The sequence below is a fragment of the Trachypithecus francoisi genome, unplaced genomic scaffold (genome assembly GCF_009764315.1).
Source record: "Trachypithecus francoisi isolate TF-2019V2 unplaced genomic scaffold, Tfra_2.0 Lachesis_group8, whole genome shotgun sequence".
Taxonomy (NCBI): Eukaryota; Metazoa; Chordata; class Mammalia; order Primates; family Cercopithecidae; genus Trachypithecus; species Trachypithecus francoisi.
Window position 1 is genome coordinate 46,324,095 of NW_022681473.1, and position 243,400 is coordinate 46,567,494.

The 243,400-nt window shown below is 42.4% G+C and overlaps 5 protein-coding genes and 2 pseudogenes across 14 annotated transcripts; 5 read left to right on the forward strand and 2 right to left on the reverse strand.

The window, feature by feature from the left end:
• Positions 1 to 42,230: 42,230 nt before the first annotated feature.
• On the forward strand, positions 42,231 to 70,166 carry SPTY2D1 (SPT2 chromatin protein domain containing 1). Its single transcript, XM_033207692.1, has 6 exons — positions 42,231 to 42,521; positions 59,286 to 59,400; positions 60,172 to 61,707; positions 63,791 to 63,965; positions 64,722 to 64,799; positions 66,624 to 70,166. The coding sequence occupies exons 1-6, from the start codon at positions 42,462 to 42,464 to the stop codon at positions 66,715 to 66,717; spliced, it is 2,058 nt and encodes a 685-aa protein (XP_033063583.1). The 5' UTR covers positions 42,231 to 42,461; the 3' UTR covers positions 66,718 to 70,166.
• A 2,147-nt stretch (positions 70,167 to 72,313) lies between these two features.
• SPTY2D1OS (SPTY2D1 opposite strand) lies at positions 72,314 to 76,980 on the reverse strand. Its single transcript, XM_033207701.1, has 4 exons — positions 76,746 to 76,980; positions 75,282 to 75,370; positions 73,075 to 73,112; positions 72,314 to 72,465 (listed from the first exon to the last, which is right to left on the reverse strand). Exons 1-3 carry the CDS (start codon positions 76,812 to 76,814, stop codon positions 73,091 to 73,093), a joined length of 180 nt encoding a protein of 59 aa, XP_033063592.1. The 5' UTR covers positions 76,815 to 76,980; the 3' UTR covers positions 72,314 to 72,465; positions 73,075 to 73,090.
• Positions 76,981 to 80,810: 3,830 nt separating this feature from the next.
• Positions 80,811 to 81,379, forward strand: LOC117081572 (annotated as a pseudogene).
• Positions 81,380 to 88,311: 6,932 nt separating this feature from the next.
• Positions 88,312 to 165,149, forward strand: UEVLD (UEV and lactate/malate dehyrogenase domains). Of its 8 annotated transcripts, none has more exons than XM_033207693.1 (12): positions 88,312 to 88,469; positions 99,180 to 99,264; positions 115,129 to 115,194; positions 120,264 to 120,427; positions 126,043 to 126,178; positions 127,519 to 127,637; positions 134,506 to 134,608; positions 147,628 to 147,798; positions 150,181 to 150,354; positions 158,746 to 158,806; positions 160,755 to 160,878; positions 162,289 to 163,863. In XM_033207693.1, the coding sequence occupies exons 1-12, from the start codon at positions 88,428 to 88,430 to the stop codon at positions 162,454 to 162,456; spliced, it is 1,413 nt and encodes a 470-aa protein (XP_033063584.1). In that variant the 5' UTR covers positions 88,312 to 88,427; the 3' UTR covers positions 162,457 to 163,863. The 8 variants fall into 8 exon arrangements, 7 of the variants coding, with proteins under 7 accessions (XP_033063584.1, XP_033063586.1, XP_033063585.1 ...); XM_033207698.1 differs by lacking the exon at positions 99,180 to 99,264 and adding an exon at positions 116,743 to 116,802 and having other exon boundaries at positions 88,360 to 88,469; XM_033207697.1 differs by lacking the exon at positions 88,312 to 88,469 and adding an exon at positions 116,743 to 116,802 and having other exon boundaries at positions 99,196 to 99,264.
• A 1,695-nt stretch (positions 165,150 to 166,844) lies between these two features.
• TSG101 (tumor susceptibility 101) lies at positions 166,845 to 217,742 on the forward strand. Of its 3 annotated transcripts, XM_033203953.1 has the most exons (11): positions 167,798 to 167,953; positions 169,021 to 169,062; positions 175,410 to 175,494; positions 179,053 to 179,118; positions 180,379 to 180,542; positions 186,171 to 186,294; positions 188,933 to 188,999; positions 193,606 to 193,697; positions 214,035 to 214,237; positions 216,171 to 216,410; positions 217,405 to 217,742. In XM_033203953.1, exons 4-11 carry the CDS (start codon positions 179,082 to 179,084, stop codon positions 217,492 to 217,494), a joined length of 1,017 nt encoding a protein of 338 aa, XP_033059844.1. In that variant the 5' UTR covers positions 167,798 to 167,953; positions 169,021 to 169,062; positions 175,410 to 175,494; positions 179,053 to 179,081; the 3' UTR covers positions 217,495 to 217,742. The 3 variants fall into 3 exon arrangements, with proteins under 3 accessions (XP_033059843.1, XP_033059844.1, XP_033059845.1); XM_033203952.1 differs by lacking the exon at positions 169,021 to 169,062 and having other exon boundaries at positions 166,845 to 167,953; XM_033203954.1 differs by lacking the exons at positions 169,021 to 169,062; positions 175,410 to 175,494.
• On the forward strand, positions 200,296 to 202,139 carry LOC117079831 (annotated as a pseudogene).
• A 1,053-nt stretch (positions 217,743 to 218,795) lies between the features above and the next one.
• On the reverse strand, positions 218,796 to 236,554 carry LDHAL6A (lactate dehydrogenase A like 6A). Its single transcript, XM_033203955.1, is given in 7 exon segments — positions 218,796 to 219,327; positions 220,109 to 220,232; positions 221,267 to 221,384; positions 222,101 to 222,229; positions 222,232 to 222,273; positions 234,686 to 234,859; positions 236,361 to 236,554. Coding segments are annotated over 7 exon segments (810 nt in total). The 5' UTR covers positions 236,419 to 236,554; the 3' UTR covers positions 218,796 to 219,162.
• Positions 236,555 to 243,400: the final 6,846 nt, after the last annotated feature.

Consider the following 243,400-nt stretch of genomic DNA (forward strand, 5'->3'; position numbering starts at 1 on the left):
TCACTGTAGAAACATGATTCTAGCAGCAACCAATGCGGAGAATGGGAGGGCATAGTCAGTACTGGAGGCAAGGAGAGCAATTAGGAAGCTGTTGCAATAGTTCACAAGAAGGATGCAGAAGATCTGAACTGGAGTAGTGGCAGCGGAGTGTGGAGGGGAGGCATGAAGACCTATTCAAAAGATTTTTAAGCAGTTCCTTCCAGTATCATGATTCTGTCATCCCAGTGTGGCCCTTTTCAAAACTTGGGGGAAATATTTTTTGCCTTATAGGCTATTATAAAGAAACTTCATGGTTATGAAAGTAACATAGGCTAGGCGTGGTGGCTCATGCTTGTAATCTCAGCACTTTGGGAGGCCGAGGTGGGTGGATTACTTGAGGTCAGGAGTTTGAGACCAGCCTGGACAACATAGTGAAACCCTGTCTCTACTAAAACTACAAAAAAAAAATAGACAAATAAAATAGCCAGGCATGGTGGTGGGTACCTATAATCCCAGCTACGTGGGAGGCTGAGGCAGAAGAATCGCTTGAACCCAGGAGGCAGAGGTTGCAGTGAGCCGAGATTGCACCATTGCACTCCAGCCTGGGCAACAAGAGGGAAACTCTGCCTCAGAAAAAAAAAAAGTAACATATATATTGATTATGAGAACTTTAGAAAACATAATAAAGCATAAAGAATATAATATAAATCACTGGCCAGGCACAGTGGCTCAGCCTTAAATTTTTATTTCATGCATTTTTCTTGACCCTTTGACACTTTCTATCTATACAAAGGCCTAATGTATTGCAGCAAGTTATGTAATAGTTAAAATTAATATATCAATGTTTCATAAAGTACACAAGCAATAAGACAACTGAGGCTGTTGGGAAATATCTGGGGAAGAAGGTTGCAGATGGCAAGGTTTGTTTGGACATGGCAACCAAGCTTCCTAAGCTGTGACCTTAAAAAGTGGTATGAGAGGCCAGGCACGGTGGCTCACCCCTGTAATCCCAACACTTTGGGAGGCCGAGGTGGGTGGATCACCTGAGGTCAGGAGTTCAAGACCAGCCTGGCCAACATGGTGAAACCCTGTCTCTACTAAAAATACAAAAATTAGCCAGGCATGCCGGCATGTGCTTGTAATCCCAGCTACTCAGGACGCTGAGGCAGGAGAATTGCTTGAACCCAGGAGGTGGAGGTTGCAGTGAGCCAAGATCAAGCCACTGTACTCCAGCCTGGGCCACAGAGCAAGACTCCATCTCAAAAAATAAAAAATAAAAATAAAGTGCTTGCATGTGACCAGAGAGGAAGAGTCAGCTCTTTTGGTGATCACATTGCCCTTGCAGCCTTAGGCTGAGGTTGCAGTTAACTAAATTCCAAAATATTTTCTTCCATCCTGTACTTCACAATTTTCTGGATCTAAATTCAGGACTTGATATTTTTCCTATCGTGTTTCATCTGCTGTCTTCCTGACCAGGGAGAGCTTTGTGGATCCAGATGATTCTGGCAATGAATTCCACAAGTCCTGTCAACCCCCTCTGCTATGGACTGAACTGTGGTCCCCCAAAATTTGTCTGTGGAAGTCTTAACCCCCAATGTGATGGTATTTGGAAATGGGGCCTATAGGAGGAGGTTAGGATTAGATAAGGTTGTGAGTGTGGGGTGCTCATGTTGGATTAGTGCCCTTATAATAAGAGACACCAGAGAGCTGCTTGTGATTTCTCACTCCCCCAGCCCCAAACCATGTGAGGAAGAAAGCCCTCATGAGAATTCAACTATGCTGACACCGTAATCTTGGACTTCCAGCCTCCAGAACAGTAAGAAAATAATGTCTGTTTTTTAAGCCATCCAGTGTATGGTAGAGTTGACCCTTGAGTAACACAAGAGTTAGGGGAACCAACCCACCACATAGTCAAAAATCCACATATAATTCTTGACTCCCCCAAAACATAACTAATAGCCTACTGTTGGCCAGAAGCCCTGCTGATAACATAAACAGTAAGTTAACACGTCTTTTGTATGTTATATGTGTTATATACTTTATTCTTACAAAGTAAGCTAGAAGAAAGAAAATGTTATTAAGAAAATCATAAGGTAAAATATATATACTATTCATTATGTGGAAGCAGGTCACCATTAAGGCCTTCATTCTCATCATTCTCACAGTGAGTAGGCTGAGGAGGTAGGGGAAGAGGAGCAGCTGGTGTTGCTGTCTCAGGGATGACAGAGGCAAAGGAGGTGAAAGTGGAAACAAGAGAGGCAGGCACACTTGGTGTAAACTTTATGAAAATATGTTGTAATTTGTCTTTTTTGCTATTTTCGTTTCTCTAAATTTTTTTTCTATACAGTACCAATCCTTCTCCAACCATTTGCTTTAGTTTCAGTCTCTGTATCATAGAAAAGTCCATGTCGTAAAAGAAGTCAAAAGCGGCCGGGCATGGTGGCTCACACCTGTAATCCCATCACTTTGAGAGGCCAAGGCAGGTGGATCACTTGAGGTCTGGAGTTTGAGACCAGCCTGGCCAACATGGTGAAACCTCTTCTCTCTATTAAAAATACAAACATTAGCCGGGCATGGTGGCTCAGGTCTGTAATCCCATCACTTTGGCAGGCCAAGACAGGTGATCACTTGAGGTCAAGAGATTGAGACCATCCTGGCCAACATGGTAAAAACACATCTCTACTAAAAATACAAAAATGAGCCGGGCATTGTGCCGTGAGTCTATATCCCAGCTACTCAGGAGGCTGAGACAGGAGAATGGCTTGAAGCCGGGAGGTGGAGGTTGCAGTGAGCTGAGATCGCAGCACTGCACTCCAGCCTGGCAACAGAGCGGACTCCATCTCAAAAAAAAAAAAGATATATATATATACATATGTGTGTGTGTGTATATGTATATGTGTATATATATAAAACTTGGCCAGGCGAGGTGGTACACACTTGTAATCCCAGCTACTCTGGAGGCTCAGGAATGAGAATTGCTTGAACCCAGGAGGTGGAAGTTGCAGTGAGCAGAAATTGCGCCACTGCACCGCAGCCCAGGCAACAGAGTTAGACTCTGTCTGAAAACAAAAAACAAAACAAAACAAAAAAACAACAGAGCAACAAGAAATCACCTTTTTTTTTTTTTTTTTTTCTGAGACAGCATTTTACTCTTGTCACCCTGGCTGGAGTGCAGTGGTGTGATCTCGGCTCACACCTCCACCTCCCGGGTTCAAGCGAATCTCCTGCCTCAGCCTCCCAAGTAGCTGGGATTACAGGCGCCTTCCACCATGCCCAGCTAATTTTTTGTATTTTCAGTAGAGATGGGTTTTCACCATGTTGACCAGGCTGGTCTCAAACTCTTGACCTCAGGTGATCCACCCGCCTCGGCCTCCCAAAGTGCTGGGATTATAGGCGTGAGCCACCGCGCTTGCCCTAAGAAATCACTTTTTACTGTGATGTATAATTTACTAGAGAGATGAACTGCTCACTTGTTCACTCAGAGATGATCAGCGCCACACACTGTTTTAAGTGGGTACTCATAATGCTTGAGCTCACCACAACAGCAACAAGAAGTGGCCAGGAAATTATTATAGTAGTATAATATATCCTACTGTTACTGTATACAGTTATGATTTAATACTGCATTTTTTTTTTTTTTTTTTGAGACGGAGTCTGGCTGTGTCGCCCAGGCTGGAGTGCAGTGGCGCGATCTAGGCTCACTGCAAGCTCCGCCTCCCGGGTTTACACCATTCTCCCGCCTTAGCCTCCCAGTAGCTGGGACTACAGGCGCCCACCACCACGCCCGGCTAATTTTTTGTATTTTTAGTAGAGACAGGGTTTCACCGTGTTAGCCAAGATGGTCTCGATCTCCTGACCTCTTGATCCTCCCGCCTCGGCCTCCCAAAGTGCTGGGATTACAGGCTTGAGCCACCGCGCCCGGCCTTAATACTGCATCTTTACATTTATATACGTTTCTTTTGACTTCAAATGGCGCCATGTGCTGTCTATGTGTGTATATGTTTTTATGAACTTTAACTTTTTATAATAGATTTGTGTATATTTTATGGTAGTAAGTGATAAAATAGACTAATATCTACATGTATTTTATGTATTCATGACATACCAAACTTTTTCTTATTTTTGATATTTATTTCCAGGCTACATGGTTCATCTGTATTTTTATTTTATTTATTTATTTATTTATTTATTTATTTATTTATTTTATTTATTTATTGAGATGGAGTCTTGCTCTGTCACCCAGTCTGGAGTACAGTGGCACAATCTCAACTCACTGCAACCTCTGCCTCCTGGGTTCAAGCAATTCGCCTGCCTCAGCCTCCTAAGTAGCTGGGACTACAGGCATGCACCACCACACCGCATAATTTTTGTGCTTTTAGTAGAGACGGGGTTTCACCATGTTGGCCAAGCTGGTCTCAAACTCCTGATGCCAAGTGATCCACTCGCCTCAGCCTCCCAAAGTGCTGGCATTACAGGCATAAGCCACCAGGCCTGGCTGATCTGTATTTTTAAATTGTCAAAAATCTCAAAAAATGTTTTCAATGTATTTATGGGGGGACAAATCCCATATATAAGTGGACCTGCACAGTTTAAACTCATGTTGTTCAAGGGTCAACTGTATTTTTTTATCACCACCAGAGCCTGAGCCAGTTAAGACACCTTCTTTATCCTGTTATCTCATGACTCCATTACCCTCAATTCTCACTTTCTTGTCATATAGTAGCATCACCAGGTTACGTGGTGACTCACCTTCCAGTGCCCTTGCATTTGCTCCACAAACTGCCTTGGGTCTCACCTGGCCTCTAACCCCCACACCTCCTACAGATTTGAACATGCCCTCCTCGGGGCCCTCCATCCCCCATTAATCAAGATATGAAAGACAGACAGATGCTAATATTTAATAAAACAGTTAAAACCATAGGCTCTGAGGCCGGAATGTCACAGTTCTATCCTCTGTTAATTCCCTGACTTTAGGCAAGTAATTCAACCTACCTGTGCTTCAGTCTCCTTATCTGGAAAACAAAGTCATTACATGAGTTAGTCTATCCATCGTACTTGGAACAGTGTCTAGCACATTACAAACATTCAGTAATTGTTAACATAATTAATACTCTGTCTCAGGCACAATGCTAAGTGCGTCATATGTAGTATCTTATGTAATTTTGATGTCAACCCTGTGAAACAGAATTGCCATCTCCTATTACATATAAGCAACATCCCTGGTCACACTATCATTTTATCTTATTTTATTGTTTTTGTTTGTTTTTTGTTTTGAGACAGGGTCTCACTCTGCTGCCCAGGCAGGAGTGCAGTGACACCATTACAGCTCACTGCAGCTTCCACCTCTCGGGCTAAGGCAATCCTCCTGCCTCAGCCTCCCAAGTAGCTGGGACCACAGGTGCACACCACCACACCAGTTAATTTTTTGCTTATAGTAGAGACAAGGTCTTACTACATTGCCCAGGCTGGTCTCAAACTCCTGGGCTCAAGAGATCCTCCTGCCTTGGTTGGGATTACAGGCGTGAACCACCATACCCAACCATCTATTTTATTGTCTTTATAGCACTTACTGCCATGCCCATATTACACCATTTATTAGTTTTCTTGTTTACTGTGTCTCCCTAACAACCCTTTATGCCTGAAAGCTCTTAGAGATAAGGGACTTTGTCTTGTTCACCACAAAATTTCAGTGCATAGTAGTAAATTCTCAATAAATATTTTTGAGTACATGTATCATCAAATGAATGAAAAGGAGAGGTGAGGACAGGTGTGATGGCTCACGCCCGTTATCCCAGAACTTTGGGAGGCCGAGGCGGGTGGATCACCTGAGGTCAAAAGTTCAAGACTGGCCAGGACAACATGGCGAAACCCCGTCTTTACAAAAAATTAGCTGGGCGTGGTAGCGGGTGCCTGTAGTCCCAGCTATTCAGGAGGCAGGAGGATGATGTGAACCCAGGAGACGGAGCTTGCAGTGAGCCGAGATTGCGCCACTGTACCCAGCCTGGGCAACAGAGCAAGACTCTGTATCAAAAAATAAAATAGGCCGGGCGCGGTGGCTCAAGCCTGTAATCCCAGCACTTTGGGAGGCCGAGACGGGCTGATCATGAGGTCAGGAGATCGAGACCATCCTGGCTAACACGGTGAAACCCCGTCTCTACTAAAAAATACAAAAAACTAGCTGGGCGAGGTGGCGGGCGCCTGTAGTCCCAGCTACTCCGGAGGCTGAGGCAGGAGAATGGCGTGAACTCGGGAGGCGGAGCTTGCAGTGAGCCGAGATCCAGCCACTGCACCCCAGCCTGGGCGACACAGCGAGACTCCGTCTCAAAATAAATAAAATAAAATAAGAGGTGAACTTGCTAGGACAAGGTCACACAGCAAGTAAGTGACAGAACCAGGATTTGACATCAAGTCTAGATGGTTCCAAAAATCAATATTTACTTCTGCTTCCCAGAGCAGCCACAGTTGGGAGGAAAAAGCTGTGAGGGGCAGCGAGAGGGGTTGATAACATTCAGCTCCCTAAGTCAGCGCTTCCCCTCTTTCCTCCCAGTGGTCAAGTGACATCACAGCTGGCGGAGTCAACACTGATATGCGTTTTATGGACTAGCAACCCAGCTCCAAGTTGCACTTACAACCTCTTATGTCTCCACATCTAAGGGAGAGTAAATCTGTCTGATAAATCCCTGGGAGTTACATCATTGATTAAAGGCTACCTGCATCTTTTCTTGTGATATTAATCCAAAGAGGATGCACCAGTCTCTACTTACATAGTATTTTCTCACACTTTCACAACAGACTACTAGTAATCTTTTTTGATATTTTAAATTTTGCCAATCTGAGAGATGCAGCTGGAGACTGTAATATTCTAAATCTCCCCCAAATTGCTCCTGGGAATAACATCTTAGGTTACAGTAAAACCTAAGGTCAGTGCTTGAGATAGTTTGCAGATTCTGCACTCGATGGATCAGCTGACACCACACAGGTCAGTAAGCTGGCTCATCTGGTCTTGCGGTCTCCACCCAGGAACTGACTCAGCACAAGAGGACAGCTTCAGCTCCCTATGATTTCATCTCCAACCTGACCAATTAGCATTCCCCACTTGCCGAGCCTCTACCCACCAAATTATCCTTAAAAACTCCAATCCCTGAATTTTTGTGACCAGTCTCTGCTCTACATAGTATTTTCTCACACTTCCACAACACAATATTAGTAATATTTTTGATATTTTAATTTTTTGCCAATCTGAGAGATGGAAAAGAACTCATTTTAGGTTAATTCAATTATGAGTGGGACTGTGCATCTTTGTTTTTCTTTTTCTTTTTTTTTTTTCTGAGGCAGAGTTTCACTCTTGTTCCCCAGGCTGGAGTGCAATGGCGTGATCTTGGCTCACTGAAACCTCCGCCTCCCGGGTTCAAGTGATTCTCCTCCTTCAGGCTCTTGAGTAGCTGGGATTACATGTGCCCGCCACTACGCCCAGCTAATTTTTTGTATTTTTAGTAGAGACGGGGGTTTCGCCATGTTGGCCAGGCTAGTCTCGAACTCCTGACCTCAGGTGATCTGCCTGCCTGAGTCTCCCAGCGTGCTGGGATTACAGGCGTGAGCCACCGCGCCCAGCCCGTCTTTTCTTATTTATTAGCCATGTATAAGCTGTTCTTCTGTGAGCTGCCTGTTCCTGTCTTTTGCTAATTTGATTTGAGATTCTGCATGAGGACCTAGAGCGGCCCCAAAGTCCCATTCCCATCCGCTCTTCTCTCCCCACCATCAGCCCCTCCGCCTGCTCTGCTCGGTTCTCTACTGCCGCCTGGTGACAGGGGTTAGTCTTACCACAGGCCTCACAGACGCAACTACTGCCTGCCTCTCCCTGAGGATAAATTTCCTGCTGGAATCATGCCCTTGATTCCTAGGTAGGATTGCCAGGTTTAGTTAATAAGAATGCAGGACCTCCCATTAAGTTTGAATTTCAAATAAACAAATACCTTTTTAGTTGTGACACACTTTTATCCAAATTTAACTGGGTGTCCTGTAATTTATCTGGCAACCCTATTCCAAGGCTTCCCATTAAATTTCAGTCCCCACCCTCCACCATTCCTTACTGGCTCTCATTCTCAGCAAGTTCCATTCTACTACATTCCTCCCCAGTGGTTTCCTAAATGCACCTTCAGGCGGTACATGAATGAATCACTGTTGTGAAGACCTTGTCTCTGGCTCAATCCTGGGTTTGAATCCTAGATCCAGCCACTTTGGTAATTTCTTTTAAAACTGTATCGAGTCAGAACTTAATCATTTTATTGCATATGTTTTTACAGTTGCCTTCTATTTAAGTCGAGTGATAGTGAATTCCCAGATTTCTTTTTAAAACAGATTTAAGGCCAGGCGCAGTGGCTCATGCCTGTAATCCCAACACTTTGGGAGGCCAAGGCAGGTGGATCACGAGGTCAGGAGTTTGAGACCAGCCTGGCCAAGATGGTGAAACCCCATCTCTACTAAAAATACAAAAATTAGCTGGGTGCCGTGGCAGGCTGAGGCAGGAGAGTCGCTTGAACCCAGGAGGCAGAGTTTGCAGTGAGTCAAGATCACAACACTGCACTCGTCTGGGCAACAGAGCAAGATCTTGTCTCAAAGAAGAAAAAATGAAAAGAGAAAAGATTTAATATTTAAAAACCTAAAGAAAAGGGATTGAATAGTACAGATGATAAGTGGAAATGGCAAAAGTCATAAGGCAGCTTCTGAAATGATTAAAGTTTGGGAAACACAGTCCTGTTCCCATTCTGGGAGCCAACACAGATCAGCATGGTGCTGACTGAAAAAATGTGCCCTTTTGTAGCAGGACAAGCCGCAGACAAAGCCCCTCAGACACTGAGTTAAAGGAGGAAGGGCTTTACTCAGCCGGGAGCTTCAGCAAGACACGTCTCCAAAAACCGAGCTCCCTGAGTGAGCAATTCCTGTCCCTTTGAAGTAAAGGCTCACAATTCTAAGGGGGTCCACGTGAGAGGGTCATGACTGATTGAGCAAGCAGGGGGTATGTGACTGGGAGCTGCAGGCACCGGTAATCAGAACGGAACAGAACAGAACAGGGATTTTCACAATGCTTTTCCATACAATGTCTGGAATCTATAGATAACATAACTGGTTAGGTCAGGGGTCAATCTTTAACCAGGCCCAGGGCACAGCGCTGGGCTGTCTGCCTGTGGATTTCATTTCTGCCTTTTAGTTTTTACTTCTTCTTTCTTTGGAGGCAGAAATTGGGCATAAAACAATATGAGGCATGGTCTCCTCCCTTACTTTATGTGGCGCCGGTTTCAGGAGGAACCTTCATAACGCAGAGGGTGACTAGAGGTGGAGGGAAAACTCAAGGATATGTAACTGTTTCATTTGGGGACTGTGGTGGTGTAATGACTCAACAGGTTTTCTTTGCCTGCTGCCTTGAAAAGCTGATGTATCAAGACAGGGGAACTGTGACCAGGCGCGGTGGCTCACACCTGTAATCCCAGCACTTTGGTAGGCTGAGGCGGGTAAATCACAAGGTCAGGAGTTCAAGACCAGCCTGGCCAACATGCTGAAACCCCATCTCTACAAAAAATTAGGTGGGCATAGTGGCAGGCTCCTGTAATCCCAGCTACTCGGGAGGCTGAGGCAGGGAATTGCTAGAACTCAGGAGGCAGAGGTCACGTGAACCAAGATCTTACCATTACACTCCAGTCTGGATGACAGAGCGAGACTCCCTTTACTTTACTTTACTTTCTTAATAATTTACTTAATTCCTTTACTTTCTTAATAAACGTGCTTTCACCCTATGGTAAAAAAAAAAAAAGAAAAAGAAAAAAAGGGGAATTACAATACAGAAGGAGTTTAATTGATGCAGAACTGGCTGTACAGGAGACCAGAGTTTTATTATTACTCAAATTAGTCTACACAAAATTTCAGCGATCTGAATTTTTTAAATTTTATTTTATTATACTTTAAGTCTAGGGTACATGTGCACAATGTGCAGGTTTGTTACATGGGTATACATGTGCCATGTTGGTGTGCTGCACCCGCTAACTTGTCATTTACATTAGGTATATCTCCTAATATTATCCCTCCCCCCTCCCAGCACCCCACAACAGGCCCCGGTGTGTGGTGTTCCCCACCCTGTGTCCAAGTGTTCTCATTGTTCAATTTCCACCTATGAGTGAGAACATGCGGTGTTTGGTTTTCTGTCCTTGTGAAAGTTTGCTCAGATGATGGTTTCCAGCTTCATCCATGTCCCTACAAAGGACATGAACTCATCCTTTTTTATGGCTGCATAGTATTCCATGGTGCATATGCACCACATTTTCTTAATGCAGTCTACCATTGGATTAGGGTTGGTTCAGTCTTTATTATTGTGAATAGTGCCACAATAAACATATGTGTGCATGTGTCTTTATAGCAGCATCATTTATAATCCTTTGGGTGTATACCCAGTAATGGGATGGGTCAAATGGTATTTCTAGTTCTAGATCCTTGAGGAATCGCCACACTGTCTTCCACAATGGTGGAACTAGTTTACAGTCCCACCAACAGTGTAAAAGTGTTCCTATTTCTCCACATCCTCTCCGGCACCTGTTGTTTCCTGACTTTTTAATGATTGCCATTCTAACTGGTGTGAGATGGTATCTCATCGTGGTTCTGATTTGCATTTCTCTGATGGCCAGTGATGATGAGCATTTTTTCATGTGTCTGTTGGCATGCATAAATGTCTTTTTTTGAGAAATGTCTATCCATATCCTTTGCCCACTTTTTGATGGGGTTATTTGATTTGTTTCTTGTAAATTTGTTTAAGTTCTTTGTAGATTCTGGATATTAGCCCTTTGTCAGATGAGTAGATTGCAAAAATTTTCTCCCATTCTGTAGGTTGCCTGTTCACGCTGATGGTAGTTTCTTTTGCTGTGCAGAAGCTCTTTAGTTTAATTAGATCCCATTTGTCAATTTTGGCTTTTGTTGCTGTTGCTTTTGGTGTTTTAGACATGAAGTCCTTGCCCATGCCTATATCCTGAATGGTATTGCCTAGGTTTTCTTCTAGGGTTTTTATGGTTTTAGGTCTGACATTTAAGTCTTTAATCCATCTTGAATTAATTTTTGTATAAGGTGTAAGAAAGGGATCCAGTTTCAGCTTTCCACATATGACTAGCCAGTTTTCCCAGCACCATTTATTAAATATGGAATCCTTTCCCCATTTCTTATTTTTGTCAGGTTTGTCAAAGATCAGATGGTTGTAGATGTGTGGTATTATTTCTGAGGGCTCTGTTCTGTTCTATTGGTCTATATGTCTGTTTTCGTACCAGTACCATGCTGTTTTGGTTACTGTAGCCTTGTAGTATAGTTTGAAGTCAGGTAGCATGATGCCTCCAGCTTTGTTCTTTTGGCTTAGGGTTGTCTTGACAATATGGGCTCTTTTTTGGTTCCATATGAACTTTAAAGCAGTTTTTTCCAATTCTGTGAAGAAAGTCATTGGTAGCTTAATGGGGATGGCATTGAATCTATAAATTACCTTGGGCAGTATGGCCATTTTCACGATATTGATTCTTCCTATCCATGAGCATGGAATGTTCTTCCCTTTGTTTGTGTCTTCTTTTATTTCGTTGAGCAGTGGTTTGTAATTCTCCTTGAAGAGGTCCTTCACATCCCTTGTAAGTTGTATTCCTAGGTATTTTACTGTCTTTGAATCAATTGTGAATGGGAGTTCACTCATGATTTGGCTCTCTGTTTGTCTGTTATTGGTGTGTAGGAATGCTTGTGATTTTTGCACATTGATTTTGCATCCTGAGACTTTGCTGAAGTTGCTTATCAGCTTAAGGAGATTTGGGGCTGAGATGATGGGGTTTTTTAAATATACAATCATGTCATCTGCAAAGAGGGACAATTTGACTTCCTCTTTTCCTAATTGAATGCCCTTTATTTCTTTCTCCTGCCTGATTGCCCTAGCCAGAACTTCCAACACTATGTTGAATAGGAGTGGCAAGAGAGGGCATCCCTGTCTTGTGTCAGTTTTCAAAGGGAATGCTTCCAGTTTTTGCCCATTCATTATGATATTGGCTGTGGGTTTGTCATAAATAGCTCTTATTATTTTGAGATACATCCCATCAATACCTAATTTATTGAGAGTGTTTAGCATGAAGGGCTGTTGAATTTTGTTGAAGGCCTTTTCTACATCTATTGAGATAATCATGCGGTTTTTGTCTTTGGTTCTGTTTATATGATGGATTAACGTTTATTGATTTGCTTATGTTGAGCCAGCCTTGCATCCCAGGGATGAAGCCACTTGATCATGGTAGATAAGCTTTTTGATATGCTGCTGGATTCAGTTTGCCAGTATTTTATTGAGGATTTTTGCATCGATGTTTATCAGGGATATTGGTCTAAAATTCTCTTTTTTTGTTGTGTCTCTCCCAGGCTTCGCTATCATGATGATGGTGCCCTCATAAAATGAGTTAGGGAGGATTGCCTATTTTCCTATTGATTGGAATAGTTTCAGAAGGAATGGTACCAACTCTTCTTTGTACCTCTGGTAGAATTCAGCTGTGAATCTGTCTGGTCCTGGACTTTTTTTGGTTGGTAGGCTATTAATTATTGCCTCAATTTCAGAGCCTGTTATTGGTCTACTCAGGGATTCAACTTCTTCCTGGTTTAGTCTTGGGAGGGTGTATGTGTCCAGGAATTTATCCATTTCTTCTAGATTTTCTAGTTTATTAGGCAGAGGTGTTTATAGTATTCTCTGATGGTAGTTTGTATCTCTGTGGGATCAGTGGTGACATCCCCTTTATCATTTTTTATTGCATCTATTTGATTCTTCTCTCTTTTCTTCTTTATTAGTCTTGCTAGCAGTCTATCAATTTTGTTGATCTTTTCAAAAAACCAGCTCCTTGGTTCATTGATTTTTTGAAGAGTTTTTTGTGTCTCTATCTCCTTCAGTTCTGCTCTGGTCTTAGTTATTTCTTGCCTTCTGCTAGCTTTTGAATGTGTTTGCTCTTGCTTCTCTAATTCTTTTAATTGTGATGTTAGGGTGTCAATTTTAGATCTTTCCTGCTTTCTCTTGTGGGCATTTAGTGCTATAAATTTCCCTCTACACACTGCTTTAAATGTGTCCCAGAGAATCTGGTAAGTTGTGTCTTTGTTCTCATTGGTTTCAAAGAACATCTTTATTTTTGCCTTCATTTCCTTATGTACCCAGTAGTCATTCAGGAGCAGGTTGTTCAGTTTCCATATAGTTGAGCAGTTTTGAGTGAGCTTCTTAATCCTAAGTTCTAATTTGATTGCACTGTGGTCTGAGACACAGCTTGTTATAATTTCTGTTCTTTTACATTTGCTGAGGAGTGCTTTACTTCCAACTATGTGGTCAATTTTGGAGTAAGTGTGATGTGATGCTGAGAAGAATGTATATTCTGTTGATTTGGGGTGGAGAGTTCTGTAGATGTCTATTAGGTCTGCTTGGTGCAGAGCTGAGTTCAATTCCTGGATATCCTTGTTAACTTTCTGTCTCATGGATCTGTCTAATGTTGACAGTGGGGTGTTAAAGTCTCCCATTATTACTGTGTGGGAGTCTAAGTCTCTTTGTAAGTCTCTAAGGACTTGCTCTATGAATCTGGCTGCTCCTGTATTGGGTGCATATATATTTAGAATAGTTAGCTCTTCTTGTTGAATTGATCCCTTTGCCATTATGTAATGGCCTTCTTTGTCTCTTCTGATCTTTGTTGGTTTAAAGTCTGTTTTATTAGAGACTAGGATTGCAACCCCTGCTTTTTGTTTGTTTGTTTGTTTTCCATTTGCTTGGTAGATCTTCCCCCATCCCTTTATTTTGAGCCTATGTGTGTCTCTGTATGTGAGATGCGTCTCCTGAATACAGCACACTGATGGGTCTTGACTCTTTATCCAATTTGCCAGTCTGTGTCTTTTGATTGGAGCATTTAGCCCATTTACATTTAAGGTTAATATGTTATGTGTGAATTTGATCCTGTCATTATGATGTTAGCTGGTTATTTTGCTTGTTAGTTGATGCAGTTTCTTCCTAGCATGGATGGTCTTAACAATTTGGCATGTTTTTGCAGTGGCTGGCACCGGTTGTTCCTTTCCATGTTTAGTGCTTCCTTCAGGAGCTCTTGTAAGGCAAGCCTGGTGGTGACAAAATCTCTCAGTTAGTCTGATGGGCTTCCCTTTGTGGGTAATCCGACCTTTCTCTCTGGCTGCCCTTAACATTTTTTCCTTCATTTCAACTTTGGCGAATCTGATGATTATGTGTCTTGGAGTTGCTTTTCTCAAGGAGTATCTTTGTGGCATTCTCTGTATTTCCGAATATGAATGTTGGCCTGCCTTGCTAGGTTGGGGAAGTTCTCCTGGATAATAACCAGCAGAGTGTTTTCCAACTTGGTTCCATTCTCCCCGTCACTTTCAGGTACACCAATCAGATGTAGATTTGGTCTTTTCACATAGTCCCATATTTATTGGAGGCTTTGTTGGTTTCTTTTTACTCTTTTTTTCTCTAAACTTCTCTTCTCCCTTCGTTTCATTCATTTGATCTTCAATCACTGATACCCTTTCTTCCAGTTGATTGAATAAGCTACTGAAGCTTGTGCATGCGTCACATAGTTCTCGTGCCATGGGTTTTCAGCTCCATCAGGTCATTTAAGGTCTTCTGTACACTGTTTCTTCTAGTTAGCCATTCATCCCATCTTTTTTCAAGTTTTTTAGCTTCTTTGTGATGGGTTCGAACATCCTCCTTTAGCTTGGAGAAGTTTGTTATTACCAGTCGTCTGAAGCCTTCTTCTCTCAACTCGTCAAAGTCATTCTCCATCCAGCTTTGTTCCGTTGCTGGTGAGGAGCTGAGTTCCTTTGGAGAAGGGGCACTCCAATTTTTAGAATTTTCAGCTTTTCTGCTCTAGTTTCTCCCCATCTTTGTGGTTTTGTCTACCTTTGGTCTTTGATGATGGTGACGTACAGATGGGGTTTTGGTGTGGATGTCCTTTCTGTTTGTTAGTTTTCCTTCTAACAGTCAGGACCCTCAGCTGCAGGTCTGTTGGAGTTTGCTGGAGGTCCATACCAGACCCTATTTTCCTGGGTATCACCAGTGGAGGCTGCAGAACTGCAAATATTGCTGCCTGATCGTTCCTCTGGAAGCTTCATCTCAGAGGGGCACCTGGCCGTATGAGTTGTCATTCGGCCCCTACTGGGAGATGCCTCCCAGTTAGGCTACTTGGGGGTCAGGGACCCACTTGAGGAGGCAGTCTGTCTGTTCTCAGATCTCAAACTCCATGCCAGGAGAACCACTACTCTCTTCAAAGCTGTCAGACAGGGACGTTTAAGTCTGCAGAAGTTTCTGCTGTCTTTTGTTCAGCTATGCCCTGCCCCCAGAGGTGGAGTCTACAGAGGCAGGCAGGCCTCCTTGAGCTGTGGTGGGCTCCAACCAGTTCAAGCGTCCTGCCGCTTTGTTTACCTACTCAAGCCTCAGCAATGACAGGTGCCCCTCACCCAGTCTCGCTGCTGCCTTGCAGTTCAATCTCAGACTGCTGTGCTAGGATTGAGCAAGGCTCTGTGGGCGTGAGACCCTCCAAGCCAGGCACGGGATATAATCTCCCGGTGTGCCATTTGCTAAGACCATTGGAAAAGCATGGTATTAGGGTGGGAGTGACCCGATTTTCCAGCTGCCATCTGTCATGGCTTCCCTTGGCTAGGAAAGGGAATTTCTCGACCCCTTGCACTTTCTGGGTGAGGTGATGCCTCACCCTACTTCAGCTTACAGTCCGTGGGCTGCACCCACTGTCTTGCATCCACTGTTTGACAAGCCCCAGTGAGATCAACCTGGTACCTCAGTTGGAAATGCGGAAATCACCTGTCTTCTGCATCGCTCATGCTGGGAGCTGTAGACTGGAGCTGTTTCTATTTGGCCATCTTGGAGCCAATTGATCTGAATTTTTAAGGATAATTTGGTGGGTAGAGGCTTGGGAAGTGGGGAATGCTAGTTGGTCAGGTTGGAGATGAAAATATAGGGAGCTGAAGCTGTCCTCTTGCACTAAGTCAGCTCCTGGGTGGGGGCCACAAGACCAGATGAGCCAGTTTATTGATCTGGGTGGTGTCAGCTGATCCATGGAGTACAGGATCTGCAAACTATCTCAAGCAATGACCTTAGGTTTTACTGTAACCTAAGATAATATCCCCAGGAGCAATTTGGGGAGGTTTAGAATCTTGCAGCCTCCAGCTATTTGACTCCAAAGCCATAATTTCTAATCTTGTGGCTAATCTGTTAGTCCTACAAAGGCAGTCTAATCACCAGGCAGGAAGAGGATTTATTTTGGGAAAGGGCTGTTATTGTCTTTGTTTTAAAGTTAACCTATAAACTAAGTCCCCCCCAAAGTTAGTTCAGCCTATGCCCAGGAATGAACATGGACAGCTTGGAGGTTAGAAGCCAGATAGAGTCAGTTAGGTCAGATCTCTTTCACTGTCATAATTTTCTGTTATAATTTGCACAAAGGCAGTTTCAGAGATGAGAATGTCAGTGACATATTTTGAACCAGAGCAACTCCATCTTGAATAGGGGCTGGACTGCATTCTCAGGGTGTTAGGCATTCTTAGTCACAGGAGGAGACAGGAGATTGGCACAAGATACAGGTCACAAAAACCTTGCTGATAAAACAGGATGCGATAAAGAGGCTGACCAACATCCCCCAAAACCAAGATGGTGATGAAAGTGACCTCTGGTTGTTCTCACTGCTAATAATACACAATTTGTAATATATTAGCATGCTAAAAGACACTCTCACCAGACCCATGACGGTTTACAAATGCCATGGCAACATCCGGAAGTTACCCTGTATAATCTAAAGAGAGGAGGAACCCTCAGTTCCCAGAAACCTCTGCCCCTTTCCCGAGAAATACATGAATAATTCATCCCTTGTTTAGCATATAATCCAGAAATAACTATAAGTGTACTCAGTGGAGCAGCCCAGGCCACTGTTCTGCCAAAGGAGGAGCCATTCTTTTGTTTCTTTACTTTCTTTTCTTTTTTTTTTTTTTTTTTTTTGAGGCGGAGTCTCGCTCTGTGGCCCGGACTGGAGTGCAGTGGCCAGATCTCAGCTCACTGCAAGCTCCGCCTCCCGGGTTTACGCCATTCTCCTGCCTCAGCCTCCCAAGTAGCTGGGACTGCAGGCGCCCGCCACCTTGCCCGGCTAGTTTTTTTTGTATTTTTTTAGTAGAGACGGGGTTTCACCGTGTTAGCCAGGATGGTCTCGATCTCCTGACCTCGTGATCCGCCCGTCTCGGCCTCCCAAAGTGCTGGGATTACAGGCTTGAGCCACCGCGCCCGGCCTGTTTCTTTACTTTCTTAATAAACTTGCTTTCACTTTACTCTATGGACTCGCCCTGAATTCTTTCTTGCACAAGGTCCAAGAACCCTCTCTTGGGGTCTGGATTGGGACCCCTTTCTGGTAACAAGAAGACCTAAGTGGGGCAGGGAGATGTCTGTATATGGTGATGGGAAGGGTATAGGAAGTACAGAAGACAGAAGAGGGGACAGCCAGAGCAGGTGGCTTCAGAGCACAGGTCCTGGAGCAAAGAAAGGATGGAAGGAGGCAGAGGCAGGTTTTTGAACAAGAGAAGTAAAAATATTTCAGTGGTGAGAAAAGGAAACTTTTGGCCAGGTGTAATCTCACATCTGTAATCCCAGCACTTTAGGAGGCTGAGGCAGGAGGATCTCTTGAGCCCAGGAGTTTGAGATTGGCTTGGGCAACATAGCAAGATCCTATCTCTACTAAAAATAAAAAAAAATACACCAGGCAAGGTGGCTCACACCTGTAAATCCCAGCATTTTCGGAGGTCAAGGCAGGTAGATCACCTAAGGTCAGCAGTTCAAGACCAGCCTGACCAATATGGTGAAACCCCACCTAGTCTACTAAAATTACAAAAATTAGCTGGGCATGGTGGGGTACACCCATAGTCTCAACTACTTGGGAGGCTGAGGCAGGAGAATCGCATGGACCCAGGAGGCAGAGGTTGCAGTGAGCCAAGATCACGCCACTGCACTGCATCCTGGGCAACAGAGTAAGACTCTGTCTCAAAAAAAAAAAAATCAAAAAATGGCCGGGCACAGTGTCTCATGCCATAATCCCAGTACTTTGGGAGGCCGAGCAGCCGGCATATCACCTGAGGTCAGGAGTTGAAGACCAGCCTGGCCAACATAGTGAAACCCAGTCTCTATTAAAAATATAAAAATTGGCTGGGCATGATAGCGGATGCCTGTAGTCCCAGCTACTCGAGAGGTTGAGGCAGGCGAATTGCTTGAACCTGGGAGGTGGAGGTTTCAGTGAACCAAGATCCCTCCACTGCACTCCAGCCTGACAACAGAGGGAGACTGTCTCAAAACAACAACAACAACAACAACAACAAATGGGGAGTGGGGAGCCGGATGAGGTGGCTTACACCTGTAATCCCAGCACTTTGGAAGGCCGAGGTGGGAAGATCATGAGGTTAGGAGTTTGAGACCAGCCTGGCCAACATGGTGAAAACCCGTTTCTACTAAAATACAAAAAATTAGCCAGGCGTAGTGATGCGTGCCTGTCATCCCAGCTACTCGGGAGGCTGAGGCAGGAAAATCACTTGAACTCAGGAGGAGGAGGTTGCTGTGAGTGGAGATCACACCACTACACTCCAGGCTGGGCGACAGAACAAAGCTCTGTCTAGAAAAAGAAAAAAAAAAGTTAAAATTAGTCTGGCAATGGTGGTGTACGCCTATAGTCCCAGCAATCGGGAGGTTGAGGTGAAGAAAATGAAAAGAAACTTTCATCCTTGGGGCTGTTTGAACACAGAGCCAAGTGATCACATGTCAGAGCTTCTCACAGTCGTGTGTGTGTGTGTGTGTGTGTGTGTTTAGTAAAGATGGGGTTTCACCATGTTGGCCAGGCTGGTCTCAAACTCCTAACCTCAGGTGATCTGCCCGCCTCAGCCTCCCAAAGTGCTGGGATTATAGACATGAGCCACTGTGCCCAGTTTTCTCACAATCCTTAAACCCAAAAGTCTATGATTCTTATTTTAAAATTCCAGGAGCTTCTCTTTCTAGGCTGGAGAGATATTCCCCTAAAGTCAATTCAGGTTCATAGTTGAATTCCTGTCTAGGGATTCTAGGAAGGCAACAGAATAAGGATCTTTGAGGTTTAAAAGCCTCTTTGCTTTCTGTTCCTTTAAAAAAGGGAGGGGGACTGGATGCGGTGGCTCACATCTGTAATCCCAGCACTTTGGCAGGCTGAGGCATTTGGGTCACTTGAGCTCAGGAGTTCAAGACCAGCCTGGGCAACATGGTGAAAACCCATCTCTACACAAAAAAACCACAAAAATTAGCCAGGTATGGTGGTGCATGCCTTCATTCCCAGCTACTTGGGGAGCAGAGGTGGTATGATCACTTGAGTTGGGGGAGCTTGAGGCTACAGTGAATCAAGACTATACCACTGTACTCAAGCCTGGCTGACAGAAAAAGAACCTGTCAAAAAAAAAGGAAGAGAAAAAGAAAAGAAGGCATGGTTAATACAAGTTGAAACATAATAAATACAAGTTGAAACATAGCAGTTAATTAGTAGTTGCTGGGCGTGGTAGCTCTCGCCTGTAATCCCAGCACTTTGGGAGGCCGAAGTAGGTGGATCACAAGGTCAGGAGTTTGAGACCAGACTGGCCAATATGGTGAAACCCTGTCTCTACTAAAAATACAAAAATTAGCCAAGTGTGGTGGTGGGCCGTGTACTCCTAGCTACTTGGGAGGTCGACGCAGGAGAATCGCTTGAACCTGGGAGGTGGGGTTGCAGTGAGCAGAGATTGTGCCACTGCACTCCAGCCTGGGCAACAGAGTGAGACTCTGTCTCAAAAAAATAAGGGAGGAAATATACCCAAAATAAACATGTACATATATTCACAATAACACATGTTCAAGAAGATTCATAGCACCAAATGTAGAATAGCTCTAGACTAGAAACAACCCAAGTGTCCATCGACAGAAAATAGTGATATATTCAGGCAGTGAATACGACACACAATGAGAATGAATAAGCTACAACTACACACAGAAATACAGATGATATTGAGCAAAAGAAGAAACAAAAGACGTATACTGCCTGATACCATTTATATGAAATTCAAAACTAGACAAAAAAAAATCTATGCTGTTAGAATTCAAGATAGTACTTTCCCTTGGGATAAGGGTAATGACCAGAAGGCTTCTGTGGGTACTGATAATGCTCTTTTTTGTGATCTGCTTACTGAAGTGTGTTGGCTTTGTGAAAATTTATCTGTATACTTTCAATTTGTTTATTTTAAATATGTTTGTTATACTCCAATTAAATGCCTTTTTTTTTTTTTGAGACGGAATCTCGCTCTGTTGCCCAGGCTGGAGTGCAGTGGCGCGATCTCGGCTCACTGCAAGCTCCGCCTCCCAGGTTCACACCATTCTCCTGCCTCAGTCTCCTGAGTAGCTGGGACTACTGATATGTACCACCATGCCCCGCTAATTTTTTGTGTTTTTAGTAGAGACAGGGTTTCACCATGTTAGCCAGGATGGTCTCAATCTCCTGACCTCGTGATCCGCCCACCTCAGCCTTCCAAAGTACTGGGATTACAGGCATGAGCCACCACGTCCAGTCAAATGATTTCTTAAAAGTCAAAAATGGCAGGGAAAAATGCCCACAATCTTACGCTCATAAATAACTACCATTATCATTTTTTAGTTGATTCATCTGGGCAATTTCTATACATATATAAACATATAAATAGGTCAGGTGCAGTGGCTCACGCTTGTAATCCCAGCACTTTGGGAGGCCGAGGCAGGTGGATTACCTGAGGTCAGGAGTTTGAGACCAGCCTGGCTAACATGGCAAAACTTTATCTCTACTAAAAATACAAAAATAAGCTGGGTGTGGTGGCACACGCCTATAATCCCAGCTACTCAGAAGGCTGAAGCAGGAGAATCGTGTGAACCTGGGAGACGGAGGTTGCAGTGAGCTGAGACCACACCACTGCACTCTAGCCTGGGCAACAGAGCAAGAATCCATCTCAAAAACAAAACATATAAATAGATGAGCTTGTACTATACTATATATTGTTTTTTTCACCTATCACCTACTTTTTTCACTTATTAATATAAATCTTAAACACTATTTCATGTACAACATTATTCTTAGTGGTAATAGAGTATCACATGTGCATACCACAGTTAATTTAATAAACTCTCTATAGCTGGGCTCGGTGGCTCATGCCTGTAATACCAGCACTGTGGGAGGCCAAGGTGGGCAGATCTCCTGAGGTCAGGAGTTTGAGACCAGCCTGGCCAACATGGTGAAACCCCGTCCCTACTAAAAAATACAAAAATTAGCCGAACGTGGTGGCAGGCACCTTAATCCCAGCTACTTGGAAGGCAGAGGCAGGAGAATGGTTTGAATCTGGGAGGTGGAGGTTGCAGTGAGCTGAGATCAAGCCATTGCACTCAAACCTGGGGTACAAGAGCAAGACTTCACTCAAAAATAAAAAATAAAATAAAAACAATAAACTATAGCTGAACATTTAAGCTAGCTCTACTTTTTTGCTGTATAAAGAACACTTGGCAACAAGTATTTTTAATTCGTTTTTGTAGTAGTTTTCCGTTATTTTATCCTTGTATTTTTGCTGGGAACTTTTTTTTTTCTTACCTCACTTGTTCTTTCCTCTTCACCCCCTTTCTCCTGGCTCATTCTTCACGCTCAAACATATCTAAATATCTACAAGGGTTTAATTCTTGTTCACTTTACAAAAATTGAATCAGCCAGACACAGTGGCTCAAGCCTGTAATCCTAGCACTTTGGGAGCCCAAGGCAGGAGGATAGCTTGAGGCCAGGAGTTTCTTTTTTTTTTTTTTTTTTTGAGACGGAGTCTTGCTCTGTCACCCAGGCTGGAGTGCTGTGGCCGGATCTCAGCTCACTGCAAGCTCCACCTCCCGGGTTCACACCATTCTCCTGCCTCAGCCTCCCGAGTAGCTGGGACTACAGGCACCGCCACGTCGCCCGGCTAGTTTTTTGTAGTTTTTAGTAGAGACCGGGTTTCACCATGTTAGCCAGGATGGTCTTGATCTCCTGACCTCGTGATCCGCCCGTCTCGGCCTCCCAAAGTGCTGGGATTACAGGCTTGAGCCACCGCGCCTGGCCAAGGCCAGGAGTTTCAACAGCCTGGGCAACTCGGTGAGATCACATCTCTATACTAAATAGAGAAATTAGCCAATTGTGGTGGTACACACCTATAGTCCTAACTACTCAGGAGGCTGAGGTAGGGGAATCGCTTGAGCTCAGGAATTTGAAGTTATAGTGAGCTATGATCTCGCCACTACAATCCAGCCTGGGTGATGGAGTGAGATCTTGTCTCTTGAAAAAAAAAAAAAAATCATATGCTGTCTTCTGAAATTTGCTGTTTTCATTTTGCCAAAGCTCACAGAGGCCCCACTAGAGCACTTGATATGTCTCTAACATATATTTTAAGTAGCTGCCACAATATCCAATGGGATGGATATACCATCATTTTAGTCAATCAATCTCTTATTGGGAACACCCAAGTTATTTCTAGGGCTTAAACATTACAAAAATCCTGCAATAAATGTCATTGTGTGTATGACTTTATGTGCCCATTACCAATCTATTGCCTCTTCCAAATTCATCCTTTTTGATGGCTCTGTAAATAACAGTTCTGGGCCCTTTAAATATTTTCCCTTTGCAAGTGATGCTGAAGCTTTGTCAGTAGAGGGCGCTAGAGACATTGAAGAAGGAGAGCCTCTTGTTTCCTGGTTGCTGTGTGCTTCCTTGGCCGGCTCCTTGCAGTCAATTTGGTGTCTTAGTCCTATGGCTCCTGCAATGCATGGCGGTTTGTGCACCAGCAGCCGCAGCTTCCTCCCAGTACTCTCCCGCGGAGAGTTTTATAGAAGAGTTCCTACAGTGAGACATCTCCCTGTGAACAGCTTTCCCCAGTACCCTAGAAGGCAGCTATTTAACACGTTTCAGAGGATGGATTTCCCGTCAGTTCCACTGATTTCTGTCACCTAGTGAGCCACAGCCATGTCCTTTCCAACAAGATCTGGATCTCAGCCGTAGGGGTAGAGGATTCTTCCTTGGATGTTCTAACTCATTTATGGAGTTAGTGGTTGCTTCCTAATCTAACCGCTTCCTTTTGTTTGTTTTTGTTGGTTTGAGATGAAGTCTCGCTCTGTCGCCCAGGCTGGAAGGCAATGGCACAATCTCAGCTCACTGTGACCTCTGCCTCCTGGGTTCAAGCAATTCTCTGGTCTCAGCCTCCAGAGTAGCTGAGATTACAGGCATGCACTGTCTCATGTGTCCGTGTGAAGAGACCACCAAACAGGCTTTGTGTGAGCAACATAGCTGTTTATTTCACCTGGGTGCAGGCGGGCTGAGTCCGAAAAGAAAGTCAGCAAAGGGTGGTGCATTATCATTAGTTCTTATAGGTTTTGGGATAGGCGGTGAAGTTAAGAGCAATGTTTTGGGGGCAGGAGGTGGATCTCACAAAGTACATTCTCAAGGGTGGGGAGAATTATAAAGAACCTTCTTAAGGGTGGGGGAGATTACAAAGTACAATGATCACCTTCTTAGGGTGGGGCAGAAACAAATCACAGTGGTGGAATGTCATCAGTTAAGGCTATTTTCATTTCTGTGGATCTTCAATGGCTTCAGGCCATCTGGATGTACACGTGCAGGTCACTGGGGATCTGATGGCTTAGCCTGGGCTCAGAGGCCTGACATTCCTGTCTTCTTATATTAATAAGAAAAATAAAACAAAATAGTGGTAAAGTGTTGGGGTGGCGAAAATTTTGGGGGGTGGTATGGAGAGATAATGGGCGATGTTTCTCAGGGCTGCTTTAAGCGGGATTAGGGGCAGCTTGGGAACCTAGAGTGGGAGAGATTAAACTGAAGAAAGATTTTGGGGTAAGGGGTGATATTGTGGGATTGTTAGAAGGAGCATTTGTCATACAGAATTATTGGTGATGGCCCAGATGCAGTTTTGAATGAATTGAGAAACTAAATGAAAGACACAAGGTCCAAATAACAGAAGGAGAAAAACAGGTAGAGGTAGAGGGTGGCATAAGAACAGGAACAAGAATAAAAGTATAAAAGTAAAGAATAGGACTTCATCCTAGTGAAAGTATTGGAGTGTACTTTGTCACCGAAGATCTTCTATCCAATTAAAGAGAGACTTAAGGGTGGCAGTTTGAGGTAAAACCAGGCACCACTGAATACCAAGAGCCTGAGAAACTGCTTAGGTGATTTGATTAGTGGGCCGGTCCGTTATCGGACTGTATAGAGGTGGGAAGGCCAAACTGAGGAATTAAGTCTGACAGAAGGGAAGAAATGACCACCGTGGCCTTCTCAGACCCTGCGGGAAAGGCCTCTACCCATCCAGTGAAAGTGTCTACCTAGACCAAGAGGTATTTTAGTGCCCTGACTTGAGGCATGTGAGTAAAGTCAATTTGCCAGTCCTGGAGCTTGATGTGTAGAGAAGGGAGGGGGCCTGAACAATCCCTGAGGAGTAGTAGAACAGCAGATGGAACACTGAGAAGTGATTTCCTTAAGGGTAGATTTCCAGGATGGAAAGGAAATGAGAGGTTCTAAGAGGCGGGCTAGTGGCTTGTAACCTACATGGAAGAGGTTATGAAATGACAAAAGAATAGAATGGGCCTGTGAGGCTGGAAGGAGATATTTTCCTTGGTACAAGAACCATTTGCCTTGTGTGGGAAGAGATTGATAGGTGGAAGTTTCAGTGGGGGAGTGGCCAGATGAGAAGGAGAAAAACTGCCGTGAGGGACAGAAGTTGGAACGCTAGCTGCTTTTTTAGCTACCTTATCAGCATAAGCATTGTCCTGAGGGATGGAATGTGATGCCTTTTGATGGCCCTTGCAGTGAATGACTCCAGCTTCCTTTGGCTTTGAGAAGAGTTTTTATTAAAGAGGCATTAATGATGGAGGACCCTTGTGTAGTGAGGAAACCTTTCAGCTCATAAAACAGCACAGTGGTGCAGGATATGGGCTCAGTATAAATATTGATGCGTAATCCCTTTACAAGAGTGAGGGCCCGAATTAAGGCAATGAGTTCGGCTTGCTGAGAGGTAGTGGAGGGGAGCAGAGCGGTAGCCTCAATGATAGATGTGGAAGATACTATAGCATAGCCTGCCTTTTCTGGTGTGTGGTGATTAGGCCTGGTGGAACTGCCATCAATAAACCAAGTATGATCAGAGTGAGGAACAGGAAAGAAGGAAATATGGGGAATTGGGGCGAATGTCAAGTGTATCAGGGAGATACAGTCACGGGGGTCAGGTATGGTATCCGGAATAATGTGGGAGGCCGGATTGAAGTCCGGGCCAGGAACAATGGTAACTGTGGGAGACTCAACAAAGAGTGAGTATACCTGAAGGAGTTGGGGGGGCAGAAAGTATATGCATCAAGCGTGAGGAGGAAAATCGATTTTGGAAGTTATGAGAACTGTAGAGAGTGAGTTGAGCATAATTTGTGATTTTGAGGGTCTCTAAAAGTATTAGGGTGGCGGCAGCCAATGCACAGAGGCATGATGGCTAGGCTAAAACAATGAGGTCAAAGTTGTCTGGATAAAAAGGCTACAGGGCGCAGTCCCAGCTCTTGTGTAAGAATTCCGACCACAGAGCCCTGCACTTTGGCTGTGTGTAATGAAAAAGGGTTGCGATGAGTTAGGGAGAGCTAGTGTGGGGGTAGCTTCTAGGACTGTTTTTAAGGAACGGCAAGGAGTGGCGAAAGGATTTAGGATCTGTGAGGTCAGCCAAGTTTGCTTTTGTGAGTTTATATAATGGTTTAGTCAGGATGGTAAAACTAGGTATCCAAAGGCAGAAGTACCTAACCATGCCTAGGAAGGAAAGGAGTGGTTTTGTAGAAGGGATTGGGGTTTGGGAGATTAGCCAGACAAGATCAGCAGGGAGAGCAGGTGTGTTTTCATGAGAGTTATGCCGAGATAGGTAACAGATGAGGAAGAAATTTGGGCTTGACTGAAGTAATGGGGGCTGTCTGTGAAGCCTTGCAGCAGTACAGCCCAGGTAATTTGCTGAGCCTGATGGGTGTCAGGGTCAGTCCAAGTGAAACTGAAAAGAAGCTGGCATGAAGGGTGCAAAGGAATAGTAAAGAAAGCATGTTTGAAATCCAGAACAGAATAATGGGTTGTGGACGGAGGTATTTAGGATAGGAGAGTTTATGGGTTTGGCACCATGGGGTGGATAGGCGAACAATTTGGTTGATAAGGCACAGATCCTGAACTAACCTGTAAGACTTGTCCGGGTTTTGGACAGGTAAAATGGAATTGTAAAGAGAGTTTATAGGCTTTAAAAGGCCATGCTGTAACAGGCAAGTGATAACAGGCTTTAATCCATTTAAAGCGTGCTGCTGGATGGGATATTGGTGTTGAGCGTGGTATGGGTGATTAGGTTTTAATGGGATGGTAAGGGGAGCATCATTTGTCGCCAAGGAGGGAGTAGAGGTATCCTATCCTTGTGGATTAAGGTGGGGAGATACAAGGAGAGGATGTGAAGGAGGCTTTGAACTGGGGGAAAAGGCAGCAATGAGGTGTGGCTGTAGCCCAGGAATAGTCAGGGAAGCAGATAATTTAGTTAAAATGTCTCCACCTAATAAGGGAGCTAGGCAGGTGGGGATAACTAAAAAGGAGTGTATAAAAGAATACTGTCTAAGTTGGCACCAGAGTTGGGGAGTTTTAAGAGGTTTAGAAGCCTGGCCGTCAATACCCACAACGGTTATGGAGACAAAGGAAAAAGGCCTTTGAAAAGAAGGCAATGTGGAGTGGGTAGCCTCTGTATTAATTAAGAAGGGGACGGACTGGCCGGGCGCGGTGGCTCAAGCCTGTAATCCCAGCACTTTGGGAGGCCGAGACGGGCGGATCACGAGGTCAGGAGATCGAGACCATCCTGGCTAACAGGGTGAAACCCCGTCTCTACTAAAAATACAAAAAACTAGCCGGGCGAGGTGGCGGGCGCCTGTAGTCCCAGCTACTCCGGAGGCTGAGGCAGGAGAATGGCGTAAAACCCGGGAGGCGGAGCTTGCAGTGAGCTGAGATCCGGCCACTGCACTCCAGCCCGGGCGAAAGAGCAAGACTCCGTCTCCAAAAAAAAAAAAAAAAAAAAAGGGGACGGACTTACCCTCCACTGTAAGAGTTATCCAAAGTGTCTGTGATGATCCAGGAGGCTTCCGAGGCAATCAGGCAGTGTCACCGAAAAGATCTGGGAAGGAATCAGTCAGAGCCTTGGGCCAGTTGGACAGTCCAATTCCCAGTGGGGTCCCATACAGATGGGACCCAGCTTGGGAGGAATCCCAGGCTGCAGGCATTCCTTGGCCCAGTGGCCAGATTTCCAGCACTTGAAGCAAGATCCTGGGCGAGGAAGTCCTGAAGGAACGCCTGACTGCTGTGGCTTCGGCGTTTTGAAGTTTTTGTGTGTTGGAGATATGACTGGGGTTTCTCTCACAGCAGAGGCAAGTAATTGCAACTCTTCTCTATTATTGTACACCTTGAAGGTGAGGTTAATTAAGTCCTGTTGTGGGGGTCGAGGGCCGGAATTTAATTTTTGAAGCTTTTTCTAATGTCAGGAGCAGATTGGGTAATAAAATAAAATGCATATTGAGAATAAGACAGCCTTCTGACCCCTATGGGTCTAGGGTGGTAAAACGTCTAAGGGTTGTTGCCAAACGGGCCATGGACTGGGCTGGGTTTTTATATTTGATGAAAAAGATCCTAAATGCTAACTGATTTGGGAGAGGTAGGATAAAGAAAAAAGGAGCATTAACCTTGACTATGTATACCTTTAGCTTCAGCCACCTCTTTAAGAGGAAAATGTTGGGCAGGTGGGGGAGGGCTACTCGCGGAAGGAAACTGTAAGCCAGACCAGGTGTGAGGAGGAGCGGTGATAGATTATAGGGTGGGGGAGCAGAGGCTGAGGAAGAATTGGGACCTGGCTTGGCCTGGCGAGGAGCAGCCTGGGGAGAAGGGGAGAGGTCAGATGAGTCCGTAGAAAAGAAGGATTCAAAGGACTCAGAGCTTGGGGTGGAGACTGAAGGAACAGACAGGAGAGAAAGAAGAAAGATTTGGAACGAGTCTCATTGGGAGCAGAGACTAGGGAGGGACCAATGTGCAAAAGAATGCCTGGACGTCAGGCACCTCAGACCATTTGCCCATTTTTCGACAAAAATTACCTCGATCTTGTAGGATAGACAAATCAAAAGTGCCATTCTCTGGCCACTTGGAACTACTGTCGAGTTTGTATTGGGGCTAAGCGGTATTGCAAAAGAAAATATGCCTAGATTTTAGATCAGGGGAGAGTTGAAGATTTTTAAGTTATTGAGAACACGGGCTAAGGGAGGAGGAGGAATGGAGGGTGAAAGGTTGCCCATAGTGAAGGAGGCAAGTTTAAGAGAAGGGTAGAAACACAGAGAAGGGGGATGGGGAGCAGCCCTGGGCTACAACATGGGTGAGCAGCCAAAGCAGGTGTCCCCACAATTGACTTGTCACGAAGGGAATGCGGGTGAATGACCAAGGCAGGTGTCCCCGCGGAGATCGGACACCAATGGAACATGAGTGAATAATCAGAGAGGCATCCCGGCAATGATTAAACACCAAGGGAAGGCTGCCTTCCCGAATCCGTGACCAGCGTCGGAGTTTTGGGTCCACGGATAAAATGTGTCTCCTTTGTCTCTGCCAGAAAATGAAAGGAATTGAAATTAAGAGAAGGGAGAGATTGAAGGGTGGAGCCAAGACTGAAAGGAGAAACAGGTTGAGGGATAGTGAGAGAGGGTGGAGAAGAAAGTAAAAAGAGGCCGCTTACCCGATTTAAAATTGGTGAGATGTTCCTTGGTCTGGTTGGTCTGAGGACCTGAGGTCATAGGTGGATCTCTTTATGGAGTGAGGATGAGGACAGGGGACTGGTCTCCCGAAGGAGTCTTGCTGACCCGGGTCTTTGGCACCAAATGTCTCACGTGGCCGTGTGAAGAGACCACCAAACAGGCTTTGTGTGAGCAACATGGCTATTTATTTCACCTGGGTGCAGGCGGGCTGAGTCCAAAAAGAAAGTCAGCAAAGGGTGGTGGATTATCATTAGTTCTATAGGTTTTGGGATAGGCGGTGGAGTTATGAGGAATGTTTTGGGGGCAGCGGGTGGATCTCACAAAGTACATTCTCAAGGGTGGGGAGAATTACAAAGAACCTTCTTGAGGGTGGGGGAGATGACAAAGTACATTGATCAGTTAGGGTGGGGAAGAAACAAATCACAGTGGTGGAATGTCATCAGTTAAGGCTATTTTCACTTCCGTGGATCTTCAGTTGCTTCAGGCCATCTGGATGTACACGTGCAGGTCACTGGGGATCTGATGGCTTAGCTTGGGCTCAGAGGCCTGACATGCACCACCACACCCCGCTAATTTTTTGTATTTTTAGTAGAGATGAGGTTTCACCATGTTGGCCAGGCTGGTCTTGAACTCCTGACCACAGGTGATCCACCTGCCTCGGCCTCCCAGAGTGCTAGGATTACACGTTAGCCACTGCATGCGGCCTGATTCCTGTATTTTTCAGAATTCTACTTCTTACTAGTCAATCCCTCATTACTCCAATCTTCTGTTAGTTAGTAATTCTTCATATTAAACTTCTCTGAATTACTAAGTGGTTTCTCTCTCTTGATTCAAATCAGACTGAGACACTATCTGCCATGTTGCATGGGTGGAGTATGCTATAGTTTTCCTCTATCGTTTACCTACTGAAGGCATCCAGGTTGTTTCTAGGTTTTAGCCAATACACATAAATCTGCAATAAATATCCTTGTACACATAACTTTGTCTATTGGTGGTTTTATGTCTGAATGTTCTATCTCAAAATTGGAATTGCTGCTTCAAAGGCACCAAGGAGCTCTCATCACCAGCCGGACCCATTCTCCTCACTCCCTGCTTTCACCAAATGGTCTTGTCTTTTACCTAAGAAAATGAAAGTTATCTCACATGATGGCTGCATGTCCATTTCAAAGTATCTTGGTTTTCATCCTTCCTCTTTATGCTTTTCTCTAAGGAAAAGTGTCCCTCCCTTCTCCATGTATTCATTTAACTAGCATTTGCTGAGCTCCTTCTACAAAACTGGCCCTGTGCCCGCGGCTACAGATATGGAGATAAACAAGAATTGGTCCCTGCACACACAGTGCCGGTTACCTATCTTGGAGTTTACTTCTTACGGCCTCTCTCTTATCTCTTCAGACACTGTCTTTGTTTTTGTCATTGTTTTTTCTTTAGATGGACACTCGCTCTGTCACCCAGTTTGGAGTGCAGTGGCGCAATCTTGGTTCACTGTAACCTCCGCCTCCCGGGTTCAAGTGATTCTCCTGCCTCAGGCTCCCGAGTAGCTAGGACTATAGGTGCAAGCAACCACACCCAGCTAATTTTTGTATTTTCAGTAGAGACTGGGTTTCACCATGTTGGCCAGGCTAGCTTCAAACTCCTGATCTCAAGTGATGAGCCTACTTCGGCCTCCCAAAGTGCTGGGATTACAGGCATGAGCCACCGCAACCAGCTGCTTCAGACACTTACTATTGTGTTTTCCCTTCAACCTGCATGTGTGCTCTCGTCCTTCCTCTGAGGATAGTTTGCCTGGACCCAGCTTCCCTTTCACACTACTGTCCTGACACTTTTCCTTTATTGCCAGACTTCCCAGTGGTGGCCATGGCTCGCCTTCCCCGCTGTTTCTTGTCTCATTTTCTCTTTGTATCACGTGTCTGTGTGAAGAGACCACCAAACAGGCTTTGTGTGAGCAACAAGGCTGTTTATTTCACCTGGGTGTAGTGGGCTGAGTCCAAAAAAGGAGTCAGCAAAGGGTGGTGGATTATCATTAGTTCTTATGGGTTTTGGGATAGGCGGTGGAGTTAGGAACAATGTTTTGCAGGCAGAGGGTGGATCTCACAAAGTACATTCTCGAGGGTGGGGAGAATTACAAAGAACCTTCTTAAGGGCCGGCACGGTGGCTCAAGCCTGTAATCCCAGCACTTTGGGAGGCCGAGACGGGCGGATCACGAGGTCAGGAGATCGAGACCATCCTGGCTAATACGGCGAAACCCCGTCTCTACTAAAAAATACAAAAAACTAGCCGGGCGACGAGGCGGGCACCTGTAGTCCCAGCTACTCGGGAGGCTGAGACAGGAGAATGGCGTGAACCCGGGAGGCGGAGCTTGCAGTGAGCTGAGAGCCGGCCACTGCACTCCAGCCTGGGCGGCAGAGCAAGACTCCGTCTCAAAAAAAAAAAAAAAAAAAAAAAAAAAAAAAAGAACCTTCTTAAGGTTGGGGAGATGACAGTTAGGGTGGAGCAGAAACAAATTACAATAGTGGACTGTCATCAGTTAAGACTATTTTCACTTCTTTTTGTGGATCTTCAGTTGGATGTATAAGTGCAGGTCACAGGGAATATGATGGCTTAGCTTGGGTTCAGAGGCCTGACACTCTTCTCCCCTTGTAACCTGGGCTCTGCACTGCCCCCTCCCATACTCTACTGAAACTACTGTCTAGGAAATCGACAATTAACTACAAATCTCAGTCCAAAGGACGCTTCTCATGCTTAGTGGTGCTCAACATCTCTGCACTTCAGTCCTACTGAACTTTCTCTCCTCCTTCTACTCCTCTTCCTCCTCCTCCTTCTTTTCCTGTCCCTCCTCCTTCTTCTTCTCTTCCTCCTCTCCCTCCTTTTCCTCCTCAAAAAGTATTGTATCCTTCCTTTAATTGCAAACAACAGAAAACCTAACTCAAACTAATTTTTTTCTGAAACAGGGTCTTACTCTGATGCCCAGGCTGGAGTGCAGCAGTCAAATCTTAACTCACTACAACCGCTGTCTCCTGTGTTCAAGCGATTCTCCTGCCTCAGCCTCCTAAGTAGCTGGCATTACAGGCTCCCACCATCACACCTGGCTAATTTTTGTATCTTTAGTCGAGATGGAGTTTCACCATGTTGGTCAGGCTGGTCTCAAATTGCCGACTTCAAGTAATCCATCAGCCTCCCGAGTAGCTGGGACTACAGGCGCCTGCCACCTCGCCCGGCTAGTTTTTTGTATTTTTTAGTAGAAACGGGGTTTCACCGTGTTAGCCAGGATGGTCTCGATCTCCTGACCTCGTGATCCGCCCGTCTCGGCCTCCCAAAGTGCTGGGATTACAGGCTTGAGCCACCGCGCCCGGCTTACTCAAACTAATTTAAACCTAAAGAATACCATGTAGTAAAAGTGTAAACACGTGCATGGAAATGATAAACTCCACACTCATGATAATTATTAGTTCGGTGGGGGCCAGGTGCAGTGGCTCATGCCTGTAATCCCAGCACTTTGGGAGGCAGGCAGAACACTTGAGGTCAGGAGTTCGAGACCAGCCTGGCCAACATGGCGAAACCTCGTCTCTACTAAAAATACAAAAATTAGCCAGGCATGGTGGCTTGTGCCTGTAATCCCAGCTACTCAGGAGGCGGAGGCACAAGAATCACTTGAACCCAGGAGGCGAAGGTTGCTGTGAGCCCAGACTGTGCCACTGCACTCAAGCCTGGGTGACAGAGGGAGACTCCATCTCAGGAAAAAAAAAAAGAAAGAAAAGAAAAAAATCCAGAACTGAAAGAAATGAGTTTTGATAGTGATAGGGCCAGTGAAATGGCTAGCAAATAATGTGTCCACACACCTTTGTGATATTTTAGAACAGCAGAAACAGAGAACATTAGGATTTTTTACTGAGAACACCTACCCCCACACACACATATACACACACACCCCAACACCAGCAGCGACAGTAGAGGCAATAAAAATAGGTCCCATGCAATGGATTTCGAATCAGAATGGCATCAAACTTCTCAAGGACATTGGAAGCTAATAGACAGTGGAGCAATACCTTAAAAATACTGTGTAAAGATTTTCCTTTCCTTTTGGAAGTTTATTGAAATATGATTGAAGTTCAGTAAACTGTGCGTAAAGTGTGCAATGTGGTTGATTAGTTTCCATATGTTTATATGTATATCTTTATTTAATTTGTGTGTGTATGTGTGTGTGTGTATTTCCATGAAACTATCAGCCTAGTGAAGATAATAAACAGTTTCATTATTCACAAGTTTCCTTGTAACCCTATGTAACCTATTTCTCTCTCTATTCCCCCAGGGCCATCCATTATCTATTTTCTGTCACTATAGATTACTTTCAATTTTCTAATTTTATATAAACAAAATCATACAGTATGTAGTCCTACTTTCCTATCTTTTTTTTTCCTTCTTCGAGATGGAGTCTCGTCTGTGGCCCAGGCTGGAGTGCAATGGCATACTCTCGGCTCACTGCAGCCTCCACTTCCTGGCTTCAAGCAATTCTCCTGCCTTAGCCTCCTGAGTAGCTGGGATTACAGGCATGTGCCACCACGGCCAGCTAATTTCTGTATTTTTAGTAGAGATGGGGGTTTTGCCATGTTGGCCTGGCTGGTCTTGAACTCCTGACCTTGGTGATCCACCTGCCTTGGCCTCCCAAAGTGCTAGGATTACAAGCAGGAACCACCTCGTCCAGCCCCCCATCTTCTTTCAATCAACATAAAAATTTTGAGATTCATGCATATTGTTGTTTGTATCAACAGCCCAATCCATTTTTGCTGAGTAGTATTTCACTACATAGATATGCCATAATGTGTTTATCCATTCACCTATTGGTGAACACTTGGGTTATTTCCAATTTGGAGCTATTACAAACAATGTAGCTTTGAACACTCATGTATAAGTCTTTGTTAGACATATGTTTTCATTCCCCTTGAGTAAATGCCTATGAGTGGCTGGGTTGCATAGCAGGTGTATATTTGTGAAAAATTTTTTTAACTTCAAATTCTGTACTCAGTTAAACTATCAATTTTTTTTTTTTTGAGATGGAGTTTCACTCTTTCACCCAGGCTGGAGTGACCAGGCTGGTCCTGAACTCTTGACCTCAGGCGATCCACCTGCCTCCCAAAGTGTTAGGATTACAGGCATGAGCCATCGCGCCCGAACTAAACTATCAATTTAATGAAGAAAGCAAATAGAGACATTTCCAGATGTTTAAGAACTCAAAATTAACTCTCTTGTACCCATTCGAAGAAGCTATTACAAAGGTGCACTCCAGAAAAATAATAGAGTGTAAGAAGGGAAGACAAAGCACCCAGGGAATGGTGCTTCCAACTCAGAGGAACAAGGAGAAATCACAGGGTAACAATACTGCAGCACACTGGATACCGCCCAGTGCCCATAGGAGCAGGAGAAGAGGGGGCTCTGGAAGGGGGATAACAAGGCAGGCACGATGGGGCAGATATGACTGAGCACCATAAAAATGTTTTTGCAGCTGGGCACAGTGGCACACACCTGTAATCCCAGCACTTTGGGAGGCCGAGGCAGGCAGATCACCTGAGGTCAGGAGTTTGAGACCAGCCTGGCCAACATATAGTAAAACCCTTTCTCTACTTTAAAAAAAAAAAAAAATTAGCTGGGCATGGTGGCAGGTGACTGTAATCCCAGCTACTCAGGAGGGAGGTTGAGGCAGGAGAACAGCTTGAACATGGGAGGCGGAGGTTGCAGTGAGCCAAGATCATGCCACTGCACTCCAACCTGGGCAACAGAGCAAGACTCTGTTTCTCAAAAAAAAAAGAAATGTTATTGCTAGGCATGTGACAGAAATGTTTAACATGTAGAGAAAATTAGCAACAGGTCCATGAAAACTGACAAATGAATAAACAAGGCAATTATTAATTCTAAGAAAATGAGCTGTACATAAAAGGAGACATGTTTGTAGTACACTGTGTGCCTCAACAGTAAACAATAGTTACATAAGAATACTGTACATGAGGACTATTGTCTTTCTAAAACACTGTGCTATTATCTATGTTGAGAGATTACAGGAGTAGGCAGGGATGGAATGAGAAAGCTACATCTTTATCCAGCACAGTGAGATGTTGTCCATAGAGTCCCAACTATTGTGGCAGCTGAGGTGGCAGGATCACTTGAGCCTAGGACTTTGAGGTTGCAGCCATGATTGCACCACTGCACTCCAGCCTGGGTGACAGAGCAAGACCTCATCTCTAAAATAAATCAATTAATAGGACTGAAAAATCAAGACATAGCAATCAATAAAGATATTATTTAGACACGTCAAATGTGAATACCAGGGAAGCATCAAGAAGAGTTGAGAATGGTTGCCTCTAAGGTGGCAACCGGGGGAGTATGGTGGGGGAGGGATATAATACTCCTATAAATAAGTTTTTTGTTTGTTTGGGATTTTGGGGGCTTTGTTTGTTTTGTTTTGTTTTTTTGAGACAGAGTCTCGCTCTGTCACCCGGCGGAAGTGCAGCAGCACAGTCTTGGCTCACTGCAACCTCTGCCTCCCGGGTTCCAGTGATGCTCCTGCCTCAGCCTCCAAAGTAGCCTGGATTATAGGCGTGTGCCACCACATCCAGCTATAATCCCAGCTAATTTTTGTATTTTTAGTAGAGATGGAATTTCACCATGTTGGCCAGGCTCAAACTCCTGACCTCATGTGATCCGCCTGCCTCAGCCTCCAAAAGTACTGGGATTACAGGCATGAGCTACCATGCCTGGTCCACTCAACCAATTGTAAACCAGAAAATGTTTAAATTTACCTATAGCCTGGAAGCACCATCTCCCCACTTCCCCACCCTCCGCCCACTTCAAATTGTCCTGCCTTTCTGGACCAAACCAATGTATTTCTCAAATGTATTTGATTGATGTCTCATGCCTCCCTAAAATGTATAAAATCAAGCTGTATCCAGACCTCCTCGGGCACATGTTCTGAGGACCTCCTGAGGGCTGTGTCATAGGCCATGGTCACTCATGTTTGGCACAGAATAAATATCTTCAAATATTTTACAGAGTTTGACTCTTTTTGTTGACATACTTAGTGAAAAATAAGTTTTCCCAGAGTCAAACCATAAAGAAAAAAGTTTTTAGGCATGGCGTGGTGGCTCACGCCTGTAATCCCAGCATTCTGGGAGGCTGAGGCGGGAGGATCACAAGGTCAAGAGATGGAGACCAGCCTGGCCAACATGGTAAAACCCTGTCTCTACTAAAAGTACAAAATTTAGCTGGGCATGTTGGCACGAGCCTGTAGTTCCAGCTACTTGGAAGGCTGAGGCAGGAGAATTGCATGAACCCAGTAGGAGGAGGTTGCAGTGAGCCAAGATTGTGCCACTGCACTCCGCCTGGCCACAGAGTGAGACTCCGTCTCAAAAAAAAAAAAAAAAAAAAAGGAAATGGATTAAAACATTTTTTATTCCCTTAAAAAGGATTGTACACCCTAGGCATTATGTCTACTATGTTTGAGGCATATGTTGCTCCTGCCTGATCTAGGCTTGGATGGAATAGTTTCTTTGACTTAATCACTTGGGAAATGATGATTAAATTATATTAATTAGGTTATAGCCATGGGGTTGGTGGTGCTACCCTAGAGTTTGAGAATGGGGTCCATCCCACCCAGATGGAATTTCTGCTGTATGATGGGAGAGGCAGTGAGATTGATGCCAAAGAAATAATCAAAATACCCACTGCAGATGTGAACAATTTAAAGAAGAAAAAAGCCCAACAAATTATCAAGTAGCATATGAAAATATGCTAGCTGGTAATCAAGGATATGCAAAATAAACGAGATACTTTTCACCCATGAAACTGACAAAAATTTAAGTTTAATAATATCCAGAGCTGATGGAAGTATAGAGAAAAAGGTGCTCCAGTATATTGTTGGTGGGAATCTAAATTGGTATGCCCTTTTTGGAGGACAACTTGGTAGCAGCTATTAACATTTTAAATGTACATACCTTCATCCCCCCAATCCAATTTCTAAGTCCCTAAATATCTAACATAGGGAAACATGATCAGTATTTGCACAAAAAAGCATGTGCAAGGATATTCCTGGCAGCATTGTTCATGAAAAACATTTTTAAGCAGCCTTAAAATTCATTATTAGTCCTGTGGTTAAATAAACTATGTTAAATACATACTCTGGGCCAGGCACAGAGGCTCATGCCTGTAATCCCAGCACTTTGGGAGGTCGAGGCTGGTGGGTCACTTGAGGTCAGGAGTCTAAGACCAGCCTGGTCAACATGGTGAAACTTCGTCTCTACTAATAATACAAAAATTAGCCAAGCGTGTTGGGGGCCACCTATAATCCCAGCTACTCGGAAGGCTGAGGTTCCAGTGAGCCAAGATCATTCCATTGCACTTCAGCTTAGGCTACAAAGCCAGACTCCATCTCAAAACAAAACAAAACAAAAACAAAAAACTACGGTATATGATGATATGATGCAGTAGTTATATAAAACAAAGTAGATCAATTTGTACTGACACGAAAACAGCTGTAAGACATATTTTAAACGGAAACAAAACAAAACCCAAGTTACATATTGTCTGAATCTGCTATGGCTGCCATAACAAAATACTGCAGTCCAGTGGCTTAAACAACAAAAATTTATTTTCTCACACTTCTGGAGGCTACAAGTCTAAAATTAAAGTGTCATCATGGTAGGTTTCTTCTGAGACCTTTTTGCTTGGCTTACAAATTGCTGTTTTCACATTGTCCTCACATGGCCTCTTCTCTGGGCATGTGCATCTCTGGTGTCTCTTCCTTTTCCAATAAGGGCTCTAGTTCTATTGGATCAGGGCCCCATCCCAATGACCTCATTTAACCTTAATTACCTCTTTTTCTCTTTTCTTTCTTTCTTTTTTTTTTAGATGAAATCTGGCTCTGCAGCCCAGGCTGGATGGAATGCAGTGATGTGATCTTGGCTCACTACAACTTCCACCTTCCAAGTTCAAGCCATTCTCCTGCCTCAGCCTCCTGAGTAGCTGGAACCACAGGTGTGTGCCACCATGCCCAGCTAATTTTTATATTTTTAGTAGAGATAGGTTTTCACCATGTTGGCCAGGCTAGTCTTGAACTCCTGATGTCGGGTGATCTACCCGCCTTGGCCTCCCGAAGTGCTGGGATTATAGGCATAAGCCAGCGCGCCCGGCCCTTAATTACCCCTTTATTTATTATTATTATTCTTTTTAGAGATGTAGTCTTGCTCTGTCACCCAGGCTGGAGTGTGCAGTGGTGCCATTTCAGCTCACTGCAACCTTCACCTCCCAGGTTCAAGCAATCCTCGTGCCTCAGCCTCCCATGTAGCTGGGACTACAGGCATGTACCACCATGCCTGGCTAATTTTTGTATTTTTAGTACAGATGAGGTTTCACCATGTTGGCCAAGTTGGTCTCAAACTCCTGACCTCCAGTGATCTGCCTGCCTAGGCCTCCCAAAGTGCTGGGATTACAGGCATGAGCCACCATGCCCAGCCTTAATTACCTCTTCAGATACCCTGTCTCCAAATATATTCACATTGGGGGTTAGGGTTTCAATACATGAATTTTCGGGGGAACACAATTCAGCCCATAGCACATATATGTATGTATGTGTGTGTCTCATTTCTATAAATAAACCAAGGACACACAACCAAGTTATATGTTTTCAAAGATACATATCCTAGATTTATATTGATATGCTAATATTGTATGTTCTATGTATCCTACATACATATAGTACATTTATATATGTACATTATATATTGTACATTAGGCATCATTGTGTGTATACAAACATCTCAGAAACACACTCAGCAACTTTATATGGTAGTATCCTCTAGGGAGGGAGGTGAGATTGAGTGAGGCTGAGGGGAACTTTGTTATTTATTTGTCTGAAAATTTTTTACATCAAACCTTATATTCAAATACTGTGCCATACATCAAAAAGTACAAAACAGAAACTTGCCTAAGGACACACAGCCCTTCCAAGGCAGAACCTGGACCTGTGGTTGGCAAAGACCCACTTCATTCCATTTTTTCTGGTTCACACTACCCAAGTTTACCTTTTTCCCAACAGCCCCAACCCACCACCCTGGTTATTGCATATCTCTCACCTTTTCTTCATTACCAAGTATCTTGAAATATCACACTCACCTGTCCTTCCTCATGGCCCGGAGTGTCACCCTGTCACCCAGGCTGGAGTGCAGTGGTGTGATCTCGGCTCACTGCAATCTCCATCTCCCAGGTTCAAATGATTCTGCTGCCTCAACCTCCCAAGTAGCTGGGACTACAGGAGCCCACCACCATGCCCAGCTAATTTTTGTATAGACAGGGTTTTGCCATGTTGGCCAGGCTGGTCTCAAACTCCTGACCTCAGGCGATCTGCCTGCCTCAGCCCCCAAAGTGTTGGGATTACAGGTGTCAGCCACCTTGCCCGACCTTCACTTACTTTTCTGACCTTTATTTCCTAGCATTCTCCTAAATACACTCACTACTCGTTATTTCAACCCTTTAATACGCTTTTCACACTCTCTAAATGTAATGCTGTAGCTGGAATTTTAACACTTCTAGAGTTGCCAGATAAATACAAGACACCTAAAGTTGAATTTCAGATAAACAACAAATGATTTTTGGTGTACGTCTTTCCAATTTAACTGGATGGGCCAGGCATGGTGGCTTATGCCTATAATCCCAGCAATTTGGGAATCTCAGGCAGGCAGATTACTTGAGCTCAGGAGTTCAAGACCAGACTGGGCAACACGGCGAAATCTCGTCTCTACAAAAAATATAAAATTGAACCAGGCATGGTCACATACACCTGTAGTCCCAGCTACTTGGGAGGCTGAGGTGGGAGGATGGCTTGAGCCCAGGTTAAGGTTGCAGTGAGCGGTGATCGCACCACCACACTCCAGCTTGAGTGACAGAGCAAGGTCCTAACTGGATGTCCATATTTTTATTTGCTAAATCTGGCAACGCTATTCCCCACACTTTGTAGCCCTAATACAGTTAGCACTTTCTGTTTTATATAATTACTTGTGTTCACACAAGAATTAAAAGTTCTGATCAGGCAGGCAGGATATGGGTCTTTCTTTGTATCATCCATAAGGTTGGGCACACAGTAGTAGTTTCCCAGGAAGCATTTCCTGAACTCAGTAATAGAATGTTTCACAAGGATACAGGAAAATTGCTCCTCTCATTCCTTACCTCATTCCCACCTCCAGCAGTTGTTCTTGATTTTGACTAACTAGGTTATTAGTTACCTAATCCAAGCCCTTTTACATTATAACTCCATGTACATAGACTTGTACCAGTTCAAATGGGCTAACTGAAATATAGAGTCTAGTGTGGGTAATCTAACGGTTCTAGTCTTGGCTCTCCCATTGACTAATGATACAGTATTAGCCTAATTTCATATCTTCAAGCTTCAGCTTTTCATCTATAAAACAGTAACAAGAAATGCCTTATAGACACTCATGATTAAATCAGATAATCCATGTCAAGCACTAAGCATATAGTTGGGGCTCAATGTATACTAAGTATTAGAATATTGAATCTTGGGAGCTTTCCACTTACCAATTCATTAATTTGGTCAAAAAATCTTTGTTGCAGCTTTTATGTGCATTAGCAGGGAACTGTGCTGGTGATAGAAATAGTGATGGGTAAAATAGGCTTGTGACCATTCTCATAGCTCTATCTGCCACAGATACAGCCAACAGTAAAAAAAAAGTCATTACAAACTAAAATATCCCATGAAGGGAAATACTGGGGGGTTGTAAGCATTTATAAAAGGGGCCCTGATATAGCTGAGGAAGAGTTTCCTTGAGAAATGATAGTTGACATTAATTGAAAACACTCACCATATGCCAGTGTATTCGTTTGCTAGGGCTGCCAATAACAAAGTACCACAGACTAGGTGGCCTAAACAACAGAAATTTATTGTCTCACAATTCTGGAGGCTAGAATTGTGTTGTTACCTTAAGGTCTCTCTCTTTGGTTTGTAGATGGCTGCCTTCTCCCTGTGTTTTCACAAAACGATGTAGGAGAGAAAGGCTAATCTATAATCAGAGGAACACAGGCAGCTCCCTGGTGGCTCAGGTTCCGTAATGACATTCCTTTAAGGCGCAAAATAACTTAAAGTTTCAACAGCTTTATTTTTTTGAATTACATTCACAGCATTAAAGCATCAAAGAGTAAATAAGACCCAGCAGCTTTGCCTAGCATGTTTTAACAGCTTGACATATTTACATACTGTATCATTCACACGTCTTAAGTGTACGATTTTTAGTATATATATAGTGCGACCATCCCCAAAATCCAGTTTGGAGGCATTTCCATCACACCGAAAAGATTCCGAGTACCTGTCTGCTACCAATCCCCTGGCCGGTTCACACCTGCAGACCCAGGTTTGCCTAATTATTTTCATAGTTTTTGCTAAGACGAAATGACCTTACAGATCCAAGATGACTCTCAAAAGGAAGTCAGGGACTAGGATCCCAATGAATATGAAGCATATGTTGATCAGTACACCAAAGTATGTCGAGGCTGGGTATGTGAGAAATTCCTTAATTCACTGCCTGAGCAAAAACACAGGTTGGCTTCCCCACGTAAAACTTATTTTCTTTTTTTTTTTTTTTTTTTTTTTTGGAGACAGAGTCTCGCTCTGTAGCCCAGGCTGCAAGCTCCGCCTACCGGGTTCCCGCCATTCTCCTGCCTCAGCCTCCCGAGTAGCTGGGACTACAGGCGCCGTCACCACGCCCGGCTAGTTTTTTTTTTTTTTTGTAATTTTAGTAGAGACGGGGTTTCACCGTGTTAGCCAGGATGGTCTCGATCTCCTGACCTCGTGATCCGCCCGTCTCGGCCTCCCAAAGTGCTGGGATTACAGGCTTGAGCCACTGCGCCCGGCCAAAACTTATTTTCTAAACGGGGCATAAGCAGTAAGCACGTGCCCCCATCCCTGGCACGCGTGCATCTGGGGAGGTGAGCGCACTTCCAAGTGGCTGGATTTGATGAGTAATGTGCATCCAAGACAGCACTGGGCGCTGCCGTGTGCGCCTGCGCAGTTTCGCGAGCGCCTAGACACAGGTAGCCCAAACCCTGGCTCCAGATCCGTCTGTTCAGCTGTTGTGGCGTCGCCGTTTGGATCTGAGCGCCTACCCCTGACAGCCAGAGAACCCAGGCTTTCCCTACCACCCCCTCACTTTCCCTACCCAGCGCTCACCAGGAGCAACAAGATGATAAGGCCGCGCGCCCGGGCCACCGGGGAAGCCGCTCTCCGCTTAGCCACACCCGCTTAGTCGCTAAAATGCCTAAACCCTGCCCCTCGGGCCAACGCCAGCAGCCACGTATCACGTTTGTACGTGTCTCGGCCTAAAAGCGGAAGTTGCGCAGGGACTCGCGAGCGCTGTGGCGGCCCTGAAAGGATATAGGCCGTGGAGGGAAGGGGGCGGGCAGACGGCATAGGAAGGCGCCGGAAGTGGTCCTGCAGAGGCAGGGTGGCAGTGGGGCTGCCGAGGCAGCGCACTTGGCTGTAGCTGGGCTCCTCGGTTAGGTTCGCTGTCAGTCCTTTCCGAGTGCCTGCCCCAGTTTCTCCCGCCTCGGCCCAACATGGACTTCAGAGAAATTCTCCTGATAGCTTCCAAGGGACAAGGTGTCAACAATGTGCCGGTAAGTAGCAGCTGGGGCGTCATGTAAGGGGACCCTAATCTTCCAAGTTCGGAATGTATGTGGCCGATGGAACTTCTAGGCAGCTGCCTATCGGCTCCGGGAGAGGAAAGACCTGGACGCCTTATTTTCTTTTCTTGAATTTATACTCTTGGGAACTCGGGGGAAAAGGACTTGGGACGAGGTGCGTGCGGGAGCCTTCCTGTGAATGGGTTTCGCCGGCTTATTTACCCCTGCAACAGGGACTTTGCGGTTTGGGTGTTTTAGTTAGAACTGCGTGAAAGCGGTGAGTGAGCTGTGCCTGGCACGCAGTGGATTGTAGCGCTGGTAGTTTTTGGCTTCGGCATAAACTTCAGCCCAGAGATTGGGAAGGAAGTATGTATGTAAGGGAGTTACGGGGGTTGGGGTCCTTGGCCTGATAGCCTTTTGGCTGGTTTCTCATCGATCTTCAAGTCAAACGGTTAGTGATTTCTTGAAAGAATTCTCTGACGCGGCCCCACCCACTCAGCCACCGAGGTGATTAAATTATCACCTCCCAGGAGATGAGTATCATTTTTGGGAAGAGAAGTTTAGCAGATTCCACGAAATTCTTGGCCAACAGAATAGGCGAGCTAGTTTCAGCTTCCGTTTACTTGTAGCCTTCCAGATTTCAGTCTTTGTTTAAAATCTAGGTCCCATTTGCTCAGTAGATGTTTGTCAATTCGTTTACAGTCGCAAGAGTGGTGTAAGACTTAAATGGTAAAGTGGTAGAGAGCGCCTGGTTTCTGGGGGTTGTGGCTGTTTTGCATAAGCTAATCATTTCCAGATTTTCAGATGGTACCCACAGCACAGCTGTAAACCGGTAAGTTGCATGGTGATGCCTGCGGTTTGAGCAGTGAGGTGTAGAACTAAAACGACTCTCAAAGTCAATTCAGCTAGAAATGAGCTCCCACGAAGTGCTGTGCATTTCCTAGATATTCGTATATTGCAATATTCATTTTTTTCTGTTCTGCCTTTTTTTTTGTCTTCTGAGGCTAGTTCATTCTTTTATCCCTTTGAAAATATTGATCTGAAAAAGGTCTGTATTTATGTTTATAAGTATGTGTATACACACACACACAGCCATCTCCTATCCCAAGAACTCTAAGTTCCCAAGAACTTAGAGGAATAACCATTCCTCTAAGCCATGCGTCATAAGCTTTGCATGTTGAAGGTATAGAATCAAACCTTTGAAACCCAGATCAACAGATTTACTTTCTAGAAGCATCTGTAAATTTTCCAGATGAATCAATATTGGGTCTAGTAACCATTCATCTTTGCATAATTTGGTCTATATTTCATTTTAGATCTTATTGAATTTCAGTAGAGGTCAAAGACTAGCTTTGATGCCCAGGACTGTTCTATGGAAGAATCAGAACTAAGTCATTTCTTATTTTGAAAGCCAGTAGCTGCTGGGAGAAAAGCAGACAGATAACCCTAAAGCAGAAAATTTCAAAATATGTGTATATTTCATAATATATGCATTATCTACGATTGGAATAACAGGAATCAAAAAGGCGGAAAAAGTAATTTAAAATTTAATAGATGGCTGGGTACAATGACTTACACCTGTAATCCCAGCACTTTGGGAGGCCTAGGCAGGAGGATCACCTGAAGTCAGGAGTTCAAGACCAGCCTGACAAATCTGAAACCCTGTCTCTACTAAAAATACAAAAATTAGCCAGGCATGGTGGTGTGCGCCTGTAATCCCAGCTGAGGCTGGGACAGGACAATCGCTTGAACCCAGGAGGCGGAGATTGCAGTGAGCTGAGATTGTGCCATTGCACTCCAGCCTGGGCAACAAGAGCAAAACTCCGTCAGAAAAAAATTGATAATATAGCCATATATTTTATGAATCATGCATTCTCTGACCGCTGCCCGCCAAAGCTAGTAAGCCTAGAAGTTTGATTTAGTTACCAGCATTATAATTCTTATCTTTTTACATGGAATTAAAGTCACAAAAGAAACTATTTGAGGAATAGACCCATAAGACTGTAGTTAATTTTTTTTTTTTTTTTTTGAGACGGAGTCTCGCTCTGCTGCCCAGGCTGGAGTACAGTGGCTCAGCTCACTGCAAGCTCCGCCTTCTGGGTTTACGCCATTCTCCTGCCTCAGCCTCCCGAGTAGCTGGGACTACAGGCGCCTGCCACCTCGCCTGGCTAGTTTTTTGTATTTTTTAGTAGAGGCGGGGTTTCACCGTGTTAGCCAGGATGGTCTCGATCTCCTGACCTCGTGATCCGCCCGTCTCGGCCTCCCAAAGTGCTGGGATTACAGGCTTGAGCCACCGCGCCCGGCCTTTTTTTTTTTTTAAGATGGAGTCTCACTCTGTCGCCCAGGCTGGAGGCTGGAGTACGGTGGCATGGGTTTGGCTCACTGCAGCCTCCACCTGCTGGGTTCAAGCAATTCTTCTGCCTCAGTCTCCTGAGTAGCTGGGACTACAGGCGCTCGCCACCACATCAAGCTAACTTTTGTATTTTTGGTAGAGACAGGGTTTCACCATGTTGGCAAGGCTAGTCTTGAACTCCTGACCTCAAGTCATTCGCCCAATTTGGCCTCCCAAAGTGGTGCTGAAATTACAGGTGTGAGCCACCACACCCAGCCAAATTTCATGCTTTACTTGATTTGCAGTAACTTGATTCATCTAACTATTCCATTTACTTTCTCTTTATCAGCTTAATTTGGATACTTTCAAACATAAGGAATGTTAACGCATTTCTTATATACCCAAACCCTACATTTAGCATATTAACATTTTCACATATTTATTCCATCTGTTTTAACATAAATAAAGCTTTTTTCTTTTTTTGCTATCTATTTTAAAAGAAATAAAGCGTTTTTTTCTTTTTTTGTTATCTATTTTAAAAGAAATAAATCTTTTTCTTTTCTTTTCTTTTCTTTTTTTTCTTGAGATGGAGTCTCTGTTGCCCAGGCTGGAGTGCAGTGGTGAAATCTTGGCTCACTGCAACCTCCGCCTCCCAGGTTCAAGTCATTCTCCTGCCTCAGCCTCCCGAGTAGCTGGGAATACAGGGGTGCGCCGCCACGCCCAGTTGATTTTTTTTTTTTTGTATTTTTAGTAGAGACAGGGCTGATATCAAACTCTTGGCCTCAAGTGATCAGCCCAACTCAGCCTCCCAAACTACTGGGAGTATAGGTGTGAACCACTGAGCCAGGCCTGTCTTGAAATGTTTCTTGACTTGGATGGTGGCTTTCAAGGATACTTGCTTTGTAATAATCTCTTAACACTGTACACTATGTCTATGATATTTCACAATTATAAAAACAAAGAAATAGAGAGTTGGGGACTATCATATCAATTAACAGCTTTATTTCTGGCCGGGCGCTGTGGCTCACACCTGTAATCCCAGCACTTTGGGAGGCCAAGGTGGGCAGATCACCTGAGGTCAGGAGTTCGAGACCAGCCAGGCCAACGTGGTGAAACCCCGTCTCTACTAAAAACACAAAAATTAGCCAGGCATGGTGGCACACACCTGTAATCTCAGCTACTCAGGAGGCTGAGGCAGGAGAATGGCTTGAACCTGAGAGGCAGAGGTTGCAGTAAGACAGAGGTTGCAGTGAGTAGAGATCATGCCCCTGCACTCCAGCCGGAGTGACAGAGCGAAACTCTGTCTCAAATTAAAGAAAAGAAAAAAAAAAAGACAACTGTACCCCTCCCTGCCCTATAAACACCCTGCTGATATGAACTTACTTGATTAATTGATCTGAGAACCACAGAGGCTTTGCAGTAACAGCTAGGCTGCATCTCTCTCTATTGATTGGTTCAATTTTTCCCTGTTCGCCAACTCCTCCTCCCACCTTCATTTGGAACCTATCAGAGCTAATGCTCAGAATTTAAGTCTTCAGAGTTCTTAGGTCAGACCTTTACTATGCCAAGGAAATCCAGTGACTAGCAATTATTAGACTAAAATTCAAACACCTGTACAGCCACTTCAGCCCTTCAGACTCTTTGCAGAGCTTTTTGTTGTTGTTATTGTTTTGAGATGGAGTCTTGTTCTGTCACCAGACTGGAGTGCGGTGGCGCTGTCTCTGCTCACTGCAACCTCCGCCTTCCGGGTGCAAGTGATTCTCCTGCCTCGGCCTCCCGAGTAGTTGGGATTACAGGCGCATGCCACCACACCCAGCTAATTTTTGTATTTTTAGTAGAGACGGGTTTTCACCATGTTGGTCAGGATGGTCTCAATCTCCTGAGCTCGTGATCCACCTGCTTCGACGTCCTAAAGTGCCAGGATTACAGGTGTGAGACACTGCGCCCAGCCAGAGCTTTATTTTTTAAAAGTACCTATTGTATCTGTCTTGAGAAGCTATGAGTATTTCCCTAATCATCATTTTTTTGTTTCTTTTTAACAGAAATACTTTTTTATGTTAAAGGTAGAATTGCATCAGGCCCAGAAATATTAGGCACACTATCATTTCCCAGTGGAAAACTGAATACATAATAACTGCTGATTCAGGTGATGGAACAAGTTGTCATCACTGGCTCTGTTTATATATAAAGGAGAAAAGGTATTTTTGGTAAACTTCCACTTGATTTTCCTCCCTGGGTTCCAGTAGGAAAAACAAAGTAGTTTAACTTGTTTTGGTAGAATACTAGAGCTTAGAATGTGGATTCTTACAGGCCTCACGTAGCTGTAATTTTTTTTTTTGAGACAAAGTCTCACTCTCACCCAGGCTGGAATGCAGTGATGCGACCTGGGCTCACTGCAACCTCTGCCACCCGGGGTCAGGCGATTCTCCTGCCTCAGCCTCCTGAGTAGCTGGGACTGCAGCTGTGCGCCACCGTGCCCAGCTAACTTTTGTATTTTTAGTTAAGAGATGGGATTTTGCCATGTTGACCAGGCTGGTCTCGAACTCCTGGCCTCAAGTGATCTACCTGCCTTGACCTCCCAAAGTGCTGGAATTACAGGCGCGAGCCACGGCACCCAACCATCACATAGCTATAATTGATGGCTTGTAAAGCATAAGACAACATATATGGTCTTTCTCCCAGTGAGACTGTGAAAAATAACCAGAAAAGCTACTGAAGCTCTGGTGTGACCTCCCCCTCACCCCACCCTCCGCCGCCACAAACCAAAAGGTAAAGGGCAAACCTTCATGTGGTACCAGGTATACCAGAATTTGGGGGTCTGCCTATAGCCCCTTAAGGATAAGAACCATAGGTAGTGAAAGTAAGAGCCCAGGACCTTAACTAGGACAGGAAATTCAGATGTCTTCAGGGGCCAGGTAGATAATGTAAATTCTTGAAGTAGTCTGGATAAAAAATGATAGATGCCAAGCTCCATGTATTTAAAAGAAGCCTACAATTTGCATAGTAGTTACATTTTCTTTTAAAAAACACTGTGGGCCAACAAAAAGTTTCTGTAGATGACTTTTTTCTGCAGGTAACGTTTGATCTATAATGGATTGTAACTGGATTGCTCCCCACCCTTGGATCCGTTCACCTTAATAACGAGGTCCTGGCAATATGATATTGAGCTTATTTGAGTGCAGTTTGAGGATGGCTACCTGGGAAGACGCAGACTCCACAAAGCAGACAGATAATCCTACAGCAGAAAATTTCAAAATGTGTGTATTTCAGGATGTATGCATTCTCTTATGTACCAGATAGTTCTTCTGCCTTACTAAATAGAATATAATGCAACCCAGCCTGTGACTGTTTTTCCTTTTAAACATGATTCTCCACTGGGCTTACCCCTATGGGATGGGAGAGCTGTCTTTTAAAACATTCCAGTACCACATCTTTTATACTAAGGTTTGATTGCAACCCCCTTTTGAAAGGTCTTGCCAGCTCAATGTTAAAAAGATCTATGATCATATGCCCAAGAGAAAGGAAAACATACATCCACATTAAAACTTGTACACAAATGTTCACAGCAGCATTATTCATAATAGCCAAATGAAGTGCTCCAAAATGGAGAGATTTGAGAATCTTTTATATAGGCAAGGACTGAGGAAGCTTAACAGGATTTCAGTATTTTCTATACAAGGTTAATGCATAGTTGTAGCAATTCGGTAAAGGGTGTATTTAACATTCCACATTAAGGATGTAATAGTCAAGGGATCTCTTATCTCAGTCAAGAATTTTTTTTTTTTTTTTCTGCAGACAGTCTTGCTCTGTTGCCCAGGCTGGAGTCCAGTGGCGCCATTTCAGCTCACCACAACCTCTGCCTCCTTGGTTCAATCAGTTCTCCTGCCTCAGCCTCCCGAATAGCTGGGACCACAGACATGCACCATTATGCCCAGCTAATTTTTGTATTTTTTAGTAGAGATGGGGTTTCACCATGTTGGCCAGTCTGGTCTCGAACTCCTGACCTCAAGTGATCCATCTGCCTTGGCCTCCCAAAGTGCTGGAATTACAGACGTGAGCCACCACGCCTGGTGAAGGGTTTTTTGTTGTTGTTGTTTTTGGAGATGACATCTTGCTCTGTAGCCCACTAGAGTGCAATAGTGTGATCTTGGCTCACTGCAACCTCTGCTACCCAGGTTCAACCCATTCTCTTGCCTCAGCCTTCCAGGTTGCTGGGATTACAGGCATGTACCACCACGCCTCTGACTGTTTTTCTTTTTAAACATGATTCTCCACTGGGCTTACCCCTATGGGATAGGGGAGCTTTTTTTTTTTTTGTATTTTTAGTAGAGATGGGGTTTCATCATGCTGGCCAGGCTGGTCTCGAATTCCTGACCTCAGGTGATCCACCTGCCTCGGCCTCCCAAAGTGCTAGGATTATAGACATGAGCCACCGCACCTGGCCAGGGGTCTTTTATCTCAGCCATGTGGTCTGAGCCTGGTACAAGAACATGAGGAAGTTAATTTAAAACAAAAGGTCATTAATTAAGAGGTCATGCTCCAAGACTCCGTCTCCAAAGTCAACCTCCTCAGGGCTGAACAACCTTTAGAATCCCCAAAAAGACTCTCCATTTTCTTTCACAGATTTGAAGATTACTTGTCTCATGTCTGGGGCAGTGTTGGATTTCTAACCTAGAGCAGTACCTCTCAACTGGTGTTTTAGGGAGAGGGTCTTTTAGAAACTACTGTTCACCTTATTCCCATAGATTTTCTGTTATTTCCCTTCCCCATCACTACCAAGATAATCTCTTTCTAAGTAACAATTAACCTTTATAGTGCTTACTCTGTGCCAGGCACTGTTCTAAGCACTTTATATATTAATTAATTTAATCACCATAATAACCATATATTGAAGAGTATTTTACTAATGAGGAAACTGAGGCCTGTAACTTGCCCATGGTCACACAGCTAACAAGTGATAAAGCTAGATGCGGTAGAGCAGAGAATCTAATCCAGGCAGATTAGCTCCAGAGTTCTTGCTGTTAATTATGAGCTTGTGTTGAATGAGGGACGTGTACTGAGGATGGTATAGTGAGGAAGGTTGTTACCTACACAGCTTGAACCCATCCAATTCCCTATCCCCAACTCCAGCCTTAGGCAGTAACTCTATTTTTTTTTTTTATTTAAATGACATTCTTAGTATACAGTAGAGTCTGATGGGAGAGAAATGTAAAGGCCAAACCAAAATCATTTGGAAACTGATAGGCAGAAGGATGTTTACAGCTTGTTTAGGAGAGTGCCAGCATGGTTAACAGAAGTAGACTCTGAAGGTGAGGGAGGATAAGATGGAGGTACAGTTGTAGACCTTTCTGAAGTACTGGCATTATCCAAGAGGCAGGTGGAAATTAGGGAAAGGAAGTTAGAACTAGGGATCCAAGTTTTAGAGTTAAATTAGAAACTAGAGATGAAAGTGTTAGAGTCAGGCATTGTGGCTCACGCCTGTAATCCCAGCACTTTGGGAGGCCGAGGTGGGCGGATCATGAGGTCAGGCATTCGAGACCAGCCTGGCCAACATGGTGAAACCCATCTCTACTGAAAATAGATAACATTACCTGGGTGTGGTGGCAGGTGCCTGTAATCCCAGCTACTCGAGAGGCTGAGGCAGGAGAATTGCTTGAACCCGGGATGTGGAAGTTGCAGTGAGCCGAGACCATGCCACTGCACTCTAGCCTGGGCAACAGAGTGAGACTCCATCTCAAAAAAAAAAGTGTTGGAGTTAAATTAGAAGTGACCAGCATGGGCAACAAAGTGAGACCCCTCCATCTCTATAAAAAGTACAAAAATTATTAATAGCCAGTTGTGGTGGTGTGTGCCTGTAGTCCCAGCTACTCGGGAACCTGAGGTGGGAGAGTCACTGGAGCCCAGGAGTTTGAGGCCACAGTGAGCCAAGGTCATGCCACTGCACTCCAGCCGCCTGGGTGACAGATCAAGCAAGACCCTATGTATTTCTTAAAAAAAAAAGAGGTGAGATGTGTTGTAGTGAGAACACTTTCGGGGCTGAGTTAGGCTATCTGGATTCTAATTCAGATTCTGCTATAAACTGTGTGATTGCCAGTAAATACACAGGTGTCCTGGGCCATTTCTAACATAGAGGTTAGACTAGAGACTCCATGAGACACCTATCTGATATTATTACATTTTATAATCAGGTATGTTTTTATAAACACAATAACAGTAATGTTTACATTTAACTCCATAGCAATTATGAGTAGCATCTTTTGGTGCAGGTTATTAATTTTTATCCTCTTAGCCATCCAGCTAAGCAGTTCTAATGGAACTATTGGTTTTCCAGGCCTACTTTCTTTCTCTGACTCTGATGTTCTGAGAAAATTTTTTAAAACTGTGTGGTAATTATTAAAGTTAAGGATGTAGCATTCTTTGAATATTCCTAACTCCTAATTCTAACCAGTTATAAATCTCTTATGTAAAGCCATCAAGAAATTTATATTTTCTACAATTGAAACAATATGTTATCTCCTGGGTAAAGAACAGCTTTCATGGAGGGATTGACTTTTTTTTGTTTGTTTGTTCTCGAGATGGAGTCTCGCTCTGTCGCCCAGGCTGGAGTGCAGTGGCGCAATCTCAGCTCACCACAACCTCCGCCTCCCAGGTTCAAGCAATTCTCCTGCCTCAGCCTCCCGAGTAGGTGGGATTACAGGCAATGCGCCATCCCACCTGGCTAGTTTTGTATTTTTAGTAGAAATGGGGTTTCTCCATGTTGGTCAGGCTGGTGTTGAACTCCTGACCTCAGGTGATTCACCCGCCTCGGCCTCCCAAAGTGCTGAGATTACAGGCATGAGCCATTGCGCTGGCCAGGGATTGACTATTGATTCCAACATAACATACAGTATTTGGTGTACACATATTTCTAGACTGATGTCTCCTTATTTTCTTAATCTGGCCTAGATGATACAGTTTAAATGCAAGGAACAGATATGTCTTAAAGTGGCTTAAAATTTTCTAAAGCTCTTGGCTTCAGAATTAAAAATATTGGCAAAATCTCTGATGTTGTATTTAAATGACAAATTTCACTGTGGTGGATCATTCATTGGGGTGTAGCAGAATGACGGAGGTGGCTTGCAGTGTAATAAAATGGATATGCTTAGGATAAAAGAAACTCTTGTCCAGCTGCTTTCCATGAAGCTCAAACAATGAAGCAGCCTGGTGCCTTGAATCAGATTCAAAATTGATGGGTCCATCTTGATGTGCTGCTGCTAGGCTAAATATGACCATGGGATGCGAGGGGAAGTGCCAAGTAGTTCTTCTGGGTTATTAAATAGAATGTAATGTAATCCAGCCTGAAGCTTTTTTTTTTTTCTGTCTTTTTAAAAATGATTCTCCACTGGGCCACGCCTGTGGGGAACTGTTTTTTTAAATATTTCATTACAACACATCTTTTGATACCAGGGTCTATTGCAACCCCCTTTTGAAAGGTCTTGCCTGCTCAATGAAAAAAAGATCTGTGGTCATATACCTAAGAGAAAGGAAGATGTGCATCCACCTAAAAATTTGTACACAAATGTTCACAGCAGCATTATTCATAATAGCCAAAAAGTAGAGACAGTTCGAATATTCAGCTGATGAATATAAAAATAATGCATGGTATATCTTTACAATGGAATATTATTCAGCCACAAAAAGGAAGAAAATATTGATACATGCTACAACATGAACCTTGAAAACATGCTTAGTGTAAGAAGCCAGATACAAAAGGCTACTGTATCTGTCAGTGTTCTCCATGGAGCCAGTAAGATTTATTTTAGAGAATTGATTATGGAGGCCTGACAAGTCTGAAATTTCTAGGGCAGGCCAGCAGGCTAGAAAATCAGGCAGGAGTTCATGCTGTAGTTTGAGATAGAATTCCTCTTCTTAGAAGCCTCGGGTTTTGCTCTTATGCCTTCATTGTCATGATTGGATGAGACCCATCCACATTATGGAGGGTAATTTTCTTTACCCTAAAGTCAACTGATTGTAGATATTATATCTACAAAATACCTTCACAGTAATGCTTAATGTTTGATTAAATAACTGGGTATTATAGCCTAGTCAAGTTGACATATAAAATTAACCATCATAGCCACATATGATTTCATTTATATGCAATGTCCAGAATTGGTAAATGCATAGAGACAGAACGTAGATTAGCGTTTGCCAGGGTCTGAGGGGAGACGAGAGCGTGGAGTCATTGCTAAAGCCAAGAGATTTTTTGGGAGGATGATTAAAATATTCTGGAATCAGATGGTGATGTTGGTTATACAACTCTGTGGATGCAGTTTGACCCTTCGACAACATAGGCTTGTGGCTGGGCATGGTGGCTCACGCTTGTAATCCCAGCACTTTGGAAGGCCAAGGCGGGCGGATCATGAAGTCAGGAGATCAAGACCATCCTGCCTAACAGTGAAACCCCGTCTTTACTAAAAATACAAAAAAAAAAAAAAAAAAAAAAAAAGCCAGGTGTGGTGACGGGCGCCTGTAGTCCCAGCTGCTCGGGAGGCTGAGGCAGGAGAATGGCCTGAACCCAGAAGGTGGAGGTTGCAGTGAGCCGAGATTGTGCCAGTGCACTCCAGCCTGGGCAACAGAGCAAGACTCCATCTCAAAAAAAAAAAAAAAAAAAGGCTTGAAATGTGTGGACCCACTTGCTTATACGTGGATTTTTTTCCAATAAGTTTTTTTAAAATTTGTGACAACTTAAGAAAACCTGCAGATGAACATAGCCTAGAAATATTTAAAACAATTAAGAAAAAGGTATATCATGATGCATAAAATGTATGTTAATTGACTATGTTATCAGTAAGGCTTCTGGTCAACTTTGAGTTGTTAGTAGTTAAGTTTTTTGGGAGTCAAAAGTTATACATGGAATGTTGTTGTTGTTGTTGTTGTTTTGAGATGGAGTTTTGCTCTTGTTGCCCAGGCTGGAGTACAGTGGCGTGGTCTCAGCTCACTGCAACCTCCACCTCCTGGGTTCAAGCAATTCTCCTGCCTCAGCCTCCTGAGTAGCTGGGATTATAGGTACGCGCCATCACGCCCAGCTAATTTTTTGTGCTTTTAGTAGAGATGGGGTTTCATCATGTTGGCCAGGCTAGTCTTGAACTCCTGAGCTCAGATGATCCACCTGCCTTGGCCTCCCAAAGTGCAGGGATTACAGGGATGAGCCACCATTCTCAGCCGGAATTTTTTCTTACTGCACAGGGTGGTGGCATCCCATGCACCATGTTTAAGGGTCTGTATATCAAAAACCATTTAATTGTATACATTAAATGGATGAATTTTGTGATATATGAATTACGTCTCAAAGATTTTCTTTTTGAGACAGAGTCTTGCTCTGTAACCCAGGCTAGAGTACAGTGGCACAATCATGGCTCACTGCAGCCTCTACCTCCTGGGCTCAAGCCATCCTCCCACATCAGCTATGTAGCTGGGACTACAGGTGTGCATCACAATGTTCGGCTAATTTTTGTATATTTTGTAGAGATGGGGGGTCTCAGTATGCTGCCCAGGCTAGTTTCGAACTCCTGGACTCAATCAGTCCTCTCACCTCAACCTCCCAAAGTTTTGGGATTACAGACATGAGCCACTGTGCCCGGCCATTCAAAGATATTTCCAAAAATATAAAGATGATCTGTAGTGACCCAGTCTTTTTTTTAGGCTGTGAACCTAAACTTTGTCTAAGAGTGTTTTAATATCTTACTGGTATTTGTGCTGTTGAGGTTTTTTTTGGTTTTTTGGGTTTTTTTGTTTTTTGTTTTGAGATAGGGTCTTACTCTGTTGCTCAGGCTGGAGTGCAGTAGCACAACCACAGCTCACTGCAGCCTCGACCTCCCTGGCTGAGACAATCCTCCTGCCTCAGCCTCCCGAGTAGCTGGGACCACAGGTGTGTGCCACTGTGCCCAGCTAATTTTTAAATTGTTTGGAAAGACAGGGTCTCCCTATGTTGCCCAGGCTGGTCTTGAACTCCTGTGCTCAAGCAATCCTCTCGAATTAGCCTCCCAAAGTGCTGGAATTACAAGTATGAGCCACTATGCCTGGCCTGAGTACATTTTTAAGCTACAGAGGATATAAGAAATTAATTGATTATGGCTCAGTTCATATAAACAAGATTAAGCCTCATTAAAGCAGTGCTGACCTTGCCTTACTGCTAGCTTTTTAAGTTGTTTAGAAGATCAACAAAATAGACGTTGCATAGATGTATTGAATTTCTCCTGCATCATAAGGACAGGACAATAAGTACTGCAAAGTTGTTGGGTTAAATGTGAGACCAGCTTAAGTATCCTTAAAGATTAGAGGTGTTTAAAAAGGCACAATTTGAAATCAACATATAAATTGATGAGAATAGGTGTATACTTTGAAAAAAAAAAGCTAAAAGTAGCCTTTGTTATTCTTTTCAAAGCAAATCTGAGTCCCTGAACACCACCTTCCTTTTCTACCTTTCCTGTATTTTTGTTCCCTAAGTCAGTGTTTTGTTTCTTTCTCTTTTTTTTTTCTTTTTTGAGATGGAGTTTTGCTCTTCTCACTCAGGCTGGAGTACAATCACCCAGGCTAAAGTGCAGTGATGCAATCTCAGCTCACTGCAACCCTCTGCCTCCTGGGTTCAAGCAATTACTGCCTCAGCCTCACGAGTAGCTGGAACTACAGGCGCCTGCCACCACGCCTGGCTAATTTTTTTGTGTTTTTAGTAGAGACGGCGGTTTCACCATGTTAGCCAGGATGGTCTCGATCTCCTGACCTTGTGATCCGCCCGCCTCAGCCTCCCAAAGTGCTGGGATTACAGGCGTGAGCCACCACACCTGGCTTAATAGTATGTATTTTTATATGAATTGGAAAAATGTAACTAGTTGTTCAAGTCAGTCATTTTATGGATATTATTGCTGAGGTAAAGCTGTAATAATAGGTCATGATGTTAGGTCTGTGGTTTTTTTTGTTTTTTTTGTTTTTTTGTTTTTGAGACCAAGTCTCACTCTGTTGTCCAGGCTGGAGTGCAGTGGCGTGATCTTGGCTCACTGCAACCTCTGCCTCCCAGGTTCAAGTGATTCTTGTGCCTCGGCCTCCCAAGTAGCTGGGACTACAGGCATGAGCCACCATGCCTGGCTACTTTTTGTACTTTTAGTGGAGATGGGGTTTCACCAGAGTTCGAGGCCAGGCTGGTCTCGAACTCCTGACATTAAGTGATCTGCCCTCCTTGTCCTCCCAAAGTGCTGGGATTACAGGCATGAACCACCGCACCCAGTGAACTCTGTATATTTTTTAAAATGAGTAAGTAATCGTAGGGGTAGTATACCACAAAGGCAAAAATCATAAAGGTAGTATGCAAATGACTGAAGCTTGCTAATAAACACTGCATTAAATTATGTCCCATTGACACTGATGTTTTCCCTTTTGGATACCAGTATTCAGTCAAGAGCAGCTTTTTGGTTTGTCATATCCCACTTTCTATCTCTTGCAGTCCCAGGTTAAGATGAAAGATATCTATCCCAAATTCACGTTAGATAGTGCTCAGTGCTGGGTTATTTAGACAGCAAACCAGTCCTGTTTTAAATAAGTAACGCTAATATATGTATTTGCATTTTTCTTGGGGAAAACCTTGTATGGGGCTTTGATTTGTATGGGGCTTTATAACTCTATGAGCTATATAATGGACAGGGACAGGAAATTTTTGTTTTTTGTTTATTGAGACGGAGTCTTGCTCTGTCGCCAGGCTGGAGTGCAGTGGCATGATTTTGGCTCACTGCAGCCTCTGACTCCCTGGTTCAAGTGATTCTCCTGCTTCAGCCTCCCAAGTAGCTGGGTTTACACGCAGGCACCACCATGCCCAGCTAATTTTTGTATTTTTTGTAGAGATGGGGTTTTACCATGTTGGCCAGGATGGTCTCGATCTCCTGACCTTGTGATCCGCCTGCCTCAGCCTCCCAAAGTTCTGGGATTACAGGCGTGAGCCACTGCACCCAGCCTTTTTTTTTCTTTTTTTAAAGAGATGAGTTCTCACCATGTTGCCCAGGCTGGGCTCTTAATTCCTGGGCTCAAGCGATCCTCCCGCCTCAGCCTCCCAAAGTGCTAGGATTACGGACATGAGCCACTGCGACTGGCCAGGAAAATCTTAAGTGTTGGTGAAAAGAAAATCCACCTTCCTCTGCTTCCAAATCCATTAATGGGATGGAGTAGAGTGAGTGTGTGCCTCTGCTTACAAGTTTTTGTATGTCTTAATTTGAATCATATTCATGGTGCCCTTTCCACAATGAAAATGTAAGCTCCTTGTGATTAAGACCTGTGTTTGTGGTTCTTTTCTTGTAAACAAGGACAATTTTATATATATCTAGTTAGGTTAGCAGTATTCTCTTTCTCCTCTCCCTTTCCTTCTCCTTTTTCTTCTTTAAATATTGAGCCCCTATCCACTATGGAAAGAGTCTAAAATTAAATTTACAAAGATACGGACTTTAAAGGATCTCATTGTGGCCTAGCCAAGGTGACTGGGAAAGAAATCTGGATGCTTGGGATTTCTCTCTATTAGGGATATGTCACTTCTCAGCATTGCCATCATACAAGATTTTCAGGTTGGATTAGAGCCTGCTTCCTTGGCTAGCTGCTTCGTTGGCAGACTAATTTACTCGGAACTTCCAGCCTGTTTCAAGATATGTCGTATTTGGCAGCCGTAGAGTAAGCACATATATTTTGGTTTTCCTCCAAGAATTTCATACATATTTGGAAATAGTTTTTTGGTTCCTAAGTTGTCTCAATTTGTTCTTGGACATGTTTCTTTTTCTGCTAGCCACAGCAACAGGTACATTTGATGAGAATGCATCTGCCTAACAAAACAAAAAAAGGAGGATACTTTAAAAATCTCATTTCCTGGATTTAATTTGGAATGGTCCTAGAGGTGACTCATCCCTGGTCTGAATTTATTTTAGCTCTATGTTCATCATATTTCTCTCATAATAGGTGCTTATAAAGTGGAAATATTTTTCCTTTTGTAGTTCAAATTAGTAATTACTTGAGTTTAGTACTTTCTTGATGCAGTTCTATAAAAACTGAGGTCCAGAGGCTTCATCTGTGCCAGGATAATGTAAGCATTTTTGGGGTATTATAGGAACCTGTCTGAAAAAGTTTGTGAGGCAAATTAACATTTACTGAACATAAGAGCTACAGTTAAAGGTTGCCGGGAATTGGGCCTTTATTGCATAGATTTTTTGAAATGCTTTTTTACTGTGGTTTGCCCCTAGTCTTTGTGTGTGGTCAAAGTAAAACCTCAGTGTTTCCACATTCTAGGCGAAATAACACACGTAGCTATGAGTCCCTACTAGAAAATCATCTGGAGTAGTCAGGAGAGAAAATAGTTGTGAGGAGTAGTTTTTTCTGTTTGTTTGAAAAGTTGGACTTCGAAATGCTTCATTCTAAGGCAGGCTATTTTTTAACTCAGAATTTTATACATTTACTTACTGATTATTGATTGATTGATCGAGGCGGAGTTTTGCTCTTTCGCCAGCCTGGAGTGCAGTGGTGCAATGTCGGCTCACTGCAACTTCTGCCTCCTGTGTTAAAGCCATTGTCCTGCCTCAGCCTCCTAAGCAGCTGGGATTATAGGCATGCGCCGCCACGCCCGGCTAATTTTTGTATTTTTAGTAGAGATGGAGTTTCACTATGTTGGCCAGGCTGGTTGCCAACTCCTGACACAGGTAATCTGCCCACCTCAGCCTCCCAAAGTGTTGGGATTATAGGTGTGAGCCACTGCACCTGGCCTAAATCAGAATTTTTTTTTTTGAGATGGAGCTTCTCTGTCACCTGGGCTGGAGTGCAGTGGCAGGATCTTGGCTCACTGCAACCTCTGCCTCCCAGGTACAAGCAATTCTCCTGCCTCAGCCTCCCAAATAGCTGGGATTACAGGCACCCGCCACTATGCCCAGTTAATTTTTTGTGTTTTTAGTGGAGATAGGGTTTCACCATGTTGGCCAGGCTGGTCTTGAACTCCAGACCTCATGATTCACCTGCCTTGGCCTCCCAAAGTGTTGAGATTACAGGCGTGAGCCCCTGAGCCCAGCCTAAATCAGAATTTTAAAACACAAATAATCGATTCTTCTAGGTGGTGATTTCATTTAGTTACCCAGTCCAGGTACTTTTTTGGAAAATAGCCTGAAAACAATGCTTCTGTGAATTGTTCATTTATGCATGATTTTGGGATATTACATAGAAACTTTGTACCCAAAAATCATCATACATAATAAATATTTAGTCTGAAATTTTATAGCTAAGCTTTACTATGGGTTATATGATCTCTCAGTTATTCAGAATAGGTTTCATAGTTAACATTTGTACCTCTTATTACCTGGCATAGTGCCTTATACCTAATAATGTATTTTAAAAGTTGAATTGCTTGTAACTTTTACTGTTTTTGTTTTTAGAAAAGGTATAGTTTGGCAGTGGGGCCTCCAAGAAAAGACCCAAAAGTTAAAGGTGTCCAATCAGCAGCTGTACAAGCTTTTCTTAAAAGGAAAGAAGAGGAGCTTAGACGGAAAGGTATGTATCTATAGCCTTATTCTCAATTTTAAAGTCTTCCATCTTCACATCTAGCTTGTACTAAACCAGTGGCTGTTTATAAAAACATAACAGGTCAACAGATTTGGGAGGGTGTGTGTGTGTGTGTGTGTGTGTGTGTGTGTGTGTCCAGGTTAACTGACTGTATTCATGGCTTTACATATGTTATCTCGATCATTTGTATAAACGTTTTCTTTTTTTCTCCCCTTGAAGTAACAGATTTTTGGGGGTTAGTAGCCATGTCTTCTAATTGGCCATAGTAAGTCCCCAATCAGAACTCCATTCTTTAACTTTGGTTCTGAAAGTGTTTCTACCCATTTTGCATTTTAATTTTTATTAACAGAATGCTATCTAAAAGGCTAAACTAGAGATAAGTTTTAACATCTTTATCTCAAATAGTTCTACTTCATGCAAATACAAAGAAACTGATTCAATATGTTTAAGTATTCATTGAATCGTAATTAATAACAACTGCTAAGTGGATACTAATGTTCTCTTAACTTGGTAATGTATTTGGTTTGAAGTATTTTCTATATTTAAAGCTGAAAACTAAGTCTCCCACTTGCTTTAGTCATATAGAAAAACCCATATGTCTCCCACTCATTATGTAAAGATGACTCATTTGATACTTGTTCAAATGACTTCCTCATTTGATTCCTAGATGTCTTCAAACTGTAACCTGAACATTGTATTTTCACTTGAGCAATCTTGAGATCTTGAAATAATAACATATTCTTGTTTTGTCCCTTTTAGCCTTAGAGGAGAAAAGGAGAAAAGAGGAACTAGTGAAAAAGCGAATTGAGCTCAAACATGACAAGAAAGCAAGAGCTATGGCCAAGAGGACAAAGGATAATTTCCATGGTTACAATGGGATTCCTATTGAGGAAAAGTCAAAGAAGAGGCAGGCAACAGAAAGCCATACCAGCCAAGGAACCGACCGAGAGTATGAAATGGAAGAAGAGAATGAATTCCTTGAGTACAATCACGCAGAGTCAGAGCAGGAGTATGAGGAAGAGCAAGAACCTCCCAAAGTTGAAAGCAAACCAAAGGTCTTCCTTAAAAGTGCCCCACCACCTATGAACTTCACTGATTTACTCAGGCTGGCTGAGAAAAAGCAGTTTGAACCAGTGGAAATCAAGGTAGTGAAGAAATCAGAAGAGCGACCTATGACTGCAGAAGAACTTAGGGAGCGAGAATTCCTTGAACGAAAGCATCGGAGAAAAAAACTTGAGACAGATGGAAAACTACCTCCAACTGTGTCCAAAAAGGCACCCTCTCAGAAAGAAAGTGTGGGCACAAAACTAAGCAGAGGTTCTGGAGACAGGCATCCTTCTTCCAAAGGAATGCCCCTTCCTCATGCTGAGAAGAAATCAAGACCCAGCATGGCCAATGAGAAACACCTTGCTTTGTCTTCATCCAAATCCATGCCAGGAGAGAGGATCAAGGCAGGATCTGGCAATAGCTCCCAACCCTCACTTCGTGAGGGCCACGACAGACCTGTTTTCAATGGAGCTGGAAAGCCTTATTCCAGCACCTCTTCACCAAGTGTCCCAAAGACTCCTGCTAGCAGGACTCAGAAATCTGCTATTGAGCACAAAGCCAAAAAATCTCCATCCCATCCTAGCCATTCCAGGCCTGGGCCCATGGTCACCCCACACAATAAGGCTAAGAGTCCAGGTGTCAGGCAGCCAGGCAGCAGCTCTAGCTCAGCCCCTGGGCAGCCCAGCACAGGAGTTGCTCGACCCACAGTTAGTTCTGGCCCTGTGCCTAAGCGCCAGAATGGCAGCTCCAGCTCAGGACCTGAGCGATCAATCAATGGGTCCAAGAAGCCAACCAATGACTCAAATCCCTCTAGGCGGACAGTCAGTGGTACATGTGGCCCTGGACAACCTGCAAGCAGCTCAAGTGGCCCTGGGCAACCCATCAGTGGTTCAGGTAGTTCTGCAAGACCCTTGGGCAGCTCTCATGGCCCTGGCCGACCTGTGAGCAGTCCACATGAACTTCGACGACCAGTGAGTGGCTCAGGCCCCCCTGGGCGGTCTGTCAGTGGCCCTGGGAGATCCGTAAGTGGCTCAGTTCCAGCTGGACGGACTGTCAGTAGTTCAGTCCCAGGAAGACCAGTGAGCAGCTTGAGACCTGGGCGAACAGTTAGTAGCTCAGGTCCCACGATAAAGCCTAAGTGCACTGTTGTCTCCGAAACAATTTCTTCCAAGAATATCATTAGCCGGTCCAGCAATGGACAGATGAATGGAATGAAGCCTCCCCTATCTGGCTACAGATCTGCCCAAGGTAAAATTTCCCCTCACCCTATAAGAGTATATATTTGGCATTAGGAAATTGGAAAGAGTTTTTATATTATCAGGGACCCTGTGAACCCCTCATGTGCTGTCCTTTAATGTACTGTAGTTTTGATAGAATCATGATGTTTTATCTGTCCTGTGGTTGAGAGTTCCTTTTTTGTTTTGTTTTGTTTTGTTTTTGAGACAGGGTCAATCACAGGCTCAAGCAGTTCTCCCACCTTAGCTTCCCAAGTAGCTGGGACTGTAGGCATGTGCCACCATGCCTGGCTAACTTTTTATTTTTTATAGAGATGGGGTCTCAATATGTTACCTATACTCGTTTCTAACTCCTGGGCTCAGAGATCCGCCTTCCTCAGCTTCCCAAACTGCTGGGATTATAGGCATGAGTCACTATGCCCTGCTGAGAGTTCCTTTATCATGGCTTGGAAAGGTCTTTAGAAAGATACTTGTCTAGGATCTCTGTGTTCACCCTTGAAACGTCTCCAAGTGTGATAAACTTAGCTTTGTGATTTGTGAACATTCAGGGTGAATGTATGTGACTTATATATGTATGCTACAGTGGATGAATTAATCTACTTTTTCCTGAGGACTAAAGAGACTTGTCTTCAAAGATCAGAGTGTAATTGGAAGCTTATTCAGCAGATATTTCTTGGGCACCCATTATGTGCCAGGAACTGTTTTTAGATTGTACTTGTGTTTCTGCCTGTTATAATGGTTAGTATCAAGGTCCTAAACACTGATCCTTCAGGAATCTACTGTCCCAAGGTATGTGATCATTGGTGGCACCTGCTAGCTGCTAGGTCATACTTGCTTTATGCTAATAGGCATTTATTAAAGCACTTGTTAGGCTCCATGGAGATATAAAAAGGAACCAATGATTGAATTACTTGTTTTAAATTTCCTAGTTAAGCTAGACCATTGATTCTTAACAAGGGCAGTTTTGCCCCCCAGGGGACTTTTGGCAATCGTCACATCTGGGGCTATGGGGGATGCTACTGGCATCTACTGAATAGAGGACAGGGATGCTGCTGACAAACAGTGCAGGGGATAGCCCCCTGACAACAAAGAATTATTTGGTCCGAAATATCGTGGAGCTAAGGTTGAGAAACTAAGCTAGGGAGACAAGCCATGCATATTATAACAACTGTAGAAGAACAAAAGAAGTGTCTGTAATCAAAAACTAGAAAGTAGTTGTTCCCAGATGCTGGGCTGTTGATCAATGCCTGTCTTAATCAAAGCATTTGATTAAAAAAATGCAAAGTTTTTATCAGTCTTTTGGCAGAATGACAAAAATAAGGATGATGTAGTGAGTTTTTCCTACAGTCAAACTTACTCAGTTTGAATAATCCTGAGAATCATTCATACTTCATTCAACTTTAAATTTTTAAATGAAATTGTGATTATAGTAGATGGTAGCTGCTACTTTTGGTCTTTACTTGGCAAAAGTTAATGATTCTGTGGAGGTTTGTAAACGATATTATTTTTAGAAATTTTGCTGATCTTGGCCAGGTGCAGTGGCTCACGCCTGTAATCCCAGCACTTTGGGAGGCCAAGGCAGGCAGATCACCTGAGGTTGGGAGTTTGAGACCAGCCTGACCAACATGGAGAAACCGCATCTCTACTCAAAATACAAAATTAGCCAGGCGTGGTGGCACATGCCTGTAATCCCAGCTACTCGGGAGGCTGAGGCAGGAGAACTGGAACTGCTTGAACCTGGAAGGCAGAGGTTGCAGTGAGCCAACATTGCACCATTGCACTCCAGCCTAGGCAATGAGTGAAACTCTGTCTCAAAAAAAAAAAAAAAAGAAATTTTACTGATCTTATAAATTCAGAAATATTGGCACTACTAAGCTAGAAAATGGAACAAGACATTTCTGGTAAGCCCTGGGATAAAACAAGAGTGCTGTTCCTCCTGGATACCATGACACAGCAAGGATGATGACTCCGTGCTTAGGGTCAGCCTGCTTGCTTTGGTTTTTAAGGATACCATCTTAATGATGACTCACAATTTCAGTTTACATAGAACTGCATTGGAACCATTTTAAGTTGTAATATTCTTTATGGTTTCTTAGGTCCTCAAAGGCTTCCCTTCCCTACTGGTTACAAAAGGCAGCGAGAATATGAAGAGGAAGATGATGATGATGATGAATACGACTCTGAAATGGAAGATTTTATCGAAGATGAAGGAGAGCCTCAGGAAGAAATATCCAAGCACATTAGAGAAATTTTTGGTTATGACCGAAAAAAGTAAGACTAAAGAAGATTCAGATAACTATGACATCCTTTTCTTATTTTAAATAATTTATGTCATGGGGTAATAAACTAATAGTAGAGGCACTGAATATAATTCTTAATTAGGAACCCTTGTGTGATTGTTGTTTTAAATAAATGTACTCTTTTAGCACTAAATATTTTATATTTAATTCAAAATAGTTTCTGTAGTTATTTGCATGAGGAACAAAAAATAACCCTTTTAAATTGTTACAAGATATATATTTAGTGAGATTGAAGCAGCTTAGTGTAGTAGAAGTAGATTGGCTCTTGAAAGAACAAGCTGTATGTTCTTGGTCCGTTAACCTATCTGCTTCAGTTTCCTCTGGTCTAAAGTCTTTCCCCACCTCATGATGGTCATGAAGCTCTAATTAGATTATTATATATAAAATAATTTTCATATATACTGTGCTTTCAAATTTTAATATAAATTATCAAGTAAATGTAGGTGAGTGAGTTGAGGAAGCACTGTAGGATTGGTACCTTCATGAACATTAGCTTCAGAATAGTTGCCCTCTGAGGGTAATAAGGGCTTATCTAAAACTTGTCTTTACTTCAGAAACCTACCTCTATCCATCCTCCACTCCCCTCACTCGATGCCAAGCAAGGAGTAATTCTAAATGTGTGCTTGATTTAGTTTTAAAGGAGATACTGATTTTTTAAATGAGAGGATGTAGTTCGTTTTGAAAATTGAAGTTTTCTCTTTTTATCATTTTGATTTCCTTTTGTCAGATACAAAGATGAAAGTGATTATGCCTTACGTTACATGGAAAGTAGTTGGAAAGAGCAGCAGAAGGAAGAAGCAAAGAGGTAAGCATAAAATTTAACACACTTGTGCAAAAATGTCCTAAAAATTCCTTTCTGCTTATTGCTACAGTTGCACCATTGGGAACTGGGGCTTTGGGCCAGAGAATTCTGGATTCCAATCCTGTTTACTAGCTGTAGGGCCTTAGACAAATTCCTTAACAGTTCTGTTTTTTCACTGGTTTTTGTTTTTTTGTTTTTTAACAGAGATGGGGTCTCACTGTGTTGACCAGGCTAGTCTCAAACTCTTGGCCTGAAGTGATCCTCCCATCTCAGCCTCCCACAGTGCTGGGATTACAGGCATGAGCCACTGCACTGGACCGTCACTGGTTTTTTTGTTTTTTTGTTTTTTTGTTTTTTTTTTTGAGGCGGTGTCTCGCTCTGTCGCCCGGACTGGAGTGCAGTGGCGGGATCTCAGCTCACTGCAAGCTCCGCCTCCCGGGTTCACGCCATTCTCCTGCCTCAGCCTCCCGAGCAGCTGGGACTACAGGCGCCCGCCACCTCGCCCAGCTAGTTTTTTGTATCTTTAGTAGAGACGGGGTTTCACCGTGTTAGCCAGGATGGTCTCGATCTCCTGACCTCGTGATCCGCCCGTCTCGGCCTCCCAAAGTGCTGGGATTACAGGCTTGAGCCACCGCGCCCGGCCGTTTTTTTGTTTTTAAGAGATGGGGTCTTGCTTTGTTATCCAGGCTGGTCCCAAAGTCCTGGGATCAAGCAGTCCTCCTGCCTTAGCCTCCCAAAGTGTTGGGATTATAAATGTGAGCCACCATGCCCAGCCTATTTTCTTCTGTAAAATGAGAATATACTGTTTTACTCATTTAAGTATTACGAGGATTAAGACATGTGTACAAGGTGCCTAGTGTAGTGCCTCACATGTATGGATACACAGTAAATGTTAGACGCTTTCCCTAATCCTGTTGTAGCAAATTCTTGCTTTTCTTTCTGCATCAGACACATCTCAATCTTGGTAACCTGTAACATTGCTGGCCTCAGGGATATAGGTATATTATATTTCCTCTGATTTCTGTTTGGCTATCTGATAGTAAGCTAATGATAATTTCTCCACTGGGGTAAAAAGTAATTACTTTGTTTATAGTGGTTTTTTGTTTTTTGTTTTTTTTAAGAGATGGGGTCTAAGACTGTCACCGAGGCTGGAGTGCGGTGGCATGATTGCGGCTCACTGCAACCCCCGCCTCCCGGGTTCAAGCAGTTCTTCTGCCTCAGCTTCCCAAGTAGCTGGGACTACAGTTGTGCACTACCACGCCCAGCTAATATTTGTAATTTTTAGTAGAGACAGGGTTTCACTATATGTTGGCCAGGCTGGTCTCAAACTCCTGACCTCAGGTGATCCGCCTGGCTCGGCCTCCCAAAGTGCTGGGATTACAGGCGTGAGCCACCGTGCCCAGCCATAATGTTATTATAGGTAAATAATTCACCTCAGCCTCAAGCCAGAATACTAAATCTTTTTCTCCCTCTTGCCCATAAAATTTCAAACTAAAGTGTTGGAAGAGAACAAGAATAGAATGTTAATGAATAAATGCTTCTTGCTGTTTATTTTTAAAAGCTATTGAGATAAACTTATATTTTATTATTTTAATGGAAATATTAAGGTTTTTGTGGTGTTTGAGTTCTTTTTCCCACTACAATTTGGGTCTGTGACCCTTGGTAAAAAAAATATCCCTGCTAGTTTGTTTTCAGTGGTAAAACCTTGAAGCATTTTGAGAGCATCAGCACAATCCATGTGAGCTCCCAGTTGGAAATTTCATTCTTTTTAAGGAAAGTGATCATCTCATGTATATTAACAAAGACCCTTTAAAAATTCTTTGGCAGCTTAAGACTAGGTATGCAAGAGGACTTAGAGGAAATGAGACGTGAAGAAGAAGAAATGCAACGTCGAAGGGCCAAGAAGCTGAAGAGGCGTTAGCTGCTGCTTTTATTTTTGTGAAATTCTAGAGCTGCTCTGCTGCAAGGATTTCCTGCCTTCAGACTGAAGAAGTCCCCTTATCATTTTAGATTTATACTTGGGTACTCAAGGAGAAGGAATGCATACTGTCATTTGCAGGCTGTCATTTGAGCATAAAATATTTTCAGATATTTTCCAGGGTGAAATCTGTAATGCAGATGATATAATGCCCACATGTGCTCTTATGAAGTTAACTGTTCACAGATGCCAGCCTTGATCCTGATGAGCTATGCACTCTTATGTGGGGCCAGTCACCAGTCAGCCAATCTTTTATTGTTCCTTTGCTACTTTGAAAGGAAAAAAAAGGTTGTCTCTTGATTTCTATAATTCTGCTGATCTGTGAGTAGGGCACTGCCCTGCTCCCAATCAAAATTAGTCTTTTTATGAGAAACCTGGACCTTCCATGAATGTTGCCAGCAATAAAGTGACTTGTCCTAATCTATGGATTGAGAACTTGAAAATGTAGAGTAGAATTTATAACTATCATATGGATGTCATCCTGTGACTTTGAAGTACAAAGTAGAATAAATTCTGTATTCATGGATTGGATGCTGAGCATTCTTACTTATTAATTTAGGTGGCTAGAATTAATGAAAAAATTTTCAAGTTAAAATACAGGTTATAACAGTATAATATTGTTTTCTAAATTTTCCTTTCAGATTTACTGTTATGTTGGCTTTAGTGTAAGATAGACAAGGTCACTGTGCTGATTGATTTTTATCTAAAAAAGTTCATTTTTATATTGAAGAAAAAATATTTTATTCAAACATTAGATTTGAAAGAGTAATAGTTTATAAAATAAGGAAGTAACATGTGAGGCTCCCCCCTCCTCCCCTTCCCCATCATAAAAATATTTTGAAATCCCAAGGTGCCCCCGTACCTCGTGACATTAATGACTTCATTTTTTAGCTTGAATTTGTTAGCAAATATTAATGGTAGAAAACCAAAAACTAAATTTATGGTATCGAGAGCACCACCTTCTCTTTTTGCCCATATTGCACTTTGATTTCAAACTATGCACTGTGAAGAGATTTTTTTCCCCAGGTAGGAAGGGATGTTCCTTGTTACCGTTATTTTACTGAGCTGTGGAAACTCATTTTCACCCTTTTTAAAGTCATAAATATAGACTTAAGCTTCAAGTCCAAGCAGTTCCAGTCAGGCTGACTTAGGATCAGGCTGGAAGGAAGCCAAGTCTCAAGAACTGTCAGCAACAGAAAATGAGATATGATGCTAGAGAGCATTTGTCCTTGACTGTAAGTACGGAGGCTTGGGGGAAGTGAGACATAAGCTTGTAGGAATAATAAACGTTCTACAATAAACATTCTGGCTATCTTAAGCCATTGTATGGGGGAGATTAGGAAGTAGGAGGGATTGTCCTACAACAGGCCCTTATACTTCAATGGCTCAAATGTTTTGGTTTATTCCTTTTTATCCATAAAGTCTTTATTCTTCAAGTCTGGGTATTATAGATTACCATTGTTAGCCTCCCTTAATGGGACCATATGAGCCAGGCTTTTATGACTGACTCATTTTGAATTGAGTTTCAAACTTTGAAAGTACAAGGATTTAATTTTTAAGTTGAATCCCATGAAAGGTGTCATCATCATTAGGAATGACACCCTTTGTAACTACATATAGAACTGCTACAATGGTAGTAGAAAATCCTATTGATTTTATCTCACCCATCTCAGATACCTTCAGTGAAATTAAGGGTAGTGTGATGTCCCGTGTAATAAAACAGGCTTAGAACACCAGTTCCTCTGCTGCCATTTATGTGCTTTTATTCCCCCTTCAAAAATTTTTTATTGGATATATATATTTTTCAATATTCAGACTCTGAAATCTGTCATTACAATCAAGTGCTTGTCACAGCTGAAAGATTTCTGGTAGCTTAAAGTTTACTAGTAGTAAATTTATGATATGGTACAGTTCTTTGTACAGAAAGGCACCATTATATTAGAATAAATTTCCAGAACTTAGTGGGAAGAATCAGGTTTTAACCTTGTGTGTCTGTTACTTCTGAGTGCATTTCTGTAATATAAATGTTGATTTGCATCAACATTATAAAAGAGCACTTTTGTGGCTCATTTAAAAGAAAAAAAAAGGTTAAGTCTTTTAAATTTTGGACTTGTTTCCAAATCCTGTCTTCCATGTTGTTCTTCTGCACTTCCTGACCACTCTTATAAAAAGCTCACAAACCTTTGAAGAAAGTGGAGTAGGCTGTTATTTCATTAAGGTTTACAAATTAAATGCTTGATTTTTAATGTATTCTCTACTGTTTTGATTTTTGGATTTTCTTAATTCAACATTTGAAGATGTGCCTTTTGGGTAATGTTAATCACGAATGTAGTAATATTTCATGATTGTAATAATGTTACATGATGATGGGTGTGGCATTTTCTAACAAACGATGTGAAAGGAAAGTAGTTTTCATAAAACTCATGGCTCTGATTGCACAGTCCCACTTGCTTTTGATATTGCTATGTCAAAGCAAAGCGCTCTTCTTTTAAGGCTACTTTCAGAACTTTGTATTTTCTCTAAACTATAAATGCAGTTATGTCCAGTTGGAGGCCAGGGTACCACATGTCACAGGCAGCCTTACATGTATGCCGTGAAAAGGTTCAAAGACCGTTAACAAAAAAGTAAGTCTGGCCGGGCGCCTGGTGGCTCAAGCCTGTAATCCCAGTACTTTGGGAGGCCGAGGTGGGCAGATCACTGGAGACCAGGAGTTCGAGACCAACCTGGCCAACATGGTGAGACCCCCGTCTCTACTAAAAATTTAAAAATCAGCCGGGTGTGGTGGCACGCACCTGTAATCCCAGCTACTGGGGAGGCTGAGGCAAGAGAATCGCTTGAACCCAGGAGGCGGAGGTTGCAGTGAACCAAGATAGTGCCACTGCACTCCAGCCTGGGTGACAAGAGTGAGACTCCGTCTCAAAAAAAAGAAGGATGTGAGAACTCAAATTTTCATTTTTAATGTAATACCCAAGATTTTCTCTAAGAAATAAGTTGTTTTGTATTTTGTAACTTAAAAGCAGCTATTAGTAAATTTCTGAGATATAGCAGGAGACCAAAACGTTTGGAAAGAGAATAAATATATGAAGAGAGACTGGTTGTTTTATTTTCAATGTATTGAATATATTAGACTACTATTTATTTTCTGAGTGGATGTGATTAAATATTCAGACGTTTAGTGTATGATTAAGAGTGAGATAGAGATTTCTTTGGAGTTATTAAATCCATCCTGTCTTTTACATAATGGACAAATCAAGTTAAAAAAATTTTTAGGTAGCTTAGCTTGTTTTCTGGTGCTGTTGACCTGCAAGAGAATATACTTTTGCATATACAGGTGAAAGTTTTGCAATTTATGTATATAAGAAATTGTAGGCATTAAAAATATTTTACTGATATTTTTGCTGGTTTGCATTTATTGATTAAAACTTTGAGATATTCTTTAACTCATCACCCTGAACATTTTTCCAGCTAGAAACCTCGGTATACTCGTCATACTTCAGAGACAGGGTTTGCCTCTTGCACACACTCCTCTGCTTATTCTCCCTTACACATTCATGTCTGCTCTAACATGATAGTGCTTCTCTCCACCTACCAGCTTAAAGAACTGTTCTGCTGTCTGACACCCATGTTAGGAGTACTATTAGGTGGTCAGAGGAATGGAATCTATTTTAGTGGCTCAAGTTATGGAAGTTTACTCAAATGGAGGGAGGACACAGCTGGGTATATGGTTCCTCTTGTCAAAATGAGCCGGGTCCTGTCTCTTACGATAAAAACAGCTTGAGATGGCTGAGAAGAGGAGTCCTTAGAAATGTACATGAGGCAGGCTGGGCACAGTGGCTTATACCTGTAATCGCAGCACTTTGGGAGGTAGAAGCAGGTGGATCACTTGAGGCTGGGAGTTTGAGACCAGCCTGGTCAACATGGCAAAACCCCGTCTCCACTAAAAATACAGAAATGTGGTGTGCGTTGTAATCCCTGCTATTCAGGGGGCTAAAGCATGAGAATCAACTTGAACCTGGGAGGTGGGGGTTGCAGTGAGCCAAGATTGCACCTCTGCACTCTATCCTGGGTGACAGAATGAGACTGTCTCAAAAAATGTATTATGAAGCAAATGGGCACAGCTATATAGCCAGAGGATGTAAGTACTTAACTCACTGGAAAGTGTTGAGTCTAAATCACATAAGCAATAGAAGATGCTAGAAACCTAGAGTCAGAAATTACTAAAGTTTTGCTTATAGATTTTGAATTTATTTTCTTTCCATTAAAAAAAGGTAATCCATTCATTGCAAAGAGCCACTTACAAATAGTTAAGCAAACTTCCAAAATAACAAAATGTTTTCTATGTAAACAAAAGATCTGCTTTGTTGGAAAAGGTATACTTCTTTAGAATATTGGAACTGTATCAGTCATCCTCAGAATGGGTACAGTTCCATACAATTTGTTTTTAAAGTATTTACTCCTGTTAGGTCTCTCTCAGGCTCCCATCTTTTCAGTAGTCATGAAAAAGAATTATCAGGCAACTTCCTGGGTTTTCTTTTTTCTTTTTTTTTTGACACAAGGTCTTGCTTTGTCACCCAGGCTGGAGTGCAGTGGCGCAATCTCGGCTCACCGTAACCTCAACCTCCTGGGTTCAAACAATTCTCCTGCCTCAGCCTCCCAAGTAGCTGGGATTACAGGTACCCGCCACCACACCTGGCAAATTTTTGTATTTTTAGTATAGATGGGGTTTCACCATGTTGGCCAGGCAGGTCTTGAACTCCTGACCTCAAGTAATATGCCTGCCTCGGCCTCCCAAAGTGCTGGGATTACAGGTGTGAGCCACCACCCCCGGCCTAACTTCTTGGGTATTCAGGTGGGAACATTTAAACAGCAAGATCTTGGATATCCCAGTCTTACCTGGCTCTTTTCCTTGGCACATGAAAGTATGAAGGCAGAAGGCCTGGATCTTAATCTTGACTCTGCAGCCCAGGGCTGTGTGTGTTGGCAAGATACATATGTCCCTCAACTTCATTTTTGCCATTTTGTAAGATGAGGCTGATAGCTTCAGAAGGTTATTTTAAGGATTAGGATAATTATACTTTAGTATCTAACCCTAATATTAAAAATGAGGTCCTTACTCCACACGGTATAAGCTTAGGGTTCTTTTTTTTTCTTTTGAGACTGAGTCTCTGTTGCCCAGGCTGGAGTGCAGTGGCCCGATCTCAGCTCACTGCAACTGCTGCCTCCCGAGTAGCTGGGACTACAGACATGTACCACCACACCACGCCCTAGCTAATTTTTTGTATTTTTAGTAAAGATGGGGTTTCACCATGTTGGCCAGGCTGGTCTTGAACTCCTGGCCCTAGATGATCTACCTGCCTTGGCCTCTCAAAGTGCTGCGATTACATGCGTGAGCCATTGTGCTGGGCCGAACTACGTACCTTAATGCCAGTCTTAGAGACTATGTAGCAGAAGGACCCAGTTGTCTCCCATTCACTCAACTACTTCCCCACCCTCTGTCTCCCTGTTACAAGCTAACAGAATACCAAGCCTTCATGCATGGTAAAAAGTGCAGTAACTTCTTAACATAAAATATGACAAAATAATGTGCAATTACTTTATGCGAAACCAACAACAGGAACTGTACAGCTGGTCAGGTGAGCTTCAGAGCTGCATTACTTCACCAGGATCATCCTTGCTTACTTCCACTGGGGTCTGTGGGGAGAAAAGGAAGTGTGTCATGTGGGCCTAGTGGTTTCTAGTGTGGGGCTGAGGCATTTGGCCTCCCAGGCAAGGACTGGCAGGGGAGGCTACCTCCAATTCTGTCTCACATAATGCCTCTGACCCTGGATGCAAGGGGAGCTTAGCACTGGGGAGCTGACAAGAGGCAGAGAAAAGACAGAAATTCCAAGGTCTAACAGGAGGAGAGAGGAAAGAGACATCTGCCACCAGATCCCTTTTACAGACTAGTGTTTACTTGTGGAAGACAGAAGTTTGGATTTCTGAAGTGGACTGATCCTTAGGAAATGGCATCAAAGACTGGGCACACAAAATGTCCATTAGCACAACAGAAACAAGGCCGCCCAACTCAGAAGGCTTTGACTCTGGGCCTTAAAGATTATGTGAAACAAAATGGGAACTCTCCCAACCGCTATCACGTGAAACAAAATGGGAACTCTCCTAACCGCTACGGTAACTTTAAAAATATAATAAAAGTATTTGTTTCTAATGTTACTAGAGTTGGATTTTCATGCTTAGTTTATTTCTGGGGGCAGGAATACATTTCAAAGTAGGAACAGAGAACAAAGTTGAAGGTACACTTACCCCTCCTGGGGGATATTTATATCCCTTCCACATGGTTCCTGCAATGAGAAGCATCCATAAGACAACAATCATCACGAGGCTTCTTTCTCAGCTAGTGGTGTGCCCAAGAAGAAACAAGTGCTTCTGGAAGGTGCAGTGTTCTATTCCTGAGTCCTAGGAATTGGGCTGTCTTTGTTAGACACCAGATGGTGGATGGCCCAGCATGGCAGCTCCTCACTAAGGAGCTTTGTGGCCTAATCTGAATCGAAGTGGCTCCTCATGGCCTTTTAGTGGGGCAGAGCTCAGACACCAATTATGACATCAGCTCCTGTAACCTCGGCAATCCAGTCAGCATGAGCACCTATGGGATGGTTGTCCAGGATGCTAGATGTGTTGGGTTAAAGAAAATTAATCAAAAGGGCCCTGTGCTCTGGTATGTCTGTGATTTGGACCTAGCTGGCATCATACTCATTAACTCGTCACCTGCCAAAATGTTTAACTATTGGCTTTGTGCAATCAGGTGCTATGCAAAAGAAAAAAAGCCTGGGTTCATTAAGAGAATTAGCTGGCTAGGTATGCCATGAGCAAATAACTTCATATGCTATCGTTACGCTGTTCAAAAAAGAAATCTTGCATTTTATAAAATGGTACAGTTAAACTCTCCATCATGTAGGATGAGCCTATTTACAATTTTCCTGAGAAGGAAAGAGAAGGAAGATGGGCTGTTTTACTCATTTTGCAGCTGGAGAAACTGAGGCACAGAATAGTTTAAGTGGTCTGGTCAGGACTGCCACAAAGTTCTGACTGCTTTGGGCTAATGCGTTCACAGAAGTCCTGGGGCAGATGGAGATAAAAAAAAAAAAACCCCAGCCATCATGTCCTGCTCTTACTATACCTGGGGCTGGGGCTGAACACCCCTAATTTCTGGAGTAGCTTCCAAAAAACCTTCTGCTTCTGTAATCAGTATATTATTAAAACTCTCCAAGTTAAGTTTCTCTAACAATAGGAACAGCTCTGAAAAAAAAATCAGGTCTGAATGAAATGGGGTGAAATGTAAGAAACCCAGGAGATGGTCTGCTAAAAAGGATACTGCCATTAGTGTTTCCTGTAGGCAGGTTGGTCTAGCGGAATGAGTATGGGAGGCTATTAAGTCCAGAGACAGAGATCTGTGCTCGCATCCCACCTTTACCAAAGAGCTACTGTGTGTGGCCTCAGGTAAATAATTGAGGTCACTATCACCAGTTAATCTTTGTTGACTGGTTCATTATTTGCTTGTTGTTAAGTTAGTATTTTACTAAATGCTAATTTTTGAGCTTTGCATTAAATGCTTTACATTAATTCCCAAATATAATTGTCACAAAAATAGCAAGATATTCAGATATCTCCTGTTGTACAGAAGAAACTTTGAAACTGAGGTTCAAAGAAAGTAATTAAACTTTCCCAAGGTCACATAGGTAGTCGCAAAGTTAGGACCTAAACTCAAGTTCAATGTTAACTCCAGTTTCAGGACTTGCCAAAAGGGATATTAAAATGCTAGTCCTGGCAAGGCATGGTGGCTCATGCCTGCAATCCCAGCACTCTGGGAGGCCAAGGCAGGAGGATCACTTGAGTCCTGGAGTTCAAGACCAGCCTGGGCAACATAGTGAGACCCTGTCTCTACAAAAATTTTTTTTTAAAAATTAGCCAGGGCGCCTGCAGTCCCAGCTACTCAGGAGGCTGAGGCAGGAGAATGGCGTGAACCCAGGAGGTGGAGTTTGCAGTGAGCTGAGATCGTGCCACTGCACTCCAGCCTGGGTGACAGAGCGAGACTCCGTCTCAAAAAAAAAAAAAAACAATTAGCCAGGCATGGTGGCATGTGCCCTGAGGATCAGCTACTCAGGAAGCTGTGGTGGGAAGACTGCCTGCACCTCACTCCAGCCTGGGTGACAGAGCAAGACCTGTCTTAGGAAAAAAAAAAAAAAAGAATGCTATTAATAGTATAATATATTACAGTGTTGTGAGAAGAAAAATAATAGATGGGAACAGTCTTCAAAACAATACCTATGAGACATGGTTATTAATAGACAACTTTGGCCTGCTGTCCTCAGCTGTACTCACCAAATCATTTCCCCTTCCACAGTTTATTATATTTTCCAGAGGAATAAACACTCTCCACTGAGATTTCAGGGTTCTACCAAGTACTTTGGAAAGGGAGGAATCCAGCCCACCAGACCTGACCACCCACTTACTGCGGCAGATCTTCATCTAAAGCCTGCCTCTTCAGTTGTGTCTTGCTCTCCTGAACAGGCCACCTTTCCTGCCACTTCAGAGTTGGAGGCTGAATCAGAAAGAAAATTTGAGGGCAGAGATGGCTCTACTCACTGGCCCAGAGGGTAACTGCCTCTGTGTGGGACTAGAAGGGCTACTAAAAGTCCCCACCAATCCCTACCGTCCCCCTTCCTACCAACAACCACTGATCCACTTGGCCTGAAACCCACAAGTCAAATATGGTCTCCAGCAGACCCCTTGCAAATTCCATAGTGCTTTGAAACAAGTGCAGCTATATAAGCAAGAGAGGGGGAAAAAAAGAAAGACTTAAAAGGATGTCCTGGCCGGGCGCAGTGGCTCACCCTGGTAATCCCAGTACTTTGGGAGGCCAAGGAGGGCATATCACGAGGTCAGGATATCGAGACCATCCTGGCTAACACGGTGAAACCCCGTGTCTACTAAAAATACAAAAAATTAGCCGGGGCCGGGCGCGGTGGCTCAAGCCTGTAATCCCAGCACTTTGGGAGGCCGAGGCGGGCGGATCACAAGGTCAGGAGATCGAGACCATCCTGGCGAACACGGTGAAACCCCGTCTCTACTAAAAATACAAAAAACTAGCCGGGCGCGGTGGCGGGCGCCTGTAGTCCCAGCTACTCGGAGGCTGAGGCGGGAGAATGGCGGGAACCCGGGAGGCGGAGCTTGCAGTGAGCCGAGATCGCGCCACTGCACTCCAGCCTGGGCGGCAGAGCAAGACTCCGTCTCAAAAAAAAAAAAAAAAAATTAGCCGGGCATGGTGGTGGCGCCTGTAGTCCCAGCTACTCGGAGGCTGAGGCAGGAGAATGGCGTGAACCCAGGAGGCGGAGCTTGCAGTGAGCCGAGATCATGCCACTGCACTCCAGCCTGGGCAACAGAGCAAGACTCCATCTCAAAAAAAAAAAAAAAAGTATCTCCCCAGCTGGGCATTGTGGCTCACGCCTGTAATCCCAGCACTTTGGGAGGCCAAGGTGGGTGGATCACCTGAGGTTGGCACTTTGAGACCAGTCTGACCAACATGGAGAAACCCCATTTCTAATGAAAACACAAAATTAGCCAGGTGTGGTGGTGCATGCCTGTAATCCCAGCTACTCGGGAGAGTGAGGCAGAAGAATCGCTTGAACCCGGGAGGCGGAGGTTGTGGTGAGCCAAGATTGTGCCATTGCACTCCAGCCTGGGCAACAAGAGTGAAACTCCATCTCAAAAACAAAACAACAAAAAAAGGGATATCCCTAGTGGGATGGGAAGTAGCCTGGTAGCCTGGGACACTAACTTTGTTCCCATCACATTCTGACTTCCAGTTAGTGGTGAGACCTCAATTATCTTTCCCATTTGGTCAGAAAACCCAGACAGGAAGATGACCCAGCACCAGGACTGACCACCAGGGATTGACAGGCAGAGCCATTACTTACCATCGACTCTGGAAACGTGCCCATGTAACATGCAAGTCCAACAAAAAACATCCAGCCAAGCACAATCATGATCAAACGTAAAACAATTTCTAAGATACAACTGCACAGTGAAAGACTATTCACCAAGATCTTAGCAAAGGAGTGTGCTCACGAAACCTTCAGTTGGTAGAGGTCTCGCATGTCTGTTCGAGTCCTTGGCTCCAAAGGATCCACAGCTCCCTAGTGGAGAAGCTGAAATCTATTAGGGCATTGTGACATCATTGGTCATATGGCCCAGACTCAAAACATACCAAAGACACTGCCCCCAGACCAGCAGCTGCGCAGTAAACAGCAACACTAGGAAGTAGGTATTACTGTTAACCCCATTTCACTAATGAGAAAACTGAGGCTTAGACTAGAGCCTAAGTGGCGTGCACTACAGCACATAGCTGATGCTCCAGATCAGCACCAAGACTTAGGACTCAGCTGCCTCTTGGGCAGCCGGGCTCTTTACACCAGAGGCAGAGATTTGGAAAGGTGTTTTGCTGCTAGGTGTATGACATGTGAATAAAACAAACTGAATTATAGGTAAACAAGACAGATGTCTGTCTCTATTTCTGTCCCTGCAAAACCTCCCCTCCCCATCTCAAGGGGTTCCTCAGGACAATGGTATACCCACATCTTCATCACCTTGGGTTAGTTCCTCTCCATTGATTCTCTTTTCTTTACCATCATGAAGCCACAGGTACCCCTGTCCTTTCCTCAAAGAAACCTCCAGATGATACTGTGGCTCCTTCCCTGTCTTATTTCTTAATTTTCTTTTATGACCAAACTTTCTAAACAAGTGGTCCACACTCAAAGCTTTTTCCAATCTACACCTCTCTTCCATGCATTGCATTCTGACTTGTAGCCCCACCTCACTATTAGATACCCTCTCAGAGGTTACCAAGTATCTTTTTTGCTTTTCTGCTACAACATCATGGACATTTAATGTATTTTTCATCTCTAGAATTTTTTTTTTGAGACAGAGTCTTGCTCTGTCGCCCAGGCTGGAGTGCAGTGGTGTGATCTCAGCTCATTGAAACCTCCACCTCCTGGGTTCAAGTGATTCTCCTGCCTCAGCCTCCCAAGTAGCTGGGATTATAGGTACCCGTCACCACGCCAGGCTAATTTTTGTATTTTTAGTAGAGATGGGGTTTCACCATGTTGACCAGGCTGGTCTCGAACTCCTGACCTCAGGTGATCCACCCGCCTCATCCTCCCAAAGTCCTGGGATTACAGGCATGAGCCACTGTGTCTGACCTGTTGTGATATTTCCTGCTTCTTTAAATGTCTTACAACTTTTGATTAGATGTTGAACATGGTAAATTTTAGTGCTGAGTGCTGCATTTTGTTGCATTCCTTTCTTTTTTTTTTTTTTTTTTTTTTGAGACGGAGTCTCGCTCTGCCGCCCAGGCTGGAGTGCAGTGGCCGGTCTCAGCTCACTGCAAGCTCCGCCTCCCGGGTTTACGCCATTCTCCTGCCTCAGCCTCCCGAGTAGCTGGGACTACAGGCGCCTGCCACGTCGCCCGGCTAGTTTTTTGTATTTTTTTTTAGTAGAGACAGGGTTTCACCATGTTAGCCAGGATGGTCTCGATCTCCTGACCTCGTGATCCGCCCGTCTCGGCCTCCCAAAGTGCTGGGATTACAGGCTTGAGCCACCGCGCCCGGCCGCATTCCTTTCAACAGTGTTAAATTTTATTCTAAGGTGCACTTAAGTTACTTGTGATCAGTTTGATTCTTCTGAGGTTTGTTCTAAGTTTTATGATAGACCAGGAGCAGCCTTTACTCTAGGGTTAATATCCCCACTGCTGAGTTAATGACCACTTTCTCTGAGCACCTTCTCTGAGGCCAATTGTATTAGATTTTTTTTTTTAAGACGGAGTTTCGCTCTTGTTGCCTAGGCTGGAGTGCAATGGCGTGATCTCAGCTCACTGAAACCTCCGCCTCTCGGGTTCAAGTGATTCTTCCGCCTCAGCCTCCCGAGTAGCTGGAATTACAGGCACCCACCACCACGCCCGGCTAATTTTGTATTTTTAGTAGAGACAGGGTTTCTCCACGTTGGTTAGGCTGGTCTCGAACTCCCGAACTCAGGTGATCCGCCGGCCTCGCCTTCCCAAGTGCTCGGGTTACAGGCGTGAGCCACTGTGCCCAGCCTTGATCTTTCAAATCTGTGGAATGTTTCACAATTCCCTGCCCTTCAGGAACTCCAATAAGTGTTTGGCCTACTGCTTTTGGGTGGATCTTTTCCAGGCCTCATCGAGTTTTATCCCATATATGTGCAGACAGAACTCAGCCGGACTCACAAGGGCCCCTGTGGAAAGCTACAGCGCTTTCTCCATGGAGCTCCCTCTTCTTAGTACTCCATCCTGCAAATTCTGGCCTCTGCTGTACTTTGCTATCTTTCTTTTCAACTCAGTCAAACGCTCAGTTGGGTAACCCCTTTCTGTGCTATAGCCTGAAAACTGCCACCTGGCTGGAGCAATTGTAGGACTCACCTTCACTGGTTTCCTTTCTTTCAAAGTACACAGTCTTGTGCTGTCTCTTGTACAAGATCTGAAAACAATTATTTCATGTTTTGTGCAATTTTCTATTTATAAAGAGAAGGTAATTTCTGTAACAGTTGATCCTTCATAGGCAGAAGCAGAAGTGTATGTTCTTGGACAGTCTTTGTTGTCAAGGCTGGAGTGCAGTGGCAGTCACAGATCACTGCAGCCTTGAACTCCTGGGCTAGAGCGATCCTCCCATCTCAGCCTCCCAAGTAGCTGGGACTACAAGTGCGTACCACCATGCCTGGCTAATTTTTTTTTTTTTTTTTTTGTAAAGGTAGGGTCTCACTATGTTGACCAGGCAGATCTCAAACTCCTGGGCTCAAGTTAGCCTCTTGCCTCGGCCTCCCAAAGTGCTGAGATTACAGGCATGAGCCACTGTGCCTAGCTTATGTTATTCTTAATTCTTGCATAATAGTCTAGTTTATTTCATCTTGCTCCCAATGATACAGTAGGTTAAGTCCAATCAGGAGACAGAAAACCACCCAGTAATTTGAAAATTTTAATAAAGGGAGTTATCGACTAGGAGCAAGTGACTGACTATAGAAGGGGTAGAAAGTGTTACATATTACAGGAACAGCATATATAGGGAGTAGTCACTACCGCTAGGGCTGAGGCAAAGTACCCAAAGGAAGCAATAAATTTGGAATAGTCCCGTCCCCTCCAGGGCTGAGATCCAAAACATGTTGGAGGAGTTGTGGACATGACCAACTGGACGGTAGTGGTCTAATGAGCTGCTGCAGGCTAATGCTGGCAATGGGTGCTGGTGGAACTCACTGGAAAATTGTCTCAGTGACACAGGTGTGGAAGCAGTCCGCAGTGGAGCCACTGATACTTGACAGGGTGAGTGCCACTAGAAGTCCCCACACATGCCATTGGCAGCCTTGAACAGAATCAGGAATAGACACACACTGGAACTAGGAAGAGAAAGCCCTTCCTCTTGTAGCATCCTCCGAAGGCCCTCTACTGACAAAATGTTAGCATTCCACTAACAAGGAAGAAATGCTTAGAGGGCCCAGCTTCATTATGGTAGAGCAAGTAATAAATGGTGGATTTGGAACTAAAAGGCATTAAATAACTGGCATAATGTACATTCAGATTTTTTCCCAATTTTTATCACCATAAACAATGCTGTGATTGTTAAAATTTCTGGCCCCAGGCTTGTGGTAGTGCCACGGAGATGGCAGGAGCTGGAGGTGGAGCAGGAACTTGCAGTGAAGGTGGAGAGCGCCCACGCACATCCATCCTACCCTTGGCCAGCAGAACGGATGGTGGGGCCTGGGGCCTGAAGACAACTCCCTGACCACTGAAGCTTTTTGTGGCAGTGGGCATGGGTGTGATGGATGGCAAGACAGGGCTGTTCTGAGGTCTGAGCCTCCAACTGATGTGACCCCTCTCCTTTGTAACGGGGGCAGCAGGAAGGTTTTCCCTCCAGATGAAAACAAGCAGGTTTCCAATAAGGACGGATATGAAGACCTCTCTGAAGCAAGCAGTGAAGGAGACCTCCTAGGGGATGATGATGCAGTGTGTGTCCTGTATGTTGGCCCACCCCCTGCATGCCATCTCAATGTGCTGCATGGTCTAATTTGTGGGATGGGAGGTCAAGTACAGTGGTGTGCTGAGCTCCACTGAGAAGATTTTCAAAGAGGAAGGGCTGCTGGGATTCTTTGTTGGCTTGATCCTTCATCTCCTGGGTGAAGTAGTTTTCTTGTGAGGCTATAACCTGCTGGCCCACTTTTATCAATGACTACCTGGTAGATGACAGCATGAGTGACACCTAGGGGGGCTGAGAAATGACCAGAATTGGGGTTCCCAGTTAGGCCAGGCCCTGTCCATCCAGAGCTACATCAAGTTTGTGATGGAGATTGCAGTGAGCATGCTGACCTCCCCTTTCCTGCTGGTTGGCAGCCTCATGGCTGTGAACAACTGTGGGCCGCAGGCTGGGCTCTTACCTTACTCACTGGTGTTCAAATCATGGATTTACTGCTGTAAGAAGAGCTGCAGGGCCAGCTCTTATGAGGCTCCAGCCTGCTTTTCCACCAAGTGTCATCAGGATCATGCTTTGACCTGGAGCAACCTGAGTCATCTTCAAAAAAAACACGCTGTCTCAACCTGGCCCCTATGGGTGAGGCCCGATTATCTCAGGACACCTGCAAGATGACTCCAACGCAGCAACAACCAGATGTGCTCCAGCCCAGCTGGGCTTCAGTTTCCATATTTGTCATGTGTTTGTCCAGATGTGGGGTCAGATGGGGGTGGGGCTGCACTCTGGGGATTAGATCACCTGCCAAACCTGGGGGAGGTGGGGGCTAGGTAGGGAATTGGCAGAATCCCTATACCTCCCAGATTTGCTGAGTCTGCCTTGTTCAGAGAGCCAGCGAATGGCTTTTGGAGGCCCAGATTGGATGGGGAAAGGCTAATCAGGTCAGATCCCACCCCTGTCCAACCCCCTAGTTGGTCCAGCTCCTATCTTGCAGCTTACTGAAAGCACCATTCTTCTGCACAAGGCCACTATCATGTTTCAGCCTGTGCTAGGAGGCAAATGTTAGGCTCTGCCTTTATTTTTCTCAATACTTCTTTTGATACAAGGGCAGTACCTTCCTCTGAATAGGCAATCATGTGATTAGTCAGAATGTGTCCCCCTCATCTAATGTTCATGTATTTACTGGTGATGCCTTGTGTGCAGGATAAATACCCAGAGGTTAGGCAGATCAGTGACTGTAGTCCTACCTAGTTTAAAAGTCCATAAGGCCTGGTGGCTCACGCCTATAATCCCAGCACTTTGGGAGGCCGAAGTGGGTGGATCACTTGAGGTCAGGAGTTTGAGACCAGACTGGTCAACATATAGTGAAATGCCATGTCTACCAAAAATATGAAAAAGATCAGCTGGGCGTGGTGGTGGGCACCTATAATCCCAGCTACTCGGGAGGCTGAGGCAGGAGAATCTTGTGAATCCAGGAGGTAGAAGTTGCAGTGAGTTGAGATTACACCACTGCACTCCAGCCTGGGTGGCACAGTGGGACTCCGTCTCAAAAAAAAAAAAAAAGTTAATGGTAAGATTTGACCCTATCTCCTGCAAATAAATGTATTGGTGGTGAAATAATTTTTTTTTTCTAACAAATTTCTAATCATGGCCAATTTTTTTCTTGTTAACCAGGGAAGCAAAAAGATGACAAGAAAGTATGCAAAGTTCAGGCTGGGCGCAGGGGCTCACACCTGTAATCCCAGCACTTTGGGAGACAGAGGTGGGTGAATCACCTGAAGTCAGAAATTCTAGACCAGCCTGGCCAACATGGCAAAACCCCATCTCTACTAAAAATACAAAAATTAGCCAGGCGTGGTAGTGCATGCCTGTAATCCCAGTTACTCAGGAGGCTGAGGTTGCAGTGAGCCAAGATTGTGCCACTGTACTCCAGCCTGGGTAACAAAGGAAACTCTGCCTCAAAAAAAAAAAAAAAAAAAAAAAGAGCATGCCAATTTAGACACAGTAAGAAAATGCAGAGGCTGTATAAAATCCTTACAGGCCCAGTGCAGTGGCTTAGGCCTGTCATCTCAGCACTCTGGGAGGAGGAGGCAGGAGGATCACCTGAGGCCAGGAGTTCCAGCTCAGCCTGGCAAATATGGGGAAACCCTGTCTCTACTAAACATACAAAAAATAGCCAGGCATGGTGGCAGGCGCCTGTAATCCCAGCTACTTGGGAGGCGGAGGCATGAGAATCGCTGGAACCTGGGAGGTGGAGGTTGAAATGAGCAGAGACTGTAGCACTGCACTCCAGTCTGGGCGACAGTGGAGACTCTATCTCAAAAAATAATGATAAAGTAAAATAAAATAAAATAAAATCCTTACAAAAAGAATTAGCTTAAGAAAAATTGCAGTTTTAATTCACAAGGTCATAAAAACATAGGTTGTTACAAAGGATATTTGAGGATGACCTGAGATGCAAAATTGCTGTCAGTGAACACAACAGTTAAGTTCCATACATTTAAGAAGTATATGATAGGCTGGGTGCGGTGGCTCATGCCTGTAATCCTAGCACTTTGGGAGGCAGAGGTGGGTGGATAACCTGACGTCAGGAGTTTGAAACCAGCCTGACCAACATGGTGAAACCCTGCCTCTACTAAAAATTCAAAAATTAGCCGGGCGTGTTGGTACACATCTGTAATCTCAGCTTCTTGGGAGGCTAAAACAGGAGAATCATTTGAGCCCAGGAGGCAGAGGTTGCAGTGAGCTAAGATCGTGCCACTGCACTCTAGCCAGGGTAACAGAGCAAGACTCCATCTCAAAAAAAAAAAAGGAGTATGTAAGAATATATATATGTGTGATATTTGGAATAACAAGGTTTCGTCCCCTAACAATATGTCTGATAGGGCCAATAATCATGAAAGCAACAAAGGGTATAAATAGAGATCAGAGGTAGAGCACCAAAAACACAAGTTCTAATTTTAGACAAGCCATTTTTGTGTTTTTTCTAAAACTTACAAAGATGCAGCGTATGTTTGGGACATTTTCCCCCCTTTTAACATTATTAACATCTTTGTACATATATCCTGAGTACTTTTATTTCTGTAAGACAGATTCCCAACGTGGCATTATAGGATCAAAGGTCTACAAGACTACTCTGCCCAAAGGTTGTAGCAAATTATGCTCCCACCAACGATGCCTGGGGTCTAGAACACTTCAGTAAATCTACAAACATTCCAGAAATTGGACACAAAACAAACTGTATACGTGGCTATGTATACAGGGGCAGGTCTATAGCTTCAATAATTACACTATTCAATAATTATACTAGGCACTGGGAATATAGAGATGAATGAGATTCAACCCCTATTTGCCAGGGCCTTACAGTATTTGAGGACAGAAAGAGGAGTGGAAATGGAGGTAGACAGGTACAACAGTATAATAAAATACTCCTGGCAGGTAAGGCATGAGGCAAGGAAGAACACAATGTACTTGGGGAAGAGTGAATGTTTCAATCTAATTGGATTATAGGATCTAACAGCACCAGTTTCGGGAGATGAGGGTAGCCTGGTGGTCAGGATGGAAGTCAAGGGAGAGGCTTAAAAAAAAAAAGCCAATGTCTGTACTATACAGCCTTTCTCTTATAACTGCATAGCAATCTAGGCACATAATTCAGACTTTTGTAGACTTTTTTTTTTTTTGATGGAATCTCACTCTGTTGCCCAGGCTAGAATGCAGTGGCAAGATTTCGGCTCACTGCAACCTCCGCCTCCCAGATTCAAGCAGTTCTCCCTGCCTCAGCCTCCTAAATAGCTGAGATTACAGGTGCCTGCCACCACGCCCCGCTAATTTTTGTATTTTTAGCAAAGATGAGGTTTCGCCATGTTGGCCAGGCTGGTCTTGAACTCCTGACCTCAGGTGATACGCCCGCCTGGGCGTTCCAACGTCCTGGGATTACAGGCATGAGCCACCACATCTGGCTGGTTTCCTAGACTATTATTAATCACAAAGTGTCATCACAATTTCACACACAGTGAGAGGCAGTATAACACACAGCTTAGGAAGATAGTCTTTGACATCATCTTCTGCAGTAACTTAACCTTAGTCTTTGGTTTTCCAATCTGTAAAATGGAGACAATTATACACATATCCTATATTTCACATTTAAGTTCTTTTGAAATAGGTGTGTTAAAGTCAGTATGTGTTTAATTTTGTAGTCTTCTTCTCCCCCCAAAAGCTATCATTAATATATCTCTTATTCAACAGAATCTCAGAAACATGGAAAATAGGTAATATAACAATAAACCACAGTTTTCTTATCAGTAAAACTGAGGTAATAATTCTATCCAGGTCATAGGGTCTTAGAAGATGAACAGAGTTAAAGCACATAAAACTCTTAGCAATGTACCCTTCACAAAGGAAACACTACTCACACATACACACACATTCACTCACACTCTATCTGGCATAAAGTGTGTATAGTGACTAGACCAGAAGAGAATTGAAGGTTTGGCTGGAAGGCCTCTTCCATAAAAGACTCTTTCATAAAAGATGGAACAATCTTGCCCTGGCCTTGCTGCTAATGGGTATTTTTTTCCTTATAACACGGATTTCTGGCAGGATCTATTAGAACTTGCAGCCCCTGGCAGTTCTGTTTCAAGGTTGGTTAGATCTGGCTGAGATGCACTTAACAGCCCTTCTAACAACTTTTCTCTGTAATCTTCCTCCTACGTTGTCTTCTGGCCTACTCTTGCCCCATACTGCTGCCTCTTCACAACACCGCAGAGTTATTAATATTTTTTTAAAACTCAGTCACATCATGTCACTGTTCTGTTCGAAACCTCCCAGTGGCTTTCTCTTTCTCCCAGATTAAAAGCCTGAGAAAGGAAGAGGCAGGCCCTGACATCTGAGAGCTGGTCTGACACAGCTAGACTTCAGGGTTGTTAGAAGCTGGACTGATGCTCACAGCTTGGCCCAGTTATTCTTCTGTGGGACATAATCTCACAGAACACCAACATGAGACAAGGTCAGTCAGACTAAAAAAAGTGAGACACAATGAGGCCATTTCAAAATTTTGTCTAAGAGACAGAGCAAGGTCACTGCAAGCCATGAAATATAAAAATGTTCTTCTCTATTATGAGTGACTGCTGCTTCTTTACCAAGTATAGCTTTATCGTCATTCTAGTCTGTCCATCTTACAGACAATACTGATTCAGATAGTCTCAGAAACGTCCCTGCTTCCTGACAGCACCCAATCCAGGGTGAAGCCTGGCTTTCTTGAGCCCTCCTGCAAATCGCCCAAATTCTGTAATAGGTTCTCTCTCTCACCAAGCTGTCCCACTGGTTCTCCACAACACCTGCTTCCTCACTGCAAGAACTATTAATAATGAACTCAACTTGTTTAAGTACAGGTGTGTTCCTGATGGTCTCTGGCTGGAGGGCATGGACAGGCCAGAATCCTTACAATTGTCTACAAAGCCCCACGTGGTTCTTGGATTTCATCACCCATCAGAATCATCTGGAAGACTTGTTAAAAGAGAACTGCTGGGCCGGGCGCGGTGGCTCAAGCCTGTAATCCCAGCACTTTGGGAGGCCGAGACGGGCGGATCACGAGGTCAGGAGATCGAGACCATCCTGGCGAACACGGTGAAACCCCGTCTCTACTAAAAATACAAAAAAACTAGCCGGGCGAGGCGGCGGGCACCTGTAGTCCCAGCTACTCGGGAGGCTGAGGCAGGAGAATGGCGTAAACCCGGAGGCGGAGCTTGCAGTGAGCTGAGATCCGGCCACTGCACTCCAGTCCGGGAGACAGAGCGAGACTCCGCCTCAAAAAAAAAAAAAAAAAAAAAAAAAAAAAAAAAGAGAACTGCTGGTCCCCAACCCCAGAGTCTGTGATTGAATAAAGCTGGGGTGAGGTCTTAGACTTTGCACTTCTTTTTTTTTTTGAGACGGAGTCTGGCCCTGTGGCCCAGGCTGGAGTGCAGTGGCGCCATCTCGGCTCACTGCAAGCTCCGCCTCCTGGTTTCACGCCATTCTCCTGCCTCAGCCTCCTGAGTAGCTGGGACTACAGGCGCCTGTCACCACGCCCGGCTAATTTTCTGTATTTTTAGTACGGGCGGGGTTTCACTGTGTTAGTCATGATGGTCTCGATCTCCTGACCTCGTGATCCGCCCGCCTCGGCTTCCCAAAGTGCTGGAATGACAGGCGTGAGCCACCGCGCCCGGCAGACTCTGCACTTCCAACAACTTCCAGCATCTGAGGCTGCAGGTCTGGAGATCACACTAAAAGACTCACTTCTCTAAACCATTTGTTCCTCCCTCTTGTTTTCCTGACTTAGCCTCCTTGTCTCTACTCCTGTCTTACTTCATTCTACTCCAGCCACACTGGCCTTCTTGCTGTGTTGGGCCTCCCTCTGCACATGCCTGTCTTAGGCTTCTGCTTTGTCTGCACTCTGATTCGTAACACTTACTCCCTCACCCCTCAGAACTACCCCAATCTCCTTACCCTTTTATGAATTTATTCTCCACAACATATAATCAACCTTCTGACACGCTGAATAATTTACTTATTACATTTATTGTTTTGCTCTCCCTCTGCTAATAAAGGAATGACACCCTTAAGACAGCAGCTATCTGAGTGTATTTTGTTCACTGCTGTATCCTGAGACCTGGAAAAGTAGCTGGCAAGTAGTAGATGCTCAATAAATACTTTCTGAATGAATGTTCCTTCCAGCTTTTCAGCTGCTTCTCCTGAGTCAGGGCAACGCTCCCTTCAGATCTTCCTATAAATACAATCTCTCTCCTATACGCCCAACCTCTTGACAATTACAATATCCAGCTCCTGACTTTTCGCTTCAGTGGCTCATGCCACGGATACAGGGAAGGTAAGTCAGTCACGGGTCAAGGAGATCAAATAATACCAGAAAATTACTGTACCCTGCATCTCTTCTTCGCCCACCTTCTCCAAATCACCTTATTCACCCACCTCCCTCCTCTCTTGTTTTCCAACTTTTTCGTTCACCTGGCTGTCTCCTCTCTTTGACCACCAACATTGTTATGGCACCCCTAAAAATATTAAAAAGCAACCCCTCGCCCCGTGCTGCGCCACCCTGATGCTGTGGCTCCGCTTCTCCGACAAGGATCCTCCTGACTTTTTTTCTCCTTTCTACTCCCTGAAATTTTGCTTCTGAAATTCCATTACCGCCTCCTTCCTAAATTCAACTGCAATTTTTCGGTCTTGCTCTTTCCTGATACACTGCGGAATTTAACACATCTGTCTGAAAACTCTTCAAGAACACCGCGTGTTGCTTCTACCTCCTTTAGAGATTCTACTCCGGTCCTTCCTAGTCTTCTCTTCATAAGTGTCCCCAAGTTTCCATCCAGGAAGATGGGTCGTGGTTTCCTTGACACCAACGCATTTCTGGCCGTGCCCTCGTCACTTGCCCACTCCGGGGTCAAGAAGCAGGTACCTCGGATTCCGGGCGCAGCCGCGGCTGAACCCGTGCTTTGAATGCGGGTGGAGTTTTCAGTCAAGGAAGAGGCGGAGCCTTGGACCGCCGGGAAGTTTGGTCCTCAGCGGTTTCCGTCCTGCAGCAAGTCCGGAACAAGGCCCCAAGGCTGGGGTCGTGGGATCTGGCTCGGGACCGGGCTGGAGATGGAGTTCGACTGCGAGGGCCTGAGACGGCTGCTTGGCAAGGTGCGGGCAGTCCGCAGGGCCAGGTCTGGGTCCTCAGGGTTTTGGGGGGGGTTCCTCTGCCTTTGGACAGGTTGCCTCCGTTTTGCGTTTCCCGGCTTGTAGTGGGGCTTGGAGCGGGGGCAGCTGACTATGGGGAGCGGCCCCAGGGTGCCTGAGGGGACCTGGATTCTGATTTCTCCCGCAACTCCGAGGTTTCCCAACCTCCACCTGGTGCGAGCCCTCCTCATACCCCCAGCTTCACTGACCTCAAACAGCTCGCAGCACACGCCTAACCACGCCTTTCTGTCTGCTGAAATGGTCTGCCTTTTTTTTCTTTTTTCTTGAATTGCAAAGCTCATCCTTTGTAAGACCCAACTCAGTCACTCCCTGGAAGATTGAATCAACCCTTCTGTTTTCAAAGATATCGATTATCACATTGTGGAGTAATTATGTATTTACAAACCTTACTCTTGCTGTGAGCCCCTTTGACTGCAAAGATTGTGCTTTTGTATTCCCTTCATCTAGCCACTGTGTTTGACAACATAAGTACTGAATAACTGTTATGTGAATGAAAGACCTGAGTAGATTTAGGGGTGAAGACAGAGCTTGAAGGCCCTGGAGAGATCTTAATGTTGGAAGGTTGGGGAGTAGGCGGGCCGACCTGGAAATCTGACCTATATTTCCGAGACCTGACTAGCCTGAGTTTCCGGTGTACAATCTGAGGAAATCACCACCAATTTTCTAGTTAAGAAAACTAGTTTTGCCGGGCGCGGTGGCTCAAGCCTGTAATCCCAGCACTTTGGGAGGCTGAGACGGGCGGATCACGAGGTCAGGAGATCGAGACCATCCTGGCGAACACGGTGAAACCCTGTCTCTACTAAAAATACAAAAAAACTAGCCGGGCGAGGCGGCGGGCGCCTGTAGTCCCAGCTACTCGGGAGGCTGAGGCAGGAGAATGGCGTAAACCCGGGAGGCGGAGCTTGCAGTGAGCTGAGATCCGGCCACTGCACTCCAGTCCGGGCGACAGAGCGAGACTCCGCCTCAAAAAAAAAAAAAAAAGAAAACTAGTTTTCACCAGTTTCCTAGTTAAGGTTTTTTTTTTTTTTTTCTTTGACAGAGTCTTGCTCTGTCGCCCAGGCTGGAGTGCAGTGGCGCGATCTCGGCTCACTGCAACCTCCACCTCCCAGGTTCAAGCCGATTCTCGTGCCTCAGCCTCCCAAGTAGCTGGGACTACAGGCGCACGCCACCATGCCTGGCTAATTTTTGTATTTTAGTAGAGATGGATTTTCCCCATGTTGGCCAGTCTGGTCTTGAACTCCTGACCTCAAGTGATCCACCCGCCTGAGCCTCCCAAAGTGGTGGAATTACAGGTATGAACCACCGTACCCGGCCTTAAGTAATTCTTAATGCGTCTTAAGACTTCCTAATGCGGAAACCATAGTTTATGCCATTTTTGTTATACTTGCTTCTTTCCTTGTTGGGGCAGTTTACATATCCGTGGGAGGTTTTGAAGCCCTAAGATTGAAATTGTTTATATAAGTGACTTGAATGAATTTATCTACTGCGACAGGTGCAGATCTTGTAGGAAGAGAAGTATCGTAATGCTTATGATTACTACGCTTTCTGTCTCCTCTTCAGAGCACATGAAATTAAAAGAACCATTCAAGTTTTAATGTGCAGAGGATGATGGATTGTCCGATGGGAAGAATTGTTCAAGTTAAGATTCAAGCATAGAACATATTTTTGGTGGAACTGGAATGAAGGAAAAGAAGAGAGACAATGGTTTTTTCAAGGGTGAGAGTAGAATAGTAGAGGACTTTCTTTTTTCCGTCAGTGCATAGCATAGAGTCTGGCACATAGATAACTACTTCTTCTTTCTTCTTCTTCTTCTTCTTCTTCTTCTTCTTCCTTCTTCCTTCTTCTTCTTCTTCTTCCTTCTTCCTTCTTTCTTCCTCTTCTTTCTTCCTCTTCCTCTTCTTCTTCCTCTTCCTCCTCTTCCTCTTCTTCCTCCTCCTCTTCCTCCTCTTCTTCTTCGACGGAGTCTCGCTCTGTCAGCCAGGCTGAAGTGCAGTGGCCCGATCTCTGCTCACTGCAATCCCCGCCTTCTGGGTTCAAGCTATTCTGGGTCCTGGCTAATTTTTTTTTTTTTTTTTTGTATTATTAGTAGAGATGAGGTTTCATCATATTGGCCATGCTGGGGTAGCTTATTATTAATAAGTATTTGTTGGCCGTATAAATTAAGGAAACCAATCAGAAACAAGTCAGTCCAGCAAATATTTGAGGTTCCCTGACCATTCATTGCAGTAGGTAAATAATATCATTTAATATCTAGAAATAGTTTTAATCTGGGCACGGTTACTCATGCCTGTAGTCCCCGCTAATTGAGAGGCTGAGGCAGGAGAACAGCTTGAGCCCTGGAGTTTGAGTATGCAGAGAGCTATGATTGTGTCACTGCTTGCCAGCCTGGGAGATAGGACGAGACCCTGTCTCTAAAACATAGAAATAAATTTAAGGCCAGGCGCTGTGGCTCATGCCTGTAATCCCAACACTTTGGGAGGCCAAGGCATGTGGGTCACCTGAGGCCAGGAGTTTGAGATCAGCCTGTCCAACATGGTGAAACCCCATCTCTACTAAAAATACAAAAAAATAAGCCAGGCATGGTGGCACACACCTGTAATCCCACCTACTTGGGAGGCTGAAGCAGGAGAATCGCTTGAACCTGAGAGGCAGAGTTTGCAGTAACCCCAGGTTGTGCCATTGCACTCCAGCCTGGGCAACAGAGGGAGACTCCATCTCAAAAAAATACAAAATAAATGAATTTAAAATTTTTAAAAACTTAAGAAATAATTTTGTTGTGGAAAAATCGATGGAGAAATGATCAGTACATTAAAAAATTAAGCAACTATGGAGAAAGTAAAAAATCTTATTAAATAGATATCCCAATTTCGTAGATGTGAAGATTGTCAGTTCTCCCCAAATTGATCTATAGGGTCAATGCAGTTCTTGGAAACTTCAAACTGATTCTAAAATTCATGTAGAAGAGCAGAAGGCCAAGGATAACCTTGACATTATTATGGAAAAAGAATAGATATGAGGGCTGGGCGCGGTGCCCCACGCCTGTCATCCCAGCACTTGGGAGGCTGAGGTGGGTGGGTCACTTGAGGTCAGGAGTTCGAGACCAGCCTGGCCAACATGGTGAAACCTCCTCTCCACTAAAAAATATAAAAACTGGGCGTGGTGGTGGGCACCTGTAGCCCCAGCCACTTGGGAGGCTGAGGCAGGAGAATCGCTTGAACCCAGGAGGCAGAGGTTGCAGTGAGCTGAGAATGCACCACTGCACCCCAGCCTGAGCCACAGAGCAATACTGTGTCTCAAAAAAAAAAAAGAAGAAGAAGAAGAAAGAAAGAATAGATGATAGATTTGAGGACTTGCTCTACCAAATATCAGTACTGGCAAGTAAAATTTAGTGTGGCATTGGTGTGGAATAGACTAACCAGTGAAACAGACTAAAGGCCTAGAATCGTAGTCATACATGTTTGGAAATGCAATATAAAACAGAAGACATTGCAGATAACTGGCGAAAGGAGAATGCAGAGAAAAGTGAATATCCACATGGGAAAAATGAAATTGTACCTTGTATTCCTACCTTACACCAAACATAAAAATTTCCAGTGGATTAAAGACCTAAATGTAAAAGACAACTTTAAAACCTAAAAATATAAATGGTATACGCTCAGAATATGCAAACCGTTTTAAAATAATACACAAGTAAGAGACAAATCCAACTATATTAAAATTAAGAACAGAAGACACTGTGAAGAAGGTGAAGAGGCAGCCAGGTACGGTGGCTCACACCTGTAATCTCAGAACTTTGGGGCCGGGCATGGTGGCTCAAGCTTGTAATCCCGGCACTTTGGGAGGCTGAGACGGGCGGATCACGAGGTCAGGAGATCGAGACCATCCTGGCTAACATGGTGAAACCCCGTCTCTACTAAAAAAAATACAAAAAAAAAAAACTAGCCGGGCGAGGTGGTGGGCGCCTATAGTCCCAGCTACTCGGGAGGCTGAGGCAGGAGAATGGCATAAACCCGGGAGGCGGAGCTTGCAGTGAGCTGAGATCCGGCCACTGCACTCCAGCCTGGGCGACAGAGCGAGACTCCGTCTCAAAAAAAAAAAAAAAAAGAACTTTGGGAGGCCAAGACAAGCAGATCTGTTGAGTCCAGTAGTTATGGCAAGACCCTATCTCAGTTTTTTAAAAAAGAAAGTGAAGAGGCAAGATACAAACTTAGAGAAGCTATCTGTAGCACACATAACTGACAAAGTGTTGATATCTAAAATATATAAAGCATGCCTACAAATCAATATTAAAACCAATAAATAGGCCAGGCATGGTGGCACACACCCATAATCCCAGCACTTTGGGAGACTGAGGTGGACAGATCACAAGGTCAGGAATTCGAGACCAGCCTGGCCAACATAGTGAAACCCTGTCTCTACTAAAAATACAAAAATTAGCTGCGCATGGTGACTTGTGCCTGTAGTCCCAGCTACTCAGGAGGCTGAGGCAGGAGAATCACTTGAACCTGGGAGGTGGAGGTTGTGGTGAGCCGAGATCGTGCCACTGCACTCCAGCCTGGGCAACAGAGTGAGACTCCGTTTCAAAAAAACAGAAAACAAACAAACAGTAAATAGAGAATTGGGCAAAAGATATAAATGAGCATTTTTTTAAAAACAGGAACAAAATCACTAATCACATTTCAATTGTTAGTAGCCACATGTGGTTTGTGGCTATCATATTGGACAATGTATGTATAGATTATTTCCATTATGGCAGGAAGCTTTGTCATACAGTTCTGTATCGTAAATGGGTGGGTCAATTCACCAGTACTTATTATTCTTCAAAAAGTGTGTGCTTTTTCTTTTTTTAAAAAAAGAGTCTTGCTGTATCTCCCAGGCTGGAGTACAATGGCACTATCATAGCTTACTGCAGCCTCAAACTCTTGGGCTCAAGTGATTCTCCTGTCTCAGCTTCTGGAGGTAGCTAGGACCACAGGTAACATCACCACATCTGGCCAATTTTTATTTTTATTTTTGTAGAGGCAGTGTCTTGCTATGTTGCCCAGGCTGGTCTCGAACTGCTGACCTCAAGTGATCCTCCGTCCTTGACTGTCCAAAAAGCTGGGATTACAGATGTGAGCCACCATGCCCAGCCACATAAGTATATTCCTTCATTTATATTAAGTGTTACATTTAGAGAAATTACCTAGTTCCCTAATTCCTATTTTCTGCTCCTCTAGCTGAGTTATGTCGGAGAGGCAACTTAACCTAGATTTGCTCACTCATAAAATGCTAATACGGCGGTGGCTCATACCTGTAATCTCAACACTTTGGGAGGCTGAGGCAGGCAGATCACCTGAAGTCAGGAGTTCAAGATCAGCCTGACCAACATGGAGAAACCTCGTCTCTACTAAAAATACAAAATTAGCTGGGTGTGGTGGTGCATACCTGTAATCCCAGCTACTTGGGAGGCTGAGGCAGGAGAATCACTTGAAGCTGGGAGGTGGAGGTTGCGGTGAGCCAAGATTGCACCATTGCACTCCAGCCTGAGCAACAAGAGTGAAACTCCATCTCAAAAAAAAAAAAAAAAGTAATACTGGACTTGTTCTATAAGATTCCTTCCTGCTAAAAATTTCTTTGATACTACAAAGTATTATTATTCTTCAGTGTGTCCTACATTTGAGCAAAGTCATATAAGAATACTCTTGAAATATCAGTCTTCTGGGCCAAGTGCGGTGGCTCATGCCTGTAATCCCAGCACTTTGGGAGGCCGAGGCAGGTGGATCACCTGAGGTCAAGAGTTATTGGCCAACATGATAAAACCCCATCTCCACTAAAAATACAAAAAAGCCAGAAATGGTGGCTGGTGCCTGTAATCCCAGCTACTTGGGAGGCTCAGGCAGGAGAATTGCTTGAACCCAGGAGGCGGAGGTTGCAGTGAGCCAAAATAGCACCACTGCACTCCAGCCTGGGCAACAAGAGCGAAACTCAGTTAAAAAAAAAAAAAAAGCTGGGCATGATGGCTCACATCTGTAATCCCAGCACTTTGGGAGGCCGAGGCAGATGGCTCACTTAAGCTCAGGAGTTCGAGACCAGCCTGGCCAACTTGGTGAAACCCAGTTTCTAGTAAAGATAAAAATTAACCAGGTGTGGTGGTGCGCACCTGTAATCCCAGCTACTCAAGAGGCTGAGGCAGGAGAATTGCTTGAACCCGGGAGATGGAGGTTACAGTGAGCCGAGTTCATGCCATTGCACTGCACTGTGGGTGACAGGGTGAGACTGCCTCTCAGAAAAAAGAGAAAAGAAATATCAGTCTTCTGAATACACTGTAGTACAGCAGGCAAATTTAAAATTTTATTAAACTCAATTTTTCAGTCTTAATAATTTTTATAACCATATTTAGAATCTCTTGGATCACTTTCTTCTTTAGTGAAGTACTTGTACCCTTTAAGCACATGGCACTGCTTGAGGCACATTTCTTGAGAGAATGTTATGCAGAATTTTTAGTGGTGAGGACCAGTATGAAATCTGTCTTAATATTACACTAAGAAGATCCGCTGTTTAATATGTAGTGAAAATAAGGCTCGGTGTGGTGGCTCACACCTGTAATCCCAGCACTTTGGGAGGGTGAAGCAGGTAGATCCCTTGAGTCCAAGAGTTCAAGACTAGCCTTGGCAACATGGTGAAACCCCGTCTCTATGAAAAATACCAAAACATTATCCAGGCATGGTGGCATGCACCTGATTGTGCCACTGCACTCCAGCCTGGGTGACATAGTGAGACCCTGTCTCCAAAAAAAAAAAAAGTTAATATTTTCCTTGGGACAGATAAAATAGGTCCTTTTTGGCAAGGTAGGGGGGTGTCAAAACAAAACAGCAAATGAAATATTTAATAGTAACATTTGGGTTTTTAAGTCCCGAGAAGAGTGCTTTTGCTGCCTTTGAGAAACTTGTGTAGCAGTTTTGCAATTAAATCAATTCTAGTGTAGCCTTATATAGCTATTAATAATCATGTTCTCCAGTGATTTTAAGGATGTAAAAAATAGTGGAAAATGAAGCAAATTGTATTTGTTGATAATATGTATATTCCAGGTGACAACAATGCAGCCTTTTGTACATTTGTGTAGTGTTTGGAGTTGAGGTGACTTCATTCAGTTTTGTTTACACTGAATCATGGGCACTGAATCTAGGATTCACTTTGCCCAGCAGACTAAACAAGTCTGTTTTAGTTAATGCTAATCATTTCTTAGTTTTGATGCTCAGTGCTGTGGATCATATTTACTTTCTATGTCTACTCTACTCATATAAATCCGCCTATTTCCTAACTCCTATCCAAAAAACATTATCAAAGGCATACCCTGTACTAAGTACTGTGAAGAGATAGAACAATGAGTGAAAGACGATTCCTGCTCTCGAGTTGTTTATAGTTAGACTTCTCTTCTAGCAAATTCTTCCCCATCTTAGAATGACCTTCCCTTTTCCCCCTAATTTTCTTTTTTTTTTTTTGAGACAGAGTCTGGCTCTGTCGCTAGAGTGCAGCGAGGTGATCCCAGCTCACTGCAACCTCCACCTCCCCGGTTCAAATGATTCTCCTGCCTCAGCCTCCCGAGTAGCTGGGATTACAGGTGCATGCCACCACGCCTGGCTAATTTTTGTATTTTTCGTTGAGACAGGATTTCACCATGTTGGCCAGTCTGTTCTCGAACTCCTGACCTCAAGTGATTTGCCTGCCTTGGCCTCCCAGTGTGCTGGGATTACAGGCTTAACCACTAATCTATACCATTCTAGATTCTAGGCTGAAATGTGGATTCAACTTCTCCAGAGGCCTTTCTGTAACTTAGATGTTCTTTGTGTCAATTTGTAGTTTCCTGCCTGTACTTACTGTTGTATACATATTTTGTTTATTTTATTTTATTTTATTTTATTTTTTTTTTTTTTGAGACGGAGTCTCACTCTGTCACCCAGGCTGGAGTGCAGTGGCCAGATCTCAGCTCACTGCAAGCTCCGCCTCCCGGGTTTATGCCATTCTCCTGCCTCAGCCTCCCGAGTAGCTGGGACTACAGGCACCCGCCACCACGCCCGGCTAGTTTTTTGTATTTTTTTAGTAGAGACGGGGTTTCACTGTGTTAGCCAGGATGGTCTCGATCTCCTGACCTCGTGATCCGCCCGTCTCGGCCTCCCAAAGTGCTGGGATTACAGGCTTGAGCCACCGCGCCCGGCCATATTTTGTTTATTATCTCACTTTTACATATGTTAATTGTAAGACCTTCATACACACCTGTTGAAGTTGGTAGGCAGTAGAGCTATATCTTTTTTTTTTTTTTGAGATGGAGTTTCGCTCTTGTTGCCCAGGCTGGAGTGCAGTGGCACCATCTTGGCTCACTGCAACCTCCGCCTCCTGGGTTTAAGTTATTCTCCTGCCTTAGCCTCGCAAGTAGCTGGGATTACAGGCATCTGCCACCACACCCAGCTAATTTTGTATTTTTAGTGGAGATGGGGTTTCACCATGTTGGTCAGGCTAGTCTCGAACTCCTGACTTCAGGTGATCCACCCACCTTAGCTTCCCAAAGTGCTGGGATTACAGGCATGAGCCACCGCGCCCGGCAAGCTGTATCTTTTTTGCAGGCAAACAGCTTAAGGCTCTGAGAGAGGAAACACTCTAGCAATCCTCTAGCAATCCTCTTCCATTTTCTCCCAAACTCCCACAATCCTAGGTATCCACCAGTCTACTTTGTGTTTCTATGTATTTGCCGGTTCAGGATATTGCATATACATGGAATCATAAAATATGTAGCCTTTGTGTCTCATTTCTTTTATTTTTAAGTTTTCTTTTTTTTTTTTTGTCTGGGAAGCACAGGCTCTGGCCAAGACCAGAGGCAGGCACTTCCTATGTCTGTTTTCTTTCACTTAGCATAGTGTTTTTAAGGTTCATCCATGTTGTAGCATGTATTAGCACTTTATTCCTTTTTGTGGTTGAATATTTCATTTTATGGATATGCCACATTTTATTTATCCATTCATTAGTTAATGGACATTTGGACTGTTTTCACTTTTTGGCTAGTATTAACAATGCTGGTATGAACAGTCGTATACAAGTTTTTGTGTAGATACCTGTTTTCATTTTTCTTGGGTATATACCGAGAAGTGGAATTGCTCAGTCATGTGGTAACCCTGACTCTGTGTTGAATCTTTTGAAGAACTACCAGGCTGTTTCCCAAAGCAGCTGCATCATTTTGCCACTGGCAGTGGTATATGTGTGAGAGTTCTGATTTCTTTACATCCTCTCCAACACTTGTTATTTTCTCCTTTTGGTTATAGCCTGTCTTTTGATTATAGTATGAATCCACCAGCTGGTTTGTTCTTTTTCCTGATTGTTTTGGTTATTCTGGGTCCCTTGAATTTCCATATGAATTTTAGAGTCTGTACATCTTTGCCAAAAAAAAAAAAAAAAGGGCAGCTGGGCTTTTGATAGGGACTGTGTTGAATCTGTTGAGGAAAATTGTCATCTTAACAATACTATCTTCAAATCCATGAACAAGGGATGCTTTCCATTTACTTTGCTCTATTTTATTTTTTTCAACAATGTTCTGTAGTTTTCAGAGTCGAAGTTTTGTACCCTGTTACATTTATTCCTAAATATTTTATTCTTTTTGATGCCATTGTAAAAGGAACTGTTGTCTCAAATACATTTTCAGAATGGTAAACTCTTAATATACTTATTTTCTTTCATTTAAACCTCACCACAGCGTAAAAGGTAAGTATTATTTATTTTTGTAGATGAGAAAATAAGCTTAAATAATTTAAATGATTTTGCCCACAAGACAACCAAGTTAGTATCTCTGAGAAGACATCTGGATAAATGAAGAGGCAGTTCACACACCTGACTACAAAACCTTGCATGATTTTGTTTTCCATTTGAAACCCAGCAAGCAGTGCCAGGAAGGTGGGAGGGGAAAGTCGAGGTGTCTCAAGTGAATGAGTCATACCAAAAAGACAGTTGGATCTTGAATGGTGGTGAGAGGGGTGATTCATTCTGCCTTCTCTCTCTCGAGGTATTTAGAGGCAGTTTGATTTAGAGATTAAAGACCCTGGTCCTGGGTTTGAGCTCCGGCTTCACTAGTTAACTTGCTATCGGACTCAGCAAGTTACTTTGATTCTCTAGCTTTCGTTTTCTTCTGCTGCTGCTATAGAGCAGTTGTAAAGTCCTCCCTACCTCGTAGGGGTGTTGTTAAAAAGATTAAATCAAATACCATTCAAGTTTGTAAAGCTCAGAGCTCAGGGCCTAGTACACGGTAAATTGTCAGTTAAATGTTAACTGCAGGCCAGGCGTGGTAGCTCACTCCTGTAACCACAGCACTTTGAGAGGCCGAGGCCTGTGCATCACGAAGTCAGGAGTTTGAGACCAGCCTGACCAACATGGCGAAACCCTGCCTCTACTAAAAGTACAAAAAATTAGCCAGGCGTGGTGGCGCATGCCTGTAATCCCAGCAACTCGGGAGGCTGAGGCAGGAGAATCGCTTAAACCCAGGAGATGGAGATTGCAGTGAGCCGAGATCCCACCACTGCATTCCAACCTGGGCAACAGAGCGATACTCTGTCTCAAAAAAAAAAAGTTAACTGCAATTATTCTTTTATAAGCTTTATTCTTACTCCATGCTTATTTTTCTCTTTTCAGTACAAGTTCAGGGACCTAACTGTGGAAGAACTAAAGAATGTAAATGTATTTTTCCCACATTTCAAATATTCCATGGACACCTATGGTAAGAATCATATCCTCTAGTTTAAATGCTGCATTATTTGAACTACTAATTTTTGGTCCTAAAGAGCTGCAAAATTGTAATTTCTTGTTTTCTCTTTTATCTTCTGATTTTCAGCTATACTTTATAAACTGCAATTTCTGAGAAAGCTTAAATTAATACAGTGTATCTTGTATTAGTTTTCTATTGCTGCTGTAACAAACTACCACAAACTTAGTGGCTTTAAAAAACACACATTTACTATGTTACAATTCTGTAGGGCAAGAAGTCCAACACAAATTTCTATAGCTTAGAAAGTGAACTAGAGGTTTGACTTGGCTAAAATCTAGCTGTCAACTGCCTTTGTTTCTGGAGGCTCTGGGAGATAATCTGTTTCCTTGCTTTTTTCAGTTTCTAGAGGTCACCCACATTCTTGGGCTCTTGGTCTCCTTTCTGTGTCTTCAAAGCCAGCAGTGTTGCATGTCTCTAACCATTCTTCTGTAGTCAAATCGCCCTCTGACCACAGCTGGGAAAGATTCTCTGCTTTTTTTTTTTTTTTTTTTTTTTTTTTGAGACAGAGTCTCGCTCTGTCGCCCAGGCTCAAGTGCAGTGGCGCAGTCTCAGCTCACTGCAAGCTCCGCCTCCTGGGTTCACGCCATTCTCCTGCCTCAGCCTCCCGAGTAGCTGGGACTACAGGTGCCCGCCACCATGCCCAGCTAATTTTTGTATATTTAGTAGAGACGGGGTTTCACCTTGTTAGCCAGGATGGTCTCAATCTCCTGACCTCGTGATCCGCCCGCCTCAGCCTCCCAAAGTGCTGGGATTATAGGTGTGAGCCATCACACTCGGCCAGATTCTCTACTTTTAAGGACCAATGTGATTAGATTTGACCCATCCCAGTAATACAGGATAATTTCTTCATCTCAGACTCCTTAATTTTTTTAAGATTAGCCAAGTGATCAGAGTCACTAATCACATCTAAAAAGTCCCTTTGCCAAGTAAGGTGACATATTCACAGGTTCCACGGGTTGGATATGGACATCTTTGGAGGACCTTATTCCGCCTATCATATATATGGTTGATTCTAAATTATTAACAGTTTTAGTTATCCTGTTCACTTAATAGTAAGAATTTAGTTATCTAAGAAATATTTTACTTTATTCTTTTTTTTTTTTTTTTTGAGACAGAGTCTTGCTCTGTTGCCCAGGCTGGAGTGCAGTGGCACGATCTCAGCTCACTGCAATCTCTGCCTCCTAGGTTTGAGCAATTCTCCTGCTTCAGCCTTCCGAGTAGCTGGGATTACAGGCATGCACCACCACTCCTGGCTAATTTTTGTGTTTTTAGTAGAGATGGGGTTTCGCCATGTTGGCCAGGCTGGTCTCAAACTCCTGACCTCAGGATGATCCTCCTGCCTCTGCCTCCCAAAGTGTTGGGATTACAGGTGTGAGCCACCCCTCCCGGTCTATTAGCTTTCAAAAATTTCTGATTACAGCCTGCAGTTGGAAGTATATTTTATATCATGATCCCATATGCACATAACTAAATACTGTGTCCACTTTGACATTATCTGTTCCATCCCATTTTAAAAATTTTAATTTAATTAATTAATTAATTAATTTTGAGATAGAGCCTCATTCTGTTGCCCAGGCTGGAGTGCAGTGGTGTGATCCCGGCTTACTGCAACCTCTGCCTCATGGGTTGAAGCAATTCTCCTGCCTCAGCCTCCTGAGTAGCTAGAATTACAGATGCATGCCACCACGCCCAGATAATTTTTATATTTTTAGTAAAGTTGGGGTTTTGCTATGTTGGCCAGGCTGGTCTCAATATCCTGGCTTCAAGTGATCTGCTCGCCTTGGCCTCCCAAATTGTTGGGATTACAGGTGTGAGCCACTGTGCCCGGCCCCATTTTATTCCACTTAAAAATAAATGCTGAACTAGCGCAGGAACAGAAAACCAAATACCGCATGTTCTCACTTATAAGTGGGAGCTAGGCAGGGCGCGGTGGCTCAAGTCTGTAATCCCAGCACTTTGGGAGGCTGAGGCAGGTAGATCACAGGGTCAGGAGATCAAGACCATCCTGACCAACATGGTGAAACCCCGTCTCTACTAAAATACAAAAAAATTAGCCGGGCATGGTGATGTCCACCTGTCGTCCCAGCTACTCGGAAGGCTGAGGCAGGGGAATCGCTTAAACCCAGGAGGCGGAGATTGCAGTGACCTGAGATCGCGCCACTGCACTCCAAGCCTGGCAACAGAGCGAGACTCCGTCTCAATAAATAAATAAATAAATGGAAGCTAAATGATGAGAACTCATAAACACAAAGAAGGAAACAAGAGACTAGGGTCTACTTGAGGATGCAACATGGGAGGGGAGAAAGGAGTGGAAAAGATAACTTGGAAACTGGGCCTCATACTTAGGTGATGAAATAAATCTGCACAACAAACCCCCACAACATGAGTTTACCTGTGTAACAAACCTTCACATGTACCCCCAAACCTAAAATATAAATTGTTTTAAAAATTATGTATCATATTAATAAAGTAAACATGCCAAAATAAATAAATAAATGCAAATGCTTGTTAAAATTCAAGACCCAAGAATTAGTCAAAATTCACATTTTTCAAAAACTGCTTTATTCTGCATGTGTATATTTTAAATTTCAGTTAGATTAAGAAAATGTTCAAATAAATTCAGATTTATATAATAGATATCTTGAGGAGTTATTGAAGTGTTTTTTTTTGTTTGTTTGTTTGAGATGGAGTCTCGCTCTGTTGCCTAGGCGGGAGTGCAGTGGTGCAATCTCGGCTCACTGCAACCTCTGCCTCCCGGGTTCAAGTGATTCTTCTGCTTCAGCCTCTCGAGTAGCTGGGACTTCAGGCGCATGCCACCACACCCAGCTAATATTTTGTGTTTTTAGTAGAGATAGAGTTTCACTGTGTTAGCCAGGATGGTCTTGATATTCTGACCTCATGATCCGCATGCCTCGGCCTCCCAAAGTGCTGGAGTTACAGGTGTGAGCCACCGCACCTGGCCTATTGAAGTATTGATTAGCACAATAGCATAGGCTTACATATGTGGCACATAATTGTATATGTGGAAGAAATTATTAGATTCTAGGCTGGGCGAGGTGGCTCACACCTGTAATCCCAGCACTATGGAAGGCTGAGGCAGGTGGATCACTTGAGGCCAGGAGTTTGAGACCAGCCTGGCCAACATGATGAAACCCTGTTTCTACTAAAAATACAAAAAAATAGCTCGATATGGTGGCATGCACCTGTAATCCCAGCTACTCAGGAGGCTGAGGCAGGAGAATTGCTTGAACCGGGAGACGGAGGTTGCAGTGAGCCGACATTGGTCCACCGCACTCCAGCATGGGCAACCAAGTGAGACCCTCTCTCTAAAAAAAAAAGAAATTATTAGATTCTGATTCATCAGCGACTGGTCTCTTGATTAGCACCTAGTTATTTGGTGCTATATAAGTGCCTGGAATGAGGGATATAATAGCTACTGTTTATTGAATGCCAGATATTCTTCCAAATGTTTTATCTACATCATCATTATTATTATTATTTTTGATACAGAGTCTTGCTCTGTTACCCAGGCTGGAGTGCAGTGGCATAATCTCGGCTCACTGCAACCTCCACCTCCTGGGTTTAAGTGATTCTGCTATCTCAGCCTCCTGAGTAGTGAAGGGGTGGCCTGCCCCTCCACACCTGTGGGCGTTTCTCATTAGGTGGAACGAGAGACTTGAGAAAAGAAATGAGACACAGAGACAAAACATAGAGAAAGAAAAAGTGGGCCCAGGGGATCGGCGCTCAGCATACAGAGTTCCCTCAGTATTTATTGATCATTATCTTACCATCTTAGAAAAAGGAAAGTGGCAGGATAATAGGATCATCGTAGGGAGAAGGTCAGCAGTAAGACATATGAATAAAGATCTCTGTGACATAAGCTTAAGGAAAAGTACTGTGCCTTGATATGCATATGCAAACATCTCCATAAAGCTTTTTAGTGCATAAAGAGCAGCATTGCCGCCAGCGCGTCCCACCTTCAGCCCTAAGGCAGTTTTCTCCTTTCTCAGTAAACAGAACATACAATCCGGTTTTACACGGAGATGTTCCCCACCCAGGGATGGGCAGGAGACAGATGCTTTTCTCTATCTCAACTGCCAAGAGGCCTTCTTTCCTCTTGTACTAGTCCTCCTCAGCACAGACCCTTCATGGGTGTCAGGCTGGGGGACCATCAGGTCTTTCCCTTGCCACGAGGCCATATTTCAGACTATCACATGGGGAGAAACCTTAGACAATACCTAGCTTTCCTAGGCAGAGGTCCCTGCGACCTTTGGCAGTGGATGTGTCCCTAGGTACTTGAGATTAAGAGAATGGTGATGACTTTTCACAAGCATACTGCCTTCAGGCACTTGTTTAACAAAGCACACCCTGCACAGCCCAGAATCCGTTAAACCTTGTATAATGCCCAGACCCACGATGACCCGAAAGCAACCACCAGAGTCCAGAGACAAAGCCAAGCGGCAGGGATCGCTTTATTTCAAGTTCGAACTCGGTTCCCTCCAGCTAGGTATCAGATCCTAGGGAGAGACCCCAAGCTCGGTGTTCAGCCGTCTTTTATAGTCAGACACAAACAAGTTACAGCAAGTTACAGAGTCACTGGGGTTTTTTACAGTTGTAGGTTTACAATTGGCTGACATTTAAAGTTAAACATTAGTCAGTTGTTCATTGGTTCCCGCCCTTTGACCAAACCACAAACGGCCGCTTGCCCTGCTAGGGACTTTCCAGATAACCTTGTTGTTTTAGCATTAAGGGGAGTTTCCTGACTTTTCTGACCTCTGCTATTCAGTATTTTTCCACTCCTCATTCCCCCCTCTCTCTAGTATCTTGAGAGCCAATCTTGGGTCTTATATGTCTGACTCGGAAGTCTCGGTGAGTACAGGTTGGTACTGGGCTCTCAGGACCATAAGCTGGACAGTGTTGAGTCTTTCTTTTACAAAATTTGTTAATCTGTTTATTATACATGGTCCTATAGTGAGTAAGAGAAGTATACTTATGAATGGTCCTATGAGGGGCACTAGAAGGGAGTACATGGAGGAATTCCACCAGCTGTTGGCAGCAGAGGTGAATTGTTGTTTCTGCAAGTCTAGGCTGAGTTTATGTAGTTGTTGAACTCGCGTTTCTTCGAGTCCAGATTCATTTATGTAGAAACAACAATCTTCTCTGAGGAAAAGACAGGTCCCTCCTTTTTCGTCCGTTAACAGGTCTAGTGCATGGCGATTTTGTCAAGTAACTTGGGCAAGGGAAGTCAATTGTCTCTGTAATGGGGCAAGGGATTCGGCGGAAGCTTCCATAGCTATGGAGAATTGATGAGAGAGTTTTGCAGTGCTGATAAGGGAGTGGCCTAAAGCTCCCCCGGCTAGTCCTGCAGCAACTAAGGACGTGGTGAGTGAGACTCCGGCTACTAGGGGGAGGAATATAGCTCGTTTTGGTCTAGGGAAAGGGGCGGAGTCCCACCTGGAAAATTCTGCAGGGGTGCGCAAGGTTAGTTGGGGGACTAGCATGACAGGGAGACACAGTGGGGTTATAGTGGCCTGAGTGGAAAGGTTCTTATATAGGGTCCCATTGCACCAGAAGAAAGAACCGGGAGGGGCAAAGAGGGTTGAGTTGGGAGTGGAAGTTGTATTACAGAGGGTAGTGTCGGCATTTGAATAGCAAAAGGAAACATGTGTCTGTCCAGGGTTTAGGAACAAGGGGACGTCAGGGATCAGGGGTGGTATGTGGCTATTGTTAGGGTTTAGGCTGAGAGAAGCGTTAGACGGGCCTGGAAGTGGAACTGCGGTTAACGGCGGTCGCCCTATATCCGCGCAGAAGAAGCATGCAGAGAGATTGCCTGGGCCAGTGGCGTTTGCGATTTCTAACCCTTCTCTTAATAGGGATAACCAGGAAAAGGGGCGGGTAGGAGTTAAAGTTGAAAGCTGGACATTTAATTCCCTTTCCTGGTTCTGTATAGCCGCGTGTAGGGTGGTCTGGATCTGAACAAGGGAACGCCAGAGAAAGAGATGGCTACTAGGCCAGGTAGTTCCTGAAGTCAAGTACATAGCCCCTTTTTGCTGGGAAGTCCAGCGGGAGTCCCAGGGGTCCCAGATAACCCAGGTGTAGCCTGATGTGGTTTTAAAGAAACTGTGTGACTGCCACGTTTGACTGGATAGGGACTCAGAAGTTTTTAGGATTTTAACAGTGTGGATTTTGCAGGACCTATATGGACAGCCGACACTTTGTTCTACCCATGAGTTATTACAATAAGAGAGTGTTTGGTCAAAGAGGAAACAAATTGCGGGTGCTGCTTTTCCTGGCTGGTGTTTAAAATCAGTGAAATTTAGATGGATGGGAGTGTTACAACCCCCAGGGGGACAGTCAGCAGTGCCTAATACAGAGCCCTTTTGTTCTGTCTGAGCATAATTGGTCCAGTTCTCAGTCAGGAAGAAACGCCAAGCGAAAGGGGATGTTGCCGGGTTCGCCTGGGTCTCCCCACAAGGGATCCATAAGAGTAGAAGAGTTATAAAGGAGGTAGGTGTCATAGTTACAGTTTAGGTTGCTGACGGCGTAGAACAAGTTTTAGAGGGTTTTCTTTGGTCCGGTCAACTGTCCAGGTTGCTGCCTCTCCCGTTGAGGATGTAACAAGGTCCGAGAGCGGGTCTATAGGCTTGGCGTGGGTGTGATGAATCCAGGCGGCGATGCCTTCCACTTTGAGGGCCGTAGGCATAGTCAGGATCACCTGGAATGATCCTTTCCACCGGGGTTCTAGGGTTTCTTGTCGGTGGCGCTTGACGAGGACCCAGTCTCCCGGTTTGTATTGATGTGGAATGGGTGGAGGCCCAGCTTCATATAGTTCTTTTAGCTTGGGCCAGACTTCCTCATGAACTCTCTGTAGGGTGTGTAAGGAGAACAAAAGTTCAAGACCATTATCTGTGTCAGCTTTGAGGAGATTGTTTTTAAGGTTAGGGAGGATAGGGAGTGGTTTGCCATATATTATTTCATAAGGGGTAAGTCCTAGTTTATAAGGAGAGTTACGTGCCCGGAACAGAGCGTAGGGGAGGAGGACTACCCAGTTAGCGCCAGTCTCCATGGTCAATTTAGTTAGGGTCTCTTTAATGTTCTATTCATTCTTTCTACCTGACCTGAGCTTTGGGGTTGATAAGCACAATGTAGTTTCCAGTTAGCCCCAAGGATGGAAGCCAGTCCCTGACTTACCTTTGCGGTAAAGGCCGGCCCATTATCCGACCCTATCATGACTGGAAAGCCGTACCTGGGCAGGATTTCTTCTAGGATCTTTTTGGCCACAATCTGTGCAGTTTCTTTCTTTGTCGGAAAAGTTTCTGCCCATCCTGAGAATGTATCTATAAAAACTAGTAAATATTTGTATCCATATTTTCCTGGCTTTATTTCAGTAAAGTCAATTTCCCAATATATACCAGGTCTATCTCCCCTGTGTCTTTTTCCCGAGGTCTGGGTCCCGTGACTGGCGTTATTGAGTTGACATACTACACAGTTTTTAGCTGTGGCGTCTACTTTTTCAGGGGCATTTTTAATTTTTAGTCCAGCGTGTTGAATCAAATCTAACATCCGCCGCGGGCCCAGATGAGTGCTTCGGTGGATTTGTGCTATTACTCGCTGCCCCAACCTGTCCGGGAGAATGGTATTATTGTTAGAATCTTTCCACCACTGATTACTGACCTGTGTTCCGGGGAGTTTACTTATCCACTGGAGGTCTTCTTCTGAGTATTCTGGGTGAAAGGGCAATTCTCTGGGCCCGGGATCAGGCAGCTGGAGGGCCAGCAGCTGAGGAGTGGTTTTAGCCACGTCTTTTGCAGTCTGGTCAGCCAGGTTGTTTCCTCGAGTGACTGGGTTAGTGGCCTTTTGATGTCCCGGACAGTGGACGATAGCCAGCTTTTTGGGTTCCCAAAGGGCAGCCAGAAGATTTAAGATTTCTTCTTTATTTTTAATGTCTTTTCCTTCAGCTGTGAGAAGCCCCCTATCTCTGTATATAGCCCCATGTATGTGGGCAGTGGCAAATGCATACCAGCTGTCAGTATATACTGTCAGTTTACGGTCTTTGCCTAGTTTCAGGGCTTGTGTCAAGGCTATTAACTCAGCCTTTTGAGCCGATGTTCCTGGAGGTAAAGGCTCAGCCCAAACTATCTCAGTCTCTGAGGTTACCGCCGCCCCCACATATCTCTGTCCTTGGTGAACAAAGCTGCTTCCGTCAGTGAACCAGGTGAGGTCCGCATCTGGTAATGGTCGGTCCTGGAGGTCTTCTCTGACTCCGTGTACCTGGGCTAGTATTTCAGCACAGTTGTGGAGCGGCTTACTTAAGTCTGGGTCTGGCAGCAATGATGCTGGGTTTAGGGTTGTCAGGGGCTTAAATTTTATTCTGAGGGGGTTTAGTAACAGCCCTTGATAATGGGTAAGCCGAGCATTGCTGAGCCATCGGTCAGGGGGTTGTCGGAGGATGCCTTCGACAGCATGAGGGGTGGTGACTTGTAATTCTTGGCCCATGGCCAGTTTGTTAGCGTCTTTGACCATCAGGGCCGTTGGCAGCAATCATCTGGAGGCAAGGAGGCCATCCTGCAGCTACCGGGTCCAGTCTCTTTGAGAGGTATGCAACCGGTCTGCGCCAGGGACCTAAATTTTGAGTTAATACTGCTTTCGCGGCCGGGCGCGGTGGCTCAAGCCTGTAATCCCAGCACTTTGGGAGGCCGAGACGGGCGGATCACGAGGTCAGGAGATCGAGACCATCCTGGCTAACATGGTGAAACCCCGTCTCTACTAAAAAAATACAAAAAAACTAGCCAGGCGAGGTGGCGGGCGCCTGTAGTCCCAGCTACTCGGGAGGCTGAGGCAGGAGAATGGCGTGAACCCGGGAGGCGGAGCTTGCGGTGAGCTAAGATCCGGCCATTGCACTCCAGCCTGGGCGACAGAGCGAGACTCTGTCTCAAAAAAAAAAAAAAAAAAATACTGCTTTCGCTATGCCCCGGCTTTCGTCCACATATAAGTGGAAAGGCTTAGAGACATCCGGAAGACCCAGCGCGGGGGCCGAGAGCAGAGCAGTTTTGATTTGCTGGAAAGCTTGCTCAGCCTCTTCAGTCCAATTGAAGGGCTGCTGCTCTTTGGTAGCCTGATAGAGGGGTTTTGCCAGTTTAGCGAAGCCAGGTATCCAGAGTCTGCAGAACCCTGCAGATCCCAGGAACTCTCTTACCTGCCGTGTTGACTGCGGTCTGGGGATCTGTAGGACAGTTTCTTTTCAAGCATTTGTTAGCCAGCGCTGTCCCCCTCTAAGTAGATACCCCAAGTAGGTTACCTCCGGCCTGCAGATCTGGGCCTTTTTAGGTGAGGCTCGATAACCCAGGTTTCCCAAGGTTTTCAGGAGGTCTTTGGTTCCTTGGATGCAGGCCTCTGGGGATGTTGCCGCTATTAAGAGATCATCAACATACCGCAAGAGAGTTATACTGGGGTATTGGCGTCGGTACTCACCCAAGTCTTCGTGGAGGGCTTCATCAAACAGAGTTGGGGAGTTTTTGAATCCTTGTGGCAGTCTGGTCCACGTCAGTTGGCCACTTATGCCTCTCTCAGAGTCTGTCCACTCAAAGGCAAAAATTTCCTGGCTTTTAGGGGCTAAAGGCAGGCTAAAAAAAGCATCTTTTAGGTCTAGAACAGTATCCGCCTGGTTGACAAAGGACATAACAACTGCTGCCTGATTTTCTGGGGCCTCTGGATCTATAGGTGTATACTGTCTAAAGGCTTCCATTAGTCTTTCTAGATAAACAGTGGGGCTTTCTGTCTTTCCCTGTAAAACAGAATATACCTTAGCCAAATTAGTGGGCTTGCGAGCTGCAGCCCGGAGACCCGCCATTAGAGTCTGGCGATAAACGAGTAGCTTTCCCCTACCTTCTGCTGTATTGTAGTCCCACGTTGGCCTGGTCAAGGAAAATGCTGCATTAATGAGGTTGGGGTTTGCAGTCGGTTGACCGTCATCTCCAGGAACCAACTTTCTAGCCTCTACCTGGATTCTCTCCCGTTCCTCCGTTGTGAACAGAATGCGGAGGAGCTGTTGGCAGTCATCCCAGGTGGGCTGATGAGTGAACATGACACTAAGGGCTGTTAGGTCCTTGGGGTTATCAGAGAACCGGGCATTCTGAGTCTTCCAGTTGTACAGGTCACTGGTAGAGAATGGCCAATACTGGAGTCTAGGGTTACCTGTGTCATCGGGGGGTCCTATTTCCCTTAAGGGGAGCGCTACAGTGGAATCGGGAACTCGTGGAGTTGCCTCACGCTGGACAAGCCCGCGCGTTCGCCCTGCCGGCCCTCCCGAGCCATGTTTACTTTCAGTTTCTCCTGGCGCCGCGGCCGCTTCTCGGCCCTCATGGCTTCCTGGGAGTGCGGCCGGTTGGGCTTGGGCATGGGGTCTGGGAGAGGGAGGATAAGGCGGGGGTTCCAAGGATGCGAGGTCCTGGCTGTCAGGCAACACAGGGGGCAAGGGGGCAGTTGGAGTTTTTGGTCTTTTGGTGGTCCCAGTTGGTTGCACGACTAGGGTTTTACAGGGTTCAGAGGTCAGCAGAAAGGGAGCTAGCCAGGGGGGCGGATTTTCCACCAGATCTTGCCAGACTAAAATGTAGGGGATCTGATCTGGGTGTCCCGAATGACCTGGCAGGAAAACCCTTGATTTTACCTGGAGGATAATGGGGAGGCAAAAAGTTCCCTCGGCTGGCCAGCCTACGCCGAAGGTGGGCCACTCAGAGCGGCAGAGGGTTATTAATTTTCCCTTTTTAAGTTCTATACTGAGATCATGTCCCCTTGCTCTCACATCTTTACAATTATTGACAAGGAGAGAAAGTGGTGTGGTCTGGGAGTTGCCCATTCCGAGGAAGTCCTGTTGATAGAAGATGGGTGGTAAGGGATATTAGTGCCTGGTATAGGACTGGCTCCGAAGCTCCTGTAAATCAAGGTAAATTAGTAAGGGGCGTGCAACAGATAACTTCCAACAACCAAGATATATTGATCGCTAGCGCTTCTCGGGCTTAGGACCCGACCAGAAGCAGATGGGCCACAGAATACAGAGCCCCAGATGAGTACCGGAGGACGTCTCCCACCGGCCTCCACTGACTGTCCTATAGCGCGTCCGCCAGGACTAGATCAGTCTTATATACAGACCCCGTGGGATTATTCAGAGGCAGACAGACAACATATAAACAGAGCCGGCTTACTCACTTTTGTGATGACCCGTTGGCCTGGGGTCTGGTGGGCTTAGGGGCAATCCCGGACGAGCCCCCAAGATGTAATGCCCAGACCCGCGATGACCCGAAAGCAACCACCAGAGTCTAGAGACAAAGCCAAGCAGCAGGGATCACTTTATTTCGAGTTCGAACTCGGTTCCCTCCAGCTAGGTATCAGATCCTAGGGAGAGACCCTGAGGTCGGTGTTCAGCCATCTTTTATAGTCAGACACAAACAAGTTACAGCAAGTTACAGAGTCACTGGGGTTTTTTACAGTTGTAGGTTTACAATTGGCTGACATTTAAAGTTAAACATTAGTCAGTTGTTCATTGGTTCCCGCCCTTTGACCAAACCACAAACGGCCACTTGCCCTGCTAGGGACTTTCCAGATAACCTTGTTGTTTTAGCATTAAGGGGAGTTTCCTGACTTTTCTGACCTCTGATATTCAGTATTTTTCCGCTCCTCACTTGAGTCACCACAGCACATGTCTCTTGCAAGGACAGGGTTGGGGGTGGGATCACAGATTAACAGCATCTCAAATACAGAACAAAATGGAGTCTCTTGTGTCTACTTCTTTCTATATAGACACAATACCAGTCTGATCTTTCTTTCTTTTCCCCACAAGTAGCTGATATTATAGGCGCCCACCGTGATGCCTGGTTAATTTTTGTATTTTCAGTAGAGACGGGGGTTTCACCATGTTGGCCAGATTGGTCTCGAACTCCTGACTTCAAGTAATTCACCTGCCTCAACCTCCCAAAGTGCTGGGATTGCAGGTGTGAGTCACTGTGCCTGGCCTGTCTATATTATCTTAAATATTTTTTTTACAACCAAAGCTGTGTGGTATTATTGTCTTTATTTTGCAGGTAAACTGAGACTCCAGGAGTTTAAATAGCTTGCTCAAGATTACACAGCTAGTAAGGGATGGAGTTGGGGTTTATACTCATGTCTGTCTTGCACTCTGTTGTCTCTTTCCTCTATTTTTTTTTTTTTTTTTTTTTGAGACGGAGTTTTGCTCCTGTTGTCCAGGCTGGAGTACAGTGGTGCCATCTTGGCTCACTGCAACCTCCACCTCCCGGGTTCAAGTAGTTCTCCTGTCTCAGCCTCCTGAGTAGCTGGGATTATAGGCTTGCACCACCAAGCCCAGCTAATTTTTTGTATTTTTAGTAGAGACAGGGTTTCACCATGTTGGCCAGGCTCGTCTCCAACTCCTGACCTCAAGTGATCCGCCCGCCTCGGCCTCCCAAAGTGTTGCAATACAGGCGTGAGCCACTGCGCCTGGCCTTCTTTCCTCTTTCTAACAGGTTATCAAATCTATTTAGAATTTTTGCTTACTCTTATACAATGTCTTTCTTCACCAAATAGTTTGATGCTTTATTGTGTCTATTACTTCTGATTCTCATTTCCCTGTCTAGAGAAAGCTCTAATGCCATTAAACCCTCAAATTATAGGATTAATATTGTCAATGTACATTTTTTATTGAAGACAATGACAGTGATGCATCACAGTCACTTCTATTTTGGCTTTTTAAATATTTTGATTAGACAATGAATATTCATACTAGAAGTTTCTCCACCATATTTCTAGGTGGTTCTATGTCCTTGAGTAACAAACCCTATTCCACTCCTGTTTCCATTTAGTTTTCGCTAGTGGTCCCTTCATTCATTGTTACCTTTCCTTCATATAATTCAAGGTAAACACTTATACTGACATATACTCTTGGCCCTTGGGTTTTCTGTATCAGCCTGTGCTATGATCTGAATGTTTGTGTCCCCGCAAGTTCATATGCTGAAATCCTAACCCACAAGGTGATGGTATTAGGAGGGGGGCCTTTGGGCCCTCATGAATGAGATTGGTGTCTTCATAAAAGAGCCCATGGCTGGGCGCAGTGACTCACACCTGTAATCGCAGCACTTTGGGAGGCTGAGGTGGGTGTATCAATTGAGGTCAGGAGTTCGAGACCAGACTGGCCAACATGGTGAAACCCCATCTCTACTAAAAATACAAGAAAATTAGCTGGGCATGGTGGTGGGTGCCTGTAACCCCAACTACTAGGGAGGCTGACGCAGGAGAATTGCTTGAACCTGGGAGGTGGAGGTTGCAGTGAGCTGAGATTGCGCCACTGCACTCCAGCCTGCCTGGGCAACACAGCGAGACTCCATTAAAAAAAAAAAAAAGCCCTGAGAGAGACCCCTTGCTTCTTCCACCTCGCCCTTCCCACCATGTTAGGACACAACAAAAAGACAGCTGCATATATACCAGTAAGCAGGCCCTCACCAGACACCAGATCTGATAGCACCTTGGCCTCAAACTTTCCAGCCTCTAGACTGTGAGAAATAAATTTTGCTGTTTATAAGCCACCCAGTCAATGGTATTTTGTTACCAGAACATGAATAGACTAACACAGCCTGGTTTCCTCTTGCTGCTTTCTAATAGGTTATGAAATCTATTTAAAATTTGTTCTTGGTCTGCTCAAATAATATAGCTACTGAAGTACTAAAAGGACTGCACTCCAAGATAGTTTGATTGTTTGAGACCAGAGATAGTGTTTTCTGTACTCAATCCTGAGATTAGGGCATTGATTCTCTATCAGTGTGTCCCAGTTATTGATGGGAAAGTTGAAATTTCAGAGATATGAATGTTGAAAAAAGGTTGAGAATAATGGAATTAGAGAAACCAAAGAAGGTAATTATTGATCTAACAGGTTGCTTTAGAAAGCAATGCTGGCAGTTTTTCTTCTGATTCTAAAAGTGACTATAAATGATTTTGTTACATGTGATAATTTTTTTTTTTTTTTTTTTGCGGGAGACTGGAGGTTTGTTTGTTTGTTTGTTTGAGACGTAGTCACTGTCTGTTGCCCAGGCTGAAGTGCAGTGGCATAATCTCAGCTTACTGCAGCCTCCCGCTCCTGGGTTCAAGCAATTCTCGTGTGTCAGCCTCTCCAGTAGCTGGAACTACAGGTGCATGCCACCATGCCCTGCTAATTTTTGTATTTTTAGTAGAGACGAGGTTTCACCATGTTGGCCAGGCTAGTCTTGATCTCCTGACCTGAAGTGATCCACCCACCTCGGCCTCCCAAAGTGCTAGAATTACAGGCATGAGCCACTGTGCCAGACCTGGAATTTTACTGTTACTCAAATCAGTCTCCCTGAGCATTCTGAGATCAGTTTTTAATGACAGCTTGGTGGGTAGGGGAAGCCAGTGAGCCAGGAGTGCTGATTGGTTAGGTAGAAGATGAAATCATGGGAAGTTGAAGTTGTCCTCTTGCTCTAAGTCACTTCCCAGGTTGGGGTCACAAAATCAGATGAGCCAGTTTATCAGTCTGGGTGGTGCCAGCTGATCCATCAATCATACGGCCTGCAAAATATCTCAAGCGCTGATCTTAGGAGCAGTTTAGGGAGGACCAGAATCTTGTAAGCCTCCAAGTGCATGATTACTAAACCATAATTTTTATTTTATTTTACTTTATTTATTTTTCTGAGACAGAGTCGCACTCTGTTGCCCAGTCTGGAGTGCAGTGGCGCAATCTTGGCTCACTGCAACCTCTGCCTCCTAGCTTCAAGTTGTTCTCCTGCCTCAGCCTCCCGAGCAGCTCGGACCCACCACACCCAGCTAATTTTTGTATTTTTGTAGAGATGGGGTTTCATCATGTTGCACAAGCTGGTCTTGAACTTCTGACCTCAAGTAATCCACCTGCCTCAGCCTCCCAAAGTGCTGGGGTTACAGGTGTGAGCCACTGCGCCTGGCCATAAACCATAATTTTTAATTTTGTGGCTAATTTGTTAGTCCTACAAGGGCAGTCTAGTCCCCAGGCAAGAAGGAAGTTTGTTTTGTGAAAAGGCTGTTATTGTCTTTGTTTTAAACTATAAATTATAAATTAAGTTCTTTCCAAAGTGAGTTCAGCCTATGCCCAGGAAAGAACAAGGACAACTTAAAGTTTAGAAGGAAGATGGAGTCGGTTAGGTTAGATCTCTTTTGCTGTCTCAGTGATAATTTTGCAAAGGCAATTTCAATCCCTCCCTTTGGGTTTTTAAAACACCTTAATCTTAAGGTATTGGCTAATGAAAATGGGAAAAGGCTGTCGATCACTCTGGCTTCTTCCTGCTGACAGGGGGCGTAGTGGAGGTAGGTGTTGACCCCAAGGTGAGAGGAGTGGAACCACTTTGCAACTGACATGTGACAATTATTTAATAATGGCCCCAAATATTATAATACTTCTTAAAAGTTTTCACATTCTCTCATATGATCGTTATGATAACTTGGTAAGGCAGTCTTATTATCTTTATTTTATAAATGATGAAACTGAAGATCAAAAACGATTAAAGTCACCAAAAGTCACATTCCTCTAAGTGGAGAAGGTGGCCCTGGAACTTGGGGTTTCAGTATCAAAGGCCTGTTTTCTTTCAGCTACCGTTACTGCTTTCTAAGTAAACAACATCTAATCATTTCCTCTTGTTGACAGATTTACTGATTCCTAGATTATGTTTAGAGATTGTGTGTGTATTTGTGTGTGTATTCATGAGCACACACATGCACACTTACATACTTTACTACAGTTCTTTCTCTTTCTGATTGCACATTTTGGGTCTTTTTTTTTTCTTCTAGTTTTTAAAGATAGTTCCCAGAAAGACCTGCTGAATTTTACCGGCACAGTTCCTGTGATGTATCAGGGTAAGTGTGGAAGTTGAAAAAACGTGTGAGTTTTCTAAAAGAGCAGTTCATTTAATAACTTACATTTGTTTATGCCATAACATTCTTAAAGTATTGTTACAGATATATGACCTATACAGAACCTTACTGGATCTGTTCCAGTCAAGGAAAGCCTATATTAATGTCAACAAGTTCAGTTCAATTCAACAAATACTTATTGTCAACTATGTGCCCACTACTCTGGTAGGCTCCAGGGTACAAAGGAAAGCAAGACAGACATAGGCCTGCCCTTGGGGAGAGTTACTTTTTTCTTCTACTTCTATATTTTGTTCCCCTCCTTTCCTCTCTATGTGATATAGCATTATCTCCATTCCATAGGTGAAACTGAATCTTAGCCTGGTCTGATTTACCTAAGATCACACAGCTAGTGTTAGCCTGAAACTCAGACTCCAATAGGAAAATTTTACAACACAGAGGTCATGAAAGCTCAAAGAAAGGAACACATTTTAGAGTGACCTAGCAGTTTAAAATAGCTAAGTGTTTGCCCAAAAATAAAGGAAAACAAATCACTGACTTTTCTTATACTTAACTCTTCCCATGTTTCCAGACCTACTTCTGTGTTCAACAAGGACTAACCTTTCAGATAAGAATCACAAGAGATTGCTTATATATATATGATTTTAAGAACACCAGTGAATCTTTGTTTCCAAATATTTCTCTGAAGTGGTGCCTGAAATTTCACTATTAGAAATTCACTGTTCTTGCCGGGTGTGATGGCTTATGCCTGTAATCCCAGCACTTTGGGAGGCCTAGGTGGGCAGATCACTTGAGGTCAGGAGTTCGAGACCAGCCCGGCCAACATGGTGAAATCCCATCTCTACTAAAAATACAAAAATTAGGCCTGATGGCACGGCCTGTAATCCCAACTACTCAGAAGGCAGAGGCAGGGGAATCTCTTGAACTCGGAAGGCAGAGGTTGCAGTGAGCCGAGATCATGCCACTGCACTCCAGCCTGGGTGACGGAGTGAGACTCAGTCTCAAAAAAAAAAAAAAAAAATTCACGTTCTTTTGAAATGCAAATAATCCCAGGAAGAATAACATCCATAATCACCAATATACAGTTATGTGCTTAAAGAAAATTTTTGGTATTTGTTGAATAGTTGAGTTAGTTTGATTATTGACTGAAGGGCTTAGGAATAAGTGGCTTACTGGGGCATTAAAGATACACTGAAAGGGGGGCTGAGAAAGATTTGGAAACCAAATAGGGAGACAGCAGCGTAACTTCGATCTCCTAAAAAGAGTTCAGCATTGTACAATGAGAATACACTGCCCAAAAGACACTAGGAAGCTGCATTTGGGGGGACTTCTTTCAAAGTAGGTGCTTCTTTGTGAGCTCCTGGATTATCACAAACCCCCTTAATTCCCCAGTCCCCACCCCCAGTGATGACTTGTTGCTAGAGATGCACTCACGTTTTGTTCTGCGTCTATGTATGTCCCAGCATGATACCTCCTTTTGCAATAATAGGCACTCAGGAAATATGTAGGAATTCATTTTGTTTTTATGCATAGGAGAATGGATGGAGATGAATACAGCTAGCCATGGGATCCATGCAGAGATTGCAGAGTGAGGTAGGCAGAACACGCATAGAGTTGATTTTTCTTTTCTTTCCTTGCTTTTCCCTGCCAAGCTTTCAGACTGTTTCCTGGCTGTGTAGAGAATTTTACTCAGACCTGTTCCCCTTAAGTTGTATTCTGAATTTATCTTGGTTAGATGTTGAAAAGAAAGGAAAGGGAAGGGTATTAGGGAAAGGAGGAAGGGAGAGGAAGAAGGAAGGAAACTGATGAAGGTGATTCATTCTGAGAGATAAAGGTCAATTCTTAACCCACCCCAGTGTTTTCAAGGGTAGTTGCATATTAACAGAGGAGCTTGTGAATTTAAATGAACTACTGCTTAGTAGCATTTCAGTTTCTAATACAGAGTAGGGAGGTAACATGAGGGAAGAAAGGTTATCTGAATACCATAAAATCCTGCTCATTGGCACTATGCCTGTCCTGCAGTCATTGAGTTATGTCATTGAGTCTTATGCCGGGGTCTTCCTCAGGTGCTCCCCCCACCTTTTTTTTCTGCATTCTACTTTTCCTTTGCTTTGGAATTGTATCAACTCAATGTGAATACACGCTAGTTATTTCCTGCTGATCAGAAGGTCAGAATGTATATTATCTTTTTCATCTGTAAAATGGGCCAATACTAGAGCCCACCTCAGAGTTGTAAGGCTTAAATGAATTACAGTAAGTAAAACTCTTGGCATAGTGCCTGGCATATAGTAAATGCTCAGTAAATGTGGCCATTACTATTTGTCTGCCTTTATATTTTTTGGTTTTTTTTTTTTTTTTGGAAATGGAGTTTCACTCTTGTTGCCTAGGCTGGAGTGCAATGGCGTGATCTCAGCTCACCGCAACCTCCACCTCCTGGGTTCAAGCTATTCTCCTGCCTCAGTCTCCTGAGTAGCTGGGATTACAGGCATGCACCACCATGCCCAGCTAATTTTGTATTTTTAGTAGAGACGGGGTTTCTCCATGTTGGTCAGGCTGGTCTTGAACTACCAACCTCTGGTGATCTGCCCACCTCTGCCTCCCAAAGTACTGGGATTACAGGTGTAAGCCGCTGTGCCAGACTTTGTGTGCCTTTATTACTCTCTTTTAGTTAACTAGTTTTATTAGTGCAATGATTTATACATGCTTATGCTAAAAAAAATTTAAACATTTGGGAAGGGATGAAGTGAAGCCTATATCTAACCTCCCATCTACATGAAACTTCTGTTAATATTACCTTATATTTATCTCTAGAAATTTTTGGTATTATTTCTTATACAGCCAACATTGTGTTAAGACATAATTGGCCGGGCGCGGTGGCTCACGCATGTAATCCCAGCACTTTGGGAGGCTGAGGTGGGTGGATTACGAGATCAGGAGTTCAAGACCAGCCTGGCCAAGATGGTGAAACCCCATCTCTACTAAAAATACAAAATATTAGCTGGGGGTGATGGCAGGTGCCTGTAATCTCAGCTACTTGGGAGGCTGAGGCAGAGAATTGCTTGAACCCAGGAGGCGGCGGTTGCAGTGAGCTGAGACCGCGCCACTGCACTCCAGCCTGGGCGACAGAGTGAGACTCTGTCTCAAAAAAAAAAAAAAAGACATAATGATACTTTTTCTTCAAACATTCATTTTTTAGAGACGTATATAATCTTCTTTTTCTTTTAAGAGAGGGTGTTGCTCTGTTTCCTAGGCTAGAGTACAGTGGTGTGATCATAGCTATCTGTAACCTCAAATTTCTGGGCTCAAGCATTCTTCCTGCCTCAGCCTCCTGAGTAGCTAGGACTACAGATGTGCACTACCACACCAGGGTCTTATTTTGTTGCCCAGGCTGGTCTTGAAGTCCTGGACTCAAGCTATCCGCACATTTTGGCCTAGCAATGTATTGTCTTAAGATCACACCTATCTAAACTTTGTTTACATCCAACTGAAGTTACGTTCTCATGATATAATTCCTTTAAATCTGAGGACTTTGTGTCAGGAGTTTGGACTCTTCAGTGCTGAATTACTAAAAGCTAGATGTGCAGGGTAGGAGTCAAGGTATTTGCTGATGGGAAAGAGGGAAGGAAGAAGAGACTAGTGAACTAGTGGTGAAATCTTATCATTTAGACACAGGAATCTGAGTCACCAATTGCTTTGCCAGTCATGGGCTGTTAAAATGCATGAATACTGCTGGAGAGGGGTATTGGTAGAGGCAGATCCTTGATCAACCAGGGGAATACTTTCAATAGACATTTTTTGTTTTGTTTTTTGAGACAGAGTCTTGGGCTGTCACCCTGGCTGGAGTGCAATGGCGCAATCTTGGCTCACTGCAGCCTCCGCCTCCTGGGTTCAGGCGATTCTCGTGCCTCAGCCTTCCAAGTATCTGGGATTACAGGTGCTTGCCTCCATGCCCAGTTAACATTTTGAATTTTTAGTAGAGACGGGGGTTTCACCATGTTGGTCAGGCTGGTCTCAAACTCCTGACCGGGGTTTCACCATGTTGGTCAGGCTGGTCTCGAACTCCTGACCTCAAGTGATCCACCCACCTCGGAAGTGCTGGGATGACAGGCATGAGCCACCATACCTGGCCTTCAATAGATATTTCTTTGCTTTTCTTTAATGTGTAGTGATTAATGTAGGAAGCAACTCTTACCAGGGTTTGGGCTGCCACTCTGGCTATATTAGTAAACATTTTTGAAAATTTGATTTTTTTTTTTTTTTTTGAGAGGCAGGGTGGATGATTTGGGCGTTGTTTTGTTTTGTTTGAGACAGAGTCTCTCATTGTCGCCCAGGCTGGAGTGCAGTGGCGTGATCTCAGCTCACTGCAAGCTCCGCCTTCCAGGTTCACGCGGTTCTCCTGCCTCAGCCTCCCGAGTAGCTGGGACTACAGGCACCTGCCACCACACCCGGCTAATTTTTGTGTATTTAGTAGAGATGGGGTTTCACTGTGTTAGCCAGAATGGTATCCATCTCCTGTCCTTGTGATCTGTAATTAAACTTACTCAAGTGTTGTACCAGTGCTCTAAAAGGAACATATTTCCAATGTGAATGTTGATGAAATGGGAGGAATAGACCTCAATTAACATTAATCCTTTATATGTAAACCTGACTAGACTACTCATTTCTTTTCTTTTCTTTTTTTTTTTTTTTTTGAGACAGGGTCTCACTCCATCACCCAGGCTAGAGTGCAGTTGCACAATCATGGCTTAATGCAAACTTGACCTCCCGGGCTCAAGTCATCTGCCCATCTCAGCCTCCCCAGTAACTGGGACTGTAGGTGTGTGCCACCACACCCAGCTAATTTTAAAATTTTTTGTAGAGATGGGGTTTCTCCATGTTGCCTAGGCTGGTCTCAAACTCCTGGGCTCATGAGATCTGCTCCCAAGTGCTGGGATTATAGGCTTCAGCCACCATACCCAGCCTACTCATTTCTGAAAATGCCGCCTAGCTATATCATGAGTATAATGTGTGTGTTTTATTATTGTTTGAAGATATGTTTCTTTTGTCTCAAATAGGTAACACATATAACATACCAATTCGTTTCTGGATTTTGGATTCTCACCCTTTTGCTCCGCCTATTTGCTTCTTGAAGCCAACTGCAAATATGGAAATCTCAGTCGGAAAACATGTGGATGCTCAAGGCAGAATATATTTGCCTTATCTCCAAAACTGGAGCCATGTAAGATAAATTTGAATTTTCTACAGAAAGCTTTTTTTCCTTTTTAATACTTATAATTGATTCTGCCGATACAAATAGGTATGATACTGCATCTTCTTTCAATGATATTCTTCATGTGGTCTTTGGAATTAATTTGAAATTGAGCTGTCTAGGCTTGCCCAAGTCCCAGAACCCTGATGACAACTGCCTGTACAAAGCTGCTCCCTCCAGGTTTTGGAGCCAGCTGTTGTTTGCTCCCTGTCTTTTTATAGTCGTTTCCCACTTGAGAAAGTACAGGAAGAGCTACTAGCAAGTAATTGGGGCATTATTTCCAAGTCCCTTCCTATTACAGATTTTTGTGTAACATATATTTATTTGTAGTTTTGCCTGTTTTTGACTTTCATATAAGTTGAATCATACAGTATGTAATCTTTTGTGACATGCTTTGTTTTAACCAATATTAAGTTTTAAAAAGTCATCCACATTGATCTATATAACTGTAGTATTTGTTTTATGTCCTCATGGTATATAATTTTGTATTCTTCATTTTTCATTGACCATTATATTGAGCATTTCTCCATGTAAAACTATTTTCAAAATACATGGTTTTTAATGGTTGCCTGATGATCCAGCATAAGGATGTTACGTATTGTATTTACAAATTGCCCTATTGTAAAACATTTAATTATGAACCTTTTTAAATGTGAATGTTTGTATATATCCAATATACATTTGATAATTTCCTAATGATAAATCTCTTGGAGTAGAATTATTGGGTCAAAGATTTTAAATATTTTCTTTTTTTTTTTTTTTTTGAGGCGGAGTCTCGCTCTGTCGCCCAGGCTGGAGTGCAGTGGCCGGATCTCAGCTCACTGCAAGCTCCGCCTCCCGGGTTTACGCCATTCTCCTGCCTCAGCCTCCCGAGTAGCTGGGACTATAGCCGCCCGCCACCTCGCCCGGCTAGTTTTTTTGTATTTTTTTTAGTAGAGACGAGGTTTCACCGTGTCAGCCAGGATGGTCTCGATCTCCTGACCTCGTGATCCGCCCGTCTCGGTCTCCCAAAGTGCTGGGATTACAGGCTTGAGCCACCGCGCCCGGCCTTAAATATTTTCAAGATTTTCTTATATATTACCAAATTGGCCTCCAAAAGAGTACACAGAATGATACATTTCTATAATCAGTAGAAATCCGTGTAGGAGGGTACCTATTTTACAGTACCTTTTCTCTAATAGAAGGTATTATCCTTAAAACAAACCTTTGCTTATCTTCTATACATTGGTTTAGATGATGTATTCTCTCATTTTTGTAATTTAAATATTTTATAAAAGGATAGTTTATAATATGTTTATATGTACCCAGAAAGCTAGTAGGGCTGGGTATGTTGGAGTCAATTGAGGTTGGAGTAAAGAAAGACTGCCTTAGGATTATCACTTCTTATTTTATAGACAGCTTATAAAAAGGTGTATAATTGTAGATGCATTTTACTTTGTTTTATGTTTTTCTATATTTTTATATAGAAAACATTTAAAAAGAAGAAAAAAGAAATAGAAAAACAAAGGACAGCCGGGCGCGGTGGCTCACGCCTGTAATCCCAGCACTTTGGGAGGCCGAGGCGGGCAGATCACAAGGTCAGGAGATGAAGACCATCCTGACTAACACGGTGAAACCCCGTCTCTACTAAAAATACAAAAAATTAGCCGGGCGTGGTGGTGCGTGCCTGTAGTCCCAGCTACTCGGAGGCTGAGGCAGGAGAATGGCATGAACCCGGGAGGCAGAGCTTGCAGTGAGCCGAGATGGTGCCACTGCACTCCAGCCTGGGCGACAGAGCGAGACTCCGTCTCAAAAAAAAAAAAAAGAAAAACAAAGGGCATACTTTGGATTATCAGTAGTAGGAGCTGACATTTTACTTTATGAACATTTATGTTATTTGCACTACCTGATGATTTAAATAAGATTGCCAGTTAAATGTGATGAATGGGGCATAATAAAAATTTGTCAATTGGAAGGACAAAAATGGATCTTACTCTTAATTTTCAGTTGTTTGGTTATTTGAGAAATTGAAATCATTTTCATTTACTTATCCGTCATACGTTTCTTCCTTTTTGAATTGTCTGTTTCTCTCCTCCATCCATTGTTACACCCTTTTTTAAACAAAACAAAACAAAACTATCCTCGAGTAGTATTTGTGACATCTGTACCATGTTGCAGGAATTTATGTATCCTGTTTCTTCTCTCTGGTTTTCATTGGGATCTCTTTTCATAATTTTTTTTGTTTAATAAATCCTCAGGGATAGTCTTATAATCTAGTGAAGGTTGTGCTTAAGTTTAGTTTAGACAGTTCTGATTTTATTTTACTGCTCTGAGCCTCTTTATTATAAGCTAAAACTAGTCTCTTTTTTTCAGACAGGGTAATGCTGTCTTCACCCACACTGGAGTGCAGTAGCACAATCAGAGCTCACTGCACCCTGAAATTCCTGGGCTCAAGTGAGTTTCCCACCTCAGCCTTCTGAGTAGCTGGGACTACAAGCATGGTCTACCATGCCCCACTAATTTTTTAATTTTTTGTGCAAACAGGATCTCCCTATGTTGTCCAGGGTGGTATTGAACTCCTGGGATCAAGGCATCCTCCCACCTCAACCTCCCAAAGTGATGGGATTACAGGTGCGAGCCACAATGTCCCGCCTTAAAATTAGTCTTAAAAAGATATTACATTATTTAAATTGCCCTGTTTAAAAGTACTGCAGCGTACTGTGATACCTGGCACAGTGCTTTGATCTTATGATGCCCTCTGTACTGACTTGAAGGAGACGTAAGAGTCTTTTCCCTTTTTGAGTTTGAATCACAGCCTTGATGTGGTGTCTTGTTTTATGTCCTTGTTCCTAATGTAAAAGTGCTTAACTGCTTCTTGGTTGTATTGGGTAGCATTGGGATAAGATTTTAACTGGGTATTCTTGAATTGCTTTTACAATAAACCAATTTTATAATCTTTGAATTTATCAGCTTTTTACATTTCTGTTCTTTTCAGTCAGGGCTTCTTAGATCTGCTTATGGTTGATAGAGCACATTGATTTGGAGTTTCAGATCTTCCAAAGCACTGTTTGTTGTAATAACTAAATACAGTGCCTTTAAAGGAAAAATGAACACAGGGAAGTGACTTTGCTACAAATAATGTTGCTATTTTAAGTATTCATATTAAATACATGCCTTCTATATGCAACATGGCAGAAATACTGAAAAATAACAGTAATTAATTGTGTAATTCAGAATTCATACCAATCAGTGTTGAAACTCAAACATTGCAAAAGTGGGTGGCAATATTCAGTGCTTACCAATTTTATAGCATTGGTATATCTGAGAAATGAGTGCTCAGGTGGATTTTATCCTTGCAAGCATGTTTTTATAAGAATTGTGGGTATGCCTGTCATAACAATTGTTTTCTGTATCTTGAAAAAGTATTCTCCACATTTTAAATGGGTTTATATTAGAGAATTCTTTTTTTTTTTTTTTTTTTTGAGATGGAGTCTCACTCTGTTGCCCAGGCTGGAGTGCAGTGGCAGGATCTCCGCTCACTGCAAGCTCCTCCTCCCAGGTTCAGGCCATTCTCCTGCCTCAGCCTCCTGAGTAGCTGGGACTACAGGCGCCTGCCGCCATGCCCGGCTAATATATTTTTTTTTTTTGTATTTTTAGTAGAGACAGAGTTTCACCGTGTTAGCCAGGATGGTCTTGATCTCCTGATCTCATGATCCGCCTGCCTTGGCCTCCCACAGTGCTGGGATTACAGGCGTGAGCCACCATGCTCACCCTATATTAGAGAATTCTTTAGGCCAGGCGCGATGGCTCAAGCCTGTAATCCCAGCACTTTGGGAGGCCGAGACGGGCGGATCAGGAGGTCAGGAGATCGAGACCATCCTGGCTAACACGGTGAAACCCCGTCTCTACTAAAAAATACAAAAAACTAGCCGGGCGAGGTGGTGGGGCGCCTGTAGTCCCAGCTACTCGGGAGGCTGAGGCAGGAGAATGGCGTAAACCTGGGAGGCGGAGCTTGCAGTGAGCTGAGATCTGGCCACTGCACTCCAGCCTGTGCGACAGAGCGAGACTCCGTCTCAAAAAAAGAAAAAAAAATCTTTAATGCACGCTTGTCAAATGTGTATTTGTAGTACCAATGTTACCTTTTTATTTTTTGTTTTAAATATAAGAGCATGCTCATATGTTACGTACTTACATAAATTGTTACATTAGTTTTTCTTATGTAATACCTTTTTGTTTGTTTATGTGGTTCAAATATGTTCTTTACTTTAATAAAAAAAAGTACTGCAGCACCTTTAAGTTCCACATGCAGTTGGAATTATAATTATGTAGCATAATTATATAGAACTTTAGAGCTAGAAGGAATCTAGAGGTCATGTAGGCCGGGGATTGCAGTTTCTTCAAGAGATTCAGAGGGCCGCGTTAGGCCTATAGAATTTGTTTGAACAGCACAGTTCGTTTTGTTTTACCTTGTTTTGTTTTGTTCTTAATGTAAATTTGAATGCCTATCGGCATGCTCTTTCCAATTTGCCACAATAACCGTCTCTCCAGATTTTCTTATACTTGCCAGCTTCACACATTTAATGTTGTCTGCTTGGTCCCCAAAGGTATTTGAATTCTTGGCCCTAATAGCCTCATCTCCTGACTTTATAAATAGTGAAACCCACACTCTGAGAAATTAAGCACTTTAAAAATGAGCATACTACTAAATATTGCTAAGAATAATAATAAACATCTGTTTTACACTCACGGCTTATAGTTTGCATTCATTGACTCATTTATTGCTCATAACAACCATTTGGGATTTATTATTCACATTGTATTACTGATGACACTGAAGCTAAGACAGGTTAGTGAATTTCATCAAGGTTGCTTAACCAATTGCATTAAAAGAATATAGTACCAGATTAGATAGTATTTTATCAGTGCTAGTTTTCTGATTTGATGATAGTTAAAAGGAAAATGTCTTTTTCTTTTAGGAAATGTACATTAAAGTACTTAGGGGTAAAAGGACATCATGTTTGCAGTTTACTTGTTCAGTTCAGAAAAACTAGAGAAAGAAAGACTAAACAAGCAAATGTGATAAAATGTTAACATTTGAGTAATCTGGGTGAAGAGTATATGTCCTATTTTTGCAACTTTTCTGTAAGTCTGAAATTATTTCAAAATGAAAGTTAAAAAAAAAAGTTTCCAAACCTAGGTATTAGGCTATTAAGCACAGTCATGCTATTTTTCTACTTTTGGGAAATGTTGAATTAGCATTTCTTCTTCCTTTATTTTTCAGTTAAAAGTATTCAATAATTTTTCAGTGAAAAGCATTGCAACAGTTAAAAGTATCATATAATTTGTATGATGGTTTTCAAAAAATGAGAACATGATTGAATACTTCTTTTTGACTAACTCTAAAAGACTGTATAGGTTAAAAGTTTTTTTGTTTGTTTTGTTTTGAGATGAAGTCTCACTCTGTTGCCCAAGCTGGAGTGTAGTGGTGCAACCATAACTCACTGCATCTCAGACTCCTGGGCTCAAGTGATACTCCTGCCTCAACAAAGGTAGTATTGTTCAGCAAAATTTTTGTGTAACTTTTCTGTTTTTTGTGTATTCTACAGCCTAAATCTGTCATTGTTGGATTAATTAAAGAAATGATTGCCAAGTTTCAAGAGGAACTTCCCCTGTATTCTCTACCATCATCTGATGAGGCACGGCAGGTAGACTTGCTAGCCTATATTGCAAAAATCACTGAAGGTTTGTATATTTGTCAGGCAGATTGTCTTGAGAGTTATGAGTTACCAGTTTCTCACAAAAATCATTTACTTTCTGCCACTTGATTTTTATAAATAAATTTGTGTGCATATGTACATCTGTTTTTGAAATAAGAAATTCCTGTGCCTCAGGCCAGGCACAGTGGCTCACCCCTGCAATCCCAGGACTTTGGGAGGCTGAGGCAGGCAGATCACCTGAGGTCAGGAGTTCAAGACCAGCTTGGCCAACATGGTGAAACCCCATCTCTACTAAAAATAAAAAAATTAGCTGGGCGTGGTGGTGGGTGCCTATAATCCCAGCTACTTGGGAGACTGAGGTGGGAGAATCACTTGAATCCAGGAGGCAGAGGTTACAGTGAGCTGAGATTAAACAACTGCCCTCCAGCCTGGGCAACAGAGCAAGACTCCATCTCAAAAAAAAAAAAAAGAAAGAAAGAAATTCCTTTGCCTCTATCATAGGGTATTACCATGTAATTCCAATAAATATTTTTTATTTGTTTATTTTTTTGAGATGGAGTCTCGCTGTGTCACCCAGGCTGAAGTGCAGTGGTACCTGGGCTCACTGCAACCTTTGCCTCCTGGGTTCAAGCGATTCTCCTGCTTCAGCCTCCCATGTTGCTGGGACTACAGGCATGCCCAGCCAATTTTCATATTTTTGATAAGGATGAGGTTTTGCCATGTTGGTCAGGCTGGTCTTGAACTCCTGACTTCAGGTGATCCTCCCACCTTGGCTTCCCAAAGTTCAGGGATTACAGGCATGAGCCACCGTGCCTGGCCAGGTTTCTAAAAGTGTAAAGAATTAGTGTTAAACAGATAAAACAATTCTTGTATTGTTCAAAACCACTTGACATATGTTAATGATCCCAAATCTTTTTTCATGATATGTATATGTAGCTTGTTGGCTTATTTGGTATATTGGACCAGAATGTCTATGATTCTCCATGATTCTCATTAAGGATGAAAGCAAATACCTATGTTTGAAACATTTTGGTAAGGTGTTAGACATATTTTTTTATTGTAGACCACAGTAATGAGTTGGAATATTTTTCAGAATTATGGAAATCCTACTTTTTTAGAGTCTTATATGTTTTAAAAGTGTTTACAAAGATATGTTCTCTTTAGAAGGATAATTTCTATTTAGTTGAATATTTAATAGGAGACATCTGTCTTCCTTGCATTCATTTGTTCAGTAGTATTTTTTGCCCATTATGGAGTAGCACCATATTTTCTCTCTAAGCTAGGAAGCCTGCTATATATTTTTTTAAAGGATCCTAAAAAAATTGTTGATATTGAATTCTCAGGATAATCCACTTTTCTTTCTAGGTGTTTCAGGTATAAATTCAAAATGCTGGGCAAATCATGAGAATAAAACAGTCAATAAAGTTACTGTGGTTGGAGGTGGAGAGCTGGGTATTGCCTGCACATTAGCAATTTCAGCAAAGGTATGTAAACATAGTGCTTATAAAGACATATATCATAGTGCCACACTTCTAGGCAGGTTATGTTTTACACACCAAAAAATGCCTTCATTCTGTCATGTGGGAAAACCTTATTTTGGCTTAAAATATATTTAGTAAGTTGACAAAAAAAAATAGCTGAAAGCTTTCATAAGTGATGTTGCCTCTTAATTAGTAGTTAGGCTTAGAAAAAGTGATTTGAACAATGGGCTTATCCTCATCCAAGGGAAACCTCAACTTGACATTCATATGACTTAGTCACAAATTCTTTTATATTTTCTGAATCATGCCATTTTAATTAAACTCATATTTAATATAATAATTTCCGCTCTTTCTAAAATCAGCTTTTTTTTAAAAAAAAAGATTGCCTTTTCTTATATAATTACTTTCTTTTAGGATCATAGTTTCTGAGTTGATATTTTATACTAGTTTAGGGTTTATTTTTTTATCAGTCGTTTTTACTACTCTCTGCATAAATTGTTTGCAGAAAGGCTTAAATTCCCTTCCAGAGAGGTTCAAAAGACCTGCCTGCCTCCCTCCAGAGCCCAGTATCATGACAACAGCATGTCTTTTGTCATTTGAGAGATGTAGCCCTGAATAGAATAGCTGTCCCTCTATATATTTATTTGGTGGCTGGCATTAGTTTTTCTTTTCTGTATATATTGGATTGTTTTGCCATCTAAATTTTTCCCTTTCCATTTAAGACTCACATTTGTCTTGGAGGTGGGTTCTACTTCAGCAAATAAATTATATCCATGGAGTTAGAATATCTTAAAAGCTGGCTGCTCAGAGTTAAATATGCCAACTTTTGGCATGCTATAGTTTTATTTTTTTCACCCTCCATTTGAATACGCTATAATACACTATTACCTCTTTTTTTTTTTTTTTTTTTTTTGACTTGGAGTCTCGCTCTGTTGCCCAGGTTGGAGTGTAGTGGTATGATCTTGGCTCACCGCAGCCTCTACCTCCTGGGTTCAAGCGATTCTCCTGCCTCAGCCTCCGGAGTAGCTGTGACTACAGGCATGTGCCACGATGCCCATATAATTTTTGTCTTTTTAGCAGAGACGGTGTTTTGCCATGTTGGCCAGGCTAGTCTCGAACTCCTGACCTCAAGTGATCCTCCTGCCCTGGCCTCCTAAAGTGCTGGGATTACAAGTGTGAGCCACCGTACCTGGCCTGCTATTACCTCTTAATTAGAATTTGAGTTGTATTCAGTCTTTTGTCCCTAAATAAATGCTTCTATAAACATTTCAAGTTGCTTATTTTTTTCATCTGCATTTTTATTTGGTCATACATTATTTTATTTTATTTTATTTTATTTTATTTAGACAGGGTCATGTTCTGTCGCACAGGCTGGAAAGCAGTGGTGCAATCTCAGCTTACTGCACCTTCTGCCTTCCCAGCTCAAGCCATCCTCCCACCTCAGCCTTCCAAATAGCTGGGTCTACAGGCGCCAGCCACCATCCCCGCTAATTCTTGTATTTTTTGTAGAGACAGGGTTTTGCCATGTTTCCCAGGCTGGTCTTGAATTTCTGGGCTCAAGCAATCCTCTTGCCTCAGCCTCCCAAAGTGCTGGGAGTACAAACATGCCCCACTGCACCCAGCCTGGTTGTACATAATTTTAAAAAATGGTACTAGTGAGTCAGAGGGCATGAATGGTTTTTATAGCACTTATGACATAGTGCCAGATCGCTCTTCGGAAAGGCAGAACTAATTTATGCTGCTAATAACATGCACATCAATCTGATTTTTGACATCCATAACAGTACTAAGCTTTATTTATTTGTAATTATTTGTCTTTTGGTAAGCACAAGAAGGCATCTGAAAGTCATGGTTTTTCGTTTTTTTTTTTTGAGACCAGGTGTCTCTCTGTTGCCCAGGTTGGAGTGCACTGGTGTGATCATGGCTCACTGCAGTCTCTATCTCCTGGGCTTAAGAGATCTTCCACCTCAGCTTCCTGAGTAGCTGGGACCACAGGGGTATGCCACTACACCTAGGTAATTTTTAATTTTTTTGTAGAGATAGGTCTCCCTGTGTTGTCTAGATTGGTCTTGAACCCCTGGTTCAGACTACCTTCCTGCCTCCCAAAGTGCTGGGATTACAGGCCTGAGTCACTGCTCCTGGCCATGTTTTTAAACTGTTAGAAGAATCTCACTGTCATTATTTGTCTGTGAATTGTCTGGGTGGAAAATTTGTCATTTTTGGGCTGGGCTCGGTGGCTTACACCTATACTACCAGCACTTTGGGAGGCCACAGCAGGAGAATCACTTGAGCCCAGGAGTTTGAGACCAGCCTGGGCAACACAACGAGATCCCCATTTCTACAAATTTTTTTTTTTTTTTTTTTTTGGTGATGGAGTCTCACTCTGTCTTCCAGGCTGGAGTGCAGTAGCATGATCTCAGCTCACTGCAACCTCCATATCCCGGGTTCAAGCGATGCTTTTACCTCAGCCTCCCAAGTAACTGGGATTACAGGCATGTGCCACTATACCCAGCTAATTTTTGCGTTTTTAGTAGAGAGGGGGTTTCGCTATGTTGGGCAGGCTGGTCTTGAACTCTTGACCTCAGGTGATCTCCCTGCCTCAGCCTCCCAAAGTGCTGGGATTACAGGTGTGAGCCACTGCACCTGGCCTACAAAAATTAAAAATTAGCCAGGTATGGTGGTGCACACTGATAGTCCCAGCAACTTGGGTGGCTGAGGATTACTTGAGCCTGGTAGGTTGAGGCTGCAGTCAACTGTGATTGTGCTGCTGCACTCTGGCCTGGGCAATACAGTGAGACACTGTCTCAAAAAAAAATTCTGTTTTTCTTTTTAAACATCAATATTTTGATACAAAGTACAATATGCATAAGCCACTATTATGACTGCAACAGTGATAGCACTCATAATAGTGGCAACAAAAATGGTGGTGGCAGCACTAACTAACCTTTACAGAATGCTTATTAGGTAACAGGCACTTGTCTAAACACTTGACTCTTTGTTTTTTCTTGAGATGGAGTTTCGCTCTGTTACCCAGGCTGGAGTGCAGTGGTGCAATCTTTTTTTTTTTTTTTTTTTTTGAGATGAAATCTCTCCCTGTTGCCTACGCTGGATTGCAGTGGCACGATCTCAGCTCACTGCAACCTCTGCCTCCTGGGTTCAAGTGATTCTCTTGCCTTAGCCTGGGATTACAGGTGCCCATTACCACACCTGGCTAATTTTTGTATTTTTAGTAGAGACGGGGTTTCACCATGTTGGCCAGGCTGGTCTTGAGCTCCTGACCTCAGGCAATCTACCTGCCTCAGCCTCCCAAAGTGCTGGGATTACAAGCGTGAGCCACTGTGCCTGGCTAGTGGTATGATCTTGACTCACCACAACCTCTGCTTCCTGGGTTCAAGCGATTCTCTCACCTCAGCCTCCCAAGTAGCTGGGATTACAGGTATGTGCCACCATGCCCAGTTAATTTTTGTACTTTTAGTAGAGATGGGATTTTACTGTGTTGGCTAGGCTGGTCTGGAACTCCTGACCTCAGGTGATCCACTTGCCTCAGCCTCCCAAAGTGCTGGGATTACAGGCATGAGCCACCGTGCCTGGCCCACTTGACTCATATTTATAACAACCCTTTGTTTAGGTACTGTTATTACTACCATTTTACAAATGAAGAAACAAAGGCATAGGGAGGTTACTCACGTTGCCCCAAATCACATTGTTAATAAATGATGAAGCGAGAACTTAAAGACCAAGTAATCTGTTTATCAGAGCCTGTATTATAGAGCCTTACTACTCAAAGTGTGGCTTTCAAACTAGCAGCATTGGTACCACCTGAATTCTTGCTAGCAATGCATAATCTAGGCCCCTTCCCAGACCTACTGAAACAAAATCTGCATTTTTTTTTTTTCTTTTTTTTGAGATGGAGTCCCGCTCTGTCCCAGGCTGGAGTGCAGTGGCATGATCTCCACTCACTGCAACCTCCACCTCCCGGTTCAAGAGATTCTCCTCCTCAGCCTCCCGAGTAGTTGGGACTACAAGCACGTGCCACCATGCCCGGCTAATTTTTGTATTAGAGACAGGGTTTCACCATGTTGGCTAGGGGGCTCTCGAACTCCTGAGCTCAGACAATCCACCTGCCTTGGCTTCCCAAAGTGCTTAGATTCCAGGGCTAAGCCACCATGCCTGGCCAAAATCTGCATTTTAATAAAATCCCTGGTGATAATATATGCTTCACTGATTGATTACATGGTGACATATTAAAGCTTTTTCAATCTCTGCTATAAACCACTATATTATATTGTCTCATTATTGTTGTTAGTGATGAACATTTTGTTGTTCTTAGTCTTGTGAATATCCTTAATATTATATTCTTTTACACATGTACTGATAAATTTGTAGGATGATTTCTATAAATGAATTGAAGGATTAAAGGAGTTAATGTTTTAAATTTTTGATAGAAAATTATCAATTATCTTTTATTAATTATACCAGTTTATTGCCATACCCATAATATGTAAGAATACTTATTTTCCCACAACTACTGCCAAACTTTTGGATTTTTTTGTGCCTTATAAATGAAAATAGTAACTCATAGTTTTCTTTGCATTTTCCTTATGGGTATAGTTAGCATAAAATTAATAACTATGTTTTAGAGGGGGTTACTATATGTAAGCCCTGTGTCACATAATTAATCCTTATAACCACATAAAGTAAGGCCAAATTCAGTGACTGTCCCGGTATTACATAGCTAATCCATAGTGTAGCAGGGTTATTTTCTTTCTTTGTGTGTGTGTGTTTGTGTGTGTAGAGATGGGGTTTTGCCATGTTGCCCAGGCTGGTCTGAAACTCCTGGACTCAAACCTAAGCCCATCTGTCCTTCCAAAGTGCTGGGATTACAGGTGTGAACCACCATGCCCAGCCAGGGTTGTTTTCTTAACCATCCTACTTTCTGCCTGATAGTCTGGTAGATCTTTGGGTACTTTTGCCCGTGAATCCTAAAATAGGAGATATCCTCAAGTCTCCTAGTACTTTGGAGAAAGACCTTCCATAAAAGTAAACTGATTTTTAGGAGTTTCTATGCTGTTATTTACAGTCAGCCCACTGTGCCACCCTATTTAGAGACATGTGGAGTGTTTTCCATGAGATCTCTGGGGAGAGTACTGCATGATAATAGGATTTGGTTTTAGATTTTATAGCTATTATACTTTTTTTTTTTTTTTTTAAGAAAAAGCTGGCCGGGCGTGGTGGCTCACGCCTGTAATGCCAGCACTTTGGGAGGCCAAGGTGGGCGGATCACAAGGTCAGGAGATCGAGACCATCCTGACTAACATGGTGAAACCCCGTCTCTACTAAAAATACAAAAAAAATTTAGCTGGGCGTGGTGGTGAGCGTCTGTAATCCCAGCTACTCTGGAGGCTGAGGCAGGAGAATGGCGTGAACCCACGAGGCAGAGCTTGCAGTGAGCCAAGATCACGCCACTGCACTTGAGCCTGGGCGACAGAGTGAGACTCCGTCTCAAAAAGAAAAAGAAAAAGCTGGCATTATTTTTTAACTTTTCTGCTACAAATAAGACACCCAAATAGACCCAAAAGCTCTTTCAGAATGAAAATAACATCAAAATGAAAACATAAATCAAGAGCAATAGCAGAAGTATTGAGTGCACCAAGTCATCTTTATTAACTCATCCCATTAAAAGAAACCTGCAGAGGCCAGGCATGGTGGCTCATGCCTGTAATCCCAGCACTTTGAGAGGACAAGGCAGGCAGATCACTTGAGGTCAGGAGTTCGAAACCAGCTTAGCCAACATGGTGAAACCCCATCTCTACCAAAAATATAAAAAATTAGCCAGGAGTGATGGCATGTGCCTGTAATCCCAGCTACTCAGGTGGCTGAGGCAGAAGAATTGCTTGAACTTGGGAGATGGAGGTTACAGTGCTGAGCTCATGCTACTGCACTCCAGCTGGGGTGACAGAGCAAGACTCCTCCTCAAAAAAAAAAAAAAAAGAAAGAAAAAAGAAAAGAAAAGAAAACCTGCAGAGTCGGGCACAGTTGCTCACACCTGTACTTCCAGCACTTTGGGAGACCAAGGCAAGGGCATCACCTGAGGTCAGGAGTTCATGACCAGCCTGGCCAATATGGTGATACCCCGTTTCTACTAAAAATACAAAATTAGCTGGGCATGGTGGTGCATGCCTGTAATCCCATCTACTTGGGAGGCTGAGGCAGGAAAATCACTTGAACCTAGGAGGCAGAGATTGCAGTGAGCCGAGATCATACCATTGCACTCCAGCCTGGGCGACGAGTGAAACTCCATCTCAAAAGAAACCTGCAATCTGTGACTGGTGAGTTAAGCCCTGTTAGAACTTTTAGTAGTCAAGCCTACAGGATTACTTATTGAAGTTCGTAATTTCTTTTTTTTTTTTTTTTTTTTGAGATAGAGTCTCGCTCTGTCGCCCAGGCTGGAGTGCAGTGACACGATCTTGGCTCACTGCAATCTCTTCTTCCTGGGTTCAAGCAGTTCTCCTGCCTCAGCCTCCTGAGTAGCTGGGATTATAAGCATGTGCCACCATGCTCAGCTTGTTTTTGTATTTTTAGTAGAGACAGGGTTTCGCCATGTTGGCCAGGCTAGTCTCGAACTCCTGACCTCAGGTGATCCACTCGCCTTGGCCTCCCAAAGTGCTGGGATTACAGGCCATCAAGCCTGGCCACAGTTAATAATTTCTTACTTGCATGTCACTTTTACTGCTACTGTGTTACTTATTCTTCTTAACACTAAAAGACAGTGTAGGAGGCCTATTTATTGTCCTTTGGTCCTCATTGTTGAATGAATTTAAGTTGAGTCTCTGGCCATGTTCAGTGTAATGTTCTTTCTCTTACTGTACAGGGCATTGCGGACAGGCTGGTCCTCTTAGACCTCTCAGAAGGGACTAAAGGAGCCACGATGGACCTTGAAATCTTCAACCTTCCTAATGTGGAGATCAGCAAAGGTCTGTTTATTCTGCTTAAAGATGTTTGCCTTATTAGCTCTTCATTTTTGACTCCTAGAATGTTAATGCTGAAAAGCACCTTAAAGATCACCTTGTCCTGGCCGGGTGCGGTGGCTCAAACCTGTAATCCCAGCACTTTGGGAGGCCGAGACGGGTGGATCACAAGGTCAGGAGATTGAGACCATCCTGGCTAACACGGTGAAACCCCGTCTCTACTAAAAAAATACAAAAAAACTAGCCGGGCGAGTGGCGGGCACCTGTAGTCCCAGCTACTCGGGAGGCTGAGGCAGGAGAATGGCATGAACCCGGAAGGCGGAGCTTGCAGTGAGCTGAGATCCAGCCACTGCACTCCAGCCTGGGCGACAGAGCAAGACTCCGTCTCAAAAAAAAAAAAAAGATCACCTTGTCCAAGTCTCTCATTTTACATATTGGGAAACTAAGATTGAAATAAGTTAAATGACTTACCCAAAGTCATTCAGGGATTTTAACTGATTATATTAATAAGAATCAAGGCCGGGCGCGGTGGCTCAAGCCTGTAATCCCAGCACTTTGGGAGGCCGAGACGGGCGGATCACGAGGTCAGGAGATCGAGACCATCCTGGCTAACATGGTGAAACCCCGTCTCTACTAAAATATACAAAAAATTAGCCGGGCGAGATGGCGGGCGCCTGTAGTCCCAGCTACTCGGGAGGCTGAGGCGAGAGAATGGCGTAAACCCGGGAGGCGGAGCTTGCAGTGAGCTGAGATCCGGCCACTGCACTCCAGCCTGGGCGACAGAGCGAGACTCCGTCTCAAAAAAAAAAAAAAAAAAAAAAAAAAAAAAAAAAAAGAATCAAATGAGCAAATAATTCAGATTTATTCAGATTGGTCAGAAGGAGTTATTCCTTGTTTTTGACTTATACCTCAAAACAAATTTCTCTCTGATTGCCTCTTTTTTTTAGAATATATTGGTTAAGAGCATTGGCTTTAGAGTTCCACAGATAGAAGTTTCCATCCTTGCTCTGCAATGATAGTGCTGACATTTGTCAGATTATATAATCTAGCAAACTTCAGTTTTCTCATCTATAAAGTAGAAATAATACCTACCTCTTGATATATAGCAAAGTGCTAAACCAAGAATAAGAAAAAAAGTTTTAGCTGGGTGTGGTGGCTCATGACTGTAGTCCCAGCTATGTGGGAGGCTGAGGCAGAAGGATTACTTCAGCCCAGCCCAGGTGTTCAAGGCTGCAGTGCACTAGGATTGTGACTGTGAATAGCCACCATACTCCAGCCTGGGCAACATATCGAGACCGTCTCTGAAAAAAAAAAAAAAGAAAGAAAAAAATTTAGTTTACATTCATTGCACTTAAATACATTGTTAAAATAAATTTTAATAATCAAAAGATTTTCTATGTCAATAACATTTGAAATATTAAATTTTCTATCTTTTTTTCTTTTTTTTTGAGTCAGGGTTTCACTCTGTCACCCAGGTGTGAGTGCAGTGGCATTATTCAGCTCACTGGAACCTCCACTTCCCCAGCTCAAGCTATCCTTTCACCTCTGCCTCCCAAATAGCTGGAACTACAGGCATGCACCACCATGCCTGGCTAATTTTTGTATTTGTAGTAGAAACAGGATTTGCCTTATTGCCCAGACTGGTTTTGAACTCCTGGACTCAAGTGATCTGCCCGCCTCAGCCTCCCAGAGTACTAGGATTATAGTCATGAGCCACTGCACCCTGCCCTATCTTGTTTTTTAATTAAAAAATTTGCATGTATTTTATAATGTACATAACATATTAGTATAGACATATTTATGTAGGTAAATACCATATTTGGGGATGTGGGGTTGAAAATATCTTACCAAGGATGCATGATCCAAAAAAAAAGAAAAAAGGCCACTGAACTAGAATAAACATTTCCTAAAGCCTTTCTACCAAGTTATGGGTAAGGTCAGATTATAACATGCTATAGTTGTTTGGCTTCCCTTTCACTTTCCTTAGGTCCCCTTTATTCCTTGACAATATTTTCCAAATAATATATAAAGACATACAGTATCACAAGCCTTAATAAACTAAGGAATGTAGTCAGAAAAGTTGAAATTATACCTATCAGTTGTAAAAGTTAGGTGTAAAAGTTTTAGTAAGCCTTCGGCTGCCTGTAGGATACAATGAGTTCATTTTCCTTCTCGGGAAAGAGAAGGATAGTTGCTTTAAGGATCTTTTTTATAAGTCTCATGTAGAAGTTTTTTGGGGAACTGGATATTCTCTTGTACCTGTGATTTTCAGGTACTGAAATTCTTAAGGGACTTCCTAACTCTTCTAAATCACTTTAGGAGACTCTTTAGTATATGGACTCTAGAGGTTGTGAGACCATGTAGGACCTGAAGAAATTGTTCCTTCCTGTGTATCTCATTAACCATCAATAGTTATTGCTTCAGATAATTGAAAGACTAGAATCTTTGGAATAGATGTGTAGTATATGGTGCTTACCACCAAGTAAGGAGTCAGTAATTATCTGTTGAATGTTGAATGGTATATCATCTTGGGGTAACTTTTATTCCTGTTCCCCTTATTAATTGCGGTTGTACTTTTCTTTTTTTTTTTTTTTTTTAAGAGACAAGGTCTTGCTCTGTGGTCCAAGCTGGAGTGCAGTGGTGCCATCATAGCTCATTGTAACCTCAAACTCCTGGGTTCAAGTGATCCTCCCACCTCAGCCTCCTAAGTAGCTTGGACTACAGGCATGTGCCACCATGCCTGGCTAATTTATTTTCGTTTTTGCAGAGACAGGGTCTTGCTCTCTTGCCCTGGATGGTCTTAAACTCCTAGCCTCAAGCAGTACTCCTACCTCAGCCTCAAAAGTATCTGGGACTATAGGTGCATGTCACCATACCCAGCATGGTTGTATATTTCTGATAGCATTTAATTTAATTACTATTAGATGAAGTAATTTTATTTGTTTATTTTTTTTTAGACAGTGTCTCACTCTGTTGCCCAGGATGGAGGGCAGTGGCAGAATCATGGCTCACCGAAGCCTTGACCTACGAGGCTCAAGTGATTCTCCCATCTCAGTCTCCCAAGTAGCTGGGACCACAGGCATGTGCCACACCAAATTTTTTTTTTTTTTTTTTTTGAGACAGAGTTTTGCACTTTGCCCAGGCTGAAGTGCAATGGCATGATCTCAGCTCACTGCAAGCTCCGCCTCCTAGGTTCACGCCATTCTCCTGTCTCAGCCTCCCGAGTAGCTGGGACTACAGGTACCCGCCACCATGCCCGGCTAATTTTTTGTGTTTTCAGTAGAGACAGGGTTTCACTGTGTTAGCCAGGATGGTCTTGATCTCCTGACCTCGTGATCTCTCCACTCAGCCTCCCAAAGTACTGGGATTACAGGTGTGAGCCACCGCTCCCGGCCCTAATTTGTTAATTTTTTGTAGAGGCAGGGTCCCCCTATGTTGCCAAGGCTGGTCTTGAACTCCTGGGTTCAAGCCATCCTCCCTCCTTGGCCTCCCAAAATGCTGGGATTACAGCCATGAGCCACTGTCCATCCTTAGATGAAGTAATTTTAAATGTAATGTTAACTGACTTCTCATGAATACATTCTGTGATATGGAGAAGTACATTAATAATTTGGGGAATTAAAGCTCATTTGGAAATTTTAGTAATGCCCTATCATAACACACACAGATGATTGCAGCTGACTGATCATCTGATGTCTTTTTAAATAGCTACTATAACATTTTGGGGAGGGATATACATATATACATATGAGCATGAAAATTTACATACAGATACATACATACATACATATATAGTTATGTTTGTGTATATACAGACAATCTAGAGAAATACTAAGAAACTGTTAAGACGTTGGGTGCGGTGGCCCATGCCTGTAATCCCAGCACTTTGAGAGTCTGAGGCGAGTGGATCACCTGAGGTCAGGAGTTCAGGACCAGCCTGGCCAACATGGTAGAACCCCATCTCTACTAAAACTACAGAAAATTAGCCAGGCGTGTTGGTGGGTACTTGTAATCCCAGCTACTCAGGAGGCTGAGGCAGGAAGATCACTTGAACCTGGTAAGCGGAGGTTGCAGTGAGCTGAGATTATGCCATTGCACTCCAACCTGGGCAACAAGAGTGAAACTCCGTCTCAAAAAAAAAAGAAAAAGAAACTATAAAGAGTAGTTGCTTCAGGAGTCAGACTGAGGGAATTGATTTTGCACTTGTTTTTTGCATATAATAGTATATATGTTTAAATCTTTTTATCTTTTTATTGTGCTCAAATACATATAACATAAAATTTACCATTGGTGACTTTAGGTACTCATTCACAATGTTGTGCAACTATCACCACTAATTTCCAGCATTTTCACCACCCCAAAAAGAAGCTCTGTACACATTGAGCAATTACTCTCCATTTTCCCTTCTCCCAGGTTCTGGCAACTACTAATCTGTCTGTTCTGTGGATTTTCCTGTACTAGCTATTTTATATAAATGGAATCAGATAGTATGTGACTTTTGTGTCACTTCGCATAATGTTTTCAAGGTACATACATATTGTGGCATGTGTCGGTGCATCATTCATTTTTGTGGCTAATGTTTCTTGGTATGGATATACCACATTTTATTTATCCATTTATCGGTTAATGGATATCGGGTTGCACTTTTTCACTACTGTAACTACTGCTACTATGAATATTCATGTACCAGTTTTTTTAATACCTCTTTTTGGTTCTTTTGGATGTATATCCAAAAGTAAAATTGCTGGATTATATGGTAATTTGATCTCCACTGCAACCTCCGCTTCCTGGGTTCAGGCTATTCTCCTGCCTCAGCTTCCCAAGTAACTGGGATTACAGGAGCACTCCACCATGCCTGGCTAATTTTTTATTTATTTATTTTTTTTTTTTTGAGATGAAGCCTCGCTCTGTCACCCAGGCTGGAGTGCAGTGGCGCTTTCTCAGCTCACTGCAACCTCCGTCTTCTGGGTTCAAGCGATTCTCCTGCTTCAGCCTCCCGGGTAGCTGGGACTACAGGCACGTGCCACCATGCCTGGCTGAATTTTTGTATTTTTAGTAGAGGCAGGGTTTCACCATGTTAGCCAGGATGGTCTCAATCTGCTGACCTCGTGATCTGCCCGCCTTGGCCTCCCAAAGTGATGGGATTACAGGTGTGAGCCACCGTGCCCAGCCTAATTTTTTTTTTTTTTTTGAGACCGAGTCTCACTCGTTCAGGCTGGAGTGCAGTGGTGCAATCTTGGCTCTCTGCAACCTCCACCTCCTGGGTTCAAGTGATTCTCTTGCCCCAGCCTACGAATAGCTGGGATTACAGACGTGCACCAGCACACCCAACTAATTTTTGTATTTTTAGGAGAGATGGGGTTTCACCATATTGGCCAGGCCAGTCTTGAATACCTGACCTCAAATTATCTGCCCGCCTTGGCCTCCCAAAGTGCTGGGATTATAGGCATGAGCCACTGCCTGGCCATAGCTACCATTTTTTAAGGGAATACATGTATTCATACTCTGTTACTTCTCTTACTCCAGTTTATAGATGAAGCAAGTAAGACTCAGATTTTGAATTAGGTTACACAGTAAGAGACTGAGTTGGAGTTTCAAACATACATCTGTTACCAATTTCTTATGATTCATTCTAGAAATAGCCAGTGCATATACAAGTGTAAATGTTTGTGTGTGCAGGTAGGTGTGTGTGTGTATAGAGAAAAATAATTGTAAAGAAAAACTTAAGTCATTGTTGACATAATAGAGCAAAATAAAATTAGTTCAATAGACAGTGGTTCTTAAGACACGGTTTATGGGTTGATCACTGTTTTTTTTTTTTTTTTTGAGACAATCACTCTGTCAACCAGGCTGGAATGCAGTGGCATGATCTTGGTTCACTGCAACCTCTGCCTCCCAGGTTCAAGCAATTCTTGTGCCCCAGCCTCCTGAGTAACTGGGATTACAGGTGTGCGCCACCACACCCAGCTAATTTTTTTTTTCTTGAGACGGAGTTTCGCTCTTGTCACCCAGGCTGGAGTGCAATGGCGCGATCTCAGCTCACTGCAACCTCCACCTCCTGGGTTCAAGTGATTCTCCTGCTTCAGCCTCCCGAGTAGCTTGGATTACAGGTGTGCACCACCACACCCAGCTAATTTTTGTATTTCAGTGGAGATGGGATTTCGCCATGTTGTCTCGAACTCCTGACCTCAGGTGATGCGCCCGCCTCAGCCTCCCAAAGTGTTGGGATTACAGGCGTGAGCCACTGCGCCTGGCCTCAGCATTCTTTATAGAACTCCAAAACCCAGCTCACTGCAGCAGTAATGATTAAACCATGCGCCTGAACTGAGCAGTGATTTCCTACATTGTTTAAATATGAGTATCCCTGTTTAACACTTTAAAAATCTACACATTTCACCATTTCAGTCTATTCATTGACTGAAACATAATGCCCAAAGTTACTATGAATTCATTCATTGGGATTTTCCCCTCCAAAAGAACATAGGAATTTTTTTTTTGAGATGGAGGCTCACTCTGTTGTCCAAGCTGGAATGTAGTGGCAAGATGATAGCTCACTGCACCCTCCGCCTCCTGGGTTCAAGGGATTTTCCTGCTTCAGCCTCCTGAGTAGCTGGGACTAGACGTGTGCCCCACCATGCCCGACCAAGTTTTTTTTTCTTTTTCTGAGATGGAGTCTCACTCTGTTGCCAGACTGGAGTACAATGACATGATCTCGGCTCACTGCAACCTCCGCCTCCCAGGTTCAAGCGATTCTCCTGCCTCAGCCTCCCGAGTAGCTGGGATTACAGGCATGCACTACCATGCCTGGCTAATTTTGCATTTTTAGTAGAGACGGGGTTTCACCATGTGGGTCAGGCTGGTCTTGAACTCCCGACCTCATGTGATCCGCCCACCTCAGCCTCCCAAAGTGCTGTGATTACAGGCGTAAGCCACCGCGCCCGGCCTAATTTTTTTATTTTTATTTTTTGAGACAGTCTTGCTCTGTTGCTCAGGCTGGAGTGCAGTGGTGCAATCTTGGCTCACTGCCACCTCCGCCTCCCGGGTTCAGGTGATTCTCCTGCCTCGGCCTCCTGAGTAGCTGGGATTACAGGTGCACACCACCAAGCCTGGCTAATTTTTGTATTTTTAGTAGAGACGGGGTTTCACCATGTTGTTCAGGCTGGTCTCAAACTCCTGGCCTCAAGTGATTCACCTACCTTGGCCTCCCAAAATGCTGGGATTATAGGCGTGAGCCACCACACCCAGCCTTCAGGAAGATTTTTAATAGCTATCATCTTAGCACAGTTTTCTAGATTAATGGTCATTATCATTAGTATGAGAGAACACAAATTTCTAAAATTTTGGGTCACATTAAAAAATAATTTGAAAAGAGTATATTCAATAATTTTTAGTACTGTGAGAATGGTTTAATGATATACCAGATAAATGAAAATATGTGTAGTGTCTTCAGTATATTCAGACTGATAGAGTAGCTAGAATATTTCAATAGCTCTCCACAGTATTTACACATCATTATTTGATACAGAGTTACCTGGTCTTTCAGTATTTTAAATAATCAGCAGTGTTTTAAAATGAGTTCATATTTCATTCATCATAACGTTAGCCTCATCCGAGAACAGTAGTATATTAAAGCATGAAATATTATTTACTGGGTCTTTTGACATACTTGATTTGATCATCCCTTAGTATAACTGTGACCAGCCTTTGGTTTAGGTTGTAGACCTTGGCTTAGCAGGAAGGATATAGTTTTTTTTTTGGGCTACCTATAGAAATGGGAAAGAGGTGAGAGGCTTGTGTCCTCATAACACAGATGCTGACCGAGTTCTTGGCATGGGAGGAAACTTACCATTATGCTAATGTCTAAGTAGGACAGCTCATATTTGAACCAGGCAGTCTCATTCTGAAGCTCTCCTTACTAACTCTTATACTACATTGTGTGATATATAGAGTAGGGACAATATCATGTTCACTTTTGTTTTCTTAGGGCCTAACACATTACCTGTGACATAACAGGACCTTAGTAGGAGTTTGTTGAATTCATTATTGTCAAATGAATTTTTATCCTGATGCTTTTTTTTTTTTTTTTTGTGACGGAGTCTCGCTCGGTCACCCAGGCTGGGGTGCAGTGGTGCGATCTCAGCTCATACAACCTCCGGCTCCCAGGTTCAAGCGATTCTCTAGCTTCAGCCTCCTGAGTAGTTACAGGTGCGTGCCACCACGTCTGGCTAATTTTTTTGTATTTTTAGTAGAGACGGGGTTTCACCATGTTGGCCAGGCTGGTCTCGAACTCCTAACCTCGTGATTCACCCACCTCGGCCTCCCAAAGTGCTGGGATTACAGGCATGAGCCACTGCGCCTGTCCTATCCTGATCCTTAGCCTTGTAATATATAGCTTTGTATAATCATGCTTAAAGTTCTTTCTAATTCTCTTTATAACTGTATAATCTTCTTCCCTTATTAAATCATCAACTTATAAGGGAAGACTTGAAGAGTCAGACAAAGATTTTGAGTGCTAGGTACAAGGAACTTAGTTGTCTGTGGAGCAATGCTAACCAAACCTGGCTGTGCATCAGAATCATCTGGGGGTTTGCATTCCTGGAAGCTATCTCCCCTTATATATTTAAGTAAAATCTTCAGAACATGGGCTAATCTGCATTTTTATTAAGCTTCCCAGGTTATGCTTAGGCACCTAGCCTAGCATTTAAGAACTGCTGCAAGGGATTGATAGAAATGGAAGACTCTACTTGGTCAGAAGCAGCTTAAAGTTTAGATAAAAAAACACATGCAATATGTAAACAGTCATTCATGACAAGAGAGTGAGGAGACACTATGTGATTAATGCCAAGAGAGTGGTCCAGACAGTGAGGACTTGGAAGTTGGGTGGAGACAGAGATTGCTTTCAGCTGATTAGGATTGAGGTCGTTGCTGGTTCTTCTGGGATTGGGGAGATTTGGACTGGCAGAAAGTTGGGGGAAATGTTCTAATTGCTATGCGACTAGATCTTGGAGGTGGAAAGATGAGTAAGAAACAAATAATCTTTGTTCCCCTAGAGCTCATAATATGTTTGATGTAGACAGTTAAGCAGATGTTTGTCAAACATGTGGTAAGAGCAGTGAGAATTTGAGCAAAAGCCAGTATCAGGAAAATTAGGTAAATATTCTAGGGAATGAATATAGACCAATTTAGCCTGCATCACAAGTTTATGTAGGAGAATTTAAAGAAATACTGAGCTGGGCGCTGTGGCGTACACCTATATAGTACCTCCTACTTGGCAGGCTGAGGCTGGAGGATTGTTTGAGCCCAGGGATTTGAATCCAGCCTGGGCAACATAGCAAGACCCCATGTCTAAAAGAAAACTTTGAAAGAAATACTGGCTTTTAAACTCAAAGGAGGCCGGGCACAGTGGCTCATGCCTGTAATTCCAGGACTTTGGGAGGCCGAGGCAGGTGGATCACCTGAGGTCAGGAGTTTGAGACCAGCCTGGCCAACATGGTGAGACCCTGTCTCTACTAAAAATCCAAAAATTAGCTGGGCATGGTGATGGGCACCTGTAATCCCAGCAACTCTGGAGGCTGAGGCAGGAGAATCACTTGAACCTGGGAGGCAGAGGTTGCAGTGAGCCAAGATGGCACCATTGCACTCCAGCCTGGGTGACAAGAGCAAAACTCCATCTCAAAAAAAAAAAAAAATTAAGGCCAGGCGTGGTGGCTCACACCTATAATCCCAGCACTTTGGGAGGCCAAGGCGGGTGGATCATGAGGTCAGGAGATCGAGACCATCCTGGCTAACATGATGAAACCCTGTCTCTACAAATGAAATGAAAAATGAAATGAAATGAAATGAAAAGAAAAGAAAAAATAAATAAAATAAAATAAAATAAAATATAAAATAAAATAGCCCTGTGTGGTGGTGGGCGCTTGTAGTCCCAGCTACTCAGGAGGCTGAGGCAGGAGAATGGCCTGAACCTGGGAGGCAGAGCTTGCAGTGAGCCAAGATCGGGCCACTGCACTCTAGTCTGGGAGACAGAGCAAGACTCCGTCTCAAAAAAACAAAAACAAAACAAAACAAAGTAAATAAATAAAAAATAAACTCAAAGGAATTGATTTAAAGGCCAGAGAGCTTGATGGGAAAATCTTTTGGAGTAGGAAGCCTTTCTTGTACTTTTGAAATCATATTAGGGGCCAGGTACAGTGGCTCATGCCTGTAATTCCAGCACTTTGGGAGGCCAAGGCAGGCAGATCACCTGAGGTGAGGAGTTCGAGACCAGCCTGGCCAACATGGTGGAACTCTGTCTTTACTAAAAATACAAAAATTAGCCGGGCGCAGTGGCGGGCACCTGTAATCCCAGCTACTAGGGAGGCTGAGGCAGGAGAATCACTTGAAACCTGGAGGTGGAGGTTGCAGTGAGCCGAGATTGTACACCACTACACGCCAGCCTGGGCAACAGAGTGAGACCCTGTCTCAAAAAAAAAAACAAACAAAAAACAAAACAAAAAAAAAAGAAAAGCAGTCACATTAGGCAGCCACTACTATGTTTACTCCTAAGTCAACCTTGAAGATGAGGAAGCTAAAGGAGCAAAGAAAAGAAATCACAATAGCCTGTGGCCAGATTGTAAAGTTATAAATTGAACTGTCCACTGATATTTCATAATATGGACAGACCACCTAACCTCTCCACATAACAGTTTCCTCATCCTTATGAGGGTGTAATAGTAAGTTTCTAAATGTAGCATAGTGTTTAATAGCACTTTGAAGTCAGACTGCATGGGCTTAACCTCTGGCTCTACACTTCAGTTCTATGACTTTGAGCAGGTTATTTGACTTCTCTGTGCCTCAGATTTCTCATCTGTAAAATACTCCATTGTGTATTGTTGATTAGATTAAGCAAATAAATATATGGAGAACTGTTAGAACAGTGTTTGACACATACGGAATTGTTAAGTGTATCCCTTCCAGCTCTAATGTCTTCTAATTTTTGAGGTTTTGACTCATCACCAGGCATCCACTGTAAACCCTACAACATTGGAATTACTTAAGAGGACTCATGAAGAACCATAATTAAAATATAGGACTTAGTGTTTAGATCTACCATCACTACAACTGTATCAGAATAGGAAGTAAAATTAGATAATGCATCTCCAGTGGACACATTGCACAAATGTTTCCTTCTGAAACTTGTTTAGAAAGATGGCCTTAGCCGGGTGTGGTGGCTCATGCCTGTAATCCCAGCACTTTGGGAGACTGAGGTGGGTGGATCACCTGAGGTCAGGAGTTCGAGACCAGACTCACCAACGTGGAGAAACCCCACCTCTACTAAAAATACAAAATCAGCTGGGCATGGTGACACATACCTGTAATCCCAACTACTTGGGAGGCTGAGGCAGGAGAATCTCTTGAACCTGGGAGGCAGAGGTTGTGGTGAGCCGAGATCGTGCCATTGGACTCCAGCCTGGGGCAACAAAAGCAAAACTCCATTTCAAAAAAAAGAAGAAAGATTGCCTTAGAGGCTTAATTAAGAATATAAACAATGGAGTCTGCTGTCTCCCTGGGAGGCTAATAATTCATTTGTAAATGTTGACTGGACTGATGCCATTCTAATTAGTTTATTATGGTTCTCTTATTTCTGATGTTGGTAAGATCTGGCCATGGTTTGGGCATGTACTTACTGTAAAACACACTGTGCAATGGTGAGTAATATAGTTGTAACAGCATAACATGTGATGGACGGTCAAAGGTGCTCTGGAATCAGAGTGAACTCCATAGACTAGCTTTTCCTAAGTCATAACAGTTGATTACCTGTAGTTCCCATTGAAAGTAGTAGTTACCCAAGTAACTTCCATATAAGAAAAGTCAACATTTACAAATGAGGCAGGTGCGGTAAAGTCTCAGCTTCTCAGGAGGCAGAAGCAGGAGGATTACTTGAGCCCACGAGTTTGAGTCCAGCCTGGGCAATATAGTGAGACCTTGTCTCTTTATTTAAAAAAAAAAAAGAAGAAGAAGAAAAGAAAAGCCAAGATATTTAATTTAATTTAGAGATTTTTGAACCACTCTTTAGAGTAGAATCCTTGATAAGTAAAACAGATTTTTAAAAAGCAGCACTACTCTGCTTGGATAGGCCAAAGTAAGTAGCCTGGAGCTGTGCTTACCAGTCTTCTTCCTACTTATTTCCACTCCTCCCTGATGGCCTCTGAGTTTCTTTCAAGGAGCTTTAGGGCGCCTAAGCTCACAGTTTAGGAAACGATGGTGTAATTAATTTTAGGTTCATTTTGCCTATAGCATAATATTTATTTTCCCTTAAAATTGTAACTTATATAAAAAACTCAGTTCCTGTTTGTAGGTTTTAGATCCCATAATTTATTTTGTTTATTACTATTGCTATCTTCCCCCCTTGGGATACACTCTTACTCTTTTTTATTGATAATATTTATTTTCCCTTAAAATTGTAACTTACATAAAAAACTCAGTTCCTGTTTGTAGGTTTTAGATCCCATAATTTATTTTGTTTATTACTATTGCTATCTTCCCCCCTTGGGATACACTCTTACTCTTTTTTATTGAGACAGAGTCTCACTCTGTCGCAAGACTCTGGAGTGCAATGGCGAGATCTCAGCTCACTGAACCTCCGCCTCCCGGGTTCAACCGAATCTCTGCCTCAGCCTCCTGAGTAGCTGAGACTACAGTCACACACCACCATGCCTGGCTAATTTTTGTATTTTTAGTAAAGATGGGGTTTCACCATGTTAGCCAGGCTGGTCTCGAACTCCTGGCCTCAAGTGATCCACCAGCCTCAGCCTGCCAAAGTGCTGGGATTACAGGCATGAGCCACCACACCCAGCCAACACTTACTCTTAATCCTCTATTTGGAGGCAAACCTCTGCATTTTGTATGCTTTTGTGGATATGGGGTTGATTTATGGGGAGGCATGCCTAAAAACTCTCTGTTGAAAAGACAAACCTTTTAATCATGAGCTAGAACTTGATTAAATCTTGTATCTTCAGCTCAGACTGTTTGTTTTCATTCACTAGATTTGTCTGCCTCTGCTCATTCCAAGGTGGTGATCTTCACAGTCAACTCCTTGGGTAGTTCTCAGTCCTACCTTGATGTGGTACAGAGCAATGTGGATATGTTCAGAGCCCTTGTCCCAGCTCTGGGACATTATAGTCAACACAGTGTCCTGCTCATTGCATCTCAACCAGGTAAAATGCTTTATTTTAAATTAAGTTGATGGTCCAGTGCATCAGTAGAATTGCCATTACTGATAAAAACCATAAAACTTTAGGGCCTGGCACAGTGACTCACACCTGTAATCCCAACACTTTGGGAGTCTGAGGTGGACGGATCACCTGAGGTCAGGAGTTCAAGATCATCCTGGCCAACATGGTGAAACCCTGTCTCTACCAAAAATACAAAAGTTAGCTGGGCATGGTGGCGGGCGCCTGTAATCCCAACTACTTGGGAAGCTGAGGCAGGAGAATTGCTTGAACCCAGGAGGTGGTGGTTGCAGTGAGGCCGAGATGGTGTCACTGCACCCCAGCTGGCCAACAGAGTGAGACTCTGTCTCAAAAAACAAAAACCAAAAAACAAAAAAAACCTTTAAATTATAAAGAGATGGCTAGAATATTCAGCAAAATTGCTTACACTACAGAAACAGTGTAGTATTCTGGCAACCAGTTACTTGTTATGACTAGCATTATCTAGAAGTTTCCAGCATACAATATTTTAATGAAATATGATATTATGTTCTAGGTTCTAAGCCATACCTTCCTCAGTGAGAAGATGTTTAAACTCCCAAGAGAAAAATGCAATGACTTATGTGCATATTTTGTTAATTCTGAAGTGTCAAAAATGTTAGCATGCCAGAGTGTATTTTTAACATTTTGCATTTTGCAGGTTATTTTGGAATTGTCATACTCAAAAATAGAAATATTTTCAAAGAGTTAGTTTGTACTGGACTCAAATTGGTGAACAGATTTTTTTTAAATGTTCCCAATGTAGGGGTATTGTATGCATTTCACTTGTTTTTTTGTAGTAATTTGTTGAGGGACATTGATCTCTTTAATTCTCAACATCCATTTGGAATGTAAGAAAAAAGTAGTTGTGTTTTCATTTATAATGCTACACTGAATCCAGGTGGCATATGAATCAGTATTTTAATTTAAAGATAGAAATTCAGTTAGGCTGGGCGCGGTGGCTCACACCTGTAATCCCAGCACTTTGGGAGGCCGAGGCAGGTGGATCACGAGGTCAGGAGATCGAGACCATCCTGGCTAACATGGTGAAACCCCATCTCTACTAAAAATACAAAAAATTAGCCGGGCGTGGTGGCGGGCACCTGTAGTCCCAGCTGCTCGGGAGGCTGAGGCATGAAAATGGCATGAACCTGGGAGGCAGAGCTTGCAGTGAGCTGAGATCGTGCCACTGCACTCCAGCCTGGGCAACAGAGCAAGACTCCGTCTCAAAAAAAAGATAAATTCAGTTTAAGATAGATGTAAAAGAAAACTCAAATCAATAAGAATAAATTATTTTTTATTTTTTGTACTAGTTTTTATCCTCACTTAACTGTTTTAGGAATTATCTATTTTCTACCCCTGACAATTTATATTTAACAATAAAATTTGGCCAGGCACAGTGGCTCATGCCTGTAATCCCAGCACTTTGGGAGGCTGAGGCAGGTGGATCACCTGAGGTCAGGAGTTCGAGACCAGCCTGGTCAACATGCTGAAACCCTGTCTCTACTAAAAATACAAAAAGTAGCCAGGTGTGGTGGTGCACGCCTGTAATCCCAGCTACTAGGGAGACTGAGGTAGGAGAATCCCTTGAACCTGGGAGGCAGAGGTTGCAGTGAGCCCAGATCATGCCACTGCACTCCAGCCTGGAGGACAGAGCAATACTCGGTCTCAAAAAAACATCCCCGCCCCCCCCTACACACACAGTAAAATGTATCTTGTTGAAACCTTGTTAGTGTTTCTTTTTTTTTTTTTTTTTTTTTTGAGACTGAGTCTCGCTCTGTCGCCCAGGCTGGAGTGCAGTGGCCGGATCTCAGCTCACTGCAAGCTCCACCTCCCGGGTTTACGCCTTTCTCCTGCCTCAGCCTCCCGAGTAGCTGGGACTACAGGCGCCCGCCACCACCTCGCCCGGCTACTTTTTTTTTTGTATTTTTTAGTAGAGACGGGTTTCACCGTGTTAGCCAGGATGGTCTTGATCTCCTGACCTCATGATCCGCCCGTCTCGGCCTCCCAAAGTGCTGGGATCTAATGTATATTAAAAATATGTTACGGGCCAGGCACGGTGGCTCACGCCAGTAATCCCAGCACTTTGGGAGGCCAAGGTGAGTGGATCACGAGGTCAAGAGATTGAGACCATCCTGGCCAACATGGTGAAACCCTGTCTCTACTAAAAATACAAAAATTAACTGGGCATGGTGGCACGTGCCTATAGTCCCAGCTATATGTATATATATAATGCTGCAGTACATTGAGGGCCTAATATACTTACTAAAATAATAAATATTTTGTGAGCTAGGCTAGAAGTATATATTTTTTAACCTTTACATTTTTTACCTTGTATGCAATATTTAGTGGAAATCATGACCTATGTGACATGGAAACTGAGTGCATTTCCTGCAAATCGAGTGATTGGAATTGGATGTAATCTGGATTCACAGAGATTACAGTATATTATTACAAATGTTTTGAAGGCACAGACTTCAGGCAAAGAAGTATGGGTTATTGGCGAGCAAGGAGAAGACAAAGGTAAGAAGTACATTTTTAGGCTGGGTGTGGTGGCTCATGCCTGTAATTCCAACACTTTGGGAGGTCAAGGCAGGATTGCTTGAAGCCAGGACTTCAAGACCAGCTTGGGCAACATAACAAGACCCCATCTCTACAAAAAGATATAAAAAATTAGCCAGACATGGTAGTGCATACCTGTAGTCCCAGCGACTTGGGAGACTGAGTGGGAGGATCCCTTAAGCCCAGGAGGTCAAGGCTGCAGTGAGCCATGATTGCACCACTGCATTCAAGCCTGGGTGACAGGGTGAGACCCCATTGCTAAAAAAGAAGTACGTTATTATTAGTTATAACCAAAATTGCCACTGGTCATGGCATTCACATATATCTGAGGACTCCAGAATTGTGGGCTTAATTGGCTTTGTTCCACATTTGAGTGTGCCTTCTGTATAACAGGCCCTATATTGTGAATAAATTCCTCATATGTGTCATTCTGATTGTAATTACTTTTCAGTAAATTTAAGGTTAGACAAGACCACTTAGTAGGATTTTATATTTTTTAATTGAATTTCAGAGTCCAGGATTAATTTAAAACTTTAATTTTCCAGAAAGAAACGTAAATAAACTTTAAAGCATATATAGAACTCTTTCCTTTACTCTCCCCACCCTTCAACCTTGCTTACCTTTCCCAAGTTCAGACCTTCTCCCTAGATACATACCTCCTGTCTGCTGCTTTTTGAACATAATTTTCACTCATTGTTTATCCCTATGGCCTTTTTCTCCAACCACTTGCTCTTTCCCACAAAAGGCATTCAGTCTCCTTATTGGAAAGCTCCTTTTCCTATTTCAAAGGAATGCTTTGCTTATTTGACTTAAGAATCTCTTCCCTTACTCCTTTATTGTTTCTCTCTTGCTATAAAGCCAGGTTGGTCAGTGATTAAAGTGCTCTTTACCCTGATTTTGTTCATTTAAGTATATGAGTACAATAAAGATACAGTATACTATTTGCATAAGTGCCAAAGTGAGTACTATACACTTACAGTGCTTGGATACTTATGAGTGAGCATTTAACATGGGCTGAAATTACTAGAGAAAATTCTATAAAGGCCATTTGGAGTTTGAACTGGAGTTTGGATGAATGAATAGGATTTTAATAGATAGTGAAGAGTAGGAAAAACATTCTAGGAACGGGAAATTAGAATTAGGCAAAAGCACAAAGTTAAGTATGGCATATTCATGGGATAAAAAATGTGGACTACTTGTTGCAGAAAGTTTCAACCAGATAAATGTAATTGAAATTACATTTTGAAGATCTGTGAATACTTGATCAAAGAGTTGGAAAGTGATTTGGGGGAAGTTAGTCATTACTTCATCATTTGAAGTACTTTACTATTAATTTCACTCAGCATGTAAGTGCTGCAAGGTAGAGCATGATACAGAAAATAACCTCTCTGGGCTGGGCGTGGTGGCTCACACATGTAATCTCAGCACTTTGGGAGGCCAAGGTGGATGGATCACAAGCTCAGGAGATCAGGACCATCCAGGCCAACATGGTGAAACCCCATCTCTACTAAAAATACAAAAATTAGCCAGGCATGGCAGTGCATGCCTGTAGTCCCAGCTACTCGGGAGGCTGAGGCAGGAGAATCACTGGAACCTGGGAGGCATAGGTTGCAGTGAGCCAAGATCACGCCACTGCACTCCAGCCTGGGTGACAGAGCGAGACTTCATCTCAAAAAGAAAAGAAAAGAAAAGAACCTTTCTGCCTGTGAGGAGGTGATAATTTACTTGGAGAGTTCGAGAGAGACCATGCACATTAAAAAGTTAAATAGATGTCAGACCATATTTCCACAAAGCAAATCACCTTCTCAAAACGATTTCCTTGGAATTTAAAGTGTCATCTATACTTTGATGCCATTAAAATAAAATATTAACATTGATGATATATAGGTTAGCGATAACTTAAAAATTTGTAGTTTTCTGTGTAGTAAAAATATGTAGTATTATAAAAGAGGACACAAACAAATGGAAGAACATACCATGCTCATGGATAGGAAGAATCAATATCGTGAAAATGGCCATACTGCCCAAGGTGATTTATAGATTCAATGCCATCCCCATCAAGCTACCAATGACTTTCTTCACAGAATTGGAAAAAACTGCTTTAAAGTTCATATGGAACCAAAAAAGAGCCCGCATTGCCAAGACAATCCTAAGTCAAAAGGACAAGGCTGGAGGCGTCACGCTACCTGACTTCAAACTATACTACAAGGCTACAGTACCCAAAACAGCATGGTACTGGTACCACAACAGAGATATAGACCAATGGAACAGAACAGAGTCCTCAGAAATAATACCACACATCTACAGCCATCTGATCTTTGACAAACCTGAGAGAAACAAGAAATGGGGAAAGGATTCCTATTTAATAAATGGTGCTGGGAAAATTGGCTAGCCATAAGTAGAAAGCTGAAACTGGATCCTTCCTTACCCCTTATACGAAGATTAATTCAAGATGGATTAGAGACTTAAATGTTAGACCTAATACCATAAAAACCCTAGAAGAAAATCTAGGTAGTACCATTCAGGACATAGGCATGGGCAAGGACTTCATGTCTAAAACACCAAAAGCAACGGCAGCAAAAGCAAAATTGACACATGGGATCTAATTAAACTAAAGAGCTTTTGCACAGCAAAAGAAACTACCATCAGAGTGAACAGGCAACCTACAGAATGGGAGAAATTTTTGCAACCTACTCATCTGACAAAAGGCTAATATCCAGAATCTACAAAGAACTCAACAAATATACAAGAAAAAAACAAACAACCCCATCAAAAAGTGGGGAAAGGATATGAACAGACATTTCTCAAAAGAAGACATTCATACAGCCAACAGACACATGAAAAAATGCTCGTCATCACTCGCCATCAGAGAAATGCAAATCAAAACCACAATGAGATACCATCTCACACCAGTTAGAATGGCAATCATTAAGAAGTCAGGAAACAGCAGGTGTTGGAGAGGATGTGGAGAAATAGGAACACTTTTACACTGTTGGTGGGATTGTAAACTAGTTCAACCATTATGGAAAACAGTATGGCAATTCCTCAAGGATCTAGAACTAGATGTACCATATGACCCAGCCATCCCACTACTGGGTATATACCCAAAGGATTATAAATTATTCTACTACAAAGACACATGCACACGTATGTTTATTGCGGCACTATTCACAATAGCAAAGACTTGGAATCAACCCAAATGTCCATCTGTGACAGACTGGATTAAGAAAATGTGGCACATATACACCATGGAATACTATGCAGCCATCAAAAAGGATGAGTTTGCATCCTTTGTAGGGACATGGATGCAGCTGGAAACCATCATTCTTAGCAACTATCACAAGAAGAAAAAACCAAACACCGCATGTTCTCACTCATAGGTGGGAACTGAACAATGAGATCACTTGGACTCGGGAAGGGGAACATCACACACTGGGGCCTATCATAGGGAGGGGGGAGGAGGGAGGGATTGCATTGGGGAGTTATACATGATATAAATGATGAATGATGGGTGCTGACGAGTTGATGGGGCAGCACACCAACATGGTATAAGTATACATATGTAACAAACCTGCACGTTATGCACATGTACCCTAGAACTTAAAGTATAAAAATAAATAAATAAAAAATAAAAAAATAAAAAAATATGTAGTATTTATGTAATTTTAAAGAAAAGCATTTTAATAAAAGCAGTATTTTAAATCTGTAAAAATCTGCACTGGCTACTAGAAAACTCAGTGCTAGAATGAGGCAGCCTATAGAATAAACTCTTAAAAAACCCGACAGTGTGACTGAGCGAAAATGCTTCTGAAGCTCCAAATGCTCCCTGACACTACACACTAATCAACAGGACCCTGGAAAACGGTAGCAAACAAGAACTTCGAGCAAGTGTATTCAAGTAATGAATGTCTAGGGATTCGAACAAACTCAAAACCCAACATAGACCAAACCCTCTGGTCCATGTTGATCTCTTGCTTGCCTGGTTATTGCACATCTCACATCTTCCGCTCTAGTCTACCCTGTAAATGATGTGAAATTAATAGTATTAGTCAAAACTTACAGAGTGTTTATTGTGTGCTCTCACATATTAATTCAGTCTTCCTAAAACATGTTATTGTTTTCAAAAGCTTTCAGAGGCTTCCTCTGACCAAACCATTAAATTGCATTGCTTGGCACTCAGGGACCCCCAAAATATTACCCTAATCTTTCCTCCCAGTTATAGTTTGGGAGATAGCCATGTTACGAGAGAGCTGGAAGGGACCATCTATTACATTTTGTTTTAGGGAGCCAGTGAATGTAGGTATTGTAAAAGTGACCTGCCTGGAAGCCTACAGCTTTTAGGGTCAAAGGACTAGCACCCAGGTCTTTTGTCTCCCAGGCCTACCCCACAGCTTTGCCACAGGGGCATTTACCCACTTTGTTTACCTCCCTTATAATCCCTTTGCCTTCTCGGCCATCTTACTGATATCTTTCAAGGTCTAAGTCAAGCACCCCTTATACAATAAAGGTTTTTTCCTGATCACATCACTTCACAGTGATTTCTTCACTCCTTTGAGCTAAAGCTATTTCAGTCTATAAGGTAATAAACTACATATTGTCTCATCATGTTTCTTAGGTTGTCCTGCTGCTTGTTCTTATTTGTGTATGACCTTCTCCTTATTTAGAGTGCAAATTTTTTAAGTTCTTTTAGTTGAAAAAGTAGTACATTCACACTGTAAAAATAAGTACAAAAAGATATGCAGTGAAAAGTCTCCCTTAGATGCCAGACACTCAATCCTTCTCCCTAGGGACAATCACAGTTATCAGTCTCTTTTTATAATCTTCCAGAAATATTCTATGTATAGGCAAGCACACATGTGAAATAGACACCATACATCATTCTTCACCTTGCCCTTTTACTTACCAATATGATTGTGGAATGAATGCACAGTAACAGAGAGCTCATTCATTCTTTTTAACTACTGGATATACCATAATTTATTTAACCAGCCTCTCTAATTTACAAGTTTTGAGGAATAGTTGATATACAATAAATATTGAATGAGTGAGAATGTATGAAATATGGTTGTATTAATTTCTCAAGTCTCATAAAGAGAAAATACAGGCTGATGTGACATGATAAATATACCACCTACCCTAACCTAGTATATTTGGGTAAAGGAAGAAAACAATCTAGTAGAAGTTATTGTGAGCTCTTCAAAGAGGAACAATTTAAAACCTACCAAAAAGCAGTTTGTGTTTGATTAAATGACCTTTCATCCCAAATGTAGGAATTTATTTTCAGAAACATTTATTGACCACTTGCTTTGCTCAATAAACACTGTGTTGACTGCTGTTAGAACTATATAGATGTGTAAGAACCTGACCCTGTCTTTAGGAAACTTTGAGTCTAATACTGGAAATGACTGGAAGGCTGTATTGACATACTCTGAGAGAGGTCCAAGGGAAGTAGGATAAAACCACAGGGAAGAGATGCAGTAATTCTGTCTTGAGGTCTCAAATTGGAACTAGAAATAGAGAGATGTAGGTGCATGCAAAGTGAGATCGCATAAATGTAGTATTATGTAATATTTGACACACGTAATGCTAGTATTAAAACATAACTGAGCACTGATGAATCCATACTCAAATCAAGAACATTACCAATACTGAAGTTAACTATTTACTTCTCCCCAGTCCATCTCCCTGTCTGCCTTCTAGAGGTACCATGTGATCACTTTTTATTCTGTCTTCTACTCTTCTTGAAGAGCTAGTTATATCCATGGATAGGTATATTTACCTTGGCCCTGGTGTCAGAAATGGATTAGAAGCTCCCTCTGCTGGTTTCATGTACAGATACCAACTGGTTAGACTTTTGCATAAGTGATACCATCACAGTAATTGCAATTATAATTACTTTTTATTGTGCCTACTATGTGTATTAAATATTTTGCATATCTCATTTAAATTTTATAAACTCTCTGTGCAGGAGTGGTGGTTTTCCAGATTTATACATGAGGAAACGTAAGGCTCAATGAGATAAGTAATTTGCCCAAGATTACATATCTGTGAAGGGCAGAACTGAGATTTGAACCCTGATCTGACTCTGAAGCTGTGCTCTTCCTTGCTGTCACTTAAAATAATTTATCTAGAGCATTTAGTACAGTATCTGGCACAGAGCAAACACTCAGCAAATGGTAGCTATTATTACAGTGATTGGCAAGACGGTGATGAATAGAAAATTGGCAGAAAGACATGTAAAAATACTCTTTGAAGTAAAGCAACATTAGGATTTGGAAATAGATATAAGAGTAGCAGTTGTGTAAATAAAATATTCTCTTCAGGCATTTCAGAGACAAGTGACAGCTACAGCCTAGGGAGGAATCACATGACATACCGGACCTTTAGATCTATTTCCTGCTTCATCTTCTCCCATTCTCTCAGGCATTCTATACTAGTCAGATGGTTGACTTGCAGTTACTGAATGGTTCATGCACTCTCATGCCTCCTTACCTTAGGACCTGCTGCTTCCTTTACCTGAACTCGTTCACTTGGCTAACTCCTGCTTACCCTTTAGGATTGGGCTTGAGTGCCACCTCTCCCAGGAAGCCTTCCTTAATTTTCCAAGTTAAGTAAGTTCATACAAATAATGTAACAAATTTTTAAAGTAATCCACCTATTTCCCTTCTATCTAAGTAAAACATATATGCCAAAACACATTTTTCAAAACACCCGGGCTAATGTTTAAAGAAAGTAATCCACCTATCACCCTTCTATCTAAGTAAAACATTGTTAAAAATCCCTTAATTTGTCCACATGTATTTATATTTTTCATAAAACAGTTCATGGTTTTGTGTTTTTTTCTTATATAAAAACTTTTGGCTGGGTGTGGTGGCACACGCCTGTAATCCCAGCACTTTGAGAGGCCAAGGCAGATCACCTGAGGTAAAGAGTTCAAGACCAGCCTGGCCAACATGGTGAAATCCTGTCTCTACTAAAAATACAAAAATTAGCTTGCTGTGATGGCAGGCACCTCTAATCCCAGCTGCTTGGGAAGCTGAGGTAGAAGAATTGCTTGAACCTAGGAGGCAGAGGTTGTAGTGAGCCAAGAGAGTGCCACTGTACTCCACCCTAGGTGACAAAGTAAGACTGTGTATCAAATAATAATAATATTAACGTGTGATATAAATTTCTAGTTTGGCCAGGCGTGGTGGCTCACACCTGTAATCCTATCACTTTGGGAGGTCGAGGTGGGTGGATCACCTGAGGTCAGGAGTTCAAGACCTGCCTGGCTAACATGGCGAAACCCCATCTATACTAAAAATACAAAAATTAGCCAGGTGTGGTGGTGGGTGCCTGTAGTCCCAGCTACTCAGGAGACTGAGGCAGAATTGCTTGAACGGGGAGGCAGAGGTTGCAGTGAGCTAAGATCACATCACTGCACGCCAGGCTAGGTAACAGAGCGAGTCCATCTCAAACAGAAAAAAAGAAAAAAGAAAAAAAAATATAAAGAAATTTCCAGTCTGTGTATACAGCTTTGAAGTTTTGAATTGTTTTTATAAATGATGTAGTGAGAGGAAATGGGTAACCCAGAAGATTCTTTGAGAAAACAGGACCCTGGGGCCAGGTGCGGTGGCTCACTCCTATAATCCCAGCACTTTGGGAGACCGAGGCAGGTGGATTACGAGGTCAGGAGTTCAAGACCAGCCTGGCCAACATGGTGAAACCCCGTCTCTACGGGGTTTTTTTTTGAAAAAAAACACACACACACACACACACAAAAATTAGCAGGGTATGGTGGCATGCACCTGTAGTCCCAGCTACTCAGGAGGCTGAGGCGTGAGAATCGCTTGAACCCAGGAGGCAGAGATTGCAGTGAGCCAAGATCATGCCACTGCACTTCAGCCTGGGTGACAGAGCAAGACTCCATCTCAAAAAAAAAAAGGAAGAGGATTCTCTGCCTCTGTAATAGCTATGGAAATTCTAGCCCAAAATAGGTGATCAGATTATTCCTTACCTGGTGAAATTAGTCTCAGTGCATTTCTCAGCAGAACAAATGTCAAGTGCTTATAGATTTCTACTTTGATAGTAAAATGGCCCTTGCAGAACTGTTACCGATAAGAGAGAACAGGTAAGGAGACTGCAAGTAGACTTTGGGGATAATGTTTTTTGTAGTTCAGAGTTTTCCTCACCTTGGGCTAGTGGTATAGCACATTTATTGTCATCCAGTGGAAAAATCTAACTTGCTAGAAATGAAAAAACTTCTATATAAATATTAGCACAGGTACCCTTGACTGCAAAAGATCGGTTATCACATCTTAATCCAAAGAGAGTCATTGGCAAAACATAATTAATTCTTCATCTAATTTTTAGTGCTCACATGGAGTGGCCAAGAAGTAATGAGTCATACCTCTCAAGTGCAGCTGTCCAACAGGTAACACTGACTGGAAATTTGCATTTATCCAACGAAAAATCATGTACTTCATAGCTAACAGCTATTTATACAGTATGTACTTACCAGGCTTCTGGAAACAAAACTAGTATGGACAAACACAAATGTATAAAGGAGTACTGTTTTATATTCTTTTATTTCTTATCTGAAGGTAGATCTAAGAGTTCTTTGCAAGCTTTTTCAGATAACACAGTTCACATTTAAAGGGTAAAATATGTTCTTTATTTGTAGACAGTGATTTACTGCTTCTATATCTAAACATCTGAGCCTCGCTCTGTCACCAGGCTGGAGTCAGTGGTGTGATCTCGGCTCACTGTAACCTCCACCTCCTGGGTTCAAGTGATTCTCCTGCCTCAACCTCCCAAATAGCTGGAATTACAGGTGTGCACCACCACGCCCAGCTAATTTTTTGTATTTTAGTAGAGACGGGGTTTCACCATGTTAGTCAGGATGGTCCCAATCTCCTGACCGCATGATCCACCCACCTTGGCCTCCCAAAGTGCTGGGATTACAGGTGTGAGCCACTGTGCCAGGCCAACAATTTTCTTAATGTAGAAGATAATTTGTTCACACCACTTAAAAATGAGTATCTATTAATCACATGCAAATAGAACTGGAAATCAGTCTAATGTGAATGGATAAGCCATATTATATGTTCAGGCAAACAAAAAGTGTAACACACCGATCCTTGTATCTTTTGCTTTTATCCAGAGGCCTTCCAGGGGTCTGTACTCCATAGGCAGGACTCTACGCAGAATTTATATTCATGCCATTTGTTGTTCACTGTCATATAATAACATTTTCCTGAAGTCTGAGAGGTGGCATTTTTAGTTTTCGAAGCCATCAGCTTATGACTTTTAGAATATAACAACTGGAAAAAGTGTTCTCTTTCTTATTGAGAAGATTAGTGTATGGTATAATTCATTCTAATCTGATTATACAATCTTGCATTTATACTTTTTAAATGGAAAAAATTTAAGTGTTTATGATTTTTATCATTTACAAAAGAATGTATGCTTATTATAAAATTTCAAATACTGCAGATATCTATAAAGTATTAAAAGAAATTAAAAAGCTAAGGTAATTCCATTTTTCAGAGACAACCATTTTTGACAACTTAGTGTCCACATGCCCCCAAAATTTTTTTCTACTCATGAGGCTGAAATGGGAGGATCGGTTGAGCCCAGGAGTTTGAGACCAGCTTGGGCAACATAGAGACCCTATCTCTAAAAAGAAAAAATTGTTTTTCAATGCTTCTACAAATGTATAATAATATAGATTTGTGTTATTCAAACTATCTTGCAACTTGATTTCTTTCCTTAATGATAAATCTCAGACATTTTTGCACATTGTACATGTAAATCTACCTTATTCTTCTCAAAAGCTACATGGTACTACATGGTAGTGATTTGTTTAACCATTCCTCTTTTGATGAGTTGTTTCCAAATATGCAGACATGCTTATTATGTACATCTTTGCACACTTGAGCATACTGCTATAAGATAAATACCTAGAAGAGGAATTTCTAGATCAGATGTTACCAAATCTTCTTAAAAGGTTAGATCACTTTACATTCTCAACAGCAGTTATGGGAATGCCTGTTTATAGTTTCTCCAAGTTAATTCTCAGTCTTTTTAATTTTTGCCAGTTATCAGTAGGCAAATTGGTATTTATTGTTTTAATTCATATTTGGTTAAATATCAATGGCAGTGAACATTTTTTATGTTATTAGGTCATCTGTATTTTCTTTGAACTGCCCGACATCTTAAGAAAAGTTTAAATAAACATTAGATTATCTATAGGCTTCCCTAACAATTGCTGTATAACTCGTTTCTGTCATAGAAACATCTAATTAATACCTTAACCAGAATGTAAAACTAAATGTGCATATTCTGTGGATTTTCTGAGATCATATATTTTTGTAACCTAGAGCCATGGAACTGCTTAGAGTAAAAGGTCAAAGATCCTGGTCTGTTGGACTATCAGTAGCTGACATGGTTGACAGTATTGTAAACAATAAGAAGAAAGTGCATTCTGTATCAACTTTAGCAAAGGTAATTGCTATTCTTATTCTCTCATTATATTTTAAACTTAGATATTATTAATACAAAACTAGCAAAATCATTATTCATACTCTAACCCCAGGTGTCTTCAGTATCACCAGCTTTTAGAGTAACAGGTAGGAGAAAGCAGTTTAGTTTAAGCCCTATCCTGCTTAGCTATGAGAAGTCTGCCAACTTGGGCAACATAGACCCACATCTTTACAAAAACAAAAACAAAATTTTGCCAGGCATGTGACAGCCACTCAGTAGGCTGGGGTGGGAGAATCTCTTGAGCCTGGGAGGTTGAGGCTGCAGTGAGCCATGTCACTGGACTCCAGCATGGACAACACAGCGAATCCCTGTCTCCAAAAATAAAATCTTGACTGGGCGCCGTGGCTCATGCCTGTAATCCCAGCACTTTGGGAGGCGAGGTGGGCGGATCACTTGAGGTTAGGAGTTTGAGACCAGCCTGGCTAACATGGTGAAACCCCTCTCTACTAAAAATACAAAAATTAGCTGGGCATAATGGCAGGTGCCTGTAATCCCAGCTACTTGGGAGGCTGAGGCAGGAGGCAGAGGTTGCAGTGAGCCAAGATCACACCACTGCAACTCCAACCTGGGTGACAGGCTGAATTGAACACTAAATTCTAGTGTTCAACAGCATGAGCGTGATTATTAATAATTTATTGTACATTTCAAAACAGCTAGAAGAGGGCAGGTGTGGTGGCTCATGCCTGTAATCCCAGCACTTTGGGAGGCCGAGGTGGGAGGATCCCTTGAGCTTAGGAGTTCAAGACCAGCTTGGGCAATATAGAGAGACCTCATCTCAAAAAAAAAAAAAAGAAAAGAAAAACAAAATAGCCAGAAGAGACCATTTGGAATGTTTTCCACACAAATAAATGATAAATGTTTGAGGTGATGGATAGCCCAATTACCCTGATTTGATCACTACACATTGTATGCATATACTGAAATATCACATGTGCCCCACAAATACATACCATTATGGTACCAGTATGTGTTTTTTTTTTAAGACGTTATTGTCATTTGACTGTGCCCAGAGACCATCCCATGCCCCTCACCAGGAAATCCATTCTTAACTATCTTTTTTCTTAGCCCCCAACCTGGTACCCATATTGCAGGGGGGCTAGCTTACTTCTCTACAAAGTGAGTGTCTGACCAAGTTGCTTCCATCTCTCAAAAATTTTCTGAAATGATAAGTTTATAAAATCAATGAATGATTGTGAGGTCTGGACTTCTGAAAATAAAATAAAAATAAGTAAATGAACAAAAAAAAAAACTTTTTAAGTCCAACTTGTATCACTTTGTCTTAGAACTAAGAAAGCAAGAAAGTATGCATTTTTGTATTAACTTCTTTGCAGTGATTTAGTTCTATTAAAATCCCTATTTTTCTCATTTCAGGGTTATTATGATATAAATAGTGAAGTGTTTTTAAGTTTGCCTTGCATCCTTGGAATCAGTGGAGTATCTGAAGTCATCAAAACCACACTGAAAGAAGATACAGTTTCTGAGAAACTCCAAAGCAGTGCATCCTCAATCCATGGTCTCCAACAACAGTTAAAACTTTGATTCTCAAATGCAATTTGAGAGGCTGAACTTCTACGTAAAGGGAAAAGTCATTTAATTTTACCAATATATATAGGTTTGAGAATTTCTGTATCCTGCTATTTATCCTTACAAACTGCTTGGTTAAAGTAGAGGGTTTCTTGATTAGCTTTGGGATTTAAATCCTTAAGAAGTTACATAAGGAGGGGAAAAATTAATTTTATTTGGGGTTCTTGAGATATCTATGCTGTTCTTCAAATCTACAGCAGGGGTAAACATTCATCTGAAGTGTGCATCAATTTAAATCATATATCCTAAACTAAAAGCACAATTCACACTTTGGGAATATTTTATAAGTAATACATCTTTAAAAGAAAATTACCCTTTGACTTTTATAATAAACATAAGTTCAAGGCACAGATTTACAAAATCTGTGTCAGTTGTACATTCACAGGATCCACAGCTTAAGTTACTAATGTTTCTTGTGTAAAATCCTGTTGGTAGTAATAGTAAAGCATTGTATTTCCCTTCTTCAAATTAATTAGCTACCAAAAATGGAAAAGAATTTTACATGCACTTTAAAACAGAAAATGGAAAGTGAATTTTTAAAATGATATGCATTAAAAGTTTAATTTAATTTCCAGTGGGACTTTATGAAATTTTCTATAACTTCTTCCTGGAGTATATAAGATCTCCAACATCTCATAAATTAATTGTGATATTAGTAGAACCATAGACAAATGTATATTTTTAGTAGAAATAGATTATGAATGAAAGCCAAGCAGCTTACTTTAGAGCCAAACTATGAGATTTTCATTAAAAACATTGGTCCTAATAGGGAGAGGTCGAATGGACTCTCCCCATTATTTGTTCTGAGCAAATCCTTTAACCTCTCCTGATCATACTACAGTTCAGAGTACACACACTTTGGTGATGGATCAACAGCAATATTTTCTTATGTGAAAGATAGCTTATTATTACTATTGTGACATTACAACTAATAGTAACAGTTAACATTAACACTTCATATATACCAGGCAGCATGATAAGCACTTTATTATTTTACTGAATCCTCACAACAGCCCACTGAGGTAGGGACTATTACCATCATCATTTTATAAAAGGAAACTGAGGTTTAGTCCTCAAGAAGTCTTGGCTATTAAGGGGCACTTATCCATACAACCTCTACTTTTTCTAGGCACTAAAAGGGGAAAAGCCTTAACAGCCAAAATAGTTATCAAAAGACCCTAAAGTTGGGGTCCTACACACCATGAAAGGATTACTTTTATTCTCATGTAAGGGCATGCTTTTATAAAAAACAAACATGGGCTGGGCGTGGTGACTCATGCCTGTAATGCCAGCACTTTGGGAGCCCGAGGCAGGCAGATCACGAGGTCAGGAAATCGAGATCATCCTGGCTAACACGGTGAAAGCCCGTCTCTACTAAAAATACAAAAAATTAGCTGGGCATGGTGGCAGGCACCTGTAGTCCCAGCTACTCGGGAGGCTGAGGCAGGAGGATGGCATGAACCCAGGAGGCGGAGCTTGCAGTGAGTGGAGATCACACCACTGCACTCCAGCCTGTGCGACAGAGCGAGACTCCATCTCAAAAACAAAAAAGTTTAAAAATTTGCCAGGTGTGGTGCTGTGCACCTGTAGTTCCAGCTACTCAGGAGGCTGAGGCAGGAGGATTGCTTGAGCCCAGAAGTTCAAGATTACAGTGAGCTATGATCATGCCACTGCACTCTAGGCAACACAGTGAGACCCTGTCTCTAAAAAAATAAAAATAAAAATAAAGCAAGCATATAATAGGTTAATCCAGGCGGAGATAAGAGGGTTTATAAGGCCAGACACATCCTAGGTAAAGAGGAAATAGGCAAACTAACGCTGTTTTAGTGTAATAAGGAATGCTTATAATGATGAACTTTAGTCATAAAGAAAAGGTGAAATTATATTCAGTAACCCATGTTTAGGAAAGCAGAAAAGATTTAATATGCTTGGAAAGATTCCCACCAGAGTTAACTGGATAAAAACCTTGGATATTTGAAGAGAAAAGCATTTAGGTCTATGTAATTTCAATATGCATGCGAATTAGTTCATGTTACCCTAACAATGTATTCTTACTGTCCTTTTTTATGAATTAGGAAAGTAAAACTGAAAGAACTATTGTTTTTAAACTAGCCTTTTCTAATATTTGATATCTAAAAGTTAGATAATACGTAATATGCTTTTGAACAATAACCAGAAAATATTGTATAATAAATTACCAATAACTCATTAATTATAAAAGGAACATGTCAATACAACAAATGTTTATTTAACACCTACTGTTATTCCAAATACTGTGTTAGAATTTGACTATTTGAAGATGAATAATAGTCTTTGCCCTCTGGAAGGCCACAATGAAGAAGTAATTCTCTGTATCAGATATTTCTTTGAGTGTTAAGTATATTAGTAATCATGTTGTAAATCCCAGTGTAAGTCAAGAAGCAATATCACCACCACCACCTCCCTATGATTTTGTGATAATTTGACATTCTCAATGCTTGTTAACTTTCATGTTTTTATTTTTACAAAATCATGCAGAGCTTGTTATAATTTTTAGTGGGGTTTGGATTAAAATGCTTTTTTGATGTAGCAGAAGACAAATTTTTTTCCATTTTACATTGTTTTCCTTAAATATTAATGAACAAAATAAACTGATTTCAAAATCACCAGGTGATACTTCATTTATTAAGTGAAAGGAAACATTCAGATTAAGGAGATTTTTTCATACAATTCACACAGCACCCAGGATATTTAGTTATTTTGTGTAAAATGAAGAGACTAGATTTTATCAATTGTTTTCAAACTTTTAAAAATTATTTTTAGCAAGAAAACTTTTAAAAATCTTTTTGTTTTTGAGCCAGGTTCTCACTATATTGCTCAGGCTGGACTCAAACTCCGGCTCAAGTAATCCTCCTGCCTCAGCCAATGGAGTAGCTGGGACTGCAGGTGCACCATCAGCTTATTTGTGTTTTCATCTGTGATAATCGGGGGATTTAAAATTCTCCACTAATATACGTGAGGATAGAAATCAAAATGCCTAAAGAGTGGAAAAAACTCGTATTTAGTGTTGAAATGGCAAGCAACTTTCAAAAGCATTTCAACTACTGTTACCTTCACATCAAAAAATTAACTGATTTTGCTATTTCTAAAACCACAAAGACTTTTTCCCACACACATTCAATCCTTCATGGTTCCAATGAAATAGATAAGAAGTTAACACTGTATATTGAGGTATAGTGTTGACCCTGAAAGATTGCAAAAGACTGATGGTAAACATGCAGCAAGAAAGCTTTTTAAACAATATATTGCTGGGCACAGTGGCTCACACATGTAATCCTAGCACTTTGGGAGGCTAAGGTGGGAGGATCACCTGAGCCCAGGAGTTCTGAGGCCAACCTGGGCAACAAAGTGAGACCTCATTTTTACAAAAAATTAAAAAATTAGCTGGGCATGGTGGCACATGCATGTGGTCCCATATACAAGGGAGGCTGAGGCAGGAGGATCACTTGAGCCAGGGAGGTTGAGGCTGCAGTGGGCCATGTTCATACCACTGCACTACAACCTGGGCAACAGAACAAGGCCGTGTCTCAAAAAATATATAAATAGGCTAGGTGCAATGGCTCACACCTGTAATCCCAACATTTTGGCAGGCTGAGGCAGGTAGATCACCTTAGGTCCAGAGTTCAAGACCAGCCTTGCCAACATAGTGAAATCCTGTCTCTACTAAAAATATAAAAAATTAGCTGGGTGTGGTGGTGGGCACCTGTAATCCCAGCTACTCAGGACGCTGAGGCAGGAGAATCGCTTGAACCTGGGAGACAGAGGTTGCAGTGAGCCGAGATCATACTATTGCACTCCATCTTGGACAGCAAGAGCAAAACTCCGTCTCAAAAAAAAAAAATTATATATATATACACACACACACACACAAAATTTTAATATAAATTTATATTTATAAAATATATACATAATATTACCTGGCATTCCTCCAATTCATAAAGGTACAGTTGCTCTAATTAAAGGGACTCCTGGTTAAGCCGTGGCTTTAAGAACAGTTTGAAAAGCCCATTGCTTTTAAAAGACATAAAACAGCAAGTAAAATGGAAGGACAGACTGACCTCTAGTTTGGTTTGACTGGAACTGTATGCTTAACTAAGGAGTTGGAAAACAGGTGGAGGTTGCAGTGAGCCAAGATGGCACTACTGCACTCCAGCCTGGGCGATGGAGTGAGACTGTCTCAAAAAAAAAAAAGAAAAGAAAAGAAAAACAATACCTATTGGAATAGCCTTTATTTGTGTGTGTTAGCAACAGTTTATAATGATGCTTCTACATGCTTTCAGTTAGACCCTCCTTGTGAATGTGACCTTCATTTAGATGCCAACTTTGAAGGGAATCAATACCACAGCCTTGTTCTCATTAGGGCTGTACTAAAATAATTGAAACTGTCACACATCTCATCATCAAACTCAAAATTGTACGATACCTTGAATGACACTGTGGTTACAAAACTGACGGTGATGTGTAATGATGACTAATGTAAGTCACCATGAAGAATTTTTATGGGAAGTAAAAATTCAATTAAGATGGAAGTACCTACCCTTGCATTGGGCAAGGCAATGAAGATCTGAAGTAAGCCTGCCTTCAAGGGCTTGGATTTTGACAGTGGACAGGTACAAAAATACAGCACCAGGTAAAATACGGCCTGTATTATCATTTATGTCTGGGTACAGGAGAAATTCTGACTTAGGGAATGGTTTCCTGGAGAAGAAATTACTATCTGGCTTCTCGTGAAACAAAGGCTCTACATTTTACCCTTGCCAACGTAGTATGAAGGTCTTTAAAGCTTAAAAAAAAATCACTAATTAGAGGAACACTGGGCATCATCTAATGCAAGTGTATCACTTTACAGTCGGGAGAAACTTACGCCTGAGCTAGAAATGCACTAGCCTACCATCATCACAAGGGCAAGTTAGTGACACAACACTCTGACTGCCAGTGCAGTGCCCTCCCACTTGATGAATCAGTCATTAAGGCTCATTGGCAAGCCATTCCTACTTCTTCCCTTTCTGGCACTAGCTTCCTCAAGTCGACTCTGTGAAATATCTGCCAATGTTATCCTGAACCAGAGTTTCGACCCTCGGAACAGTCTTGCCCACATCTTTGGGACCTGATTCGTCCTGCTGAATCCGGCACTCGAGGGTAGGGTTGGTTGGAACCCACCCCACCAAGCCTCTCTCAATCCCACACGCTGTCCACAATCGCCCGCAGGACGGCGGCCCGGAAGTGACGTAGGGAAGCGGAAGTGGTGCCTTGGTTCCGACTTCCTGTTGTTTGAGGCTGGGTCGGGGGTGTGCGATTGTGTGGGACTGCTTGGGGCAGCCCAGCAGCGGCTGACTCTGCCTGCCGGGAAGGGAGTCGCGAGGCGGCCGTCATGGCGGTGTCGGAGAGCCAGCTCAAGAAAATGGTGTCCAAGGTGAGGCTGCGACGCGCTCGCCCTCCAGCGCGCGCCCACCGCTCCCTTCCTTGCCCTGCCGAGTCCGTCCCGGCCCAGCCAAACAAGCTTCCCAGACGGGCCGGAAGCCCCAGTGCAGCCCTTAGCCACCTTCTCAGACCCCCGCCCCGAGGCGCCTGTCGCCTGGTGCGGGAATCCCCGTACGGGAGCTGGGAGGGTGTGGGGCGGCGACAGTCGACAAAGACGTGGAGCGGAAACTGCCTGACACCTGCCGCCCACCCGCCCTTCTCTCTTCCACAGAGTTTGGAGCTGTCTGTGAGGCAGTGTGGTTTTCGTCTTAGTTTTTATAAACACAAAGACGGAATCATATTTCGTTCTAGATCTGAGGCAATCCTCTATTCCTGTCCCAATCCAGGGATCCTCCAGTCTTAGCCTTTCTTTTGCTGTCCCGCAGAGATTGTGGCCTTTTCAGTTTTGTATTCTCCAGAAAAGTCCAGAGAAGCCAAAATACCAGTCCCTTACTGAAATACATACCATTACCGTTTCAGGGATTTGCTAAGAGTAACTACTCTTAAGTGTATGCTTCTTATAATGCGTATTTATTTGCCTTGAGCTTAATTTATGATCTTCACGGCTCAAGGCTAGTGGGGTTTTTTTTCAATTTTAAAAAAGCGGTTAAGCATTTTGTATTTTAAAGCCATGATTTATTTATATAATTACTTCAAACGTGGCACCTCACACCAAAGTGGAATGGTTTTTGTTATGTTTCGTTGTAATTTTCCAAAACATGTAAAATGATTGAGAGTTGAGTCCTGACCAGTTCAACGTGTTAGCTTCGGATAGTTTTGTCAAAGCAAGAATGGTAGCAATCAGCGGTTTAAGCGGTTTCAATTTTTAATAAAACACATTATGTATAAAACATTTTTAAAAACGGACTTTTTCCGGTTAAATCGCCCCCATAGTCCTTGATTGAAGACCAAGTAACCTCTAAAGAGAAAGTGACAGTTTTCAAAATAAAGCATACCTTGGTTGTGTAATCATATATTTTAGGCTTCTTGGTTTTGTTTTGATAAACTAGTTATCCTTAGTTACAGAGGACGTGTGGGAAGCCATAGAAGATTGTGACCCAGGTAAAGATCCATGTTGTAACTTTTATATATCACTTTTTGAAAAAACGGTATATTGTTTTACATAGTATGTAGCTGAAGAGTATCTGTTCCATTACTTTTTTTTTTTTTTTTTTTTTTTTGAGAGTCTTGCTCTGTCACCCAGGCTGGAGTGCAGTGCTGCGATCTTGGCTCACTGCAATCTCTGCCTCCCAGGTTCAAGCGGTTCTCCTGCCTTAGCCTCCCAAGTAGCTGGGATTACAGGCGCCCACTACTTCACACAGCTGATCGTTGTATTTTTAGTAGAGTTGGGGTTTCACCATGTTGGCCAGGCTGGTCTTCAACTCCAGACCTCAGTAATCCATCTGCTTTGGCTTCCCAAAGTGCTGGGATTACAGGCGTGAGCCACCACGCCTGGCATCCATGACATTTTTGATCTTTAAATTGATAGCGTAGTCATTAAGATTTATTCCTTGGGCCGGGCGCGGTGGCTCACACCTGTAATCCTAGCACTTTGGGAGGCCAAGGCAGGTGGATCACCTGAGGTCAGGAGTTCAAGACTGGCCTAATCAACATGGTGAAACCCCGTCTATTCTAAGATACAAAAATTAGCCGGGCATGATGGCGGGTGCCTGTAATCCCAGCTGCTTGGGAGGCTGAGACAGGAGAATCCCTTGAACCCGGGAGACGGTGGTTGCAGTGAGCCAAGATCGAGCCACTGCACTCCAGCCTGGGTGGCTGAGCAAGACTCCGTCTCAAAAAAAAAAAAAAAAAATTTATTCCTTAATGTATGTGTATATTCATATAAAGAGCAAGAATATTCAAATATTAGCTTATTTTTTATACCCTTACTAAGTTTCCTAAGCGTCCTCTAGAGAAACCTGCCATCAAAGACAAAGGCAAGGCATGTTCAGAAGGTATTTTATACCTCTGCCTGCCTCCCCCTGCAGCTAACCTGTGATTACTCTAGAAACAAAAACAGAGGTAGGGAAGAGGTGGGAGAGAGCATTCTACCTGTCTTTGGGTCCTTGACTCAATATCTGGAAAATTGAGACTCCTGTATGTGATTATGACGATTCTGAGCATCAGCGTCTGTTCTGTCTAACCTATGAATTTTAGACAGGTAAGAATAGCAAGTAGAGTAATAGAAGCAGTTGTGGAGCTCCTTACTCCTAAAGAAGGACTTGAAATGTTTTCCTTTCAGCTGGTGTGGTCTGATGTAAGAATTGTTAGCCAGGACCCTGCACACATGGCTAGGGTGAAGGTCATTATTGTTTTCTCTTTATTGATTGTAGGCTCTCCACACCCATCATGGTACTCTGGCCACCTGCCTTATGTTTTGTGTGTATATTATAAAAGATCTTTTTTTCCCTTGAGCGTTATCTTAGCTCCCAATTTCAACATAACTTTTAACACCCTTCTCTATTATCATTTTTGCAATTAACAGAGGTATATTTATACCAGATTAGTCCTTCTTGCTTTAAAGAAACAACTTTCCACTTGAGATGTTTCATACATACAACCACTTATATTTTTACATAGTTTATCTACAGCATTTCTAGAGGTGCAGTCACTGCTAAATAAGTAGAAGAAAACTGTGGGCCTGGTGTGATGGTACATGCCTGTAATCCCTGTACTTTGGGAGGTAGAGATGGGAGGATCACTTGGGGCCAGGAGTTCAAGATCAGCCTGGGCAACATAGCTAGACTCTGTCTCTACAAAAAATTTAAAAATCAGCCAGACTTGGTGGCATGCACCTGTAGTCTTAGCTACTTGGGAAGGAGAAGCAGGAGGATTACTTAAACCCAGGAATTCAAGGTTATAGTGAGCTATGACAGAGTGAGAACCTGTCTCAAAAAGTAAAAAATGAAAAAAAATTTAAACAGTAACAAAATTGCCCAGGTGCGGTGGCTCATGCCTGTAATCCCAGCACTTTTGGGAGGCTGAGGTGGGCGGATCACTTGAGGTCAGGAGTTCGAGACCAGACTGGCCAACGGTGAAACCCTGTCTCTACTAAAAATACAAAATTAGCTAGACATGGTGGCACGTGCCTGTAATCCCAGCTACTCAGGAGGCTGAGGAAGGAGAATTGCCTGAACCTGGGAGGCGGAGGTTGCAGTGAGCCGAAATCACGCCACTGCACTCCAGCCTGGGTAACAGAGCGAGATTCCATCTCAAAAACAAACAAATAAATAAAAATAATAAAATAAAGATTGATACGTCCCTCACACTGTTTTAGGCTCTAGGGATGCAACAGTGAACAATCGGACAAAAAAAACTGTGCTTCTGGAATTTAAATTTTTATAGAAGATAATAAATAATAAATCAAGTAGTATGTTGGAAAGTGATAAGTGCTTTAGAGAGAATAAAGCAGGAAAGGGAAATGGGGAGTGCTAGGGTGTGGAAATGGGATGAGTCACAGTTTTGTATCTGATAGTAAAGAGAGGTCTTTCTGAAAAAATCTATTTGAGCTCACCTGAGAGAGGTAAAGAAACTGTGTGGTTGGCATGGGGCTCACACCTGAAATCCAAGCACTTTGGGAGGCCGAAGCTAGAGGATCACATTGAGGCCAGGAGTTCCAGACCAGCCTGTGCAACATAGCATGACCTTGTCTCTTCTCTACTAAAAATATTAAAAATTAACCAGTCGTGGTGCACACCTCTAATCCCAGCTACTTGGGAGGCTGAGATGGGAGGATCACTTGAGCCCAGGAGTTTGAGGTTGCAGTGAGTTGTGATCACACCACTGTACTCCAGCTTGGGTGACAGAGTGAGATCCTGTCTCAAGAGAAAAAACAAACCTGCAACAATCTGGGGTAAGAACATTTCAGAAAGAAGGAAAAACAAATGCAAAGGCTCATAGACAGAAGTTTGTCATGCATGATAGAGGAACAACAAAGGAGGGTATGGTGGCTGGACTGGAGTGAGCAAGGGAGGAAGTGGTGGTATGGGTCTAGACAGAGCATCAATGGTATGAGAGGTTTGGAGGACCTTGCAGGCCATCGTAAGGACCTTGGCGTTTACTTGGAGTATGATGAAAAGCCATTGCTCTGTTTCAGTTGTTACCAATATTACTCTAGCTGCTATGTTGAGACTAGACTGTAGTGGGTTAACGATGGAGGCAGAGACACCATAAAGAGGCTGTTGCAGTAATCTAGGTGAGAGGTGTTGGTGGCTTAGACCAGGACTGTAGCTATGGAGATACCGGATGTATGCTGAAGGCAAAGCTAACAGGATATTTTGACAGATTGGCTGTGGATGTGAAGAAAAGAGAGGGCATCAAGGATAACGTCAAGGTTTTTGGCCTGAGCACCTGGAAGGATATGTATGTATACACATACGGAAGACATTGGAGAAGTAAATTTGGGGGGAAGATAAGGAGTTCAGTTTTGGTCATATTCAATTTGACATTCATTAGATATCCAAGGGGAAATGTCAAATTAGTAATTGTATATACATTTTCTGGAGTTCAGAAAAAAGGTTAAGATTGGAAAATTTTGGCCGGGCGCGGTGGCTCAAGCCTGTAATCCCAGCACTTTGGGAGGCCGAGACGGGTGGATCACGAGGTCAGGAGATCGAGACCATCCTGGCTAACACGGTGAAACCCCGTCTCTACTAAAAATACAAAAACTAGCTGGGCGAGGTGGCGGGCGCCTGTAGTCCCAGCTACTCGGGAGGCTGAGGCAGGAGAATGGCGTAAACCCGGGAGGCGGAGCTTGCAGTGAGCTGAGATCCGGCCACTGCACTCCAGTCCGGGAGACAGAGCGAGACTCCGCCTCAAAAAAAAAAAAAAGATTGGAAAATTTTAATTTGAGGGTTTTCAACATATAAATTATATTTTCAACCATGAGGGAGATCAAAGGAATGAGTTTAGATAGAGAAGAAGACCAAGGACTTAGCCTGCACTCAATAATAATTGGTTAGGTTAAGAGAACAAGCCAGCAAAGAAACTGAGAAGGCACAGGCAGAGTTCAGGAGAACAGTTGATGTCCTGGAAATCAAATGAAGAACATATTTTAAGAGAAAGGGGGCTGGCCATGATGGCTCATGCCTCTAATCCCAACACTTTGGGAGGTTGAGGTGGACAGATTGCTTGAGCCTAGAAGTTCAAGACTAGCCTGGGCAACATGGTAAAATCCAGCTCTATCAAAAATATACAAAAATTAGCTAGACATCTTGGTGCATACCTGTAGTCCCAGCTACTTGGGAGGCTGAGATGGAAGGATCAGTTGACCCCGGGAGGCGGAGGTTGCAGTGAACTGAGATCATACCACTGCATTCCAGCCTGGATGACAGAGCCAGACCCTGTCTCAAAAAAAAAAAAAAAAAAAAAAAAAATTAGGAAGGGGCCATGTGCAGTGGTTCATACCTGTAATACAAACACTTTGGAAGGCTGAGGTGAGAGGATCACTTGAGCCCAGGAATTTGAGACCAGCCTGGGCAGCACAGTGAGATCCCATCTCTATGAAAAATTTAAAAATTATCCAGGTGTGATGGTGCATGCCTGTAGTCCCAGCTACTTGGGAGGCTGTGGTGGGAGTATCACTTGAGCCCAGGAGGTTGAGGCTGAAGTGAGCCATGATCGTATCACTGCACTCTAGCCTGGGCGACAGAGTGAGACCCTATCTCAAAAAAAAGCGGGGGGGAAAGGAAGGAATCAGTTTGCTCAAATATTGCTGAATCAGCTTGGTCAAATATTGCTGATAGATGAAGTAAGACAAAGATAGTATTGGTCATTACATACCATGTGGCAGTTATTGGTGACCTTACTGAACAATTTCAGTGAAGTACTGAGTATAGAAGCCTAATTGGAGTGGATTTGAAGAGACCAGGTCTCTAGACATTGAGCATCAGTGGTTGCTAACATCACAGAGATACTCAGATATGTTGTGGTCCATGATGAAAAACATTATCCTCTATGAAGTGATCTTATCAGAGAAAAAAGAGGAAAAAATATAAAAGGAAAAAAATTTTTTTTTTTTTTAAACTGAGTCTAGCTCTGTTGCCCAGGCTGGAATTTGATGGCATGATGTCGGCTCACTGCAACCTCTGCCTCCCAGGTTCAAGCAATTCTTCTGCCTCAGCTTCCTGAGTAGCTGGGATCACAGATGCACACCACCATTCCCAGCTAGTTTTTGTGTTTTTAGTAGAGATGGGGTTTCACTGTGTTGGCCAGGCTGGTCTCGAACTCCTGACCTCGTGATCCACCCGCCTTGGCCTCCCAAAGTGCTGAGATTACAAGCGTGAGCCACCACGCCCGGCTGGAAATTTTGTAATCGTGAGGATAATAACCTGTAGATCCAACTAACTCACAGAAACATGTATCTATGGAACTATACCAAAGGTATACAATTAACACATTCCAAACCATGAGAGCCTCTGTAAGACAAATGAACAAATGTCTTTAACTAAATTCTAAGGAGCAAAAATAGAGATGTGCCAATCAGTTAAGTATTTTTCAGCTGAACAGTAGATAAATAAAATGTGCAGGAAGAAGTGGGCCATACATGCCTGTAAATCCCAACACTTTGGGAGCCTGAGGCGAGAGGATTGCTTGAGGCCAGGAGTTGGAGACCAGCCTGGGCAATATAGCAAGACCCTGTCTTTACAAAAATAAAAATAAATTAGCTGGGCATGATGGCACATACCTGTAGTTCTATGTACTTGGGAGGCTGAGGCAGGAGGATCACTGAGCCTGGAGTTTGAGGTGGCAGTGAGCTGTGATTGTGCCACTTTACTTCATCCTGGGTGACAGAGCGAGACTGTCTCCAAAATAAATGAAAGGTATGAAGTACAGATAAATGCTACAACATGGATAATCTTGAAAACATGCTAAGTGAAAGAATTTAGTCATGAAAGATCACGTTGTATGAATAAGCAAATCTACAGAGACAAATTTGTGGTTGTTTAGGATGAAGGCTGGGGGCAAGTAGAATGGGGGGTGATTGCTAAATGGTATGCATTTCTTTAGGGATGGTGAAAATGTTCTGAAGTTGATTACAGTGGTGGTTACACAACTCCGAATGTACTAAAAACCATAGAACTATACTTTTTAAATGTGTGAATTATATGGTATAAAGAATATAAATTAAAAGGGACTTAAGAGACATTTTAACAAATGCAATGTGTGGACTTTATTCGGATCCTGATTGAAACTGAAAACATAAAAAACATGACTTGAGACTATAGATATTTACTGATGTTAAGGAAATAGTGATTATTTTAGCGTGATAATAGGATTGTGGGGTTTTTAGGTTCTTTGAGGCTTTCATTAATGCTAACGATTAGTGAAAAAGATTTTAAGAAAATTCATCCGCTCTAAAATACATGTATTGGTTTTAAACTAAATTCTTACACGATTTTGCTTTTCAGTACAAATACAGAGACCTAACTGTACGTGAAACTGTCAATGTTATTACTCTATACAAAGATCTCAAACCTGTTTTGGATTCATATGGTGAGTTTATGCAATAAAAATCACAATTTCTATACTTTGAGTTTACTCTCTTTGTTAATGATTGTAATTTTTTCCATTTTCCTTTGAGGTTTGTGGATTTTTCAATTGTAGGACTGCACCACCACCTAATAAAACTATTGGAAGGTAGCAAATTAGAAGATCTAATAAAAACATTTTATATTTTTTTAGTTTTAGTTTTTTATGTTAAAAAAAAATACTCTAGCTGGATGTGGTGGCTCATTTCTGTAATCCCAGCACTTTGGGACGCTGAGGTGGGTGGACCACTGAGCCCAGCAGGTTGAGACCAGCTTGGGCAATATGGTGAAACCTTGTCTCAACAAAAAAATACATAAAGTTGGCCTGGCACTCCTGTATTCCCAGCTAGCCAGGAGGCTGAGGTGGGAGGATTGCTTGAGCCCAGGAGGCAGCAGTTGCATTGAGCTGAGATCGGGCCACTGCACTCCAGCCTGGGCAACAGAGCAAGACTCTGTCTCAAAAAAAAAAAAAAACCTCTAACATAGAACTATGCAAATTTAAACCTAGGAGGGCATGTTAAAGATAGTTTAGTCCGTTTCCCAAAGTTTTGTCTCTAGACCCTTAGTTGTGCTGGGGACAGGGGTAGAGGCAGAATTCTATAGTTAAGCTTGAGCAATTTATGGATTAAATAAAATTGAGTTTCATTGCGTGAAGATTTCTCAGAGCCTTTAATATGCTAATGTGTTGTGTATCACTGAGATGAGTAAGGATATATTGTATAATACATCCTAAAGCTATTTAACTGCTGAACCTCCCTGCCCCCATAGTCTCTTTATATTTTCAGGAACACATTTTGCAAAACTATACTCTGGACCATCCCTTTCATTTTATAGTTGAGGAAAATATTATTTAATGTGGTCTTTAATTCTATACAGTAGGTAAGCATGTCAGTTTGTCTCTACTTTCTGTTGAGACAAAATAAAGTTGTAAGACATGACAATGCTTGGAGTTTCCCTTTTTTTTAAAATAGTCTTTTCTGTCCCTGCCAAATCCTAACATAATCTCTTCTACCATGTCTCCTTGAAAATACTTAATATGCCAGGGCCGAGGGAAAACCCATGCTGCTGCTTGTCCATTGTGAGACCCTTAAGTCTGAAGGCAAGGAACTGAATTTTGTAGCTGAGACTTTCTAAATTTCACTTGCTTCCAAGGCTTTGAAAACATTAGGAAACTGGTGAAGAGAGGTGGGAAGGAACAGAGTGGCAGTCAGTTCTGCATTTCCTGAAACAATAAAGACATGAACCCAAAGTCCTTCCAAACCTAGGTCACAATTCCTTCTCATCTCAGCCTACCTTATTTCTGTCCACATACTGACAGTTTTGATCAAAACTGACAAAGACTCCGTTTTCAAATCTTGTATAGTTTGATATGGCTGTACCAAGTGTAAATCGTTGTTACCAAATTCTTTTAGAGTAAACAAAGCCCCACATTTATATAAGGTGGTTTTCTTTTTTAAAATGCACAAAATCAGAATACATTGCAGTGTAGCTTACATTCGTTAACAGTAAGTAAAAGAACAAAGGTCAACAATGTACGGTCATGCATTTTGTAGTGATAGAGATATGGTCTGAGAAATGCATTATTAGGCGATTTCATCATTGAGTGTACTTAGACAAACCTAGATGGTATATCCTACTAGGATACACCTAGGTTATATGGCATGCCTGTTGCTCCTAGGCTACAACCTATACCAGATGTTACTGTACTGCATACCATAGGCAGTTGTAACACAATGGTATTTATGTATCTAACCATAGAAAAGTTATATTAAAAACACAGTATAGTAATCTTATGGGATCAGTGTCTTATATGCAGTCCATTGTTGACCCAAACATTACACAGTAGATGGCTATAGTTCTATGTTTTTGTACTGCACATTACAACCTTTCCCCTATGTGTATAGTGTTAATTCCAAATCATTGTTAGAAATAATAGCTGTCCGGCCGGGCGCGGTGGCTCAAGCCTGTAATCCCAGCACTCTGGGAGGCCGAGACAGGCGGATCACGAGGTCAGGAGATCGAGACCATCCTGGCTAACACAGTGAAACCCCGTCTCTACTAAAAAAAAAATACAAAAAACTAGCCGGACGAGGTGGCGGGCGCCTGTAGTCCCAGCTACTCGGGAGGCTGAGGCAGGAGAATGGCGTGAACCCGGGAGGCAGAGTTTGCAGTGAGCCGAGATCTGGCCACTGCACTCCAGCCTGGGCGACAGAGCGAGACTCTGCCTCAAAAAAAAAAAAAGAAAGAATAGCTGTCCAATACAAACTATGTGCTGTATTAAGTATAGACATAAATTATAGATAGAAAAATATGTGGGGTATGAGAAATATAGATTAAGAGAAATTGTCTACATTTGGCTATGAACTTTTCTTTTTTTCGTTTTAATACTGGCTAAGGAGGCTGCGACCAGGAGATCACTTGAGTCCAGGAGTTCAAGTCCAGCCTGGACAACTTAGTGAGACCCCATTTCTAAAAAATAGGAAAAAAAGCTGGGCATGATAGTGCACGCCTATAGTCCCAGTTACTCAGAAGGCTGAGGTGGGAGGATTGCTTGAGCCTAGAGTTTGAGGATAGCCTGCACAACATAGCAAGACCCTGTCTCCAAAAAACAATAATAAATAAATAACTGTGAGTGACAGTCTGGATAAATGTCTAGAGATCTCTAAAGTATAATGACATTAGATGAACATTTAATATGGTATTGTTTGATAGTGTTTTTTGTTTGTTTGTTTGCTTGTTTTGCAGTGGAGTTTTGCTCTTGTTGCCCAGGCTGGAATGCAGTGGTACAATCTTGGCTCACTGCAACCTCTGCCTCCTGGGTTCAAGCAGTTCTCCTGCCTCAGCCTCCCGAATAGCTGGGATTACAGGCATGTGCCACCACGCCTGGCTAATTTTGTATTTTTAGTGGGGTTGGGGTTTCTCCATTTTGGTCAGGCTGGTCTAAAACTTCCAACCTCAGGTGATCTGCCTGCCTTGGCCTTCCAGAGTGCTGGGATTACAGGCGCGAGCCACTGTGCCTGGCCGATAGTGATATTTAAATAGTTTTAAAAGTGACTCACACCTGTAATCCCAGCACTTTGGGAGGCCAACGCAGATGGATCACGAGGTCAGGAGTTCGAGACCAACCTGGCCAGCATGGTGAAGCACTGTCTCTACTAAAGATACAAAAAATTAGCCAGGTGTGGTGGCACTCGCCTGTAATCCCAACTATTCAGGAGGCTGAGGCAGGAGAATCGCTTGAACCCGGAAGGCGGAGGCTGCAGTGAGCCGAGATCGCGCCATTGCACTCCATCCTGGGCGACAGGGTGAGACTCCATCTGAAAAAAAAACAAAAAAGAGCTGATCAATGACATTGAATGAATCAACAAAGAATTGTTAGTTATTGGACAGGATGGATGATACATTGATAGGTCAGCCCCTTTCAAGGATAAAAATGAATTTTAACCAGTCTTTCTGAAAGAATAACTTATGGGAGTATCTAAAAAAAAATGCTCATGATTAAATCATTGTTCTTTCCTTTCAGTTTTTAATGATGGCAGTTCCAGGGAACTAATGAACCTCACTGGAACAATTCCTGTGCCTTATAGAGGTAAATGTCTTATGTTATTAGGTTTCCAGCTAGATGTATTTTGAATACATAATAAATATGTTGCCAAAGAGTTATAAGTAAATTAAACCTACTTTCTCATGGCTTTCATGCTGATGTAGATTTTAGCTTCTATTCAAATTGAAGTTCATTTGGCAGCAACACCTAACATTTTCAGCTTTCTTAAAACTTCCTTACCGAGATATATGAACAAATAAGTGCCTAAGTTCACCAGAGGAGTTTAATGTTTCACAGAATCAAAGAATTTTAGAACTAGAAAGGGATCTTACTTGCCTCCTAGTTCAGCCTCCTACACCATTCAAACTTTCCTGACAATGGGAAGCTTAAGATACAGGCTTCAAAGTCAGGACAGAGTTATGTTTGAGTTCTTGCTCTATAATCTTAGCAGTTTTGTTACGTGTTATAGATGGACATCTTTGACATTTGGATAATGGTGCCTAACTTGGGGGAATGAGCATTTATTCGTTAATGAATGTAAAGGAGTTGGCACAGAGCCTTGAATGTAATAAGGAGACAGTTAAAAGTAGCTATTATTTACGGTTGTGATGTTGGCGCTAATATTAATGATAGATAATTGATCTCTGTTAGCCTGTCTTTCACCCTCTGCTGAAATACTTAGTGGTGAGGAAGCATTTAGCTTCATGTGAGACCATTTTGTTTTTGGACGGCTCTGTTAATTATTCCTTGTAACTAGCTAAGATCTATGTCCTTTACCCATTGATTTCACATAGTACCTGCTATGCATAAGGTAATAAGGATAGGAGCTGTGGATACAAAGATGAATAAAGGATGTACCTCTTCTGGAAGAACTCCACTAATAGGGGAAACCAAGAGAACAGATAAATATTTACACTATTCTGTAACTGCTATAGAATTATAAAATGAAAAAGTGCTATGAGATTACAGAGGAGAAGAAGGCCACATGGGAAGATCACAGAGGAAGTGACATTTGAGCCACTATTAAATAATAAGTCAACCATTCATAACAAGCAGAGGGAAAAAACAGTTAATTGAGCATCAGCATTGTATAAAGCGAGTGTAAATTTAGGGAAGAGTGAGTAAAATTTAACATTACTGACTTTGCTATTCCTCTCAGGAAATAAATTCTGCTGGGGGAAATAGGTATGGGAGGGGTGCAGATATATGTATAAATTGTATCTAAACTAAACCTGTGTTCTTTAACCGTTCTTCAATTTAAAAATAATAAAAATAGAGTAACTGAAGTTTCTATTTCTTTTTCAGGTAATACATATAATATTCCAATATGCCTGTGGCTACTGGACACATACCCATATAATCCCCCTATCTGTTTTGTTAAGCCTACTAGTTCAATGACTATTAAAACGGGAAAGCATGTTGATGCAAATGGGAAGATATATCTTCCTTATCTACATGAATGGAAACACGTAAGTATTAATAGTGTTCTGTGAATTAGTTATGTTTTATGTATTTTGCTCACTAGCATCTGCTTTCTTTTTTTTTTTCTTTTCTTTTTTTTTTTTTTGAGACGGAGTCTCGCCTTGTCGCCCAGGCTGGAGTGCAGTGGCCGGATCTCAGTTCACTGCAAGTTCCGCCTCCCGGGTTTACGCCATTCTCCTGCCTCAGCCTCCTGAGTAGCTGGGACTACAGGCGCCCGCCACCTCACCCGGCTATTTTTTTTTTTTTGTATTTTTAGTAGAGACGGGGTTTCACCATGTTAGCCAGGATGGTCTCGAACTCCTGACCTCGTGATCCGCCCGTCTCGGCCTCCCAAAGTGCTGGGATTACAGGCTTGAGCCACCATGCCCGGCCGCATCTGCTTTCTTTTAGCACTCAGAGGATTCCAAGTAGGGTAGATAAGTTCAGATAATGGACTAATCACTGAGTTGAGGGTAAATTAGAAAAGGCTCACTAAAAGAAATGGGTTTGTGTAGAGCTTTGTAATTTTCAGAATACTTATTTTCACTATTTTACTTGCTTGAGTTGAACCTTTTAAAATAGGCAGGATTCACATAGTAGGAAGTGCATTTTAAAAAATAGTATCCTGGTGGGGTAGTTATGGAATTCAGATCTCATTACTCAAAGCATTTCTGTCAAGAATAATAGTAGGAAACTTCTGTTTATGTGTCTGATAATGTAACTGTAACAGATTAATGTTCCTATGAAAAGTAACTAGAAAAGCGAGAGAAAATACAAACAACACCTGTTGGAAGGTTTTGGAAAGCTGTTTAGGCAATCAAGACATGGATGGCCGGCCGGGCGCGGTGGCTCAAGCCTGTAATCCCAGCACTTTGGGAGGCCGAGGCGGGCGGATCACGAGGTCAGGAGATCGAGACCATCCTGGCTAACACGGTGAAACCCCGTCTCTATTAAAAAATACAAAAAACTAGCCGGGCGAGGTGGCGGGCGCCTGTAGTCCCAGCTACTCCGGAGGCTGAGGCAGGAGAATGGCGTAAACCCGGGAGGCGGAGCTTGCAGTGAGCTGAGATCCGGCCACTGGACTCCAGCCTGGGCGACAGAGCGAGACTCCGTCTCAAAAAAAAAAAAAAAGACATGGATGGCCAAGATTCTGTAGGGAAGGAAACAGCAAAGAGATAAGGCACTTCTGTCAATAACTTTTCCCCTGGGTGGTACCTATTTTTTTTTTTTTTTTTTTTGGAGACAAAGTTTCACACTCTGTCACCCAGGCTGGAGGGCGTGGCACAATCTCAGCTCACTGTAACCTCCACCTCCCAGGTTCAAGCGATTCTCCTGCTTCAGCCTCCCTAGTAGCTGGGATTACAGGCGCCTGCCCACCATGCCTGGCTAAGTTTTGTATTTTAGTAGAGATGGGGTTTCACCATGTTGGTGAGGCTGTTCTCGAACTCCTGACCTCAAGTGATCCACCCACCTCGGCCTCCTAAAGTCCTGGGATTACAGGCGTAAACCACCATGCCCAGCCTACTTCCTGATTCTTGATGCAGGATGAAGGGCTGAGAATCTGGGCAAAGGACCTTAGCTAAGAGGCAGAGAAACCTGCAGAGTCTCTAGCAGTCTCAGAGGGCTGAAAAGACAAAAGTTACTATTCTGTCTATCAAAGTAACTAGGACTTTTAGATCTAAGATTTGGGAGAAATGGAAGCCATAAAGAAGTGAGTAGCTCGGGGGATAGTGGTTTATGGCTGTGATCCCAGGACTTTGGAAAGCTGAGTCAGGAGAATTGCTTGAGCTCAGGAGTTTGAGACCACCCTGGGCAACATAGTGAGAACCCCATCTCTATAAAAAAAATTTTAAAAACTAGGCATGGTCTTGTGTGCCTGTGACCACACCTACTCAGGAGACTGAGGTGAAAGGATCACTTGAGGCTTGGAATTAGAGGCTGCAGTGAGCCATGATTGCATCACTGTACTCCAGCCTGGGCAACAGAGCAAAAGAAAAGATGAGATACTCTGAACTTCCCACCCTAAGAGATATGTTGAATTCCTGAGCTTCAAAGATGAGATGCTAAAAAAAACTAGGCAGAAAGCCTCTGAAAATCAGCCAAGTTTTCAGCAGTCTTAAGTTAAGGAGGCAATTGGAGTTCAGTACCTTATCAAAAAGAGGAACAAGTAAACATTCTATGATGTTATTTGGCACCACTGGAGGAACACATCTTAGGAGGGAGAACTTAGAGGTAGAATGAGCCTTACAAAAATCTGTCCTTGAGGCTGGGTGGGGTGGCTCACACCTGTAATCTCGGCACTTTGGGAAGCCGAGGTGGGAGGATCACTTGAGGCCGGAAGTTTGAGACAAGCCTGGCCAACATGGTGAAACCCCGTCTCTACTAAAAATACAAAAATTAGCCAGGCGTGGTGTGGCGCATGCCTTTAATCCCAGCTACTCTGGAGAGTGAGGCAGGAGAATCACTTGAACCTGGTAGGCGGAGGTTGCAGTGAGCCGAGATCGCACCACTGCACTCCAGCCTGGGTGGCAGAGTGAGTGAGACGCCGTCTCAAAAAAAAAAAATCTGTCCTTGAGTCAGCTCAGTCCCTGATCCTGACTGTGTATCTGCCTGCCACAGGATAGGGTGAACCCTTGCTGGAAGAAGATAATATATAGACCCTCTATAAATTTTCACAATATCTAGTATACAATTTATATTTATCAAGTACACCAAGAAAGAGAACCAAGAGGAAAAAAAGACGATAGAAACAGGACATCTCTCCACTTCACTGCCACAAACACACAAGTAACTTAGTTATCAGACACAGACTTAAAAATGGTTGTGATCAATGTGTTCAAGAAAATAGAGGACAAGATGGTAAATTTTATTAAAGAGAAAGTAAGTGGAAATCTTAAAAATGAAAAATAGAATAATAGAGATTAAGAACTCAGTAGATGGGTTTAGTAGCAGATTGGACTCAGTAGAGATGAGACTGCCTCAGCCTTCTGAGTAGCTGGGATTACAGGCACCCACGACCACACCTGGCTAATTTTTGTATTTTTAGTAGAGACAGGGCTAAAACCACCTTGGCCAGTCTGGTCTCGAACTCTCCAGGTGATCGGCTCGCCTCAGCCTCCCAAAGTGCTGGGATTACAGGTGTGAGCCATTACGCCTGGCCTCAGTTTGAATTCTTAACCTGTTGCTTTATAATTGGCCTGGAAGTAGATATTAACATAGATATTAATTTTTTTTCAAAGAATTTAGTGTAAAAGGAATGGTATGATAATTAAAACTAGCTTGACAAAACTGTAAGAATGTGTGAAGAATTGATTCATACTACAACATTAACAAACTCTGAAAACATGATGCCAAGTGAAAGAAGCCAAGCACAAAAGGCCATATATTGTATGATTTCATTTATATGAAGCATTCAGGAAAGCAAATCCATAGAGATGGAAAGTAGATTAGTGGTTGCTAAAGGGCTGTGGGAAAAGGGAAATGGGAAGTGACTACTAATGAGTACAGGGTTTCTTTTTGGGATGATGAAAATATTCTGGAATTAGATGGTGGTAATGGTTGCATAGCGTTGTGAAATAATAAAAGCCACTGAAATGTATACTTTAAAAGGAGAAAGTTTATGGGATGTGAATTATCACCTACATGCATGAGGCTTACATGAGGCTATGATTTAGTTGAGGAATTTTGTTGGGCCGAAAAATTGAGAAAGTGTGTAGTCTCAGGGGCCATCCCCATACACACCAGCCACCGTATCTGTGAGTGCTGCACAGATATTGTGCTTGTAACACCCTGAGTCTCAGTATATAAATTTACAGGCAACACAAGAAAAATATTGGAACAGTAGAGATCAACAAGTTTTCACAGAAAGCTTTAAGAAATGTTATTCATTGTCATCTTCCATAGGTTAGGTCAAAATTGAACAAATGAGGTGAGTTTGGTTCTTTGGAAAAGGTGAAAACTGCCCCCGAAGTCTTCTGTCAGGAGTGTTAAAAGAAGTGCCAGTCCTAATCCTGTAATCCCAACTACTCGGGAAACCGAGGCAGGAAGATTGTTGAGTTCAAGTCTAAGCTGGGCAACATGGCAAGACCTTGTCTGGGGGGAAGGGGGATGTAAAAAGTAGTTTCTGTGAAGATGGTTAGCCTATCAAGGTGATTGAGTAATTCTTCAGAACTCAGTGAACTTACAAATGAAGTATGTGAGATTAGATACACACCAAATAGATTAAGGAGTAAAAGAAGAATCATCAAATAAGCCATTTTGAGCAACTTTGACTAGCACAGTTTAATTAGTGGTTGGTAGATATTTCTTCTGTTGTTTTGTTGTTGTTGTTGTTGGGTTTTGTTTTTGTTTTTTTGAAACAGGGTCTCACTCTAACCCAGGCTGGGGTGCAGTGGCACATTCATGGCTGACTCACTGCAGCTTCAACCTTCCTGGATCAGGTGATCCTCCCACTGCAGCCTTCTGAGTAGTTAGGACTACAGGCACATGCCACCACGTACAGTTTTTTATTTTTTTGTAGAGACCAGGCTGGTCTCAAACTCCTGAGCTCAAGCTAGATTCCAAAATGGAGGGGAAAGTGCTGGAATAGAGCTAGAATTTTTAAAATTATGCATGCTGCAAAATAGCCTTATTTGATCCTCCTGCCTTGGCCTCCCAAAGTGCTGGGATTACGGGTGTAAGCCACCACCACTGACCTGTGGTCAATAGGTATTTGAGAGAAAATCTTAATAACTCTTATGAAAAAATAGGCAATCTCTTTGTCATTGTTGTTGGAAGGAAAGATCTTTTAACACCTTTAACAATTCACCTCTTTTGCACTACAGTCTAGCAATTTCTAAGCTAGAATCTACGTATAATTTTTGCTTTTTTTTTTTTTGGTTTTTTTTGGAGAAAGAGTCTTGCTATGTCGCCCAGGCTGGAGGGCAGTGGGCAGTGGTGTGATCTCAGCTCACTGCAACCTCTGCCTCTGGGGTTTAAGCGATTCTCTTGCTTCAGCTTCCTGAGTAACTGGGACCACAGGCGCACACCACCACACCCGTCTAATTTTTGTGTTTTTAGTAGAGATGGGATTTTGCCATGTTGGCCCAGCTGGTCTCAAACTCCTGGCCTCAAGCAGTTCACCCACCTTGGCCTCCCAAAGTGCTGGGATTACAGGTGTAAACCACCTCACTTGGCTATAATCTACCTATAATTTCAGAGTTCATAATATCTTTAATAAAAATTTTTAAGAACACGTATTTCCAAGATATCATTGGTGTCTTTTAATGACCTTAAATAATATTGTCACTGTTGCTCATATTCATCCCTAAATTTGTATCAGTATACTTATAATAAATTGTACAGTGGCAATAAATTTTTGTTCTGTGGAGTCAAACGAAGAACAAAACTATGAATTTTGCAATATGCTGCTTTAACTAGTGCTATTTTTATATACTTGAAGCGAGAACCTTGCTGCACATCATGTTTAAAACCACCTAACTCTATTAAAATAAATTAATTAAATGAAATTTTCACGATTGGGGTCCTACAAAGAAAATTGTCAAGCTGAGTTGAAAACCAATGAGAAATGGCCAACCTTTTTCTTTTTACTGAAAAGCGACTCTGTAGCTGACTTGAATTTTTTTTTCATTTTTTAGCCACAGTCAGACTTGTTGGGGCTTATTCAGGTCATGATTGTGGTATTTGGAGATGAACCTCCAGTCTTCTCTCGTCCTATTTCGGCATCCTATCCACCATACCAGGCAACGGGACCACCAAATAGTAAGTAGAATTGAGATTTTACTTTAAAACTCACATAAACAAAAGAGAACAGAAACCTTTGTCAAAAAGAAAAAAGAAAAAAGAAAAATTAATGATTTCTTTGCTTTTTAGCTTACCAAGCTAGTGGATTTTTTGCAAGTATTCTGAGGCCCCATATCTGCATGTACAGATTCCCACCAAAGACTGGCATTTGGGCTTCCATTTGTAGGTAGAAATGGTTGTGCTGGATTCCAAAATGGAGGAGAAAGTATAGAATAGAGCTAGAATTTTTAAAATTATGCATGCTGCAGAATAGCCTTATTTGATCAGCTTGTAAGCACATATAACTTGAAAGGTAGTCTGACCTCTCCTTTCTCTTTGCAACTACAAAATCAGAGTTGTAGATAAGCATTAAAGTCAACTGAAGCATTCACATTCAGCTATTCTGGGTATACACAATTGGACACCTAGCTCTTAGCTTTCTTCTCTTTTGTACAGCCAATTCATGATTTTACCTTGTGCAGAGTGGTGGGAGCATGGAGACAGTATTGCTTCTCCCCTAATTGGAATATATTATCTCTGTTATCTTGAATAATTCTTACTGATACGTAAAAATCACTCTGAATAATTGTGAGTTGATTGTACTTATTTTGAAATTGCTAAATCTGTATTGATTTCATTGTGTTTTGAGCTGTGACCTTTTTTTTCTTTTTTTGGTAAATTTTCCTTAAGATTATAATTAACCGAACTTGTTTATCTTACAAGACAAATTATATGTGCTTTCATTTTTCTTCTGCTGAAAATTATACTTTTTCCTTTTTAATCCATTCTTTCCTGAGGAACATCTTGGTTTATAAGCCGAATGGGAATTTAACAGAAATAATTTTTTAACCCATTTCTCTTTCCTTCCCTACCTTCCCAGAATAAGCTTGATTTTAGGATTACTATTTCTTTTAGTAAAGATACCGGTAATTCTTGTGGATCAGAAATTTGTTTTTATCTTATTAAATTCTGTTGACTCTAGTGCCCGAGAGTAGAGTATCTTGCTTAAGTTTGAAATACTAAATATTTGGCTGGGTGTGGTAGCTCATGACTGTAGCCCCAGCACTTTGGGAGGCCAAGGTGGGGGTGGATCACCTGAGGTCAGGAGTTCAAGACCAGCTTGGCCAACATGATGAAACCCTGTCTCTACTAAAAGTACAAAAATTAGCCAGGTATGTGGTGGTGCATGCCTGTAGTCCCAGCTACTCAGGAGGCTGAGGCAGACGTTGCAGTGAGCTGACACTCCGTTACTGCACTCCAGCCTGGGTGACAGAGCAAGACTTCATATCAAAAAAAAAAAAAAGATATCAAATATTTCCTAGTCTCGTTGCGTTTGTTTATTTGCTCAGATAATATAGCGAGTGACCGCTATGACAACAGTAACCTTTTCAGAAACAGATAGTCTCCTAAGCAACTTTTTTTTTTTTTTTTTTTTTTTTTTTTTGAGACGGAGTCTTGCTCTGTCGTCCAGGTTAGAGTGCAGTGGTGTGATCTGGGCTGACTGCAACCTCCACCTCCTGGGTTCAAGTGATTCTTGAGCCTTAGTCTCCTGAATAGCTGGGATTACAGGCCCCCACCACCATGCCCGGCTAATTTTTGTATTTTTAGTAGAGTCAGGGTTTCACCATTTTGGCTAGGCTGGTCTCGAACTCCTGACCTCAAGTAATCCGCCTCAGCCTCCCAAAGTGTTGGGATTATAGGCATGAGCCACCGCGGCTGGCCTGCAACATTTTTTTCCCCTAATTTCTTTGAGTTTTATGTTTACGTTGGAAGTGCAGTATTCAAGAAAGAGACCATACTGTTGTCACTGTTGCAATTCAGTTTTGTACTCAGTCACTGTAAGTCATATTAAACACTCTAGGGCTGATTCTTTATTCTTTTTTTTGTCAGTTAAAGTCAAGATTAACTTCTCTTTTTCTTCCTCTATGTTGATTAGCCTCTTGGCACCACTGATCTTAGTTCTTTGGCATTCATGTTCTCTTTAAAGAATATATAAAGTATTCTTTAAGCTTGCTGGATTTTAACCTTTTATCCCTAGTATTTCTGAGCTTTTGTTTTGTTTATTTATTTTGAGATGGGGTCTCACTCTGTCACCTAGACTAGTTTTTAATAGTCTGGATAATGTAGGTTTTGTATAGGACTTCTCATAGTAATTTGAAGTCTCTTAAAGTCTTCAAACAAGCCAACAAAATCAGCTGTACTAAAACTGGTCAACAGTTACAAAAGAAATATCAAAAGATTTATTAGATATAATAAAGAAGTTACTCTCTAAGAAGTTAACCTTGGACCAAAGGAGGCCAGAATTACCTTCCTCTAAATTTGAAGTTAAACCTGCTCTTATCTCAGGTTATAGACTTCTTGAGAACTTTAAAAGCTGACCAGGTTGACCTGTTTGCCAGTTCTTTTGGTTGGGGTTGTCGTAAGTATTGTAATTCATGTTTAATGATTTGAGGATTATGAAAGGGTAAGGTATTTGTTTTGTTTTGGTGCTGAGAATTGGATTTTTTAACTGTGTGAAATTTTGCTGTGTATTGACAGTGTGATGTATATCTTATTCAGTAGCCTACATATTCAGGCCTTGTATATTATTTTTACAATGTGAAAAAATTGTTTTTAGCTTCCTACATGCCAGGCATGCCAGGTGGAATCTCTCCATACCCATCCGGATACCCTCCCAATCCCAGGTAATGAAAAATTATCTTTTGAATAATTGTATTACAAATTTTTCTATTAGATTTAGAATCAAAATAATTTGCTAATTAGGGCATTAAAGTAAATTTAGTTGCAATTTAGTGGAAGATAAAATTTGGTTTATTGCTGGAATTTATTTATTTATTTATTTGAGACAGAGTCTTGCTCTGTTGCCTGGGCTGGAGTACAGTGGTGCAGTCTCAGCTCACTACAACCTCTACCTCCCGGGTTCAAGTGATTCTCCTGCCTCAGCCTCCCTAGCAGTTGGGACTACAGGCATGCGCCACCACGCCTGGCTAATTTTTGTATTTTTAGTAGAGACGGGATTTCACCATGTTGACCAGGATGGTCTCGAACTCCTGACCTTGTGATCCGCCTGTCTCAGCCTCCTGAAGTGCTGGGATTACAGGTGTGAGCTGCCGCGCCTAGCCTATGTCTTTTTGTTTTTTGTTTTTTGTTTTTTTGAGACGGAGTCTCGCTCGGTTGCCCGGGCTGGAGTGCAGTGGCCGGATCTCAACTCACTGCAAGCTCCGCCTCCTGGGTTTACGCCATTCTCCTGCCTCAGCCTCCTGAGTAGCTGGGACTACAGGCGCCCGCCACCTCGCCCGGCTAGTTTTTTGTATTTTTTAGTAGAGACAGGGTTTCACCATGTTAGCCAGGATGGTCTCGATCTCCTGACCTCGTGATCCACCCGTCTCGGCCTCCCAAAGTGCTGGGATTACAGGCTTGAGCCACCGCGCCCGGCCTTTTTTGTTTTTTTTAAGGAGGGTATTATAAAATATTTTTCCCCTTGGCTGAATTCATTATAACTAACATTCCATTAATATTTCAGCTATCTATACTAGATATACAAATTTCTTCAAAGGGAAATAACAAGGACTTCAAGGTCAAAAACCAATTGAGATCATCGTCATTACTCACCCCATTTCTTTCCTCTGTAAAATAAAAATGCAGCCCAGGAGCTACCTTTCTCTAGATTGAAAGAAACTCCTTTCAAACTATACACACACACCTTAAAATTCTAGCAATAAGGCCGGGTGCGGTAGCTCACACCTGTAATCCCAGCACTTTGGGAGGCTGATGCAGGCAGATCACCTGAGGTCCTGAGGTCAGGAGTTCAAGACCAGCCTGGCCAACACAGTGAAACTCCATCTCTACTAAAAATACAAAATTAGCTAGGCGTGGTGGCACATGCCTGTAATCCCAGCTCTTTGGGAAGCTGAGGTAGGAGATTTGCTTGAACCAGGAGGTGGAGGTTGCAGTAAGCCAAGATCGTGCCATTACCCTCCACCCTGGGCAACAGAGCAAGGATTCTGTCTCAAAACCGCACAACCTATCTTTTCTATACATTGCAGAAATCAATTAATAGTTCAGATAATGGGGTCAAACTTGTCGCGTGATATTTAATTCATAGACTACCTGTACTGTCAACCTTTATTCATTTAATAATAACATAGGTAACTAAATTTAATTCATAGACTACCTGTACTATCAGCCTTTATTATCCATTTAGTAATAACGTAGGTAACTAAATTAAATTAACAATGAAATCAGTCTGTTAATAACACACACTAGAAAGTCAATGATAAATAATTACTAACCCATGTTTTAAATGTATACTTGTTTCAGTGGTAATCTAGGAGTACTCTCCAAAGGTGGTCTTTGGGCTAACTTAAAATTCCACTCAGCGCTTTGGGACTGAGGTAGGAAGATGGCTTAAGCCCAGAAGTTGGAGACCAGCCTGGGCAACATAGTAGACCTCATGTCTACAAAAAAAATGAAGATTAGCCAGGCATGGTGGTGTGAACCTGTAGTCCCAGCTACTTGGGAGGGTGAGGTGGAAGGATCACTTGAACCTACAGCTCGAGGATGCAGTGAGCCATAATTGCACCACTGTACTCCAGCCTGGGCAACAGAGTGAGAACCTGTCTCAAAAAAAAAAAAAAAAAAAAAAGACTGGCATATACTGATGCCAAGATGAGACTTCCAGCTGCTCTAACAATTAGCAAGGAAAATTTAACTCTAACTCTTCTTAGTTTCATATAACCCAGTCATAATCCTCATGGATAAATGCAGCCAGATTTCTGAACACATGGCATAGGTAAATATATATATGTATATATATAATATCTAGGATTTTGAAAGTTAATTGAGCAAACATTTCATTTCTGGGTTGTCTTAATTTCACAACTTTTTGGAAGGTAATAAGCATTCTGTCACTTTGGATAGGTAAGCAGAGATTAGGAGAACATTTGTCAGGGACAATAGAGAAAGATTCCTTTGGTAGTAATATATAAGCAGGCTATATATTTTAGATTTCTTGAGGCCCTAAAATTTCTGATTAAGTTCTAGAAATGGAATCCTACCTGAAGCCTTGAAGTTAGAAGTCTTTCTACTGAACAATTGCTAGTAAAAAGGAGGTTTGGACATAAGAGGGAATAATTGTTGAAGATATGCTATTGAACTGGACTTCTGAACAATAAAGCTACAGATGGAGATGGAGATTTCTCTGAAGTTAATATCTGTAGGCTTAGAAGGGTTTTATACCAAGTTACAGAAAAATTCAGCAATGTGATCACATTGTCTTTGCAAAGGTGTGCAAAATGGGAGAAACTCCAGAAAAAAAGAGCAATTTATCCCAGTTTTCAAAAGGGTAGATTTAGAAATTTCAGTAAGATTGACATTTCTTTACAACATTATAGCATATATTACTGAAGAGACTAGAAGAAACAAAAGTACTGTGTTCAGTAGCCTCTAGCGTGTGTCCGCTAGGAACAAAAATGCTTTTTTTTTTTTCCTGATTTTGCTCTTACACTGATATATAAGAGAAGTACCATGATTACATTGAATCTTCAGCAGGTCATATATAAAACTTTGTTGAGGACAAGTTATGAAGTGGAGGCTGATAATACAAATAGGAGAATGTTTGAACCACTGCATTGAAAAAGGATTATTGACCATAAACTCAGAAGGAGCTCTCGCTCCAGTGCTCTAGGCTAGGTGTTTTTTTTTTTTTTTGAGACGGGGGCTTCACTGTATCACCCAGGCTGGAGTGCAGTGGCATAATCTCAGCTACTGTAGCCTCGACCTCCTGGGCTCAGGTGATCTTTCAACCTCAGCCTCCCGAGTAGCTACAGATGTGTGCCACCACACCTGGCTAATTTTTCTATTTTTGTAGCGATGGTTTCGCCATGTTGTCTAGGCTTTCCTTGAACTCCTGGACTCAAGTGATCCACCTGCCTCAGCCTCCCAAAATGCTAGGATTACAGGTGTGACCCATTGCACTCAGTCTGGGCTGGCTCTTCTTAATCAGTAATTTTAATGAGCTTGTAAAAGGCAAATGTCATAGAATTGACAATTGTAGGTAAAGTAGGATTAATTGAGATTTATTGTCCAACTAACCAGGCAGCCAGTAATCATCCTATTCTAATTTTCTTCTTCATTGTAAGGGAAACACTGACGAGTAAGCATTCAGAGGAAAGCAATTAGATCTGAAAATCATGTCCTGAGACAAATGGTTAAAGGAATTAAGAATATTTAGGGCCAGGCACGGTGGCTCACACCTGTAATCCCAGCACTTTGGGAGGCCGAGGCGGGTGGATCACAATGTCAGGAGATTGAGACCATCCTGGCTAACAGAGTGAAACCCCGTCTGTACTAAAAATACAAAAAATTAGCCGGGCATGATGTTGGGCGCCTGTAGTCCCAGCTACTCGGGAGGCTGAGGCAGGAGATTGGCATGAACCCGGGAGGTGGAGCTTGCAGTGAGCTGAGATCACACCACTGCACTCCAGCCTGGGCAACAGGGCGGGACTCCGTCTCAAAAAAAAAGAATATTTAACCTGAAGAAGAGAAGCTTGAGGGGAAAAATGTTAGACGTTCTCAAATATTTGAGTTTTAGGAGTCTCCAAATAGTTGAGTGATCTTCCAAAATGCAAATTTAGGACTCCTATTTATAAATTATATTGAAATGATGTTTAATGTTAAATAGAGAAAGATGACCCTTTGTCAGAGGTGTTATTTAGGTAAGAGATTGTTGCAAGGGTGATTGGAGTAGAATACCTCTAAGGAAAGTTCCTCTGACTTTGATATGAACACATGAATGACAGAAGGTTAGAAAAAAGGTTTTTTTTAAACTATTTAAATACGAGTTTGGTACGAATGTTATCAGAAGAGGAAAAGAAAACTGTTTTCGGGTTAAATATCCTCAAAGGTTACCAATAAGCCACAGGTAAAAATTAAATAGTATCATTTTCCCACAGACTGAGAAATCAGAAAAGTTCTGTCACAAATTACGTGTTGCTTCTGATGCTGTTGGATTGTCCTTAGAAATACTCTAGTTAGTTTCTGCTGTTATGAAGGTGACTCTCATATAACTGAGACCACGCAAGAGCATTTAACCGTTTAAGAGTAAATCCAGTGTCATTAATACAATTTCCATAGAACTTTAATTGAATAAACACTTGCAGCTCTAAAACTGTAAATTCATCAACTGGTAAAATAACCATATGTCAAGCTTAACTTCCTGAATGGGGTTCTTAAAAATACTATAACGTTGGGTCGTCTTAAATGTTAAATGTTTTTTGTCCTTGTCTTTAGTGGTTACCCAGGCTGTCCTTACCCACCTGGTGGTCCATATCCTGCCACAGCAAGTTCTCAGTACCCTTCCCAGCCTCCTGTGACCACTGTTGGTAAGTACCCGTGAAAACTTGTGTTCCTCCATATAAGCAAAGTCTAACTCCCTGTTGTGAAAACCACATTTCACTTGTGAAATTTTGGACTACTCTTTCTTCTTAGAGGAAAACCTATAATAGTGTACTATAATCTTAAAGTTGAAGCAAATGACTTATTATCATGTAAATGAACCTTCTACCAGGGCATGAACATAAATCTGATTAACTCATCAGATTTATTGATCACATAGTTTTATTTGTGAGCCAAACATGTGTTGAACTATTGGCAGATACATACATTTTCCTAGCTTGGTTATATGTGCAAACAGATCACCATCATTAAGAGAAGAAAGTAAAATGGGTTAATATGAGCAGGTCAAATAAGGCAAATTATTGAAGACCAGTAGTTTTTGCTTTTTGTGTTTGCTTATTAGCATTACCTGAAATATAATTTTCTTCAACTGAGAAAACTAAGGCAATAAGAGAATTTCTTTAGAGTCCAGCCTTCATCTATGCCTGTCTCCCACTTGCACCACCATATCTGCCTTCTCCATGTTAGCATAAGTTGGTTATCTTTGCTTCTATCTAAAACAGATTTCTCCACGAGACCTTATCCCCGCTAGTGTACTTGGGGCATCACTTTAGCAATTCCTTCCTCTCAAGTTTTATTCTCTACTGGATGACTCATCAGCATACAGAACCATGCCCTAAAAAAACTTTAAAGAGTCCTCCTCTTCAGACAAACATGGAAAAACATCTCATGCCCATGAAGAATTAATATTGTAAAAATGACTGTGTTACCCAAAGCAGTCTGCAGATTCAGTGCAATCTCTATCAAAATACCAATGTCATTGTTCATAGAAATAGAAAAAGCTATCACAAAATTTATGTGGAACCAAAAAAGAAGCCAAATAGCCAAAGTGATCTTGAGCTAAAAGAACAAAGCTGGAAGCATTATACTACCTGACTTCAAAATACATTACAAGGTTATAGTAACCAAAACAGCATGGTATTGGTATAAAAACAGAAACAGACCAATGGAACAGAATAAAGAACCTAGAAATAAATCCACATATTTACAGCCAACTGATTTTCAACAAAGGTGCCAAGAACATACATTGGGAAAGAGACATCATTGTCCATAAATGGTGGGAAACTGGATATCCATATGCAGAAGAATGAAACTGGACCCCTATCTTGCACTGCATACAGAAATCAACTTGAGATGGATTAAAGACTTAATGTAAGACCCAAAACTATAAAACTACTAGAAGAAGACATAGGGGAAACCCTTCAGGACATTGGCCTAGACAACCATTTTATAGTTAATATCTCAAAAGCAAAGTCAACAAAAATAGACTACTGAGATGATACTAAATTAAAAAGTTTCTGGGCCAGGTGCGGTGGCTCACGCCTGTAATCCCAGCACTTTGGGAGGCCGAGGCGGGTGAATCAATTGAGGTGAGGAGTTCAAAACCAGCCTGGTCAACATGGTAAAACCCTGTCTCTCCTAAAACTAAAAATGCAAAAATCTGGGCATGGTGGTGCACCTATGTAATCCCAGCGACTCAGGAGGCTGAGGCAAGAGAATTGCTTGAACCCACGAGGTGGAGGTTGCAGTGAGCCGAGATCGTGCCACTGCACTCCACCCTGGGCAACAGAGTGAGACCTTGTCTCAAAAAAAAGCTTCTGCACAACAAAGGAGATAGTCAACAAAGAGACAACCTGTTGAGTGGGAGAAAATATTTGCAAAGTACCCATCTGACAAGGGACTAATAAATATGCAAGGTATTCAAACCACTCAACAGTAAAACAAAAAACCATTAAAAGGTGGGCAAGGAACATGAATAGACATTTCTTAAAGGAAGATATACAAATGGCCAACAGGTACATGAAAAAATCCTCAATATCACTCATCATCAGGAAAATGCAGATAAAAACCACAAAGAAATATAATCTCCTAAGAGTTTGAATGGCCGTTATTAAAAAGATAAAAAAATGAAAAATAACAAATGCTAGTGAGGATGAGAAGAAAAGGTGACATACAGTGTTGGTGAGAATGTAAATTAAAGCCACCATGGAAAACAGTATGGTGATTTGTAAAAAAACTAAAATTAGAACTACCAGACACTTCAGCAATCCCACTCCTGGGTATTTATCCAAAGGAAAGGAAATCAGTATATTAAAGGAATACCTGTACTCCCATTATTATAGCAACAGTATTTATACTAGCTAAGATATGGAGTGAACCTAAGTATTTATCAGCAGATGAATGGATAAGGACAATGAGGTATATGTACACAATGGAATACTATTCAGCCATTAAAAAAGAATGAAAACATGTCATTGTAGCAACATGGATGGAATTGGAAATAATCTAGGCACAGAAAGACAAATACCAAATGTTCTCATGTGGGAGCTAAAAAACTTGATCTTCTGGAGGTAGACAGTAGAATGATAGACACCAGAGACTTAAGAAGTGTGTGTGGGTGGGATAGGGCTTATGAAGAAAGGTTGTTTAATGAGTACAAACATACAGTTAGATAGAAGGAATAAGTTCTGATGTTAGCAGAGTAGGGTGACTATAGTTAACAATGTATTATCTATTTCAAAATAGCTAGAAGACTTAAAATGTTCCCACCACATGGAAATGATAAATACTCAAGGTGATAGATACCCTAAATACCCTCACTTGATCATTACATTCTGTGCAGGTAACAAAATATCACGTTACCCACATAAATATGTACAAATATTATGTATCTAAACAATTTTTTTAGGCCGGGCACAGTGTCTCACGCCTGTAATCCCAGCACTTTGGAGGCCGAGGTGGGCGGATCATGAGGTCAGGAGTTTGAGACCAGCCTGGCCAACATGGTGAAACCCCGTCTCTACTTAAAATACAAAAAATTAGCCAGGCATGGTGGTGCATGCCTATAATCCTAGCTATTCAAGAAGCTGAGGCAGGCGAATTGCTTGAACCCTGGAGGCAGAGGTTGCAGTGAGCTGAGATCAGGCAACTACACTCCAGCCTGGGCAATGGAGCGGGACTCCATCTGGGGGAAAAAAAAATTTAAAAAAGAATCCTCTTCTCTATTCCACTTTTTCTGCCACCACTATTGGATATCTTTATTCTTCTCTGAATAACTCCTTGAAACAACTGTCTTTGTTATCTTCAATACCTCTTCTCCCTTTCTCTCGTAAACCTCCTCCTTTTGGACTTTTTCTCATAACATTTTGCTAAAACTGGTCATGATTACCAATAACCTTTTTGAGGTTATATCCAATGGATAGTTACTATCCTCATCTTGTCCTATTAGCAGCATTTCACACAGTTGGTTATTTCCTCCTTGATACACTTTCCTCTCGTTTTCCAAAACACCATGCTCACTTGATTTTCTTCCTGTCTCATGGGTACTCATACTTAGTCTTGCTCTGTTGCTCAGGCTGGAGTGCAGTAGTGCTGTCTGCCCACTGCAACCTCCATCTCCTGGGCTCAAGCGATCTTCCCACCTCAGCCTCTTGAGTAGCTACAATTGTAGACGTACACCACCATGCCCGGCTAATTTTTGTATTGCCCAGACTGGCCTTGAACTCCTGGATTCAAGTGATCCACCCACGTTGGCCTCCCGGATTACAGATGTGAGCTACTGCACCAGGCTCCCTTGTTCTTTTTGAAACTTAGCAGTTTCACTCTGTAGATTTTATTGTGTTTTATTTTATTTTAGAGACAGAGCTTCGCTCTGCCACCAGGCTGGAGTGCAGTGGCATGATCTTGGCTCACTGCAATCTCTGCCTCTTGGGTTCAAGCGATTCTCCTGCCTCAGCCTCCTGAGTAGCTGACACTACAGGCATGCACCACTGCACCCACTAATTTTTGCATTTTTAGTAGAGACGGGGTTTCACCATGTTAGCCAGGCTGGTCAAACTCCTAACCTCAGGTGATCCACCTGCCTCGGCCTCCCAAAGTGCTGGGATTACAGGCATGGGCCACCTCGCCCGGCCTGGATTTTAATTTTATGGTGTAATCTGAATTAAGAAAGATTTAAAATTTACCAAATGTTCAAGAATGTCAGTATATAGTACGGTACCCAGAAAAGAATGGTGTTCCACTCAGTGATACTTCCACATGTTACGAATTTATGTTTGAGGAATGTCAGTGGACTGTTTGGCCTCTTTATGAAGTCCCTTGGAGGGTGTACTCTCAACTATACTTTGCTTATGCCAGAATCTCCAGGTTTGTTTGATCTCTGTAGAGTCCTTTTACCAGAGTGCTGTAGATATCTTCAACCTCAGTTTACATAGTGTTTTGAAAACTCTAACTAGGGGAATGAGGACGTGATAGTCAGTGAATAATGAAGGAACAAACCGATTCACGTAGCAAAAAAAAAAAAAAAAAAAAACCTAACTGGTAGTATGCATTGAAACTTAACACAAAGATTCTTTTTCCTGTTACTATAGACGCAAAACATAAATTGACTATACCTATCTTAATCAGTTTCACATACAAGATCCCTGAAAAATAGTGGGTATGGATGGGCACCAGGTGAGCCACCACAAAGTTTCTCTACCATAACCACCACCCCTGCCCCGGCAAAAAAAGAGGAAGTTTAAAAGGCTTTGGCAGTTCCTTACTCCAGTCTCAGCAGAGTGTGAAAGTTCTCTTTTGAAGGCTTATTTTAAAAGCTATATAGATGATTGTAGTTGATTTATAGCTCTGAATCCTAGGCTTTAGGCCCTTAACATATACACAGTTTGACTTTTTACTAGTTGCAGTTAAATAATAATAAAACTGAAGAATAGGTGTTTATTCCCAGTTAAAGCCAATACCTACCACAGAATTTTTCTTGGTAAAACTTCATAAATACTGTATATTTCAACCTCTGAGTTTTAAAAATGTCATTTTAAGATTTTGTTTCTAAAACTCAAATAAACAAGGATCAGAAACAGTAAGTTTGGAAGGCTGCTATTAACAGAGATTCAGGGACCTTTGTTTTACCTTTATTAAAGTGTTGTTTAAAAATGTGGGAGTGGAAAACCCTGAAAATGCCACAGCTGAATGATTTGTTTCTGTAGTTTCCACTCTTTAGTCCATACTGTATATTTAGATAAAGAAAAGAAAAGGTAAAGAAAAATAAGAGCGCTTACCTGTTAATATTTCTTTGAGGATAGAAGCCAGTAAACATGACAAGTTTTTCTTGACTGTCTTATCCAATGCTGTTCTTCTCTCTGGTCATCTTAGATTAAGTGTTTGGCCTACAGAGGCTCTACTTTTGGCCGGGCACGGTGGCTCACGCCTGTAATCCCAGCACTTTGGGAGGTGAGGCGGGTGGATCACGAGGTCAGGAGATTGAGACCATCCTGGCTAACATGGTGAAACCCTGTCTCTACTAAAAATACAAAAAATTAGCCGGTCGTGGTGGCGGGTGCCTGTAGTCCCAGCTACCCAGGAGGCTGAGGCAGGAGAATGGTGTGAACCCAGGAGGCCAGAAACTCTTCTTCTTCTTGTTATAGCAGGTATAGAGAAAATTCAAATTTCTCCTAAGATGTTTGAGAAAAAAGTTTTGTTTGGTAAGTGTTCACAAAGTAGATGAGAATCTTCCACCAAATCTTTTTTCTTACTTGTTTGCATAAACAATATCTTAAAGTGGCGTGGTTCATCGAATTTTGAACTTTGATGAGTTTTTCTTTTACTTCTTTGAAAAACTCTGGGTTTTTCTTTTTCGACTTTTTAATTTCGGATCTTAGTTATAATTCCTTTTTTTTTTTTTTACAAAGTAGTTCGATTTTTAAAAGTTTAGATATACTTCACAGTGAAGTCTATGTGTGATGGAGATAAGACTAGGTCTAATCTTGATGTTTGTAGCTTCCTCAGGTGAACTATGACCTTTATAGGCCGAGCGACTGCTGCCTCGGCTTGGTTCCTATTTTGAGTGTTAATGGCTTTGGCTGGAGAGTCTTGGCAAGGACTTATTTGGTGATGTTATGGCAGCATTTGCTTGAACATATTCTGTAAAGAGAAATACAATGTAAATTCCAGGATTTAAATGTGTGTTTTTAAAAATAGGGGTTTAAAAATTTAGCATCAGTATAATTTGACCCATTAGACCAGATATAATAGCTTTAACAAAGCATGTTGTTGATGTGTTTATGTGTGAAAAATTCACTAACTATAAAAAGACCCTTAAGTTTTCATTAGTTCTGATAACTTCTGTGCCAATTAATGGAATACCACCACTGTTGCATGTGATTGAATGCTTAATTATAGTCATATCATTTAGGTACCTAATCTATGGGAGAAGGATTTTCCCTCCTATCTCACAAGAACCGTCATAAAATATCATACAGATTATAAGACAGGTTCTTTTAGAAAGGTTTTTAAAATTCCTTTTGCTAATGCATCCTTATACTATAAAATGGGAACTAATGAAATCTTCAGTAGTCATCATTTCATGAATCACCCTTTGGATATGAAATTCTAAACCAAACTCTTGTAGAAATTGGCTTTTTCACTTTAAAGGACTTTTTCAGTACAGTAAAAGAAATTAGAGATTTTTATTTGGTCTAAATTCTGTCCAGATGACTGAACAGCTAAGACTTTAATTCATAATAAGTCCGTGAAAGGGAGCTCACTCTCTGACATATTTTAATCTGTATGTTCAGTGAGTGTGGAAAGATGTGTTGCCTTTTTACATAGCCTTATTTGAAGGAGACCGACTTACTCTACAAATTGCCATGAAGAACAAGTTCTTGATTAGGTAAGAAAATACCCTTTAGTTAAGTACCTGTAAAGTTTGGAAGTTCACAAAACCACCTTCACTTCTGACACTCATTGCAAGTTCAGGGTTTCCCAAGGCCACCCTAAGATTCTATAATTATCTAGAAGGACTTTAAAAGCTCACTGAAAGCTGTTATACTCACAGTTATGACTTATGGCAAAAGATACAGATTAAAATAGGCTAAGACACTTGTGCAACCCAGAAAGTTCCGAGTGCAACGCTTCTAGTTGTCTTCTCCCAGTAGAGTCATAGGCGGTGCTGATTTTTCCCAGTAACAGTATATATCATTTTGCATGGAGTATTACCGATCAAGGTAGCTCACCTGAGCCTTGGGTCTAGAGTTTTTATCAGGGCTTGGTCATATAGACACCGCTGACTGCCTATGAGTTGCCCTTTAGTCTCCAGCTCCTCCAGAGGTTGAGCTGTTAACTATCACTGCATGGCCCAAAGAGCCCCCCATAAATCACATTGTTAGACTGTCTGGTATAAATACAGGACACTCAAATTAGTCAGGAAGTTCCAAGGGCTTAGAAATCACCCCCAGGAGCCAAGGGCAAAGGCATGGCCCCTCTTTGGGTAAAGTTAATTCTTGACTACACAGAACCGAGTTATAAGGTATTTTGCCTTATTTTGCTTGAACTTTAAAAATATCTGAATACAGGAGCTGCTGCCACCATCGCTGCAGCAACGGCAGGCGCTGCAGCAACGGCAGGCACTGCCACCGCTGCCTGAGGAGTGGGCTTGGGAAGGAAGTGGTCACCTCGCTCGGAGCTTTTTCGGAAGTATCCTTGTCCCTTGCAGCCCTCCCACAGGAATGACAGTGGACAAAAGTCAGCTGGTACAGAAAGCCAGCTCACTGAGCAGGCTGAGTGCTGTGATGATATGGCTGTAGCCATGAAGGCAGTCAGGGAACAGAGGCATGAATTCTCCAACAAAGAGAGAAATCTCTTTATTGCTTACAAGAATGTGATAGGTGCCTGCCGCTCTTTCTGGCGTGTCACTCCAGCATTGAGCAGAAAACAGAGGAAAGAGAAGAAGCCGCAGGTGGGCAGAGAGTACCATGAGAAGATGGAGGCAGAACTGCAGGACATCTGCAATGACATTCTGGAGCTGTTGGACAAATATCTTACTCCCAATTCTATACAACCAGAGAGAAAGGTGTTCTACTTGAAAATGAAAGGAGATTATTTTAGGTATCTTTCTGAAGTGGCATCTGGAGACAACAAACAAACCACTATGTTGAACTTCCAGCAGGCTTACCAGGAACCATTTGAAATTAGTAAGAAAGAAGAAATATAGCCTACACATCCAATTTGACTTGGTCTGGCACTTAATTTCTCAGTCTTTTACTATGAGATTCTAAACTCTACTGAAAAGGCCTGCAGCCTGGCAAAAACAGCATTTGATGAAGCAATTGCTGAATTGGATACACTGAATGTAGAGTCTTATAAAGACAGTACTCTGATCATGCAGTTACTTAGGGACAGTCTCACTCTGTAGACCTCAGAAAACCAGGGAGATGAAGGAGATGCTGTGGAGGGAGATAACTAATGTCTCTTGTGCTTTGTGATCTGTTCAGTGTCACTCTGTACCCTCCACATATATCCCTTGTGTGATAAAACATAAAGAATCGTACATTGACTTGCGATTTTTCACAGCCTCAGCCTAGCAAAAATGGTTCATGGGATAAACAGCTGGTATTTGTATGCTAAAACAATTGGTCACATAAATGCCACGGCATTGTGAAGTTTTTATTTTGATTAACATTGACAGGATTAAGTGTATTTAATTTTTAAAAAATTCAATACTTCTGATTATGGGGTTTTATAATTTAGCAAAACTCTTACTTGTAGAAAAAATAGACCTGAATGGTCTTTGTTCCAAGATGGCCGAATAGGAATAGCTCCAGTCTACAGCTCCCAGCATGAGTGGGGCAGAAGACAGGTGATTTCTGCATTTCCAGCTGAGCTTTGGAAAGAGTAGTGGTTCTCCTGGCATGGAGTTTGAGATGGGACAACAGAGAGACTGCCTCCTCAAGTGGGTCCCTGACCCCTGAGTAGCCCAACTGGGAGGCACCTCCCAGTAGGGGCCGACTGACACCTCATACAGCCAGGTGCCCCTCTGAGACGAAGCTTCCAGAGGAACGATCAGGCAGCACCATTTGCTGTTCTGCAATATTCGTGGTTCTGCAGCCTCCACTGGTGATACCCAGGCAAACAGGGTCTGGAGTGGACCTCCAGCAAACTCCAGCAGACCTGCAGCTGAGGGTCCTGACTGTTAGAAGGAAAACTAACAAACAGAAAGGACATCCACACCAGAACCCCATCTGTACGTCACCATCATCAAAGACCAAAGATAGGTAAAACCGCAAAGATGGGGAGAAACCAGAGCAGAGCAGAAAAGCTGAAAATTCTAAACGTCGAGCGCCTCCTCGTCTCCAAGGGAACGCAGCTCCTTGCCAGCAATGGAACAAAGCTGGAAGGAGAATGACTTTGACGAGTTGAGAGAAGGCTTCAGAAGATTAGTAATAACAGAATTCTCCAAGCTAAAGGAGGATGTTGCAACCCATTACAAAGAAGCTAAAAACCTTGAAAAAAGATTAGACGAATGGCTAACTAGAATAAACAGCATAGAGAAGACCTTAAATGACCTGATGGAGCTGAAAACCATGGCACAAGAACTACGTGATGCATGTACAAGCTTCAGTAACCGATTCGATCAACTGGAAGAAGGGGTGTCAGTGATTTAAGATCTAATGAATGAAATGAAGCAAGAAGAGAAGTTTAGAGAAAAAAAGAGTAAAAAGAAACGAACAAAGCCTCCAAGAAATATGGGACTATGTGAAAAGACCAAATCTACGTCTGATGGGTGTACCTGAAAGTGACGGGGAGAATGGAACCAAGTTGGAAAACACTCTGCAGGATATTATCCAGGAGAACTTCCCCAACCTAGCAAGGCAGGCCAACATTCAAATTCAGGAAATACAGAGAATGCCACAAAGATACTCCTCGTGAAGAGCAACCCCAAGACACAAAATTGTCAGATTCACCAAGGTTGAAATGAAGGAAAAAATGTTAAGGGCAGCCAGAGAGAAAGGTCGGATTACCCACAAAGGGAAGTCCATCAGACTAACATTGGATTTCTTGGCAGAAACTCTACAAACCAGAAGACAGTGGGGGCCAATATTCAACATCCTGAAAGGAAAGACTTTTCAACCCATAATTTTATATCCAGCCAAACTAAGCTTCATAAATGAAGGAGAAATAAAATCCTTTACAGACAAGCAAATGATGAGAGATTTTGTCACCACCAGGACTGGCTTACAAGAGCTCCTGAAGGAAGCACTAAACATGGAAATATCAGAGCAGAACTGAAGGAGATAGAGACACAAAAAACCCTTCAAAAAAATCAGTTAATCCAGGAGCTGGTTTTTTTGAAAAGATCAACAAAATTGATAGACCGCTAGCAAGACTAATAAGAAAAGAGAGAAGAATCAAATTGACACAATAAAAAATGATAAAGGGGATATCATCACCGATCCCACAGAGATACAAACTACCATCAGAGAATACTATAAACACCTCTACGCAAGTAAACTAGAAAATCTAGAAGAAATGGATAAATTCCTAGACACATACACCCTCCTAAGACTAAACCAGGAAGAAGTTGAATCCCTGAATAGACCAATAACAGGCTCTGAAATTGAGACAATAATTAAGAGCCTACCAACCAAAAAAAGTCTAGGACCAGACGGATTCACAGCTGAATTCTACCAGCGATACAAAGAGGAGCTAGTACCATTCCTTCTGAAACTATTCCAATCAATAGAAAAAGAGGGAATCCTCCCTAACTCGTTTTATGCGGCCAGCATCATCCTGATACCAAAGTCTGGCAGAGACACAACAAAAAAAGAGAATTTTAGACCAGTATCCCTGATGAACATCGATGCAGAAATCCTCAATAAAATGCGGGCAAACCGAATCCAGCAGCACATCAAAAAGCTTATCCACCATGATCAAGTGGGCTTCATCCCTGGGATGCAAGGCTGGTTCAACATATGCAAATCAGTAAATGTAATCCATCATATAAACAGAACCAAAGACAAAAACCACATGATTATCTCAATAGATGCAGAAAAGGCCTTTGACAAAATTTAACAGTGCTTCATGCTAAAAACTCTCAATAAATTAGGTATTGATGGAACATATCTCAAATAGTAAGAGCTACTTATGACAAACCCACAGCCAATATCATACTGAATGGGCAAAAACTGGAAGCATTCCCTTTGAAAACTGGCACAAGACAGGGATGCCCTCTCTCACCACTCCTATTCAAAATAATGTTAGAAGTTCTGGCCAGGGCAGTCAGGCAGGAGAAAGAAAGAAAGGGTATTCAGTTAGGAAAAGAGGAAGTCAAATTGTCCCTGTTTGCAGATGATGAGATTGTATATTTAGAAAACCCCATCGTCTCAGCCCAAAATCTCCTTAAGCTGATAAGCAACTTCAGCAAAGTCTCAGGATACAAAATCAATGTGCAAAAATCACAAGCATTCCTACACACCAATAACAGACAAACAGAGAGCCAAATCATGAGTGAACTCCCATTCACAATTGCTTCAAAGAGAATATAATACCTAGGAATACAACTTTCAAGGGATGTGGAGGACCTTTTCAAGGAGAATTACAAACCACTGCTCAATGAAATAGGACACAAAGGGAAGAACATTCCATGCTCATGGATAGGAAGAATCAATATTGTGAAAATGGCCATACTGCCCAAGGTAATTTATAGATTCAGTGCCATCCCCATCAAGCTACCAATGACTTTCTTCGCAGAATTGGAAAAAACTAAAGTTCATATGGAACCAAAAAAGAGCCCACATTGCCAAGACAATCCTAAGCCAAAAGAACAAAGCTGGAGGCATCACGCTACCTGACTTCAAACTATACTACAAGGCTACAGTAACCAAAACAGCATGGTACTGGTACCAAAACAGACATATAGACCAATGGAACAGAACAGAGCCCTCAGAAATAATACCACACATCTACAACCATCTGATCTTTGACAGACCTGAGAAAAACAAGAAATGGGGAAAGGATTCCCTATTTAATAAATGTGCTGGGAAAACTGGCTAGCCATAAGTAGAAAGCTGAAAGTGGATCCCTTCCTTACACCTTATACAAAAATTAATTCAAGATGGATTAAAGACTTAAATGTCAAACCTAAAACCATAAAAACCCTAGAAGAAAACCTAGGCAATACCATTCAGGACATAGGCATGGGCAAGGACTTCATGTCTAAAACACCAAAAGCAATGGCAACAAAAGCTAAAATTGACAAATGGGATCTAATTAAAGAGCTTCTGCACAGCAAAAAAAAACTACCATTAGAGTGAACAGGCAACCTACAGAACGGGAGAAAATTTTTGCAATCTACCCATCTGACAAAGGGCTAATATCCAGAATCTACAAAGAACTGAAACAAATTTACAAGAAAAAAATCAACCCCATCAAAAAGTGGGCAAAGGATATGAACAGACACTTTTCAAAAGAAGACATTTATGCCTCCAACAGACACATGAAAAAATGCTCATTATCACTGGCCATCAGAGAAATGCAAATCAAAACCACAATAAGCTACCATCTCACGCCAGTTAGAACGGCGATCATTAAAAAGTCAGGAAACAACAGGTGCTGGAGAGGATGTGGAGAAATAGGAACACTTTTACACTGTTGGTGGGACTGTAAACTAGTTCAACCATTGTGGAAGACAGTGTGGCGATTCCTCAAGGATCTAGAACTAGAAATACCATTTGACCCAGCAGTCCCATTACTGGGGATATACCCGAAGGATTATAAATCATGCTACTATAACAGCACATGCACACATATGTTTATGGCGGCACTATTCACAATAGCAAAGACTTGGAACCAACCCAAATGTCCATCAATGAGAGACTGGATTAGGAAAATGTGGCACGTATACACGATGGAATACTATGCAGCCATAAAAAAGGATGAGTTCATGTCCTTTGCTGGGACATGGATGAAGCTGGAAACCATCATTCTCAACAAACTGTCACAAGGACAGAAAACCAAACACCGCATGTTCTCACTCATAGGTGGGAATTGAACAATGAGAACACTTGGACACAGGATGGGAAACATCACACACTGGGGCCTGTTTTGGGGTGGAGGGATGGGGGAGGGATAGCATTAGGAGATATGCCTAATGTAAATGATGACTTAGTGGATGTGGACTTAGTGCCACACCAACATGGCACATGTATACATATGTAACAAACCTGCACATTGTGCACATGTACCCTAGAACTTAAAAGTATAATAATAATTTTTAAAAAAGGAAATTAAGAGAAAGAAAAAGTTTAATTCTTAATAAGAGAAAAACTAGAAATCATTGAGAGGACAGTCAAAATCAAAAGGTGTTTTTTAAGAGAAACAGAAAAACACCTAATAAAATTGAGTTGCTTTTAGTAAAATTGCTCAAGACAAAATGAAATCATGAATAAATAATAATGAAAGAGAATATTAGACTTTTTAATCCTCCAAATACAAGTCTTATTTAATATTTGTAAAAAAAAAAAAATAGACCTGAATTATGTGTAACTTTTTGGAAAGTTTAATCTGATATCAAAATCATTAAAATACAATTCTGTTGTAAAGTTGTACAGAAGGTTATAGAGATTATATTGTGATGCTGGAACTTGGAGTGAGACACACATCATTTGGCATTTGAGTTTAATGGTCATTCACAGTAATGCTGCCTGTTGTTTGGAGCTTAAAGACACTTGACCTGTTTGGGCTGTTGCCACTCAAAAGTTCATGACCACAGATGTCCACAGTGTCTTCCTCTGAAGAAACTCGAAACCTGGAATTTAAATTCTTTGTGGCAGATAACTGGCTTATGACACCTTAAAAAGTTCAAGTGCTCATGTAATACAACTGACTAAATCCCCTTTCCTACTGCAATGTGTTCACTATGTTACCAATTTGCAACTTGTGCTTCAATAATGGAATCTATTTTCATTAACACTAGCCAAAGAAAAAAGCCGTGTTTTATGAATGACCTTATCTGCTTCCTGGATAATACCTTTAAGAATAACCTTCTGAGTCAGGCGTGGGGGTGCATGCATATAGTCCTAACTACTTGGGAGACTGAAGCAGGAGGATTACCTGAGCGTAGGAGTTTAAGGCTGCAGTGCCTTTTGGCTGCACCTGTGAATAACTGCACTGCAGCCTGGGCAACATAGGGAGACCTCATCTCAAAAAAAAAAAAAAAAAGAATGATGTTCTGTAGAGATTACCTTTCACTTGAGGAGTACTCAGTTTTCAGGTTCTTTGTGGCATGTGACTTTCAAATTTTGAAATCTAAACTTTTTTTTTTTTTTTTTTTTGAGCTGGAGTCTTGCTCTTTTGTCAGGCTGGAGTGCAGTGGTGTGATCTTGGCTCGCTGCAGCTTCCGCCTCCCAGATTCCAGCGATTCTCCTGCCTCAGCCTCCCAAGTAGCTGGGACTACAGGCACACACCACCATCCCCAGCTAATTTTTGTATTTTTAGTATATATGGGGTTTCACCATGTTGGCCAGGATGGTCTCGATCTCTTGACCGCATGATCCATCCTCCTTGGCCTCCCATAGTGCTGGGATTACAAGCATGAGCCACCGCACCCGGCCCCCCACTATCCTTTTTGACTGTTGACTTTGGTTTTATCTTCCTTTCTAAATTTCTGTCCCTCTGCTTCCTTACTTTTTTTGCTTTTTGAATTCTGTCTTTATCTGCTTTTTTCACTTTTTAATGCTGTATATGGGCAGGGGAGAGAGACATTAGTGAGCACCTTGGTGAGCAAGCCTGGCTTTAAAGACTTGAGAAGAGCCTCTGGCACCAGAGCTCTGTCTTCCTCCAGTTCTCAACACGATGTTGCTCTCCAGTCTTACCAGGATCTGAATCAAGAAAGTATTTTTAAATATCCCTGACTTCTCCCTGTATTGAGGCTGGCCCTGATCATGCTTTTTAGTGCCCCTCACCAGGTCTTCCAGTTGCACTCATCCAGCTCAGCTCTCAGATCTGTTTTAATGAGACCCTGTATTCAGGGAAGTTGCATGGACACTGCAGTGGAGAGAATTGATAATAGGGCCATCAGTCTCACAATATCACCCCTCTACCTTTAACATTCCACTTAGCTGTAGAGTCCATCTGTTTGTCCATCTGCTGAAATGAGAAAAGAAAAACTCATACACTGATTTAAAACAAACCAAAGAAAGATAAAACAAAAATCCCACCTTTCTAGCTGAACAAAAATGTGCAGTTAATAGTTGGCCCTTGAAAATAAAGTAGTGAATGTGGAACTGAGCCTGTTTGTATATCTGGTAGCTCTTTTCTTGCTTTGTTTTTCCTTAACCAGTTTTCTGTCTAACATTTTCTTCTGTGATGATTATATTGCCTAGCAAGCACACCCATGGTTATGAAAATAGTATAGCAAAAAAGAAAAATCCCCAGTTATTGATGTACTAGGTTTGTGTATGTCTTTTAAACAGTTCTAGTTTCCCCTTACACAGAATAATCAGGAAAAGTGTAAAAATTCAAAGTGAAATAAAAATTTTAGGCCAGGCGGGGTGGCTCAAGCCTGTAATCCCAGCACTTTGGGAGGCCGAGACGGGCGGATCACGAGGTCAGGAGATCGAGACCATCCTGGCTAACCCGGTGAAACCCCGTCTCTACTAAAAAAATACAAAAAACTAGCCGGGTGAGGTAGCGGGCCCCTGTAGTCCCAGCTACTCGGGAGGCTGAGGCAGGAGAATGGCATAAACCCGGGAGGCGGAGCTTGCAGTGAGCTGAGATCCGGCCATTGCACTCCAGCCTGGGCGACAGAGCCAGACTCCGTCTCAAAAAAAAAAAAAAAAAAAAATTTTATCAGTTAAAAACAAAAAATACCTGAATACAAAAAAAAAATTAAGATCTGCCAAAAGCTTCCTGCCTGATACTGTAATATTGAAGATGAGATGGGCAACATGTAGCAATGGAAAAGGAGGATGTATGCTCACTGAAGCATGAGCTGGGCCATCACTCCTGTTACAAACCAGGTATTATAGCAGATTCCTATACTTTGAGGTTTTTTGTTTCTTTCATTTTTTTTTTTTTGCAATAGCAAATAGGTGGGATGCCAGGCACAGTGGCTCATGCCTGTAATCCCAGCACTCCAGGAGGCTGAGGCAGGAGGATAGCTTGAGCCTGGAATTCGAGACCAGCCTAAGCAACGTTGTGAGACTACCTCTCTACTAGAAAAAACATTTTAATGGTTACAGCAAAGATCTAATAGTTATTCTTCCTTGTGTTAAGGTGTTTTAGTAGTTTTCTCAAACTGTATTGGAGTTTACATTTTTTCTCATCCTTCGAATTTGTTGTGAGAGACCAAAATTATAAATCAGTTTTCCCCTCCCTGGCAAAAATGGAAACCAAAGCAAGTCCAAGAGATTGAATTATGGTAATTACGGTAATATTCTTTGCTAAAGACTTTGGATGTTCCCTTGGGGACAGAAATGTTTAAAGAATTTAACTGCCGAAGGGGCTTAGCACTGAATTTGGTGGCTGGTTGGGCAGAATTGTTTGAAGAAAGTGAAGCAGTGATAGTGCTGATGATGCAAGATTTTCTTCTCAGTCACTCTGCAAGCCAGGGCCTCTGACCAGCGACACCCTGCCTGGGCCTCCCTCCACCATGCTTCCTGCTGCAGGAGACAGCCCTCCCACTCGGCCCACTTGGGCCGAGTCTGGCTTACCCACTGGTTCCCAAGTTCTTGTCCTGTGCCCAGAAAGAATGAGGATGCACTGACAATCAAAGCGTGAGCAAGACAGGGAGTTTTATTGAGTGATGAAATAGCTTTCAGTGGAAAGGAGACACAGGGGTGGTTCCCCTACCCAAAGGTGGGAAAGTTCCCACTAAGTGGCTGAGTCCTGGGGCTTCTTAGGGTCTCTTAGGAAGTCAGGGTAGGCCATAGGTAGTATTGGAAAAGGCAACATTTGATTGGTTAAAAGGCATTATTTAGAAGGAATCAATGGGAAAGGGTGGGCAAACAGGAATAGAAGTTCTCACTCTATGTCAGGGGTTTCATCCGGAACCTACAGTCTTTCAGCCTTCAGGCTGTTTTTGGCTTGAAGGTGGGGTTTCACCGGGAACCCACCCCATCTGCCCAGGCATTTGGCTGCCTCCTGTTGCTGTTACTGAAATCCATAATTTTATTTATTTTTTATATTTTATTTTGAGATGGAGTCTCGCTTTGTCGCCCAGGCTGGAGTGCAATGGCACGATCTCAGCTCACTTCTACCTCCGTCTCCTGGGTTCAAGCGATTCTCCTGCCTCAGCCTCCTGAGTAGCTGGGATTACAGGCGCATGCCACCACGCCCAGCTAATTTTTGTATTTTTAGTAGAAACGTGGTTTCACCATGTTGGTCAGGCTGGTCTCGAACTGTGATCTGCCCTCCTCGGCCTCCCAAAGTGCTGGGATTACAGGCTTGAGCCACTGCACCTGACCTTGGAAATCCATAATTTTAAATATTTCACTCTAGTAATGACTTTTCAGCACTCTTTCCAACCACATGCCTTCAAAGCAGTAGAGTTTTAGCAGTTCACTTTTCTGATTTTCAGGTAGTAGAGATATTGATGAGTTCTTTCATTTGGCTTAATACCACCTTACTATTTATTTTTGAGCGCTTGTATATTTATAAACGATTTTAATAATTACCTTCTTCTACATTCCAGCAGAAGGCAAGAGAAGGGAAGTTTCCAAAAAAGCACATCCTAAGGACTTCTAACCATCTGAGCCTTTTCTCTAGGACTCCTAGAAGATAACCAATTCTGTTGATTTCAGGAAATCATTCAGCAACAGTTTGCCACCCTTAACATTTAGGATTTAGGCTGCATAATAAGGATTATAGAGTCCTTTCCTTCAGAAAATAGATTTTTAAACTAATAAGTGTAGTGATAACTGTTGAGAGAGCAGATTGTTGTGCTGATATTTTGGGAATTATTGTTAATGGAGGAAAGATCATTGGCAAAGATTAGCTTTCACCATAATTTAATGGTAGAGAGAAGATGGGATCTGGTATTTGAGAACATTAAACTTTTTTGTTAGTTTAGAATGGCTTAGACAGAGTTTGTTGATGGTTTTGGTAAAAAGCAGGATCATCTAACAGGTAATTAGAAGACGCAGGTAATTCACAAGGCTTTCAGGAAGTTTGCTTTTCATAGGTTGTGTTTAGCTTAATTTAAATGTAGCTGATGTGGATCATAAGTTTAAGAATGAGATGGGGATAAGGTCACGCTCGGTGGCTCATAATCTCAGCACTTTGGGAGGATGAAGCAGGCAGATCACTTGAGGTCAGGAGTTTGAGACCAGCCTGGCCAACATGGCGAAACCCCATCTCTACCAAAAATACAAAAATTAGCTAGGTATGGTGGTGCATGCCTATATTGCAGCTACTTGGGAGGCTGAGGCAGGAGAATCACTTGAACCTGGGAGGCAGAGGTTGCAGTGAGCCCAAATCGTGCCACTGTACTCCAGCCTGGGCAACAGAGCAAGACTCCGTCTCAAAAAAAAAAAAGAAAAAGAAAAGAGATTGGGATGGTAGTGACAAGGCCAGCAAGTAGAAGTTTACAGTAGCAACAAAACATCTAGTTGAAAAACAAGATCACAGATGGATTTCAGCACTGTTTCCTAACTTTTTTTTTTTTTCATTGTCACCCTCCTAGGGAGACTTTTTAGACTTTCTTTCCCCTAACAATTCCCACCCCCGACAAATGTTGATTATACTGTGTATCTGTTTAGGTACTGTATGGATATCTCTGCTTTATACATAAGAACAAGACTTTTTTTTTTCCACCTCAAACCAATTTTTGCCCAGTTGTTGGGGGATATCACTTCCATTGAGAATGTGCATGAATTAGAGAGTGATGTTGGCTAAGACTGGACTTGACCTCAGAGGATGTAAACACTAGAGAGAATAGGGCTTCAAAGATGACCCACTGTTTGGGGCTGGTAAGAGAAGTGAATAAATGGGCCTTAACTTAGCTAAGAGCCTTAACCAGAGAATAAGAACAAAAGCATAATCGTAAAAGCAGTTGTTGGACTTAGACTCATTGGAATTAGAGAAGTAGGTATAAGCTTAAAAGCATCTGGTCCTTCGGAAGGATCTGGAAGCAAGCAAGCTGTCTTGCTGAGAAAAGGAAGTTTGTACTTTTGAACAGTGAGGAATCAGGCATGTAAATAAAGGGGTTAGGATTCTTGTTCCAAAAGAAGTGGGAGAAATGAGAGTCGGAGGCACCCATTAATGGTTTCAGTCTTCTTTGGAGATGTGTTGAAGGTTTTTGCCTTTGTGGAAAGATGGTAAAGAGAACTTCAGGAGTTAAGAAGGAATTAAGGCCAGGCTCAGTGGCTCAAACCTATAATCCCAGCACTTTGGGAGGCCAGGCAGGTGGATCATTTGAGGTCAGGAGTTTGAGACCAGCCTGGCCAACATGGTGAAACCCCATCTCTAGTAAAAATACAAAAATTAGCCGGGCATTGTGATGTGTGATGTGTGATGTGTGCCTGAAATCCCAGCTACTCGGGAGGCTGAGGCAGGAGAATCGCTTGAACCCAGAAGGTAGAGGTTGCAGTGAGCCGAGATCATGCCACTATACTCCAGCCTGGGTGACAGAGTGAGACTCCATCTCAAAAAAAAAAAAAAAAGGCAATTAAGGTTAAATATACTTATGTCCTCACATAGTATTTTATAATCAAACATTTAAGTCAAAATGCCATTTATACTTTTGCTGATTTAGGACAATAACTGAAGAACACTGATAGTCATAAAGAATACCCAACCTTATATTAAAAAGGGGACCTTTTTGAAGAAAATATCCAGGGGATGTTTATTTGATCTGAAATATGCATGGAAATTATATAATACACTGATTAGGAAGGGACATTTGGAAGAGAATAATCTGGGAATAAACACTTTATCAGCTGTTGAATTTTTTGGATGTCATTCTTTTTTGTTTATCCGTTCTGTCCTGTTGGTAAAGGGTGAAGGAGTAAAAGTCTTACAGAGGGGAGCCTTATTCAACTGTACATTCGTTTAGGGAAACTGCCCATTCTCAGTCCTCACTGGCCTCTACAGTGGGCACCTGTCTCCTTCAGCTTAGCAGTGAAGCCTGATATTAGACTTGGCCTGCATCAAATGTTTTTCCTTGGTGGAAATTATCGTGCCATTTGTTGGTGATTTAGGAATAACTGTAATTGGTAGGGACACAGCCTCTGTCTCACTGAGAAAATAGCTACTTGTTTGGGCTATGAATAGGGAAACTGGGTTTAACATGGATTAATAGTAATCTCTTGCAGGACAAGTATTTCTGAATCAACTCAGATTTTTACATTGTTTCTGATGAAACTGGTAATTTTTTTCTTTCCTCACATTTTGAAAGTGTCAGTTTATATTGCCCTCTTTTCTGAAGGTTCCTGTGAGATGAATAGAAGGAACTTGGGAAGTAAGCAAGTGTTTTTTGCCTCTGTTTCCTGCAGGTCCCAGTAGGGATGGCACAATCAGCGAGGACACCATCCGAGCCTCTCTCATCTCAGCAGTCAGTGACAAACTGAGATGGCGGATGAAGGAGGAAATGGATCGTGCCCAGGCAGAGCTCAATGCCTTGAAACGAACAGAAGAAGACCTGAAAAAGGGTCATCAAAAACTGGAAGAGATGGTTACCCGTTTAGATCAAGAAGTAGTAAGTGACTCATTAAAGACTTAAAAGTTTTGGATTTAATTTTAGCCATGGCAAAGTGTTCTATATGTATCCTGGATGTTGTGGGCATAGTAGAAGTTCAGAAAATTATAGGCATCTTTAGACATGTGAATGTAATTTGTTATAGCTTTGTTTATAGTTTTGGCATTTCGTCTTTGATTATATTTTATTTAGACCATTTTGTTTGCACCTTGTATTAGTCCATTTTCATGTTGCTGATAAAGACACATCCGAGACTGGGGAGAAAAAGAGGTTTAATTGGACTTACAGTTCCACATCCCACCATGAGGCTGGGGAGGCCTCAGAATCATTGTGGGAGGGAAAAGGCATTTTTTTTTTTTTTGAGAGAGTCTCACTCTTGCTCAGGCTGGAGTGAGGTGGCATAATGTCGGCTCACTGCAACCTCCATCCCCACGTTCAAGCGATTCTCCTGCCTCAGCCTCCTGAGTAGCTGGGATTACAGGTGCCTGTCACCATGCCTGGCTAATTTTTGTATTTTTTAGTAGAGACGGGGTATCACCATGTTGGCCAGACTCGTCGCGAACTCCTGATCTCAAGTGATCGGCCCACCTTGGCCTCCCAAAGTGTGGGGATTATAGGCATGAGCCACCACACCCAACCCAAAGGCATTTCTTACATGGTGGTGGCAAGAGGAAATGAGGAGGAAGCAAAAGTGGAAACCCCTGATAAACCCATCAGATCTTGTGAGATTTATTCACTATCATGAGAATAGCATAGGAAAGACTGGCTCCCATGATTCAATTACCGCCTCCACCCCCTCACAGGTCCCTTTCTGTGAGATACAATTCAAGTTGAGATTTGGGTGGGGACACAGCCAGACCATAACACACCTTTGCCCTAGGAAATGATGTTTTAACCCAACGGAAGACTGTTTGAGTGGTTGATGTTGCCAGTTACTAGGAAATAAGTTGAGAGCTCTAAGCCATAAAGATGTGTACATCTTAGGTGCAGACTTAAAAGGACAGTACTGTTTTATTGTTTCCAAAGGTTGTGTGAGCCATCTTTAAAAGTATGTTCAGGGAACTTTCACAATAATCCAGAGATACTTGGTTGGCTAAAGAGCTACATATAAACATAGCATATGCAACCTTCAGCTCTTTAAGCTTTCTCATATTTATAACAGACAGCTGTGCCTTGGAGAGTCCATGTGTAAGTCAGCCCTGTGGCTTTGCTTACTGATGATATAGTGGAGGCATCAGCATAATTGAAGTGCCAATTTCATGCTCCATTTTCATCCCCATGAGGGAGAATTTATTGCAGTAAATGTGCCTTTTTGATGGAAGAGTAAAGAATTCTTAGAAGGTTGAGGGCTCTGTGGAAAGTGATTTGTATGTACCCATTAGCCTTACAAAGTGGTTCTAGATTATAAAATGAGCTTCGAAGTAGTCAATTTTTAGAATTCAGGAAAGTGACACCAATACAACTCAGAGCCTACAGCCACCACCTGTGTGTGATACTTTGTGATTAGAATGCAGAGATTTGGGCCTCTATGCATTGAATCCTCTTCATAGACAGGAAAGTTACTCTCCTATGGCAGATGCCTACTTGTTGGGAAGAAAAACTTCTTATGATTTTCTATGTAAAGGAACCTTCTGCTGGAAAATATCTTGTCTGACGGCTTAGTTTGCAGGATCATTTGTCACTGACAAGTGACAAGCTTGTTACTGTCGCTGAAAGTGGTCAGCTCAGGATATCTCCATCATTACTGTATTTCACTCAGCATAGATCACCTCTTTTCCTCTACCTTTGACCAGGGTGGTATTTGAAACATGATTCTCATCCATGAGTTGTTTAAACATGGTTGTTAGCCCATCTTTTTCTGTGAAGTGTTGTAGATGTCTGATAAGTGGATAATTATGTACAATTAATAATGCTTGGACTGTTCTGTTTTCAGGCCGAGGTTGATAAAAACATAGAACTTTTGAAAAAGAAGGATGAAGAACTCAGTTCCGCTCTGGAGAAAATGGAAAATCAGTCTGAAAACAATGATATTGATGAAGTTATCATTCCCACAGCTCCCTTATACAAACAGATCCTGAATCTGTATGCAGAAGAAAACGCTATTGAAGACACTATCTTTTACTTGGGAGAAGCCTTGAGAAGGGGAGTGATAGACCTGGATGTCTTCCTGAAGGTATGTTTTCATTTTACTTTCCAAGATTTTTTAACTTGGGCTGTAGAGGCCCTGACCTTGCAAACCACAAACCAAGAGAGTTTCTCTGTAGTATGAATTAAGATTCTTTATCTTCCCAAAAGACAGCAAATGAGATGTAGGGTTTTGCGCCATCTTTTTACCTACAGAGTACTGAGGATTGGTCTGAGCAGGGGAAGAAAAGTGGGCTGGTGGCTGCAGTTCTCTACCCACCAGGCAGCATTAAGATGAGTATAATTCTGTGCCTGGGTGGATCAGGAGGCACGATCAGATTTCCATTGGTTCTTTGAGGTCATACCACCTGAGATCACCGATTGTGCCACCTCCATTTTTTATCTGTTAATTTTCTTAGAGTTATATAACTTTAGACCAGTTTTCCCACATCAAACAGCCCTTCAAGGTATCAGGCTGTCCTTTCAAGCCCTCTTGAATGAAAGTTGTCTCAAGCTTAATGCTGTTGTACAGAGGAAAATCTAGTAAGCAAAGTTTGGCTACTGCTGTCTCTTGGGTCATGGAGAACATGGTTTTAGGAATAATAGCAGCCACCCTTGGGATATTTGATCCAGCTGCAGCTGGAGCCAGGTCAGGTCATGTGCTGATCTTGCCTATCTCCTCACTGTGGGGGAATGGCCAAACCATGTGCCTCAGAAGTGGTACAACCACAAGAATGGCTGGATATAAACCAGAGACCCAAGAGAGGACTCTCTTTCTGTACAATCTCTTGAGTGGCATGGCTTAGGAAAAGAAAGTGTAAGTCAAACTCCTGAGCCAGATCCTGCAATGTAATGCTTTCCCTGTTGAGTAAGCCTTTATAATATGAAGTTTAAAAGCCCCATGTAATGAGGTATTCATTCCAAAGGTTGACAGGTTGAGTTAGGGTTCTCAGATCCCATCTAGGTTACAAATTGTCTGATATTTTATGACTGGGCCTAAATCAAAGCCATTCTAAACTATTCAAACTTTTTTCACCTCCCAGCATGTACGTCTTCTGTCCCGTAAACAGTTCCAGCTGAGGGCACTAATGCAAAAAGCAAGAAAGACTGCCGGTCTCAGTGACCTCTACTGACTTCTCTGATACCAGCTGCAAGTTGAGCTCTTCTTAAAGTATTCTTTTCTTCTCTTCCTTTCTCTTATCAGTAGGTGCCCCAAATAAGTTATTGCAGTTTATCATTCAAGTGTAAAATATTTTGAATCAATAATATATTTTCTGTTTTCTTTTTTGGTAAAGACTGGCTTTTATTAATGCACTTTCTATCCTCCGTAAACTTTTTGTGCTAAATGTTGGGACTGCTAAATAAAATTTGTTGCATAATTTTTCTCTCCTTTATTGAACTTTAGGAAAGATCCATGAAACCTTAATAAGCCCAACTTTTCATTTAGCAAAAAAAGCGTAAAATCCATCTTAAGTTGAAATTAATATTATTCTACAGCATATAAAGTGAATTAATATAGGGATATACCAAATAGAAATCTAAATTTTGAAATATTTGAAGTTAAAGGATTTGAGTAACTTATCTGTGAACGGTCCAAGGTGATACTCTCCTACCAACCCTACTAAATTTGTTTCCTTTCTAGGCCTCACTGAACCATAAGTGTTTTCATCAAAAAGGAGCACAGTGGCAGGTCCAAACTATATACCTGATAACTTGAGGATTAAAGGGAAAGATACAGTGTACCACTGCCTCCCTGCTTTGTCATTTAAAGTTTCATCTTCATCGTGAGTGATTCTGTAGCCAAGTTTGTGACCACCCAGTGAACTAATAACTACTGTATGTCCTGCAGAGCTCATCCAGAATAGAATGTTCTTGATCAAAATGAGAGTGCTAGAAGGCTCATAAGGCTATAAAGGAAAGTATATTCCGATTTGGGATGTTATTAAGATAATCAGACAGCCCATTCTACTCCCAAGAGAAGAACGACCACTTTAATCTGTTGTCACCAAGGGGTTTACAGCTTAAGACCTTTTCTGTAAAAATTAAAATGTACTCATAAAAGTTACCAGAAGAAAAACCAGCAAGGTCAAACCAAGGTTTTATCTAATGTTAGGAACATTTAGATTACTTTGTGTGCATATATATACTTTTATTTTTACATTGTAGAGGAAATTAAAGCTTTTATTAAATAGCATGTAAATGAACATAGGTATTAAGCCATAGAGAATAATTACTATGCACCTGATGAAAAGAATCAAGATTTCTATAACACAGTATACACATTCTCATGGACCAGATGGCAGTTATGTATACATACAAGGCAAGTACTAAAAGGTACCAAAAACATCTTTGATGCCATCACTTTTGTTTGGAGGGGGAAAAAAAAGTGTCGTCCATCATCTGGATACTAAATCAAAGCTAAGGCCAAGCACAGTGGCTCGCCCCTGTAATCACAGCACTTTGGGAGTTCAAAACCCCATCTCTACAAAAAAATACAAAAATTAGCCAGGCATGGAGGCACACGCATGTGGTCCCACCTCCTCTGAAGGCTGAAGTGGGAGGCTCACCTGAGTTCGGGAGGTCAAGGTTGCAGTGAGCCGTGATGGTGCCACTGCATTCCAGCCTGGGTAACAGAATGAGACCCACCCCCAAAAAAAAAGCTGGAAGGCTACACTAAATAGGTCACTCTTTCCTCCAGTTTTCCAACTTTCAGAAATTCACATTTATTCTAAAGTTTGATATATACAGTTCCATAACTACTATTTCATCTTCAATCTATAGAATGGTAACTTTAAGCAACTTTAAAACTTGAGTTCCTTCTGAATTTCCCAAAGTGTTTCTGCACTCTTTTGCAAGCAGGCCTCCTCTTCAAGGGTCAGTTTTACTTTTATGAGGTCTGTGATACCATTCTCTCCCAGGATACATGGGACACTAAGGAATATTTCTTCATTTATTCCATAGAGGCCCTGAAAGTAAAGACTTAAAAATTATTCCTTTTTTAACTTTTAACAAAGGTCTGCAATACAAGAAACAACAGTTATGAGGTGAATGAATAACAGATTGGTAGTACAAACTATGGCAGAGTACCAAGACAGAACAATTTAAAACACGATTAGGCATATTTATTGTTCAGTTTCAACCCATCATCTCTCCACATAGGCCCCAGCCTCCTGCCATGTTTGCTGGGGCCCACCCTTCTTTCCTCATCTCCTTACTCCATACCACTTCCTATCAAGAGACCACTTCAAAATTCCTATGACTTTATTTCCAATGATTTAGATCTGTCTTGTTTTATAACCTCTCCCATTTAGACTAGCAGAAGGATCTCACCCATGCCCCAACTCCCCTCTCCCCAGGAGACTGCTAATTCTTTTGTGTCTAGTGCTTCTTTCCTAGATCTCTTCATTGGACATAATCGAAACGGAGAACAACTCCAAAGGTACCAAGCTCTGCCCATAGTGGTTCCCAGTGTTTCTAGATACTGGTAGAGTCAGTTCACTTAGTTAAATAATAAAGTTGCAAAAACACTTACTTTTATCTAATAAAAAGAAATGTGATGCTAGACCAGGACAAAGGTCTACAAAGATAGGCTCTTTCCCCGATCTCCCCACTCTTCAGCAGCAAAGAACAGACTTCAGGAAGAGAGGTTCTTCCATAAGATCAAACCCAAAACGGGAGTGTCTCAAAAATGTTATTTACTCCTATTTTATGTTGAAGTTAATGATTTTTCAAACATGAATGTCCTACCTTACTTAGGGTAGAAACTGGATGCACTCTCCTGAGATTCTTCAAAATACTTTCTGTTAAATCAGCTACAGATAGGCTAATGCCCCAAGAAGTATAACCTTTCATTTTGACCATCTCATAGCCACTGCAGTTAGAAGAAACCATAAACATAAGTAAGTTGAGAAGATCCACTTGTCATTGAACTTCCACTTTATAGCAGCCTATCTAACAATGCCACAAAACTGCAATGACTCCATCAACAACTTCTCCTAGAAATTACTTGGAGTATGTATGCATTTTTTTCTTAAGTCTTGCTCTGTCACCCAGGCTGGAGGGCAGTGGTGCAATCTCGGCTCACTGCAACCTCCACCTGCCGGGTTTAAGCAGTCTTCCCTCCTCAGCCTCCTGAGTAGCTGGGATTATAAGCGTGTACCACCATTTGTGGCTAATTTTTGTATTTTTAGTAGAGCTGGGTTTTCACCACGTTGGTCAGGCTGTTTTCATACTCCTGACCTCAAGTGATCTGCCCACCCTGGTCTCTCAAAGTGGTAGGATTAGAGGCATGAGGCATGAGCCACCACGCCTGGCCATATGTATGCCTTTTTTAGGGAGGGTCTCAGCTGGAGTGCAGTGGCACCATCAGAGCTCGCCTTGACCTCCTGGGCTCAAGCAAGGCACCATATGCTCAGCTAATTTTTTTTTTTTTTTTGTAGAGATGGGGTCTCCCTATGTTGCCCAGGCTGGTCTCATACTCCTGGGCTCAAGTGATCCTCCCACCTCAGCTTCCCAAAGTGCTGGGATTATAGGCATGAGCCACCATGCCTTGCCACAGTGGTTAAACATTAGAGTTACAAGTACAGAGACGCAGAAATTAATATGGAATTAATTCCACCACTAACAATAAACACTATGTAGCAAGTGTTTGAAAAAATACATTGTCAGTCAACAAGTGAGCCCCTACCATGTGCTCAATACTGGGTTAGGCTCAGGAATGAGCAACATAGAATCAGTCCCTGACTGTTGAAGAATTTATAATCTGGTGAATATGATCACACAAAAAAGCAGAAGTGCAAATAAAAATATGGGAAATACAACAACATATACTTAAGGGACTAAACCTAACAGAGTTCAGGCTCACAACTTCTAAGGTACTAAAAATGTGAAACTAGCGTGTATTACCTGGAAATCACTTTTTTGTGGACATTTTCCCACTGCTCAGGATCTTTATCAGTTCCTATATCTGGGTTCAGATCCTTCAGAGGGACACCAGCAATGTTCACACCACTCCACACAGGAACTAAGAAAGAGATACCCAAAGTCCCACTTCTTACAACATAGTATTAGCAGGGTTTTTGGTTTTTGACCTTAGCAAAACTGTTAGGAGTGGTTTTCAACTAGGAATGTTCCGATATCTGAGCCCCACTCCAGATATTCTAAATCCAGATCTCCACAGAGGGGGATCCACAATTCTGTTATCTTGGCAAAGATTCTCCAAATAAGAAAATTGCAGTTTTAAACTTTCCACTAGGAAGTTTTAGTTTTTCTACCTTTAAGTCTTTTTCCATAGCCAAGGTTTATATTAAATAGATTTCAAAGCCAGAAGACACTAAGAGGGGAGAAAAAAACTATTACCACAGTACTCTTTCTCTTCCCTCTTACATTCTTCAGTTATACCCATCCCTTAATCTGAAGATTTACTACATGAATACACTGCTGACCTTTCCGAACTAGTGTCTCCCAAATTAAATACAAACTACATCATATTACTTAGTTCTCTATTTAAGAAAAGCATTATAATCCTAGCCATCCATATGTAGGATTATAGTGTCAATCCCACATTTTTCAAATCTGTATTTTTTATTTTAAAAATAAGTGTAGTAAAAAATTACTACTAAAAGGGCCTAAAGTGGAATAAAGTCTTTTCTCCCCTCCCAGGAGCTACTTTACATTAAATGTCTATATGATTGGTAGGAAATAGATATTTCAGAGGCTCCAATCGTGCCTCAGGCTTACCACTTGAGTCGCCATGCTCTCCAAGGATCAGCCCATGACAGCTTTCAGAGTGGATGCCAAGCCTTTGCCCAATAAAGTAACGAAAACGAGCAGAGTCCAGATTACAACCACTTCCAATAACACGGTTTTGGGAAATGTGCTCAACTTCCAGGCTACATAAGTTAAGATATCCACTAAGAAGAAAAAGTTCGTATCAAGAAACATCCTCATCTACAAGGATACGTTTTTTAGATTTACCTAACTTAAAACTAGTAAATCTGATGTTTTATGGAGGGGGCCAGAAACATGGTTCTCTATCCAACCCCACCTATACCCCAACTCTAAGAATATCTACCAAATAGAAGTAATGAAAAACCTTTTTGTTAATACTTTGCATAGCTTGGAATGCAGAAACACAATGTTCACAGAAAATTCTGAGAAATATGAATAAACAAATACTCTTATCAAGTCTTTCAAATAATCTTGCTCAGAGAATAACCCATTTTCAACGAAAAGCATAGTTAAGAGGGGAACAGAGGGATGGGCACGGTGGCTCACACCTGTAATCCCAGCGCTTTGGGAGGCTGAGGCGGGTGGATCACGAGGTCAAGAAATTGAGACCATCCTGGCCAACATAGTGAAACCCCATCTCTACTAAAAATAGAAAAATTAGCTGGGCGTGGTGGCATGCACCTGTAGTCACAGCTACTCAGGAGGCTGAGGCAGGAGAATCGCTTGAACCCGGGAGGCGGAGGTTGCAGTGAGCCGAGATCACATCAACTGCACTCCAGCCTGGCGACAGAGCGAGACTGCATCTCAAAAAAAAAAAAAAAAAGTTGGGGGGAACAGAAAGAAACAAGTATAAACCCCAGCTACTTGGGAGGCAGAGGTGGAGGAATCCCTTAAGGCAAGCAATCATTCAAGACCATCCTGGGCAATATAGCAAAACTGCATCTCCAAAAGGAAAATAAATTAGCCAGGCGCATGGTGCCACGTGCCTAGTGTTCCAACTACTTGGGAGGCTGAGTCAGGTGGATCACATCAGCTCAGGAGATCAAGCTGCAGTGAGCTACTATCACACCACTGCACACCAGCCTGGGCAACAGAGCAAGAACAAAACCAACTGTGTCTCTTTAAAAAAAAAAAAAAAAAAAAAGATTTAGCAGGGAAACATAATCAGGCTTTTGTCCCAGTAGGGAAAGGATAAATTTTTGACACAGTCTGATATTTGAGTGTCAGTTATTTTAAACATTATTAGCTTTATCAGAATTTTTTTCTTGAAGTTAATTTTTAAAATGGTAATACCGAAAAGAAGGTCAGTGTAGCTATATTAATAGCAAACAATAGAATTTTCAACAAGAAAGCATTAATGGGGGTAGAGATAATACATGTATGTATGTATAATATGTATATAATATGTAATAATACGTATTATCTCCATTATGTATCATACACATTTATGTATTATCTCTGTATCCCCACTAACGTAGAATTACATTATATACAATTATGTATAACATATGTATTAACCATGTATTCTCATTAATGTATGAGATACATAAAACAGTGCAACAATTTAACAACTGTACATTTATATACACTTAATATAGCCTCAAAATATATGAAGAAAATTAGGAACTGTAGATTTGACTTATAAGCATAGCAGACAATTTTAATATACTTTTATTATAAACTGATTTATAAAGTTAATTTTGCAAAACTAAATAAAATTAATAAGTATAATCAAAGATCATCATGCCCATTAAAGTCCATTTGTTCCTAGAATACATCAGGAATTTTTTTTTACAAACACTATTATCTGGATCACAAAGTGTTAACAGACTTTAAAGAACTGATCAGACAACCCAATTCAGTTATATCAGAATCAACCACAATAAAATTTTTTTAAATGTTGAAACATACACTTGTTTTTTTTGAGACAGGGTCTCACTCTGTCACCAGGCTGGAGTGCAATGGCGCGATCTTGGCTCACTGCAACCTCCGCCTCCTGGGTTCAAGTGATTCTCCTGCCTCAGCCTCCGGAGTAGCTGGTACTACAGGTGTGTGCCACCACGCCGGGCTAATTTTTATATTTTTAGTAGTGATGGGGTTTCAGCGTGTTGGCCAGGATGGTCTCGATCTCTTGACCTCGTGATCCACCCACCTTGACCTCCCAAAGTGCTGGGATTACCGGCATGAGCCCCTGTGCCTGGCCCCAAAAATACACTTTTAAATGACTCACTGAGTTAAAGAGGAAGTAAGACAAGGAATTACAATATATTTAAAACGAAAATACAAAGTACCATGAAACAAAGTTAATAAATAAAATTATATATGGTGGTAAATTTATTTTATTTTATATACTTTATATATTTTATGTTATATATTTTATATTTATTTTATTTTATTTATTTATTTTATTTTATTTTATTTTAGAGACGAAGTTTCACTCTTGTTGCCCAGGCTGGAGTGGAGTGGCGCAATCTCTGCTCACTGCAACTTCCGCCTCCTGGGTTCAAGTGATTCTCCTCCCTCAGCCTCCCAAGTAACTGGGATTACAGGCACCAGCCACCATGCCTGACTAATTTTTGTATTTTTAATAGAGGTGGAGTTTTACCATGTTGGCCAGGCTGGTCTCAAGCTCCTGACCTCAGGTGATCCACCTGCCTCAGCCTCCCAAAGTGTTGGGACTACAGGCATGAGCCACTGCGCCCGGCCTAATTTATATTCTTTAATGCATTTTTAAAACAAAGATTTTAAAAAATCAATGACAAGCGTTATTTTAACAGTAAAATAAAAGGAAGGAAAGAGCATCGAATAGTAGGAAAAATTATTTTTTTAATAGAGACAGGGTCTTGCTATGCTGCCCAGGCTGATCTAACTCCTGGCTTCAAGCAATCCTGCTGCCCCAGCCTCTCAAAGTGCTGGGATTACAGATGTGAGTGACCATGCCCAGCCTAAAAATATTTTTTTAAAAACAGCATCAGAGGCCGGGTGTCTAAAAAAAATTAGCTGGGCGTGGTGGTGCGCACCTGTAGTCCCAGCTATTTGGGAGGCTAAGGCAGGAGAATCGCTTGAACCCGGTAGGCGGAGGTTGCAGTGAGCCGGATCGCGCCACTGCACTCCAGCCTGGCAACAGTGAGACTCCATCTGAAAAACAGAAAAGAAAAGAAACATACGTCATCACTAGGCGCGGTGGCTCACTCCTGTAATCCCAGCACTTTGGGAGGCCGAGGTGGGTGGATCATGAGGTCAGGAGTTTAAGACCAGCCTGGCCAACATGGTGAAACCCCGTCTCTACTAAAAATACAAAAATTAGCCAGGTGTGGTGGTGGGCACCTGTAATCCCAGTTATTCGGGAGGCTGAGGCAGAGAATTGCTTGAACCCAGGAGGCAAAGGTTGCAGTGAGCCGAGATTGCACCACTGGGCTCTGGCCTGGGTGACAGAGCGAGACTCCGTCTCAAAAAAATAAAAAATTAAAAATAAAAAAATAATAATAAAAGGAAAAGAAAAATACTTTAAGCAGCAGCTTTACCCCAGAAATGCAAAGGTGGTTCAATATAAAAAAATCTATCAACATATTACACCAGATGAGATTTAAAGAAAAAGATATATATGATCATTTTAACTGTAGGAAAACTCATTCAGGGATTAAAAAAATAAAACTAAACAATCTGGGAACACAAGGAAACTGCTTTTTATCTCAAAAAGGTATCTATCAAAATCCAAAGCAAACATACATTATGAAGAAAACTTAGAAGCATTTTCATTAAAGTCAGAAACAAGACAAGGATACCCACTATCACTGTTTCTATTTAACATTATACTGGAGAGTCTTCTAGATTATGCAATAGGACAAGGGAGAAAAAAAACTCCTAAGAATAAACCAAGTCCAGACACGGTGGCTCACACCCGTAATCCCAACTTACAGGGAGGCCGAGGTGGGAGGATCACTTGAGACTAGGAGTTTGAGACGGCCTCGTCTCTACAAAAAATTTAAAAAGGAGTCAAGTGTGGTGGCATGCACCTTTAGTCCGAGATACTTGGGAGGCTGAGACAGGATCACTTGAGCCCAGGGGTTCAAGGTTACAGTGAGCTATGGTTGCCACTGCACTTGAGCATAAGTAACAAAGCAAAAGCCTGTGTCTGTCTGTCTGTCTACCTACCTACCTACCTACCTACCTACTTACCTACCTTCTTTCCTTCCTTCCTTCCATCTATCAATTTTCATAGACAGACCAAAGTCCTTATTTGGAGATGGTAGAATTATCTAATAGAAAACTTCTGATAATGCCTACTTGCCTGGGACTTTGAGGAGCTACTATAGGAGCAATTATTTTGTTTACTAAAACTGAGTACCTTCCTATCTCTTTGACATATGTTTACAAAGCCTGGGTAAAAATGGTATAAATTACTTTTGAACCATCTCTACATTCTGAGGCCTTCAGCAGGGCAATGAAGAGGTGTTCTATGTGTAGAATTTGCAGTATCAAAAATAAGAAAATACTCATAAGTGAGGAAATGTGTTGTTTTTATTTAAGTGTAGTAGGACAGTATTTCACAAATCATTCTACAAAGTGATTTGTCCTATTTCTGCAGTTTCAAAATAGGTGTTTTTTAGAACCATTCACAAAAATTTCCAGTAGTGAAGTCAAAATTATTTGGGGAAAAACAGGTAAGGTAACGAGTTCACGTTCATATTACTTGGATTAAACCTATTTTCTTATAGGCTCAGTCTTTAAGTAATAAAGTAGCAGCTTCAACTAAATCAAGTGTCTAAAATAAATATTGACTCAACTCTTATTTGAAAAATCTATTTGTTCTTGTTTTAGATAATTAGAATACTATTTTAGGCATTTGTTGGTACCTTTTCCATTTGGTTGAACTTTTAGCTTTATGTAATAACTCATACTTTAAAAATGATAAATGCATCAAATTCTATCCTAAACATATGAAGACAATTTAAGAATCAGAATCCTGTAGTCGATCTCTGTGAAGAACATAATTTCTAATTTGTCTTTTTTGTAAATCCATATTTTCTATGACAGATTTAAGTACTCAATAGCAGAAAGTAGACACTTTTAAAAGATATGAAGATGACTGTCTTTTGTCCTCTAAAACAGTGTTTTCTAAACACATAGTATTTCCATTAATGTAAAAGTTAGAGCTTCTGTTCCCTGTTTAATACCCATCAACGGTAAAAAGTGATACTGAAACAGTCTGATCATACCACTATTTAAAATGGTAAGCATTCATTCTAATACCTGAGATGGAGAGAATTATGTGTAGAAATGTCTAAGTTTCCTCACACATAAAGCTATCAAGTGAAAAACTTCAGTTAGTCATGCTGGGCCTTAAGAGGTTCGTCACCTGCCATTGAAATGCAAGGGGATTGGGGGACCTCCACCAGGCCCTGGGTCTGGAACTGAGAAAGTGACCTGTTTTAATTGGTAAACTGAAAACAGAGCAAGTAACTCAGCTGTGTCCCAGGGTACCCAACCACATTTTCGAGGTAAATGACTGTAGATTTGAAGAAAAGGGTAAACTTTTCCTAAATCTTTGATCTTCAATTGTTAGGTTCTCTTCCTGTATTATTTTACATCCCCTCCCTTACCGTACTGCCCTCTACATTTTCCATTTTCCACTTCTATGTGGTCATTTAGTTCATGTAAATAATTAGTTACTGGAACTTTTTAATTTGTTAAAAAAAAAAAAAAGTCCTAAATACTCTTAAATCAACAATTACAAACCTCCATAAGCCATTCTGGGTAGATTTTTGTTCTTTTTGAAATTTTTTTTTTTTTTTTTTTTTTTTTTTTTTTTAACAGAGACAGCATTTCACACTATTTTGCCCAGGCTGGTCTTGAACTCCTGGGCTCAAGCAATCCTCCCACCTCAGCCTCCCAAAGTGCTAGGGATTATAGGTGTGAACCACCACGCCCAGCCTCATTCTGAATAGTTTTGAAATTAATACGTAGTATTTGTTATGTCTTGTGCTCCACATTTCCACAGTAATAAACTAAAATCCTATTTTAAAACAATGTCAACAGTGTGTTATTTATAACTGAAATAAGATCTGGATGCAACTTTTTATTTTATTAAAAAAACCTGGCCAGGTATGGCGGTTCACGTCTGTAATCCCAGCACTTTGGGAGGCCAAGGAGAGTAGATCACTTGAGGCCAGGAGCTGGAGACCAGCCTGGCCAAACATGGCAAAACTCCGGCTCTACTGAAAATACAGGAATTAGCTGGGCATGATGATGCGCGCCTGCAATCCCAGCTACTTGGGAAGCTGAGGCACAAGAATCACTTGAACCCACAAGGTGGAGACTGCAGTGAGCCAAGTTTGTGCCACTGCACTCTAGCCTGAGTGACATAGCAAGACCCTGTCTCAAAAAAAAAAAACAAAAAACAAAAAAAAAACAAAACCTTCTAAAACCTACAGTTTTACGTTTCTACCACTACATGGATAAAATTATGCACTTAGGTAAGATAAATTAATATTTAACATAAAGAAACCCTAATTGCTTGTTTTAATTTTTAAAATTTCACATTCATATCAGCATAATAAAATATCATATATAAACTAAAACAAAAATTCTTAAAATGGACTGCAGTAGGTCAGTTAGTGAAAATAAAACACTGTTGAAATGTGGCCAGGCACTGTGGCTTACGCCTGTAATCCCAACACTTTGGGAGGCTGAAGTGAGCAGATCTCTTGGGGTTAGGAGTTTGAGACCAGACTGGCCATCATGGTGAAACCCCATCTCTACTAAAAATACAAAAATTAACCGGGCGTGGTAGCTCATGCCTGTAATTTCAGCTACTTGGGAGGCTGAATCAGGAGAATTGCTTGAACCCGAGAGGTGGAGGTGGCAGTGAGCCAAGATCACCCCACTGCACTCCAGCCTGGGCAACAGACCGAGACTCCATCTCAAAAAAAAAAAAAAAAAAAGTGTGCTAGGTAAATAAGTAAATGTGAGTATTGCTATGAAGTTAGTAATGTTTAAAAAATAGCACCACAATCATCATTAACTATTAATACATTCACAGTTTTTATCCATGATTTGCCAAAGTAAAAATTGGCACATCCTTGAAAGGGAGATTTCTAAAGGAACTTAAGAACTTCTAAAAGTCTCAATGGTGATTCATTTAAATGATACTTTCCTGACCTTAAAATTCTGATTTGAACTTGCACTCCATTGTGTAGTGATGCTGCCTATAAATATTACACGTGTGAAGCCTTTCCTCTACTACAGAATCACTAAAACCAAGCCTTGAGGACTATGGAGACACGGGAGCTGCCTCTGAAGGCAGTCCTGCATGGGAATTAGTACCTACGCCTGAGAAACCCCTCTCTATCCAGATTGCTCTCAGAATTACCTTTTCTTTCACCAAAATTTTAGTTAAATATTACCATTCAGTGCCGCACGGTGGCTCACGCCTGTAATCCCAGTACTTTGGGAGGCCAAGGCAGGCGGATCACTTGATACCAGGAGTTCAAGACCAGCCTGACCAACATGGTAAAATCCCATCTGTACTAAAAATACAAAAATTAGCTGGGCATGGTGGCACGTGCCTGTAATCAGCTACTTGGGAAGCTGAGGCACGAGAATTGCTTGAACCTGAGAGGCAGAGGTTGCAGTGAGCCAAGATTACACCACTGCACTCCAGCCTGGGCGACAGAGAGAGACTATCTCAAAAAAAAAATACTATTCGGGGGGAAAAAAATCTTTCCTGTTATCAATTTTTGGTAGCTTAATAATGCTAATTTAAAGTTGTCAGGTTTTTTTTGTTTTGTTTTGTATAAGAGTAATGAAGTTAATTGTTTCTTTTAACTTTTGAAGCACCTGAAATTTTGAAGATGGTTCTTAGTGAACCATTTTAACAAACTCACTAAAATAATGGAAAGGACTTTCTTCAACATGGTTCTAATATCAGAAAAAGTTTTCTAAATAGATATGGAAGATATATTTGATAATGTGTACTATAACTGCATACACTGTCAAGCAAATACAGAACTAAGCTGTTAAATCATTTGAGATTGAGATTTTTTTATGATTTTTTTCCTCATTTTTACTGCTCTTAATGGCAGACAGCCAGTATATAAAACGCAGAAAAAGTATTCTCAGCCGGGCGCGGTGGCTCAAGCCTGTAATCCCAGCACTTTGGGAGGCCGAGACGGGCGGATCACGAGGTCAGGAGATCGAGACTCATCCTGGCTAATACGGTGAAACCCCGTCTCTACTAAAAAAATACAAAAGAACTAGCCGGGCGCGGTGGCGGGCGCCTGTAGTCCCAGCTACTCTGGAGGCTGAGGCAGGAGAATGGCGTGAACCCGGGAGGCGGAGCTTGCAGTGAGCTGAGATCCAGCCACTGCACTCCAGCCTGGGCGACAGAGTGAGACTCCGTCTCAAAAAAAAAAAAAAGAAAAAGTATTCTCTGAATGTGCTTATTAGAAATATTAGTCAATAAATTAAATATTCTTTAATAGACTTCTGCCTATCTGCGGTGGGAGTGTGGTGGGCCAGTTAATGTCGCCAAGCAAGTGATGCTTAGTTTGTGTTTCCTCAGTTGTTATCATATAACCTTAATGACGTGGGACTTTGAGGGTAGAGGCTTTTTAGTGCAAATTAAAACAAAGGTTGGGGATTCATTTCACATTTACTGTTTGTGTTAACTTACTGTCCCCACAGACGTCAGCACCCTGAATGGTTAGAGAAATTAATGAAGGAGCTCTATCAGGTGCCTTCACAACTCTTGAGTCCTATCAGACTCTCTCCACAGCTCTCATTTCAAAAATGACACTGTGAGATTTCAGGATGTGAAAACACTTACTGGAAAATAGGAAAATATAAAATACTATTTATACAATGTGATAATGTATCATCAGCTTGTTATTTTCAGTGTGCTTCCATGTAGCGCTGGACTACCATTTCTGAATTTTGGATTTGGTATTTTTTTTAAAGAATCAAACTCTTGGCCGGGCGCGGTGGCTCAAGCCTGTAATCCCAGCACTTTGGGAGGCCGAGACGGGCGGATCACGAGGTCAGGAGATCGAGACCATCCTGGCTAACATGGTGAAACCCCGTCTCTACTAAAAAAAATACAAAAAGCTAACCAGGCGAGGTGGCGGGCGCCTGTAGTCCCAGCTACTCAGGAGGCTGAGGCAGGAGAATGGTGTGAACCCAGGAGGCAGAGCTTGCAGTGAGCTGAGATCCGGCCACTGCGCTCCAACCTGGGTGACAGAGCGAGACTCCGTCTCAAAAAAAAAAAAAAAAAAAGAATCAAACTCTTAAAAAGAGCAAATGCTTACACCAATAGCCTGTATGAAGGAAAATGTATGTGAAAGCTAAAGATATGCATGCAGTTAAATATATAAATAAATATCTCAATGCCATACAAAAAGAACTTTTGATAATCTATTAACTATTTTAAAAAAGAAAAAACAGAGCCTCAAACTTGTGGGACACCGTTAAGCACACCAACATATATATGCATGTATGGTAGCACCAGAAGGAGGGGAGAGGAGCAGAAAATTATTCAAAGAAATAACAGCTGAAACTTCCCAAATAGAAAAACATGACACATCCAAACCAGGTGCAGTGGCTCATGCCTGTAATCCCAGCACTTTGGGAGGGTGAGGTGGGCAGATCAGTTGGGGTCAGGAGTTCGAGACCAGCCTGGCCAACATGGAGAAACCCCATGTCTACTAAAAATACAAAAAATTAGCCAGGAGTGGTGGTGAGTGCCCATAATCCCAGCTGCTCAAGAGGCTGAGGCACGAGAATCACTTGAACCCAGGAGGCAGAGGTTGCAGTGAGCTGAGATCACGCCACTGCACTCCAGTATGGGCCACAGAGCAAGACTCTGTCTCAAAAAAAGAAGGAAAAAAAAAAAAAAAAACCTATACATCCAAGCTGCTTAATGAATTCCAAGTGGTATAAACTGAAAGACATTCACAGTTCGACACATCATAGTCAAACTGTTAAAAGCCAAAGAGAAAATATTGGAAACAGCAAGAGAAAAACAACTTATTAAATACAAAAAAAAAAAAAAAACAAAATAAATCAGCAGCAATCCCTATCAAAATCCTTGTTCGTTTTACTTTAGAAATTGACCAGCTGATTCATAAATTCATAAGGAAATGCTAAGGATCTAGACAAGCAAAAAAAAAAAATATATATATATAGAGAGAGAGAGAGAGAGAGAGAGAGAGAGAGACAGTGAGAGACAGTCTTGCCTTGTTGCCCAGGCTGGAGTGTAGTGGCGTGATCTCAGCTCACTGCCGCCTCCGCCTCCTGGGTTCAAGTGATTCTCTTGCCTCAGCCTCCAGAGTAGCTAGGATTACAGGTGTGCACCACCATGCCCAGCTAATTTTTGCATTTTTAGTAAAGATGGGATTTTGCCATGTTGGCCAGGCTGGTCTCGAACTCCTGACCTCAGGTGAACCTCCCGGTTCAGCTCCCAAAGTGCTGGGATATGGCCGGGCGCGGTGGCTCACACCTGTAATCCCAGCACTTTGAGAGCCCGAGGCGGGTGGATTACCAGACGTCAGGAGTTTGAGACCAGCCTGGCCAACATGGTGAAACCCCGTCCCTACAAAAAATACAAAAATTAGCCGGGCAGTAGTGGTGTGTGCCTGTTACCCAGCTACTCTGGAGGCTGAGGCACGAGGATCGCTTGAACCCGGGAGATGGAGGTTGTGGTGAGCGGGGATGGTGCCACTGCACTCCAGCCTAGCAACAAAGTGAGACTCCGTCTAAAAAAAAAACAAAAAACCCATAATCAAAGTGCTGGGATTACAGGTGTGAGCCAGCATGCCTGGCCCAAAATAATCTTAAAGAACAGTCAGTCAGAGGACTTAACACATCCTGATTTCAAAACTTACTACAAAGCTACAGTAATCAACATATTTATAAATACTACTATGGAGTGAGCTTCATGATATATTAAGTTAAAAATGAAAGAAGATGGAGAAAAACATATGTAGTAACAAAAAGCTGTAAACCATAAAAAATGTAAATGGTTACCTATAAAGGGATGGAGGCTATAGGGGAAAGGGCACAGGGACAGAAGCTGGAGACTTTGAATAATTCCTGTTCTCTAGAACTGATGTTGGAGCCATGTGAATATTTTATAAAACTGTGAAACAAAAGTTAAATAGTTCTTCAGCATCGAAATTAAAATGAATAAACTTAATCACACACTCACTCAGTTTTGGTCGCACAGAGAAAAACTATTCCAAATGATTTTAGAATATAGTAATTTGAATATCCCTAAACTACTAAGCTCCAGACTCATAATCTCTAGCTGTTTGACATTTCCTCTGATCATTTCAGGTATCTTTATTTTTCTCCTCTAGATTTAACATCCTCACCTCCTTCCCTCACTGACTCCCACCCGATCGGTAAATTTACCAACACAGTTAAATGAAACTACCATTCATTCAGTTACTCAAAGGAAAAATCTAGAAGTTATTTTTTATTCCTCCCTTTCCCTCACTACACACAATTTATCAGCAGTCCTGCACATGTTATCTCCAAAGTCTATTTTGCGTTTGTCCACCTTGTACATGCACCAGTGAGGAGTCTAGTACAATTCTGGAGGGTCAGGCAGGAACTATAGCCCTACTTTCACTTCTCAAACAGTAATGTGGAAAACAAACCTCAGCCTTTAGAATATAAATCTTCAACTCATATGATTAAGCATATTATCTTCCCATACACACGACTATTTTTTTTTTTTTTTTGGAGACAGGGTCTCACTCTGTCACCCAGGCTGGAGTACAGTGGCGCAATCATGGCTCACTGCAGCCTTGACCTCCCTGGCTGAAGCAATCCTCCCGCCTCAGCCTCCCAAGTAGCTGGGACTACAGGCATGCTCCACCATGCCCTGATAATTTTTGTATTTTTTTTTTTGTAGAGATGGAGTTTTGTCATGTTGCCCAGGCTGTTCTCAAACTCCTGGATTCAAGTGCTTCACCCACCTTGAGCTCCCAAAGTGTTGGGATTATAGGCGTGAGCCACTGCACCTGGCCTCACACTAGTATTTTTTAAAGTCATTATAGTATATACACTGATTACAACTGTGCAAAGTACATATTACACTAACAAAACAGAGATTCTGGAATTATATTGGTAGTTTACGATTTAATACTCATTAAATTCTTTTTCTCTTCAAAGTTACTAAACCCACCCCCAAAAACTCCTTCACTGAACAATGAAAATAAAGCTGACTTATGCAGCCATAAAAAAACAAAATCATGTCCTTTGCAGCAACATGGATGCAGCTGGAGGCCATTATTCTAAGCTAATTAATGCAGCAACAGAAAACCAAATACCACATGTTCTCACATATAAGTGGGAGCTAAACATGTGGGTGCACACGGACATAAAGATGGGAACAAGTGGCACTGGAGACTACTAGACATTGAGGGAGTGAGGACGGCAAGGGCTGAAAAACTATTAGGTACTTCTCTCACTACCTGGGTGGCAGGATCAGTCCTACCCCAAACCTCATCATCACACAGTATACCCATGTAATGAACCTATACAGTGTACTCCCGAATTGAAAAGTTGAAAATGTAAAACAACAAAACTGACCTGGATTAGTAACAATAAGCAGTTTGCAGTGAGGGCTATATTGGGTAATATTGGGAATCATTAATTTAAAGATGGACACATTTCGCTGGACTAAATCAAGGCGTGTTTCTCCTTTTTTCTGGCGTGCACCTGCTGTGATAATCACTAGATTGGAGTTTGCAGTGACCAAGTAATCTGGGGAAAGATTAGAAGAAACAATCGATTATGAAAGAAAACATCTGGCATTTAAGTATACTTCCTGTTCACTTCAATCACCACACTATGTTTACCAAAGAGCAGGTTCCCTTAAATCTTCTAGTATGCCCAGACTACTTTTTAATTTCAGGAAATTAGCACTAAGTTTCCCTTGTACATTTTTTTTTTTAATTAAAAAAAAAAACACCTAAGTCATGCGCAGTGGCTCACCCCTGTAATCCCAGCACTTTGGGAGGCCAAGGTGGGTCAATCACTTGAAGTTAGGAGTTCAAGACCAGACTGGCCAATGTGGCAAAACCCCATCTCTACTAAAAATACAAAAATTAGCCAGGCACAGTGGCGGGCGCCTGTAGTCCCAGCTACAAGAGAGACTGAGGCAGAGGTCACAATGAGCCAAGATCACACCACAACACTCCAACCTGGGTGACAGAGCAAGACTCCATTTCCAAAAACAAAAACCTCCTAAGTTGGGTGCAGTAGTGCACACCTGTAGTCCCAGTTACTTGGAGGCTGAGACCAAGAGGATCACTTGAGCCCAGAAGTCCAAGTCCAGCCTGGGCCAACATAGCAAGACACAGTCTCAAAAAAATACCTCATCTCCTAAAATACCTTTTGTATTATTTAGACAAAGAGGTCAAAATATGGATTAGTCTGGCAAGAATACTGAGAGATAGATGTGGTGTGAATAGACTTTGAATAGGGAATTGTTGGTTCATTCATTTGTTCAAATAATTATCTCCCAGGTGCCAAATGAATAAAGTACAGTAGTGAAGAGCTTAGGCTTTGGACTCAAACAGAACTCAGTTCAAATCCCTACTCCATCACTTTTTTTTTTTTTTTTTTGAGACAGAGTTTCACTTTTGTTGCCCAGGCTAGAGTGCAATGGCATGATCTTGGCTCACCACAACCTCTGCCTCCTGGGTTCAAGCGATTCTCCTGCCTCAGCCTCCCGAGTAGCTGGGGTTACAGGCATGCACCACCATGCCCGGCTAATTTTTGTATTTTTAATAGAGACAGGGTTTCTCTATGTTGGTCAGGCTGGTCTCGAACTCCCAACCTCAGGTGATCCACCCTCCTTGGCCTCCCAAAGTGCTGGGATTACAGGCATGAGCCACCGCACCTGGTCCTATCATTTTTAATTAACCTTAGTTCAGAGGTACATCATCTCTCAAATAGAGTTGTGCTCAGGATTAAATTATACAAAGTGCTTAGGTCAATGTCTCACACACAATAGGCAGTCAGTTCATTGCAGCTGTTATGGTAACTGCTGTTACTGCTGCTCACAAGGAACTCAGTCTGGTGCTGTGGGAAACCTTGCAAAGTACAACCTAAGGAATCTGAACATGTTATGAGAGCACAGAGTAGGGAGCAACCAGCCTTATCTGTAAAAACTGCGGAGGTCAAAAGAAATAAAGATGATTTTCTTGGATATTTGTTCATGTATATTAGAACATTTATAGTATTTAACTATGACATTAACCTTTGCTGGAGACAATATTTGGCATTTTCATAAAAGGGCTGCCATGTTGAAGATCCATTGTCTCACCCTTCAGTTTGCCTTCATCAACATCCACAAGGACAAGTTCATCACTCAAACCCTAAAAAACATTATTTGTCAAATGAGTGTGAGTGTATCTCTTGATTAACTGGAGAATGAAAGAAAATTCTTATATTGGTGATCTATGTCTAGCTTGTGAATTATCAAAATCAAAGGAAACACAATAAATGATCTCATCATTTCATCATGATATAAAAGTCTAAACCAGAAAAAATACAAGTGACAAAGAGGAACGTTTCAGCTCATCATTAGGAAAACAAAAACAGAAACTGCGTAGTAAATAGAACAATCTCTGAAAGCAGTCAGCAGCACCATTTCCAATTTCAGCCGAGTCTGCAGAGTGATAAAGTAGGGCTTCTGCTGAAGGAATTTCTCACCAGACCATGGGCTTCTTGAGAAAAGAAAGTCATTCATCTCCAGCCATCTGGTGCTTACTTATCATCCACCTGGCACAGAGGAGCTCAAAGTTTTTTGAATAAATGGTATCTTAGTTCATTTCCTGCTCCTTATAACAGAATGCATGAAACTGAGTACTTTATAAAGAAAAGGAATTTATTTCTTACAGTTATGAAGGCTGAGAAGTCCAAGGCCAAGGGGCCGCCATCTGGTGAGGGCTTTCTTGCTGGAGGAGACCCTGCAGAGTCCCAGGGCAGTGCAGGGCATCACATGGCAAGGAGGCTGAGATTGCTAAATTCAGTTCTCTCTTCCTCTTCTTGTAAAGCTACCATTCCCACTCCCCTGATAACCCATTCATCCATAGATTAATCGATGGCAGAACCCTCACGACCCAGTGGACTCTTAAAGGCCCCACCTCTCCATACTGCCACATGGAGGATTAAATTTAAACGTCAGTTCCAGAGGGGACAAACATTTAAACCACAGCAAATGGATTAAAATATAAGGCTCCTTCCAACTCAAAAATATTTTAGTTCTATAGTCAGACAGTTATTACCTGCAGAAACCAATTCGTACTATAATTTATATGATGCTACTTTATATGTAAGAAAGGAGAGAAAATATAGTTCTATTTTAAAAAACAAAACAAAACACTAGAAATACAAGAAACTGATTCAAATAGTTGCCTAAAGTGGATGCTAAGGAAAGGTTGGATGGAAACTAGTGTGACTTCTCCATGTATGTATCTTTTCTTTTTTCTTTTTTTGAGATGGAGTCTCTTGCTCTGTTACCCAGGCTGGAATGCAGTGGTGCAGTCTCAGCTCACTGCAACCTCCACCTCCTGGGTTCTAGTGATTCTCCTGCCTCAGCCTCCTGAGTAGCTGGGATTACAGGCGTGTGCCACCAGGCCCAGCTAATGTTTTTGTATTTTTAGTAGAGACAGGGTTTCACCATGTTGGCCAGGCTGGTCTCAAACTCCTGACTTCAAGTGATCCACCTGCCCTGGTCTCTCAAAGTGCTGGGATTATAGGCGTGAGCCTTAATCCGCACCCAGCCTTGTATGTACCTTTCTGAATTCTACTTTTACTTCTTGTTTCTGAGACAGGGGCTTGCTCTGGCGCCCAGGCAGGAGTACAGTAGCATGATCTTGACTCACTGCAGTCTCAACCTTCCCAGGCTCAGGTGATCTTCCCACCTCAGCCTCCTGGGTAGCTGGGACAACAGGTGCTTGCCAGCACATCTGACTCATTTTTGTATTTTTTGTAGAGATGGGGTTTCACCATGTTGCCCAGGCTGGTCTCAAAGTCCAGGACTCAAGTGATCTGCCTGCCTCAGCCTACCAAAGTGCTGGGATTACAGGCGTGAGCCCATGCCCAGCCTACTTTTATTCTTTTTATTTTTGAGATGGAGTCTCCCTCTTGTTGCCCAGGCTGGAGTGCAGTGGCGCTATCACGGCTCACTGCAACCTCCACCTTCCTAGGTTCAAGTGATTCTACTGCCTCAGTCTCCCAAGTAGCTGGGATTATAGGCGCCCGCCACCACACTCGGCTAATTTTTTGTGTGTTTTTAGTAGAGACGGGGTTTCACCATGTTGGCCAGGCTGGTCTCAAACTCCTGACCTCATGATTCGCCTCCCAAAGTGCTGGGATTACAGGCGTGAGCCACCGTATGCAGCCTTACTTTCAAACCTTGTAAATGTATTACCTTTTAACTACATATTCTTTTATCTTTATTACATAATAAATTTTTCCTTGGAGGAAAAATAACGCCTTTGTGTTAATGCTTAGAAGTAAATGATTAAGGCGGGGCGTGGTGGCTCACGCCTGTAATCCCAGCACTTTGGGAGGCCAAGGCGGGCAGATCACCTGAGGTCAGGAGTTCCAGACCAGCCTGGCCAACATGGTGAAACCCTGCCCCTTCTAAAAATATAAAAATTAGCCGGGCATGGGGGCACATGCCTGTAATCCCAGCTACTTGGGAGGCTGAGGCAGGAGAATCACTTGAACCTGGGAGGCAGAGATTGCCATGAGCTGAGATCAGATCGGCCATTGCACTCCAGCCTGTGCGACAGAGTGAGACTCACTCTCAGAAAACAAAAAAAAAAAAGAAAAGAAAAGAATCAAGCATCCATAATTTAAGCACATATCCAATTCACATTGTTAGAGCTTTTTACCTTTTTTCTTTTTTGAGACAGGGTCTCACTTTGTCACCCAAGCTGGAATACAGTAGCACATTCATAGCTCACTGCAGCATTAACTGCTTGGGCTCAAGCAAGCCTCCGGCCTCAGCCTCCCAAGTAGCTAGTACTACTAGCAGGTACCACTGCACCTGGCTTTTTTGAGATGGAGTTTCTGCTCTTGTTGCCCAGGGTGGAGTGCAATGGCCGCAATCTTGGCTCACGGCAACCTCTGCCTCCTGGGTTCAAAGGATTCTCCTGCCTTAGCCTCCCAAGTAGCTGGGATTACAGGCATGTACCACCACCATGCTCAGCTAATTTTTTATATTTTTAGTAGAGATGGGGTCTCGCCATGTTGGCCGGGCTGGTCTCAAACTCCTGACCTCAGGTGATCCACCCGCCTTGGCCTCCCAAAGTGCTGGGATTACAGGCGTGAGCCACCGTGTGCAGCCACCTAGCTGATTTTTAATTTTTATTCATTTATTTATATTTTAGAGACAGGGTCTTGCTTTGTTGCCTCGGCTGGTCTCAAACTCCTAGGCTCAAGTGATACTCTTGCCTTGGCCTCCCAAAGTGCAGGATTACAGGCATGAGCCACTGCCTGGATCCAGCCTGGATCTTTTTACTCTATTTGAATTATTGGAAATTCAAAGCCAAAGGCTTTAAATTTTAAACTAGACTACAACTGATTAACCTAGAAGTCTAAGCTGTATTGAAAGGAACAGGTTGTTGCTTAACGAAATGCCAAAGTTTTTTGGACACTCAGTTATTCAGAGATTGGAGTCATATGGAACAGTATTACATGGCATTGATAAAGTTATCTTTGAAAGGCAGCTTTGAAAATGTATCATAACCCCAGGAGCAAGGAACATAAATAGCCCCAGATCTTGATTTCTAATACTATTATCCAATAAAAGGAACCAAGGTTCCTTGGAGAAAAAAGGCTGATTCTAGGAGTGGTGCAGAAAATATACAAGATGAAGAACCTGAAACATCTTGAAATAACAAAGAGTAAGGAAGCGTTCAAAACCAAACAAAACTCTATACTGATGTAGTATGTCAAAGGCACACAGCAGGCAACCCCAAAGAATTACCAATGGCCACAGCTGGAACAAATTCATATGGAAGTATTAGATTATAATCCAAAGTATAAAGATCCATGAGTGCACAGTGATATTAACAAATGACTGAATTAACAAATAGGGGAGGAAGGATAAATCTCCCACGCAGAAGAATTAAAATAATTCTCCACCCCGTAAGTGTAGGCTGCATATAGGGACTTTCTTCCAAAGAGACCAGTATGGAAAGGGGGAAAATAGTAACTTTACAGTAGAGAAACCTGATAAACACTGTCTCAGCCAGGTAACCGAGGTCAACATCAACACTGAATCATGAGAGTATGTACCCTGGATAAGATGTGATGAAAAATGGCACTTTATTCCTATGTCTTCCTCCCCAAAACCCAAAACCTTGGTCTCACCATTAAAAAACCCCCAACCAGGCCGGGCGCGGTGGCTCAAGCCTGTAATCCCAGCACTTTGGGAGGCCGAGGCGGGCGGATCACGAGGTCAGGAGATCGAGACCCTCCTGGCTAACATGGTGAAACCCCGTCTCTACTAAAAATACAAAAAACTAGCCGGGCGCGGTGGCAGGCGCCTGTAGTCCCAGCTACTCGGAGGCTGAGGCGGGAGAATGGCGGGAACCCGGGAGGCGGAGCTTGCAGTGAGCCGAGATCGCGCCACTGCACTCCAGCCTGGGCGACACAGCGAGACTCCATCTCAAAAAAAAAAAAAAAAAAAAAAAAAAAAAAAAAAAAACACCCCAACCAAATTCCAACAGAAAGGTGTTCTACAAAATACCTGACTAGTACTCCTCAAAACGCTCGGTCATCAAAGACAAGAAAAATCTGAAGAAACTGTCATAGTCTAGAGAAGCCCAAGGAGATACAGTGACTAAATGTCATGTGGTATCATCCTGGATGGGATCATGGAACAGAAAAAGGACATAAGTAAAAACTAAAGAAATCTGAGTAAAGTGTGGACTTTATAGTTAAAGGTGACATGTCAATATCCATTCTTTCATCATGACAAATGTACCACACTAAGGTATACAATATGTATTAGAGTTCTCTAGAGGGACAGGACTAATAGGATAGATGTATATAAGAAAGGGAGTTTACTAAGGAGTATTGACCCACATGATCACAATGTGAAGTCCCACAACAGGCCATTTGCAAGCTGAGAAGCAAGGAAGCCAGCCCAAGTCCCAAAACCTCAAAAGTAGGGAAGCCAACAGTGCAGCCTTCAGTCTGCAGCCAAAGGCCTGAGAGCCCCTGGCAAACCACTGGTGCAGGTCTCAGAGTTCAAAAGCTGAAGAACTTGGAGTCTGATGTTTGAGGGCAGCAAGCATCCAGCACGAAAGAGAGATGAAGGCTGGAAGACTTAGCCAGTCTAGTCCTTCCGCGTTCCTCTGCCTGCTTTTATCCTAGACGTGCTGGCAGCTGATTAGATGGTGCTCACCCAGATTGAGGGTGGGTTTGTGTCTCTCAGTCCTCGGACTCAAATGTTAATCTTCTTTGGCAACACCCTCACAGACACACCCAGGAACAACACCCTGCATCCTTCAGTCCAATCAAGTTTGCACTCAATATTAACCATCACACCATACTAAGATATAATGTTAATAACTACATGTGGAGCATAAACCATTATCCTTTCAATTTTTCTGTAAATCTAAAACTACTCAAAAAAATAAAGTCTATAAAAATATATCCTAACAATCTCTCTGGACTCTTTCCTTATTTATAAAAATGAAAGTAAACAGAGTATCCCATCTTTATATTCACAGTCCAGTGCATTTTCCATTTTAATAGGCATCTTTGAGCAATTCTTTCATCCAACTACTAAATATCAATTACAGGAGGCACTGTTCTAGATTCAGGATACAACGCTGAAAGAGAATACAAGTGGATCTCACATTACACTAATTAAAGTTTATGTATTATGGTATAACTCAGTAATTTTTAAAGACATTACTGTTTCTTTTTTTTTTTTTTTTTTTTTGAGACGGAGTCTCGCTCTGTCGCCCGGACTGGAGTGCAGTGGCCAGATCTCAGCTCACTGCAAGCTCTGCCTCCTGGGTTTACGCCATTCTCCTGCCTCAGCCTCCCGAGTAGCTGGGACTACAGGCGCCAGCCACCTCGCCCGGCTAGTTTTTGTATTTTTAGTAGAGACGGGGTTTCAGCGTATTAGCCAGGATGGTCTCGATCTCCTGACCTCGTGATCCGCCCGTCTCGGCCTCAAGACATTACTGTTTCTCTACTAGGTTCGTGCCATAAATTCCTGACAATAAAATCCTGAACAATTCCTTTTGAGAATTCCTTATCAGCAAGGAGTTTTTAGGCTATCACCATCTCCTTGAATGACAGAAGTCGCAGTGTCTAGGGCCAGGACAGGGAAAGATTAAAGTGAGCCTTAACCTGAGGCTTTATAGGGGGATTGTGTACCCTATTTCCTAAGATATTCAAATGCCATAGTTAGCAACATACTAGAATTCAAGTTCTAGAAGCAGGAGGTGACTAGGAAGGCTCTGCTTCATATCTTTACAGCAGGGAGCATCATTGAGTTTGGACAATGGGTGCCACAGGTGGCATTTTAAGCCTCCAGAGGTAAGCCCCCAGTGGAGCCTATGCATACTCTTACATGCCTGGTGGGGCTTGTGCCTCCCATCACCAGTTGCAATGGAATGCACTCCTATCCACCACCTCCACCCGAGATCTAGGACCTCCCATCACGGACAGGGCCATGAAACAGGTGCAGCTCCACGGCACTGCCCTCTCCTGGGCCCCTGGAACCTCCCATCAGAAGCCCCGAAATTCCCTCCACTCCTGCAACCAAAGCCAAGCAGCAGCTGGCAGAGGTAGGAGTTCCAGGGATATGGCTCAGTCCCTCCCCAAATGGCCCTTCAAAGCAGAGGTGATAAATAAATATTTTATTTCAAGCTTTTCTGTATATATTACCTGTGTACTTATTCATGCAATTAGAGATAGTCTGTGCCTTTTTTCTCCTCTAAAAAGTAGGTCTAATATTTACTTTTCAGGGTTGTAATATTGGATAATGCTTATAAACATATTGTTATCATTGTTACTGATGTCAAAAAAAATGTGTTGGGCAAAGCAAGGTGACTCACGTCTGTTATCTCAGCACTTCAGGAAGCTGAGGCCTCCTGCTTGAGGCCAGGAGTTTGACAGCAGCCTGGGCAATACGTGGAGGCCCCATCAATCAATGAGTCACAGATGTGTTGATTTTCACCTGTGTGTATTCTTCATTAGCAATGAGGACACTGCTGATAAAGGCATTACAGCAGGTAGGACAAAATGAATCATGGGGAA

Coding starts and splice junctions, on each gene's coding strand:
- TSG101 (XM_033203952.1), top strand. CDS start 167,912: ATGGCGGTGTCGGAGAGCCAGCTCAAGAAAATGGTGTCCAAG. Junction 180,543..186,170: donor ATCTACATGAATGGAAACAC/GTAAGTATTAAT, acceptor TTCATTTTTTAG/CCACAGTCAGACTTGTTGGG. Junction 193,698..214,034: donor GCCTCCTGTGACCACTGTTG/GTAAGTACCCGT, acceptor TGTTTCCTGCAG/GTCCCAGTAGGGATGGCACA.
- SPTY2D1OS (XM_033207701.1), bottom strand. CDS start 76,814: ATGATTGTGCTTGGCTGGATGTTTTTTGTTGGACTTGCATGTTACATG. Junction 75,371..76,745: donor GCACGTTTCCAGAGTCGATG/GTAAGTAATGGC, acceptor TTTCTGATTCAG/CCTCCAACTCTGAAGTGGCA. Junction 73,113..75,281: donor TTAGATGAAGATCTGCCGCA/GTAAGTGGGTGG, acceptor TTCTCATTGCAG/GAACCATGTGGAAGGGATAT.
- SPTY2D1 (XM_033207692.1), top strand. CDS start 42,462: ATGGACTTCAGAGAAATTCTCCTGATAGCTTCCAAGGGACAAGGTGTC. Junction 42,522..59,285: donor AAGGTGTCAACAATGTGCCG/GTAAGTAGCAGC, acceptor TTTTGTTTTTAG/AAAAGGTATAGTTTGGCAGT. Junction 63,966..64,721: donor TTTGGTTATGACCGAAAAAA/GTAAGACTAAAG, acceptor TCCTTTTGTCAG/ATACAAAGATGAAAGTGATT.
- UEVLD (XM_033207693.1), top strand. CDS start 88,428: ATGGAGTTCGACTGCGAGGGCCTGAGACGGCTGCTTGGCAAG. Junction 115,195..120,263: donor AGTTCCTGTGATGTATCAGG/GTAAGTGTGGAA, acceptor TGTCTCAAATAG/GTAACACATATAACATACCA. Junction 150,355..158,745: donor CGAGCAAGGAGAAGACAAAG/GTAAGAAGTACA, acceptor TCTAATTTTTAG/TGCTCACATGGAGTGGCCAA.